The sequence below is a fragment of the Ananas comosus genome, linkage group 10 (genome assembly GCF_001540865.1).
Source record: "Ananas comosus cultivar F153 linkage group 10, ASM154086v1, whole genome shotgun sequence".
Classification (NCBI taxonomy): Eukaryota; Viridiplantae; Streptophyta; class Magnoliopsida; order Poales; family Bromeliaceae; genus Ananas; species Ananas comosus.
In genome coordinates, this window is record NC_033630.1 from 757,820 (window position 1) to 1,017,243 (window position 259,424).

The following is a 259,424-nucleotide window of genomic DNA, read 5'->3' on the forward strand; positions in this document are numbered from 1 at the left end:
CCTCTCTTTAGCGCCGGCTAACTCCAGCTTTAGCACCGGCTTGCTTCCCTGCCGACTCCTTCTACCCCTTCTTCTGCTGTTACCGCTCCCCGTTTTACCAGTAAAATGTGTGGCATTGGGGGGACACTTATAAAAAGTAAAATGTCCCCCCGTTTCACATCCAAAAATTTACAGTCCGCCCCTTTCACTTTTTTGCCCAATAATGCATTCCCAAAAAACATTAAATCGGATTTTAAACACTCATTAATATTGTAATGCATCATTTCTTCTACTAAACAAATGTTTATTTGGAGTGTTAAAAAATGTGTGATGTTTTAAGTCACCAACCTAAAGTTGGAACTTTAATATTTAGTACGAATAGAAGAACACTAAATGTGAAAAAGTGATCAATCTATAATGTTAGATACACCAAACATTTTATAATATTTTAATTTTAAAATTTAATTATTAAACTTAAATTTAAAAATTTTAATATTTAGTACGAATAGAAGAACACTAAATGTGAAAAAGTGATCAATCTATAATTATAGATACAACCAAACATTTTATAATATTTTAAATAAATCCGATTTAATGTCTTTTGGGGGAATATATATATGTATAAAAAAATGAAAAGGAGGGATTGAAAGTTTTTGGATATAAAATGGAAGAACTGTAAAGTTCAACAACGTAAATCGAGGGGAGGCAGTTCTGAAGTAATGATAAGACAGGTAAAGAATATTATTAAATATTATTTTTATGAGAAGCTTTGTTATATTTATATAATTTTCCAATAAAAAAAAAATATCTTCTTCATACCCATTAAACCACTCAAACGGGAGAGATAATTGTGAAATGGGAAGACTTTTATAAAGAAAAAAAAAAAAAACTCTCTTTCCATCGTACGATGGGCAAAGCAAATAAAAAAAAATTCTATATTTGAATCGACTTTTACACTTAGTCGATTCTAAGCTTGAACCTTGGAGCCCATGATTGGTGGTTCGGGAAACGGTGAATACGATCCCTGCCGGCTATGTAAAGATTTCAAAATTGCTCCGTTTTATATTTAAAAACTTTTAGTTTTTCTCGTTCATTTTTTTGCCTATAAATTTTCTTTCAATAGACATAAAATCGTAAATAAATATTCATATTATAATGAGAGCATGTTTACTCCAAAAGTTAAGTTGGTGAGACACTCCTACGTAGACCAAGATATAAGATTTGTATAAGGATAAGCTATTTTTAAGTTTTAGGCTGGCAATACCAAAGCTAATCTCATTTAACGAACAAACTAAGAATTTGATATTCAGTCCACTGTAAAACTAAGGGTTTAAAATTAAACAACATTAAAGACCGAACTTGAATATTTAACAATATCAGTTCGGAGTGTTAGATTAAATCAATCGATTTAATAACTTTTAATAACTATATTTTCACTACACTTTTATAGATATTTTGATATACTTCGGTCTTATTAAGAACGGTGTACCGTTCAATAGAAAGTAGGGAGAAACTTTCTTGTTTTACTCTTTAAATTATTAATTATTAACTATATTTATATATTAGTGTTATTATTGATATCAAATTATATATTAATTATGTATATTAATTGGATTATAACAGTTATTAGAAAAACCGAAGGTACTAATTATTAACTTTCATTAATTGAAGTAAGAGATGAAATTTGTTTAGTTTTAAAAATTTAATTACGTGTAAATTAAACTGGTAAAAAAAAAGATTCCCACCTTAGAAATTTATTTCAATAGTTATTATAAAAAAAATCAAACCATCAAGTAGATTACTTTTAATTTAATCTTTTAATTTAAGTAGTAAATGAGAAAAGATATAACAGAAAAGAAAAAGTATCTATTGTCAATATTTTTAAATGTTAATATTCGTGTGATATTTATAACCGATCTCATCTCACTTTTTAAACAATCCAAAAACCAGTTATTATAACAAAGAAAAGAACGAAAGGGTTAATCTAATGGAATAAGAGGAAAAGAAAAAAAAAACAGTACGTAAGTATCGCAGGGTCAAAAAATATAAAAATCGGTTAAGTGTAGTAATAGGAAATACCTTTTTCATCTAAATAGACTAGTTTAATTATATAAGTAAACTAATCTCTTATTCTATTAGTTAATTTTTGAATCACATTCAATTGGTTAACCAAAAAAAAAGGAAATACAAAAAGATAATTAAAAATTATGTGTTACGGTGGTTCTAAACTATACAAGTAGATATCTATTAAATAATAATGTATATATATTATATCATGTATAAAAATATATCCGTCTTTTATTAGAGGACATAGTATAAACTATGTGAATCCGGGCAAACCTAACCCATATTTAATTTTAAAAATTTAAACGATTTTATAATGTTTAATAAATAATTTTAAATATATTTAATTTTATAAATTTAAACTATTTTATAATAAATAGGCGGCGTTTCGCGCCCGGGATGTGATCAATACCAACTACTACGCTATTTTTAATTCTACAACATAGTGAAAATGTAGTTGCTACGTAGTTATAAATTAGTTGATTCAACCCAACACTTTGAACTAATATTATTAAAATTTTAAATCTCGGTTTTTAATGTTGTTGTTTTTTTAAAATCCCGATTTCACAGTGGATCGAGTATCAAACTCCTGTTTTGTAAGTTAAATAGGTAACAATACTAAAAACAAGTAATAGATCTAATTTTAATTATTGAGACTAGAGATTATTTCTTAGACTAGAAAATAAAAACCCTTCAGCAAGATAAAACTAACAAGTAAAATATAGACAACTATCCGAGATAATATTAAAACTTTTTAATTCTTTTAGATGAAAATCATAAAATTAATTTACGAGAACTAGTAAAATTGTTATACATTACAGCTAAGTTTTCGAGATAGTATTTTTTATTCAACTATCATGCTTCCCGACGTATAAGTATTCCTATACCATCGGGAAGAACAACCAAATTTACCCGTTCGTAAGACGGTATGCCGCCATCCGATTTAATCCGGCTCAATGTAAACTTTACTGCTCTGCAGCTCATCCTGGTTCGATACAAGCTTCACCACCCTCCGATCAACCCGGCTCAGTGTTAACTCTGTGCACCCGTGATAGAGGTATGTGAATATTTACTTAATCAACATAAAAAAATTGTTGAACTCGAAAACCTTATTTACCAATTGCAGTCGATCGCTAGGGTTAACCATGATTTCTATTTCCGGTGCCCAAGTTAAAGACGTATGACGTTTAAACATACCCGCCAACCCTAACCACCGTATTTCCCCAGTTGTAAGACAAGACAACACCTTTTGGTTCAATCCGGTTCAGTGCAAACTTTACCACCCTCGGACTAAATCGACTCAGTGTTAGTTCTGTACACCTCGACATACGAGTCAATCTGAACTAATTCTAATAAATTTTATAGAATTTTTATTTTAAGCGATACAAACTATAATAAATGAATATCACTAGCTATCATAAATTATATTACATCTCGTATACTTCTTAAATCTTTAGTTTAAAATATTGAAAATTTTAAATACTATCTCAGTCAGTTCAATCATATTTTATTTGTCAGTTTTAGCTTGCTGAAAGATTTTTATTTCTTAGCTTAACAAGTTAAGTTCTACTTTCAATAATTAGAACTAGATCTATTACTTATCTTAAAACATGTTTTTTAAATTGACTAAGGTTAACAAGATATGACAATTTAATCTTTTGCAGGATATGGCCGTTAATTTTAACAGTTAAAACTTCGTAAAACTAACATTCTACCTACTATAGTTTTTAAATACTTTAAGTTAAAAGTTTTATAAATTTACGAGATTTAATTTATATTGTGATATTTAACAGCTAAGCCTTCGAGTTTATAGCTTGTACCGAATACTCATGATTCCACTAGCAACATTGTGGTGTTAGCAGGCTGTAGTATGCTTTTATACTAACTCTACCTTTTATATTCTCTAGTACCTGAGATTAGATAATGATATATATTTTCATCTTGGGAATTACTTGGGATACACTCTTCGACTGTGCACCGAAAGATATACGAATGGTGCACAGTTTGAGTTTATACCTATAAATCAATAAATTTTAATAACCAACGCTTTATTCGTTATTAGACAACGCTTAATAAACTTTACCAATCAACGCTTTTTTTACCAGTTTGAGTTTAAAGCATAACCGTTTATTAATTAATAAATTTTAATAACCAACTCTTTATACATTATTAGACAACGCTTAATAAACTTTACTAACCAACGCTTTTTTAGCCATATCTACTGGTTTCATTTTTGCTTTACTAACCGCCAACGAAACTTTAATAAGAAACGCTTTTTTAAATATTCATCATATCTATATTAAAAATGAAGCATTAAAAAAAAAGAGATGACAGTAAGCATTAAAACAAAAGAGATGACAGTGAGGACGTTAAAAGAACCAAGAATTTACAACTACGAAATTTTGTCTTATATATAAAAAAATAACTCTTCCTTTTATAAATAGAAATAAACTCTTATTTAATGATGAATCAATTATTAAACTTTACTAACCAACTCTTAAAGACCTGTATTTTATAATCATTTTTTACTATCTCCATAAACCCTTATTTAATGATAAATCAAATAATAAACTTTACTAACCGAGTTTTAATGACCTATATTTTTATAATTATTTTTTCTATCTCTGTAAATACCTTTCTCTTTTTTAATTTTTAAGTGCGAAAAGATTTTTTAATTATAGAAATATTACGATAATTTTTAGTGGATATTACTTTCTCTAAAATAAAGTTTCAATAACTTTATAAACTCTTTAAATACCCATAATACAACGCTTTCTTAATCGCCACACCTATAATGTGCATCTTCAGAAATAAACTCTTATTTAATAATGAATCAATTAATAAATTTTACTAACCAACTTTTAAAAAACTGTATTTTTATAATCATTTTTTCCTATCTCCGTAAAAACCTTTCTCCTTTTTTAAATTTTGAGTGTAGTGAGGACATTAAAAGAAGCGAGAATTTATAACTACGAAATTTTATCTTGTATAATAAAGGGATGACAGTGAAGACATTAAAAGTAAAGCATTAAAAAAAGGGAAGACAGTGAGTACATTGAAAAGTAGAAGTACGTTGTTTTAAAAAAAGAAATATAAAAGAATTTTTGGTTGTAGATATATAAAAACTTAGAATTTTCGTTGTCATCCTTGTATTATATACACACGAATAAGATTTAACACAGTTTATACTTTCAAATCAACTAGAGTAATATACGAATTTATAATTATAGTAAACATTAAAAGTATAGTTAAAATCAATAGTAAAATAAAGCGTGTAGTTATACATTTACATTTAACAAAACGTATAGTTAAATATCTATTATCTCGTCCTAACTTAAAACGTAAAATCAACTTATAAATGAAACCAGGTTTAAAAAAAAAAGAGATCGAACACATGAAATTATACATGATATTAATTCTAACTATCATATAAAAAAATAAACAATTTTTTATATTTTAATTAATCTTTTAAAAAAACAATAGTAGTGTATTATTAAAAATAATAAGATATAATAATATAATCGGCACGTAGCGTGCCCACTTTTAGATCATTATTATATATTGACTTGAAATTTTCTTCTCCACCTGCTCCTCTTTTCCTCTTGCACCCTCGCCGCCCTCGATTTCGGCGACAGTAGGAGAAAATCGAGGTGGGCGACAGTAGGAGAAGGGCAAAAAAGGCGAAGGCGAGGCGGCGAAGGATGGCGAAGGGGATGTGGGTAAGGGTGAGGCAGTGGAGGACGGCGAGGCGGCTAGGCGGCGAGGCGGCGAGGCGGCGGCGAGGTGGCGAGCCGGAGGGAGTCGAAGCAACAGGGAGATGGCGGAGGGGTATTTTCGGCATAAAAATATATTTTTTAACGGAACCCTGACGGAACCCTAACGGTAGGGGGTGAAGTGCACATTTTTTATTTTACAAGGGGGCAAAGTGTAGGTTTTTAAATGTCAGGGAGGGAAAGTGAAAAAGCGGGTTATTACAAGAGGGTTTTCTGTAATTTAGCCATATATATATATATAAAATGATAAACAGTAACAGTAGCATGCATGCATGGCACGTTTTATCGTGACAAAATTGCAAATGATAACAAAAATATATAGATCGAGCTCATTTTAAGTAAAATGTTACGTATTTTTTTTAAAAAAGATAGCATACTATTCACTTTATTCATTAAAAAGATGAATTAAGTTACAAATGTAAAGCAACTAAGACCTCGGTGTTGGTTTAAATGGGTCAGCATCCTGCTCTGTGGCGAGAGGTTATTTCGGGCCGAGTCATGTTCGAAATGACGTGAAGCTGGGTGGGCCGAGTCATGTTTGAAGTGACATGAGGCTGGGTAGGCCGAATCACAATTGAGATCCGTGGGCGTTGTATCTAATACGCTTTAAGTGAATTGGTTGCGTATTTCTAACAGCTCGAGCTTTTGGGATTAATAGTTAGTGTCAACGATCCGACACTTGGTTCTGGTGTGCTGACGAACAAAAAAAAAGAAATAAACAAAACAAAACCTCTACCAATTACGGTAGTCCCGATTTGCGGAGAGAGCTCACTCCTATAGGTTCATCAACTGTTGAATCTTGTGAACTGCTAGCAGAGGGTCAAATTGGGCTTTTATAAAGATCACACCGTTCCTAACATCCCAAGTGACCCACCAATAGGCTATTAGACTATATACTTAGCCTAGTGCTCATTTATTGCATTCTTTTCCTAACCATCCACCTATTCCAGACCAAATTACTTTATCTCCCAAATCCCTAGACTGGACACCGTCCAAGGCCATTGCTACTAAAAGTCTAATAAAAACACATCGTGTGAATATATGATCCATAGTTTCTTATTCAACCTCACACAACACACAGGTTGTGTTTCTGGTCCATCTTTTCTTTTGTAGATTATAGACTGTATGGGGTCTTTATTGAGAACGAGTCAGCAAAACACTTTCACTTTTAAGAGTATTCTAAGTCTCCAGACCTTGCTAGCTCGGATGTCCCTCGTGCCCCTATCACTCAGTACCGAATAGGCCGACTTCACTGTGAATATTCCATCCGGGCTCCAACACCAAAGCACACTGTCTAGTCTCTATTCCGGTCTGAATTTGAAGATTCTCTCCCTAAGAGCTGAAAAACTAGGACACAATCAAGCTAAACTAAATCCTCAAATCTCCGCGTCAAGCCGCATAACCTTAAGGAAAAGGGCCCTCCAGACTTCCCTAGTAAGACTCCGGATGCTGCTTATTCGTATATATATGCCGAAGATGCTTACTTGTGCCACAAATCAATCGGTCCATGGGTCTCGAGACCCTGGTTGTCTCATCTCTATAGCCTAATTCATTTATTCAATGAATGAAGCAGATAGCGTGCTACCTATTCTCAAAAAAAAAAAGAAAAAAAGAAAAAAAAAGAGATCCATGGGATGCAGCGCCAAAGAAAGATGAAGGATGTACTGATATCAAATCCAACCGTCACTCGCCACACATATCACTAATTTCAAATTTTTGCAACTCGTCGTAGAGAACACCTCGGGGAATGATAATTGCAAAGTGATTATCCCACACCAATGGTCCAACAAGAAAATAAAAAATACTCCCATTGCTAAACTTATAGTATTCTCCTCATTTGAAGATTTTGTTCTAACTTAGTAGGTTTTTAATATTATGTATTATGCCACCTTTTGTAGGTTTTTAATGTGCTAGCTATAAATTATGTGATTTGTAGCTTGAATAAAGAGTTTTTTTTTTTTTTTTTTGNATATACATGCTAAGAAAAGAAAATGATAAACAGTTAACAGTAGCATGCATGCATGGCACGTTTTATCGTGACAAAATTGCAAATGATAACAAAAATATATAGATCGAGTTCATTTTAAGTAAAATGTTATGTATTTTTTTAGAAAAAGATAGCATACTATCCACTTTATTCATTAAAAAGATGAATTAAGCTACAAATGTAAAGCAACTGAGACCTCGATGTTGGTTTAAATGGGTCAGCATTCTGCCCTGTGTTGAGAGGTTATTTTGGGCCGAGTCATGTTCGAAATGGCGTGAAGCTGGGTAAGCCGAGTCATGTTCGAAGTGGCATGAGGCTGGATGGGCCGAATCACAATTGAGATCCGTGGGCGTTGTATCTAATACGCTTTAAGTGAATTGGTTGCGTATTTCTAACTGCTCGAGCTTTTGGATTAATGGTTAATGCCAATGATCCGACACTTGGTTCTGGTGTGCTGACGAACAAAAAAAAGAAATAAACAAAACAAAACCTCTACCAATTACGGTAGTCCCGATTTGCGGAGAGAACTCACTCCCATAGGTTCATCAATTGTTGAATCTTGTGAACTGCTAGCAGAGGGTCAAATTGGACTTTTATAAAGATTGAACCGTTCCTACTTCCTAACATCCCAAGTGACCCACCAACAAGCTATTAGACCAGTTAGCCTAGTGCTCATTGACGGCATTCTTTTCCTACAAACCAAATTTACTTTATCTCCCAAATCCTTAGACTGGACACCGTCCAAGGCCATTGCTACTAAAAAGTCTAATAAAAACACATCATGTGAATATATGATCCATAGTTTCCTATTCAACCTCACACAACACACAGGTTGTGTTTCTGGTCCATCTTTTCTTTCGTAGATTATATACTGTAAGAGGTCTTTTATTGAAAACGAGCCAGTAAAACACTTTCACTTTTAAGAGTATTCTAAATCTCCAGACCTTGCTAGCTCGGGTGTCCCTTGTGCCCCTATCACTCAGTACCGAATAGGCCGACTTCACCGTGAATATTCCATCCGGGGTCCAACACCAAAGCACACTGTCTAGTTTCTATTCCGGTCTGAATTTGAAGATTCTCTCCCTAAGAGCTGAAAAACTAGGACACAATCAAGCTAAACTAAATCCTCAAATCTCCGCGTCAAGCAGCACAACCTTAAGAAAGAGGGCCCTCCAGACTTCCCTAGAAAGACTCCGGATGCTGCTTATTCGTATATATATGCCGAAGATGCTTATTTGTGCCACAAATCAATTGGTCCATGGGTCTCGAGATCCTGGTTGTCTCATCTCTGTAGCCTAATTCATTTATTCAATGAATGAAACAGGTAGCGTGCTATCTATTCTCAAAAAAAAAAAAAAAAAAAAAAAAAGATCCATGGGATGCAGCGCCAAAGAAAGATGAAGGATGTTCTGATATCAAATCCAACCGTCACTCACCACACATATCACTAATTTCAAATTTTTGCAACTCGTCGTAGAGTACACCTCGGGGAATGATAATTGCAAAGTGATTTTCCCACACCAATGGTCCAACAAAAAAATAAAAAATACTCCCATTGCTCAACTTATAGTATTCTCCTTATTTGAAGATTTTGTTATAACTTAGTAGGTTTTTAATATTATGTATTATGCCACCTTTTGTAGGTTTTTAATGTGCTAGCTATAAATTATGTGATTTGTTGCTATTTTTTTTTTTTTGGAGAAATAGGTAGCACGCTACCCGCTTCATTTATTTCATTTAGAAATAAACTTAGTTGGAAATGTGAATCAACTAAGATTCGAACTTGGATCTCAGGTACCAACCACCAAACCCTTTGCCACTTCCTTTAGGGACGGTCGGTGTGATTTGTAGCTGTTGTCGAGTAAATTTCCAGGAATATATATAATGAACAGTTTAGCTACAAAGCAAGTTCCTCACTGTGTACGATCGAGCCCATCTAAGAAAATCAAACGCCCAATTAGACCACAATATACAAACATTGCTCACAACGCTAGGAGCCCATCATGGCCTAATTAAAGTAATTAGCCCGGTCCAATTTCAATTAAGCATTTTGATTAGCTAGATAAAGTCTTGGGCTTAGAACTACATGTGTCATTTAATTTCAAGTTGGGCTGGTTTGCTAAGTAGGATTGCCCTGATTTGAGGTAAGNGTTTTTTTTTTTTTGAGAAATAAGTAGCACGCTACCCGCTTCATTTATTTCATTTAGAAATAAACTTAGTTGGAAATGTGAATCAACTAGGATTCGAACTTTGATCTCGGGTACCAACTACCAAACCCTTTGCCACTTCCTCTAGGGACGGTCAGTGTGATTTGTAGCTGTTGTCGAGTAAATTTTCAGGAATATATATAATGAACAGTTTTAGCTACAAAGCAAGTTCCTCACTGTGTATGATCGAGCCCATCTAAGAAAATCAAACGCGAAGTAGTTGGGCCCAATTAGACCACAATATACAAACATTGCTCACAACGCTAGGAGCCCATCATGGCCTAATTAATGTAATTAGCCCGGTCCAATTTCAATTAAGCATTTTGATTAGCTAGATAAAGTCTTGGGCTTAGAACTATGTGTCATTTAATTTCAAGTTGGGTTGGTTTGCTAAGTAGGATTGCCCTGATTTGAGGTAAGAGAAATTAATGCTAATTGTACAATCAAAACTTGGGCATAAATTTAAGTCTTATATTAGATTCATCCAAAGACTTGGACAATATTTTAAAACTTTTAGTATTAAAAAAATCAGTGTGTGATAATTTTTTTTTTTTTTTGTTTTCAAGAGAAAGGTAGTACGACATCTATTTCGTTTATTTTTTTAGAAATAAACCTAACTAGAAATTATTTTTTAAAAAATAAATTTAACTGGAAATGTAAAATAATTAAGACTTAAAACTTGAGATCTTGGGTTGCACTAGGGATATATAATTGGTAGTTTGTGATAAGATTGGTGTAGAAAAATAAATTTTTGGATAAAGAGAGTGTACGATTTATGCTTACTTTTGAAACCCTTTTTGACCATTAAAACTGAGGTAATTAATGCAAGTTTTGATCTAGTCAAACTTCATCCGGAGCTTCTTAATGAGGAGAGTAGCAGTAAACCACTAACCATGAGGCCGCATTTAATTTACTGTTGAGGATTGCATAGATAAGGTAAGTTCTGATTCTGATCGTTTTGACAAAACAAAATTCCATCGGGAACTTCTTAGTTAATGAGGAGACCAACAATAAACCACTAACCATGATATCACATTTAATTTACCTTGAGAGGCGCATAGTTAAATAATAGTCTAATACTTGAGATCGATGACATTTCATTTACTTTGAGATTCGCGTAAATTGAAATCTAAATTGACAAGCAAAATTTTAGTGGGTGTTTATTAATTTTTTCTATCGAATATATAAAATTGAGCTCCTACACTTTTAAAAGTATTAAGTCATTAGTGTTTATAGGTTTTCGGCTTTAAATTAAAAAATGTGCGGTTAAAATGATAGTGGTTTTCTAGAGTTGAGTGGGTGGTTGGTTATATAGTATAATCTAACGAATAGAAACGATAAAACAGGTAAATCTAATAGCAGAAAACTTATAAGCACCAAGTGCTTGTTACAAGTAATTATTTCCTACTGTCTACATACAGTTTTTCTTTTTTCCAAAGAAAATTAAACCTTACTAAAATACAAACAAAACTAGCAAGTAGCTAGGTCAACGCATGAATTGGAATGTTAATGGTGAGACAAATACATGGAATGGGGATTGAAGTGGGCAGTGAAGTTGACTATACGTAGTTTTTCTAAACACTATTCAGTGAACAGTCAAATTTTTAATTATAACGACAAAGTCAAGCAAATCTGATTTTATAAAACCAAACACTACCTTAGGTATTGATAGAGAGTCATATTATATCCCAATCACTTAGTTAGAAAAATAAATGGTCAAAATTTAAATAGTATATTAAAGTATTGCTCATTGGTTGATTTCGGAATAAACAGTTCTTATTTATTTCTAATACAAGTATAACTCTCAAGATGAATAATTACTTGTAGCAAGCGGAGTTAGCTAAGGGCTTGGTAGTTACTACGGTTCCAAATATATTAATTAATTAGATATTTAGTTAATAAATAAATAGATTAGTCAAAATATTAATTAGCTAATTAATTATCAATATGAATACTACTTAGGGCGTGTTTGGTTTGAAGTCGGAGTCGGAATCGGAATCGGAATCCAAATAAGCTAGAATCGGAATCGGAATGACTCATTATCTAATTCTGTTTGGTTCATCACCTGAATCCGAATGGGAATAAATCATTCTCATTGTCGGTGTTTGGTTCATGTGGATATAAAAAACGCAATCAAATTAATATACTAACATTATCTTTATAATATATTAATTTAAATTCAAATTAAAAATTAAATATTAAAAATTTACATCAAAATTTTGAAANATTCATAAATTTAATTTAAGTTGAAATAAAATTTGAATAAAACTTTATATAAATTAAAATTTAATTTAAATTCAAATTTATAAGTTATATTCGAAATACTTGATTAAATTTTAATTTTTAATTTAAGTTTAAATTAAAATTTAAAATTATATATTTAATTTTTAAATTGTAACTCATATTTTAATTAAAAAAGTTGAAAAAATAAATTTAATCCGAATAAATATCCATTCTGTCCGAATTCAGCTTTCAATCCGACCTCCTAGGCCGGATTGAAAAAAGAGGTGATCAGGGGGATTCCCATTCCACTCGGGAATCGAAATCGGAATGGGACTCCCGCGTACCAAACACCCACAAATAGATTTATTCATTCCGATTCCGATTCCAGGGGGAAAAAGAAGCGAACTAAACAAGCCCTAAATGCACATAAAATAATTAATTATTTAATTAGCTAGTAAATTATGAATAAAATTTATTGCTCAACTAGTTAATTAAATATTTATTGATTTAATAATCTAAGTGATTAGTTAGTTAGCTAATTAGTAAATAAATTATTATGTGATTCATTGGTTAACAATATTTAATAAATTTCAACGACATAATTAACAATTTTAGTTGGGAAATAACAGTTGTAAATACTAGTTTCACTTACAAGGGTGGAACCAGAAAATAACCCATTAAGAGAGAAACAAAAACTTTCATGGCGATTGGATGAATAAGGAGAAAGAATAAGTTAAAGGTCTTTATTCCTTCCTTATTTCCCAATCAAACAGTACTTTTGAAATTTACTCCTCTCCTTATGGTCAAAAAAAAAAAAAAAGAAGCAATAAAATATAATTTAAGACTGTAGAGGTAGGGCCTGGAACTTGCATAGTTGCATGATAAAGTTATGATGTGGTGTGTAGAAAGAGACTTTTCATTTATGCCAAGGCTCTGACCCTGGCAATTATGTAGCAATCCCCTAATAAGGAACAGTAACGACACCCACTTAATCATAATTTTTCTTTTTCGATCCATTAAACAAATTAAATATTTTGTGTTTTTTAAATATTGTCGCTGTTAAGCTCAAAAGCCGCCCGAAAATGTAGATCAACCACCTATTTAATTTACTCCACACATTAACATCAAATTCCAGAGAGAATGAGAGAGAGATGTTTAAATACATAGATTGAGACCATCTACTGTTTGCATTGTGACTTGTGTGCTGTGGAGCTTATTCGAGAGGAGGGGCTGGGGCCCAAAGAAAGGGATATATTTACCATAAACACATGAAAACTAAAAGAGGCCAAAATTAAAGGGGGATTGCATAGCTATAAAACGTAATAAAGCCCAAGGAAAGAGATTGAGTCATAAATAATTATATAGTGCTCACAATTCCCACTTAATTTGAAACTCCCTAATTGCCGTGATGTGGACTTATGTCATGTTTGGTTTACTAGTTAAATTGAAATAAATGAAATACAGTAGGGTACGTTATATTGAAATGCAAACTACAATGATGAATTACTCAAAATTATTTAATTCATTATTAGAATGAAAATTGAAATGGACAATAAACGTATTTAAAACTTAATTAGAATAACTAGAACTTTGAAAGAGAGGTTTTGCTTGCATGCATGGTTAATTAAGAGAGAGGAAAGTGATAAAGGAAGAAAAGAGGGAGTTTTGAGTAGTTTACTCTAAAATGAGCCAATATGAAATTTAAAATCGAATTGGGCTATAATTAAATGCATGAATTGGGTTATTTCAGAGTTTAAATCGAAATTAGTGACTCTCATTTTTATTTCAGAGTTTAAAATAGGTAAATCAAAGAACTTAAATTAAATAAAAAATAATTAAAAAATTAACTACGAATTGGACGAAATTTGAATTTAGTTTTGTTTACCTAATATTTTAATTTCAGTCCAATATTGATTCAGTTAGAAACTTACAATAAATCCAGAGATTCGGTCCGAATTAAATGTGCATGATTTTCCCGATTTGGCCCGGAATAATTGGATGGTCCCGTTTGGCGCTCAGTTTTGGGACTCGGCGGGAATTATTCGTATTTGCACTCGGAGACAAGATACACAATCACCACATCATCAGGAATCATGAAGGCACAATCAATCAACTCTCCTTAGCTTAGCCGAGCTTAGCTTTCTTAGTTTCTGCAATTACTAGTATCTTCGTAGGAAAATTGCGAGAGTACCGGTAATTTTATTGTTTGGCCGAGGTAAAGTCTGTTTCATCTTCGTCGAGATCATCTTGCTTTTCGATGTCATCTTCAGCCTTCGTCTTCACCAAAATCCGAAGCTCTCTTCGTCCTCAACAGGCAAAAACCTCTCACTTTCTGGTTCCGAAAGCTCCAACACAGACAAGTGGTCGAGCGTCTAGTGCTCGAATCTTCGCTATCAAAGGATCAAAATTCTGAAGACAGCGCATCTACTCGGATTATTCCTGTCCTGACTTAATGTCCGGTCTGAAGATTAATAGACATAAGTCCGAACTTCTATATATGAGCAAATGCGATGACCGGGGAGAGAGGCCCACTGAGGTCATAGGATATAAGCTAGGATCTTTCCCGATCCGCTATCTCGGATTACCTCTCTCGAATAGACTCCTTCGAAAAGAGGATTGGTGGTCCATCATAGAACGTGTTGAGAGACAGATTGAAGGGTAGCAAGCTAAACTCCTTTCTCAAGGTGGCAAGTTAGTCATGGTTAACTCTATGTCTCGAATTTGCCCCTTTATTTCTTTTTGGTTTTTCAAGCACCCAAATGGGCTTTGCGTCGCATCGACACTCTATGGAGGGCCTTTTTTTGGAAAGGGCGGACTCATGTCTCTAAGGGCCATTGTTTGGTGAGCTGGAAGTCTATGTGTAGAAGTAGAAAGGAGGAAGGATTAGGAGTTTTGGACTTGGAAAATTTAAACTTAGCCCTACTAGCGAAATGATGGTGGAGGTATCTCGCGTATAAAACCCTTCAGTGGGTTTTCCTTTTTGATGGCATTTACTACGTCCAACAGAGATCGCTCGGGAAAGGCTTCTCGTTCAGACCTTACTCTCAGTGGCGGCGGAATGTCCTAGCGAATAGGGCCCTCTTTAAGTGTGGAATTTTGTACTCGATAGGGGACAGACGTAGACTGAGGTTTTAGTTGGACATCTAGGTCGGATGGTCCTCCCGGACTAGTTACCCCAACTTCTCTGATGTTGTACAGAGTTTAAGTTGTAGGGTGAGAGATTGTTATACAGACGCACAGATAGAAGTGGCGTAACATTCTGGCAGGGTTTGATCCTAGCTCTCAACCCGATAGGGATTCGATCTCGAAGCTGAAGGAGTCGCTGTTGACCGTGGTGTTAACTGACAGTCCCTATATAGTCAGATGGAGATGGACCTACTCCGAAGTATTCTCGGTTAACTCGCTTTACTAATTCTTGTAAGATGGAGGGGCCAAAGACAACAGTTTCACTCCGCCGTGGAAGATTAGAATCCCACTGAAAGACAAAAATTTTGTATGGCTTGTTTTGAAGAGAAAGGTACTAATAGTGGATAATCTGTTGGAAAGGGCTAGCACAGTGAGCATTAATATGTCTTGTGTATGGTGGAGTCTGAGACGGTAGACCACCTCTTCGTCGAGTGCAAGATTACAAGATCCCTCCTGGGCTGCCAACTATTCAATAAAAAATTTTTACTCAATTTCTGCCAGTGAGTGGGTTGTGGGGGTCTAGTAGACTTAAAGGCGGCGCCTTAGGGGGTAAGGAGCTTATAACTATTACCTCCTTATGATGGACTATTTGGTTGGAGTGAAATAAGAGAATCTTTGAGCAAAAGAAATACAACTTGAGCCAATTGTTGGCGCAGTCATGCGACTTTAGAAATCTGTGAAAGATTTATTGTGTTTCACAGTAAATTGATTTTTTTTTTTTCAATTCAAGGCCTGGCTGCCTCAATATATTACTTAATTCAACTTCTTTATGAATGAAGCGGTAACATACTATCTTTTCTAAAAAAAAAAAATTGTGCTACATGTCATACATATTTTTCTTATTTCTGAAAGTACAATTGTAAAAAAATTGAATCTTTACCTTCAACATGTATTTTTTGCCTTTATATAAATCACAAATATGAAACATGTGATGGAAAAGCATGATCCGATACCAAGAAGTGTTTGTTTGTGGAGTAACCTATGAGCTAGATGATGAAAAGAAATATCAGAATGTGGACCGACATCTGGATAGGGAAAATCCCCCTCCGTACCCTTTTTTCGGACATCTTTCGGAACATCAGAAACAAGCAGGCCCGAGTATTTCAGTGCTGGAACCAGGACGGATGGAAATAGCATTTTATTTGCCGCGGCTTCTTGACGTCACAATCCATCGAAAGTCGCAGACAGCTAACGTGGCTTAAAGATATGCTCCGAGGCCACCGCGGCACCGCCCCTGCGACAACCGGGACTCAATAAAATGGCGGTGGACCTCCAATCAATTATTCACTGTCAAATCCCTTTACCAGTTCATATCAGATGCGGGACAACGAGTCCTGATGAAACAGCACATTTGGAAATTGAAAATTCCACTCAAAATCAAAATCTTCATTTGATTGCTAGTTCGGAAGAGATTACTCACTGCTGATAGACTGCTCAATCGAGGAATATTGGTAGACCAAAATTGTGTTTTCTGTGCGGTACTCACGGAAAGCTGCGACCATCTTTTTAGTAACTGCGTCTATGTACGATACCTGCTCCTCGGTGTGGAAGGACTGGATGCATCTGACGATAGCATGGGTGACGTCCGAAGTCTGTGGGCTGGAATTTGCGACATCTCGGTTAGCTCGTCGAGAACACAAGGCTTGACCCTTTTGGCCGTAATTTGGTGGGTGGTCTGGACAGATAGAAACAAAGCCATTTTCCAAGGAACCACGCACAACGCTACCCAGTCTCTAGAACATGTAAAACTTCTGAATAACACTTGGAACACACTGCTGTGATGTGCCGCTTGGCCTTCTTTCTTTCTCTCCTTTCTCACCTTACGCCTTCTTATTTGCTTTTCACTTTCACTTTTATCTCTTTTGCCTGTTTCTAGGAGGCCTTAGCTGATTCCATATTGTACGCTCAGTTCATTTTATTTAATGAAGGAAGCAGGTAGCTTGCTATCTATTTCTCAAAAAAAAAAAAAAATTATGAAACATGTAGTTAGAGAATATTTCTATAAACATATATTCAATACCCTATTAACAGGAACGTCTTGATTTCCCATTGTCTTGTATTTTGTCTTTTTCTTGGATCATTATCCTTCATTTAAAATTACTGATTGGCAATTATGTAACAAACTATATTCAAATAAAAAAAAAAGTTAACGAAACTAGATTTAAGATTTTCATGTGAAATAAACTTTTATCTCAAAAATTTTAAACTCCTAGAGACTACAGCTGCTTTATATCCGACATTATCTCTCATCTTTGTTTCAGTCAAAGATTAGATTTTTTTTTTTTTATCAACTCAAGATCGTGAACCTAAATCAAACTGATTAAAATTTAGAGCCTGTAAAAATCTAAGCCAGTAATATTCTTCCAAGGGATGGAAACTAGAGATAGATTCGAGAATGATGGAACGATTGAATATTGCTGCGAAATAAGCCTAACAATTGAGAAATCGAACCAGTCCAAAATAATGCATGTGTCAACTTTTTTGTTTTTTTTTTTTCGTTTTTTTTTTCATGCATTTTGGTACTTGAATAAGGCCACGTTGCATAGGATTTTCCTTCCTTTTTCTCAAAAAAAAAGAAAAGAAAAATCTCCCTCATACTATTANAATTGAATCTTTACCTTCAACATGTATTTTTTGCCTTTATATAAATCACAAATATGAAACATGTGATGGAAAAGCATGATCCGATACCGAGAAGTGTTTGTTTGTGGAGTAACCTATGAGCTAGGTGATGAAAAGAAATATCAGGATGTGGACCGACATCTGGATAGGGAAAATCCCCCTCCGTACCCTTTTTTCGGACATCTTTCGGAACATCAGAAACAAGGAGGCCCGAGTATTCAGTGCTGGGACCAGGACGGATGGAAATAGCGCTTTATCTGCCGCGGCTTCTTGACGTCACAATCCATCGAAAGCCGCAGACAGCTGACGTGGCTTAAAGATATGCTCCGAGGCCACTGCCCCTGCGACAGCCCGGACTCAATAAAATGGCGGTGGACCTCCAATCAATTATTCACTGTCAAATCCCTTTACCAGTTCATATCAGATGCGGGACAATGAGTCCTGATGAAACAACACATTTGGAAATTGAAAATTCCATTCAAAATCAAAATCTTCATTTGGTTGCTAGTTCGGAAGAGATTACTCACTGCTGATAGATTGCTCAATCGAGGAATGTTGGTAGACCAAAATTGTGTTTTCTGTGCGGTACTCACGGAAAGCTGCGACCATCTTTTCAGTAACCGCGTCTATGTACGATACCTGCTCCTCGGTGTGGAAGGACTGGATGCATGCGACGATAGCACGGGTGTCGTCCGAAGTATGTGGGCCGGAATTTGCGACATCTCGGTTGGCTCGTCGAGAACACAAGGCTTGACCCTTCTGGCCGTGATTTGGTGGGTGGTCTGGACAGATAGAAACAAAGCCATTTTCCAAGGAACCACGCACAACGCTACCCAGTCTCTAGAACATGTAAAACTTCTGAATAACACTTGGAACACACTGCTGTCATGTGCCGCTTGGCCTTCTTTCTTTCTCTCCCTTCTCACCTTACCCCTTCTTATTTGCTTTTCACTTTCACTTTTACCTATTCTGCCTGTTTCTAGGAGGCCTTAGCTGCTTTCTTATTGTACGCTCAGTTCATTTTATTTAATGAAGGAAGCAGGTAGCTAGCTATCTATTTCTCAAAAAAAAAATAAAAAATAAAACATATAGTTAGAGAATATTTCTATAAACATATATTCAATACCCTATTAACATGAACGTCTTGATTTATCGTTGTCTTGTAGTTTGTCTTTTTCTTTGATCATTATCCTTCATTAAAATTACTGATTGGCAATTATGTAACAAACAATATTCAAATAAAAAAAAAAAGGTTAATGAAACTAGATTTAAGATTTTCATGTGAAATAAACTTTTATCTCAAAAATTTTAAACTCGTAGAGACTACAGCTGCTTTATATCTGACATTATCTCTCATCTTTGTTTCAGTCAAAGATTAGATTTTTTTTTTTTTATCAACTCAAGATCGTGAACCTAAATCAAACTGATTAAAATTTAGAGCCTGTAAAAATCTAAGCCAGTAATATTCTTCCAAGGGATGGAAACTAGAGATAGATTCGAGAATGACGGAACGATTGAATATTGCTGCGAAATAAGCCTAACAATTGAGAAATCGAACCAGTCCAAAATAATGCATGTGACAACTTTTTTGTGTTTTTTTTTTTTGCATGCATTTTGGTACTTGAAAAAGGCCACGTTGCATAGGATTTTCCTTCCTTTTTCTCAAAAAAAAAGAAAAGAAAAATCTCCCTCATACTATTATATATAAATGACAAGAGTCTCGATGAGTCCAACGTATTAATTTGGACCAAACAATATTCATTAATAAGTATTTCCTTTCAAAATGTACGCACTCTTGCAAGATATATGCAACCAGTCTAACCAATCTTCTGGACTATAATTTATTAGAAACCAAAAACCATATAATTGAAATATCTTATCACTACCCCATAAAAGCTCCATCCTGCTGTAATTTGATTATTCCAACATACTCTTGGTCTACCCAGTAATATTTTTAAGGATAATTGATGATCACTGTTTATATATATATATAGAGAGAGAGGAGAGCTAGAATACTGTCGATAGCAAATGGGCTCCGTTGCCACCCATTTGTTTTCGATGATAGAGTTTCCAAATCGACGATCGACACCGTTGAACATAGTCTATACCACTTGAAGTATTTAGAAATCAAATTTCAAATCTTTTCGACATTATTTGCCTAATGATCAAAGGATTTCAAAAGTTGTAATTTTAATGATTGATATAAGGTGTTTTCTCGTTTAACGGTGTAAAGATACCCAAATCAATTGAATTTTTGTTAGAAAAAATTTTAAACTATTTAAAATAAGATCTATACTGTTGATCTTGACTACAAAACTCCTGTCATCATTTTTTAAAGAATATTTATTTTTAGCCATTCATTTTGTGTCCACTTGATGGATAAGAGAATAATATCGAAAATATATGAAATTTGAATTCTAAACACTTCAAATGGTATAGATCCTGTTCAACAATGCCGATTGTCAATTTGGAGGCTCCATCATCGAAAACAAATGGATGGCAACGGAGTCCGTTTGCTACCGATAGTANCTAAAAATAAAAGTCGGCAATTTTTAATAACTAAAACTTAGGAAAGCTAACGATTCATTTACTATAGCTTTTTAGCGTTTTTAATAAAAGATCTTTGAAGTTTATGCGATCTAGTTCAGATTGCCTCGGCTAACAGCTAAACTTTTAAGGTAGTAGCTTTTGCCGAGTCCTCGTGCCTCCGGAGACACGAGGACTCTCGTGTCGTCAGGACGAGAGAGAGAGAGAGAGAGAGAGAGAGAGAGAGAGAGAGAGAGAGAGAGAGAGAGACTATAAAAAGTGGTGATATAGCACTAAAATTTTCGATCAGAAATATTGATCTTGTTATAGATAGTATAAAGAATTTTGTATCAAAATTTCATCTGATTTGAATACTTCTACACCGTTAAACTTGAAAACGGCAGATATCAACTATTAAAAATTATTGATTTTGAATCCTTTCGATCACTAGGTAAATGATATAAAAAAATCGCAAAAATTATTTTCTAGAATCTTCAAATACGGTAGATCAAGTCTAACGGAGCCGATCGTCAATTCGAAAATTCCATCATCGAAAACGGCTCCGTGCTCCTGAGAGCACAGCAGCCCTGCTCTATATACGTATCTATTATTATCTTCTGAATGTGACCTAGAATACATCTTGGAAGGTGTTGGGTCCTTCTTTTATTCGCTTAAGACAAAAAACTATATTTCATTGAGTGCAATCAGTCCCTTTTCGCTGACCTCCTTTTAATTATAGATTTTTATATTTAACTCAAAAAAAAAGAAAAGAAAAAAGGTTTAGACTTAGTCTGTTGAGTGTAGATTTAATTATATATATTTAACTTTTGCATAAAGTAATTTAGAACGCGGATTTTTCGTTCTCATTACAGATGCAATATCGTGTTTAGCACAGTAAGTTGAAAGAAATAGAAACGAAACATAGTCGTTGATTGATCTCGCCAACAATAATCTTGTTGTTGACGCTATTACTATCAGAACATTCTTGATTAATGAACCTATCTAAATTTACTTACCATTGTAGTGACCATGCATGCATGAGGGCTTATGTCTAGTAATCACATTGATTAGGGTTAGAGACATGCACAATGCATGTAGATGGTTTATTGGCCACCAGATTAAAGATTAAACACTATTTTCTCATACTAACTAGGGCTGTCAATGAGCCGAACGCGAGCGAGCTCGGTTAGCTTGTGTTTGTTCTTTCATTTATTAAACTAGCCAAATACGAGCTGACTTATAAAAATATCGAGCAACAAAATTTAACTTGTATTCGGCTAGTTTATTAACAAGCTAAACACGAGTATTCAAATGATAAAAAAGTTAGCGAAACTAGATTTAAGATTTACATGTGAAATAATCTTTTATCTCAAAAATCTTAAACTCGTAGAGACTACTGCTTTATATCTGACATTATCTCTCATCTTTGTTTGTGTCAAAGATTAGAACTTTTTTTTTTAAGTTATCAACTCAAGATCACGAACTTAAATCAAATTGATTAAAATTTATAGCCCATAAAAATCTGAGCCAGTAATATTCTTCCAAGGGATGGAAACTAGATATAGATTAATTCGAGAATTATGGAACGATTGAATGTTGCTGGCAGCTAAACCTTTGAGATAGTAGCTTTTGTTTACCCACCGTTGCCTCGGGCAAACGATAGCTATCATAAGATCGAGAGGAGAGAGAGAGATATATATATATATATTTGTCACTAGTAGCTAATAGGAATTTTTATAATGACCCATCTGGTTCTCATACAACCTTATTAGTTTAATGTCGTCCTACCTCGAAAATAAAAATACACTAAACAATGAGATAACGTACCCCATCACTATTGTATAAAGTTAATATACCAAAAACCAAAGATTATTTAAGATCAGATCTTCTAACCAATCTCACCAACATATATAGAACGTTCTCACGCATGGAAGACTTTCCTTTATGAATAATTACTTATAACAAACCAGGTTTAATTATGCAACCTGAGTAGCTCTGAGAACAGTAAATATATATTAGCATACGCCCTCTAAAGAAGAAAAGAAAAAATAAGTTCATGAATTTACGTACGGTTTTTTTTTTTTTCTTAATAAACTGTGTACTTAATAAAACCTGACCAACCTAATGAGTTAACAATCCGAATAAAGCNGCTAAACACGAGTATTCAAATGATAAAAAAGTTAGCGAAACTAGATTTAAGATTTACATGTGAAATAATCTTTTATCTCAAAAATCTTAAACTCGTAGAGACTACTGCTTTATATCTGACATTATCTCTCATCTTTTTTTTTGGCATGCATTTAAGTACTTGAATAAAAAAGAAAAGAAGAAATCTCCCGCATACGATTATATATAAATGACAAGAGTCTCGATGAGTCCAACGTATTAATTTGGACCAAACAATATTCATTAATAAGTATTTCCTTTCAGAAGGTACGCACTCTTGCAAGATATATACAACCACTCTAACCAATCTTCTAGACTAGAATTTATTAGAAACCAAAAACCATATAATTGAAATATCTTATCACTACCCCATAAAAGCTCCATCCTGCTGTAATTTGATTATTCCAACATACTCTTGGTCTACCCAGTAATATTTTTAAGGATAATCGATGATCACTGTTTATATATATATATATATATATATATATATATAGCTTGTTGACCCTTCATATCTATTATTATCTTCTGAATGTGACCTACAATACATCTTGGAAGGCGTTGAGTCCTTTTATTCGCTTAAGACAAAAAACTATACTATATTGAGTGCAATCAGTCCCGTTTCGCTGATCTCCTTTTAATTATAGATTTTTATATTTAACTTAAAAAAGAAAGAAAAGAAAAGAGATTTAGACTTAGTCTGTTGAGTGTAGATTTAATTATATTTAACTTTTGCATAAAGTAGAACGTGTTAAATTTATGATCAACAACTGGACCGCACTGCTCTGATGTGCCTCTAGACCCTCTTTCTCCTCTTCTTTTCTCACCTTGCCTTTTCCTTTTCTGCTTTTAATTTTACCTCTTTTTGCCGGTTCCTCGGAGGCCTTAACAGTTTACATCCTGTACGCTCAGTTTATTTTGCTTAATGAATGAAGAAGGTAGCGTACTACCTATTTCTCTGAAAAAAAAAAAAAACTTTTGCATAAAGTAATTTAGAACGCTGAATTTTCGTTCTCATTAATAGTGATGCAATATCGTGTTTAACACAGTAAGTTGAAAGTAATAGAAACGAAACGCAGTCGTTGATTGATCTCGCCAACAATAATGTTGTTGTTGACGTTATTACTATCAGAACATTCTTGATTAATGAACCTATCTAAATTTACTCACCATTGTAGTGACCATGCATGCATGAGGGTTTATGTCTAGTAATCACATTGATTAGGGTTAGGGACATGCACAATGCATGTAGATGGTTTATTGGCCACAAGATTAAAGATTAAACACTAAATTTCTTGTACTAACTAGGGCTGTCAATGAGCCGAATGCGAGCAAGCGGGGTCAGCTTGTATTTGCTCTTTCATTTATTAAACCAGCCGAACACGAGTTTACTTATTAAAATATCAAGCAACAAAATTTAGCTTGTATTCGGCTTGTTTATTAACAAGCCTAACTCGAGCTAGCTTGTGAAAGGCAAGTTAGATTGCCAGCCTTAGTACTGGACGAAAAGTTGGAAAATTTTTTTTAAAAAAATAGAATCTTAATCTTGTAATTAAAATTTACAATATATATATATATATATATATATATATATTTCTTTACATTTGAGTTGGCCTAAAATTCANACAAGTTGTTGTTCCATTTGAATATGATTTTCTTTTTCTCTAAAATTATTTATCAATTATTGTTTTGCAAGTTTTGAATTAGATTCCGATAATATTCAGTATCGAAGAAAGATCATTTTCAATTAGTTGTTTCACTTTGAGAATGAAAAATAATTCTTTTATTACTATTCTTATTACATCATCCTTATTATTAATTATTATTAAAATTAAAATTATATATATATATATCTATATCTAATTGTTTTTGTGATAAGTTTTATTTTTCTTTTTTTTATTGATGGATACTTTTTATTTTTTATTGGTAGCTTTTATAGTTTCCGTCCGCTGCGAAGCGCGGGTCTCTTCACTAGTAAAGATAATAAATGTGGCAGTGCACACTTAGTCATATTTATGAATTTAGAAGGAATGCACTGAAGTTTACCCACACTGTGCTAGAAAATTACACACCGAAAGAGTGCAGATTAAATTCGACTCGTCTGATCAGTTTGAGTTGATACTAAAAGAGACCCAATAAGAGTTTTAGAGCGAGTTTGGATTTTCGATTTCTTAGGATGACTCGACCTAATTCGATATTCTCAACATTTGACCCGACCCGACCTGACCCGACCTGACCCGACCAAGGTCATTTTATATTAGTTATTGACCTAAAATAGCATCGAAAATTTAGCGGTGTACTGGGCCTAGAATTGGCTCCTTAATGTAAGCCCAAAAGGAGGCCCAGCTTGGCCCACTGCTACTCGGGTTTATAGCCCGACCCGTGCCAATATTATTGAGCCGTAAGTACATAGAAATATATTTTTCTATTTTTTTTAGGTGGGATTATAAATGTCATTTTTTAGCCTAACCAGTAGGGCCGTCAATGAATCGAACACGAGCAGACTAGAACAGGCTCTGTGACGCCCGACTTTTCAGGGGGTCACTCATCCTAGAACTACTCCCGTCCTAGCACACTTAACTCTCTTAACCTCTTGGGTCTAGCTACCACCCAAAATACTTAAGCCGAGTTAAGAGTGTAGCCCTATTATACCTCATATATAGGACTATTTGGGGTCTCACAGGCTCATGTTTGCTTGTTTATTAAATGTGCGAAATACGAACCGTCGCATTAAAATATCGAGCAAAAAAATCAAGCTCATGTTCGACTTGTTTATTAATGAGCAGAATATGCGATAGCTTGCGAATAGTAAGGTAGATTGTTTAAACATACTACTAGGTGAAAAGTTGAAAAAGAATTAGAAAATTAGAAATTTAATTTAATCTAATAATTGAGTTCACAAAATAAAAGTCTCTTTATATTTGGGTTGACCTAAAATCCAAATAGGAGAAATTTTTAATATCGAGCTAAACACAAGTCCGCTGTCTCTAATTCGTGTTCGACTTATTTATTAAACGAGTAATTGATGTAGAACTCATTTGGAGCTAAATGCGAGCTGACTCGCAAACAATGAGCTGGATTGCCAGTACCAGTACTAAATATGATAAACTTGTTTAGGGTAAATTGCTCCACTAGTCTCTCGCTAACTTCTAGCTAGCTAGTGGAGATTAATTGATCAGTTTAATCTTCAAACTTTTGGAGTGCATGCACCAAACACCTTAAACCTTTTTATTTTGATATGTTGATTTCATCGTACGTACATCCACTAATTAAGTTAGGGTCTTTTGTTGATTTAAAAGTATGATTGAATGGAATTAATTAAATTGTACGATCAAAGATTAATGGTATGAATGCTGCGCTGATTTCACGACGCATCATCCAACGGAGGCGATAATGGCCACTCTAATGGAGGATAACAGGATGAATTAATATGAAAAATTATAAAGAGTTTATATATGGTGTTTGATGCACACATTTAAGCCTAGGGGTGAAAATGCTCAAATTCTACAAATAATTTGGGGGCTTCATGGTTGATATGTGAGATTCCAAATTTACATCTTAGTTGCTTTATATTTCTCACTGTTTTTAATAAAAAAAAAGTGAACGAAACAAATATATATATATAGTTTGTTATCTTTTTCTCTCAAAAATAAAAAAGCATTCATATGTTTGTTTCTAAAAGTCCTTTTTTTGGGGAGAAATTATGAGGATTCCAAATATTGGGTTGATAAAAGGAAATGCTCCAAAACTATGATCAGTTACGAAATTAAGCAAGATTAATATTGGGCTGATATATATGTATAGAGTTAGGCTAAAATATTATCGGTAATTAACAAACGGACTTCGTTGCTATTATTATTATTATTATTTAATCATTGAGCCTCTAAATCAACGATCGACATCGTTGAATATGATTTATATCACTTAAAATATTTGAAAATTAAAATTTAAATCTTTTCAAATCATTGACTTAATAGTTAAAAAATTACAAAATTTATAATTTTAATGGTCAATATGAAGAGTTTGCTCGGTTAACGGTGTAAAAAAAATATAAAATAAATAAATTTTCGTTAGAAAATTTTTTTAACTATTTAAAATAAGATGTATACTCTTCATCACGATTATAAGAATCGTATCATTACAGGATGTTTATTTGTGCCCCTTTATTTTTGTGTCTACTTGATATACAAAAAAACAACATCGAAAAAAATATAAAATTTAATTTTTAGATATTGTCAATATTTTGAATCATGTTCAATAATACCAATCATCGATTCAAAATGTCCAATATCAAAAATAAATTGATACTAACGGAACTCAGTTGGCACCCATAGTATACTAACTCAACTAACTCTCTCTCTCTCTCTCTCTATATATGGCTTATGCTGAGTGTAATAAATGTAGAACACGTGCCAAAGTTGAGTACACTAGTTAAAAATTATAAATTGTAGAGATTATTATGGTAGATGAAAGGTCAAAAGCAATTTAAAGAAGGAGAAAGCATTAGCTAGCCTATTCTCTCGGGTTACGACGGTTTCCGCTGGCTAAATGTGATTGAAAGCGTTGCGTAGAATAAACAAAAAAAAAAAAAAGGGAAAAAAAAAGGCGATAGCTAAAGGAAACACATTAAATACACGCAACCTCGATGACGAACGAAACAAATCTGGGTTTTGGATACGCATCAACCTCTTGATTAAATTAAATTTTGCCAAAAACGTTTTATATTTATAATCAACTTTGGCCAAAGTGGTGAGCTCATTAAAACTATTAATGCGAACTATCAATCTCTTTATATGTGGAAATTATAACTGCTTGCATAGCTAGCTCGTGTTAACGTTCACAAGAAGATCTGGAGGCCGGACTCGATCGGCTGGCGCTGGACCACTAATTTCGAGTACACAGTCAAATCACTTTACCAGTTCCTCACCAACACTGGACAATCGGACCCATCGTGCATACATATCTGGAGGTTGAAAATTCCGATAATAATTGAAGTCTTCGTCTGATTGCTTTTATGTAAAAGAATACCTACTGCTGATAGGCTTCTCAAACAAGATCTGTTGGTGGAGCAACACTGTATTTTCTGTGCGTTCGGTGAGGAAAATTGCGATCACCTCCTCTGTAACTGTGTGTTTGTTAGATACCTGCTCCTATGCGCGGAAGGTTCGGACGTGACAGCAAAAGACTCAATTGAGATTCGAGAACTTTGGATCAAAACTACTGGCATAATCGACTCTGTATCGAGGCTAAAAGGTTTAACCCTTCTGACGGCAATCTGGTGGGTCGTTTGGACGGACAGGAACAACATTATTTTCCGCGTGTCATCCCACAACCCTACCCGGTCGCTGGAGCGAGTTAAAGCCCTGCTAGCCTCTTGGAGCGAGATACACTGACCGTCGACCCTCTCTTTGGTTTTCTTCCCTTTTTTTTTTTTTCCTAACTCTTTTTTACTCGCTATTTTTCTGTTTGTTTTTCTTGCTCTTTTATCCTTTTGTATCCTTTGGAAGCCCTAGCTGCTTTCATCTATCTTGCTAAGTTCACTATTCCTATTGAATGAAGCGGGTAGCTTACTATCTTTCTCTAAAAAAACGTTCACAAGAAGATGAAAAAAGTTGAAAAAAAAAAAAGATAACCCACCCAAAGGTTAATGGGTCTTATAATATAAGTTTTATTTCTGATCCCTTAATTTAAACCTTAGGTTTGAATCTTGTTTGGTTTGCCCGGATCAGGAGATATAAAAAATTCTAAGCTACAAAAGCGACCCGTTATCTTTCTATATGTTTCTAAATATATCTTAATATATGTTGTACGTACTAAGTTTTCGAGTATTTCAGAAAATTTATGATGGAGAGGTACTGTGTCAATCAGGAGAGCCACCTAATTAGCAACAAGTTGGCAATATTAATTAAGTTCCAAGAAGGGAAATGCAAAGCAACCTACAATTAAAAGTCCCTATTGGTAGTTATTAGTTGGCCAATTTACATAATATTTTTAAATTGCATATAAAAATTAATTAACATACAATTAGAGAAGTCCCTATTGGCAGTTATTAGTTGGAAAATTTATACAATATTTTTATATTAAATATAAAAATTGATCCCTTTAATTTGTGTATATATGAAAGAAAAATTATTTCTTTGCGTGCGTGCGTGTGTGTGTGTGTATTATATATATAATATAATGTGATAGGTACAGAAAAATGTATTCAAAGTTGACAGGGTCAATATACACACGATGGTAGCTAATTAATTAATGAATTAAATTTCCAAAATGTTGCCCACCTAGCCAGTATACGTACGTGTGTCCTGATCTGCATCTTTTTATCAAGAAAATGAAGCTCTCTCTATCGCAGTAACACAATCTTAAAAAAGATATATTAAATATTTTGTAATTAATTTCACAAAGACAATTAACAGAGAATGGTATTTAAAATCAATCTTTTATATCGATCTCTACCCAATATTTAACTCACTCGTGGACTGATTTTCGAACTACGTAAAACAAATACAACATGCACAAATCTAAAAAAGAAAAGAAAAGAAAAACAAAATAAGATCGAGTAGAATCCTCAAGAGATACTGATGTATATATATTTATCAGAGCCTCCTATATACTGAGATATATACCTACTCGGACGTGAACCTTTACCTAACCATGTTTACTCGCACACAAATTGTAGCCCTAGCTACTTTGTGCTCAACTCAAACTCGGGCTTATAAGTATCAAGTCACGCCACCCTCAACTTCCCATGTACTAACATTCTGGGTCCTTTTTTACACCACAAAATTTTAATGGCTTCTCCGCAGCTTCTGCAACAGCTTCTCTCGTTCCTGCGAACGCACCCGGAGCTCCTCGTCTCAGTCTTCTGCTTCCTCCTCCTCCGCCGCCTCTCGCGGGGGCGCGGTAGCGGCGACCGCGACTGCCGCCTCCCGACGAACTGGCCGGTGGCGGGAATGATCCCCGGGGTGTTGGTCAACATGGAGCGCCTGCACGAGTGGAGCACGGACTTGCTCCGGCGCACGGGGTGCACCTTCCTGGTCAGGGGCCCCTGGCTCAACACCGTCGACGTGCTGATCACTTGCGACCCCGCCAACATGCGCCACGTGTTCACGTCCAACTTTCCGAACTACCCGAAGGGCACGGAGTTCGCCAAGATATTCGACGTGCTCGGGAACGGCATATTCAACGCCGACATGGAGTCGTGGAGCTTCCAGAGGAAGAAGGCCCACCTAGTGATGAGTGGTCCGAAGTTTCGGGCCTTCGTCGAAGCGTCGACGAAGGAGAAGCTCGAGAAGGGGCTCGTCCCGGTCCTCGGCCACCTCGCCGACAAGGGCGAGGTGTTTAACCTGCAGGTATATATACATAGGGATGGAAACGGGGCGCGGTTAATTAATAATCAGTGTCCTAAAGTAAGCTCGGCGAAAACTCAGTAGTTCCGGATTTAGAGCCAAACTAGCTAGCTCCATCAAATTCAGCTGACTCAGTCCGAGTTTCAAGTTAAACTCGATCGGACCGCGAGTTTCTTTAACATTCACTAAAGTTGCACCATTTAATAATTTTCTACTAAATATATAGTAAAAAAATTTAACCTAGGTATATAATAGATATAAGAAGAGAAGAAAATAGTAATATTGAGATAATATACCACGGACAAAATTTAATAAATAATTTTAGAGACTTTTGTTTAGGGTGTGTATATATATATATATATTGGATTTAAGACTGTTGTGCTCTCTTAAACTTTTTTCGATCATGAAATTTTTTAATATAATTTTATTAGATTTGATTTATCGTATTTAAAATATCTAGAAATAAATTTTATAATTTTTCGATATCATTTACCTAGCGATTAAAAGGGTTTAAAATTAATAATTTTGAATGGTTGATGTCTACCGTTTCTAAGTTGAACGGTGTATAAGTATCCAAATCAGATGAAATTTTTAAACAAAATTCTTTATATTATCTACAACTAGATCGATATCTTTGATTGAAAATTTTAATTTTATATCAACACTTTTTATGCGATTTTTTTTTAGCCGTTAATTTTGAATTTTTTTCCATCACTAAGTAAATGCTATCGAAAAATCGCAAAAGTTATTTTCTACATATTTCAAATACGGTAGATCAAGTCTATCAACGATTCGAATATTTTATCATCGAAAAAGGGTTAAGAGTACGAAGGCCTTCGTGTTTTTAAGAGTATAATAGTTCTTGTGCTCCTAAGTTTCTAACTATTCATCAATTTTGATAGATGATTAGGATTAATCTTTCATTTCTCTCTCAATTTCTCCTCTCGCTCTCTCTGTCAATTTCTCGTCTTTATCTCTCTTAGTCCATGCCCCTACCATCCGTCTCCACCATCGCCTTCCTACCATCACCATCCACCATCCCCTCCACTAGATAGATGGTTGCGAGGATATCAGTTTAAAATTAACTTGACAAGTTTATTGTAAGAGATTCCATGCTAGATAGGGTTTTTTTATGTCTCTTTCACTGGGAACTATTTATAGAAATAAGTATGCATATGTATGATATTCTACTTGTGTGTATATGTGTACGAAACACAAAATTTTTCAAAAATAACCGACCGTCTCTAGAGCAAGTAGCAAAGAGTTTAGTGGTTGGTACCCGAGGCCCAAGTTCGAATCCTAGTTGATTCACATTTTCAGCTAAGTTTATTTCTAAATGAAATAAATAAAGCGGGTAGCGTGCTGCTACCTATCTCTTAAAAAAAAAAATTTCAAAAATAGCATCTACGCAAAATTCATACTTGTATTCTTATTTAATTAGAAAGAAATTGGTAACAAAGTATTGGCCAACTCGAACGTTTGAAATGTAAGCAAATTTTAAAATTTAAAGTAAAACTATGTTTTTGAAATTTAAATTTTTTTTGCAAAGCGTGCATATATTGCATGTGCATTTCTACTAGCTAGTTATATGTAAAAGAGATAATAAATGTTTTGAATTTTTCAAGTTTTCTTCCATAATACATATTTATTCCTGAAATACACCTATACTTAAAATAATCTTATAAAATTTCACATTATTCGAAAGATATACTTATGTCTTAAATACTCTTACATGTTTTTAAGTTATCCAACGATAAGTTTTTAGCTTAATTATCAACCAGCACAAAGATAATTTCCTAATCTATTTAACTTTAATAGAAAATAAAATTTAAATGAATAAATTTACTACGATTCTCCCTATTTTTTCAGTCAACTAGTTGATAACAAATTAATAAAATTAGTTAATTTTACATATACAATCAAATTTCATCTAAATTTGCATATAACTTTTTTCAAAAAAAAATTAACTTTCTTTCTATTTTCTGCAAAGTCCTCGTCATGCATGCGCACTTGTACTAGTTTAATAAAAATTATTAAATTATATATTACAAACTTTTTATAAAAGTTTTTGAGAGGTTTACTAATATTTTTTAATGGATAAACAACAAGGTTTAATGTTTAAAACTTCATAGCACAGCTCTGAAAAAGTCTACCCACTTTTATTAATTCTATTCTATTATAGGAGCACAACCGTTAATTGATCCTAGGATTGTAATCTTAGGATTTACAAATCTTTTTTTTTCTTTTTGTGTGTGCGTGTTTTAGTAAAAGAAGGAAAAAAAAAAAGAAGATAAGATTAAGTAGAGAAATATAGACTCTTGAATGATATAGGATTGTAAATTAGAATCGGGAATTGGTTGTAGGGTTGCTGATCGATGCGTGAACATGCATGCATGCAGGATGTTTTTCTCCGGTTGACTTTTGACACCACGTACAACTTCGTGTTCGGCGTTGACCCGGCCAGCCTCGCGGTCAACTTTCCGACCGACCCCTTCGCGAAGGCCATGGACGAAGTCGAGGAGATCCTCTTCTACCGCCACGTTATCCCCAGAGCGTGGCTCAAGCTCCAAAAATGGCTCAATATCGGCGACCACCGCCACATGCGTGCGGCCCAGGGCACGATCGACCAATGCATCGCCCACATCATATCGGCACGAAGAGAATCCAAGAACACTACCGCAGCTGGCGCCGCCACCGACGACATTCTAAGTGCCTACTTAGACTCCCGGGACGAGTTCGACGACAGCGACGCCGCTTTCTACAAGTTCCTACGCGACTCCACCCTCAACTTCATGGTGGCGGGGCGGGACACGACGAGCTCGGCGCTCACGTGGTTCTTCTGGTCGCTGGCGCAAAATCCGCACGTGGAAAAGATGATCCTGCAGGAGCTGAGGTCCTTGGCGCCGAGAAACCCTAGCTTTCCGACGTCCGCGGAGCTGCGCGATATGGTGTACTTGCATGCAGCGCTGTGCGAGTCGCTGCGGCTGTTCCCGCCCGTGCCGTTCGAGCACAAGGCGCCCGTGAGGCCCGACGTGCTGCCGAGCGGCCATCGTGTCAACAAAAGAATAAGGCTGATATTTTCACTGTATGCAATGGGGAGGATGGAGGAGATATGGGGGAAGGACTGCTTGGAGTTCAAGCCGGAGAGGTGGATTTCGTCTTCGGGGAAGCTGCGGTACGAGCCGTCGTATAAGTTTCCGGCGTTTAACTCCGGGCCGAGGACTTGCTTGGGGAGGGATCTCGCTTTCACGCAGATGAAGGCGGTCGTCGCCGCCGTGGTCACGAATTTTCGCTTTGAAGTGGCGCAGGGCTTCGTCGTGAAGCCGAGGCTTTCGATCATACTGCACATGAGGAATGGCTTGAAGGTTAGGGTTAGGAAGAGGGACAGTTAACCTCATGATCGGAGTGCATGCGTGCTTTGTTTATATATGATCACCATGCAGGTTACGTAATAGGAATATTTGAAAAGGGGTATATCAAAAGAAAAAAGGGGGGCATGATGATTTACATTAAAAATGTTGTGGATCGATTATACTTTGTTTGTGCATGATGATGTTTGATCGAGCGTTTAGTGAACGTGTTAATTGTATATGTTTAATACGAGTATGGACCTAATATATAGTAATTAAGGAAGGAAATTAGCATATATGTTTTTGTATTTTATCTGAGAATGAATTATTGGACTCTACTCGACCACGTCGATCTGTATTTGTCTAATTATAATCTAATTAACTCCACCTTTCTTTTTAGAAAAAAAAAAAACTATTTTTAATTTGTCGTAATAAATAAGGAGTATTATATTATGTAACTCATTAAACAGTGGATAACGTTGCGCGAGCGCTTTGTGACACCTCTTAATTCGTGAGGTGTTCCGTTCATGCATCTACGTACGTGGAGCCCTTAATTAATTTCGTCCATTTACGAGGATGTTTTTGGAATTTTAGGTGTTTTTGGAACTTCATGAATTAATGCGCACACAAGTCTTTGAAAAGTGGTTAGTAAGCACGACATAAATTTTTTTATTAATTTTGATTTTTATTTGTTCATTTATTTTTTAACAAGCTACGTACACTACACGACAAGGTAAGCAAATTAAGAATGAAAGAAAAATAACAGCCAATAAAAAAGATGGGAGTTAATTTAATGACACTTTACCTGAGAGATAGAAGGGTTACCTACCATTAATTAAGATTTCTAAGACCAGGATTAATTTAGTAAGATGCGTGCATTTTATACTTTTCTTTCTTAAGCATCATTTCATATCTTTAATTACTCCGTGTTGAGTAATTAATGACCTGGAATATATTTGCACCTATTTATCCTCAAACAAATGTACAGCGATGTGACTACTGGTTTATTGCAATTAATTAACCCCACCAAACAGTAGTGAATGGTAATTAACACGACTGTGGTGTTGCTTGTAAAATGCAAATTATATATATTAATTGTAGCACCTTGTAATTTATTGATTTTTTCCAAGGAAAATTTTTAATTTTAAAAACACTAAGTCTACGATTCAAAAAGGTTAATTTGTAGGATTACAACCCTTGATCCAAGGATTGTATTACTTCTACCCTCTAGGTTTTTTTTTAAAAATAAAGCTTTTTTGAATTTCAGTTAAAAAAAGAGGGTAATATATATACAGGAGATGATCAAACTAAGAGAAAATAAAAGCTATTAGATGATAGAGCTGTAAAATTATAATCAATTTTTTATTATTGTAGGCTAACATAGCCCAAAATTTTTATATGGTTAGATGCCGTGTCAAACTAACTAAAATATATCTTCTTCAGAAATAATAATAAAAGAAAATTTTAAAAAGCTACTACTAAACCTTTTCTTTTTTCTTACTAACTTGAAGAGCCTCTTAGATATATACACATACATATTAATTGCAGGTCACTTTAATTATCTCGCGCGTCACAAAGATTGAATTTGTGTTTAATACCAAACTATGAAGCCTTTTTTTTCTTTTCTATTATCGTTAATAAATAAGATTAATTTAAATGAAAACTAAAATAAAAACCATAAGAAAAACACATTAAACTACAAACTACGTACTAATATACAGCAAATTAATGTAAATTTATACTTAACGAAAGCAATTAATATTTGAAATTTAAGCTATGTACGAACCTACTTTGGCAGCTTATGCATCAGGAATTTTATTTGTTTCAAAATAGTTAGGCACTGCTTAATTATCAATCATCAATCACCTGCAAATCATTTTCTGTTTGGTTATCAGAAGAAAATTAATTACACGATAGGTATCTCTTAATTAAGATAGGTTTATTTTATTTTATTTTATTTTGAGAAAAAGATAGGTTTAATTTGTTGCGTTACCAAGTTGCTAAAAGATATTGCTCGTCACCATTAACGTAACATCCACATTAAGAAAAAATCCCACTCGTAGAAGAAAAAGATTTGATGAGTACGGTTTTCAATATTTTCTTCTTCTTTTCTTTCTCAGAAAAAGAGTTCCACACTTCTTAAATTCCCAATAACTCACCCTGAAAAGTTTTAAAAGAAAGAATATAATTAAGGTAAAAATGCATAGATAATTTTGATTCAACTATTCAATCTTTTAAAATTTTGATTTTAGTACTCGATCTTTAAACTTTTTTTATTTAAATAATCTGATGGCTTTTTTGAAATAAAATTTAAGCTAATTGCTTATTGGAACGAATTTATAATTATATAAGTTGTATAAAATATATTAACTAAACTTGTAAAATTATAAAGTTAAAGGGTTACTAACTGACTCAAATCAAGTAAGTTTAAAAGCAGTAAGATTAAAATGGGTGATAGTTGAGGTAAATTTTATACATTTTTATATAATTAATATGATTGTTCCTCTTAACGCATGATTAATTAAAATGTATGTGGGCTACTATATGGGCCTTTAATGGGCCAACAAACTATGATATGGCCTGTTATGGGCCTATGAGATATGACACGGATCTTTTGGGCCTTGATGGGCTTTGAGTGCTTTGTTAAAATTAAATCATTCTATTTAATTATCACAATTAAATTACATGTTTTAAAGATTTTGGACCTGATTGTAGCTGATTCGTGACGATTATTTGAAGAATCGAACATGCAATCTTTTTTCTTGAACAGCTATTCGATGTTCCGAATTTGAATTCGACTGATGTATCATCAATCCTAATACTGTAACCTTGCAACTGCACCTTTTGCGTGAATATATGAAATATTACACTAATTATTGTTGTCTCTCTTCAAGCTCTTATAATTACTTACCTAGGTACTTTGTCACTTAAAAGTTAACCTATTTTCGATGCCTAAACTTCAGGGAAAGAGGCACTTGGGTCTGCAGATTTAGCATTAATTATAGTAATAGTACAAAGGGACACGGTGACAACCTATGTATTAGGGTTTGGGGCTCAATGGATTAGACACTTTAGAGATACCAAACTAAGGATTATTTTAAAAATGAGGGTACACTAATGGTACACTAATTAATTGAGTTTAACCTCATTCATCTTTTTTATTAAGTGCGTTGCTTAATTTGTTAATAGGCTTGTACATATCTTTTACCCACCTTGAAGTGTTTTGCCACTGTTGCTTGGATTATTCTTCTTTGCATAGAATGCTACAGAGTGGTTAAGTATGTTTATGCTTCCCAAAGTATATAGTTCATAGATTAATTGTCGCCTAGCGAAAATAGGTTTTTTAACTTAATTTTTTTTTATAGTTTAAATTATAGTATAAAAAAATCAAAAAATATTGTAAACACCACAAAGATGACTCTAACAAGTGATGCTCTTCATTAACCTCTTTCTAAACTATCTAGTTAATTAGGAGTAATTAAGATTTAGGAGGTGGAAATGAGCCGAATAGGCCTACGAAGCCCAAAATTGTGCTTATTCCTGATTTGTGGAGTTTTACTCGATTTAGAAATATTGCGTGGAGAATATGATTTAGGATTGCATGGAGACTACGGTGAGAAAATATCACGTTTATTTCTTTGAAAAAAAAAACTTTGTAATAGTTTAATTACGATATAACTTTTATGGTTCAACCTGAAAATGGAAAAAAAGAATACCCCTACATGTTTTTTCTAAAACCCATTTTGGTTCAACAATGTTTTTTTTTTTTGAGAAAAACAAAACAAAAAAAAAAACATTGTTGAACCCATTTTGGTTCAACAATGTTAGGTAGGATTCAATACCAAACAGTCCCTTTTATTTGAGATGCGCTCAAGTCGACGGAATTTTGTGGAAAATAAATAAGGTGATTCAGTTCGTGGAGTACCATGTTACTCAAAAAATGGATCGAGCTGATCTTAATATATATCTGAATTAAGCTCTCATTGTTGCACCTGTTGCTCGATTGCGATTGACCTCAAAATCAAACTTGAGTAGTTTCAAATTGAATCTGATCTAATATCTTGGGTTTGGGTTTGGCTCGGATTAAGCACTGCAACTTAATTAATAGTAATAATAATAATCAAATTGGATCCATTAGCCAGAAAACATGATAGAGTAAGTGCATGTATCTGAGGATGGATTTGAGTTCGGCTCGATCGTATGACAGATTCAAGAGAGTGTCTTACAACATTATCATGCTTAAGGTTGCGGAACACATGCCATCATAATTTCCTTTGACCTAATTTGGACCTTGGATTAGGAGTCTTAAACCTAGGACTTATGAGCTGCGACCCCTCGTAAAGAAATTATAGTGATCTAAACTTAGTCTAACATATCTCAACTTTTATATTCTTTTCTCAACCATAGAATAATATTTTTATCTGTGAGCTTACGCGGTCTGAGCAATAATAATTTATCGAAATTAATGTGAGTTCCAAGATTCAAAGTCCAACCATATATTTCAATGGAAACTACATATGATCCTACTAGTTTAACAACAAAAACATGGTTAATTAATTAGTGGGTGTATATATATGGCCGTACCATATGTCTATGTATATGTAATTTTCCTAGGTCAAGCCATTGATGCATGGGTTGGGTTAGTTATTAACCTCTTTCCTTGAGCATTTTTTGCCATCTCTTGTAATTAAGCGCCCAAGTTGTTGCACTTAAGTGATTGTCGTTCATAACTATACGTACGCTCTTCACGTGCACTTTAATAGTTGTATATTTTCGAAATATTCACAAATATAAAATTATCAAAGATGTCCTTTGTGTTACAGAACAAAATATATAATAGAATCCAATATGCCAGTTTTTTTTTTTTTTAATTTGGGGAACCTTGCGCTACTTCAATATTAGTATATTTCACAAGAAAGAGCATGATATAATATCACTAATTTTCACAAAATACAATAACAAACAATGCTCTAGTAACTAATTAATCAACAAACTAGGACTATTGATGAATCATTTTTCATTTGATTGATGATGTCACTAATAATATGGTAACAGAATCAATCCTAAACAATATATCTTAGTAATTAATTTAATGTTTTTATTTTGATTTTGATCTCGTATTTAACGACGTAACTCTCAATCTACTATTTTCTATATCAGTAACGTTTGTGTGTACGTACTTGGGTCCAACAACATTACTAATAACCTCAACACCAAAATCACATGCAAGTAACGTAATTATACGTCGCATATGCACCGAACTTTAGGAACCAACCGAGTTACTTCCGGCCCGGTCCGGTTCGATCCCGGCTCCTATTTCTGAAAAGAACCGGACCGGGGCGGGTTCCCGAGGCGGTGTCTCGTGCTACTAGTACGGTCAAAAAGGTAAAAAACAAAAAACCGGTTTTAAAAATCCCTTCCTAACCCGCCCAGACCATTCCACTGGTGAACCGTGCCTGGCCATTTTTTCTTTTAATATTTTGAAGCCCGGTCCGGTTTTTTTTTTTTTTCCCCTTTTTTTTTACTACCCCTTTTAATAAAATTTCCTTTAGCCCAATTCCCCAAAACCCCCCACCATTCTCCTCTTGGAATTAACCCAACCCCTTGCCCATTTCTTAATTAAATTTTACCGTGCGTTAGGTACCATGATTTTACCCTCTTTCACCCTCCCTTAGTCCCTTTTAACCTCCCCCATGTATGGCTTAATTAGTTGTGTCATAAGGCATAATACTATTTAATAAAATGTTTATCCGAATAATATTATTAAAATTTTAAAAACTATTATATTACAAAATCTCCATTAGCTTCTTTCTTTGTGGGATAGCGTTAGAAGTATAAAATTAAAACTTTTACTTATGGGGTTTAAATTCATATTCACTTTATGTAGAATAGATATTTCAGTTTATAAAGTATTGTCTAAAGTGAAGACGTAAATAGTGTCAAACAAATTCTTAGATAGTATTTTAAAATTAATCATTCGACTAAAGAAACTCTAGTTTCAAACTTTCACTTTTTTTTAAAAAAAAAACATTATTATGACTTTAAAAAATTATTTAAATAAATTAAATAATACTTATATAGAAAGTTTTGTGATCTGTGTATATATATCTCTCGCTCTCTCTGACTACAGTCCCTCTATGATTCTCTCTCCACGCCTAACACCTTTAGGTAAACTAATGGGAAGAGATAAATTGAGTCCCAAATGAAGCATCCCAATACATGGAAATGGGTGTTGTTCCCCTCCACTCCAAGAGGAGGGTTTAGTCCTTTAACTTTAACATCACACACCCCCCTAAGCTTTTTTATTTGCCTCGCCCTTATTATCATCAAATGCTCCTCTTCCCAAGGATTAATGGTACTATATACTAAGCCTTGGTTGTAAATTTGTAATCTAATAAACCCATTTGGGCCTTGACCGTGACCCCACATGGGGGGGGGGGGTGTGAAATGACCAAAATGGGCATGAGGTTTAGGGCATTAATTGGGAGGGTTTAAGGGCAACTTGGGGGAATTTAAATTTTAAGGGATGGGTTTTTGGGGTTTAAGAAGGGAGAGTTTGGGGATTTGGGAAATTGGGATTAGGGATAAAATGAGAGTGTGTTATTGGTTAAACGTGGGTTGTTTTTTGGTTTTTACCAATCCCAAAATGGGGCACTATACCTAAAACCCAAAACCAAAAAAATGTACCCCTAATTGTGGAATTAAAAGAATAAATAACTCTATTGATCTGAGTTTACGTTTAATTATGTGAAGTAATTAAGAGCAATCACTGCTTATTGAAACATATAACAACTCTATCTATTTTTGGTCTCATTTATTTCTGTTAATAAAAAAAAAAAGAGTTCTAGATAGGTAGATAAGCTACAATAATAGACTTAAGCGGCGCACCCTGCATTGCAAGATTCAAATTTGAAAGGGCTCCATATAAACATGTACCTACATGAGCTTTGATAGTGAGTGATGTTTATATAAAACTATTTAAAGATAACAAATACTTGTTATGTTAAACTCAACGCAGATGAAAAACAATACATTTTTATACACAGTACTAAAAGGCTTATCTTTAAGCTATTTCATAAACAGGCACGGAACTTATGAACGCCCAGTTAGGCGAATCATAAAACATGTTTTATGATTCAAACCTAGGATTATATAATTTACGATATTATTTCTACTAAGTTGCGCACAAACGCTAACCAAGAACAAGATAAAAGCATATTAATTTTGACCAGCTTACTTATAGGACAACACGAATCATAAAGCAACCGTGCTTGTGGGGTGGGTGGGTATGATAGGAGCATGCATGTTGAGTGAGATGTTATTAGAAATGGAATAAAAAAACACTACTAATTAATTCAAGGAGCAACCCTAGAGTAAAGAGTTGCCCTACTTGGTCTAGTAATAGTGTACACAATTATATAATAGATATTAGATTAGACATAGATAGGTAATAAGACATTGGGCACTCCTTATAATCAGGGTTTTATTTTTAAGTCCCCAGATTTGGGGCCCACAAAGACACAGGAAGCAGCCGCAGATCACGTGGGCGAGGGAGGGGGGAGGGAATGGCATTTTGTAGACCAACTTAGATTTTCCTCAGACAAAATCAGAAGATTTTGGCACTAGTTTAATATATTAATTAACATATATATATCCTCTTTATATATAGTTTTATACACACTCCCTGTCCCCTGAAGTATTTATTCGTAGAGCAATATATCTTACATTTTATCAATCTGCTTGGTAGAAATTTTTTCATCACCGATCATTTCGATATGACTGGTGATTTTAAACAGTACAAACTAATTATATTTTTCTAAAAATTTTTTCAATTGGTAGTGAATAATATTTTTATATTTAATAGGTAAAAAAAATTCACTCATTTCATTAATAAGATTGGTAGAGCGTATGATGTACATCATAATTAAATAGGTTGTATAGATAATAATAGCATTATTGCTCTCTTCCTAGTTTTTAAAGAAAGTTTTTCAAACACCCTCATGTTTTCATCGTATGCCTAAAGCTCCTCCTATCTTTAAGGCTATTAATGTACATCTAACATTTTACTCCTAATAAGTGTTTCGAGATGAAAAATACTGGTCTGAGTATATGGTGTATGTTTTACGCCACTCAATTGAAGGGTTTAATTTTTTTCTTTCGAGTGTTTAGTATTAAAAAAAAAAGTTGGTAAGACCACTAAAGAGTATATTACTCTTTGTGTGGATTAATTAAGTGGAAGATTTATATTCTACTTATAGATGGATGGATAGTATTATTACTTTGATTTAGAGATTATGAATATATTTTAGTGGCTTTTATTTTAGCTTTCAAATATAACCATTTTTTATAAATTTTATGATAAAATAAAAGTACAGTATTTGTGAGTTACCGTGAAAAACTAAACTAAGATTTACGGCTCTAAAAGTAAAAAGCTCTATTTTGAAGTTCTCACCCTTTAACATCAATAGATTGTTTTTTTTTTTTTTTTTGAGAGATAGATAGCACACTACCCGTTTCGTTTATTTCACTTAAAAATAAATTTAGCTGAAAATGTGAATAAATTAGGATTCGAACTTAGGTCTTGAATACCAATCACCAAGCCCTTTGCGACTTGCTCTAGGGAGTGTCGGTAACATCGATAGATTGTTGGAAAAGCTTTTTTTATTTTGGCATAATGATTTATATATCTAAAAGCACCACTACATTCTATCATATGACCTAACAAGGTCTTCATGGGTTGCCAAGAATACTTTTGAAAATTTAAAATACCTGAAGGTTATTTGAGCAAATCTTCCTTTTGACTCTCTCTCTCTCTCTCTCTCTCTCTCTCTAACACACATGCACAAACACACAAAATAAAAGCAACTAAAGAAGGGAGCAAATATATGAGTGGTGAGTTGGGGTTTCTTTATAGAGAAGGAGAGGGAGTAGAGGGTTTTGGGGTTTGAGGGGTCTAAGCAAGAGAGGTGAGAGAGCCGGAGAGAGTAGCAGCAGCAGCAGTAGCAGACACCACCACCGGCGTTTCCGGCTTCTTCCGTATGACTTTTGGGTGAAGCTGAAGCAACAAATACAATAAGCTTCTCCTCTCTCACATGGACAGCTCCTTTGCTTCCTCCCTCATCTTCTTATCCTTCTCCTCCGCTTGGTAGTTAAGTTAGTGAACCTCATTTCTAACTATCTACTACTCTACTCTCTGTGTCTCTCTCTCTCTTAATTTCATCACTCTCTCATGCTACCTTCTTGGGTGCATGTAAGTAGAAGCACCACAAACCCATTTCCTATTTCAAATAGAACTATAAAAAGCTTTTGGTGCCTTGATCAACTCATTCTCATTCTTCTTTTTTAAAAGTTTTGGTGGTTTTGCACTTAAGAAATTTTCTCAACTCGTGTTAGTTAGCCACCACCACCACCTGCATTTGCCCCTCGAATATCTTTTACAAGCAAGTATCGCTCCCATTATGTCCGAGCAATCATGCATGCAATTAACATGCTGTAAATGGTGTATTGATCTAAACCTCCCCCAAAAATCTCATCATCAATATTATTAGACTACTTAGTAAGTAACAACCTCAGGAGGAAGAAGGAAGGAGGAGGAAAGAGGAAATTAAGAGGAAGAAGGGAAAATCCATCCAGATGATGAGGCTGTTCCTCCTCTTGATAACGTCCTTATTATTCTCCACATTCAGCACAACCATTTCCCTGTCCGCCGACGGCAAAGCCCTTCTGTCCCTCTTCTCGGCGGCAGATCCCGCGAACTCCTCAACCTCTCCTCCGCCAACGTCTCCGGGCCCATCCCCGCCTCCCTCGGCGCCCTCGCCTCCCTCCGCCTCCTCGACCTCTCCTCCAACNGATGAGGCTGTTCCTCCTCTTGATAACGTCCTTATTATTCTCCACATTCAGCACAACCATTTCCCTGTCCGCCGACGGCAAAGCCCTTCTGTCCCTCTCTCCTCCCTCACATCCCTCCAACTCCTCAACCTCTCCTCCGCCAACGTCTCCGGGCCCATCCCCGCCTCCCTCGGCGCCCTCGCCTCCCTCCGCCTCCTCGACCTCTCCTCCAACTCCCTCTCCGGCCCCATCCCTCCCTCCCTCTCCTCCCTCTCCTCCCTCCAGTTCCTCCTCCTCAATTCCAACCGCCTCTCCGGCCCCATCCCCCCTGCGCTCTCCAACCTCTCCTCCCTCCAAGTCCTCTGCCTGCAGGACAACCTCCTCAACGCCTCCATCCCTCCCCACTTCGGCTCCCTGCTCTCCCTGCAGCAGTTCCGCATCGGCGGCAACCCCTTCCTCACCGGCCCCATCCCGCCGCAGCTCGGCCTCCTCCTCAACCTCACCACCTTCGGCGCCGCCGCCACCGCTCTCTCCGGCCCGATCCCGCCCCAGCTCGGGAGCTTGGTGAACCTCCAAACCCTGGCTCTGTACGACACCGACATCTCCGGCCCGATTCCTGCTAGCTTGGGCTCGTGCGCGGAGCTGAGGAACCTGTACCTGCACATGAACAAGATCGCCGGCTCCATCCCGCCCGAGCTGGGCCGGCTACAGAAGCTCACAAGCTTGCTTCTTTGGGGCAATTCCATCTCGGGTCCCATCCCGGGCGAGCTCTCCAACTGCTCTTCCTTGGTGGTGCTCGACCTCTCCGCAAATAAGCTGTCGGGAGAGATTCCTCGAGAGCTCGGTAAGTTATCGGTGCTGGAACAACTCCATCTTTCGGATAATATGTTAACCGGGCCCCTGCCGGAGGAGCTGAGCAACTGCAGTAGCTTGACCGCTTTGCAATTGGATAAGAACGCGCTCTCTGGGCCGATACCGTCGCAGCTTGGGAACTTGAAGTTCTTGCAGAGTCTCTTCTTGTGGGGGAACTCGATTTCGGGGACTATCCCTCCGTCTTTCGGGAACTGCAGCGAGCTCTATGCGCTCGATCTTTCCAAAAACAGGCTTACCGGGACGATCCCCGATGAGATTTTTAGCTTGGAGAAGCTCAGCAAGTTGCTGCTTTTGGGGAATTCGCTGACCGGTCAACTGCCTCCCTCCGTTTCCGATTGCCAATCTCTAGTCAGATTGAGGCTCGGAGAGAATCAGCTCTCCGGGGAGATCCCGAAAGATATCGGTAAGCTCCAAAACCTCGTCTTTTTGGATCTTTACGGTAATAATTTCTCCGGGAGATTACCTGCGGAGATTGCTAATATTACTGTTCTGGAGCTTCTTGATGTGCACAACAACCAGTTTGTAGGAGAAATCCCTCCTCAGATGGGGGAGCTGATGAACTTAGAGCAGCTCGATCTCAGCCAGAACCGCTTCTCCGGAGATATCCCTTCAAGCTTTGGTAATTTCAGCTACTTGAATAAGCTTATTCTCAACAACAATTTGTTAACCGGGCCGTTACCGAAATCTATAAGAAACTTGCAGAAGCTAACCATGCTTGATCTAAGCGGGAACAGCTTATCCGGCCCAGTTCCTCCTGAGATTGGCTTCTTAACAAGCTTGAGCATAAGCTTAAACTTGAGCTTTAACAAATTCGTCGGGGAATTACCAGAGGAGATGTCTGGATTGACGCAGTTGCAATCTCTGGATCTTTCGAGCAATTCGCTCTATGGGAGAATAACAGTTCTGGGCATGCTTACGAGCCTAACATCTCTTAATATCTCGTACAACAACTTCTCTGGTCCAATTCCTGTCACTCCATTCTTTCGAACTCTATCGCCAAATTCTTATTCTCAGAACGCCGATCTTTGCGAATCCTTCGATGGGTATACTTGCTCTTCTGACCTTATACGCAGAACTGCTCTCAAATCGATCAAGACCGCAGTTCTTGTCTGTGCTGTCTTAGGTTCAATCGCACTATTATTCGCTCTGGTTTGGCTTCTGATAAGCAGAAGAAGGAAGTTAGCTGCTGAGAAGGCAATGATTTCTTTATCCAATGGGACCGATAATTTCTCCTACCCGTGGACCTTCATTCCGTTTCAGAAATTAAACTTCAGTATCGAAAACATTCTCGAGTGTTTAAAGGATGAGAACGTGATAGGAAAAGGGTGTTCTGGAATTGTATACAAAGCCGATATGCCTAATGGGGAAATCATCGCTGTGAAGAAGCTATGGAAATCGAAAGAAGAACCAATCGATTCATTCGCGGCCGAGATTCAGATTCTAGGGCACATTAGGCACCGAAACATTGTGAAGTTGTTAGGGTATTGTTCGAATAAGTGCGTGAAGCTTCTCCTTTATAATTACATCTCAAATGGGAATCTTCAACAGCTCCTGGAGGAGAATAGGAATTTGGATTGGGAAACGAGGTACAAAATCGCAGTCGGGTCCGCTCAAGGTTTAGCTTATCTTCACCACGATTGCGTGCCTGCCATTCTTCATAGAGATGTTAAGTGCAACAACATTCTGTTGGATTCGAAGTGCGAGCCTTTCCTCGCTGATTTTGGGTTGGCGAAACTGATGAATTCGCCGAATTTCCATCATGCCATGTCCAGGGTTGCTGGTTCTTACGGGTACATTGCACCAGGCAAGTAAACTCTTCCTGGTTTTTTCATTATTATATTCTTTGCTCGCTAGCTGAGTTGCTATGCTATGAATCATTGCAAATATCTGGTAATTAGTTCTTCGAAGTTACTTTAGTTAAGTTCCAAGTCAACTACTGTATTAAGTCCAACCTAATAAGAATTTCCTTAGAGAAACACCACTTCTTGGTTATAAGATTATGTTCCAACAAATGCTAGAATTCGAGTAGTTCGCCAAAAGATTTGCGTAGTTCTTTAGTCATTTAATTCAGTATAGAGACTGTTGAGAAACACAACTGATTATGGGGTTTACTTAATTGCAGAGTATGGGTACACCGCCAATATAACGGAGAAGAGCGACGTGTATAGTTACGGTGTGGTACTTCTGGAGATCCTAACCGGGCGGAGCGCCATCGAGCCGATGGTTGGAGACCGCCTCCACATTGTGGAGTGGGTGAGGAAGAAGATGGGGAGCTTCGAGCCCGCGATCAACATCCTGGATTCGAAGTTGAGAGGGATGGCAGATCAGACGGTCCAGGAGATGCTGCAGGCGCTGGGGATCGCCATGTTCTGCGTGAACTCCTCGCCGGCTGATCGACCCACGATGAAGGAAGTGGTCACGCTTTTGAGGGAGGTGAGGAGCCCTCCGGACGAGGCGGGGAAGACTTCGCAGCAGCCTCTCATTAAACCCGCGAGCCACAGCTGATAGATGCTAGTTTCATTTCTCTCTTTCCTTCTCCTTTTTCTTTTCTTTTTTTCGGTGATCTCTTTTGAAGGCTATATTTGGTAGTTTTTGTTTGTTCCCAGAAAGAATGCAAATTCTAGGCAGTTGAGGGAAGAAGAAGAAGAAGAGAAGAAGAGGAGGTTTTTGGGTGTTTAATTTGGTGCTATGCTGGTATTGTTGTACTGTACAGTTTTTATTAGATTGCAGCATATTGAGATTTTCTTCACATGACTTATCCCAAAGCCTTTTCTCTTGCTAATTTGTCACAAGAGAATTTTTAAGTAGAGAAAAATCACAAATGGTGAGCAGAATAATGTAGAGCATGATATGTGTCTTGATGCAANTCGCCCTCGCCCTCGCCCTCGCGCATACCTCTGTCCGTACCCAGACACACGCCCTCGCCCTCCTCCGCTGCCTCACCCTCGCCCTCGCCCTCGCCCTCGCCCACCTCTCCGCCCATACCCACCACGATCTCCTCCCTACCGTCGCCAAAATAAAGGAGCCGCGTGGTGCTGGAGGAGTAGGGGAGCAGGTGGAGGAAACGAAGTCGGAGCTAGGGTAAAGAGAGGCACAGGCGAGGGTGCGGGATGAGCAGGATTGAGGAGGAAACGAAGAAGATGAGGATAATTTGGTTATTTTGTCACACCGTACCCCTTTGTGAACATTTTTATTTTTTAAGGGGGCAAAGTGTAGGTTTTTGAATGACAGAGAGGAAACGTGAACAAGTGGGTATTGACAGGGAGGTTTTCTGTAATTTAGCCTTTTCTAATCTTTGTCTTTTTGATAGATCACTTGCTGCACCGTGATGTTTCAGGCCTGATGTAACCCTTCGGAATTTGGACAATCAAAAGCAATCGCCTATTGGTTCACACTCACTACCTCATCAGAAATTCCATACCTTTGAGCCTTCTTCTGATACACATAATAAAGCAACCCTTTCCCCACCAAAACCAGTTTATACAAATGCTGCTAAAAGGGCCCGGTCTCCTCCTCTACTGGTTCCTGAAGCTTTACAGAAGCCACTTGTTCAGCTTGATTCTGATAGGTATCTTTGTGTTTTTACCGTTCTTATCTTGGTAAAGAAACAGTTTGCTTAACAAACTGAATATTGATTGCAGAGAAGAGTTGGCAAAGGCGAAGCGTCTGGCCCGCTTTAATGTAGAATTAAGCAGACCGATAGAGAAAATGGGTGATTTTTCAAAGCAAAATACTTCGTCATATAGACAGAATCATGCTTCTTTGGCCGAGCACAATGCACTGGAGCCAGCTGAAGAAGCAAATAGAAGCAGTGTATCAGACATCGAAGTCTCAGAATCATCTCCAGTTGTGGTTGGGCTTTGTCCAGATATGTGTCCAGGTTCATTCAATGTTTCCTTTAATTGTTTACACATGTTAGGGAGTATTATAAATTTATTTTTTAAAAAACAAACTTGTTTCCATATTTAACTCCATGCTGGAATTTCAGCCCTTTTAACTTTTTCTTCCACCTTGCTTCAGAATCTGAGAGGGAGGAGCGTGAAAGGAAAGGAGATCTTGATAGATATGAGCGACTGGATGGAGAGAGAAACCAAACTACCAAATACCTTGCCGTTAAAAAGGTACCTGGTTGATGTTCTTAGTCTCGTGTCTGAGTAATAAGATATGTTCTTAAATAATTTTTTACCACCCTCAACAGGAAGCATGATACTGAAGTTCTTATTTCATTCATGCAGTATACTAGGACAGCTGAGCGAGAAACTAGTTTGATAAGGCCACTCCCTGTGTTGCAAATTACGGTCGATTATCTTCTCAATTTGCTGGATCAACCTTATGACGACAGTTTCCTGAGTATATACAACTTCTTGTGGGATAGAATGAGAGCAGTGAGATTGGACCTCAGGATGCAACACATCTTCAATCAAGAAGCTATAACAATGCTGGAGCAAATGGTATATCCCAGATTGCAGCTCCTAAAATTTATTCACGGCTACATAACGAAAACCACACCTGTATTAGCAGCTCTTAAAAGTCATTCAATCTTGCATTTTGCTTTTGTGTCAAATCAAATAGGTCCTAAAATCCAGGATAATGTTGGATTCAGATGCAACATGGAAAAAAAATGATACATACATTGAGTATATTTACCAATAAACTGCCAATTTTGGTAGCTCTGGTGAAGAAGGGACCTTGTTTCTTGGGTTTTTAGATCTATTATTTAGGATCCAGTTTTATGTAAGTATTCAGCTATAGAAGCCTGAAGCTGTGTTATATGCCATCCCACTCCCGTGAAGTTTTGCATCCAAGTTACTATTAGTAGTTGTCCCAAAATTTTGGACCAATTAGTTTAATGTAAAGTTGAAGTTGCGACAATTAAAGTGTTGGGGAGTAACCAAGAAAGAGAGGAAAGTACAGAGATGTTTTTTGTAATTTAGCCTTTATGTATTTGCTCTTTTACTTATACAAACTTTAAATATCACTAATGGTTTCTTCTTTTACTGCCACCAGATAAGACTTCATATAATTGCTATGCATGAGTTATGTGAATACAACAAAGGAGAGGGCTTTTCAGAGGGGTTTGATGCTCACCTCAACATTGAGCAGATGAATAAAACATCAGTTGAGCTGTTTCAAATGTACACTGATCATAGGAAGAAGGGAATAGTTGTGCCAACCGAAAAGGAGTTCCGAGGTTATTACGCGCTTCTCAAGTTGGACAGGCACCCTGGTTACAAGGTACCTTATTTTTCAAACTCTAAACTAGATGGCTCTATGCCTGTATGGTCCGGCTTTTGGAACAACTTCTCTGGAGAAGCAGCAGTTTGGCTTTTGGCAAACAAGTACTCTGTAGCTTTTGCTATGGCAGGATCTGGAATAAGCTTCTTGGGCCCCAAAAGCAAAAGTTTCAATTTGACGATTCTGTTTCTACTACAGTAAGAATTTGTTGAGGAGATTTTTCTTGGGCAAGCTGTTAGTGCTTCTTCAAGCAGCTGTACTCAAACATCATTTCTGCGGAAGCTGAGGCTAGATCAAACAAATGATTTAACGGTTTCTTGTAATTGCCCTTAATTGTCTCCTATCATGCTAGGTTGAACCTGGTGAACTCTCGCTTGATCTCACTAAAATGTCTCCGGAGATAAGAAACAGCCCAGAAATTTCATTTGCAAGGGAGGTGTCAAGGTTACTACTACTCCAATCGCTGTCATCTGATGGTTCAATATTTATTACTCTGGACTATTCATGATTTTGTTTGGTTTTGCAATTTCAGAGCATGTAGATTTGGCAACTACATCGCCTTCTTTCGCCTTGCAAGGAAAGCAACTTATCTGCAGGCATGCTTGATGCATGCTCATTTCACAAAAGTATGTAATATTTCCTCTGCTTGTATATTCCTTTGTCATTTAATTATTAGGACTAAAATCATAGATATTCAGTGGTCTTCCTTTAATTCCAATTTGGCCCATTATTTAATTTGGTGCAAAATAACTCATGCTTATTTTCCTTGCAATTTTACATATACAGTATGATTGATGAAAAAACCTTGCCAACTATAAAGTGTCATTGTGAGTGTCCTTTTAGTACCATATCATCTTTTCTAGGCAAATTTAACTTTTTTGCACCAAACAAAAATTGCTGACATCAGTAGCGAGTCTTTCGCAGTAATTCAACCTTTTGGATCCTAAGTGCAATGGGATAAATGTTAGTGGGTGTTTTTTTTGCCCACTTTCCCTGAAGCAAATTAGAGTACACTGTGTAATAAGAGCAAATAGGCAAAAGTTGGTGGGGTTTTATGAATCGAATCCTAGGATTTATACTTCTGACGTGATTGTGTTCATGAGAGTTAAGTCTTTTTGCATCTGGTAAGAACTCAAGTCTGCTCGCTATTGTGTACATGAGATCTAACAAAATTTCGATGTTTCCAGGTAAGAACACAAGCACTTGCTTCTCTTCACAGTAGTCTTCAGAATAATCAAGGGATCCCGATAACTCATGTTGTTAACTGGCTCGGTATGGAGGTAAAAGTGTTACTTTATTTATCCTTTGCTTATATACATAACAATCTTGATCATCACTGACTACTCGTTTTGTGCTGCTTAGGGAGAAGACTTAGAGTGTCTCTTAGAGTATCACGGATTTGCATTAAAGAAATATGAAGAACTTTATATGGTAAAAGAGGGCCCCTTTCTCAATCAAGATGCCGACTTCCCAACCAAGTGTTCTCAACTTGTGCAGCTTAAGAAGTCGCAAAGAATTATCGGCGACGTTTATTCTGGTCCTACTATGTCAGCTCTCACTGGCGAGAGGGTTATTCACTCGGATATGACGTTAGAAGTAGCTGATGAGAAAGGAGTTGCTTCGGAAGCAGAAGTGATGAATGATTTGATTGATGAGCCAATGGTCGATAATCAAGCATATAATCAAGTACATCCCAAATCTCGCACTCTTCCTCAAGCACAAGAACTGCTTGAAGAAGAGATTCCACTAGCACGTGTGAGCACTGAAGAAGTTGGCACAGTCAAAGAAGTCACTTTTCCACTTCCGGTTTCAAGCAGTGTATCTAAAGAGAGCTCCATAAGTAGCTATCCACAGCAAAATGCCGACGATGAAGTCATTGAGGCGTCTACAGACACTTCAATGGATCAAATGATATTGATGAATACGGAAGTAAATTTAGTTGAGGCTGGAGTGCCTGGAATTCAAAACTCTAACTGCAATCTTGAGAATACAAATGATCAGATGGATATTGGTGAAAATCTCAGCAAGGAAGCACCAGCGCTTGTAGTCCATCAGGAAAATGTTGCTAGGCAAAAGCTGAAGCTAATCTTAAGGTTCAAAACTCTTCTCATTATCTGATTAATAGTGGTGATTCACGAACCAATACTGAAACTAATTTCGGTTTTCTTTTAAATACCAGGAGATGGATGCGACGAGCTGTGCAGAAGAGGTTAAGGCGGGAGGAAAATAAGATTCTTGCTATTGCAGCATTGAATTCTCTCACAGTGGGACCGCCACTGCGTCCTCTGGGAGCAGTAAGTTACCTTCTAAAGATGTAGCCTGTTCCATGTATTACACAACTGATAAACATGCAAGTTACCTTCTAGACTTGTAGCTGATGCCATGTATTACGCGAAAATGATAAACATACTTACATAGAACATTTATTGCAAATCTGAATTTTCATGTATGCTCTCCAGGTAACTGTAGTTTTTACGTACGTACCCTGCATGTACAGACATTTTCCTCTTTAAAAACCTACATTCTGACAGAATGATTCCCAATTTAGTAGTATTTTTGTATGAGATTGTACTTTTATGGGGCGTATAAAAGTTTTTACATTTTACAAGGTTATGTAAGCAATTACATTATTTTATAGGGACCTATGTACGTGTAAAAGCCTGAATATTATACAAATGTTGTAAATGTAACTGCTTATAATTCCGTTTTCTTCTGATGCAGGCTCCAAAACATGCTTGCGAAGTGCTCAACATCGACAAGGCTCTGAAAGAGAGATACCTTAAACAAGAAAAGTCATTGTCGAGGCTGAACATTTCAGAATTGGTTGCACCGATTTTAAGTGAGAGAACTCCCGGTATGAAATGCTTTTGCTGGAAGCTGCTTATCCTCATCCCACCATCACAAAGTCGAATTGTTAAATCGGCTTTTGGATGGTGTCTCTCAAAGCTCATGGGTCATGGTAGAGAAGACAACGAACGGCTCGTTTCCTTGCCCCACTTGTCGATATGGAAGAAATGGTTAGGCTGTCAGAAGAATTCGCCCGAAATCTGCTGTTTATCTGTTGTTAGAGGGCTCGACAGTGAACAGGAAGTTTTTGAAAATGATAGCATCGATGGTACAAGCAGCTTAATATATCTGATATCGGAATGCATTCCATGGGACTTTCAGAGGAATCAACTCCACAAACTTGTAAGGTCTATACCATCTGGATCAAAGCTGCCTCTTTTAATCGCTAGTTTTGATACTTACGGAGAAGAGAAAGATCTAGTTTCACAAACAGTATACGACAGGCTCAGCCTAATCAGCGTGGACAAATCAAAGATAAGCTCATTGTCAATTGTTTTTCTAGCTGGTAATATCCCCAAAGGCTTCTTCGACGACGATGAATTGAGAAGTGGTCTGAAATGGCTGGCGTATCATTCACCTCTTCAACCAGCTCTCAGTCTCGTGGATACTCGTGAATTGGTCATGAGCTACCTGAGGTTTCCACTTAACATCCTCGAGAATTCCGACGCTTCTCAAGTGGGCCCCGACCAATGTATCTCGGCTTTCAATGACGCCCTCAACAGGCTGATAGGGCAAGTTCATTTTGCTGCATCCGTGAATTCAAATGGATGGCCGTGTCCTGAGATTGATCTTCTTGAGAAGTCGACTAGTGAACGGAAGGTTGTGGAGACATTCTTACCAAGCATAGGCTGGAGCTCGCCTTCAAGAATCGAGTCGCTAGCCAAAGCAATAGTTTGCTGCAAACTCCCCGAATTTCATTACGACCTCTCTTGGCTGAGCCATGGCTCTCACATGGGCAAGCAGATTCTGAATCAGAAGTCGGCCCTTGAGGAGTGCTTGGTCAACTATTTGACTCGAACAAGTCAATTGTTGAATGCTCAACTAGCCACAAGTGAGGCGAGGGTAATGGTTCAGACAGGTGTCGGCCTTGAGCTCCGTGGTTCGTCTTACTACATAGTTCCGAGATGGGTCGACATTTTCCGACGGATATTTAACTGGAGCATGACAAGGTTGGTCTCCAGAGAGTGCTCGCTTGCTTACATATTGGAGGAGCATCTCAATAAGGTTTCGACAGAGATTGATGCTATCACATCGTGGGAGATCAAGACTAGCAGTTTCGAGAGCCATCGGCGGTTGAATCCGGTTCGCTTTGATGAGCTTGTTGAAGCTTGTTGTAGTCTTCCCACTGTGGAGAAGCCTGTTTCCGTGCCGAGGGCCGAATGTTTTCCTTCTCGCGGGGTTGTTCATGAAGAAAGCAACAATGCTTCTAAAGGCATTGTTCATGGCGAGGTAAACACTGAGAGGCATGGAAACATTAGCTCTGATGATAGTGGATCCCTTTTTGGCACGAGAGAGAAAGAGTCAGTAGTCGCGTCATTGTTTAAGAATAGTAACTATTTAGACAGTTTTAATAGGTTATTTGAGAGGTGTAAGCAAGTGCAGGACACGATCGATAAGAAGCTCGCTTTTTATTTATAGATCCTTTGTGTATTATCTCAGTGAGTAGTTTTGGTCATGTCCAGGCATTATTCGAGGGGTTTAGGTTCCTTTTTTTGTGTGTGTGTGTGAATTTGCACCTGAGAAATGCCATGGACAAGTCAAATTGTAACGTATTTTTTCGTTGTGGAAATTTAATTGAATAATCGTTGTTTGTTTTGTCATGACAAGCGATTCCCAGCTAATGTATGTAATACAACTAAAATTTCTGCAGGGAACGTTTGATTATGTTACAACTTCTAAAAGCTAGAAATAAGCTGCATACAATTTACTAGGGGGCAATCCAGCTAGCTGTTCGCGAGTCAGCTTGTGTTCGGCTCGAAATGAGTTCGAGATCGGCTCGCTCATTTAGTAAACGAGTCGAACACAAGCTGGATTTTTCAGCTCGTTTAATAAACGAGCCGAACACGAGCTGGGGTCAACTCGCTCGTGTTCAGCTCGTGTTCGGTTCAGCTCGTGTTCGGCTCGATAGCAGCTCAAATACATATATTTTATATTTAAAATAATTTATTTAATTTATATATTATATATAAATAATTAATTATATATAATATATATTTTTATTATTTAAATTTTAGCAAAATAAAAATATAAATGCGAGCTTAATTATAAAAAAACTCATTTATATATAAAGTTTCAACTATTAAATCATAGTCTAATGGATAAAATTTTATAAATTTATTTTTTATATATATTTAATCTAATCTTTTTTAATTTATTGTTCGTTGGCCAGCTCGTGCTCGGCTTGTCTGAATTTTTCGGCTCGATATTTTAACGAGTCAGCTCGTGTTCAGCTCGTTTAATAAACGAGCCGAACACGAGCCGACCCCAGCTCTCGTGTTCGGCTCGTTTACATCCCTAGATGCAAGTAACTAGCATTTAAGAATGGAAGCCTAAAATGCGGAAAAAGCTTTATAAGATTTGTTCTATTTGAAGCAACAATACAGCTCTTAGCTCCTTTTCGAACCTCGAATTCTTGAACAGTTTTTTCTATTCGAGAAACTGATAATTTTTGGATGTAGTAGTAGGGTTGAAATAAGCTTCTGCGTACCAAAAGTCAATAATTAAAATTTGAAAGATCAACGTTGAGAAAGTAATCGAGTTTCTTCGAACAGCTGTACTAGAAAAACCACATATAGCATGTCCGTTGAGCCACCTAAACTAATCAAAGGGAACCAATGAGTCAACAACTTATTTACTTTTAAATCTAAGGAGTATTAAGATGCATTTTTCAGTGCCACACGTGCACAGTTAGGAGGAACCCACAAGCCTACTCACCATGCATGCATATGCTTGTTGATGATACAAAGCCCCGCATGTGGGGGTGTCAAAGTACGTGAAAGGAACAAGAACATATAATCAAACATGTAGCGCGCATCTGAGACCCTTCATGTGCGCTACAGAGTGACTAAAAGGTGCGGTGGGGGTGGGTGGTGTGGGGGCATGCTTTCGAAACGTCCCTGTGTTCCCCCAGCATCCGGCAGCTTCCGCAATGCACAGCAGGTTTGTGTCCTTTGAGCAACACACACAGAAAAAAAAGGCTGCAGATTCAAATTTTCACAAATTTGATAAAAATCCAAACATTCACCGAATCTGAATAGCTGTGATGTGCCCATGGACAAGTTATATCGAATTAACTTTTAGGTGAGACAAAACCAGTTTATGTGATTCAGAAGACTATCCATCGCTCCACCGTGGTAAAAACTAAGATTTGGCTTTGGGGTCTGCTTGCCATAGTTTTTTTTTTGAGAGATAGGTAGTATGCTACCCACTTCGTTTATTTCATTTAGAAATAAACTTAGCTAGAAATGTGAATAAATTAGGATTCGAAATTGGGACCTCGGGTACACACCATCAAGCCCTTTGTCACTTGCGCTAGAGACGGTCGGTGTCTGCTTGCCATAGTTGAAGTATTTGTAGACATGCTACTTAACCTGTTTGAAGCTTTCTACTGCAAACAGAAACAAGGGTTTTAAACCGGAGTTTCAATTCTGAAAATCTGAAAGCTCATTTTAACATAAATTTTGGACATCTAGTTTGCTGAAGCCTCCAATAAGAAGAAAAGATGCTTCAAAAGCCATTCAAACTTTCAGGCTCTAAAATTATCTCGTTCCGGATGATTTTGGTCTCTCTGATAAGCTTAAGATCGACATACCATAGTTCTCCCACTCACCATCTTTGATCCTCTTGACCTTAAATACAGGTCACCTATATGTTACTTGTAATCCTCCAAAAATTTGAAGATAAACACCTATATTAACAAACAAAGCAATGAAATAACTGAGAAAATCGCACAAGCAGTCGAAAAATTCAGCCCTCTTTTAATCTACCAGAAAAGCAATATCTTCTGCAATAATTTACAACAAAAGGCTATACTGGAATCCAGATACACACCTATAGAAAGCATTCTCTAGTGTTCTGTGTTCTGCAAAAAGTGAGAAATAATCGATGCGGCTTATAGAGAAATAGTGGGTAATATTTGCCCCCATTCTTTTCTTCTTCTTTGTTTTTTTCATGGTTAAGTTTCCAAATATGTAGAAATGGAGACGGTTGGAACATGGCCATTTTACATGGAAGATGTTGTGATGACCTCTTCTTTGCTATTGAAAGCAGCTTTTTGATCACACACCAACATAAGTAGAATAAACCTACAACCACGATGAACTATTTACTTCCAGCTCCTCTAGCTCTTGAAAGAGATTTTCCTCTATGATGGGATCATACATATTGACGCACGTGCGCACGAACGAGAGAGATAGAGTCACCTATGGTTTGCAAATCAATTTTTATGTACAGTTATAACAAATGTCCTTAAGGGAGCAAATTCTTCACTAGTGGTCATTGCAATGCACCATAGAAGGCGCACCAGGGTCGCAATTAGATGGAACTTTCTTTGGTCTAACTAGTTCTCTACTTCAAGAATATGTAGAATTAACCTATACAACTCTGAACATGAATATGAATACAAAATGGGAAACGCTAAAATGTAATCATTTTTACATATCCACACAACAGACAACACTACAAGACCAAGATATTGAACCTATATCCACAAAGGTTTCTGGATTTTACAGGTGTAGAATCACGGAGAAATGCCCAAGTGTTTAGAGTTTGATTCGAGTCTATTAAGTCCGAAAGTAAAGGCAAAAGCAGTGAGTTCTACTGCGAAAGTAATTACTTCCATCAGTTTTACCTCTTTGCCTAATGAAGGGCCTTATTCTATACCCTGCTCATTACAACATTAAGATGGAGTTGAGTTGCATTGTAACTCGATGGATCACAGCGAATAGGATTTTCAGATAAATTCTGTTGTTCGATAAGAAATGAGACTGAACAGAAGCTACTGAACTCCATTATGTTCTTCCCTTTGAACTCTATGGCAATCAGAAAGAGTATTTTTGGTATACAAGTTTTCTCATGTTTAAGAAATTCAAATCATGCCAAATAGATCCTCAAATCCTACATCCACGTAAATCAGGGGAAATCGACACAAATCATGAAGTAATAAGATTTCAATCAAGGGAAGTAAGATTTAGTGAATTGTAATTCCATCCAATACAGTGATTTGATCCCCATTCGAGCTTAACTTTCCTCACTAGGATGAAGCTTTTCTTCCTTCTACACACATCAGCAGAAGCCACTAAGCACAGGAAGGAAACTAAACCTTTATAGCTTTTTCCAAAAGCATAGCTATGTTCCAAAAGCTCGCACACTCCATTTGAACTCTCAACGAGAGCACTACATACTGTAGTTTCCTTACGAAATGCAAAAACTACTCTTCAATTTCGATTGCCAATGCTACATAATCGTTTCTATAATCTCTTAATACAACAATTAACCTTCATTGAATTGTATGCCGAGGCAGATAACGCAAAGATTCCAACTTTATTCATCAAAAATAGTTCAAAAACCATAATCCAACGTAAAATTCCCAAAAAAAGAAACGAAGGAACCCTAACCTCGTTCACTCATCGAGCTGCTTGAGCTCGGCCTTTAGCTGCTCGATCTTGAGCCCCATGGAGCGCTGCAGCGCCGCCCTCTCCCTCTCCGGGAGCCTCGCGAGGAGCCCCTCGAACAAGCCCAACACCTCCCTCACCGCGTCGCGCGCGCACTGCGCCTCCTCATCGAAGTACACGGTGTCCTTCGACTCGAGCGCCGCCTCGATCTCCTCCCGCGCCTCCGCGAACTTGAGGTTGATCTCGTCCACCTCCTTCCCGTGGTCCGCGGCGGGATCCCCCGTCCCGAATCGGCGCCCGAAATGGATGGTAGGGTTTCGGGAGGCGAAAAGGTGGGGTTTCAGGGGGAGATCGATTAGGGTTCCGAGGAGAGAATGAGGTTTTGGTGGTCGAGAGGATCGAAAAGGGTATGAGGAGATGGATCGTAGGAGCAGATGTCGAGCGCTTCGTTGCATCTCTCTCTAGGGTTTTGCGCGAGGAAGAGAGAGGGAGAGGCACTGCGACTGAGGACGACGATGAACTCCGTGGACCGTGGTGGAAGCGACGCGGCAATTATGCGGACGATGGCGCATGCGGAAGAGGCACACGTGGCAGCGGATCTACCGTCTAAATGGACTGCCGGAAATCTCTACCGTTCGTTGATGAACGGTGGAGATTGAAAAGTTGATGGATGGATGGATGGATGGATCATGTATTATCCGCTAAATCAAGGCCGTCCGATTACTGCTTGTACATAAACATAAACACACAAGAGCACTTCACATATTCATGGAGGTAAAATATGTACTGAGACAACCTTAACTATAGGTTATCTCGGAATAAAAGAATCAAAAACCTCTCAATATTATTATTATTTTTTGTTTCCAAGGAACAAAGAAGCTACTTCAGATTACAAAATAAATACTGCAAACTGCAGTTTATCTCATTTTCCATAGGAGAATTTGGATTTGGATTCTTTCTCGAGCTGTTCTCGAGATTCGGTTTTCGCGGCCAGTATGGTGTCATCGATAAAACCTCTCTGAGGGAATTCATCTGGAACAAGGTTCCGATAAATCTCGAACTGTTCATCAGCTTCTTCCTCTTTGTCTAGTAAGCTATAGATGATCCCCTGTAACATACCACAAAAGTGAATAAGCGAACTGGCGCGACATAATTACATACAAGTTTATCAAACAAGCTCAGAAAAAATAAGATAGAGCATATATTACTCTGCGAATTGACGATAGAAATACAAAGAACCTGGGATCACTTTGTTGCGGTATCTTTGATAGACCATATATTTAAGGGGAAACTTTAAATACCCCCCATGTGGTTTCGCATTTTCTCACTTCAGTACCCTGTGATTTAAAGTGTATCAAGTTAGTACCCTGTGGTTTCGTACCTTCTCACTTTAGTATCCTGTGGTTTCAAGTGTATCAAGTTAATACCCAATGGTTTCGCACTTTCTCACTTTAGTACCCCGAGGTTTAATATTTCGTTAAATTATATACCCCGAAATGAATACTAAAAAAACAAAATTGAAATCACAGGATACTAACTTGATACAAAAATTAAACCACAGGGTTCTAACTTGATATACTTAAAACTACAGGATACTAAAGTGAGAAAGTGCGAAACCACAGGGTACTAACTTGATACACTTAAAATCACAGGGTACTAAAGTGAGAAAGTGCGAAACCACAGGAGGGTATCTGAAGTTTCCCCTATATTTAATGAGATTTCCAAAATTGTGTTCTCACCATCTAATTTTGTGGCATTAGTATGATTCCCTATGTTTTCATTAGGTAACTAGGGGAAACGGAAAGAACAAAAGAAATATATGATAAAAAGCATGGATATATTGCTAAACCACATATAGGAAATTAAGGGGTTTTCTTTTAAAGCTACGGTTATCATGAATAGACTGAAGAAGCTCTACCTTACAAAGATATGGTCGAAAATCTCGGGGATTATCATTGATGAGTTCATCGAATCGCTTTGAAGCCCCATCTAGATCACCCTGCGTGGCAATTGCAAATGTTCTCTAATTTGTTCTACACGTCAAGCTCTAAGTAAAGAAGTATAAATACAAAAGAGCGAGGACGACAGCAAAAGATCCATACTGATACCTTCACAACATGCATCTGTGCAATCAAAATCCTTATATTTCTCTCCTCCGTGACTCTATCCTCACAACGTGCAAGCTCCAGAGCTTTGTTTAGCATCTCAAAAACAGCTGGGCCTTCATTATTTTTGTGCATGGTCAATGCAAGCCCCTACATAAAAGAAAATTTAAATACAAAAGAAAATTTTGAATTTCTTTTTTCCTTCTTTTCAAATTGATGACACTATCACAAAGCCAATGTTAGCTAGCAATTCAAGCAGCTTAATCCACCAACATAATGGCACTTGATCAGGAGGAAGCCGATTATATCTAACAAGAAAAGGTGTGCAATAACCATATACTGAAGAATACAAAAATTAAGTTAAAACCAAACTCACTATGTATATGACAATTAGGGTGACAAAATATATCAGAATACATGATTAAAGGAAACAAGAAGGCGAGGACAAATACACTCCAACAAATTATTTTTTTCAGTCCTATATATTCCTTATCTTAATCCCCAAATAGCGCATGCATTTAGAAACATTAGGTAATCAGAAAAATTTCTTAGTGGTAAAGAAGAAATCAATGATTTTTAAGACAAAAGGAAAATAGTTTGATATGGGAGCTAGATTACGATCAGAGGGGAGAACTAGTGATCTTACCCTCTGTTTCCATATTTTTCCACATGAATTTCCTTTCTTCATCTGTATTTTGAATTACTTTATGATCATCGATCAACATCTTCTGAGAAAGAGAGAGACAAACTAAAGTACAAACTACATTTGGCAAAGCTTCTTCCAAATTGTGACATTCTGTTTTAAACCTGTGGAAGGAATTATGCATCCAGGAACCGTATAGAAACATATCAAGTCGATGACATGAAACTGAAATTACTATTTGTTAATATAAGATTGCTACATCAATGCTTAATAACACTAGCAGTGATAAAATAAAACTGTCACCATTAATAGGACAAACAAAAAAGAGACCACATGATGAAAAAAGTATCTACTTGTTTGTTTAACAGATTACATTATTAAACAAAGATTTAAGAGGATAGGATCATTACTGTTAACATTTTTTTAACAATTACCTTCCTTAATATCAAACAGATAAGCCAAATCTTCAATTAGTCACTATAATGTTACACTAGGAAATTGGTATTAAGCCTTAAAATTTTCGATTTTAAGACCTAAACTTTTACCACTATTGATAGTTTCATGCAAAAGAATATCCATTAAAAAAGTTAAAAAATGCAGAGGTACTTGAATTAAACATACTGTAAGGTTATACTAAAAAATCGAAACTTTAAAGTTCAGGTGTCCATTCCAGTTATAGTTCAGCTAAGTTCTGCAATGTGTTACAGAAACAAAAAAAAAGCAAAAGAAACTTTTAAATTTAGAAAGTGAGGATTATGTACTCACATGCAAAGCTCTAATCAAGAGGGGCCTCTCCTTCAAGATCTCCTTGAAGAGCTTTTTAGCCTTGCTTAGGTTGCCCACAAGCTCATAGGAGAGAGCCTGCAACAGCCTCCATTCGATCTCATCGGGCTCGAGCTCGATCAACCTCTCCACATACTTCACCGCCTCCTTCGTCTTCCCCTTCTTCATCTTCCCATACAAAACTATCTTCAACGCCTCCACGTCCCTCGGATTACTCTCCAGCATCCTCTCATACATCTCCACCTCATCTTCTTCCTCTTTCGCCTCTTTCCCTTCTTGGGCACCATTGCTCACCTCCTCATGGACCTCGTCCTCCTCCCCTTTACCATCTTTGGCCTCTTGGGTGCTCGTAGCTTCCTCCAATGGTGCGGAAAAATTGCTCCTTGGGGCATTTGCGACCGCTAGAGCGGGTCTGCAGTGGAACCTCCCGAGGAAGAGGAGCGACCCTACGAGAAACAACGCCGCGCCCTCGAAGCAGCTTCTGAGGAGATTAGGGTTTTCGTGGAGGGACTCGGCGCTGGAGGGGTGCTGGGTGCGTGAGATTGTGGCGAGGGATTGAGGACTGGAGCGGAATCGAGCTCGGGTTCGGATGACGAGGGGAGAAGAAGATGGATTGGGGAGGAGAGGGGAGAAGAAGGAAGTAGTCGAGGGGTCAATCCGAAACCCTAATTTGGAGATGTTGGTGGGTTTTGGTCTGGGGCCATGAATGCGGGGGGAGGCGAAGGGGAAGCTCGCCATGGTTTCAGATCTCGTCGTCTTCGATGATACCACAACCTTAAACCCTTTTCCCGAAGGACGAGCGGTGTTTCTTTGTGTTTAAATACTATGAACGATAGACGGTGACGAAACCACTCAATTTGCCGACTTTCGCTCGGGCGAGTTGAAAGCGGCGACGAAACAGTGATGATATTCAAGCGAATTGCCGAATTTCACAATAAACTGTTCTCTCAAGTTAAAATCGAGGTAAACCATGAAACAGTGATGATATTCCAGTCAATTGCCGAATTTCACATTAAATTTCTCTACCAAGTTAAAATCAAGGTCAACCATGAAACATCTACAATAATGAAAATCGAATTTCCGCCCTACGTGTTTCCATTACCGAATTTTGACAATATCTGGCTAGAAAAGCACACAAGTAGTCCCCGGACCAACGAGGCCATTAGCTTTTCTGTTTTTTTTATTGTACATCAGCAACACGGCAGTTAAAAAGGAACTAAAAGAGGATGGACTCCTAAAAGCGAAAAAAGCAACTAGTCAACCTTGAAATTTATTAACTCAAATGAGAGAGAACAGAGTACAATTTATCTGTTGTCTATTCATATTCTTTGGCATAAATAGTAATCAGCTGTAGACCAATCCTAAAGCTTTTTAATCTAAAGCAGGCAGTGATCTTCCCCAAATTAAACAAAAAGCTGAGGAATCAACAGTCTCTCTTATCTCTTGTCTCTTTACATTCTCTGGAATAAATAGGAATCAGCTGAAGCCCAATCTTTGAGCTTTTTGTTAAAAAGAAGGCAGAGATCTTCCCTGCATATAGCAAAGCTGAGGAATTCATAGTCTATCTTATTTATACATTTCGGGCTTAAGGATGCCAACATAAGGCAGATTCCTGTAGAGCTCTGCATAGTCCATGCCATAGCCTACCACAAAGTAATCCGGGCACTGCAAATATGATAAAACAACACTTCAGTCAAAGCTGAGAGAGAGAGAGAGAGAGAGAGAGGATTTTTTTTTTTTTTACCTCAAAACCACGGTAAAATTTTCCTTCTCCTACTAGCTCAAAATTGACCCGCCTCCTCGCAGGTTTATCGAGAAATGTGCACAATGATACAGAGAGTGGTCCTTTCTTTTCCAAGTGAGACATGAGACGGGAGAGAGTATTCCCCGTGTCTACAATGTCCTCGACCTACAAAGTATTATATGTTTGGTCAATAAACAGAGACAACAACATATTAACCTAATACTAATAACATGAGCAGCTATATACAACAACTTCAGACAACTATGTGCGGTTGCAAAATATTGCAATTAAGTATTTAATCAACATTAAACTTCACTGGGAACACACTTCGAACAAAGCAAAATATTATCTACCGTAACTAACTGATAATGCACTATATAAGAAATATATTTCAAATTAAGAGAACTCCAAATTTCATTCCCTTTGAAGCTAAGCCTAGGAATTTCAACAGTGATTTTCCCCGCTAAAAATGAGAGCATAAAGAGAGGTTATGGTTGTGTCATAAAAAAGAGTTCCATGAAAACATCACCCAATTTCTATCCAATTTCACTCGCATGTAGAAAAAACTCCATATCAGAACATCAGGAAAACATGCACCCAATTTCTATCCAATTTCACTCTCATGTAGAAAAAACTCCATATCAGAACATCAAGCAGGCAAGCAAGTCATGCTTAGATGACTGCCTAGGTGTTAGGCAGATCCTTAAGAAGCTCCTGACTAGCCGCGAGGTGCATAAGCACTTCATGCCCAAGCAGTTGAGCAAACAAATAACCTCAGCAGTGCACATAGATGGTTAAGAAGTAACTTTCAAAACCAAAGTTCATTTGCACCATTAGAGAAATGACCAACTACTAGGTTGCTGTTTTGAATACCATCATTGAATATTTGCATTATTAAAGAGATGAATCAATTTAGTTTTATGAGTCTAATTTAAATGACAAGGCGGTACCGACAAATGTACTCATGTTCAATTGCACCGATGACGCATGCGCATAAGAGTGTCACAATCACATAATATAATAAAATAAAAATGCTAGCTTTATTCCTACGTTGGACATATTAACCAACAACTGTAATAATGCTTTGTATGCCTTGAAACGAGCTCTATGCTCCACTAAGTGAAGCCAACCGATTTGAGTAAGACTAATTAGCAAAATCTTCTTAGCAATTTGGTTTTCAAACGAGCATCTTCACTACACAATATACTTGCCGGGTCCCAACAACCATCCTCAACTCAACTGAAAACTAATCTAGCTATTCAGTTACTTCGTATAAAATCAGCATAATCTATTCATGTTTGGTTGCAACTTGCAAGTCAATAAAAGGGCCTTTTTCACAGTTAAATCAAAATTTTCAGCGAAAAAAATTAAAATTTTCAACAAATTCTCTAGTTCGAGTCCAATACACTACGAATTAGTAACAAATTCACATCAAGTAAGAATTAAGCACCCCATAAAAGATCAAAATGTGAGAAACGCAAGGCATTTACAATGATCACGTGCTTTCCCTCGACATCGATCTTGAGGTCGCCAGAGATCCTGGGCTCACCGCTGGACTCCGTGCCCGCGCCATAGGATTCGGCGCGGACGAAGTCGATGGCCACGGGGACGGTGATCTCCCTGGCGATATCGGCGAGGAAGAGGAAGGCCCCGGTGGCGACGCCGACGAGGACGACGGGGGAGGGGACGGCGCCCTTGAAGTCGGCGGAGATGGCGGCGCCGAGCTCGGCGACGCGGCGCGCGATCTCCTCTTCCGTCCACAGCACGCGCTCGATCTCGGCCTCGGAGCCCATGGAGGAAGGGGAAGGGGAGGAGGAGAAGAGGAGGGGGCGATTGCGTGGGTTCCTAGGGTTAGGGTTTGGAGAGTTTATGGTAATTAGAGGGGTTTTGATGCGCGCCAAGCGACAGGGGAAAGGCGTTATAAAAGGAGGAGGGAAAGTGAGAGCGAGGGAGGGTGCGTGGAAGGTCATGTTGGTGGACTCGGATTCTAATTCGCTATTCGAATTCTCTTTTATGCGGCATTTATTGGACATTGGATGCCCAATTACTGTTGCTTGGTACACGTCCTCAATTATTCCTTTATTTTCTAATGACATTTTGTCTTTAGTTCCTTAAAATAAAATATTTTTGTGCTAAGTTTTCGAATTTTGATTTTAGATTTCAAGTTCATCTTAATACTAGAATAATAGTTCATGTGCGTTGTACGGAAGTTTGTTCTAATATTAGTTTCGCATCAAAAAAAAAAAAAAAAATACAAAAGACCATCTACAACAATTATGGCATAAATTAATTATTTGGTTGTTGAATACGAACAAAATGAATAATATATTTTTTTTCTTAAAAAAAATTTTAATAATAAAAAAATTCAAAGAAAATAAAGACAATCAACAAATTGATCGGATCTAATAATCAATTTGTGAAACTTAAATTTTTTCGGTCAATAGTTCAACTATTATTGTACTCGGTAAAATCCATATGAGAACTTTTACTATTAGATAATGTTTCTAGATCATTCTATTGAAATAAATAGAGATTACTGCTAAGTTCTAGTTGAATTGAATCATTCGTGCATCCTGGGTCCGGTTCGCCCGAGTTAGACCGGCCCGTTCCGGGACATTTCCGGTCCAACCGACACCGACTCAGTCCACATCACCGTATCTTTCCAGGATAAAATAACCGAGTCGAAGTAATATTCTCGTTACTCCCGGTACGCTTACCGCCTCTAGTAAATTAACAAACGCGATTTGGCAAACCCGCGTGGCGCGCACCTCTTGGATACATACCGGTGACGACACCTCACGTCGTAACGGAAAGAAACCGAAAACCGCGCGAACTTACGAAATTAGCCTCCGCAAACGCTCCGAATCCTGCTGGCATACCCGTAAATAAATCCAAGTCCGAGTCGAGTTTGGTGCGGCCACCTACGCGCGCACGCTATCTCTAGTCCACTTCACCACCCGCACGTGCCAAATCCCGACCAACATCACCGCGTCTGCCTACCGTCCGTACAAACCCACGGTGCGAGGCTGTTACGACCGTCAGATGCGGGGTGTACTGATCTCAACCGTCGAACTCGGACGGCTGTGATTGAGACGGGAAAATCTCAACGCTTGGATCGACCGCGCACGATGGGTGTGTCCGCATAAAAAAGCGATCCGCTCTTTCTCTCTCTCTCTCCGCCTCCGCACCGTCCCTATATAGAATGTGTTTCCTCTCTTATGAATCAACTCTTTCGCGTCTACTAGCGTGTTGAGAAGGGATTAGAACCAGTGCGATTAGGGTTTCGGGGGTATCTTCTCCGATCACGCGCCATCGATCGCCCCAGCTCTCGACTCCCGCGGCAATGGCGAGCCTCTCCTCGGCGTTCCAGCCCCCGGCGGCGCCGTCCCCGCCGCAGATGTCGCCGGGGCCGTCGCCGCAGGGCGGCGGCGGCGCCGCATTCGGGAACGCGTCTCTCTACGTCGGCGACCTCGATCGCGGGATCACGGAGGCGCAGCTCTACGAACTGTTCAACCCCGTCGCACCCGTCGCCTCCGTTAGGGTTTGCAGGGATCAAGTCCGGAGGTTCTCCCTCGGATACGCCTATGTCAATTTCCACACTATGCAAGATGGTATAATTGATCGGGATCGCCCTTCTCTTTTAGTAGATTTCAACTTCGTTCCCTGCTCTCTCTGTTCCTTGCTTAAGTTAATGAGTGTTGATGATACTTGCTATTGTTGCAGTGCGGTACTATTTAGTGGTTGATCACAAAATTTATCTATCGGATCGATTCCATTAAGAAAACTCGTTTCTTTTTGCCTGTTTTCAATTCTTACCCTTTAGAAGTTTCTCTGTTGATCTTTGTATCTATTATTCTGTAGTAAGGAGTAAAAGATTTGAGCAGGTTTTGTTTGTCTTTTTACTGCAATTTCATTTTTAATGTCTGTTTTGGTAAATGTAAGTTCATTCGTTGCCTATCGTTTTTTTAATTAAAATGTTTCATTTTTAATGGCTGTTTCGGTAAAATATTATGTTTGTCATGATGGAGATTTCAAGAGATGCCTTTTGCATCGAGACTCGTGATCTGCTTAGAATTCATCGAATCGTTGCTTGTGAAATAAAGTGGCGACCTTGATATCTTGGTTGAGGTTAGCTAAAATTCAAGGGTCTGGTTTTACATGGTTCCCATTATTTAAAGTTTTTACCCAATTATACCAGTATCCCAAGTATGTTAAAAAGTTAAAATTTTAGATCTTTTTTAGTATCACTCTCGTTAAGATAATGAATTATAAAACATAAGCAATGATAGGAATTTGATTGTTTATTAATGCTTACTAGGTAGCCTGAACAGTGAACATTTGATTTAGTGCGCTAACCTCTTTGTGCTGCCACTACTATTTAGTGAGAAGTTTTAATGTATGGAATTCCGTGCTCATAGTACTAAATAATTTTTTTTTCCCATCCTCCACCTTTTTCGCAGCTAAACATGCAATGGAGATCTTGAATTTCACTCCCATTCATGGGAAACCTATCAGGATCATGTTCTCACACCGAGATCCTAGCATCCGAAAGAGTGGTCTAGCTAATATATTTATAAAGAATCTTGACCCTACCATTGATAACAAATCTCTGCATGATATATTTGCATCTTTTGGTACTGTCCTTTCCTGTAAGGTGGCAACCGATATTAATGGCCAATCAAAAGGATATGGCTTCGTGCAGTTTGACCGTGAAGAAGCAGCTGAAAATGCCATCAACCAACTTAATGGGATGTTGATGAATGAAAGGAAGGTTTATGTCGGTCTATTTGTCCGTCGTCAAGAGAGAGATAAAGGGAATGGATCAATTAAATTCACTAATGTATATGTAAAGAACTTGCCAGAGACATTTACTGATGATGACTTGATAAGGGAATTCAAAAGTTTTGGAGATATCACCAGTGCTGTAGTCATGAGAGATGCAACTGGCAATTCAAGGGGTTTTGGTTTTGTAAATTTTGATAAACCAGATGCTGCTGCTGCTTCTGTTGAAAACCTCAATGGAAAAACTATAAATGATAAAGTTTTGTATGTTGGAAGAGCTCAGAAAAAAGGTGAAAGGGAAGCTGAGCTGAAGGCCAAGTATGAGCAGGAGCGAAGTGGAAGACTTGAAAAACTTCGAGGACGTAATTTGTATGTAAAGAATCTTGATGAGAATATTGATGATGTACAACTTAGGAACATATTTTCTGAGTTTGGCTTTGTAATTTCCTCCAAGGTATCCCCCATGCGAACTACTGTATTTAGCTTCTACTTTCTCTGTCGTAGTGATTGTGATATAGGTTTATCTACGTTATCTTGTACTCTTTTAGGTCATGGTTGACTCACAAGGGCAGAGCAAGGGGTCAGGATTTGTGGCATTTTCATCTGCAGAAGACGCTATCCATGCTGTAAGTGGGTTGTTACTATTAATTACTGATTTCATATTTTATTCACTTGCAATTTTGAACCTTGTCTCGTAACATTGTAGAGATGAATGACTTTTCATTAAATGAGATGGCTGTGTTGTAAAACATCCTTTAGATAAATGAAATGAATGGGAAAATGATCGGGAGGAAACCGTTGTACGTTGCTCTGGCACAAAGTAAGGAGGAAAGAAGGGCAAGGTTGCAGGTGCGTGGAATGTTTTTTTCTTCTCGTCTAATGCATTACTGGGTCTCTGGTACTTTGTGCATTGGTTAGCTGCAGTACATTCTTGAGCCCGTTCTTTTCTTTTCAGTTCCATTATGTCATCTTATGTATTATGATTCACTTTGGATGAAGCTCTTTTCTTGCAAATGGTGTTTTCTTCCTTTTTTCGCCCTTTTCTGAATTATTTTTTGTAAGTTGGTGTAATATTAAATTAGTGTGGTCAGAATAGTCTATGTGACTAATTTAAGGCATCTTTTGCACTTAATTTCTAATTAGTCTTGTTATCTTCTTTTTTGTGTGATTCATCTCTTGCTTTCTATTTCCCCACCCTTCTATTATTCTCACTTTATTATAACCTACCATTCTATTATTCTCGCTTTATTATGAGATTTGATGCTGATTAGGCATTAGATTTGGTTTATTTGTGTCTTCCCTATTTGGAAATTCTTCTTGCTTGGTATGCTTGTAATTCCCCACTCCAAAATGACTATGATCATCTTTTCTTTTGCTCCTTGAATTTGCTTATGCTCTTAATTTTCATCCATGTGACTATAGTCTTCTCGGGGTATCATATCAATCAGTTAATAACTTTTTGAAGTATGAAATTCACTAACTTTCCGCTCAGTTTAAGATGCTTTGTTCTGGTATTGTGCTTGTACAACTGCCCTTGTTGTGTGAGCTTTGTCATAGCTTTGATATTGAAATGATTTGTTTACTCTGTGATTTGGCAGGCCCATTTTGCTCAACTTAATGCTCAAGGGGCAATGACACCCGTGCCTTCTATCCCAGGTTACCACCCTGGTCCCCCTAGGCTTGCCCCCCCTCAGCACCTCTATTTTGGCCAGGGGGGCCCCAGTCTGATCCCACCCCAACCTGCGGGCTACAGCTTCCAACAGCAACTTATTCCAGGGATGCGCACCCCCAATTACGTGATGCCTTATAATGTTCAGAGGCAAGGACAAGCTGGTCAGAGGATTGGTGCGAGGCGTCAGCAGATGCAACAGCAGCAGCAGCAGGTATGCCATTGCTTATTGAACATGACTTCCTTGTTTTTTTCACTTGTACTTTCTGATTTATATTTTCTGTTTATCTGATGTTTTGCTCATCATATTAAAGTTTCTGCAAAGTCAAACAAATGGTGCAAATGCCATGAACTTTATAAGTTATTTGTTATGTCTATATGCGGGCTTGCTTGGACATAAGATCATTATAGGTGGAACATCCTTTTCAATTGAGCTAGTTTGGGCACTTTTGATGCTGCTGCCAAAATTGATTAGTTTGAGTCTTCATTCCATCTGTTCTTATGTATGCGCACACGTGCGTGTGTGAGATACCATTTTGGTAACAAGTAATACCTTGTGGTATAATGAACTCTTTAATGGTCTTTCCGAATTTTTGGTAATTGCTTGAATTTGGTTGATATTCATTGTAATCTTTCTCTTGATTCACATTGTTCCCTTATTATCTGACTTGCATATGCAATTCAGGATAGAACTGCATTGCTTTGGCACATAAACTAAAAGTTAAAAAGTCACCCAGACCTCCTTGAATACATTTGATATTCCTGTTCCTGTGGTTTGAAACATTAGCCTTACTTTTAGTACATTTGTTGTCAAATTAATTTTTGCCTTGTTCATCAGGTCTTAATGTTTTTCTTTCATTTATCCTAGTGGTTTATCCAACTCTGTATTGACCCTATTTTTAAATCTAGCCGAAGAGAAAAGAACTAGAATGATATTTGTCGTAATTGATTCATTAAGCACTAGACTATTTTCAAGTGATACTTTTTAACACATCCTTTTCCTTTAACTTGGGAATTCAGCTGGTTCAGCGCAACACTAATCAAGGCTTTAGATATATGCAAAGTGGTCGCAATGGGGTTGACCCAACAATGCAGCCCCAAGGTCTGATGGGTCCGATGATGCCTTTGCCACTTGATCCCAGCGGTATGCATGTTGCCCAGATGGATGCTATCCGGCCTTCACCTATTCCAATCACAGCTCTTGCCTCTGCTTTAGCTTCTGCTTCTTCCGAGCAACAACGCATTGTAAGAATTTAGCTAACATACTTTTACTTGTCAAGTTGTCCCTTATATGATTTGTTTATACTTCCTCAAATTATTGGTGCATGCAGTCTGTTACGTAAATTCGGTTTAGCTTGTTCATTGCATAGCTTTGCTACTGAAAGGTAGCCGTGAGTTGTTCGTCCAAACTAGCATTTTAGGGTTCCAAGATGAGTTCTCCGGCCTCTAAAGAAGAAGTTTTAATTTGAAACTTCTGCTTTTCGCTTCAATAGAAAGCTATTACTGAAACATTAATGAAAAGGCTCTGAAGGCTTTTCTGAGCGGCTCTCAGACTGCACTTTCTATATATAAATATATATATATACACACACACACATAGAAGCCACAGGCTTTTGTCATTATTAGAGATGCACAATTTGTGTCCTTTTAATATGATCAGGAAGATTGCTTGTTAAGTTCATCAAATTCTTCATGATGAAAAAACCATCTTAACGTTTTAGCTCATCTAATTATGCAATTTCTATTGTATATGAATTTTACAGATTCTGGGTGAGCAATTGTACCCACTCGTTGAACGAATAGAGCGAGAGCAAGCTGGTAAAGTTACAGGTATGCTGCTCGAGATGGATCAAACCGAGGTACTCCACCTCATAGAATCGCCCGATGATCTTCAGAGCAAAGTCGCAGAAGCTATGGAAGTTCTACAACAGGCTCATGTTGCGGGCTCAGATGCTGTCAATCAGCTTGGCTCATTATCCTTGAATGACTGAAGCTTGTGGTTTAGAATTTATTTATCTTTGGCTTGAATTGATCTTGATACTGCTTCAGTGGCCTTTACAAATAAAAAAAAATAAAAAAATATATATACAATTTTAAAAAAATTTAAAAAAAAGAGAGCAAAAGTTTTGGGTATTAACCATGATACAAGCGAGATAGTTAACTTAGAGGCCTTTTTTTTTTTTCATTTTTTAGGGTCATCTTAGAGTTTCAGGTTTTATTTTAATGCTCTGTTTTCTTTTTTCTTTTTGTGTGTGTGGTGGGTCGCAGATGATTGGTGGTTGGTAGTCGTTCTGGTGTATTGAGTCATCTCCATGTTTTTTTTTTCATTTTGGCTTGTAGATGATTGGTACTTTCTTTTTTTTTTTGAATATTTATTCAATGAAGCTTGTACTTACTAAGCTGTGCTGTAATGCCCTGTGTGCTTGTGGTTTCTTGATGATCGTTCTGTGCTCTCTTTTTTTTCTCCTTATTTTTTGGTAAGAAATTTAAGATAAGTACTGCACATTCTTTCATGATTTTTAAGATAGTTTACTTTATACCGTCTTAACATGCTATCACTGCTGAAGCATAAAAGGTTGATGACACGCGTATGGCGTTCACAATTATATAACCAGCAGTCAAATATCAGCTAATGTGTAGTTGCTTATCCATGCTCCAGGTAAAATTAAGATCATGTTACAATGTGCTGCTAACATCAAAGTTCCTTTTGTTCATTTCATTTAGGCAAAACAAATTTATTGATGACCAACTCCTTGAAAGAATATAATGATGATAACAGTGTTCTAGTGAATGCCGCATGGTTCATCAGGTTGTTGTTGTCGTAGATCGATACAGCCCCCTGCCGTACTTACATTTCCTTTAAACTTGTTATGAACTGAAGCATTTAGGCTACATATTCTGCTGCATCTTGAGAGGAAGCCTTTTCTCACTGCAATTTCTCTTGACTAAATAGACAAATATGTTGTTAGCGCAAAGGCACGAGTTCATAATCATCAAACATTTCATCATCTAAGATTTTAACCAAATAATATAACACAACTTGAAGATAAATGCTGGAGCTTCTGCACACTAGAGCCATTCATTGCTCTTCACTGAAACTGTCCACCAGCTTTTTGCCATAAAAGAACTGGAAATTTCAAATTTAGAACTTCTATTTTTTTGGAATCAAAAACGTCATTTTAGCCTCTCCACAGTAGATACTCCATGCCATGGCTTTTGTTTCTAAAATGCTTGACATCTACTCAAGATGTTCATTAGGCACTTTGTGTAATAGTTGTTAACGGAGCTGCCCATGGAGGCTGTGAAGATCCTCGAAGCTAAAGTTATAATTCTAGAATAATCTTTTCAGCTTTACCAACTAAGTGCTACTTTGTCACTCTACTTTATCACTCGAATCACAAGGCAGAAAAAATTGATTCACCACCCCAGCCATGAACTACTTAGTGATTCGCCCTCCATTCAAATGATCAAATCTCTACTTTCCAACCCCCTTGCTCCCAACAAAAATAATTTAAATTGGAATGGATGGCAGATCAAACGTCCGGTTTATGGCTGGATGCGATGACTGGATGTGGTGGAGCACATCCAGGCAATAAACTCTCCTAAATAAGAAGACGAACGTTTTCAAGCAGCAATTTGCAAACTCACCTACTTTACATTCAAGAGATCTTGAACAGCTCATGAAATGCTTCTTGTGGTATATCGACAGAGCCAATGCGCTTCATGCGTTTCTTCCCTTCCTTCTGCTTTTCCAAAAGTTTCTTCTTCCGAGTGACATCACCACCATAGCATTTTGCTAGAACATTCTTTCTCATCGCTGAGAGGCTGTAAGATGCAGAATAGATAACATAGAGATTTCCTTTTTCTGTTATTTTTTCCCTAAATGAAAAGGAAATTTTCAAGGTTTACCACAAAAATTTCCAATATAATTCTATAAGATGTGTTAATGTCTTACGTTTCCCTGGCAACAACTTTGGAACCAATTGCCGCTTGTATGGTTATGTCAAACATTTGTCTGTCTATCAACTTCTTAAGTTTATCCACCAATTCACGGCCGACCCTTTGCGCCTTCAGACTATGAACTATAGTTGCCATAGCATCGACAGGTTGGCCATTGAGGAGGACGTCCAGTTTTACCAGATCTGATTTTTGGTACCTGTCAAGTGAGATAAAAAAAAGTGAAAATGTCAAGATACAACAGACAATAGAAAAACAATCGACAATTCTGCGATTTTTAGAATATATTGCTGCTTCATTAAATGATGCATATCTTATAAACATGAGGCTTTGAGAGTTCAGATTTCACGAGTCGCTAATCACTAAGACCACACAAAGGGGAAAAAAGAAACATTAATAAACAAGAATAACACTCAACAAAGTTGAGAGTATGAATGTCACTTCTATACAAACTGGCGGGTTGAGAGTGTAAGCAAAGACTTACTCAGAATCTTCGTAATCAAAGGTGGCATATCCAGATGTTATACTTTTCAATTCATTGTAGAAGTCCACAATAATTTCCCTCAGTGGCAACCGATATTTCATAAGAGCACGTTGACTGCAAGTTATAATGAATTACCAAATATAAAAGAGCATATAAGTAAACGAAATCAATATCCATTCATCTTTAACAAATATTACCTGTCAATGAACGAATATTCTAGCTGCTCTCCTCTTCTTTCTGAACAGAGTGTAATAATAGGTCCCACATACCTGAATATGTATGGAAATAGTTATTTGATAAAGCTTGAAATGGTCATTTAAGATAAGCAAATAGCATGCATCAGAGGAAGTCTCGAAGAGTATAAGAATAAGGAAGCAGAGCTTACTCACTAGGAATAATAATAGTCGCAATAACAGACGGCTCCCAACAAGCAGCTACACGTTTTCCAGGATTTGAAGCCAGTGCAGCAGGATTCTGGACTTGTATTTTACTGCAGAAGGAAAGCAGAATTGGATGACATAATTAAGTTTATAGGTTGCTAATCTAATATTACACAGTAAATCGTACCTTCCATCTGCATACTCAAAAATATACGGTACAGTTGGTATTGTTGATATTACTCGAGCTCCATATTCCTATATTATATATATAGTACCGAAAAGTGTCAAGGAAAAGTTAGTCATAAGTCTTAATTTGATTTACACAGTTACTAGATTGGATGAATTTGGGAGAACATCGAATCAATAAAAATAGAGGTTAGATAATGGACACAGAGGTTTGATCAATGAATATACAGGTTGAACAACAGCAAGATTCCCAAAACCAAGAACAAACAAGCAGAGAAAGAGATACTATACTTGTTCAAGCCGTTGATGAAAGACATCCATGTGAAGCAAACCCAGGAAGCCACACCTGCCCATGAGATGATGAGATATGACACTCATATGCAAAATCTATATGTGGAAGTACAACAGAAAAAAGAAGAAGAAACAAAATGGTATATTAAATGCATGAGAAAAGTACCTAAATCCCATGCCTAGTGCAGTACTAGTCTCTTTCATGACTGATACACTTGCATCATTGCATGTCAGTCTCTCTATTGCATGGTTAAGAGCATCAAAATCAGATCCATCAGCCGGATAGAGACCAGAGAACACCATATGCTTCGCAGGCTTGAAACCTGAAAGACTGATTGTAACTAAAATGCTACAAACTCCTTGATTACCAGCCAAATCTCATAAAGATACTAAATTTTATTGGTTATGCTCCCAACAAAAGAAAAACTTGATTTCAAGGGTTAACTACAAATTTAGTTTACTTAAATGTGACTCGCATTTGTGATTGTAAGACTAAAGTCCCTAAAGTTCAACCCCAAATTTAATATCTTCAGAGCTTCAACTTGGTCCCTCTAGTTCGATCTCTGTTTAAATTTCAACACTGAAAATTTTCTCGGATTTTAATTTTGTCCTTAATCTTTTTGACTTGAGCTGTCCGATAGTTGTGCTGGCATGGCACTCCTTCAGATGGCATCAAAGACTAAACTGGTGCAATTGAAACTATAGGGATGGAATTGAAATCAAAGGTCAAAGATCAGGGCCTAACTTTGTAAATAATCATAACTTCGAAAAGCAATAAGATGCAGTGCCGCACCTGGGAGTGGGTCTACTGTGAACTTGGCATGGTAAAGCGTATCGCCAACACGTGCCTCTTTTGTTGAACGCATACCACTTACAACATAACCAACTTGTCCAGTGAATAGAACTCCAGTCGAGGTAAGTTCTGGGTGCATTATACCCACATCTAGAACCTCATAAGTCTGTGAGGTTGCAGCTGAACCAATCTTATCGCCTTTTCGAAGAGCGCCATCAACAACAGCGACATGGCAGATCACTCCTTTATATTCATCGTAGTAAGAATCTAATAAAAGCATCCGTAAAGGTGAATCACGCTTTCCATCTGGAGAAGGTATTCGCTCTATAACAGCGGGTAGGACTTGGTCGAGGCCTTTACCAGTCTTCGCAGAAGTGAGAAGAGCATCTTCAGGATCAAGATCAAATAGAGACTTTAATTGAGATTTAACACGTTCGGGATCAGCAGTAGGCTGATCAATTTTGTTAATTACAGGGATTATGGTTAGGTTTGACTCGAATGCAAGATGAAAATTAGCCACTGTTTGTGCTTGGACTCCTTGGGCAGCATCAACTACTAAAAGAGCACCCTGGCAAGCCGCAAGAGATCTTGAGACCTCGTAGCTGAAGTCCACGTGACCCGGAGTGTCGATGAGATTTAGCAGAAAACTTGGGGAATCTTGTTTATCAGAAGAATTAGTGCCACCAACGGTGTGTCTGTGGAACATGGTTGCTGTTTGCGCCTTAACTGTGATCCCCCTTTCTCTTTCCACCTATAATTACAAAGCCAAACACAAATTTATAACACAAACCTCGGTGCAGATGCATAGCAGTACAAGCTTCAAACTAAAGCTTATGCTTTTGGGCGTCATTGCAGCTTCCTATTACAAGCGGAATATTCAATCTTATGTTCTGCCAAACATCTGGGCTCTACTTCTCAAGTAGAGAAGCTATTCTAAAGTGGTTAAGCAGGCACCCAAACTTATATAATTATGGATATTTCATGTTCCACCACTCCAATCAACTAATATTGAAGAACGAGACTACCATTTAACCTAACTCTCTTGCCACACACATTAATGTTAAGCCAAATCTCAAACAGATAATAAGTGCCCCACCATTCTGATAAAAAACACTGAATAGAAACAGATCAAAAGAAGATCTTTATTCACAATATCTGCTATACCTGTAGCTTATCTAGATACTGGGGTTGGCCATGGCCCCTTTTGATGGTCCCAGTGAGCTCCAGAAGCCGATCGGCGAGCGTCGACTTGCCGTGGTCGACATGAGCGATGATGGAAAAGTTCCGAATCCTCTCCGGCGGATACTGGCTCAAATCCACCACCCCTTCTCTACAATTATGCCGCGATTGGGAGCAAAAGGAGCGATCTTTACCTGAGGCAAGCGGATCAGGATCGTGATACGTCGCGATTCGTCGGGAGATCGACGAGAGAGGTCGGAGCTTCGACCTCGCCTCCCTTGAGGCTCGCATGAGGGCGGCCATTGGAGCACGGGATCGAGCTCGACGTGGATTTTGTGGGGTGTCGCGGGAGGTTAGAGGAGGAATCGGGGAGGAGAGAGGGTTAGGGTTTTGGAAGGGGTTTCCATGTGGAGAGCGGGACGCAATAGAGTTTTACCAACTCGAGCTAAACCTGTTCTACTGATGCACCCGCATGCACGCATACATACATGCATACATACGTATGTAGCGGTTATGTATACATACAAGTATACAAGCATATACCACTCAAACAATTATGATTTGCACTTAAGTCCTATTTTGAGTACTCATTTTCCTGCTATGGAGGTTTTTAAATTTTTTTATGGTAAAAGGAGGGAGTTTAATATTTAATTTAGAGGTACTCCAAATTGGCACCAATCCCAGAGCAAAATGCCCACGCATAGAGGGCTTATCCACAAAATATTTTTTTTTTTTTAATCGATGTAAATATAAAATAATATTTCCGAATATTATGTGATAATAAGTATAAATTATATAAAAATATAGTTGACATGTTATATAAATTATTATAATATTTTAAAAAATTAAGAACATGTTTGGTCCATTATATAATAAAGCGTTATTTAATAAAGCACTATTTAGTGGGATTTTTAGGAAAAGCTATAATAATTTTTTTTTGTAGTCGTAACGAAAAATTACGATACTAAATATTTTATAATCATTTTAAAAAAATTATATTTTAGGGTTGAAGTAGTTATTTGCACACATTTGGTTCTTTGGGGCTTCTAATTGAATTATTATACTTCTAATTATAAAGTGTAAGAAATGTTGCAGAGAAAATGGTTTATATGAAATATTTTGTCAAAATATCATAAAGTACAGGATTATTCATACAAATATACACAAGATGAACAGCAACAGAGTGTCTTCGTTGAAATACACAAATATTTGAGGACTAAGTTGCAAAAAGTCACCACCTCCCTCTCCCGCCAACTCCACATTTCAGTTTGGCTATAAATATAACCCGCGGATTAAACGAGCCCCTTCGTTTATCGTCCCCAACTCCCTCTCTCTCTCTCTCTCTCTCTCCCTCCGTGTCTCCCCTCATAATCGAGGCTTCGCGAGGAACTAGAAAACCTGAGCGAATCGAAGGTAAACATCTCCTCTTCGCGGTTTCCTTTAATCGGAACTGGAGATCGCTTCTTTTTATCACGGATTTGATCATCTGATGAATCTCACTGGGAGAAACCCTAACTATTTTACAATTTGATCGTTAGTGTTGTTAGGGTAAAGCATTTTCAGTTGGATTACCGAAATTTCTAGGTCTCTGTGGTTCTTGTACGAGTTTTTGATCTATTTGTGCTTGATCCGAAGGTTCAAAGATTTGAATAGGATTTGAGAAAGCCCCTTTGATGATTTTCACTAGAATGTTTAACTTTTAAACTGAGCATTATCTTTTGAATCATGCTCGTCCAGTTTGATATCAGCATATGATTCTGTTTTATGCATGTTAATAGGTGTTCTTTCTTTAGGAATGTATAGCTGTTTAGGTCTGTGGTTCGTTTATGAGTCTTTCAATTATCTATGCTTAATCCGAAGAGTCAAAGATTTGAATAAGATTTGATGAGGCCTCTATGGCTGATTTTAGTTCATTAATATGTATAATTAGCATGTCTAATTTTTGAACTGTTAATTATCTTCTTAATCGTGCTTGTCTTGTCTGATATAAGGATATATGATTCTGTTATTGAGCATGATTACATTGTCCTTCTTTGGGAATCTGTAGCCTGATTTCTCGTCAAATTCATCTTGATCTCACTGTCACAGTCAATGCTCTATTGACTCTTGATTGGTGTTGATTCACCAACAGTTGTGTATTCATGTTTCCATTTTTTTCCAAGAATCATTAGCCTGATTCTTACCTCTATTTCCTAATTGTTGTATTGATAAATTCTCGCCTATTGGTGAATTGTAATATGTAAATCTTTACATGTGCAGTATTAAATCGAAAACTACATTTGACACAGAGAAAAAAAATCTTTCTTTAGTATTGAGAAGCTAACATTGTCTCAATTATGTGAAAGTGTGAGGTGTTGGTTTGAAGTCAAATAGGGGGTGTGGAGAAGAGATTTCATGCCTCCTGAAGAATAAATTTTATTTTATTTTTTGAGTAGATAAAAATATTTATTTATTTATTTGTCTTGCTCCTGTAGGGCTTGAATACTTGAATCAATTTTTTTTTTTGAGAGAAATTCTTGAATCATTTTAGTTCACGAAAATGGAGAACACTGCAAGGCGGAGGCTAATGAGCGAATATAGGAAATTGGTGGAGAATCCTCTTGAGGGTATCAGTGCCGAGCCCCTGGACGACAACCTCTTCATCTGGAAAGCTTTTATTACAGGGTATTATATGATAACCCCGGACATTTATAGGACCAAGACCACAGTAGTTGTTCTTACCTTAATGATTATAGGTGAAAATGTATGAATAATCCTATACTATATTGAAATATTGTAAATCAGTCCCTGAAATTCTCATTTAACGACTGTCCCTGAACTTTCTTATATGCCGCAATTCAATCCCCTGAACTTTCTCATATAATGCAAGTCAATCCCTGACTGTCGGAAAAAAGCTTTAAGTTTTTCCTGTAAAATGATCTTTTTCCCCTCTATCTAAAATGATTTTCTTGTTTTAGTTCACTTCATTTGTGTTTAGAAAGGGCATTTTTATAGGAAATAAGTCCCCCGTATAGTCACATAATGCCAATTTATTTGGGGATGGAATTGTAGAATATGGTGAAGTTCAGGAGTAAAGTGTTTAAATGAAAGTTCAAGGAAAGTCACAATAGTGAATAGTAGGGAGACTATCCGTACAGTTTATCTTCAATTCTGTGTTATTCCAAGGTGTCATTCCACTAAGCTAAAACATGCTTTGTCTTTCAACTGCAGCCTTCGTGACACCCCTTGGCAAAGAGGTGAGGCCATTGAAATGCCCATTTTTTCTTTTTTTGAAGTGAAAGTTGATCCTTGAGGCTTGATTGCCTTTCATTAGCTATGAATTCTTGTTTGTTTATTCCAAATTTTTGTGCAACTTTCTATTTTTGTAATTTCTTTTTTTTTGGAAAGCTTGCTATTGTATATTTTTGTAATTTAATCTTCTTTTAACAGTGCCTTTTCAATAGTAACTAACAAAGTGGCTGACAGTGCTTTTCTTGTTTTCTGTTCTTCTTGAATTATCAGGCCGATTTGAACTAAGACTTCAATTTTCTGATGATCATCCAAATCGTCCACCAATAGTGTGCTTCGTTTGTCCAATGTTTCATCCAAACGGTTTGTTGTGCTATGACTCCTGTATGGATACCTTGCTAAGGATGCCGTTAATATATTTTTTCAGTTGGTTAGGTGAAAAGGTAACTCTTTTTTTTTTTTATAATATCTGTATCTGGTTTATTGAATCAGATTGTTTTCTGCCTTCTGTTTTGAAGCTTTATTCACAGGCACTTGAAATGAGAATGTACACTCCAATAAAAATATCTGTTCAGTTGCTTTTTTGTTATGTGTAACCATTGTAGATATGGTTTATGAGTAGGGTGGGTTTATAGTCACCAAAAAAAAAATCTGTCTCATATTTTGAATAACTATTATGCATTGCTAAATTATGTAAAAAAAACCCTTCTTGCAACTTAATCTGAGTGTCAATTATCGACCTGAATAAAAGATTGTATCAGTTTTATCCTTGCACTTTGACATTATCTAAGATTAAAAAATTGGGATGATTATTGAGTTTGAATATACAGCTTCATTGGAATCAGTTGACACATCATATTGATTCTATATTTGAACATCTACATAGCAACTTGATAGATAAATCTAAGACTAGATGAAACAGATTTTCTTGTTTATTTGATCTACGACAGTTTATTGGATAAACTATTCAGTATTTGTGATTTCACTCCCGCTCATTTCCTGAATTATGGATTTGAAATTAACAATCATCTCAAATTTTTTTAATCCTCAGTGTAGATTTCCGTAAAATATTAGGTTAGAAATGAGTTAGGGGCCTTAGGGCTGTAAGCAAGAAATAAGCAAAAGTTCCTTCTTCTTTTTTTTTTTTTTTGTAATTTAGCCCAAATATACCAGCGTCGATTTCAAATATTTTTTTCCCCCGCTTTTATCATTTTAAGATACATAGGGATATTTCTCCTTTGTTATATCTGTCAAGTTTCCCTTTAAAAGAAATAAAAAGAAAATAAAAATATCTGTCAAGTTCAGTAAACTGTAATTGAATTGTTTTGTTTTCTCCAGATATGCCAAAACAGCTTATCAACTTGCCCTGCTATGTAGAACAAATCATTTTGATTATATCCACTTTTCTTTCTGAATAGTTTATCAATGCGGAGCCATATGCTTGAATATTTTAGAGGGTGAGTGGAGTCCAGATTATGAAGCAAAGGAAATACTTTTGGCTGTCCAGGTAGGAGAAACTTCTATCTGGTTTTCGTTTGTCTCAAAGTTAATTGTTTTTTTTCTTTTTTGAGAAAAGGTAGTGTGCTACCGCTTTATTCATTTAGGAGATGAACTTGGCTATAAGGTGAGGCAGCCGGGGGCCTCAAAAAAAAAAAATCAACACATGTATTAATACATAGTATTACGATGGCAGAAGCGAAGCCATAAGTCCTTAAGAGATCTAATCTCGGCCATCAAGTAGCCCGACGAGAGTTTAGCTTTCATGAAGATTCTTCTATTCCTCTCCAACTAGAGCACCCACTAGGTGGTAGCGATAGTCACTAACTCTCTACCCCCCTGGCCCTTGTACACCTCCTTTGTTACAGCGCGCCTCAAAGTTAATTGTTGTTGATGCTTGTTATTCATTTGTTTACTCTGAATGATCTCGTATTCTTGCCAGTCCTTCTATACTTAGCTTCTTCTAGTCTTAAGGTAGTGTGAAAGTGCAAAATGAACATTTTAAACAAAAGATACAGGTTGATTGAATCAAACATATTAAAAAATTAGATAGCAAATTCAAAGCTCTCTCGAAAGGTTGGGAGACGTCTTAGAACAGCCTGTAGCTTATGTCAATTTCATACATCTTTACCTAATTACAGATTATGTCAAGACAGTTTTGTATGTTAACATTGGAAACGCTTCTTGTGTGTTAGTTCTTGCTGAGCAATCCAAATCCTGCCTCACCTGCAAACGCAATTGCTTCTATACTGTTTGAAGATGACAAGCACGAGTATGAAAGGAGAGTACAAGAGATTGTGGAACAGAACTGGCAACACAGCTGAATATAGTGCATCATTGATCTCCGATGCAGTGGTACTTTTCCTATGGTGAAGTTGTTAGATATTGCTTGTCACTGAATCAATTGCAATTCATCATGATACAGCATTTCTACTCCATGCCTGGTGGTACGCATATATCTTCTTTCTCTTTTAAGTGCCGAGAGCATTAATCACTCTCTTGGACATTTAATTGTGCTGGTATGCTTTTGTGTCCTATTTGGACTGAAAATCATTTGTTTTACTAGACTTGACATTTAGTTGAACATTTTTCTTCTTGTCGACATTAGTACCGGCCACTAAGCAGCTAAATTAAGGGCAACTCGAAAGCATTTGCTTCTTAAGTGAGATAATCGATCAACATTACCTCCGTTTGCATTGCAATCAGGCCAGCTTAAAATTAAACTGATTCTGAATCTTTAAAAAGAAAGCACACCCCACCATAATGTGAAGAAATACATGTTGTAGAATAGTCTGCAGCTACGTCATTACTCGAAACAGTAACTTGCCAAGTTGGAGATCTCATTACTCTTTATGAAGTAGGTTCATGGGAAGTCACTTTATAAATTGCTGTTCCTAATACTTACTGAATGCTTACTCAACTTCTTAGGACTTGACAATAAGTTTAGACTAATTATCTGTTGTGGGATCAAAGTTAGAAAATATCGGTACCAATATGGTTATAGATGATTGATTCTCATCAGAACAAACTAGGTAGTTATGGGTGTTACCTTCTTGCGAATCATTATAATGAATGATCTCTTGTAATTGTGACGAGTAGCTCCCCGCTCTTTTTTTTAAAAAAAGTTTTTTTTTTCTTTTTCATGCACATAATTTTCTACCATTTTATATAATCTTAGTATAGGGTATCACCCTTACTACATTTACATCAAAAAGAAAAAAAAAAGGAAGAAGCCGAAAAGTTTTGAACAAATTCCTGTTGGAGAATGTTGTTTTGAAGAAATCACAGGATCTGTTGGAGAATGTTATTTTGAAGAAATCACAGGATTGCAGAAAAATTTGACCACATTATGGTAATACAACTTCAATTATTTGTATAAGTTCTAAGTCTAAATTTACAAAAATTATCATCATAAAAGAGGCAAAAACTCAAGATCAAACATGAAAAAACCTAGAGAGTCAACCAGTAGGATCTACTACTGAATGATTACATTCTCGCTGGTAGCCCAGCCATCTTGTACTTGCACAGAATATTGCAAATTCCAAATAACATCATCAATTGACGGGCGCTCCTTAGGATCTTTAGAAAGACAATTGAGGGTTATCTCGACTGCCGTTTTCAGGGAGTCGAGGGCGAATGTGCCATGAATTGCGCGATCTATCGTTTCTTCCAGCTTTTCTGCTCCATCATTTAAGCTCTGTTGTAGCTGTGGAACGAAAGCATTTTGAATGATATTATTTTACTTGAACGAGTTTTGAAATTCAGGACGCAATCATAATTTTTTGCAAATTTTAGCACTTTCTTGCCAGAAACAAAGAAAATAGAAAAATTATTAAAGCCATATTTGTGGTTTTAATAATGTGACAACTTATTTCATAAAATCTTTACAATGCTTCATGCAAATATATTCCTCATGAAGTAATTGATTGGAGAAATACTCACCAAGTTCTCCTGTGATTCAATTCATTACTATCTATGAATATTGTTTTGTCTATAATTCTGTTGCAGGTACTCCGAAGATAAAAACTGAATTGTTTGCGCTAATTATAGAGGAAAGTCTATCGGAATGTCCCATATTTCATTTAGTAACAATCAATTAGAAGAAAAGGATATTGTACCTGAACTCTCAAAACATCCATCTCTTCTTGCGATTCGACAGATTTGCCAGTGATAGTTTCTAGAAGAATGAGGCCCAACTGGTAAATATCTTCTCTTTCACCTCGTTCCACATAACTAATACCATTAAAAACCCGGAACATAATTAGATTTTGAACATAGAAGTGAAAATTGAAACGTAAATCAGTGCAGAAATTTTTTTTTCTCTGCCATATAATCAAGCATTTGGTTTCATCTTCTGGTATTTTTGCATATGTGTAAATAACGTGTAAATACAACTAAGCAAATTTTCGACTTCAATTTTACGTATGTGAAAAAAAAGTACCTGCTGAGGTCATTGTCTTCCATCACTGCAAAAGTGCTATCAGGACCTCTCTGATAGATAAAAGGTAGAATGCTTAGCCGAGAGCCAGATAAGGATTAGAAACAAAAATCTTCGCATGAAACCCAATTTTTTCGCACACCTTGGTAGTTTTATCGCTTGGGAGTACAGGGAGATTGTAGTCGGTAATTTTCGCCCTTAGGGTTTTATCCAACAAAATGTTTTCGATTGAGAGATCATTACCCACAATTCCTGGATCAGTCACAGTGTGCAAGATCTTGATTCCCCTCGCAACGCCAATAACAGCTGCTGCTCTTTGTGGCCATTTCATCATCTTGCGCTTTCTCCATTCTGATAAGTAATGAGAAGGAAAGAAGAAAAATAAGAGAGTGAAAAAGAGATAGACACTTAAAAGAAAAGGAAAATCTTCTTCTCTTGTTATTTGATATTCTTACCTGTAAGATGACTCCTCAATGTTCCATTTGATATGTACTCAAAGACAAGAAATACAGTAGTGTTTGCATTGTCCTGTCCATTGTCAGTGCAGTGTCCAATAATGCTAACCAAATGTTGGTGCCTGAGCTTCGATATCGTGTCCATATAGCGGACCAGGCTCTGAGGTGAATACTTTTGCTTTAGATCAAAACATCTGATCATAATCATTGAGCCATCCTGGAGCAAACCTTTGTAACACTAGACCTCGAGAAGAAGAAAAAGAAAGATCTAGTTAAAATAGAACTAAAATAGTCATCCTTAAGTTTTATTAGGGATCATGAAAAACATCTTTCATGATCATTACAGTTTCTGTTGTACAAAACTTGTGAGACCTTTGATTTAACAACATACCTGTTTGTGAGGACCATTTCTCATCAAATTTGATGCATCAAAGTTATTTGTGGCTTCTTCTAGTTCCTTCATTGTAAAAATGCGATAAGGAATTAGTCCTAGTGATTCTGTTATCACTGCTTGAGATGCATGCCCTAAAAAAGAAGATATTTTGTCAGTTGAGTAAAGCTATCAGCTATGCATCAAACTTTTTATACTCATCATCTAAACTTCTATTTTTTTTTACCCTAATTTGTTAGCAGGTTGTTTGATCTTCCACAGAAAAAGAAGTCCATTACAATACATCAGAAATACTAAGGAAAAAGAAAACAACCGAAGGATAGGAAAGTAACTATACTTTTGTCCACAGGATTTCTATGAGTGACTTGAATAATTGAGGATTTCCGAGCATCGGATATCAGCAATGTCCATCTTTTTGGGTGATTTTCTCTCAACTTTCTCAATACCAACACTACTAATAAAACCAACAGGGCTACACCACCAATGATCCCCCCAACAACGCAGAAGAGTAAACCAAATTTCCTCCTTGATCCACTCTTCTCTTCGTGACTCGACAAATTCGCGGCCAATGCTCCCTGATTACAGTAAGAAATCGGCCTCTGGTACTTGGAATCATCTAAACAATTAGCCTTATCAATCACAACCCGGTTCAGAGAATCTGTGCGAAAACAAGAAGGAAGAGCTCCGATCAAAAGATTGTCCGATATGTTAACGAATCGAAGGCGACCGCCGCAAGAAAGATCGGTCGGAATGTGCCCTGATAGCGTGTTTCCGGATAAATCTAAGAACTCCAAAGATGGATGAGAAAACAGGGGAGGTGGGATCTCCCCTGCTAATCTATTCCCTCTCAGGTCCAATTCTGTTATAGCCGTTAGAGATTTGAAATCGGGGAGTGTGCCGTTGAATGAGTTCCCCGCCAAGATGAGATTTTGGAGGCTGCCCATTGCCAAAAGCTGTGGCGGGATTGGCCCGGATAAGTAGTTGGAGCTCAGGTTGAGGAGTTGGAGTGAGGAGAGGCGATGGATTTGCGGCGGGACGGGGCCGTGGAGGCCCAGGGAGACTAGGGAGAGGGAGGTGAGGTGGGGGAGAGTGGAGAGGGCGGCGAAGAGGGCGTCGGCGGAGGCGGCGGAGAGGGGGCGGTGGAGGCGACTGCCGCCGGTGATGGAGAGGCGGGGTGAGGGCGGGAGGGAGCAGGGGTTGGAGGAGTTGAGGAACGCGGAGAGCGGCGGAGGGATTTGAGATTGGGATGGAGAGCAGAGCAGAGAAGCAAGGGGGAGAGTGAGGAGGATGGGAATTGTGTGTGATAAAAATGGCATCTTTGACGTGGGGGTGGATTTAATGATGAGAAATGGAGAATGTGAGATTAATAGGATTCATAATACCGCCAATAGTGGGAACTGAAATAAGCTCTGTTCTTACACTCTGATAGAGAGAGAGAGAGAGAGAGAGAGGAACTTAGAATGGAATGAGGGAGGGGGGAATGTAGCATTGCTAAACATAAGGTAGCAGTTGTGTTTGTGTACCGGTGTATTTAATGTCACGTGGTGGTGGTTGTGGGCTCGTGGCTCACTTATTATTAGAGAGCTGGGAGTGGATTTGGTAAGGTGAGTATTAACATCTTCTTAATCCCTCAATAATATGCTATATGTTATGCATGAGAAAGACAGTGACATTCATTGTTATTATTATAAGGGATTAAGGGATAAAATTTATAGTTGGTGAGGGATGATGCAGCAAAGACCCTCTCATCTCGTTCGGCTTATAATTCGTTTATGATGGGGAAAGCACATGAAACCAGCTGTATGTCACGACATAAAGATTTTCTCCGCGATTTCGCTTTGCAATCACCTAAACTCCAAAGCGGACATCTGACGGAGGTTTTGGCTTGGAAACTTCTGGAAGCTTCTACATGGATCTCGAGGCTGATGGTGCGGATACCGGAGGGTCAAGAGTCCCTTAGAGTTTTTAGGATAATAACTGTATGACTCTTCGAGTTCTATGCTTATTTATTAGGACTCTTGGAAGACCGCGTGGCCTTCCCTTTTGGCTAGTAATATTGTGCAACTTGGCACCTTTTCATTTGCACTATGGGCGACGAGTGGCCTATAAATAATGTGGCCTCTACCCTCTCTCATTTCAGAATCCTCTATTGTATTCTCAACTATTGAAGTAATAGAAGAGCTTTCTTCTTATCTCTTTTGTACTTAGTCTAGGGCGAGCGAGGTCCTAATTTAGCAAGTAGAGAGGCAGGCTTGCTCACTTCACGAAGGAAGGCGAGCGCCGCACGGGCTTTGTGAGCAAATTCGTTAAGTCCGTGACATGTAGCTCTGAAAAGGACCTCAGAGATCTACCTCCCTTTCTATCTCAAGCTTATTCTCTTTGATTTCGACAAGATAAGGAGTCATTATCACCTGCACTTAGCGCACCGTGTCTCACCACGCATCTCATATTCCGAGCAATTTGTCTCATCTTATGCTGTCAATTTAATCACTTAGCTTATCTAAACAGTGAAAATTGAAGTCTAAGGTAAGGCATCCAAGTTCTTTGTGTAAGTGAGGGAATTTGGAAACCAATGGATACAGCTCAGTGAATAAACACATCAGATGCCATGTACTATTGCTTTTATTCTTGTTTACCCTACCAAATATGACTTTGGTCTACTTTTTTTCCAGGTTCTCTCTCTATGAAAGTAGTTTTGAGCAATAGTACAAAGAAGGCCAATATCTTCCCAATCAAAAAGGCACAAGATGCAGTCGAACTCAAACAACTGCCACACTACATTTCATTACATTCCAAGTTTCCTCTTCTACTTGGCAACTTGTTAGGTATGCTGTGCTCTTCACGACATGTTGTCTCTTTTGACTTGTAGTGTTTGTTGGTTGTCTTGGGAACTCTCAGTGTCCTTATTAGTGCATGACAAATTATTGCATGGTCCATCATGAACCACCATTTTTTATGGCTTGGGTCCTCTCAAACTTGATTGCAATATAATTTACGGCATTTTAAAAATGTCCACTTGTTTTACTCCAAAAATAAATTTGTTCTTGCTGAAAAATCACAATTTCAGAAAGCTAAAAAATTAACATCTAGCATGCAGAGATTTTTCTGAAGTTTGGAGAAAGGCTACTTCATGGAATGAGAGAGAATTAGTACACAGACGTCGAAAGGAAAAAAAAAAAGCTTCGACTTACACAAGAATACAAGCAAAACTCAACAACATCCTTAAAAGACTCCATTTATAACTTTTATGGAGTAGAATATCAAATATAAGCTCCAATATTATATCAATAATCACACTTTAAAGACAAACATAACTTATCTTCACACTCAGCAATCCCAGTAAAAGAAAAAAAAAAAAACAAAAGAATCTTCACACTCAGCAATACATGATCATATGAGAAGTCAGGTTGATTCATTCAAATTTCTTCAATAATTTCCCCACGCACCCGTAATTCGACACCCTACAAGTGAAAACACTATATTGCTAAGAGATGGTAAGGACATCCAAAATAGGTTGTAAGTTGCTTGTTCAATCCGAAAAGAAAAACGGATTTATGCATACCATGTTCTCTTTGTCTTCATGTGCAACCTCCTTCGGCAGCAGGGCAACTAAACCAACAAAAGAACAACCACTGTATTAGTCATTGTAATTTATATTATGTACTTGATCAGTAAAGACAATCTACAATTGCAACTTACCTGCTTCAGCGTTAGGTTTGTTTTCTAAACCAATGTCTTCATTTCCAGCTTTTGATTGACCCCTCCTTTGCTTTTGAGTTTTCTTCTGAGTATGCTTAGTATTAGAATCTTTAACCAGGAGTTCACTCACTGGGTTCTTGTTATAGGATCCCCTCACCCTAGATGCAGGTTGTTTCTTCTGAACACCCTCCTTCCTATTTAAATCAGCCGAAGGAAATGTATTTGAATTCAATGATTTGGGTTTCAAATTCCCCCTTCTTGTTACCGCAGAAGTGTTGCGAGTTTCCTTCTCTGATTTTCCTTCTTTAGGTGGCTGAGAATTTGTTTCAGAGACCTTTACCTTCTCAAGATCATCCGCTATGTTGTAAATTTGGAGTAAATCTTTCACCGAGTCTCCAAGTTCGGTTGCAAGTTTATGTTTGATTACGTAGGATCTGAGCTCTTCACGCATTCGATCAAAATGCTGCGGAATGATTGAATTACTTAGAAGAATTTCTAATGTTGAGCATATCTATCTACATATAGTGGACTAGTGAACTAAAATATCGAAAATGGGTAATATGCCTTGTACCATCATGACATGCAACTTGTCCTCAATATGTTACTTGAACACTCTGCGAGTTACTGAACTTTCTCATATATTGTAATTCTTTTACTGTCATAAAGAAAAGAGAATTTTGATGCTGTAAAATGATTTTGTAACCCTGTTCTAAGTAAATTGGAACAACAATGTCATTCTAAAGGAGTAAAACGATCAATTTACAGGAAACATTTTTTTTCTTCCGAGTTTCTGGTGTCAATGACAGAAGAGCAATATGCCAGTTGAAGTAGTTCTGGAAAAAAAAATTGCAATACCATAACATTATGATGACTAGAATGATACTAAATAGATACATACACACCTCACATCCCGATTCCATCGCGAGCTTAAAGAAGCCTAGCGATATCGAGTGCTTCGAAGCTGCCTCCGCAAGCTTAATCTGCGTCAGCCAGTAAGAAACCGAAGACAATGCGTTGAAACTACTACGCCTGCTCCAAGACCTCGGAGCATCGGAAGATGGAGTGTCGCTTTTCCCTCGCGTATTATTTCTCCTTGCTCGAATCTCAGTTACTGGGGTTACACTCCCGACCGGAGGGGCCGGATGTGGGCTACAAACTGATTTGGTGGGCATAGAGGGCCTCCGCGGAGGTTTGGCAGAATGGTCTTTTCTGGAAAGATCTAGAACATTCATACTCTGGGTAACAGCTGAAGAAGGCTTTCCTCTAGGAAATTTGTTGCAGGAGAAAATGCTCTCAGAAATAGGTACAATGCTCAACGAAGCGCAGAAAAGGTAAAACACGGTTGTAGTTTTTTTTTTTTTAAAAAAAGAAAATTTTCTTACAAATCCTGAAAAGTAAACTTTTGCTTATCTGATTTCTATCAAAGAAAACTCAAAACTAAGTACAATTAGATTCAGATCTAAGCATCCTATCTTAACAACAAGTGGAGGAAATAGTTATTATGGATCTTAAAGGTCATAAAAATGATACCTTTTTGCGGCGGCAGAGTTAGAAGCATCCTGCTTTCCCTCCTTGGGCTTTGTTGCCGATCGCAGCGGATACCGCAACGTCGATGATCCCACTGTTGCACTGCGGCCGGATGATCGCTTGCCATTGGTTTCCATCTCTCTTGGATGTTCTTTTTCTCTGTTTTTTTTTTTTTTTTTTTTTTTTTTTTTTTTTACTTTTTTTTGGAGAAGTAGCACTTACAAGTATATTTCTTTCGGAGCAGTTTCTTTGTGGATTTGGTTTTCCTTTTCTAATGGTTTGTTATTATAGAAGAGAAGTGGAGTGAGGAACAGAGGAGAGCGGAGTGGGCCAAGTGAAGCTACTTCTTTGTTTGAATTGGAATTTGAGCGGGAAAAGGATGTGTCAGGATTTAAATTAAGATTCAACGGTCGCCAACACATCGCGGGCCACAGCGAAACGCGGCACCGGGCCCACGTGAATAATGATTGCGGGTCTACGGGGCCGGGCCCCCCAAACGAATACCCCATGGGCCGAGCATATATGGGCCACAGGTCTATTGCTCCGCAATTCGACAAAATATGGCCCAATATGAGGCCCAATATAATTAGGGGAGGCGTGGGTTCCTGATAAGTGTGACCATGGGCGGGGCGATGATCATGCGCACTTAATGGCGGCGGCGGCGGCGGAAGCAACCGAAGCAAACCCTAACCCTAATCCTAGATCGGAGGGGGAGAGCGCGCCTTGGGTGGAGGTACACCTCTTCCGGCGAGGGAGAGGCCCCGTCGGCGTCTTCCGATCGCGCCTCGGCGGAGCCGCCGGAGACCGCCTCGACGTCCGCGGCATCCTCGCCGAGCACGGGCTCCGCTCCCTCTTCGCCTTCCAGGCCCCCTCCCACAGGGGCTTCCCCATCCGCTTCGCCCCCGCCGATGGCCGGTCCCGCCTCCCCTTCCGGCCCGGATCTGTCGTCTTCCTCGACGGGGACCCCAAGGTGAACACCAACGAACGCCGTGGTGGTGTGAAAATGTTGTGATGCGTCTCACCTGTTCGACGAAATGCCTCGCAGGATTCCTTGGCGAAGCCGATCGCGGCGATCGGCTTGGGAGTGGCGGTGCCGGCGCTTTTGATAGCGCTCATGGTGAAGGGGGTTCCGGAGGCGTTGAAGAGATCGAGGTCGGTCGGCGGCGGGCTCTTCCCTCCTTGGATTCTTGCTTGCATGCTTGTGCTCTACGTTCGGTCGCGGAGGAGACCGGCAGTTTCCTGAAGTATGGCTTTCGAGGTATGTTGAATCATGGATGCCTTAGCTTTCCTAAAGCTCTTCGTATTGGGCCTATGATTGAGATGAATCGAAGTTGAGAACCAAACTTGAACTTGTCCCATAAATTTAGGCACTTACTATAGTTGGTCACGTTTATCTTAAAGTGAGATTGTAAATTTTGTGAAAATGCTTGAGCAAGTTGCGCAACTCACAATCGTCTTTTTTACTAGAATTCGACAAAGCAAAGATTCCGACCAACTTGAATTCAACACAAGATTGGGACTTGAATATAAGAACTTATATCAGCTGCCACTATTACACAAACAAGATAGAAAGCTGGTTTTTGGTAGATAATGTCCAACTGATTGAAGGATAATGGGTATCAGTTAGCCATAAAAGGATCAGTATACTAGGTAATAAACTTGACTCAAGCCTCAAGCAATTTTGATTTATTCCGCTGAGTAACTAAAAGCTGCAACTAGTTGGGATTTATATGGTGTCAATTCGGTTTTGTTGGTATCATGTCTATTGATCTATAGATGCCTCCTTAGTCCATGGCTCCATTGTGGAAGTAGTACCTGTATGGTGGAAGCAACAATAAATGTCACACCCTGTACCCACTTCAGAAGATAGTAGGAAATTATACACATATGAGGACAAGTATATTAGTATTAGTAATCTGGTCTTGTGTTTTGGTCTACATGGTTAATGAGCAGGCCATCTAAGCTGCTAATACTAGTAGCTTTTCAGGCTTTACAAAAATTCTTCCTTCGGTTCGGCTGCAATTCTATTTCTTCATCCATACCATGTATTAGCTTTCTGTCATGCAAGTATTCTAGTTTAGCTTTCAATTGGTCTTTCTTATATTGTCAATACTACACGATCACTCAATTCTCTGATTTGGAGGAATGATGTTCAGTAATGATCTAACAGAAAAGATTAACTTTGGAAGCATAGCGCACATGTATCATTATTTCAAAATGTTACTTTTGATAGTAATGAGTATTCTCAACCTACGAGGTTATTAACTGTTTTTTAACCTAACTTTCCTTGTCGAATAGTATGAAGGAACAAAATATTTTGGTATTGGCAACTTAACGGAAGAGTCAAAGTTCTTTACAGGCAATGTTGGCATAGTTCAAGCAATGTATATATATCATGAATGGCAATCAAATATTTGAGATACAAAAACTGAGTTGGGGCTCTTGCGGAGGGCATGGGAATTGGCCGTTACTTCTTTGGTTTGATATCTTCATTTCTCTTCTGTCGTCTAAGTTGATCATTGATGGTGCTTTGTATTTTTCGTGAATACGAGTTTCTGTATGTATATATATCTAATACGCCTCTTTATGTATTAAACCACATCACTTTGGGTATGAGAGAGCATCAACTTTGTTCCATTATGTCTATATATGAGCATTACTTTTGTGCCCACTCATGCATTAGTTGATTTATTTTCTTTTTGTGTAATAATAACAAGAAGTTGTTCTTTTTCTTTCTTTCTTTTGTTTTGTGCGTGCATAACGAAAATGTTCTGAGGCAATACATTAATGTGAAGTTGACTTGTGCAAACATAGAAACACTGTCAAATAGATGGAAGACAAGTTCTTTTTCTGTCTTATTAAAATCTTTTTTTTTTTTCGTCCTGCAAGTCTACAAAAGTGCTTACAAAAAATTAATGTTGCCCTCATCGATAATCTTCTGTAATGCCTTATCCAAGTTCATCCAACAATACCAACAATAGCCTTCAGCAATGCATCTAACCATCTTCACCAATTTTCGTTTTTTGGCCTGCAATATACCATATAATCATGTATTTTGTTCTTCTGCACATAACACCAACTCAGCATAGCAGACGCTTCATTTCTTGAGAATAATCTGGTACTGGTGAAATTACAAAATGAATGAAGGTATCGTTTTTACTAGCACAGAGGTAACGGGAAAAGTTTTTACAGCAACAAGATACAGCTGACGAAATTTCCTCTCTCACATGAATTAACACGTGGTTTTTCTCAAAAAAAAAAAGGAAAAAGAAAACATCTTTCACAAACTCAGATGTAGGAGGGAGCTAACTGCAAAAGAATCATTTGTTATCTATCCATTTCAGTGTTTCAACAATCAATTGTACAATGTTCTACCACAGGTGAGTGCTTATCCGCATCGGTAAATCACTTTGACTGGCATGTTCTTTCCATATCGGAAGACTATCTGTTTGCATGGCAAAGTCAAACATTGATATCAGCTCGACTCGATTTGATGCTGCCAATTTCAGGCAGGCTGGATGCTGAATATCTTTGAAAGCTGTAGTTCTCCGATGCGGACATGGGCTGCTGTGGATTGAGTGTTGGAGGTGGTGTGAGGTTTCGCTGGGCCGGAAGAGGGGCCAGTGTATTGTACTTGTAATTGCCGCTGCTAAAACTGCAAGAGAGAATTGAAATTTAAGTCACTGTTTACAAACCAGAAGATCATGCATTTATTTGCAGTCTGAGACATCAGAGAACAAGTAACAACTCACAAAAAGTTAACCGAACAAGATAAGTAATGTATTCCAAATTTACTAAAGAAAACCTGCATGCATTTTCAATTAAAGAGCAGCTAGAACACAGAAAAAGGTGCATCTCATTTATGTGATATGATGTGTAAATGCAGTTCAACTTTTACCTTCAGCTATTTATACAACCAAGGCAAATCTTTTAGCCTTTACTCTTCCGAAATTATATATTCCCGAATACTATATTCTTTTGTCAAATAATTGCAAAACACAAATCTTAATGGTATGCCTGCAAAACACAAATCTTAATGGTATGCCTATATCTCAGAAGGTACAAACCTCAGCCGCTTGTGAAAGTGATCATCATCACTTAAATTCTCGCCTAAATGGGTGGAGGTCTGCACCGGAGAGGCAGACCAGGCATTTGAGGCAGGAAGCTCATCAGAGAAATATCTTCTCCTGATTAACTGAAAAGGATGCATTTGAGTTACATATATAAGCATAAAACTTAGACAACAAAACAAGGCATTTGAGTTACATATGTAAGCATAAAACTTAGACCCAAAAAAAAAAAAAGCTTTGATATATACAGACCATCCGAAAAAACTTGATCACAGCTTCTTTGTCATATCTTGCCTCTTTGGCAGCCTGTAAATGACAAAGAGAATTACTTGCAATCATGCACAAACATAGATAACTAGGCATAAAGAAAATAGAGATCAAGTGCAATGACAATAAGAAGACTTGCCATTGACTGTTAAGACAACACATAAACTAAAAATTATCAAATAAATGAATTCAAATCAATATGTGGATAAAAGAAACAGACGCTAAGATCAGTTACAATAAGTAGGAAGTTTCAGTTCTTACAGCAAGGAGTCCTGAACTGCCAGGAAAGCTCTCAGTTAGAGGCAATTCTTCACTAGATGGGAGCAAGCCCTGCTTCTCCACCCACTGCCTAGCGACATCAACAAGATTCCCACTGCTAATCCTAGTTCCTTCCTTCGCAGAAATATCAGCTTTGTTAGCAATAACTAGGTAAGGAACAGGAAGGCCACCGGGCCCACCAGATCCCAAAGGAGCTGAGAATGTCCCGGTTGCTGAAATCTCCGCCGCCCACTTCTGCAAGTTTGTTTTCGTCCTTCTTTGTGTCAGATCATGAACAAATATAACACCTAAGGAACAAACATAGATAAGTGAACAGAACATTTAGATCTTAGAAATAATTCACAGTTTGCATTTTGGGTATGATAAAACCAAAAAGAAGCTTTGATTTAATTAGCTTTAACTATCTTGCTCTAAATTATTTTCTTGATTTTGGGACAATCAATACAGACGAAGAAGAGTAGATAAAACTTGCCATTGATTTGTGTATAGAAAAGAGATCGGCAGTCCTTGTATCGTTCGTGACCTGAGATATCCCAAAGCTCAACAAAGAAGTTTCTCTCGGTATCACCTTTTATGCCATTGGAAGAGCTCCCAGCGCTTCCATAAGTAATATGCTGTATAATAAAACGATTTAGATATGTGAGGAATCCTCTGGCCGGAACCACAATGAAGCCAGGCGGAAAGAAAAGATTAAACACTTACTTTCACTCCTACTGTGCAGCCGATAGTTTGAGCCGGCCGAGCGATTGCAGAACCCTTCAGAATTAGATTTACCAATGATGTTTTCCCTACCCCTGCAGTACATTGACGATCAAGTTTGGCAACTGATCTACCTTCTAACAGATAAACATTTCAATAAAATATCCGTGCTCATCCTGCGACACATCTGCACGCGCATTGAATCATGTTCCTAAACATCTAGGACACCCAAAACTTAAAATGACATAAACAACATATGGCAACATCAATAAATTTCCTTGAGGCGAGCTAGAAACAAAACGAAAATGTTAATTCTCCAAACTGAAAGATCAACGATTGATCACTTCCTCCTATATTGGTTGCACCAAAAGGAATTCATGGATACCGATTTCTTAACTTTTAACACAGGCATTTCGCTGATTATGCAAGGTTGATTAGCAAAATCGTATTGACTTATTCGCCATCGGCTTTTACTCTTTTCATAAGAAGAATCAAAAAGCTTGCAAAACATCCCCTTTTCCGCCAACATTACGAGCAACATAAGAACAGGCATGCAACAAAACTAGTACCACATAGTTTTTGCACTAGTGCACATTGATATGCACATTAACATAATTCTCACTTCGCTATGCGATGTATTTACAAAAGTTCCTACTAAATTGGCAAAATTAGAGGAGGAAACAAGTTAAACAGCAAAATTTTCTCACGCAGTGACCATTACCAGATTCAAATCTATGAACAAGTTTAAGAAATGAAGTAGATGAATCACCTGAATCCCCAACGACGAGGACTCGGACTTGGCCGCAGGGCGGGCCCCCGTTCTGCTCCCTGCTGCTTCCCCTCTCCCTCTCCCTCCAAAACATCGCCTCTACCGCGCCCAGATCCCTCAATCGCAGCTAAATACCCCTCTAATCCCCCCGAAAATCCCCAAATCTCACCAAAATTAGGGCATCACTTACGAAGCGAAGCTCATCCGCGCGCGAGAGAGAAAGAGAGAGGGGGGGAGAGATGAAGAAACCCTAATCCGGTGAATCGGATCGAAGGGGAAATGGAGTAATCGATTCGATCGAGCTACACGAACGAAAAATTTGGTCCCAAATTTGAGGATTTGTGGAAACTGAAGGTGATCGAAGAGCGAGATCTGACGAGAAATTTCGTACTTTTGGGCTCACCAGTGAAAGAGCACCGCGGAACAGACGAACTTTGTTACCTGCACCTGGTGTATATGTGTAGTTATACACCGTACCCTTGGGAAACGTGCGAACTTATATGAACTATTTGATCACATTGAGTTTGCTAACCAACTTTCTATATAAAGTTTAATTTTACTGTGGAACCTTTTAATTTATTTAATTTAAATTAATCGATATATTTTGATTGCAAAATTTAAATTCGTTGTTTATTTTTACAGACTTAGTTGGTATATTTTATGTAATTTTTGTAACTAAAAATTTACGAAAATAATTAGCTTTTAAAGGGCGGATAATTGACTCAAAATAATTTATAGTTCAAATATATTATATACTTTTTTATTTTTTGAAGAAAGATTGTAAATTATCTAATTTATTTTTTAATAAAAATAAACTTAATTAAAAATATAAAATAATTATATTTCGAATTTAGAACCTTAAATATATTGATCATCAAATCCTTAGTTAGAAATACAAATATATAATTGATTGTATTCATTCACTATAGAATTTTTTTTCCCCCTTCAAAAAAAGTAATATAGATTTTTAAAATTATTTAATATTTTCGTAATAGCTTTTAGGAGTTTATAATTTTTTTGTACATAGTTCTTTTAAAAATGGCGCAGGTCACATTTATAGAAATAGACTACAATTGTGAGCTATTAATCACCAAAAATGTAATGAAATGGACTCCTCATCTTTCAATTTTTTTTTTAATCAGTACCTCTTTAATTTCTAAATCTTTGATTAAATTCTCTATTGTTTTTTTTTTTTTTTTAGAGAATAGGATAGCAATGCTACCGTGGCTGATCAAACGACGATGCCCGGCTCGCCGTTCGAATCTCGATCGGCTGCGATTATCGCTCCCGAGTGCTCGCTGCGAAATTAGATGAGCCGAGCTTGAACAAAAAAAAAGTTCGAAATTCATTTCAATCCGAGCTTGAGTATTACTCGCTCGCTCAAATTAGGCTCGAAAAGCTCGAATATATATATATATATATATATATAAATATAATATAGGCTAAGTGAGTAACCTAAGTTTAGTTACAATTGAGCCAATATTGCTTGGTCATAAAAACAATCTAAATATGCCAATAAAAAATAAAATTTTACTAAATTTACACTCTCTCTCCTCTTTTTTTTTTAACAAAGCCTTAAATTCCTATCTCTCTTTTCTCTCTCTCTCTCTCTCCTCAGCGCAACCTGAAGCGCCCCAAGTTACAGTAAAGCACAGTGCCCGCATGTTGCCCATACCTTGCCATTAAATTTGTGCTTAAAAATATACAGGAATATTTTTCAGATAGAAATTTTATTTATATAAAATTTGATTTTAGTTATATATAAATGATAGTTTAATCTAATATTTGTCTATATAATTTATTTCATTTTTTGACGCATAGGTGAAAAAAGAATAATATAAAAATGAAGACGGAAGGAAAGACAGTGAAGTCTGAAAAGATTAGATATTCAACTCGTAAATTATTTTCTTTATATTATAATACCGTATTTCATATAATTAGTTTATCTTGAACTATTAGATATATTTTTTGTATCAAATTAAAAATAATGTTCTATACAAATTAAACTATAATCGTACAATGTGAGAATTTCATAGCGGCTCGCTTAGGGCTCGAGCTCGCTCGACTCAAAATTAGCGTCGCTCGACTTCGCTTCCGAATTTATTTCAAGCCGAGCTTGAGCTTAAATTTAGGCTCGAAATTAATTTCAAGCCGAATTTGAGCTGAGGCAAGCTCGCTCGAGCTCGGCTCGTTTCCACCCCTAATGCTACCCGCTACGTTTATTTTTTAAAAAAATAAACTTAGCTGGAAATGTGAATTAATTATAATTCGAATTTGGAAATCTTGCTTCAGAAACGGATTGTTATAATTAATTAAATTAAAAATCTTGTTATAATTTTATGGCTGGATATAAAAAGTAAAAAATTTAAAAATTTCAATCGAAAAATTATAGTTAAGAGTGCTGCTCCAGCATTTTAACTTGTTGTTGATAGGCTGTTCCCAAACAATTTGTTCTGATTTAAGCACACTAAAATAGCAAAAACAGCTAACGAACCCAACTATTATGCTCCCCTCGAAACCTTCTCCACCCTACAAATTAACTACCTCTGGTGTGTTCTCCTTCGTAGATAGATTGTTTGTACAGTACAAACATTAAACAGAAAACTACCATCAGCAACAAATTAACACAACTCTCTCTCTCTCTCCTCACCGCACATTAAAGCAACAAACATACATTCCATTGTAGAAGTTCGCCACTTGATGTGCAATTTTGAACAAGGGGAAGGAGAACAGGGCGCTTGGAGGAGATCACATTAAGTGCGAAGATGGATACTGCACTGCTCGCCAATGCGACCATCGCGCAGGAGCAGAGATGTGGCCTGCAGCGCTCCTCCGTCTCGTCGTCGTATGCGCTTTTCCTAATGCACATCGGCTCGATCTTCCTCGCGTGCAAACTCCTCCATATGGTTCTCCGGCGCCTGTACCAGCCGCGTATCGTCTCCGACTTGATTGTGCGTAAATAAAAAGCATCTTTGAACCGTTTGAATCGTGACAATTTCGTCTCTAAAGTTTTAGTTTTAAGTGTCGCCATTTCGACCGCCGCAGGTGGCGCTTATGATCGGGAAGGTGCCTTCCCTCCGGTTGACCTTCGGCTTGCCGGTGTCTATTTTTGTCAATCATTGGGATCAGTACTACTTCGCCGCCTACATGTTCGCGCTGGGACTAGAGATGGATCCTTTCACCGTCTTCCTGTCGCCCACCACCGACATCATCATCAGCTACGGCGGCCTGGTCTCGACGGCGGCCATGATCGGCTTGCTCTACCTGATCCTCCTGCACTTGGACCTCGGCATTAAGTCCAAGTTGCCGGCGATTCCGCTCGCCTTCATCGGCGCCTTCGCCAGCACCAGCTCCCCCGTGCTCACCCGCGTCATCACCGAGCTCAAGATCTCCAAGACTGCGGTCGGCCGCCTCGCCGTCGACGCCGGCCTGCACGCGGACATGGTGGCCACGTTCCTCACGTCCATCGGGATAATGCTGTACGGCCACCGCAGCAAGCAGATCGTATGGAGGCTGATCGGCCTCATCAGCCTGATGGGCGTGATCGCGGTAACGGTGAGGCCGGTACTGATCTGGATCAACAAGCGCAACCCCGAAGGGAGGCGAATGAGGGGCGCCGACATGGCGGGAGTGGCGGCGATGGCGTGCGCGCTGTGCGTGGTGGCGGTGAGGCTGCACGGCGACGTCAACATGGCGGTGTTTCTGGTGGGACTGGCGTTGCCGAGAGAAGGGAGGGTGTCGCGGCTGCTGATCAACAACATCAACTACGTGCTCAGCACTGCGGTGCTGCCCCTCTACCTCTGCTACGTCTGCATCGCCTTGAGATTTCACGCCCCGGAAGCCGGCGACAATTCGAACAGCGATTACATAATGGATAGTCCGATATCGTGGGAGAAGCTGGTAGTGGTGAGCATACTCGGAGCACTCGGGAAGGTCTTGGGGACGTTCGTCGCAGGGCGCTTCAGAGGCCTCAACTGGCTCGAGTCGCTGGCGCTCGGCGTGCTCCTAAATATGAAGGGATACTACCACATATACTGTGCATTTCAGGCCGTGGTGAGTTCATTTATCGATCACTGTTGCTGCTTTTTAACCTTCAACCGTTGGGAAAGTTAAAAGGGGATGCTCTCTTTTTTTTTTTTTTGGTTTGGTTTGGTTTGGTTTGGTTTTCCTTAGAGTGGAAGGATGATCAGCGATGGATTGTTCGTGGCGCTGTTCTACGTGGTGTTTGAGACGGTGACGTTGACGCCGGCCGCCGGTTTCGCCATTGCAACCTGGGCTAGGCGGGGGGTGGAGCGGCGGATGATGATGGGGCTTCAGTTCGTCAGTCCGACGAGTGAGTTGCGGATAGTTATGGGGCTCCACGGGGTGGAAAACATCCCGATGGCCGTGAAGTTTATAGAGGCCATGAGGCCGGAGATGGGACCGGAAGATTTGGTGGTCTACGCAGTCGACATGGTTGAGATGACCGAGCGAGCAGCAGCAACCTTGGTGAAAGGGGAGGGGCCGGATGCGGTAACTGTCGGGGACGAGGCCATCGCGGCAATGCGGAAGGAGATTGGCGAGGCTCTCATCGCGTACCAACAGGAGAACGGGGACGGCCTGAAGATCCGGCGCCTGCTTGCCGTCTCCTCCTTCTCCGACATGCACAAAGATATCTGCAGCTGCGCTACGGATGTCGGGGCAGTGGTCATTGTGCTGCCGTTCCACAAGAAGCAGAAGATGGATGGCTCGATGGATAACGGGCACTCAGGATTCAGACAGGTTAACCAAAAGGTAATATCGCATTCCTCACTCAGCGCCTGGAGAATTCAAATCCCCACATGAGTGAACTCATTTGCGACCTTAAATTCTCTTCTCTCGGCAGGTTCTTCAACATGCGCCGTGCTCGGTGGGCATCCTGGTGAATCGGGAACTAGGACGAGTAAATAGATTCTCAGTATCAGAAGCAACACAAAATGTGGCAGTTATCTTCATCGGTGGAGCTGACGACCGTGAGGCGCTAACTCTAGGTGCGCGTATGTCCCAGCACCCTGGCATACGCCTCACCGTCATCCGCTTCCTCCCTGATGACGCAGCACATGCCCGTGCATCTGCTCGAACGAAGCGCGGGCACAGCATTTTGGCCACTGCTTCAGAAGAGGAGCTTCAGATGCAAGCAGACGACCAATACTTTGCAGAGTTCTACCAACAATATGTGGCGAATAAGAAGGTGGGCTACATGGAAAAGCATGTCACCGACGGCGCAGAGCTGGTGTTAGCCCTCAGGCCGCTGGAGGGGCAATACCAACTCTTTGTGGTTGGGCGGGGAGGAGACCGTTCCTCGCTGATCACGAATGGACTGATTGAGTGGGCGGAATGCCCCGAGATCGGGCCCGTCGGTGACGTCATTGCCTCGACGGAGTTTTCAAAAACAGCATCTGTTCTCATCATTCAGCAACACGATATTAGGAAGCGTTTTAAGGTCATAGATGACGAGTTCATGCCCTTATGAAGTAGACCAATGAGGTTAAACTAATCTCATATGGATTGGTATTTGGGGGTGGGAATCAAATGTTAAACCCCAAGTACCTTCCTCTCAAAAAAAAAATTTGTTAAACCCCAAGACCTTTTTTCTGACTGTAAATTAGCCCCTTAGATTTATCCAGTAATAAGAAAAATATATCATCAACTCAGATCAATTTTCGTTTGTTCTTTTTGAGGAATACTACATTCACTCTCGACTTTCCTTTCCCATCTTTTATTCACACGATTTTACCATCGACGGACTCGAATGCTAAAATGATGCATAAAGTTAATAACTCGAGTTTCATTTTATTGCTGACATGATCAGAAATTTTCTAGATATCATTGGCATTTAAGTTCTGATGGAATCATACGATTTCTCGCTGCACAGCAAAGAGAAAGATGAACAGCTTTTGAGCTGGATACTTCCGTCTTTGAATGAAGCGATAGCATGCTACATCCCTCTAAAAAAAAAAAAAACTATTTATTTGATGATCATAATTTAGTAAGTACATTTTTAAGCAGCGAAGGATACAGATCATCCTGCTGGATAGACTGCTGGGAGTTCATTGCTCACGCAACTTTCCGGCTAAGCTGATCCTTGGAAGTGCTTTCGAATATCTTATCAGCATTGCCTACTTCGAACCCGTCGCGCCTGTGGAATTCTTTGACCTGTAAATATGAACAGGAATACTCAGATCCTATGGAAACAAAGATAGGCTGGCGAAAAACAGAAACAAGCAGGATTATATATTGAGTTCTATCGAATGCTGCTCGGACAGTTTGGCATGGGTGGAGCTTCTGTAGAGGTGTTGCTTCAGTAGAGCTACTAGAAGCACAAATAGTATTTTCAAATATTAGCAGGATTATTAAAAAAAAAAAAAAAAAGAGTTACTATGGGTCAAACAAATTTGTTTGCAGACAACAAAGTAACAGATTGGGTTATCAGAGTAAAAAAATTGAGAACTCAAACCTCTTCTTCGCGTAAATCTTTATACTGAGGAAGCAAGAGGCGTTCAGCGAATTCGATGTATGAACAAGGAACTGACTCGGTCACGCCATCAGCAAAAGTGAATGAGGCAGTATCTGCCACAGTGGAACTTTGCTGAAGAAGGCCATCGGGGCTCACTGTTTATGACAGCACAAAAGGAAAGGGGGCATAGTTACGGAAATGTAGAAATTACTGAAAATTTTACGATTATAACAGGTAGATGAAACTATGAAGTCCTGAGTTTTGGGTCTTTAGTAGTTGAGATTGAAGAACTTCATGAAGCATGTATAAGAACCAATCTGCTTCAACCTATTGTTATGAATGTAAAGACACAAAAAGGGGACAGGTAACCTTTCAAGATTCCCCCTTCCGAATTTAGTTTGAACCCGCTATCTTCGATGAATTGATTGAGGCTCTTAATGCTTCTGATGTGTGATTTAAGGCGATGAGTGGAAATTGTAACATGATTTAGTGCATAGCCATTAACAAGAGTCCAAGCGGCATATTCACTTTCCCTGGTACAACAATAAGCCGGGCAAATGAGGTTAAACAAACAGATGTCCCTCTGAATCGATATAGGAATGTCTGAATATAAGGCCTAGTTATAATGATAGCACATCCAACATACATACAAATTTGTTAGCAACATAAAATTTGGTTCGAGAAATGAGTATGAAACTGTACCGAGATAGAATTTGATAGTCGGAATATATGGGCTTCTCCCATGTTAGACACCCAGATGTGCTTGCAAGAACAGCATGCTTATGTCCGCTACCAGATGTTTCTATATATTTTCTTATTACCTCCTGCACGTAGGAGGTGTGTATTATGGCTGCAGTTCATAACAGAGAACAATGTATGCTGAAAATGAAGAACGTATTTTAAGTACAGTTCTTAAGATTAGGCAAATGGCGTAGTTCGTTACAATATTGGTGGTACGCAAGCACCCTCTTAAACAAGGCAGCACCTCTGTGAGCACCCTATCTGCTATTCTCTCCGGGCATCGCACAGAGCCCTACTAATTCACCAACTAATAAACAATAGCAGGAGAAGACACCGGAATTCCATTGCATAGAAAAACCCCTTTTAGACACGATTCCGAGAGAAAGAGTTCAATATATTCAAAATTATGGATGGCACTATTGGCCGGCAAATAACAGGTTTAAACAATAAGGATTCAAGAGTAAATTATAGTTAATTAGGATATACAAGACACTCCTTAGATAAAAATATATCTGAAATTCCAACGAACTGTTAAATTAATTGCACCAGCATAGGTTTTTGTGGGGTAAAATGTACTGCATTACATCAGAACTGATGCCATACAAATATAGTAATTCTACTTACTTGTGAACTATCATTAAACAGTATTGAAAATTCTGGAATACCTGACATTGAGAACTCATCTCCTCCACAAGCAGCTCTGAAATAAATATTCTCGGCAAAGGCCCATCGACACCGGTTCCGCTCTGAACATAGTAAGAAGCGGGAGGGGAAAACCACAACGCCTTTAGCTTTTTTGCCGGAAATCTTAGCTCTTCGCGAGGTGTATAACCAAAATCCATGAAAAATCCAGCCAATGAGTTGATACCGTAACCGTCCACCTTCGTTCGAAAAGCTAATCCAACATTAGTGTATGTTCTTGAAGCGTAAGACATTTAAACACCGTAAAAAATGAATCATTGCGAATTCGATTCACTTCCTACCCCAAACGTGCGAAAAGCGAAATGATCATAACAAACGTTGTTTCCATCATGAGATTGGACAAGATCCAGGACAGCTTTAGCAGTGGGATTTCTGCTTAAGTAAACCTTCTCCATATTTGAAATTACCGTTCTGAAAAATGCGTCAGCGCCCTGAAACAGAAGACCAAGTTAAATTTCTCTGCTGGTCAGTGCACGGAGAGATCAAAATGGAAAGCTGTCCTCGAGCAGACAGCAGTGGCCCATGGTCTGCCGAGAAGGGTATTCTGTCAGAGCCAGTTCGGCAGTCACTACTTTTTTTTTTTTTTTTCCTATGAAAAAAAAATAGCAGACTACTCGCTTTATTTATTGGATCGATGAACTAAACTACAGAGATTAGACAGTCGGAGCCTCGGAAGAAAAAAGAAAGAAAAAAATATTGAGACTTTTGACTATCCACTAGAAAGCCTTGTACCAGGTACGGTACGGTCGGCCACCGTTCAGCAAATGAAAAGAATAAGATAAAAGAGTGATAATGGTAGATAGAAGAGGAAGATTTAGAGTTGGAGATGAGAAAAAAAAAAAAATTTAGAATGTATCAGGTATGTGATTAATGTGATGTCAATTAAATTATTTTATTTTTCGCCCATCATATCATAATTATTAAAAATATATTTTTATCATATTGTTTTTTATGATCACGAGAGGTTGGGATTATTCAATTTTGTCGGGTCGCATAATTCTACATGGATGGGGCTATCAAATGCCGCCAACAGGGCCGGGGTTTAGCAGGATTAGATTCAGAAAATCCAATCATATCCAATTTGACCCACCCCTGTTATGAATAGCTAAATCCTCCGGCTCTTAGCTATCTCGCACATCAATTGATTAGAAAAAGCACACTCCCCGTACGTATATCCAAAGATCGAGCAAAATATAATAATCATCATGATGATGATTATAAAAGCTAGCAAAGAAAACGGTAATAGTAGAGCTCACCTTGGGAAGCGGATCGGAGGGGGCGGGGCCCGCTGCGGATCGGGCGCATGCGAGGGGCGGGCGCGCCGAGATCGGCGGCACCGGAAGAGTGGTGGGAGAGGAGATGGAGAGGGAGAGGCGGCGAAGGGGTGGGCGGGCGATCGCGCTGTGGGATGGGCGTTTGAGCAGGCGGAGCGATTAGGGAGGTGGGGTGGAGACCCCCAACAGCGCTGCTGCTGGTCCATGAAGCCGAGCAAGACGGAGCGAGAGCGAGAAGCGAGAGAGAAGAGCACGTGTACTCAAAAGAGCAGATTATATATAATATATATATTATATAAGATTATATAGTATATAATATATATATTATATATATATAATATAATTATGTTAGATTGTTGATATTTGCGAGTTTTAAATTTTAATGAAAGATACGTTGTAGATGAGAGATGAGTTCACTATGATTGATTGAATGAATTAATTAAATATGATAATTTTAATAAATAAAAAATATTTAAAAATAATATTAAATAGAAAATTCGATAATTATAAAAAAATTTGATAACTATTAATAATATAGATATATATATATAGAATTATGCTACTATACTATCAATAGTACCAACCCCTTGGTACTATTGAGTTTTCGGCCGTTGGATGAAAGGATGTGCGGTTAGGATGATAGTGGTCCCCGGTTAAATTGATAGTGGTCCCCTAGGGTTGAGTGAGTGGTCGGTTTAATAGTATAATCTAACGGGTGGAAATGATCAAGGGGTAGATCTAATGGTCGAAAACTCTATAGTACCAAAGGCTTGGTACTATCGGTAGTATAGTAGCCGGACTCTATATATATATATATATATATATATATATCTTATTTGATGTTTCAATAAAATTGTAAAATATATCTAATTTATTTATATTTTTATTTAAAGTTTATTCTTGACTATCATTTATTAGGCAGATTTGAATTTTAGAAGTATTGATTTAAAAAGTCGGATATATTTCTGAAATATATAAGAAATTTGAGGGAATGCGCCCGTAGGCAAAGTGCACACGTTTTGATAACTATCCTGGATGCGTTACGTTAACGAATAGGACTCATATCTCCCCCTTTGTTTTCAATTAAATTTTTATACTTCGGAGGTTCGGGATAAGGTTTACAGACAAGCTCAAAAAGAAAAAAGAAGTTTGGAAGTAACTTAAAATTTTGCATCTTCAATACTTAAAAATAAGGTGAGAATTTCTATCGAAGAAGTTTTCACGAATATTTTATTCCAATCTAGTAAGAAATTTTTTGAGAAATAGATAACACGCTACCTGCTTCATTCAATAAGAAAATGAATTTAGCTATATTGATTGAGAAAGTCATGGTCTTGAGATGAGAAACAAGTACGATAGAAAAAAAAAAAAAAAAAAAAAAAGCAAATGTGAAACTGAAATACAGACGACCCCTAGTAAGAATTGCTCTACACGCTACCCGCTCCAATCTAGTAAGAATTGCCCCGCCCGAGATTCACTACAATTCAAGATATGGAGATTTGTCATGTTTGAAAAATTCATGGTAAATTTGCACAACAATATCATGTAGAGTAATACTATTCATACGCTCTATAGGTGGGTGTAAAGCTTACATCCATAATTTTTCTATGATCCATATTCACCTACTAGTCATAGTAATTTTTTTAAAACAAATAATTTCATACGTATCCATCCTCTAATCTTGAATTACATGGATACTCCTCCAAAACTATCAATATAAAAGATGCTCATCTAATTTAGAAAAATTATCATAAGTACCCAAACAAATAGTATTTTATTAAAAACTAAATAAAAATTCTCATTTTTCCCATTATATGTTATCTATACCTTTTTATTTAACTTAATTGAAAAAATTATAAATACAATTGAATGTGTACTAATTAAAAATTAATTAATTGCAACATACAAAACTATACAAATAGTAAATAAAAAAGTATATATTAATTGCAACAAAGAACAAAATTGATTCACAAAAAATATAATATAATTTTAGTTTCAACTAATTATTTGTTATGATTAATTAATATGATACCCATATGATATCGATAAAAAAAAAATTTGAGTACACAAAAAATGCATTCATAAACTGAGTGACAAATAAAGATGAAGTTATTTTTTAATAAAAAATAAAATTTATTAGCCCTGCATTACACTGCACATATTATCTATAATTAAGTATAACTAGGAATAAATTAGCCCAAAAATGCATAATTAATGTGCAGAAGGGCATTTTTAATATAATGCATTAACTTACAAGGACAAAAATAATATTGATAATTTTGAAATGATATTCATAATATTTTATATTTTTCGAATGACACGTTTGAATTTGCTCCCTTTTTTTTAACCTAAAGTCCCGCAGAATTGTATTAATTCTTGAATCGAGTAGTATGTAAGATGCACGCTCTATAAGGCACATTTTTTGTAAAAAAAATTAATGAAAAGTTTCAATATAGAAATTTTTTTAACAGTATTGCTCAAAAACCTCATCACCCAATTTAATTGTTGTATCAACTCTAAATCAATCTACCGGCCGTCCCTAAAGCGAGTGGCAAAGGATTTGATAGTTGCTATCCGAGATCCCAAATTCGAATTCTAGTTGATTGATATTTCCAACTAAGTTTATTTATAAATGAAATAAACGATACGGGTAGCGTACTATCTATCTTTCTCAAAAAAAAAAAAAAAAAACTCTAAATCAATCTAAAATTATAATTTAATTAAATTATAAACTCTACTTAAAGTGAAATGTATGGGTAGGATTCAAGTTTTATGGGGAGTATGTTTTTTTTTTTTTTTTTGATTAAACAGGGTTAAACCCTATTTTTTTTATGGGGAGTTTGTTAGTGCGACTAACTACTCTTTTCTCCTCCTCCCTCCCACCCCGACTCCCAAAACCATTGCAGTTGCCACCAAACTACGTACCAGCTCACAAGGACAGAAGATTTACTCATCAATGGCTCTCCTCCCTCCTCGCTTCATCTGTTGGCACCCCTTCCCCCTCCCACCTAATATTAGACCACCCTTCTCGCCTTATATAAACCCCTCACCACCATCTCTACCCTCACTACACCATAGTCCTCTCCGATCTTCATACATTTCTCCGAGCTGTACCGCTCGGCTGGTCTGGTTGGGTTCGGTGGTCTCGGCTCGAACAACGCCTCTCGGCCCACCACTTCAACGCAAGAAGATCGTTCGGAGGAAGCATGGAGGGCCTTCGATATCACAAGCCGAGCTACTTCTTCTTCGTGTCCGTCCTCTTCCTGGCCTACGCGGCGGTGTCTAGCGCCGACATCAGCGACGACGAGTACTGGCGTAAGAAGGCCGAGGAGGCCGAAGTGCTTGCCCACGCCGCTTACGATCCCGACCCGGAGGGCTCCACCTTCAGCTTCAATAGAGAGGTTCACAGGTAACATATATAAAGTTCCGCTAGAATACTATTGATTGGATTAGATGTTTATATAACACATGCGGACTTGCATGCAGAGCCCTGGAAAGGAACAGTACGAGGAGGGGACTCCGTCGGCGGTACACAGGTCCGTGCCTGGCGACGAACCCAATTGACCAGTGCTGGAGGTGCCGGAAGAACTGGGACAGGCACCGCAAGCAGCTGGCCTTATGCGCCAAGGGCTTCGGCTACCGCACCACCGGCGGCAAGAACGGCGCGTTCTATGTGGTCACCGACCCCTCCGACGATGATCTTGTGACCCCCAGGCCCGGGACGCTCCGCTATGGCGTGATCCAGCCGGAGCCGCTGTGGATCATCTTTGCCCGGAGCATGACGATCCGCCTCGCAGAGGAGCTCATGATCAACAGCGACAAGACCATCGACGGGCGCGGGGCGCTGGTGACGATCCAGAACGGAGCCCAGCTGACCATCCAGAACCAGCACAACATCATCATCCACAACATTCGGATTAAGAATATCAGGGCGGCATCCGGTGCAGTGATCCGGGACTCCCTTGAGCACTACGGGGTGAGGGGCAGAACCGACGGCGACGGCATCTCCGTGCTCGGGTCCACCAACATCTGGATCGACCATGTGTCGATGTCAAACTGCGAGGACGGCCTCATTGACGTCATCAACGCCTCCACTGCAGTAACCATCTCCAACAGCCACTTCGCGTACCACAACGATGTACGTGTTTGCGTTGCTAGCTCTTTTTAGAGAATAACATTTTCTCCTTTATAAATTATATATATAATTGTAGAGTGCTAAAGTTGTTTTCTTATTTACTCAGGTGTTGTTGTTAGGCGCCGACAATGAAAATGAAAAGGACGCCATAATGCAGGTGACGGTTGCCTTCAACCACTTTGGGGAAGGCCTAGTGCAGAGAATGCCAAGGTTCATATATACACTCGTCATTTAAACATAGACGTACATACACACATAAATACACATATATAACTATTTTTCCTCCCTTTCTTTCAATTACTTCATGTATTTAGGTGCCGATGGGGTTTCTTTCATGTGGTGAACAATGACTACACACACTGGCAGATGTACGCAATCGGCGGAAGCCAAAATCCCACGATCATCAGCCAAGGGAACCGATTTACCGCTCCTAATATAAATGGTGCCAAAGAGGTATTGTGGAACTAGCAAAACTAAGTCTCGATGCATGTACAGCAACGAGAGAATTAGCTTCAGTAATTAGCTTGATATACTGATGTGCAGGTGACCAAGAGAGAGTCTATGAACGAGGCAGAATGGAGGAATTGGGTATGGCGGTCGGAGGGCGACGTGCTGAGGAACGGAGCATTCTTCATCGAGTCAGGAGGTCTGAACAAGAGGAGCTTCTCGAGCAGGGATTACATTAAGGCGAGGCCCGGGACGTGGGTCCGCAGCCTCACCCGCTTCGCCGGCTGGCTGAACTGCCGGGTCGGCAAGCCGTGCTGATTATTTAGCACGCAACGGGAGGAGAGAAAGAAGAACACGAGAGACTTTGGAAAGGAGATCGCGGAGTACATGCATGTGTGCATGTACTTGAAACAGAGAGAGAGAGAGAGAGGACGAGGACGAGGACGAGGAAGGAGGAGGAGAGAAAGAGTGGTGGACGTGGAAGTGAAAGATTGGAGGAGACTAAATATGCATTTGTTATTTTATTTGACAAAATATAAAAATATAAATTTATTGGGAATTCACATTATTATTATTATTATATGCTGTTCTCGAACTCTGACCGAAAATTTTAAAGTATTTACATTTCCTAACCGAATTCGCAGACGATTACTGCATCATATACTAAAATCACTGCATCAGAAGAGCCATGAAAATTCCTTCCCTATAATACGCCGCAATCCTAGCAAGGATAAGAACACTAAACAACTTAAACTTGACGATTTGGTGAGCTGTAATAATTAAGTTCATCTTGATTGAATATTAAATGCTATTTATCTTAGTCCTAAAGCAAACGTTAAATAAATTCCTGCTTGGTCATAGAATTGACCAATGGGAATCAAACAAGCGGTTAGAGACAAGCTAATAAATCCGAGGTCGATCTCATGCACTCTTTAGAAAAAAAAAACAAAAGGTCAAAAACAGAGACCATGACGTCACCTGACATTTGGTCAAACCGATGCGTAATTTGGTCCAAGCTCTTATTCAACCTATATCAAAATAAATGCAAAAGGAGTATTAATTAGAAAATTAATAAAGTTTGTTTGTTACTGTAACAGTCAGGTCAGGTACAATTCGTTTTCCTGACAAATTGGCGATTAGCATTCAGAATAATTTTTTTTAAAAAAATTCCTGAGAGCAATTAGCACTACAAAGTCCAATTAGTGGCAGAGCATACAAACTATATATCTTTCTCAATAATTCAATAAATTGCACCGTCCACAGACTTTGGATAGAAGGTAGTATTCAATTGTTGACTTGATTGTCCTGAGGCTAAACAGAACATGACTCCCGGCCTACAAAGCGCCAAATTAACCGATTTGTCGATTCTCAGGGAAGAGTTGACTCTATTAAATAACGAGAAATCAAATCAAAGGATATGATTTCTTTCACTTATTAGATTATGACTTGCTGTCACCTTTGCTCAAGCTTGCTCACACTCCTTCCTGGTCTCAATAAAACAGGGGAAAGCTCAAGCCATTCTCTTTAAAACTACATCTTTTGATCCCCATCACTTACAAATGGTTCTAATGGAGCTCCCACTCACCTTTATAGCAAAGCTAAAGCTGCTTTTGATCCTTATACATACCACCTATCTCCTCGTATTCGCAAGCTCGTTATCCCTTGTCGGAAACAAAACTGACCATCTTGCTCTCCTCTCCTTCAAGGCTTCCATAATCGACGACCCGTCCGGAACTCTATCTTCGTGGAACGACACCCTTCCTTTCTGCAAGTGGGCTGGCGTAACGTGCGGTGGCCAACACCCCGACAGGGTTGTAGCCTTAGACCTGGAATCATTGAACCTGACCGGTATGATCTCACCCTTCATAACGAATCTAACCTTCCTTCGAAGGCTACATCTCCCTTACAATAAACTATATGGTCCTATACCGAGTGATATCGGCCACTTGACAAGGCTGAGGTTTCTCAACCTGAGTTATAATTCACTGGACGGGGAGATTCCGAGCAGTATTGCCCGCTGCTCGGCCCTCAAATGCATTTGCTTGGGTGCAAACAAGCTAGAAGGGCGACTCCCGGCATTTCTTAGAAATTGCACAGAGCTGGAGATCATAAGCTTGAGGGCTAATAGGTTACATGGAGAGGTTCCCTCTGCGCTAAGTACCTTAACAAAGCTTCTTAGGCTGATTTTAGGAACAAATAATCTCACTGGAGGAATACCATCTTCGTTGGGTAATCTCTCGACTCTCTCTATCTTTGATGTAGCTGATAATAATCTCGAAGGCAACATTCCTGACACGCTTGGAAAGATTACCAACCTAGGAGCCTTTCAAATATGCATCAACCAGTTCACAGGAACTATTCCTTCATCCATATACAACCTCTCATCAGTATGGTGGTTTCACGTAGCCGAAAACAAGCTCACTGGAACCCTTCCATCCAATATCGGCTCTTCTTTTCCTACGCTTCAACACTTTCTCATGTACCAAAACCAATTTGAAGGGCAAATTCCTTCATCACTGGTTAATGCTTCCGGGTTAATACGCATTGAACTAGCGGGGAATCGATTTACTGGACCGGTGCCGCCTAATTTAGGAGTTCTAAAGAACCTTGTTGAGGTACTACTTGCTTCAAATCAAATAGAGGATGGAGAAGCCAATGGGTGGAGCTTCTTAACTTCTCTCACCAACTGCACTAGCTTACAAGTGATAGACCTATATGACAACAAGCTCAAAGGTAGGTTCCCAAATATAGTTTCCAATCTCTCCACAGGGCTCCAAAAGCTCTCAATGAATAACAATCAAATTACAGGAAACATTCCTGAAGGGATTGGGAATTTGTTGGGCCTTACCGCTCTTTATCTTGAACAAAATTTTCTCACAGGCCCGATTCCTGATACAATAGGAAAGTTACGAAAGCTAAACGTATTAAGCTTGCACGAGAATAGGATTTCTGGGCAAATCCCGTTCTCATTAGGAAACCTAACAAGCTTGACCAGACTCACTTTAGATCACTGTGATCTACAAGGTCCCATACCAACAAGCTTTGATGGTTTACAAAATCTTGAACTGTTGGACCTTTCTTCTAATAAGCTTAATGGTACCATACCAAAAGAATTAGTGAGCCTCTCTTCACTATCACGATATCTTACTTTGCCAAATAATTCTTTGCATGGATCACTACCAATAGAAGTAGGCAGTTTGAGAAATATAGAATTATTAGATGTATCAGAAAATAATCTGTCTGGTGCAATCCCTACAAGCCTTGGGCAATGTCAGATCGTGGTATACCTTTATTTGGAAGGCAACAGCTTTGAAGGACCAATTCCTGAAACCTTAAGCAATCTGAAAGGCATACAAGAATTGGATCTTTCGAGAAACAAATTATCAGGAAAAATTCCAGACTTTCTTGAAAGATTGCAATCTTTGCAGCGTCTAAATTTATCCTTCAACAATTTCGGCGGTGAAGTTCCTACAGAAGGAGTTTTTGGTAATCTAAGTGCTATCTCAATTCAAGGAAACAAGGAACTGTGTGGAGTTTACCCAGGGTTGCACTTGGAAGCATGTCCAACCCAAACTAAAAGGAGAAAAAGAATTCAAACCCACATATTAATCATCATTCTTGCTGCTGCATTTTCTTCTTTTCTTCTTCTCATTTCTGTTTATATTATTATACATCGGTGTAAAAGATCAAGAAAAATGACTGTAGATACAGTCCCAGATATGAATCACTTTCAACAAGTTTCTTACTCCTATCTGGCTAAAGCAACGGATGGGTTCTCTCAAGAGAATTTGATTGGAGTAGGAAGCTTCGGTTCTGTGTACAAAGGAATGGTGCGCGAAGAAAGGAAGGTTGTTGCTATTAAAGTACTCAACCTTCAACAACACGGAGCTTCAAGGAGTTTTATTGCCGAATGCGAAGCATTGAGAAATATCAGACATCGGAATCTTGTAAAGATTATAACCGTGTGTTCTAGCATAGATTTCAACGGTAACAATTTCAAAGCCCTAATTTACGAGTTTATGCCCAATGGGAACTTAGAAGAGTGGTTGCATCCCAAAGATGGTGACTTAGGAGAGCCAAGGAGCTTGAGGTTTATACAGAGGCTGAATATTGCCATTGATGTGGGATCAGCATTGGACTACTTGCATAGCCATGGGCCAAACCCAATGGTTCACTGTGATCTAAAGCCGAGCAATATTCTTCTCGACAGTGACATGTCTGCTCATGTTGGTGACTTTGGTCTGGCAAGGTTTTTGTGGAGAGCAAACTCCATGAAAATGGGAAATGCCAGTAGCTCCAATAGAATTAGAGGAACCATTGGATATGTTGCTCCAGGTATGGGTTTAGTGTATCCTTTATTTCCTAGTTTCAGGATATTTTGAACAACTTCATTTTCCTCTGTTGTTCTGCATATGATTATACGAATCAAATCTCTAAGAACTTTCATCGTAAAAACAATTCCTAAAAAGGAAAAGATAACTCCTATTATACTTGTTATAAATAAGATTGACCAGTAGATACTCCGCTTCTGCATGTTCAGTTCAAAAGTTTTCCTTCTACAAAGATGCTTGCAAATTTTTTTCTCCTTTTTACTTGCTTTACTAACTTAACTCATGTGCAGAGTACGGAACGGGCAGCCGAGCCTCAGTTCAAGGAGATTTATACAGCTTTGGGATACTTATTCTGGAGATATTCATCGGAAGGAGACCGACCGATGAGGTATTTAAGGATGGTTTGAGCCTACGAATATTCGCCGAGATGGCATTCCCTGAGAATTTGATGGAAATAGTAGATCCACAACTGCTAATGCAGCAAAACAGAGAAGCAAACGAAAATGCCCATGCTGCAACTATATCAACAGAGGAGATGCTCAGGTATTTAGAGCCTCTGATCAGAATGGGCCTCTCGTGTTCGATGGAATTACCAAAAGAAAGGATGGCCATGGATGATGCACTTAGAACAATGCATGCTGTGAGGAATGCATTTTTTCAAGGTTAAAGCTTCGAGCTACGGTATAAATAATATTGTTGTATTGTATTGGGTTTCAAATCTAAGTATGTGCCACTGTCCCCTCATCATTTGAATCGCAAAACACAATCAAACTAGATTCGCAACACAAACACCAAAGTTGGACTAAATTAGAGCTACAGTACAAAGAAATCTACACTGTTTGGGGATCTCACCTGGGAGAAATTAGGGCTTCGATGCAATCGTTCGCTTTGAAGAAGGAATAGGTAGAGGCGAAAGAGGAGATGGTCGAGGATGGAGATTGGGGGTTAGGGTTTCGAGAGGAGCGGGGGAGAGAGAGAGAGATCGAGAAAGGAGATCGACGCATCTCCATTTTTGAATAAAGGCGGGAACACGCCGATGCACGGCGCTTATTATATACACATACACCGAGTTTTTTTTTTTTTTTTTTTAAGTTTTATTTGGGGTTAATTTCATACAGCTCCCCGCAAATATAATAAATGACAAATATATTTATATAAAATTTAATTTTTATATATTATTTTTATAAAAATTTTGATGTTTTCAAATATATCTCTCTAATTTATTACCATTAGAGAACAATTAGAGAACTATTTATATTTTCAATTTTGTCATCGCAAATATACTTCTCCAAAAATCATAACAGTATAATGTAAAGAGATAAAAAAGTCAAGAACTAAACGGAATTACGTATTTAATTATGATTAACTAAAATTTTCTAATGGATTGAAAAATCAGGACTTTTGTATGAACACTTTGTAGGAATATATTTGTCATTCACTATATTTGTAGGACCTGTATGAAATTAACCTTTTTATTTTTTTGTTGTTTAAGTGAGAAAAGAAAGGAATAAATAAATGACACCTGCACAATATACAGATATGCACCTAAACTTGTGAAAAAATAAAATTTTTTTATTACATTTTTTTCTATAAATAAAATAAAATTTCAAACACTCGCAGGAACGACAACGGTTTGAATACTGAAGTATATAATTTTGTGTCTCTATTTCTAGAGTAAATAATTCAAGCATAAAAATCGTGTGATGATGACCATGCAGTTGGTTTTCCCTAGTCATGCTGTCCAAGTGTGTCGATGCCAAAGATATGCAAAATTACATGAATATTCTTGCAAAAAAATGGGTGTACGCAAGCGCACCAACAATAACTATATATCCACACATTTGGTTAGTTTTTCTCGTGATCACACTTTCCAAGTGAATGCCTGATTTTTAATAGGATTATGAATGCAAATAAATAAAATTTTAACAATTTTAATTAGGATTCTAATGAAACGAGAATGATAGAAGATCAAAAGCAACCATTTTAAGTTGGTGATAACTTTTTAGTTAAATTAAAAATATGAATACCATACAGATTGTCCTTAGAGCAAGTGGCAAAGGGCTTAGTGGTTGGTATTTGAAGTCCCAAGTTCGAATCTAGTTGATTCATATTTCTAGCTAAATTTATTCATAAATAAAATAAACGAAGTGGGTAGAATGCTGTAGAAAATACATTACAGTGAAAAGGATATCCCATAATAAAAAAAAGAAAAAGAAAAAAAGAAGGCACACCTGTAGGGGTGGAAACGAGCCGAGCTCGAGCGAGCTTATGTCAGCTCAAATTCGGCTTGAAATTAATTTCGAGCCTAAATCTAGGCTCAAGCTCGGCTTGAAATTAATTCGAGCCGAGCTCGAGCGAGCCGAGCTCGAGCTCTAAACGAGCCGATTGAAATTCTCAACATTATATAATCAATAGTTTAATTTTTATAGAACATTACCTATAATTTGATGCAACATGTCCAATAGTTCAAAATACAAAATAATTATAAGAAATGTGAGCTAGGGTGACTTCCTGACTGGATGAGGGTCTGAGAGAGAGAGAGAGAGAGAGAGAGAGAGAGAGAGAGGAAAAAAAGTAGGGTTTTGGGAATTTGAATGTTATCATATTTTAGGATTATGTGCAACAGTGAAAGTCTGAAAGAGAGAGTGTGTTATGTAAATTTAGAGTTGGGCTCAATTGCACGGTTGTACTTGTTTGGGTTTATTTGATGGCCAACAATAATAGCCCAAATGTAAATTAAAGCTTATATATAATTAAAATACATTATATATATATATATATATATATATAATATATATATAATACTATATATATAAATCTGCACTATACTTTATGAGTATTGGCTCTTTTAATACTCATAAATTTTCGACCCTTAGATTTATTCATTAATTGTTTTCATGCGTTAGACGCGTTAATCATACTAATTTACCAAACTACCACTCAACCTTAGAGGACCACTATATTCTAAGTGAGAACCACCAATCATGCCTAACCACACATCCCATCAATCACGGTTAAAAAATTTATGAAGTAGAAGGGGGTCTATACTCATAAGAGTATAGTAGCCCCAGCATATATATATATATATATATGTATATATATATATATATGTATATATATATATATATATATATATATATATATTTTTTCGAGCTTTTCGAGCTTTTCGAGCCTAATTCGAACAAGCCGAGTAATACTCAAGCTCGGCTTGAAATGAATTTTGAACCTTTTATTTTGTTCAAGCTCGGCTCATTTAATTTCGAGTCGAGCTCGAGCGAGCCGAATATCGAGCCGAACACGAGTCGAACGCGAGCCGGCTCGCTCGTTTGCCAGCCCTACACACCTGTGCCTGCATTACATGCTCTATAAATAGGACCTGCAAACAAGAGCACTATGAGGCAAAAGAGAGGAGTAGATACAAGGAAACAATGGCTAGTGGAGCAACTTCTAAGGTTGGAAAAGTGTTGATATTAATAGTGCTTGTCACCTTTGTTATATCTCCAGGTAAAATAACTATCCTCCTCTTATGTCCTTTCAAATAGATGTAATTATTATTATTATTATTATTTTTTCAAAGATAGATAGCACGCTACCCGCTTTGTTTATTTTATTTAGAAATAAATTTAACTGAAAATGTGAATCAAGTAGGATTCGAACTTGAACCTCGAGTACCAATCAGCAAACGCTTTGCCACTTGCTCTAGGGACAGTCGGTAAATGGATGTAATTAATATGAAGTAAACTTATGTTGTTAATAATATATATTTGTTCCGCATTATATAGAAATAAGAATTCGGGCATTTCTACCTTTGTAGCTTCAATTCTTCTATTTAATTACTTTTTCACTCTCTCTTTTGTGCTGTTTAATTTCATCCTAGTACATCCTGAATACAATCTCCGTACCCTATTCAATAAAAATAATTTAAACAAAAAAAAAAATTGATGAACAAGTGTACAATATAAGAGGTATGAATATTCGTTTTACTTTGGAGCTTAATTTTAGATCTACTTCCCATTTTTTATAATTTTCTTTGTTTGTGGTCTTATTGCAGTTAATGCATATCATATAAGAAGATGCATTGGTCACTGCGGATTGCACTGCACCGGAAAGCACTGCATCACGAATTGCAACGAGCGTTGCGCAAAATTAGGGTATTTTGAAGGCAGATGTATTCGTCGGGGGATCGATATTCGTATCCGTCAGTGCTGTTGTTCTTAAGACGTGAACGTCGTCGTCGTCGGTGATCGAACCTATGCATGAGGATAATACTTAATTTTGCTTTATCAACTCAATAAAGATGCTTTATTAGCTATGAAGTTAGTATGAAGAGGGTGAACTCTCACCCTTTATATTTTATGGTATAAGGCGATGTATATCAGCTCTTAACGATAAATTAAAGGATAATGCATCAAAAAACCCTTACTACTCAAGGTTACTCGGATGTTTATGTGTTGGTTGATGAGAATTATGATTCAACGGTTGGGACATAGTTCAAATGTCTCTAAACACAATTTCTAATCCAAATGTCCAAATTTGTTCGCATGTCCTCCTAAACTAATCTCAAATTAAATTTATACTATAAAATTTTGAACTATATCTCTAAGTCGGCCTGATGGTATCAGAGTAAGAGATCCTTAATTAAAATGGAGGTTCTGAGGTCAAATCCTAACAAAGTCTGCGTCTTGATACAATCTGATTCCATATGGGATTCAACCGAGGTAAGAAGACCAGAGTTCTATATACTAAATCCTTAGCCATCAAACATGGCTTAAAATGACCGGATTGATACAAACTCTGCGTCTTGATCCAATCTGATTCCATATGGGATTCAACCGAGGTAAGAAGACCAGAGTTCTATATACTAAATCCTTAGCCATCATACATGGCTTAAAATGACCGGATTGATACAAACTCTGCGTCTTGATCCAATCTGATTCCATATGGGATTCAACCGAGGTAAGAAGACCAGAGTTCTATATACTAAATCCTTAGCCATCATACATGGCTTAAAATGACCGAATTGATACGATTCTTACATAACATATCACTAACAATGAAACTGGTATACCGATCGACTATAGCGCAAGTGGCAAAAGGGTTAGTGGTTGGTATCCGAGATCCCAAGTTCGAATCCTGGTTGATTTACATTTCCAGCTAAGTTTATTTCTAAATTGTTTCAATTTTTTATAAAAGAGCTAACTGAGATGTGGGCTAAAATGTTAGAGCCTTTATAATTTACCCCAGCATGTCACATTTAGAAAAAAATTTCTACAAAAAAAATCACAAGGTTCAAATTAGCCTATCAGTAGCCTAGTCGATTAAAAGCCCGAATTATCCCATTAGAAAAAGGGGATTATGAAGGTCAGTTAAGAGCATTAGGACCCAAAAAAAACCAAAAAAAAAAAAAAAAAAACAAATTAAACATTTAATGTGACTTATTACACAATTGAATTAGCAATTAATACATCATCCACACGTTTCTTGATTATAAAATCAATTCAAACTCAAAAAGTTTGCAATATAAATGTAAATTTTATTATTGCACATATATATAACATGATTTGACCCTGAGTAATGGCTTTGTAGAATAACCATCAACGCAAAGGGTGAGCTGAAAATGTGAATCAACGATTCGAACTTAGGTCTCGGATACCAACCACTAAGTCCTTTACCACTTGCTTTAGGAACGTAACTTTCCTGTTCACGTAACTTCAAATGACGAAAACCCCTCGTCTGCAGAATATTTTTCCTCTTAAAAACAAAAAAATCAAATCTATTTTTTTTTTTCTGGTTTGAATTGGGCAGCTTGGCTTCCCATATACCTAAACCCAATTACCCACCAATCAATCTCCTCTTCCCAAGGAAAAACCTGTTTCTCCTATTAAATCCTTAGAGGATCCTCAACTCTTTTTTTTCCTCTTTTTTGTACATTTTGTGTAAATGTAGAAAGATCCAACTTTTGTGCTGAAAAAAGAATTGACAATTGCCATTGTTTGCTTCCATTGAGAAATACAAGGAAGAGCTGAGGTGGATATTTTGTAACATGTCACCATCCCAGGCCTGCAATTTTCTAATTCTTGCCAACCTTTTCCCCTCAACCCTCATGCTCTTTCATTTCAGCCTCTTTCTTGTTAGAAATTCCCATATAAATAATTTTACATCAAATAGTTAATTAAAGAAAGTAAAAAATGTAATTTTTGTAATAGACTTAAGATTTGAATTGAATAGATTTTATTAGATATATCAGATCTTTTGAACTAATGTGACTTTGGATGGAACTAATAATCTAATCAAAACTACTAGGCAACAAATATCATGAATAACTCACTGATAACTATATTTAGTGATACTTCATGGATGATATGTTTCAACTACTATTTGAAACTGCAGCTTCGTTGCTGCGAATCACTTAAAGCTGATGTTTAGCAGCTGAATGAGTCTGGAGGTTCTTGCTAGGAAAAAGATAGTGGCATCATGAGTTTTAAAAATGGAAACCACAATCTACTAAAGAATCTATTGGCAAAAAATTGTTTGGGGGTGTTTGGTTCATCGGAATAGTGAGAAAAAAAAATTTCCGAGAAAAAAGTTTTTCATGAAAATCCTTTTTTCAATTTTTTGTTCGTTTGGTTTCCAGAAAAACTAACTATTTTGTAAATTTGTTTTTCAACATTCATGATAAATTAATGTTTTCGTTTTCCAAATTATTTTAGAAAAACAAAAATACTAGTTTTTCATAAAATTTGAAATGTAGATTTCCAAAAAAAACTTGTTTTCTTTGGAACCAAACGAACTGCCAACTAAAAAAGAGAATTTTCATGGAACTTTTTCTCGAAAAATTTTTTCCCACGCTTTTCCGAAAAACCAAACAACCCTTAGGACAAAAAAAGTCAAAAAAACAATTTCTGCAATACTGAAACAGTAATCTCCCAGTGGATCCAGACATGTACGCACCCGTTTGGTTCGGGGTTAAGGGTGGAATAACCCTTTAACCCCGAAGTTATTTTCAAACACCCAATTTGGAGGGTGGGGTTAGTTAATACCACCCAACCCCACTACTCCAATCAAACAAAACATTATTTTACCCACTATCCCTTTTATCCCATCTATTCCAACCAAACACTATTTTATCTATATCTGGACTAAATCTAATTCTCAACCAAACATAAAATTACTTTAACCTCACCTTAACCCCGAACTTAACTCTATTCCTGGAATAACAAGTTTTTACTTAACCCCGAACCAAACGGTGTAGGGTTTTTCGAATAGCAAATAACTGCTTAGTTGGGTTGATTCGGACTCAGAAACTAAACCGGAGTGCTCAAGCTGAACTCATATACATAACAAAGTCAAGACTGGGTAAAACTCGGCGGCTCTAAAACTCGGCGTGAGTTTTGTGTTCTCACCAAATCGAACTTGCAGGTTTTAATTTGTTCACGCAAACTTAAGGGTGCGTTTGGTTCACGCTATCTTTTAAAGATTCCTAGTAATCCAATAGGAATAAAAAAATATGACGGTGTTTGGCTAAACGCACTAAGTAATCTAGTTGGTAATATTGGATTCATTTGGGAATAAGATTCACCCCAAAAGTACTAATCTCATTCCCTTGAGGGAGGATGAGTATCCTCATATTAATGGATTTGGGTAATCATAATATGTCTAATCTCTTTCTTTCTCCCTACTCGCCGGTTAATTGATATTATTTTTCTTTACACTCTAACCTCATATCTCTCTCTAAACTTATCTTTCTCTCTAAAATTTAACTTTTTTTTTCTCTCTCTAAACTTAGCTTTTTCTCTCTCTTTCTAAAATTTCAATTCTCTTACTCCCTCTAATTTCGACTCTATATCTTTTTCTATTTTTTTAATTATGTTCTCTCTCTCTAAATTATGCTCTCTCCCCTTTTTTTCTAAAAAGATGTTGAAACTTTTAGTAGCATTATCTAAAATTAATTAAAAAATAAATAAATTAATTGTATATTTTTTGTAATATTAAATAATATGGCTAAATAATATTACCGTGCGAACCAAACACAGGAATTCCATATTCTTAGTAATAAAATGAATAGGAATAAGATTCTCGGACATCTTTTCATTCCTAGTAATCTTTCATAATGTGAACCAAATCATGTCGGAGACAACTAAGAGATTGAGCTGAGCTAACTTGACCAAGTTTCGAGTCGACAAGGCAAGTTTAAGTTTTCTAATTATGCTTCCCCTTGAAATTTCGAATGTAAACATAAACTTGACCTTTTCCTTGATCTTCCTGTATTTTCAAACATAGAAATATCCTCTTTGGACATGCGGCCAGCATTGATTAGAAAAAGTGAAGTGGAATAACTTGTCACATATCAACATCCTAAGCTGGCAATTTCCATTTTTCGTCCTACAGACCGTTCAGGGTCGACTTGGATACTACGTTTCGTTATACATTGACTATAACGAAATAAAATCTTACAATATAAGTACCTATCTCTCAAAAAAAAAAAAAAAATCTTACAACATAAGTACGAAGGATTTAAGTTGGCATCTGGTTGAACGAGATTTATGAAGGGAGAGTGATAATTCAATGCCTTTTTCTATTTAAAAAAAATTGATAATGATGTGCTACAAGATTTGCATCATCTAGGATGATGTACATAGAGTATTACAGTATTGCTCTATATTTAACACCAAACAAAAAAAAAGAAGCATTGCTCAATCAAGAAGCGCATGAAAGCGAATAATAGTGTGAAGAGCTTTAATAGAGAAAGGGGAAGGAAAAGCAAAGCAAGAGAGAAAAAGAGAATGACCATAAAAAAAAAAAGAAGCATTGCTCTATATTTTAATATAAGAGATGTAGCATATTGATGTTGTGTTTTGGGGAGCTACGGTGAGATTCACACGGGCAAGATCCAAACACTACGTTCGGGAAGGCATAGCATTTTCTGTTACATTAAAGCAATATGCTGCAGGCCAACATTGTCTTGTCCTAAGGATTTTTTTTTTGGGGGGGGTCCTTTTTCTTTTAACCCATAGGCTGATAGGAGCTTGTGTTCATACTCCCAGCCATTGACAAAGGAGAAATCTATTTTCTATTGCAGGTCAAAGCAAGCCGGCAATTCGCAACAATTTGTAGCATTCTCTTTAGCAGCTAAAAGCAAGCCATAGAAGCCAACAATCTTCTCCTTCTTCTTCTTCTTCTTTTTTTCTCTCTCTCTCTGGAACTTCCGCCAATGACTGTTTTTCTGAAACTACTTCAACTAACTCTCCTTCTGTTTATCTTTCTCGCATCACCCTCACAACAGTCATCCAACACAACTGATCTCTACTCTCTCCTCAGCTTCAAGGCATCGATAACCTCCGACCCCCTCGGCGCCTTATCCTCGTGGAACGATCACAACCGCTCTCTCTCTCTCTGCCAATGGCGCGGTGTAACCTGCGGCAGTCCCAGTCGCCACCAGGGCCGCGTCACTGCTCTCAAGCTAGACTCCCTCAACTTAGCCGGCTCCCTCTCTCCCTCTTTAGCCAACCTCACCTTCCTCACGAAACTCCACCTCCCTGATAACCAATTCCACGGCCAAATCCCTCCAGAACTCGGCCGCCTTCTCCATCTTCAATACTTAAACGTAAGCTTCAACTCTCTTAGCGGGCAAATCCCAGCTAACCTTAGTTCCTGCAAGAACCTTCAAGTCCTAAGCCTGGATAATAACTTGCTGACTGGAGAGATTCCGACTGAGGTTGGGTCCATTTCGAGGCTAGCTCAATTGAGCCTTACCTCTAATAATCTCACTGGAACCATTCCACCTTCTTTGGGGAACCTCTCCTCTCTCACTTTCCTTAGTTTAGCAGAAAATGACTTTGAGGGTACCATCCCAGAGAGTTTAGCCTCTATTTTCAGCTTAAGATACCTGCTACTAACTATTAATCGGATTTCGGGTGAAATCCCTTCTTCTATCTATAATCTTTCTTCTCTTTATTACTTCAATGTGGGAGATAACCAACTCCATGGAACTCTCCCACCATATTTAGGCCACACTCTTCCTAACCTCAAACAGCTTTCCATGTATAGCAACTACTTTGAAGGTTTCATCCCCATGTCTCTCGCCAATGCTTCGGGCCTTCAAGTGATTGGCCTTGATGATAATATGTTTACAGGCCCTGTACCTTCTAATTTAGGCAGGTTGAATGATCTATATTGGGTTATTCTAAGTAGGAACAAGCTTGAGGCGGGAGATTGGAGCTTCTTCACTTCCTTAACCAACTGCAGCAATCTACAAGTACTCGAACTGTATCGGAATGAGCTTGAAGGTGCGTTGCCAAAGTCGATAACCAACTTCTCGGCAAATCTTAATTGGCTCACAATTGGGCAAAATCAGATATACGGGAGTATTCCTATGAATATAGATGACCTAGTCGGTTTAAATGCTCTTTTCATGGAAGAAAACCTCCTCACTGGGATCATTCCTCCAACTATTGGAAACCTCAAGGGGCTACAGAGTTTATGGTTGTTTGATAATAGATTATCAGGGCAGATACCATTTTCCATAGGAAACTTGACTCAGTTGAATGAGTTATATCTAGAGGTGAATGAGTTACAAGGAAGCATACCTTCGAGTTTCGGAAACTTGCAAGCTCTTATCACATTGAACATGTCATATAATAATCTCAGCGGTGAGATACCTAAAGAACTTGTAAGCATCTCCTCCCTTTCGAGATACCTCGATTTAGCGTACAATTCTCTTACTGGATCGTTGCCTTTGGAAGTGGGTAAACTGAATAATCTCCTGCAGTTCAATGTTTCCAACAACAAGTTATCAGGAGAAATTCCTAGCACTTTAGGAGAATGTGAAGTGTTAGTGTACCTATATATGGACAGTAACCACTTTGAAGGGAGTATTCCTCAATCTCTGAGCAACTTAAAAGGTATTCAGGAATTGAATCTTTCAAATAACAACTTATCTGGGCCAATCCCGGCATTTTTGGGTACGCTTCGGTTGTTACAGTATCTGAATTTATCTTTCAATAATCTCGAAGGTGAAGTTCCCACCACAGGAGTTTTTGCAAATTTGAGCTCGAGTTCAGTCACAGGGAATAATATGCTCTGCGGAGGCATTTCAGAATTACACCTCCCTTCTTGTTCTGCCCAGAAGTCGAAAATAAAAGGGGCATTAGTGACGAAAATAGTCATACCTTCAGTGTTCGGACTTGCACTATTTGGTGTACTATTAAGTATATTTTTCTTTCGAAGGCGTAGGGTTAAGAAGTCAGAAAACAGAACATCTTCGATTGGAATCATCGATGGTCAATTCATAAGGGTTTCTTATTCTGATTTGCACAAAGCAACTGATGGGTTCTCTACTTCAAACTTAATCGGAACAGGAAGTTTTGGTACTGTTTATAAAGGGGTGTTAGAAAGCAGTGGTGAAGAAATTGCTGTAAAGGTATTCAACCTTCAGCAAGAAGGATCTTCAAAGAGCTTCATGGCTGAATGCAGAGCGTTAAGAAGTATTCGACACCGGAATCTTCTAAAGGTCATAACTTCCTGCTCAGCTTTTGACTTTGAAGGCAAGGAGTTCAAGGCAATAGTATATGAGTTCATGCCTAATGGTAGTTTAGATGAGTGGCTGCATCCTGAAATGAATGGCCGTGAACGAGTAAGGAATTTAAGGTTTGGTGAGAGGTTGAACATTGCTATTGATGTGGCTTCTGCATTGGACTACCTTCATCAATACGGGCCAATGCCGATTTTGCATTGTGATCTGAAGCCAAGTAATGTTCTTCTCAACAAAGACATGATGGCCCATGTAGGTGATTTTGGGCTTGCAAGGTTTCTCTTCATAAATATTGCTAGCTCATCAGGCATACAAACTTCTACTGTCGGACTAAAAGGATCAATCGGATATGTCGCACCAGGTAAATCTTGTCAATACTTTGCATTCATCATTATGTCTTAGGTAAATATATCAAGCTGACTTTTATCAAACCATGCAAAACAGAAAAAATGTTTAAATAATATCAATCAATAGTCCAAGTGGATTGTAGTTTTTGTAAACTCTCTTTCTTTTTGCCCCTTTTTTTTATTAATACGCATAAGGTGATGCCTTACGAAAATTTGTCAGTACTATTATAAAAGTGCAAGGTGTTAAAGTTATATACAGAAGTTCTCTTGCTATTAATCATTTTTCCCCAATTAATTTTGGAAGAGCTTAAACATTATCAACTGTGTAATAATGAAAATGTTTTATGTTTTATGCTTACATATGAATTGCAGAGTATGGAATGGGAGGCCCAGCCTCGATTCAGGGCGATGCCTACAGTTGCGGAATACTTCTGCTCGAGATGTTTACTGGATTGAGACCAACCGATACAATGTTCACGGATGATGTAAACCTTCACAAGTACGTGAAGATGAACTTTCCTGAGAGAGTCAAGGACATAACCGATCCGATAATGCACCTGCAAGAAGAAAGGGGAAAGATCAGCAACAGCATAGTGGGCAAAGCAGACGAAACAGATAGATTATTGGAGTGCTTGGTATCAATTTTTGGGATTGGTATCAGATGCTCTGAGGATGAGCCAAGTAAAAGAATGCAGATCGAAGCAGTTGTAAAAGAATTGCAGGCAATCAGAGAATCATTTTTCGGTTAGAGATACTCTGCTCGATAGATAGAATTAATTTGGTCGCCCCGGATAAAATGGAGTGACTGCGCCAAGAAAGTAAATATTTACTACTTGTGTTACAATAGAACAAACTGTTCTTTTTCTTTTTTTGAGATTATATTACAAACTACTCGTTCAACGTTCGAATCACTTAGCATCTGTAAAGAACCAAGTAAAGAAAAAGCTTCTCTTAACAATGTCGTGGAATAGGCGGTAGGAATATCACAACTAACAGAAAAGTTGAGCAGATCCTAAACATGAATTTTACTATTCCATATACAGAAATGGCATTCAACCATGTTGGCTCAGAAAATAAAAGAAGTCCCTCAAAGAGTCAAATGATACCATCAACAGCAACAAATATCAAGTGCAGTATCATGTAGGAGTATAAAAGACCACAAAAATGATCAAGTATATAAACAAAGCAGGTAGAAATGTTCATTCTACGTTTTCTGTAAAGGACTCACTTATTCAAATTTAACGCAAGCACCGTCAAAAATTTAAATCTTACACAAAAAACAAGGTTTTATAAATCACTAGAAACTAAATTGCAAATTATTGAGCAAAAATTACAAGGACCAAGTTACACTATTGGGGTGCTACAGGGATGCGAGATGCTCTCACTGCATCAGCATTTACTGGATCAACAACAAAATCTAACAAAAGTTTACCACGCGAGAGCAACTTCTAGGTGCGAAAGTACTCTCTAAAGCCACAACAACTTCACAAGAAAATAATAAATTTCCCAACGTAGAAACAATTACGAGATCAAATGAAGCGTAAAAGGCACATATAGCATATGATCTTAGTTCGATCAATGTCGTAAATCCTAAAATTGAGCTTTTTCAAGTAATGGCTCCGTAGCGATTATCGTGATGGGGGAGAGATCTTACGGTGAGATCCATGGTAGGCGTGGGAGACGAAGCTCATCGAGATCGAGAGGGCGAGCGAGAAAGAGAGAGAATAGGGGCGTTATTGGTTCGCTTCTTTTTAGCTCTGGAATCAGAATCAGACTAGGGGAATTCGTTCGTGGGTGTTTAGTAGGCGAGAGTAACATTTCGATTCCGAACCGACCGTTCCCAGTGCAAGTTGTAAAGGGCTTGATGGTTGGTACCCGAAATTTAAATTCGTATTCTAGTTGATTTACATTTCTAGCTAAGTTTATTTTTAAATAAAATAAATGAGATGGATAGCGTGCTACCTATCTCTCTAAAAAAAAAAAAAAACATTTCAATTTCGATTTCGATTTCCAAGTGGAATGATAATTTTCCGATCACCTCTTTTTTCAATCCAGTCTAGAAGATTTGATTGGAGGTTGAATCCGAACGGAATGATATTTATTTAGATTAATTTTTTTTTATTTTTTTAATTAAAATATGAGTTTAAATTTATAATTTTAAATTTAATTTGAATTTGATTAAAAATTAAAATTTAATCAAGTATTTCGAATCTAATTTATGAATTTGAATTTAAATTAAATTTTAATTTATGTAAAGTTTTATTTAAATTTTATTTAAAACTTAAATTAAATTTATGGATTCAAATTAAATTTTAAATTATAATTTTAAGTTTTAATTTAAATAAATCAAAATTTAGTTTTATATTTTGAATTATCCACTCAACTTCAAAATTTAATTTTTTTAAAAAAATAGATTTAAAATTTAAACATTATTTTAAAATTTTGATGTAAATTTTTAGTATTTAATTTTCAATTTGAATTTAAATTAATATATTATAAAGATAAAATTAGTATATTAATTTGATTACGTTTTTTATATCTATCTGAACCAAACACCAATAATGGGAATGATTTATTATGATTTCGATTTAGGTAACGAATCAAACAGAATTAGATAATGAGTCATTCTGATTCCGATTTCAGCTTATTTCGATTTTGATTCTGACTTCGAACCAAAAGCGCCCTAAGTGTGTGCAATTAAATCAAATTAAAATTTGCCCAATCCCAATCCGACCCGACTCATTGATCGGATTGGGTCTGTTGGGTCCGGGTTGAACCCAACCCAAGTTGGAGCCGTACGTAGATACTAATAACCCTTGGATAAAATACTATTCCAGCTACCACCACCTACCATCATCATCCTAACTCTACATCTCTTCATCCAAAGACTAAAAACTCAAAAGCACCACTCCCATGGTGCTTTTAGGAGTATTCTAGCTCAACTATATATATATATATATATATATATATATATANATTCTAGCTCAACTATATATATATATAGAGAGAGAGAGAGAGAGTCTGGCTACTATACTCTTATGAGTATAGAGCCTCTTGTACTCATAAGTTTTTGATCGTTAGATCTACCCTTTAATCATTTTCACCCGTTAGATTATATTATTCAACCAACCACCCACTCAACCTTAGGGAGCCCACTATCAACCTAACCGTAACCACTTTCATCCCGAGCGTATATTTTTTCATCTGAACGGCTGAAAACTTATGAGTACAAAGGGCTCTATACTCATATAAGTATAGTAGCCCTAGCCTATATATATATAATTGAGCTCCTATGCTTTTAAAAGTACCAAGTCATTGGTGCTTGTAAGTTTTCAGCCCTTGGATTAAAGGATGTGCGGTTAGGATGATGTGGGCCCCCTAGGATTGAGTGGGTGGTTGGTTGAATAGTATAATCTAACGGGTAAAAATGATCAAAGGTAGAGATCTAACGGTAAAAAATTTACAAGCACCAAGTGTTTGGTACTTTTACAAGTACCATAACCGGACTCTATATATATATATATATATATATATATAGAATTAGGCTGGAATACTATTAATAGTAAAACGCTCTTTTTGCTATCAAGTTTTTAACCCTTGGATAAAAAATTGTATGGTCGGAATGATATTAGTCGGTTAGAGTTGAGTAGTCTCCCTAGGGTTGAGTGGTCCCCACTGGGTTATAGTATTTAATCCAATAGTTAGAAATAATGAAAAGAGTTGATTCAAAGGCTAAAAAACTGATAGCAACAATGGGATTTTGCTACTAATAGTAGCTCAGTCCAACTCTCTCTCTCTCTCTCTCTCTCTCTCTCTCTCTCTCTCTCTCTCTCTCTCTCTCTATATATATATATATATATATATATATAAAAGTGTATAGAAATTCATAAAAAAATAAAATAATATTTTCCACGAATGGTTATGATTAATTTGTTAAAAATATTTCAAATAAAAATGAATGGCTATGATCAATTTATTAAGGCTTAGTTTGGTATTGAAGTCTATTTAACGCTATTAGATAGAATGGAGTTGAGAAAAAATATATAGAGATATATTTCAGCGTTCTCCGATGGGACAGCAGAAAATATACTGTAATCGACTAACCGTAATATGCGGAACGTAATATTACGTACAGTATTTTTCCATTATCGTTTCAAATCGCACGCAACGCAATTTCTTTGCAATCCCAAACAAAGCCTAAATCTCTACTATATCAAAAAGAAGAATAAAATATAAATGATTATGATTAATTTCTTAAAAATATCTCAAATAAAAATGAACAGTTATGATCAATTTGTTAAAAAATACTATTCATATTTATCTATTTTACATTAAAATTAAAATTAAAATTTAAACTATGAATTAAATTTAATTTTTGATGTCAAATTTGAATTAATAATTAATTTTTTTAATATAGTGGATCAAAATTAAATTTAAATTTTAAAATAATTGTGAATTAAAATTTGATATTTTTAGTTTAGAACATGTACTTAAATTTAATTAATCAAAAAGTATATAAAAATATTTGATGTATATAAAAAATGAACACCGTAGGATATTGTAAATATTTTTTAATAAAATATAATATATAAATTTATAAATGTAATTTTTATTGTAAAATTTTAAATATATATAATGTACAAATTCATAGTGATTTGAAATAAATTATAATAATTATTTAGTGCAATGCAAGTTGTTGAATAACTAGTATATATATATATATATATTGAAAAAGTCCCTTTTCCCTCTCGTCGCTCTCGTCGCTCTCGCTTCCACGACCAAACCCCTCCGAGTATCACCCCGACGAAGAGGAGGAGAAGGATTTTTAGGGTTTCGTAGAAGAGCACGGTGCACAACAATGGCAATGCAGATGGTGATAGGGCTCTCGAGAGCCATTTTCTTGGTCGGTGCAGGTGATTTCCCCGCCCTTGTTTGCTCATTTGTTTATTTCTTCGTCGGATCAACGCACGATTCGATTTGAGTGCTTAATATGTTGATCTGATGTGTTTGTACTCGTTTTCTAGGGCTTACTGGTTCGATTTTGGTACGGGATGGGAGGTTCTATGATATACTGGCGGNAAACTGGTAGCAACAATGGGATTTTGCTACTAATAGTAGCTCAGTCCAACTCTCTCTCTCTCTCTCTCTCTATATATATATATATATAAGTGTATAGAAATTCATAAAAAAATAAAATAATATTTTCTACGAATGGTTATGATTAATTTGTTAAAAATATCTCAAATAAAAATGAATAGCTATAATCAATTTATTAAGGCTTAGTTCGGTATTAAAGTCTATCTAACGCTATTAGATAGAATGAAGTTGAGAAAAAGTATATAGAGATATGTTTCGGCGTTCTCCGATGGGACAGCAGAAAATATATTGTAACCGACTAACCGCAATATGCGCAACGTAATATTATCGTTTCAAACCGCACGTAACGCAATCTCTCTGCAATCCCGAACAAAACCTAAATCTCTACTATATCAAAATATATATATATATATATAAATGATTATGATTAAGTTCTTAAAAATACCTCAAATAAAAATGAACGGTTTTGATCAATTTGTTAAAAAATACCATTTATATTTATCTATTTTACATTAAAATTAAAATTAAAATTTAAACTATGAATTAAATTTAATTTTTAATATCAAATTTTAATTAATAATTAATTTTTTAATACAGTGGATCAAAATTAAATTTAAATTTTAAAATAATTGTGAATTAAATTTTGATATTTTTAGTTTAGAACATGTACTTAAATTTAATTAATCAAAAAGTATATAAAAATATTTGATGTATATAAAAAATAAACACCGTAGGATATTGTAAATAGTTTTTAATAAAATATAATATATAAATTTATAAATGTAATTTTTATTGTAAAATTTTAAATATATATAATGTACAAATTCATATTGATTTGAAATAAATTATAATAATTATTCAGTGCAATGCAAGTTGTTGAATAACTAGTATATATATATATATATATATATATTGAAAAAGTCCCTTTTCCCTCTCGTCGCTCTCGTCGCTCTCGCTTCCACGACCAAACCCCTCCGAGTATCACCCCGACGAAGAGGAGGAGAAGGATTTTTAGGGTTTCGTAGAAGAGCACGGTGCACAAAAATGGCAATGCAGGTGGTGATAGGGCTCTCGAGAGCCATTTTCTTGGTCGGTGCAGGTGATTTCCCCGCCCTTGTTTGCTCATTTGTTTATTTCTTCGTCGGATCAACGCACGATTCGATTTGAGTGCTTAATATGTTGATCTGATGTGTTTGTACTCGTTTTCTAGGGCTTACTGGTTCGATTTTGGTACGGGATGGGAGGTTCTATGATATACTGGCGGAGCTTCAGGTTGAAATCAGATTCCGTTATATTACTTCTCTCTAATCCCGGATAAAATGTACTTGCTTTGATTTGTATGAAATTCTCAGTTGAACTGTAATTGTCATTATCATTGTTGATGATGCTGTAGTGGAATCAGTTATTTATATTGATAAATGTAGAAACTTATTGTAGTCTAATTGGTGTGTAGGACACGCTTAAGGGAGTGGATATCTCTGGAGAGGAAGCAACTGATGCTGTTGATCAATTGGTTGAAATTCTTGCTCCTCAGGTGATCTCTTTTCTTTAGAATAACCCACGTTTAAGGGGATTAGTGTGGTTGATTCATGATATTCTTAGTGCTTATATAATTGTTTCTGTGACTGCATACTTTGGGATATAAAGACACTTGTTCGGCATATGTTGTTACTTGTGGTTCTTGATGCAGAATACTTTTAATTATCGCTTACAAGCTCGCTAAATTGTAATGTGTGTACTAGTGCTTGTTGATTACTAAAATTGAACATTTTGAAGATTAGGGGACTGTTGAAATTGCACTTTGCTATTAACTTTTTGAATATCATATAAGAAAGGAATGTAGATTCCTCATGGCATATACAATCCTGTAGTATCTCTCCCTCTTGACTATCCTCAATTGTGTATTTACTGTTGTTGTTTGGTAGAGAAAATCTCCAGTAATAGAAGGCTACTAGGAGAGAACTTTTTATTTTAACCAATTGTCATTTTCTCAACCTAATACTGGGCTAGTGGAACTTGTTCTTAGCAATGTATTGAAATGCTGATGCAATCTGCAGGCTTCCAAGTATCACATTGAGCGTATGCAAGTCCGGGTACAGTTCATGTAATCCATTGTTGGTAAATTGTTAAAATTGATCAAGCATATACAATTTTTAAAAATTAAAATATTTGTTAAATTTCTAGAAAAAATATACAGAATTCATTTGATCAATAAACAATGGTCACGCAAAAGTTTCAAGTCAGTAAATGAAATGGTATGATATATTAAAATTTGGACAATACAAATAGAAGTTACAAAAATTACTATTCTAAACATATGTTAGGGGATCAACGAATGTCCTGGCCATCAGTGCCATCGCTATGTCAATTCTAGATTTTTGAACTTTCTCCATATTAAGGAGGTGCGTCTATAATTTTTCATTGAATCCTTGTACTTACTGTAATGTTTCTTTCTATATTTTGTAGGTCCATAAGTTGCTCTTGGATGTCCAGCAAATTCTTACCACGTATTCTGTGACTGTTCTCAATGGAAATTCAAGCCAGACAGGTACATTTTAAGGTTCCAGTGAAAATTCAAGTGCAAGAAAAGCACACAAACAACAAGAAAGTAAAATATTGTTGCTAAAACTTCCAGCAGTAATAAGTGTATAATTTTGACTAATAGATTTTGTTTCTTTCCACAGGATTAACAACATTTATATTACCGGCTGCCACCTTGGGAGGATTAGGCTATGGATACATGTGGTGGAAAGTAAGCTCTTTCTATTATCTTGAGGACTGAAAAAAGCACTTCAAAATATCAAATATATTTTGTTGCCTGTGCCATTTGTTCCCTTGCTTTTATTTCTTCTTTATCTCAATTCACCTGTTTCAATGTGGTTTCTTCTTTATGAATCAACACAAAATTTTCTTTTTGGCTCACAGGGTCACAATCCACTCTGTTTATTTTTTTTATTTTATTCTATTTTTGTTGTTTTGTATCCTATTTCAATGTGGTTTCTTATTGATAAACCAACAATTTTTTTGTTGACTAGGGTCTCTCTCTTTCCAACTTCATGTATGTCACCAAACAAAATATGGCAAATACCATTTCAAGCATGACAAAGAATTTGGAGCAAGTCTCTGCTTCTCTTTCTGTGAGTACTACCTGTGCTTCATTCGATCAGTATTTTTTTGTTTTCTCCTTCTGTAATCTGAACCATTGCAATGGGGAAACTTTTGTTGTACATTCTCGAAGTAACTGACAATCTTAGATTTTTCAGGGAAAGAAAAAAAGGTTTTCAGAAAGTAACTGGCAATCTTGATTACTTATGTGGAACTGATGCTAAATTGTTAGTGGTGTTAAGCAGTGGCAAATTTGAAGTGCNGCACCCAGTTTTCTTTTTTCTCCTCAATCAATATTTCTCTAGAAATAGGACTTTTGAACCTTTTATAAGCAATCCAAATGCGGATATTGACAATGATCTTCTGCCAATGGCGACTCATTTGCAATGCATGTGCCTGATGCTAGTCGAGTATATAATCGGAACATTTAGTTACTATTTAGCTTACTCAGCTCCTAAAACATTTTATGTGTCTTCCAGGGAGCTAAGAGGCATCTGACTGAGCGAATTAATAGGTTGGATGATAAACTGGAGGAGCAAAAGCAGATTACTGAAAGAATAAACCAGGAGGTAATACTTCTTGTGCTGTCAGAAAATCTAACTGGCTTTTTAGTTTGATAATGCCAAAGATGAAGCTCAACGGATCTTATATATCGTGGGAAAACAAGCTCTTGGTTTCTTCTCATTTCTTTCTCGTTTTCCTCCCTCTCATTTTATCTCTGTTTCAGAAAGCATTAGTACTTAAGTCACTTCATTCTTTTTTCCTCTGTAAACGATGGCTAGAATGCCAAGATAAAAAAGAGAAAGGATAAGAAAAGAAAAGAAAAGGAGAAAAAGAAAAAGCAGTATTTGCATGTATAAATCCTCAGTGTTTACCATGTTAGCGGTTAAACCTCTCCTGTCACATTTTGGGCATGTTTGGTTCGCCCCTTTTTTACCCTAGAATTGGAATCGGAATCGGAATGGACAAATCCGTTTGTTCGTGTTTGGTATGCGGGATTTCCATTCCGATTCGATTCTTGGATGAATGGGAATCCCCCCAATTACACCTTTTTTCAATCTAGTGTAGGAGGCCAGATTGAAAATTGAATCTGGACGGAATGAATTTGTTCGGATTAAATTTAACTTTTTTAAGCTTATTTTTAATTAAAATATAAATTTAAGTATAAAGATTATATTTATAAATTTAAATTTTGATTTGAACTTAAATGAAAAATTAAAATTCAATCAAGTATTTCGAATCTAATTTATAAATTTGAATTTGAATTTAAATTTAATTTAAAATGTAAAGTTTTGCTCAAATTTTATTTAAAATTTAAATTAAAATTTATGGATTCAAATTGAAATTTAAATTATAATTTAAGTTTCAATTTGAATAAATCGAAATTTAGTTTTATATTTTGAATTATTCGTTCAATTTCAAATTTTAATTTTCTTTAAAAAAATATTTAAAATTTTGATGTAAATTTTTAATATTTAATTTTCAATTTAAATTTAAACTAATATATTATAACATAAAATTGGCATATTAATTTGATTACGTTTCTGATATCTATCTGAACTTCACCGACAATAAGAATAGATCATTCCGATTACGATTCAGGTGGCGAAACAAACAGAATGGGGTAATGGATCATTCCGATTCCGTTTCCAACTTATTCTCATTCCGATTCCGGTATCGATTCTGATTTCGAACCAAACATACCTTTCAAGAACTGTTATAAATATTGGATAGAACTGTTATAAATATTGGAATATATCTTAAAACCTAGTTTTCTTGTTTTAATAATTTCTCTCTAATTTTACAATTATATAACAGTTCCATAATGGAAAATGTAATGAAAGGTGGTTTACTGCTAATGGTTTAAATATTGAGGGGGTTAAATATAGGGTTTTAATTTCTTCGGAAGTAAAGTGCAAGTCACAATAAACTACTGATAAACAAATCTGCTAAATCAGCTTCCTTTTTTTTTATAACATCCTTTGCAAAATTGCTTCTCAAAAATCCTAGTTCCTATTGTTTAGCACAGGTTACTGATGCACGCATGAAAACTCTGAGCGTATGTTCAGAGATAAAGGCCATCACTCAACTAGTTCAGAATCTGGTGAGCTTATGTAATTAAGTTACACAAAACTTTTTAACTTTTTTTTTCCAACTTGGTGATGTGATTTGTTCTTCGTGTTAAATGCACTTCCTCTTTCTGCAGGATGATAAGCTTAATGTGATGGAAGAGAAACAGGTAGACCTTCCACTCATACTAATTTCCATGGTTTTACATGTTTTCTTCATTTGTCTCACTTGTTGATGTCAAATACATAGCTCTTCCATGTGTAAAATCTTCCTGTAGATAGCTGATGACTCTTCCATGTGTAAAATCTTCCTGTTGATGTCAAATACATAGCTTGCCTGTTTTCATGTAGTTTGCAGTAGCATATTCCTTTCCTTTTACCTTACTAATCACTAATATATAACTATATTGGATGATTCTAATTGTCACCCTGGGCATAACTTCTTGTCTTTCTGAATGTTTATTAGTCGCTGATATTTGTGATTACAGAATTGTTCCTTGGCTGGTGTGATGTATCTGTTACAGTTTGTTGGGAGAAATGGTGGAAAAAAGCCTGATTTTCTGCAGGTATGACTTATGTGTCAATGTAGTGCTGAGATTTTTTTTCAATTTTTAATTCCATATGCACCAATGTTCAATATTGATACATTCAAGAGACTCATTTTATGGAAGATTGTTTGCTTGAAAGCTCATATGATTTCTTTTACTGGACCTTTATCTGAAGTTAAATCTCGCGCGAAATGTACTTGGTGGATTAGATCATTCATTATTGAGTTTTAGTTGTGTTGTCTTAGAATTTATTTTTTCTTTTATCATCCTAGTCTTTATTGATTTTTTCTTTTTAGCTGCTTTTTGGCTAGAAGCTGAGTTGAAGTGCGCAAGCCTAAAAGCCTACCCAATTTAAATGGGTTTAGCCTTAGTTGCTGTACGGCATTTATATAAACTGCCCTGTTTAATATCTTCTTCGTCATGTAATACAGGATGTCTCCAAAGTTTTTGGTAAGAGGCACATTGGTTTTGAAGACTCTGGAAGTTTGAAGGTTACTTCTTCCTTTATTCCATAACTGTCAACTTAGCCAGAATTCTTTTCTTTTTAGCTGCTGCACTATCTTTTGCATTGGCGGATGTATTGCCTACCATGTAAATTAATGTATTAGTTAATATCTACTGCTTTCAATTTTTAGTTTGACACAGCTATAGATTAAAGTTGGTCGGCTTACTGAATCATTTCCTTTTTCCTCCTTTGCAGGGTCTGCTGCACCTAGTGGATTCAGAAGAATTGGGGAATGTTACAAGGCCAGAATCAGGAAATGTTGCAACTCCGGCGCCGATCCCATCTTGCTAAATGATATTGATTCGGCACGTTTCGTTTATTCAGGTTTTGAACCAATCCTCTTGCCTGATGGGATAATTTTTTGGTTCACCAATCATAGAACTTGACATGGTACAAAAAAAACAACTAGCGTAGAGTTTGATCTTCTAACTTTGTGTCTACTTTTAATTGACGCTGCTAGGTAGCCGTTCATACCTCTTTCTTCTTTTAATAGGTATGCATTCATGAAGTGTATATAGGCATGTAGGCTCGGATTGTCAAAGCAGAGCAATTTGTTAGGTGGCTACTTAGCTAGGTAGTTGATTTTCTTCACGCTAGTTATTTTCTAAAATTTGTCTGGGAACAATCTGGAATTTATGAATTTTAATCCTCTGTTTTTGGTTGTTCCTCTTAACACAGATTTGTGAATTTTAATCCTCTGGTTTTAGATGTTCCTCTTAGCACATCGCATCCCGTCTAAAGTAATAGTACTTTTTTTCTTTGCTTTTTTTCTTTTTTCTTGTTTTTCAGAATTCGAGTGAAAAGTACTATGATTTTCCTCATTCACTTATATTCTTCTTGCTCTCTCTCTCTCTCCCCATCTCGTCTTTGACGGAATCCAAAACTCGAATTCAAATTGAAGAATATACTACTTGGAAGGAAGAAAATCCAAAATTAACGGCCTTTTTTTAGTCAAACTGAAAGACAGATTTACAATATAAAGAATTAGATTAAACTCAGAGATTTACCGTGTTTCTGTGATAACTTATTACTAATTTCCTAATATTAGTGAATCTGCCATATGCAATGCTCACAAACAGCTCCAAAGGGATTGTTCAATGCGAGCTGCAGTCTCTTGCAGCTCGAAATATTGCCCATTGTCGCCGTCAGAATAGCAATGCTGTGGCTCATCACCATCTTCAATATAGAAGATTGCATTGCACTCATCACGCAACTGCTCCCTCTCATCCTTTCGCTCCGCAACTTCAATCCCTTCGCTATTAACTGTATTCAAATTCTTCTCCACTAGCTCTCTAAACATTGAGGACCTCAAAAGCAAATTTAGGGCTGTTGAAGAAGATCTACTGCAAGAAGCACTTCTTAAAGGCTGATGTGCCACAAACTGCTGGTTATATTCTAAGGTCATCTCGTCGGTCACAAAGGAGGGTTGCAGAAGTCGAGGTTCGTCGATGAGGCTTTGGTCTTGAGATGTGAAACCGTAGTTGGTTGCTCCTGGTTTAAGCCATTTGATATATGTGCTTAAGTCGAAGTTTGTCACCGCGTTAATCCCTCGGTACTCTATCGCCGCAATGTCGTAGGCTCGAGCAGCTTCTTCTTGAGTGCCTATAATCAAATTTTAAGTAAAACAACTCAATAAATTGATTGTATTGCGAAATTATTTGCCGAAGCTGGTATATAGCTAGGTATATGTGACATACTGTACGTGCCGAGGTAGAGGTACTTGTTCCCAAATACTCTCCCAATTCTTGCTTCCCATCTTCCATTGTGATGGTGCCTGAAGTTTTCAAATAGTCATTACTCATTAGTACAGCTATTTCGTTGACGAGAAACTTGCGAAGAAGAAAATATATATCAAAATGGAGATCCTAAGAGTACTTCAAGCACCTCGCAACTCCTCGATATTTCGAGACACCTCTGGAGAAACCATTACTCTTCCTGTCAATAAAACAAGTTGTTTAATTATAATGGTGAAGATAAAGATATCGTATATATATAATTATATGCATGTAAATAACGTAGTTTAAGCCAATACCTTCTTAATGAGGCTAGATACTCTTCTTTCGTTACAGTTTGCATTATTTTTATTTCCTCCTCGTAGTCGGAGACCTGATAATATATAAACAATTATAGAAGATCAAATAAAAAGCAAACAACTACTTCGCACGCTTCTACTCTACGAGTTTAAACTACAGGTCAAATCAAGAACTTATACTGATTAAATTTAAAAATCCAAGATCAGCACAAGCAGTTTGATTCTAAATATTGCTCGTACCGGAAAGTTTGTGTAAGTGGTAACTCCCCAGTATTTTATTGCTGCGAGATCATAAGCTCTTGCTGCAGCTTCTTCTTCGTTGTAGGCACCGAGATAAACTGTTTTCGTGAAATGGATACATGAGAATTTCAACGTAATTAATTATACTGGAATATCATGCACCATGCAAAGAAAAATTTTAAAAAAAATGCGTTCATTTATTCAGACATAGCTCAATATATATATGAAGTATATATACAAACATAAGCGAGAGAGTTGATCAAATCTTATACCTTGTTTTCCTTTCTTCCTTTGTGTTGCATTCCAAGATGACTTGTCCCATAGATGTGCTTCATAGCGGCCCGTCCATCGATGCCTACATTGCGATAACGATCGACTCTGTTCGTTAGCGCGAATACGTAATTTGAAACAAAACTATGGTTAATCACGTTTGGAAAATAGTGTTGTTACGTGCATGTTGTCGACAAATTATCCATCTGTTTTGCATTTTTGACACTATAAAAGATACGCAGAGAAGAAGACATTAACACATTCGATCACGTAGCAATATTAGTATATATATATATAACTTCCCGTATTCTACGTTGTTATATACGAAACTTATCTTGTCATACGATCCAGAATATTATACGTCTATACCATAAACATGCATAGTTTATACGTACAAAAAATATTTTTGCATGTTTCTTTCTTTAACTACATGTTATGTGATGTGTAAATACTCTACCTGCTAACTCCGCGAAACTGCGAGCTCCGTTTCATTGCACCACTGTTAGTGCTAGTAGACTGAGTACCAACGATCTCCTTACTGTTATTATTAGCACTCTGGTTTATCGTGGATAAAATAGCAGGCTCCCTTCTCCTCCTCTTCGCGCACTTCGTAGGGTGATTGGGACTGTCCATCGCTCTCGTCGGTTGCCCGATAAGGCGTCTTCCGATGCCGTTGAGCTCATTCTTCACCAAAATATCCATTAATTTGTACGTGCTTACCCTTCTCTTTAACTTTAGTTCCTCTTAATTAAGCTCGCAAATTAAGGTGGTGTAAATGATGTGCAGTATATAAGAGAATGAATAATATGGTTACAATATTTTTGCTGTGTTACAAGTATGTATATATATTGGTTGTTACAGTTTGCATTCTTTGTTTCTACGTGCATGAATAAGGACAATATCAGACGATGATTTCGGGGTCACAAATTAATTAAGGATTAGGCTTTTGTCTTAAGTGTGTTATGTGCCAACACAAGCCACCTATAATTCTCTTTGTTTGGACTCTATCGCTTTCTCGCTTTCTGTTTTTTTTTTTTAATTTAAATGTAAAAATTTGGGTTAAATTAATTATAATATATATATAACCCATTTTGTATTTTAGATCGTGTCTTAATTATCTTTTTGTATAAAAACTGCACAGACTCGACTCTATTTCAAAATAGCCCTAGAAATTTGAAATTAGCATTGAATTTAAGTTACTAGAATGGTTTAATATCACATCTACCTGAGTTGCAGCTGAATAAAGGAGATCGATATTCCTCGTCGTAATTTATTAAAACTACTAAACAAGAATATTTGGATATAGTTTGCTAATTCTTTAATTAATCATCCTTCGCCGACATAAACTGCAATTTTTTTAAGTAATAAACTGAATTAAAACTTAAAAAATTCCTCATTAATCAACAACTTGCACCAATAATGAATCCCTTTGACAGGCTGGAGCTAAGTTGACACATTAAATTAATTATCACAAAATTAACTGGATTGATGTGCCTCCCCGGCCCTAGTCTCCATTAAATCATATAATAATATTTTTAACCTTATTGTAAAACATTACGTTTTATTAGCTAGCCAAATTTACATTAAAAAATTCCATTGCATATAGGAACAAGTTCATTAACTTCTCCCTCAAGGGCAAAAACAAAAGTGGAATGAGGTGAGAATGTGTTGGGGATTTGTCTCATAGGGTGGAGACGGCATACAAGAATAAGATCGAGCCAAAAAAAACATCCTTGGGCAATTCGCTTTGATCCTTTTCTTCTTTTTTTTTTTTATTTTTTGTTAATTTTTTTTTTTTTACTAATTTTAGTTGTCAACATATATATGTAGCATTAACTCCCAATGAATCCAAATAGGGAACTATATATCTCACGTAAATTAGTATTAACTATCACTAATACAAATTAATTATCATATACAACCACTGTCTAAGTTTAATCACCCTTTTGTGCATACGTAAATTTAAATACATGTTGTATTCATTCAATATATTTACAATAGACAAATATGTTACAAAATTAAGAAAGTAGTTGCACTTGGGCCACGGGAAATGCTTCTTTTATTGCAAGAATTGCACGGGCAACATCCTCCATCGTCGGTCGATCCTTCGGCGATTCCACTGAGCATGATAGGCCGATTTCGACAAGCGGAATGATGCATCTTTCAAACACAAATGTGTTTGTATGATTCTCCATTCCAAAATTGAGGCCATGCTCTCCTGCATCTTTAAACAACTCATGGTCCAAAATGTCTTCCACTCTCTCTGGAAATGCCATGCTAACAAATTTGTGCAGGCTCAAGCCATCTTTAAACATTTCATTTGTGGGTCTCTTTCCTGTTAGCATCTCTAGTAGGAGTACTCCGTAGCTGTAAACATCTCCCTCTTTAGAGACTTTGGCGCCCATTCCATACTCTGCATTAATTTTCACATGAAGAAAACAAAATCTCAGTGCATTTGTGCATATGTACTTCTCAAAAAAGTGCACATGTACTCAATGTAATTAAGGAGCTTCTAATTAAATTTTTGCCTCTTATACCTAGCTACTTTGTTCAATCAAAATAGCAAAATAAAAGAAAGAGATAAAAAAAAAAGAAGAGGCTAATGTGCAACTTCTCATTCTGAATGTGCCACATTTTGTTGAAAAAATACTTAATACTTTTTTTAAATGATACAATAATTATACTCAGAAACATGTTTTAGATATCCGGTTGGTCATTTGAAAAATTTTAATCAGTCTCAACCCAGTAAATACAATTATTGTATCATTGTTGAAATAAAATAATATATTTTTTATTTTCAGAGTCATTTATAAAATTTATGTTAGCTGTATATGAAAAAAAGTAAAGTGCATTTTAGCTGAGGGGAAAAGAAAAAAATAAAAAAGAATAGCAGGTAATAAGTCAAAAGTCAAAACTTTCTCAGAGCCAGAAAAAAGATTCAGCTCAACGGGTTCGAGCCAAAGGCAGCGTCACTCTTTTGTGATTAAATTGATTCACTATTTCATGAATGATTTTGGTGTCGAGCCCGACCCTCCCTTGCACAGGTAACATAGAATTTGATAGTTGGCATTCGAGATCCCATATTCAAAACCTAATTGCTTCATATTTTTAGCTAAGCTTATTATTATTATTTTTTTTTTAAAAAAAGAACAAAACGATTACCTGATGCTACCTTTGTCTCGACAAAAATTATTGCATGATATCACTTTTATGCAGTGGCTTTCTGTTGTGCTCTGCTTTACTATATTATGACTACAAGGTGTTTGTTGTTTGGCCTCAGTGAAGCATGAACATGTTTTTGAGTCTCCTATAACGATTTGATTTGCATATATACCATGCAAGAAATATATGTGAAAGTTGTTTGCTATAATAATATGTGCATCTTGATCACTACTGCATTTGCCCATTGTTTCACAACTAAATTGTTTAAGAGATAAAGCTATTGAATAGTGATATTTGAACTACATGGATGAACTTATTTCTTCACTAAATGGTGGATGAGATGGGGAGTCTTGAACCCTCAACCTTTTGCTCTGACACCACGTGAAACAAATGAGTTCGTTCCATTTGAGCAATTTGTATGCCATATCGATTAAACTACATGAAGTTAAAAATAGATTCTGATGTGGAGAGATGCCAAATCTTGCAAGTATACTAGCACATTAACAAACAGTGATATTTCATTTCCTTGAAGTGATTTTTCTCTTCTTTTTTAGCTTACCACAATATGACTTGTTTGTTGCATAATCCACTACCTGCCTATGTAACTCATGCATGGTTAAGAACTCATTGTAAGAAAGTAAAGTATGCTAGATCTTTACCTGGTGCGATGTATCCGATAGACCCTTTCAGCCCAATCAAGCTTGTCGAATTCCTAGATGTTGTAGATTCAGCTGCTGGGAGGAACCTCGCTAACCCAAAATCAGTCACGCGAGCAATCATTTCATCGTCCAGGAGAACATTGCTTGGTTTTAGATCACAATGAACAATTGGAGACGCACAGTGGTGATGTAGGTAACTAAGAGCAGAAGCTACATCCACTGCTATGCTTAACCTCTGGATCAGATTTAACCTCCTTGTCTGATTATTCCTGCTAACTGTTGGATGCAGCCAGTTTTCCAGATTTCCATTAGGCATATATTCAAAAATCAGGGCTTTGAATTCATTACCCGAGGGGTCCATCGTCGAGCATGAAGTAATGACATGTATGAGATTCCTGTGCCGAATATTTCTCAATGCCTCGCATTCATCTGTAAAGCTCTTAGGGGCTCCGTGTTGATGAAGGTTGAAAACTTTGACGGCAATATTGTACGGTCCAACATCCAGTATTCCTTTGTAGACCGACCCGAAAGTTCCAAAACCAAGCAAATTGGCTTGAGAGAACCCTTCAGTTGCTCTAAAGATATCGGTGTAAGTTACTTTCTTGTACTTGTCCGCCAAGTAATGTTCTGATTGACTTGCTTTGCCTGCCTTTCTAGATCGGTGAAGAAAGATGAATAAACATAACAAGAAAATTGTCACGACACTTGCAACCAGGATTACCACTTTTAGAACCCGAGAGCTTAGTAGTCTGCTGTTAGTGGGCCTAGTAGAACAAGGTGGTAGTTGCAATTTCGGATCACCTCCACATAACTTGCTATTCCCAAGGACAGATATTTCACTTAAGTTGCTAAAGATACCGCCTTTTGGAACTTCGCCCTCAAGGTCATTGAAGGACAAGTTAAGATAACACAGAGAACCAAAGGATTTTAGGAACTCTGGGATCGGCCCGGATAAGTTATTCCGTGAAAGATCCAGCTCCTTAATACCTTTGAGATTTTGGAAGGATTGAGGAATGTTTCCTTGAAGGAAGTTGCCTTCCATGTGAAGGTACTCCAAAAGCTGACAACCACCTAGAGTGGAAGGAATTTCGCCAGATAATCGGTTGTCGGACATGTCTAAGCGTCCAAGATTTATCAAGCTACCCACCTCAAGCGGTATTGGTCCATATAGATGATTATGTGATAAATCGAGGGCTATGGAAAAAGAGGAAATGCTAACAAGCTCCTTTGGTATAATTCCATCAAGCCTATTGAGAGAGAGGTTTAGTTCTAACAAATTTTTGCAGCTCCCTAAGCTTACTGGGATGCTTCCATTAAGCTCATTATCCTGCATGTAGAGATGGTTCAGTCGTTTGAGGTTTCCTATGGAAGGTATCGGGCCGGATAAATTGTTGCAGGATATTCGTAGGAGAAACAAGTTTTGAAGGTTACCTAGGGTGGCGGGAATAATCCCGGTGAATTGATTGTTATCCAGATAAAGAACAGTGAGGTTAACGAGGTTTCCGATCTCATCGGGGATTGTTCCATATAATCGGTTAGCTCCGATTAGCAACCTTTCAAGCCGCGGCGAGAGGTTTCCGATGGAATTTGGCAAGGTACCTTCCAGCTCATTTTCTTGCAGAATTAATCTCTCCAAAAGGCTACAATTAGTTAAAGAAGAAAGGAAGCTCCAATCGCTAGCTTGAAGCAGATTGAACCCAAAATCCAAAATACGAAGCTTCCATAAAGATCCTAGATTCGGAGGCACCACTCCATCAAATGAGTTAGCCGAGAGATCAACAGATTGGAGGCCAGAAATGTTGGATAAAGAAGACGGGATCTGGCCTTCGAGCTGATTTTCATTCATGGCTAAATTCTGAAGGTTTGGAAGAGTGTGGCCAATGTCTAGTGGTATCGTGCCGGATAGGTTGTTTCCTCCCAAACCAAGGTAGGTAAGATATGATATATTGTAAATAGAGGAGGGTATCGATCCGGTCAACTTGTTTTCGGATAATTCTAGCCGTTGCAGGCCAGGAATGCGGCCTAAGCTTTCTGGAATGCTTCCCTCTAAATTATTCGTAGCAAGGGAGACGACGGCGAGCGAAGAGAGGTTTCCCAGTGATGGCGGAATGCCTCCCGAGAGATTGTTTGCCATCAAAGCAAGATAAGAAAGGGGAGACGAAAGCTTTGAGCAAGGCGGGACAGGCCCTGTTAGTCTGTTATTTGAAAGATCGATACTAGCCAGCATCGAACTGTTAAAGAGAGTTTGAGGGATCTGTCCTGTGAGGCTATTGTTAGAGAGGAGAAGAATGTGAAGGGACGAGCTATTTCCGAGAAAGGGCGGAATTTTTCCGCCAAGTTTATTGTTCTCCAAGCGAACAAAGCTCAGAGAAGAGCTGCTGCCCAACAACCAAGGAATGTTTCCTGCGAGATTATTGCTCGTAAGCACGAGCGTTTGAAGATTGGGAAGGGAGCCAAACCCTGGGGGAATCTCACCTTCGAGCATGTTATTGTTAAGGCCAAGAATTTGGAGACTGAGGCATTTGCTGAGGTTGTATGGAATCTTGCCGTTCAACTCGTTGCCGTGCAAGCTGATCACGCGAAGACGAGAACAAAAAGATAAAGTTTCCGGGATCTCGCCGTCGAGTGAGTTCACGCTGAGGTTGAGGTACTGGAGTCGAAATAGACGGCCGATATCATGCGGGATGTTGCCGTGAAGTCGGTTATTCGGTAGGTGAATTCTTTCGAGGAAAGTGAGGTTGGCTATGCAGGACGGCAAGGGGCCCGATAGGCTCAACGAGTCGAGGTCTAGTGCGGTGACGCGAAACGGGTGTCGGCTGCCGCAAGTGATTCCGCGCCACTTGCAGAAGTCCGGCGATTCGTTGTTCCAGGAGGCCAAGGCTCTGAGAGGGTCCGAGAGCCGGGACTTGAAGTAAAGGAGGGTCTCTTGGTCTCTACTTGTGTTGGCAATAGCTGGAGCAGAAACTACTAACACTGTGGGGCACAAAGAGAGGAGGACGAGGAGAGAGAGGGAAGTGAGAAATTTTGAAACCAAGGCACAAGAGTGGTCCATCCTATGTCTTAAGAATAACCCCTTTTTTTTAAAAAAAAAAAAAAACCACCAGTGCTACTTCATTCTTATAGATAGATAGAAGGTGTCCTTTATTATTTATATTATATTGGATTCGAATATAGTGCAATTTGCAAGAAGTATGATTAGAAGCCACGTAACACCCTGAAACGTGTGCATAAATCAATTGAAGCTCTACCCACCATGCATGTTACTACGTACGTCAGCAATCCATGAAACAGCGCTCCGGTGCAGCCTTAACGGTGCAATTGTTAACTTGGGCGTCGTTTAGATTTTAAATTTCACAGTTTACAATTCAAAAAATTTAAATTTGTAATTTTAAATTGTAAATTATAAATTTAAGATTTAAGTTTTAAAATTTAAGATTAAAGTTTAAATTTTAAATTTAGTTTTTAAATTTAAAAATTAAAATTCACAAATTTAAAAGCTTTAAAATTTAAAATTTATGTTAAAGTTTGAAATTTAAAATTTGATTTAAAATTTCAAATTTTAAATTTAGAGTTTGAATACCGAATTTTAAATTCTAGTTTAGATTTTAAATTCAAAATTTTGAATTTCTAAAGTTAAATTCAAATTTAAAATAAATTTAGCAAAAAAATATATTATTGGCAAATAGTAAAATTGTTCTGTCAAACCATTTTATAAAATTATTTCAGGAAATTTGATTTCCTGTTAGACTCAATCAAATTGTTTACAATATTTAACCAAAATTAATTCTTCAAATCAAAATTATTTTTGCAGAAATTATTTTTCCAACTGCTAGTCCAAACTGTGACCGAGTGAGAAGACTCTGTCATTGGTTTTTTTTTTTTTTCTCGATTTGTTTTCTTCCTTTTTAAGTCCCAATCCTGCTATCCGGCCCATGAGGGTAAGGAAGAGTATTCAAGAGAAAAATTATCAGATAGTGAGTGATAAAACTTTGTCATTGGCTTTTTCTTTTTTCTCTTTTTCCAAAATTGTTTCTTCCTTTTTTGAGTCCCAATCTTACTACCCCATGAGGTAGGGAAGACTATTCAACATGAAAGTCGAGGCTCTGATCTCAAAATCACAAGGAAAGAGATGATTTAGTGGACATTGATGCGCTTGTGGGAAGCAAAATTGACATTGTAGAAGACTTATGGAGTACTTTGAGGAGTAGAGGGGAACAGAAGAATTTTTGAGAAAACAAAACGCCCCATGGGGTCCTTGCTGTCTGAGATCAGACCCCTTAAGGAGTTATGGTGCCGTTGCCCGTGTAGTAAGCCCGGTTGAAATATTTTTTTCTTAATGTTTTGTGAGGCTTTGGATGCCTCATTTTGTAGCCAAATTTATTTTCTAAATGAATGAAGCGGTAGCATGCTATCTTTTCTCAAAAAAAAAGAAAAAAAAAAACTTTGAGTAGAAAATAAGAGCTGTCACCTGCATAGTCTGCAATTTTGTTAATATCTGGAAAAATCGACTTATCGATTAGTATCATCCTATCCAACCAAAATCAATTCTCTAAATCAAATAAATTTCACAAAAAGTTATTTTTTCTGAATCTAGGCCAAATTGTTTTTTTTTTTTTTTTTTTTTACCCTCTCTTTCTTTCTCCTTTTCCAAAATTATTTCCATCCTTTTCAAGTCCCAATCCTACTGCCCCATGGGATAGGGAAGACTATTCAGCTTGAAAGTCGAGATTTTGTTCTCCAGATTACAAGGAAAGAGATGATTAAGATTAGCGAACATTACTGCTCTTGTTCGAAACAAAATCGACAATGTAGAAGACTAATGGAATACCTCGAGAAGAAAATAAGAGCTGTCACCTTCATCGACTGGAGTTTCATTAATATCTGGAATGCTAGTTGAAAAATATTGACTTACCAATTAGTATCATCTTATCTAACCAAAATCAATTCTTGAAATCAAAATTAAGTTTACAAAAATTATTTTTTTCTGAATCTTGGCCAAATTGTCGCTGAGTGAGAAAAACTTTGTCATTTGATTTTTTTTTTTTTCTTTAACATCTCGTCCTTTTTTCGTTTTTCAGATTTGTTTTCTTCCTTTCTAAGTCCCAATCTTGCTTTCGCATGAGGTAGGAAAGACTATTCAACAGAAAAGATATCAGATAGTGAGTGAAAAAACTCTGTCATTTGTTTTTTCTTCCCTCTCTTTACCATCTCTTTCTTTCTCCTTTTCCAGAATTATTTTCTTCCTTTTTTAAGTCCCAATCCTACTACCCCGCGAGGTAGGGAAGACAATTCAACGTGAAAGTTAGGGGTTTTGTCCTCAAGATCGAACTCCAACATGAAAGTCGAGGTTTTGTCCTCAAGATCCAAAGAAAGAGATGATTAAGATAAGTGAACATATACTGCTCTTGTTGGAAGCAAAATCGACAATATAGAAGACTAATGGAATATTTTGTGAAGAAAATAAGAGCTGCTACCAGCATATATAGACTATAGTTTTGTTAATATCTGGAAAACTAGTTGAAAAATAGACTTAAGGACTAGTATATATTATCCTATCTAACCTAATCTAATAAGTATCACACTTAAGTAGCTTCTTCATATCTATCTTGGCTTTTACGGCAGTGCAACCGAGTCATGCCATACAACTTCAAATGCCGTGCTTTAGACAATTTAAAAATAATATCAAGTCACTTTCGGATTCTCGCAGCAACAGCAACCAGTTCGTTGCTTCTTCGGTCAAGCACTCTACTACAAATGATTAATTGCAACAGAAAGTAATTGCAGAAGCGCCTCAAAGCGACAATTTTTTTTTTTTTTTTTCTGAGAGAGAGATAGCACGCTACCTGCTTCATTTATTTTATTTAGAAATAAACTTAGCTAGAAATGTGAATCAACTAGAATTCGAACTTGAGACCTCGGGTACCAACCACCAAGCCCTTTGCCACTTGCTCTAGGGACGGTCGGTAGCAGACTTAAGATTTTAGATTGGATAAGTTTTATTATATATGTGACATTCTTAAATATGTGGATTTAGGCTAGGCAAGAACACTTTTCATATAAGGTAAGTCACCAACTTTATATGGGATTGTTTGTTTTGCCGAAACTGGATTTTGGGTTGAAATAAAGTTCAGTGGAAACTACTTCTCTTCTGCTATTTATTTCATAACTATGAAAGTGAAATTTCTTTAGTTTTACTATTTGTTTGGCAAAAAGTGAATATTATAAAACTATAATTTATATATAAATAATAAATAACTTAATAAATAATAAATTATAATATAATAAATAAATATAATATAATTACATTCCTATGTAATTAAAAAAAATAATCAAAAACAACTAAATTATTTTTATACATTAAATTATAATAATACAATAATAAAATTATAAAGTAAAACAAATATAAATACTTAAGTAATCAATTTTTAAATATTTTAAATGCGCAACTAAATGAAGGAAATACTAAAATTTAGTAATCAAATTTTATTATATTTTAAGTATGCAAAACTAAATAAAAGAATAATTAGTGTCAAAATTAAATATATTTAATATTATAACTAGATTATTGATTTTATATATATTATAATATTATATATATATAATATATATATATATATATATATATATTATATATATATATATAGAGTTGAGCTAGAATACTCTCGAGAGTAACGAGCCGTTTACTCTCGAGTTGTTTTCGATGATAGAGCTTCCAAATTGACGATCGCTCCGTTGAAAATGATTTATACCACTTGAAGTGTTAGAAATCAAATTTCAAATCTTTTCGACATCATTTGCCTAATGATCAAAGGGTTTCAAAATTGTGTAATTTTAATGGTGGATAAGAGACGTTTTTCTCTTAACGGGTGTAAAGATATCAAAATCAATTGAATTTTTATTAGAAAATTCTTTTAACTATTTAAAACAAGATCTATACTCTTGATCTCGATTACAAGACTCCTATCATCATTTTAAAGAATATTTTATTTCAGCCATTCATTTTTCTATTCACTAGATGGATATAAAACAATATCGAAAGTGCGTGAAATTTGATTTCTAGGTAGTTTAAATAGTTTAGATCATATTTAACGGAGCCGATCGTCAATTTGGAAGCTCTATCATCGAAAACAACTCAAGAGTAAACGGGCTCGTTTACTCTCGAGAGTATTCTAGCTCAACTCTATATATATATATATATATATATATTTACCTATCTTCACTGTAATTGACTTCGGCCCGGGGTGGACTGAAGTCAATTACGCTATTTTGAGTAAGTCAAATTTCAATTGTATTTTTATTAAGACGAAACAAACAGTAAAAGTAATAGTTTACGGCGGAAAGTAACTTCACCCCCTCTTTATTTTTACCCAAACAAACAAACCCTATATATCAATAAAAAATTGAACTATTAATTTGGTGGCCCATAAAATTGCTCCCCTTGTTTAGAAGAGCATAAGAGGGGAACTTTCAAATTGTGCCTAGAAACACTTAAAGTTCAAATCAACCAACTGCTTTTTTCCCTATATTTTTATTTTGTGGGTTTTAGCCTTCTAGCGAAGGGTTGTAACATTTCTTCTGTCAGTATCCGCGGTCTCCAAATGAGTTTGTTATGAAGAACTAATAAGAGTATCACTATAAATCTTCTAAAATATCGCAGTTCTCGTCATTGATTTATGTATATAGCTTAATATACTAAACGAAATTAACGGTATATTAATAATTTATAATATTATTCATAAAAACACTTGTAGCATTTTCTACAAAATAATAAAAACTTATTTCGAGCTGGAACTTAGAATTAGAACAATAACTATTTCGGACTGAAGCCTCAGTCCGATTCATTCATTTTTCTTTCTGTGCACAAATTTCATATCTCAATCGTAGATTGTGATTCGACAGTGTTAGATTAACAGAAAAGATGACTGCCGTCTCTCAACGGGCGGTAGAAATTAACGCAGGTAACATTCCCCAAATTTTTTTAATGTGCTCCTGCAACTATCACGTATACTACCAGTCTGCATTATAATTTGTAATGTTCTCCTTTTACCGTAAATGACCGGGCATTCTATTTCATTGTTATTAATGATAGATTTTCAAAGTATGTAAAAATAAGAAAAAAATTAAATACATACCAAAATTCAGGATCAAAGTCAAATAAGATAACTCATAGAGCGCCATAGAAAAGAAATTTCTGATCAATCTGCAGAAGCGAGAAGTTTGTCTATGATCTGAAAGTCATGAACCGAACTTGGGTAATTTGGTTTCTCCTCCTATCTCAATTACTCTGCCGTGCGGTGTGGAACCGATGGTAATTCTTCACCAGAAAGCGTATGAGAAGGTGGCAGAACCAATACCCCTTTATATAGAGTCCAGATCGACTTCCCATTAAAATCTGATTAAGACTTTATTTAATTTAAATAGATGGAATTCGGATTTGAATATGATTAATTGGGCCATATATTATAGAAATCCTAACAATTAATTCTCTTAATTGAGTCACTTCACGCATTATAAATAGGTTGCCTCCTTCCTCATATTGAGCAAGAACTAATTGGCGGGAATTGTTATCAGTTTAAATGGCTCTCAAAGCTGTTCTCCTCTTCTTGCTCTCTCTTTTACTTCTAGCTACCATCCCTGGCGCTCTCATCCCCTCTGCCATGGCCGCGAGAGATGTTGGTAACAAGTCTCCTCCTCTTCCTCGTGAGTACCTTTCCTATGCCTCTATGCATTCTTTCTGATGGTAAAATTATTTTGAGAGTCTGCTTGATCCCACTTATCCTTTTACTCTCAGCAGCAATACTAAGTTTTCATGAAGTGTTTGAAAAAATAATAATAATTTGCAACTTCTGGTGGGTCGAAAAGCAAGATGAGATACTTGAATTTGGTATTTGCATTTTCGCTGCAGAACAAATTAAATTTTTTAAAAAATAAATTTATGTAGTGCTTCTCCTAATAATATTACTTGGACAAACAATATTCTATCTTTTAGCTTGGTGGGTGGTATGGACTGAGCGAAACAACACTATCTTCCGATCGATACCCCCAACCCTCTGCGCTCGCTTGACCGTATTAACGTTTTACTAAACAACTGGAGCAATTTCTGCTGACCGCGGACTGTATTTTTAGCCTTTTTCTCTTTCTCCTTCTCTCCATGTCTTTGGTTTTTTTTTGCACTTTTCTTTTTTCCCGGAAGCTTTAGCTGCATCCACCTTGTAAGTCTAGTTCATCCTTTTTAATGAATGAAGCAGGTACCTCGCTATCTTTTTCTCAAAAAAAAAAAGAAAAAACAATATTCTATCTTTTATAAAACAGTATAATATCTTAATATTTTATCAAATAATATAATATCTTTCAGTAGGTCTAAATTAACAAGCTCTAAAACTAACTTATAACCTATTTGGCGTTTGAAAAAACTATTGTTAGAGATGCTGACTTTACCTGTTGCTTGGTGTTTCCAGAAGCTTCAAAATATTTCGGCTTCCACGTTCAGCACTATATATACATCAAACTAATTATTATTTTAGCTTAAGCCACAATAAGGAGAAAAAAAAAAAAAGTTTCTTATTTTTTCTTTATCAAAAACATTAATTTTATGCAGCTCTCTCTAAACATATCGGATATATTAATTTTTTAAAAAAAGATAAGTGAAATGATATTTTTGCTATCACAAATGTGCCATTCAATGACATTTTTATTATCATAAATATGTCCATTTAAAAATTCTAATTGTTAGAATTATGCAGAAGTATTCTTTTGAAAATTTTCGACAGTCATCTTCTTCTTTCATGAATAAAATTATAGTATAAGAGAGATAAAAATATTAATTTATCTTATTAATCTATCAGAATTAAGTATTTTATCTATGGTTGGTTATATTTTTTTTAACGAATCCTAATAGTAGGGGTATATATATATATATATATATATATATATATATATATATTTGAAAATGTTAGAATTTTTGTATGAATAAATATAAAAAGTTGAGTTTTGCAGGAAATGTTTATAGAGAACTCTATCCATTTAACCCTTATCAAAATGTCGTTATATGTTTTTTTTTTTAGAAATAGGTAGCATGCTATCTACTTTGTTTATTTTATTTTGAAAATAAATTTAGCTGGAAACGTGAATCAATTAGAATTTGAACTTGAGACCCACCAAATACTTTGCCACTTGTTGCTAGAAACGGTCGGTAAATATTGTTGGTATATGTTGATTTTCAAAGTGGAGAACTAGACCGTTGTTCTTGGAGCAAACCAAACAATAAGCTCTAAATCTGAAAGCAGTTTCATTTGTAATCTAATTTTATTATTATCGTACGACGAAAATCGAGCTCACTCCAACAAACCAGTTCGGTCGGTGGGAGTATGGGCGTAAATAAGAGTAGAATTTAAACGAGGAAAAATTATACTATACTATCAAACATTATTCTGTTTTCTCTTTCATCATCGCTTTGTTCGATGATGATGAACACAGTGCCGCCAGGAGGACAGGGCAAGACCACGGACGAGAAGGGACGCCCGCGTACCGCGCACCGTCGGCCGTCGCCTCACATGCGAGTAGGGGTGTCAAACGGGCCGGGCGGCCCGCGGTCCGCCCGGCCCGGCACGAGAGTGGGCCGGGCCAGGCACGGCACGGCACTGTAGCGTGCCGTGCCGGCCCGGCCCGACCAGTTAAATCGGGCCGTGCTGGGCTGCACTCCCGTGGCCCGATGGCCCGGCACGGCCCGGCACGATATAGGTCTAGGCCGTGCCGGGCCTAGAGGGTACCCAGCCCGGTCCGGCACGGCACGGCCCGGCCCATGTGGCCAGGCACTCCCGAGCCGGGCCCAAGCTCTGCAGCACCCAGTTGGGCAAGCCAACCTTGGGAGTTGGGTTCCCGAGGCCCTGCAGCACTCAACTCCCAATGCTTTGGGAGTTGGGCTGTAGCTTTGGGACTCCCAAATGAGAGTTGGGCTGTGGCTTTGGGATGGTATTTTTGTCAAAAAAATTTAAAATTTTTAAATAATTTAATTTAAAATTTAAAATTTTAATATTTTTATAAATATATTTTAATTTTTTTTACTTATATATTATTTTTAAAAAAATTAATATTAATATTTTTATTTTTCAAAAAATTTAAATATTTTTAAATAAAATTAATAAAATAAAAAAGGGCTGGCCCGAAGCCCCCGGCGGCCCCGGCACGGCCCGCTGCAGTCCGGGCCGGGGCCGTGCTGGGCCGGGTTCCAAAAAATTTGGCCCGCAATGCACGGCCCGATTTTGGGGCCGGGCCGTGCGGGCTGCCTCCGGCCCGTTTCGGCCGGAAAATGTGGGCCGTGCCGGCCGCGGCACGGCCCACATTACATCCCTACATGCGAGCTTCTTCGAGATTCCTGCAAGTGGGGCTGAAACCTACGCGCCCGGATCCCTATTTTGATACTCCCCAGCCGTCGTGTTCCACAGACCAATCCATGCTCGAACAATTACTGCGGCCTCCACCAAATAATAGCCCAGCCTGCAGTTTAACCAACCTAATATATACGCACTATTAATTCTACTCACAATAGAGCGTAGGCTATGCCAGTAAATAAAATCCAGTTCCGATGAAAAGGACACGATCAAATATATATATATTAATATATATATATATATAGAGAGAGAGAGAGAGAGAGAGAGAATTATGCTACTATACTATCAATAGTACTAAGCTCTTGATACTATTGAGTTTTCGGCCGTTGGATGAAAGGATATGCTGTTAGAATAATAGTGATCCCCTAGGGTTGAGTGGGTCGTTGGTTTTAATAGTATAATCTAACGGGTGGAAATGATCAAAGAGTAGATCTAACGGTAGAAAACTCAATAGTATCAAGGACTTGCTACTATCGATAGTATAGTAGCCGGACTCTATATATATATATATATATTAGAAAGACTTAATTTTAGTTCCTGAGTTTGTCATTTGCTTTGTAATCCAGAATCTCTTCACTGTACATGCCGTGCCATCAGTATTATATATATATATATATATACTCGACAATTAATAAATGATGAGTAACAGAGGTTTAGTTTTTAATTGTATTTTGTTGGTGTATTCTTTGCCAAGTTGACGATATTTTTAATGATAGAAATTTAACTAAATAAATAATGAAAATTAGAAATCTGATGAAAAAAAATTAAGGTCCAACCAAAAAAAAAAGGTAGGATAAGGGGTTGGGAGTATTGAAGCAATTAACCCCTTCCTCCTCCCCGGTACGGATTGCCCGGTTCAACCGAAACGGACCACAAGTTTGTCTGGTTCGGGCCGAAACGGACCGGGCCACCTTTTGTTGGATTGTGATCAAGTATGGCCCAGGCCCAAACCGGACAGAGCCCTGCTAGTCTACGGCCCCGCCCATTACGGTATACTCTTTTATTTTCTTATATATTTTAGTTTTAATTTTTAAAAACTTTTAATTAATTTTATACTATTAAATAAATCATTTTTAGATAACCTTTCTAAAAAACTATTTTGAATTTGAATAGTTTAAACTAGTTTTTAAGAATAAATAAAAACACCAAAAAAATATATTACAAAAAAGAAAAATTAAATAAACAAAAGCGCCGTCCCGGTACTTTTTGTAATTTGTAAGCTGAAAATGTATGGAAAACCCCTCTACTATAGGATAGTTTGAAAACCACCTCTTCAAATTTATTTTTTTTATTAACCTCCATTTAATTTTCTCGGTTTTTTTTTTTTATTTGGTATATCAACTCGGTAGATACAAATTTAATTAGGAAATACAATAGCCCTTGTATTCAATTCTATCGGATACTCATTTGTATTGTATATGTAAAAAAATAGTATTTTATTAATATAGTAGTGCTTATTTTATGAACAAGCAATGCTATATATATACATATACTCCAAATAGAGTATAAATCTTACGCTTATTATTTAAGGAACATTATTGTATTTAGTTGTTCTCAATTTTTTTTATAATACCAAAAACTCCAAAAAAAATTTAAACTCCACCATTTTAGATGTAAAATGTACATCCTCTATTTAGAATATACCGCGAGCATTTCTTTCATGGACAAATTTAGTGTATCAATTCGGTAGACATAAACGTAAGTTACAATCCCCCGTCTATTAGTTCTTTGACTTACTCTCTTCTATTCACTAATAACTATATTTTCTGACTACCGATCGGCCCTAGAGCAAGTGGTAAAAGGTTTGGTAGTTGGTACCCGAGGTGGTTGGTCCCAAGTTCGAATTTTAATTAATTCATATTTCCAACTAAGTTTATTTCTTAATAAAATAAACGAACTATATTTTCTAACTAATATTATACGTAGGGTCCGTTTGGTTCACGATTTGTAATATTCCGATTATCCTTCACTTTTCATAATTAAAAATATTCAAATAATTACCAAACAACGCAAGTTGGATAGTTATTCAAATAATTACCAAACAATTCAAGTTGGATAGATGTAAAAGATTATATGAAGTAGTGGGAATCATTGTAGATTTCTAAATAATAAAAATACTAGGTTACTATGGGTTACAAGATATTCTTATTTTTCTGTCCGATGAAAATTATTAGTAATTCATTAATAAGAATATACTAGTATTTTACAACTTTTCGACTCAAACGGCGTGATAAATTAGTAACACACTTTTCATTTCAAATATAAAATATATAATTAATATTTTCAAAATATTTCAAACCTTGATCAAAGTATCCCTTACTACTTTATTATTATTATTATTATTATTATCGGCTGTAAAATACGAGGTAATTTTCCGTGCAATTTGCCGCTAATTAATCAGGAACAACCTTTGGCTCCAATACCAATCCGTTGGTTAGAGATATCATACACCACAGTAACCTTCACCTGCTGCGTGTTTCCAATAATACTCAGTTGTTGGTCGTTACTATTTCCAGCAAACGCTAAACAGCTCTGCGCTGGCTCGCCGAACATTATGCCGTCGATGTCCAGATTGAGGCTCGCTCCGCCGTCGAACACCAGCTCCACCGCCGGCACCTTCACCACCTCGTGCCCGCTCAGATTGTAACACGTGTCCAGTTCATAGTCCGCGGGTGCCGTCGTGTAGTTCGCCATGTGCCGGCGGAACACCGCCCGCATCCCGGAGAACGCGGCCGGCGGCAGTCTGGTGATCACCGTCCCGGAGTCCATCAGCGTCCTGGCTGTCGAGAACACCTTCTGGTTTATATCCAGTTTCTTGCCTCCGACTTTGATCGCCACGAGTTTTACGTAGTACGTTGACGGATCGCTCGCTTCGCGTATCATCGGCGTGTATCGTATGCCGGCCGGCGGGCTGCCTGTACTGCCGACTAGCAGGTAGCCAGTCGAGCTCGCTATTGACGGTAGGCAGTAGGAAAAGATCTCTCTGTACTTTTGCGAGGCCTGCGAGATCAGCGAGGACTCGCCGCGGCCTAAGCCGATCAGACCGGCAACCCGACCAAACGACCCTCTGTTATGATCGCCGCAGCCGAACCTAAAGTTCGGCAGCAGGTCCCAGGGACTCAGAGTAAGCGTGTCGTGGCTGAAGTTCCCAGAGGACCTGGACTTATCGTCGTATTGGATTTCGTAGCGGCACGTCCGGCCGGCAGAGCAGCGGGCAGGGTCGAGTTGGGCGCACTCAGCTGAGCCGCAGTGGATGCTGCTATACGTGGATGATTTGGCCGGATCGAAAAGTGGGTCGTTTTGTGGGTAACAATGGTTGCAGGGCTTGCACTGGAGCCAGGAGAGGTCGCTGCCGGTGTCGAATTCCACGGAGAAGTCCTGTTTAGGAGTTCCGATGCCCGCATTCATGATGTAGTTGCTGGTGCCAACGATGTCGCCGGTGTGGGCAGGAACCGACACGGCCCGCAAGCCGCCTCTGCCGGCTATGTTGAATGCGGTAGAAAGACGACGATGTTGGAGCGAGTCGACTCGAGCTTGATCATTGTTAATGATTTGCTTGTGTGACGGTTTTTCCTCCTTCCAGAGTGGCGAGCACGGTCCGTACCGATGGACGACGGTCAGCCTCGACAGATTTGAATCTGATCAGGAATCCAAACAAACATGTTTTAAGTAGGAGAACTCCATAGAAGGGAGCTGATATTACCATGAACATATCAGCTCTTTGCAATTATATCCTCATCCAGTGAAAAATAGTCCAAGTCCTATTATTACTGGAATTGAACTACGCTTTCGTGGAGTACTTTGTTGGTTTAAATGTGCTATCATTCTGTTCTTTAATGGGAGGTTAGGTTGAGTCGAGTAACGTTCAAAATGATGGGAGGTCAAGTTGGCCCGAGTCATATTCGAAATGATGCAAGACTGATTGGGCCGAGTGACATTCGAGACCTGCGGATGTTGTATCCGTATGTTTTAAGTGAATTGGTCATTTATTTTTAACAGCTCGAGCTTTTGGGATTAATAATTAGCACCAACGATCCGACAAGTGATATCAGAATTAGTGGCACGAATTCGATTTCCACATTTTATATTAACGGTGCAGGTGTTGGAAGATGATTGTTGGCTATTTATTATAGGCTAAATATGTCCAACTTTTTGCCTCATGACAATAGGCCCAAAGACTAATAAGTTGAGTTGGATGCGCCTAATAAGTTGAGTGAGGTTGAAGTCCACAAGAGACCTAATGGCAAAAGGCCCAACAATAGGCCTAATGTCTAGATGGATTGAGTTAAATCGAAACCCGTGAGCGCTGCGGTTGAACTCTTAAGTCTCTTAAGTGCGATGGGTGCGCTCTTCCTATCAACATGTGTTTTTGAAATAGTTGGTTAACGCTAACAATCTGACAAATGGTACCAGAGTTAGAAATCACAAGTTCGATTTCCGCATGTTACGAATATGTGCAAGTGTTTGGGGGAGGGAATTGTTGGCTTAAATGAGCCAGTATTCTGTTCTATAGCGGGAGATCAGATTGGACCGAGTCACATTTGAAATGGCGGAAGACCAGGTTGAGCAGAACCTTATTCGAAGTGGCGCGAAACTGAATGGGCCGAGAAGATTTAGAAAGAAGGCTCAGCTGATATTAGTGTGTATAAGAAAAAAAAACGTTTAACTTTCTATTTATTAGTACAAATTATTTTGTTTTTTTTTGTTTGATTTTTTTTTTTTGTGGTCGTATTAGTTTATGTTGACGAGACGAATTTATTGTAAAATTTTGGTTGAACACTTTTGTTGTATACTAACTACTGATTTTACTGGTAGTTACTTGTGGATAATAGATTTTCAACAAAAGATACTTAATTTTAGTCTCCGAATTTATTCTCAGAAAAACGCAAACTGAAAGCTAAAATCGAAGGACAGAGTGGCATTCTTACCTTTTGACGAGGAACAAACGGTGCTGGGCTGCAATGGGCGCATGCTAACCACAAATTCAACATCTAATTTTATACCCAACACACATAAAGAGAAAGAAAGAGTGGAGAACAAAAGAAGAACACAACAATTGCACAGAGTGCCCAAGAACAGAGCCATGTCACAAAAAAAGGGAACTTTCGTGAATAACACACTTGAGGCGCTTGTGCTGGCGAGGAGGCGCCAAGGGCCGCATGCTTTATATACCGACGCCAATGTTTTTGTAGGAATATTTCTCACGTTTCTGATGCGACATCTAACAGTTTTATATGAAATGAATAAAGCTTCGAATAAAGAATCATGAATGAAAAAGAAGAATAAGAACTCTAGTGTTAATACTTGTGCTTCGGGACCAGAAATTTAAACTAAGAGAGTTATTAGTATTTGTGTACTGTATTATTATATTTGATATCAAAATTAATTTATTAGTCAAAAATATAAGATGAGTCTTAAATTGTTTAGTAATTTTACAGAAAGTGTAATGAGATGAGACGCTCTGGCAACAAACTTTGAATAATATATATATATAGAGAGAGAGAGATAGAGAGAGAGAGAGAGAGAAAAAGAGAGCAAGGCTACTATGCTATTAGAAGTACAGTAACATTTATACTTCTAAATTTTTAATTATTCATCAATTTTGATAGATGATTAGAATTAAAGAGATAAAACAAATTGGAGAGAAATTAGATTTTTCAAATTTTTTTCTCTTTGAATATCTCTCCAATTTCTCTCCTCTCTCTTACTCTAACCATTCATCAAAATTGATAGATGCTTAGAAACTTAGGAGTATAAGGACTTATGTGCTTCTAATAGCATAGTAGTCCTGCTACATATATATATATATATATATATATAGAGTTGAGTTAGAATACTATCAGTAGTAAACGAGCCGTTTTACTACCGATTTGTTTTCGACTGATAGGCTTCCAAATTGACGATTCGGCTCCGTTAAATATAATCTAAACCATTTAAACTATCTAGAAATCAAATTTCACGCACTTTCGATATTGTCTTTTATCCATCAAGTGAACAGAAAACATGAATGGCTGAAAATGAATACACTTAAAAAATGATGATAGGAGTCTTGTAATCAAGATCAAGAGTATAGATCTTGTTGTTTAAATAGTGTAAAGAATTTTCTAACAAAAATTCAATTGATTTGGATATCTTTACGCGTTAAACGAGAAAAGCCCCTTAGTCGACATTAAAATTGAAATTTTAAAACCATTTGATCATTAGGCAAATGATGTCGAAAAGATTTGAAATTTGATTTCTAAATACTTCAAAGAGTATAGATTCATGTCAACGAAAGCGATCGTCAATTTGGAAGTTCTATCATCGAAAACAAATCGGTAGTAAAACGAACTCGTTTACTACCGATAGTATTCTAGCTCAACTCTTATATAATATATATTATATATAGAGAGATTGAGAGAGAGATGGACGAGAGAGAGCAGGGAGAGAGAGAGCAGACTAGTTATACTATGTTAGCACGGAAGTCTCCTGCTATCCGTAGCGCAGAGCTGGTGTGGTATATATATACTGTATGGTATACTATATATATTATGAGTTGAGCATATAATACTCTCAAAGCACCAAGAGGTGTGCTTGTTGAGTTCTTAGCCATTGGATTGAGAGACGTAAGGTTGGGATAATGGTGGTAGGTGGTGATAGGTGGAATAGTGTTTAATCCAAGGGCAATTAGTAATAAAGGAGTAGATCCAAGGACTAGAAACCTAGAAGCACCAAGTAGTTGGTGCTTCTAGAAGTATTCTACCTCAATTCTATACATATATATTTATATATGTATATAGAGCAGAGCTACTATACTATTAGGAGCACAGTAGCCCTTATACTCCTAACTCTCTAACCACCCATCAAGTTTGATCGGTGGTTAGAATAAGAAAGGAAAGAGATATTGGGGAGAAATTGGGTGTCTCAATTTTTTTTTTCCTTGAATTTCACTCCAATATCTCTTTCCTCTCTCATTCTAACCATCCATCAAACTTGATGGGTGGCTAGAGAGTTAGGAGTATAAGGGCTGCTGTGCTCCTAATAGCACAGTAGCCCTGCTATATATATATATATATATATATATATAATTAGACTACTATGCTATCTATAGTAGCGGAGCTCCAGTACTATAGTCTTATTTTCGATCTTAGGGTGTTCAAATTAACGATCCACACCGTTAAATATGATCTAGGGTATATGAAAATTTTAGAATAAAATTTTAGTTTTTTCGACATCGTTTACTTAATAAATAAATTATGTCAAAATGGACGGTGAAAATTGAAAATTCTTTAAAATTTGAGTATAGGACTTTTAAATTCAAGATCAAGAATGTTAACCTTAATTTAGATAGTTTAAAGTATTTTCTATCAAAATTTGAAGAAATTTAGATTCTTCTACACTGTTAAACTCCAAACTCACCATAGTAGCCATTGAAAATTGACAATTTTGAAATGGTTTGATCATAAAGTAAACTATGTCGAAAAAATATAAAATTTTATTTCTAAAAACTTTAAATACCCTAGATCAGTTTTAACGGTGTGGATCGTTGATTTGAACACCCTAAGATCGAAAACGAGACTATAGTATCGGAGCCCCGGTATTATAGATAGTACAGAAGACTAGCTCTATATATATATATATATATATATATATATATATATAGTCCGGCTGAGATATTATCGATAGCACCAAGAATTTGATGCTATCAAGTTTTCCACCGTTAGATTTAACCATTTAATTATTTTTACCCGTTAGATTATACTATTCAACCAACCACTCACTTAATCCTAGAGGGCCCACATCATTCTAACCACACATTTTTCAATCCAAGGGCTGAAAAACAAATAGCACCAATAGCTTGGTGCTATTAATAATATTCTGGCCTAGTTATATATATATATATATAGAGAGAGAGAGAGAGAGAGAGTTGAGCTAGAATACTCTCGAAAGCACCAAGGGGTTGGTACTTTTGAGAGTATTTTAGCTCAATTATATATATATATATATATATATATATATATATACTTAAAGAGTTGAGCTAGAATACTATCGGTAGCAAACGGACTCCGTTGTCACCTATTTGTTTTCGATGATAGAGCCTCCAAATCGACGATCGGCACCATTGAACATGATTTATACCACTTGAAGTGTTTAGAAATCAAATTTCATACATTTTCGATATTGTTCTCTTATCTATCGAGTGGACACAAAAATAAACGGCTGAAAATAAATATTCTTTTAAAAATGATGATAGAAGTCTTGTAGTCAAGATCAAAAGTATAGATATTGTTTTAAATAGTTTAAAGAATATCTTGTTTTAAATAGTTTAAAGAATTTTCTAACAAAAGTTCAATTGATTTGTATATCTTTACGCTGTTAAACGAGAAAATGCCTCATATCAGCCATTAAAATTATAAACTTTGAAACCCTTTGATCATTAGGCAAATGATGTCGAAAAAATTTGAAATTTGATTTCTAAACACTTCAAGTGGTATAGATCATGTTCAACGGTGTCGATCGTCGATTTGGAGGCTCTATCATCGAAAACAAATGGGTGGCAACGAAGCCCGTTTGCTATCGATAGTATTCTAGCTCAACTCTATACTTAAAAAAGGCTGGTTCGTTGTAATTGACTAGAGTTCCTATCTCCTGATCAAAAAAGTTTTTTACGCCATAGTTATAACATAGAATTTATAATAACCAATTTACTATCTTCACATTATATAAAAATATAAAAAAGGCTACTATGCTAACTATAGCACAAAGTAATTAGTGCTATGACGTTTTTCGCCATTAGATCTATCCTTTTGACCATTTTCACTCGTTAAATCATATTATCAACCAACCGCCCACTCAATTCTAAAAAATTACTATCATCCTAACCCCACATCTCTTCATCCAAAAGCCGATAATAGCACTAATGACTTGGAGCTATATAGTAGTTTAGTTCTAATTACAGTATTGCTCCCAATGAAAATTTTCTCTATTTCATTTTTATTTATAATTACAATTTCTTTTATATAGTGTCTTCTATTGAAAGACCAGGCTATCCAGAAAATGAAGACTTTATAGAAAAAAAATATTTAATTATACAAACTAATTCCTATAACATTAATTTTTAGTAAATTGAATTAAAGAATTGGGCTGGAATATTATTAATAACAAAAAACTCTTTTTGCTATCAAGTTTTTTAATCATTGGATGAGAAATTGTAAATTTAGAATGACATTAGTCTCTTAGGATTAAGTGGTCCCTCTAAGGTTGAGTGGTTTTCACTGGATTATAATATTTAATTCAATAGTTAGAGGTTGAGTGGTTTTTACTGGATTATAATATTTAATTCAATAGTTAGAAATGATGAAAAGAATTGATCCAAAGGCTAAAAATTTGATAGCAAAAAAAATCTTTTGCTATCATCAGTATTCTAGCCCGACTCTTGAATTAAATATGGAAGTATAAATGTTAATTTGTAAAATATTGTTTATTGAAGGTACAAAATTAATTAAAGATAATTTCTATGTATTACAATTGTTGCAAATATTTTTTTTTTGTCAATTGTTTATATATTCCTAAAAAATTTTCAACTTTCTTATTTATCTTTTTTAGAAGGCTAATATTAAAAATACCTTTTTTACGTTCCAACCTATTTCAAATATATTTCTAGAATTAAAATATGTTAACTGTAGAAATATTTTAAAATAATAAAAAAATATATGAGAGATATATTGAAAAAATAATAATAATATATTTTTGAAATTTTGAAAGATACATAGATTTTTTTTTTTTTTTTCCCTTCTTTCCTCTCGGCCACACAAGCCGACACAGCTATTTTTATTTTATTAAAATATTATCCGAGGAAAAAGTCATGTCATGAAACAAGGAACTAAGTGCGTGCTTTGTAGAGAAAGCGATTCTTCTTGTCTGCCACTATTGACCGTGCAAGTCGTCTACCTTTGGCAATTAATATTTCCGGGTCATTCCAGGAGGATATCCAATTAGGAGATTTAGGTGAGGAAGTGCGTCAAGTTTGGAATAGATGGGTGAGAAGAACGAGAACACAATCGATCGTAACTGGTCTTATAGGAATTATAGTCTGCTGGTCGGTCTCTTGGGACTCTAGGAATAGAGCGATCTTCGGAACGACACAAAGCGACCCAAAGCGACCCATCAGTCGGTATTTATAAGATTAAGCAGTCGACAGACCTGTGGAGGAAACTTAGTCCAGTAGAGTGACCGTACTTTTTTTTTTTTCCGCCTTCCGTCGAGGCCTTATTGCCTCATCCATATAGCTTAATTTACTTACTGAATGAATGAAGCGGGTAGCACGCTATCTTTTTCTCAAAAATAAAAAAAAAATTCCGAGTCATTAAAGAAGGTTTGGTACTTTCTAGAAGAGCAGCTGAGGCGGTTGTAAAAGCAACGTGCATAAGAATATATATACATATATATATTTATAGAGTAGGGCTACTATACTCTTATGAGTATTGGGCCCTTCGTTCTCATAAGTTATTTTCGATGATAGATCGCTTCCGAATCGATGATCCGCTCCGTTAAATATGATCTAGAGTATTTGAAACTTCTAGAAAATAAATTTCGCAATTTTTCGAAATCATTAGAAAGTCCATCAAGCGGGTATAAAATGAACGGTTAAAATCGAACGACATACTAAAAATGGATGATCGGATCCTTCAATTTAAGATCAGAGTTATTGATTTTTATTTAGGCAGTGAATAGAATTTTCTATCAAAAATTTAACCTATTCCAATTCTTTTTCACCGTTAAACTAGCAAATATCTCATACTGGCTGTTAAAAATTATAAAATTATATCGATTGTAAGATAAATGATATCGAAAAATTATAAAATTTGATTTCTAGAAGTTTTAAATACTCTAGATAATATTTAACGGTATGGATTGTTGTGTCGGAAGCTCTATCATCGAAAACAACTTATGACTACGAAGGCGACCGTACTCGTAAGAGTATTGTAGCCGGACTATATATATATATATATTTATAGGCTAGGGCTATTATCCTATTAATAGGATAGTAGCATTTGTCCTATCAAATTATTCTTGATGATAGAGATTCCGAATTGATGATCGGAACCGTTGAAATTGATCTAGAGTATTTGAAATATCTAGAAACTAAATTTCATAAATTTTAAAAATTATTTACGTGGTGATCAAAGTGTCGTAAAATCGACAATTTTTGACGGCCTATATGAGCCGTTTGCTTGTTTAACGATGCAGAGCAATCCAAATTGCTTGAATTTTTGATAGAAAATTTTTTATACTATTTAGATAATGTTTGATAACTCTGATTATAAATTAAGAAAGTCTAATCTCTATTTTAAGAAGGTTATTCATTTATAACCGTTCATTTTTTAACTCCTAAGATGAACTTGATAATGATTTTTAAATATTATAAAATTTGGTGTCTAAACATTTCTAATTGTGTAGATCAATTTCAACGATGCCGATTATCAATTTGAAATTCCGATCATTCAAAACGACTTGATAGGATAATAGCTCCAATCCTATTAATAGGATAGTAGCTGGACTATATATATATATATATATATATATAGGCCAATTTGCATAAAAAATTCACTTTTTTTGGGCTTTTGCAAAACCGGGCCACATTTTTCGTTTTTGCGATCTCGGTCGTTTTTTCAGCAAATTCTACAAATATACCTTTATTATTTTTCTTTTCTCTTTTCATCTCTTATCTGGTTTCCTGTTCTTATTTTTTTTCGTCTGGCAGAGGGAGGCGGGTGAAGCAGAACGGTCGTCTGCTTCTACCCTCTGCTCTCGCCTCGCCATTGCCCTGTCTGCACCCCCACTTCCTTGCTCGACACTGCATAAGGCGCGCGCGACTTTTTTTTTTTTTGCTTTTTTCTTTTCTTTTTTTTGCTTTCTTCCACTGTTTCTCGAACGACGATTGCCCTTCCCCGCCTTCTTTCTCGCTTCCCTCATTTTTCTGCGCCTCGACGACGATTTATCTTACACCGGCGCCGACGTAACACCGTAGACGGTGATGCGGGCTACAGCCTCGGAGCGGGAGGTCTTAGCGGCGGCAGTCCCAGAGTAGATGTCTGGAGAGACGGTGCAAAAAATTATAGAAAAAAAAATAAAGATAAAAATATTAAATAGAATGATGAAGATGATTAGTGATCTGTTAATTACAAAAATTTATAAGTTGCACTATTTATAGATGTAACTGTGCTTTAGATAAAATTTATCTTTGAAGAATTCTATACTATTTTTTCTTAAACTGCATCTTTTAAGTGATATTTATAACTGTTTTCCTCTTGTTGTACTGTTTTCTCTTTGTTGCACTATTTTCTTTGTTTACAGGAAATGTGGCAAAAGAGGAAGAAACAGTGCAAAAGAAGAGAAAAGTATAATATTCTCTTAAAAGGGTGCAGTTTCTCCTCTTATTGTATTATTTTTTCCTCTTGTTGCATATTTTTCATTTGTTTCACAGAAATGGTACACATGAGGAGAAACGTGCATAATGGAGAAACGAATTATATCTATTAAAAAGCAATGCAGTTTCTCCTTTGTTGCTATTTCTCCTCTTGTTTATACAGAGAGAGAAATAGTCGCAAAAGAGGAGAAACAGTATATATATCTCTTAAAATAATGCAGTTTCTCCTCTTGTTGCACTGTTTTTCCTCTTGTTGCACTATTTCTCCTCTTGTTTACACAGAAATGGTGCAACAAGAGGAGAAACAGTATAAATATCTCTTAAAAGGGTACAGTTTAAGATTAAAAAATAGTGTAACAAGAGAAAAAATGGTGCAATAAGAGGAAAAACAGTGCAACTTTTGTTTAAAGAGTGTAACTTTCATCTTAATGGATGCAGTTTACATCTAAAAGAGTGTAATAAGAAGAGAAACAGTGTAAATATCTCTCAAAGAGTGTAATTTTCGTTTAAAGAGTGTAGTTTTCATCTTAAAGCTGCAGTTTACATCTTAAGTAGTGCAACTTATAATTTTTTTGCAGTTAACGATGCAATTTCATGTTCATCCTTCTTTTTATATAATTTTTTATCTTTTTTTTCTATATTTTTTTTTTGTCACTCTCTCTGCCAACAGCCACGATGCCGGCGACGACGCCGCTAAGGACCCCCGCTCCGAGTCTGTAGCGCCGTAGTGACTCTACGGTGTCGACGTCGACGTCGGCACCGGCGAAGATGCATCGTCGTCGGAGGCGGCAGAGAATGAGGGAGAGGGAGAGATGAGAAGGGCGGGGAAGGACGAGAGAGGCGTCGTCGTCGAAGACGGTGGAGAAGAGTCGGAGAAGAAAATAAAAGAAAAAAGCAAAAAAAAAAAAAATTATGGCGCGGCCTTGGTGGGATTGGAGGCGAGGAAGGTGAGGGGTAAGTGGACGAGGGCAAGGGCGAGGGCGAGGGCGAGAGAGTGAGGGTGAGAGGCGAGACGGACCGTTTCCGCCTTCGCTCCGCCTCCGCTCTGCCGGCGAGAAAAAAAAAAAGAACGAGAGAAACGAAGAGGAGAGAGAAAGAGGAAAGAGAAAAAGTAAAAAGGTTATTTTGGTCAGTTTACTGAAAAAGCAGACCGAATCTGCAAAAATGAAAAAGGTGGCCCGGTTTTGCAAAAGCCCAAAATAAGTGAATTTTTTATGCAAATTGGCCATATATATATATAAGAAGAAGAAGAATATTCATATAATTTGCATTCCAATATTTATTAATTGTACTCTATACCATATATGTAAAGTTATACTAGTAAGTATATATGTACTTGCTAAGCATGTTTCATATACAATATTTATAGATTAAAATTTTAGACTTAGATTTTTTTTGAGAGGGAAAGATAACATGCTACCCGCATCATTTAATTTATTTTATTTTATAAAAAAATAAATTATATAGTAATTATTTTGTGTAATTGAATATTTTCTTTTTCTGTGGCAAACTTTTGTTTTGCCAATAACCTTGCATCTTCATTAGATATATATATAGTATATATATATATATTTATATATATATATACTATAGTGCGTCTGGTATGCTTATGGAAGCACGGAGCGCTCGCCGTGCTTCCACTTTGTTTTCGTATATTCGGACTTTCGAATCGACGATCGGCTCCGTTAGACTTGATCTAGAGTATTTGAAATATCTTAGAAATAATTTTTGTGATTTTCGATATCATTTGCCTAGTATCGAAATGGCCCAAAATTAACGGCCTGAAAATAAAAATCTTACAAAATATGATGATATGACATTAAATTTTAGATCAAAGTTATTGATCCTTGTTTTATATGGTATAAAGAATTTTCTATCAAATTTTATGCGATTTGGATATTTCGTACACCGTTAAATTGCAACCGGCTCACACCGTCCATTAAAATTATTAATTTTGAGCCCTTCGATCACTAGGACAAATGACATGAAAATCACAAAATTTTTTCTAGGTATTCAAATACTCTAGGATCAATTCTAACAGCCAATCATCGATTCGAAAGTCCGACATCGAAAAAAAGTGAAAGCACGGAGGGCTGCTTCCATAAGATACCAACCTATTATATATATATATATATATTACACTACTATATATCAAGCACTTAGTTGTTATTAGATTTTCGGCCCTTGGTGGTAAGGATGGTAGTTAGGATGGATAATAGTCCTCTAAGGGTGAATGGGTGTTTGGTTCAATAGTATAGTCAAAGGGGCAGATCTAACAGGCGAAAAACCTCGAATGCACCAAGTATTCTAATACAATAGTATAAAGCCGAACTTAGTATATATATATATATATATATATATATATATATATATATATAGTAGGGCTACTATATTATTATAAGTATTGGGCCTTCGTACTCATAAAGTTATTTTCGATGATGGAGCTTCCGAATTGACGATCCACTCGTTAAATATTATCTAAAATATTTGAAAATTCTAGAATAATATTTCGTAATTTTCGAATCATAATAAAGTCCATCAAGCGGGTATAAATGAACGGTCAAAAAATCGAACGATACTTAAAAAATGGAATGATCGGATCCTTAATTTAAGATGGAGTTATTGATCTTTATCTAGATAGTGAATAGAATTTTCTATCAAACTTCACCTATTCGGATTCTTTTGCCACGTTAAACTAGCAAGTATTCCATACCGGCCATATTAAAATTATTAATTTTGTGAGCTTTTGATCGTAAGGTAAATGATGTCGAAAAATTATAAAATTTGATTTCTAGATGTTTCAAATGCTCTAGATAACGTTTAACGATGTGGATCGTCGATTCGGAAGCTCTTTCATCGAAAACAATTTATGAGTACGAGGGCGATCGTACTCATAATAGTATAGTAGCCGGACTATATATATATATATATATATATATATACAATTTACCTATATATGCAAATAACTCTGTAATTATATATGCAAAATTCTATTTTAATGTTGCATCCACATATTCCATTATGTAGGCCGAGTTTATTTTGCTTAATGAATGAAGCAGGTAGCTTGCTACCTATTTCTCAAAAAAAAAAAAAATGTTGCATCCACATAATTATAAGATTGACACTAAAAAGGATTTTTAGGACAAAAATGTATGCATTTTACCTATGCTATTCAAGAATGGCAACCTTATTTCCGTGCTTTTTAACTTAAAGGCTCCATTCCGAAAAATCAGCAAAAAATACTAAGTGCTTATATACACAAATCTTAAAATTAAGTTTATCTAATTTATTCCAGACTGATCCAATAGTCGGTATACACAAAATTAAGCAGTTGACGGACTTGTGGAAGAAAATTAGGCCGGAGAAGTGACCCAACTGTAAACGTTTTGTTTTGTTTTGTTTTGTTTTTTTTTGTTTTTTTTTTTTTTTTTTTTTTTTCCCGCCATCCTTTGAGGCCTATGCTGCCTCACCTATGTAGATTAATTCACTTCCTAACTGAATGAAGCGGGTAGCGTGCTATCTTTCTCTCAAAAAAAAAAAAGTTTATCTAATTTATTCATTTCTAAATAATAAAATATTTAGTCTTTATTTTTAAGAATTAAAAACTAAGATTCTATATAATGTAGGAGCAAATTGTAAAATACACTCCAACTATCCTAAGATGGGAACTTTCTCACTAGCTACATCGATCGACTAGCTAGTAGAGACTATATTTGGACAACTCTTCCTGCAAACAGCCAAAGATGGCATGGAGGTCATGACGAGCCTTGCCTTGGGTAATTCCTCAAAAGCACCTTCGACTTTGCAAGCCCTTCTAGCAGCCTGTTACTTAAAAGGCCAAGCGAGTAGCAAACGGAGATGAGTTTAGTCACACTGATGTTAGAGCGGAAGTTCAGAGTCATCTTTAGGACAAAGCCTATTGAGGTCTCGATAGTCGACACACATCCTAACTTTTCCATTTGTTTTAGGAACAAGAGCAAGATTAGATAGCCAGAAACGGGGGACTCGGCTAGGAAGAGCACGAGCGGAAAGAGCGAGCAACTTAATAGCAAACCCTCAATTGGGCAGGCACTGTGCTGCACTAAACAGAAAAGGTTGACCGCAACCCTCAAGCTATGACCCTCTCAATCTACTCAAAAAAATGAATGAAAATAGGTTTTTTTTTTTTTTTGGTAGTCATATGTACCTTGGGCTCTAGATATGGTTTCTCAATCCGAAGCTAGCTGTGGATATGTTTCGTGGATTAGGATTTTGAGGTCCTTTGATGGGCATAAAGAAACCGTCATGGTAGCAAGCACCAAACCAAACAAAGGTCACGATCCACAAGCAAGGGTTGTAGGTCCATTACGGCCTCGCTCTGGACCGAAAAGACCTAACGAAGTCATCCCAACTCTCAGATTGGAGGTGTTAACTGGACGAAAATCGAACTGGGGGACCTCTCTATTGCATCTGTCTCCGCACTCACCTTAGAATGAGTGGAGTGTAAGTTATATACTTCTTTTACAGTGTATAAGTAGTATTTCTATTAAGATCTCCTCAATTAAAGGATATTTTGAAAATGGTCCTTCAATTAAGTAGCATGACAAATTAAAATTAAACTAGTCCTTCCAAATATAAAATATATAATTAATATTTTCAAAATATTTTATCTTGAACAAAAGAAAAGATCCCTTATTATTATTATTATCGCCTGTAAAATACAAAGATCATTTTCCGTGCAATTTGTCGCTAAGTAATCAGGAACAACCTTTGGCGCCAAACCCAATCCGTTGATTAGAGATATCATACACCACAGTGAACTTCATCTGCTGCGTGTTTCCGATAATGCTCAGTTGTTGGTCGTTACTGTTTCCAGCAAATGCTAAACATGCTTGCGATGGGTCGGCCATCATTATCCCGTCCAAGTCCAGATTGAGGCTCGCTCCGCCGTCGAACACCAGCTCCACCGCCGGCACCTTCACCACCTTGTGCCCGCCCAGATTGTAGCACGTGTCCAGTATCTGAAACGCTGGTGCCGCCGTGTAGTTCACCATGTGCCGGCGGAACACCGCGCGCATCGCAGAGTACGCGGCCGGTGGCAGTCTGGTGATCACCGTCCCGGAGTCCATCAGCGTCCTGGCTTTTGAGAACACCTTCTGCTTTATATCTAGTTTCTTGCCTCCGACTTTGATCGCCACGAGTTTTACGTAGTACAATGACGAATCGCTCGCTTCGCGTATCATCGGCGTGTATCGTATGCCGGCCGGCGCGCTGCCTGTACTGCCGACTGACAGGTAGCCAGTCGAGCTCGCGATTGACGGAAGGCAGTAGGAAAAGATCGCTCCGTACTTTTGCGAGGCTTGCGAGATCAGCGAGGACGCGCCGCGGCCTAAGCCGATCAGTCCGGCAGCCTGGCCGAAAAACCATCTGTTGTGGTCGCCGCAGCCGAACCTAAAGTTCGGCAGTTGGTCCCGGGGGCTCAGAGTCAGCGTGTTGCGGCTGAAGTTGCCTGAGGACCTTGACTTATCTGCATAGTCGACTTGGTAGCGGCACGCTCGGTCGCCTGAGCAGCTGGGCGGGTTGGGTTGGGCGGCGCACTCAGCTGAGCCACAGCAGATGCTGCTATACGTGGATGATTTGGCCGGGTCGAAAAGTGGGTCGTTTTGTGGGTAACAACGGTTGCAGGGCTTGCACTGGATCCAGGAGAGGTCGCTGCCGGTGTCGAATTCCACGGAGAAGTCCTGTTTAGGTGTTCCGATGCCCACATTCACGATGTAGTTGCCACTGCGAACGAAGTCGCCAGTGTGAGCAGGAATCGACACGGCCCGCAAGCCGCCTCTGCCGGCCGCAATGTTGGATGCGGTAGAAAGACGATTTTGGAGCGAGTCGACTCGAGCTCGGTCGCTGATAATGATTTGCTCGTGCGACGGTTTTGCATCCATCTGGAGCGGCGAGCACGGTCCGTGCCGATGGACGACCGTCAGCCTCGACAGATTTGAATCTAATCAGCAGGAATCCAAACACACATGTTTTATCGTTAGGAGACTTAATTAAAACTGATATACGTGGATCATAAACACTAATTAAATATTCCAAAAGTACATTCGGATATAAATTGCATATTCATCGGTGCTTATTACCCTCATCCAAATTAATTTATTAGCTTTCTAGATTTATTGTTATAGGACAACAAATTTATCCTATTGTCACGGACTAAAAAAATTGGATCTATTTTAAACCATAATTTATTTGAGCCGCACAAGAAGTTGGAACTACTTTAGACTTTACTCTTCTTATTAGTCTTCTGAGCCTATTATTACAGGACAAAAGTTATTCTTTTGGACTTATTATTACGGAACAGGAAATTCGATCTACTGCACCATTAATATTTCGATCTGTTGATACCACTTGTGAATTGTAAATACTAATCAATTATTCCAAAAATACTTGCTGATGAAAATAACACACCCACCATACTTAAATGCTCTATTACAATACTTACGAATTTTGACCTCACTCAATCCACTTGTACATTAAATCCATTATGGTTTCTTACCATTAGATTTATTGTGAACCACATTCCTACTTAGTTTATTGAACTTATTTAATTTAACTTATTAGTGTTCTGTATCTATTCTAGTGGAACAAAAAAATAAATCTATTTTGTTGAAAATATTTTAGCTGGTGATAAAAATCTCACGTCATCATTAACATATCAGCTCTTTACCATTATATTCTCATTCAGTGAAAAATAGTCCGTCCTAATATTAGTAAAATTGAGCTACGTTTTCGTGGAGGACTCTATATACACAGCTAAGGTCGCTAATTAGTAAACCTGGCAAACGGGCGGATTAGGTAACCCATGGATAGGTTATTGTACCTACGGGTTATTTGGGCATGAATAAAAATTTACCCACAAATTTTTCGGTAGCCAATATCATTATCCATACCCACCCGCAGGTGGGCGGGTGGGTTTTTCTCTTATATTTTTTAAATGCAAAATACATATATATAAGTTTTAAAAATATAGTATAACTTATTATTTAAAATATCATAATATACAATAAAAATATTTAAAGTCTTAGAGTTTAAAAATTTCGTAATATAAAAGACGTGATAAAAAATTAGAGTTAGAATTTATAGGATGAGTAAATAAAAATATATATATTTTAATTAAGAAAATATATTTTGTAATTAAAAAATATATTTGCGGGTATATGTGGGTACCCGCGGGTTACCCAAAATGCCCATAGCTTAATGAGTACCCACCCGTTTTATCCGTAATTTTTTAGGTTGAAAAAGTTGGTACCTATACCCGCAAATTTGCGGGTAACCCACGGGCACCCGCGAGTATGGATCGAGATTGCCAGGTCTACTAATTAGTAGCATAATTAGTCAAAGAAGACATACCTCGTGCACGGTTGCACCGAGAGAGATTGTCTTAGTTGGAAGAGGAAAAAGAAATGAAAAATCAAGAAATAAGGATGAGTTAAAATTAGTTTTTATAGAATAAAAGTCAGATGTAATTTTTTTATTAGTAAATAGTTATATTTTTTGTTTGTTTTTTTTAGTTGATTTTATTAGTTTGTACCAATAAGATAGATTTATGATAAAAATTTAGTTGAACACTTTTATGGTGGACTAAGTACTGACTTTAATTACTAGTAGCTACCACTTAATTTTAAAATGGATAATAGATTCTAAATAGAAGATACTTAATTTTAGATTCCCGATTTTTTTCTCAGATAAATGCAAACTGATGAAAGCTAAAATCGAATGACAGAGCATTCAGATGATATACAGAAGAGCGTCCTTCTTACCTTTTGACGAGGAACAAATTGTGCTAGACCGACCGTTCCTAGAGCAAGTGGCAAAATGTTTGGTAGTTGATATCCGAGATCCAATTAAATTCGAATCCTAATTGATTCACATTTCTAGCTAAGTTTATTTATAAATAAAATAAACGAAACGGATAACGTATTATCTGTCTCTCAAAAAAAAAAAAAAAAAAAAACTGTGCTAGGCTGCAACGGGCGCCTGCTAACCACATATTCATCATTTAATTTTATGTCCAGCACACATAAAGAGAAAGGTAGAGTGAAGATTAAAAGAAGCACACACCGATTGAAAATTCTATCCAACACGAGAGCCATGGGACAAAAACAGTAACCTGCGTGAACAACACATTTGAGGCACATGTGCTAGCAACGAGGCGCCAGGGGTCGCATGCTTTATATACCCACACCGATCTTTTAAGTACTGCTTCTTATGTTGTTGGTGTGACGTCTTATAGTTCCGTATGGAATGAATAAAGAATCATGTATAAAAATAGGATCCAAAAATTTTAATAATTATTTTTGAGAGAAAAATAATATATTACTTGCTTCGTTTATTTCATCTAGAAATAAATTTAGCTGGAAATATAAATCAACTGGGATTCAAACTTGGATCTTGAATACCAACCACCAAATTCTTTTGCCACTTGCGCTAGGAACAATCGGTCAAAAATTTCAACTGTATTACATCTTCCGATAAGTTTGCAAAAATGTGTTGCAATGTGAACTTTTCTTACGGACTAGACAATAAACTATATGTGAATAAAAAAATATAAGAATAAAAAATTTTAATACTTATAAGAAGGTTGGATTGTTGTAGCTAATGTTGGAATCTGGTTCTCTTGACCAAAAAGATTTTCTACGCCACAGCTATAATACAAAATTTATAATATTTAATTAAATATTTTTACATCATATAAAAATATAAAAAATTAAATATATAATTACAATATTGTTTCTGATGAGATTTTTTTTTTCTATCCACTTCATCATAGAATGATTAAAGATAAATTTTATGCATTACAGCTGTTGCTAAGATTTTTTTTTCGAGCACTTCAGAAGTTGAAGACCCCTTTGAGAGTCTCCCACCATTGACGACACAAGTCATGCTTCTTTGACCACACAGGTCGTGCTTCTTTGACCACACAAGTCGTGCTTCTTTGGCAATTGATACAGCTGAGGCGGTCGTAAAAGCAACGTGCGTGCATATATATATATATATATATATATATATATATATATATATATAGTGAGGCTGACGTACTTCTAGAAGCACGAAACTTCCAATTCTTTCAAATCGTTTTTGATGTTGAGGCTTTCGAATCGATAATCAATTCCATTAGGCTTGATTTAGAGTATTTAAAGTACCTAAAAATTAAATTTTACGATTTTTTGATATAATTTGCTTAGTAATTGAAGGAGCTCAAAATCAACGTTTGAAAATAAAAATCTTACAAAATATAATGATATGATATTAAAATTTTAGATTAAAAATATTGATCTTATTTTATATAATATAAAGAATTTTCTATCAAAATTTTAAATGATTTAGATATTTCTACACCGTTAAACTTACAAATAAATCACCTCGGTCATTAACATTATTGATTTTGAACCCTTTCAATCACTAGGCAAACGATATCGAAAAATTACAAAATTTATTTTTTACGTACTTCAAATACTCTAAATCAAATCTAACAGAACCGTTCTTTAATTTAAAAGTCCCAAAATCGAAAACGACTTAAAATACGGAGTGCACCGTACTTTTATTTTTACTATTCCAATTCAATCACCTAAATGTAACTTTTTTTATTCCTCTGAATTTCTCGGTTCTTGTTCAAACATAAAATTAGTCCAATTTCTATCTATACAAAAATTATACCTATTTTAAGAATAAACAAGANTACATTTGTTCCTACTTAATAGACTCAGTTAACTTTTGGTTACAGAATAAATTATTCTTGTTCAAACATAAAATTAGTCCAATTTCTGTAATAATAGGCTGGAAATATAATTAATGGATAAACAAGAATAATTTATTCTGTAACCAAAAGTTAACTGAGTCTATTAAGTAGGAACAAATGTAAGTTACTACAAACACGTCTATTTGTCTTTGCATTAGCCTTTTATTCTATTTTATCCATTAATTATATTTCCAGCCTATTATTACTGTTATATTCAATTTTGTTTTTTGTGGCAGTAAAACGTAAGCAGAGGTGATTTTCGATCCATGCATTTTTTTTTTCCAAATTAATCAGCTACAGCCAATATAGTTTCTATCGGTGTTTAAAGCCCCCAATATACTGAGCAAATGCGGTGCTCACCAACATACCAATATACTTTTTATCGGTGTTTAAAGCCCCCAATTGGATTATCAAGCGAATCGAAGCATTGCGCTGTGATTTCTTCTGGAGCGGTCAAAGTAACTCTCCAGGCAAGGGATGCCTTGTTGCATGGAAGAACGTTTGTGTGAGCAAATCGGCAGGCGGACTAGGGGTTCTAGATGTAGCGGTCATGAATAGGGCACTCCTAGTCAAATGGTGGTGGAGGTTTCACACTGCACCTCATTTGCAGTGGACCAAGATAATACGGGCCCTTTATTACCGTAGAAGAAAGCCCCTGCGGGAGGGGTCAGGCTTCAGGCCTCTCTCAAATTGGTGGAAAGGGGTGTTAAAAACTAACGATGTTTTTAAATGGGAGACCAGTTTTATACTGGGTAATGGGAGATTCGTGGATTTTTGGACGGACAGATGGTGTGGGGATACCACACTCCAAGCGGCTTTCTCGGATGTATATGGGCGGCTGAACAGTAAATCAACTCCGGTTGGGGATTGTTTTGGAAGCGATGGCTGGAATTGGAGTAGGATCTTCGGTGACGAGTCTCTTATCCCACCGGGCCTGAACACCAACATTTCGGAACTCAAAGAGAGAGTTACCAGTTTTCATATAAGACACAGGATGGACAGGAAAGGATGGAGATGGAGCAGCAATGGTCTTTTCTCAGTCAAGTCGGCATATCAAATGATGAATGACAGGGGCACAAGGGACGAACGTGGCACTATGATCTGGAGGCTCCGTATGCCACTCAAGATCAAAGTGTTCTGTTAGCTTGTTCTTAAGAAGATGACACTTACAGCGAACAACCTAGCTAAGAAAGGATGGACTGGTGACAAGGGTTGTGTGTTGTGCAGGTTTAACGAGGAATCTGTGGATCACCTGTTCACCCAACGCATATTTACCAAGTATATTATGGTGATGGGACTGGAAGACGTTCAGGCAGGGGAGTTGGTTGAGACGTTCTCGACGTCTGGGATAGGTGGAAGGGAAGGTATGACGGACACAGCACAAGGAACGGACTGACTGACTTGGCTGCATGCTGGTGGACCATCTGGAAGGCCAGGAATAATTTTATCTTTCGCGGAATACAGATAGATCCTATTTTAGCAGGGAGAAGGCTCAAGTAGCTGATTGACTTTTGGAAAAACATCCTTTGACCCCTTGATCCTTGGATTGACTTCGTTTTTTTTTCTTTTTTTTTTCTTTTTTTTCCGAGGCCCTGGTTGCCTCACAGCTGTAATCTAGTTCATACCTTCAATGAATAAAGCAGGTAGCGTGCTACCTTTTCTCAAAAAAAAAAAAAAAAAAAAATCAGCTACAGCCGTTGGCACCGAACCCAATCCTTTGATCGGAGATATCATAAACGACGGTGAACTTCCTCTGCTGCGTGTTTCCGATGATGCTCACTTCGTCGGCCTTCGTGTTGCCAGCAAATGCTAAACAAGCCTGCGATGGGCTGCCATACATTATCCCGTCGAACCCCAAATTGAGGCTCGCCCCGCTGTCGAACACCAGCTCCACCGCCGGCACCCACACCTCGTCGTGCCCGCTCACGTTGTAACACGTGTCCAGTATCGACAGCGCCGGCGCCGCCTTATAGTGCGTCATGTGCTGGCGGAACACCGCGCGCATCGCAGAGTAAGCAGCCTGCGGCAGTCTGGTGATCACCGTCCCGGAGTCCATCACCGTTCCGGCTCCTGACAACACCGTCTGGCTTATATCTAGTTTCTTGCCTCCGACTTTGATCCGCACGAGTTTTACGTAGTACGATGATGAATCGCTTGCGTAGCTTACCATCCTGGTGTATCGCACGTTCGGCGGTACCGCACTGCCACTGCCAATCGACAGGTAGCCAGTCGAGCTTGAGAGTGACGGGAGGCAGTAGGAGAAGATTGCACCGTACTTTTGCGACGCCTGTGAAATCAGCGAGGACTTCTCACGGCCTAAGCCAATCAGACCGTCGGCCCGACCGAAAAGTCCGCTGTTGCTGTCGCCGCAACCGAACGTAAAGTTTGGCAGCAAGTCGGAGGGACTCAGAGTCAGCGTGTCGCGGCCGAAGTTCCCCGTGGACCTGGAGTTGTCGCTGTATTCAATATCGTAGCGGCATTCCGCATTGGCAGAGCAGCTGTGCGTGTCGAGTTGCGTGCACTCAGACGAGCCGCAGCCGATGCTGCTGTATGTGGATGATTTGGCCGGTTCGAAGAGCGGGTCGTTTTGTAGGTAACAATCGTTGCACGGGTTGCACTGGAACCAGGAGACGTCGCTGCCGGTGTCAAAGACCACGGAGAAGTCCTGTTTAGGAGTTCCGATGCCCACATTCACGATGTAGTTGCCGGTACTAAGTAAGTTTCCGGTGTGGGCAGGGATCGACACGTCCAGCAAGCCATCTTTGCCAGCGATATTGGATGCGGTAGAAAGACGATGGTGGAGCGAGTCGACTCGAGTTCGGTCTTTGTCAATGATTTGCTCGTGCGACGGTTTTTCCTCCGTTTGGAGCGGTGAGCACGGCCCGTACCGATGGATGACAGTCAGTAGCCTCGACAGATTTGAATCTGAGAAATCCAAAGGAATTACATATTTTAACTGGGATAACAAATAGAAGGGAGCTGATATTAACAAATCAGCTTTTGTAGTTTTTTTTTCCTTATTATTTTAAAATTATACTCTTATTCAGTGAAAAATAGTTCTACTATATAAAAACAAGAATTGAAAAATAATTAATTAAGATGACATATATATAGAAGAGCGTCGACATTTCTACCTTTAGACAAGGAACAAACCGTGCTAGGTTGCAACGGTTGCATTTTAACCACATACTCAGCATCTAATTTTACACCAGATACAAATAAAGAGCAAGAAAGAGTAGAAAATAAAAGAAGAACCCAACAATTGAAAAAACTATCCGAGAAAATAGCCATGTTGAAAAAGGATCTTATTTATGAATAACACACTTGGGGCGCATGTGATAGCTAGGAGGCAGAAGGGGTCTGTCTATGTTTATATACGAAGGGTGATATCCTTTTGAGCACCAATTCGTACGTCGTAGACTTTGGAGTCGACTCTCTCGATCGACAGAAAAGGATTTTTCAGTTCTAACACAAATATTTACAATATGGAAAGAAAAGCCATGTCAAAAAAGGAACTTTCGGATTTCACACTTGGCGTGTGGATGCATATGATTGGAGGCTTCTGGAGTGCGTGCTTTATATACAGAAACTAGAGAGTGATTCTTCGTACTTCATACGCTGCAGACTTTTGTTGGAGCCTCTCACTAGGCCACTCTTGACCACACAAGACGTGTCTTAGGCAATTAATATTAGTGGTTTGCTACTTTTTGCAGGACTGACCATCTAGCTCGCGAATTCGTCTCTTGGGCAATTAATATTTGCGGTTTGCTACTTTTTAGTAGGCCTACCCACGACCCAGTTCATTTTCCATTTAAAATGAGCTTGATTGTCTTATTTTAATAAACAAGTTTTAGGTAAGTTAAATTTTTTAGTTCGAAATTTTAAGAAGCTGAGCTGATCACGAGGTGAATTTGCTTGTGTTCGGCTTTAAAATAACTCATATATATATATATATATATAGAGTTGAGCTAGAATGCTATCGGTAGCAAACGGGCTCCGTTGTCACCCATTTGTTTTCGATGATGGAGTCTTCAAATCGACGATCGGCACCGTTGAACATGTTCTATACCACTTGAAGTATCTAGAAATCAAATTTCAAATCTTTTTGACATCATTTGTTTAATGATCAAAGGGTTTCAAAATTTGTAATTTTAGTGGTCGATATGAGACGTTTTCTCGTTTAACAGTGTAAAGATATCCAAATCAATTGAATTTTTGTTAGAAAATTCTTTAAACTATCTAAAACAAGATCTATACTTTTGACCTTGATTACAAAACTCCTATCATCATTTTTTTAAGAATATTCATTTTCAGCCGTTCATTTTTGTGTCCACTCGATGGATAAGAGAACAATATCGAAAATGTATGAAATTTGATTTCTAAATACTTCAAATGGTATAGATCATGTTCAACGGTGCCGATCATCAATTTGGAAGCTCCATCATCGAAAACAAATGGGTGGCAAAAGAGCCGATTTGCTATCGATAGTATTCTAGCTCAACTCTATATATATATATATATATATATATATATATATATATATATATATATATATATAATTGGGCTAGAATACTATTAATAGCATCAAGTCATTGATGCTATTAAATTTTCGGCCCTTGAACGAAGCGATGTACGGTTAGGATGATAGTGGTTCTCTAGGTTGAGTGGATGGTTGGTTGAATAGTATAATCTAACGGGTGAAAATTGGAGTCTTTCGTATACCTAAGCCATTTTCGATCATAGAACCTTCAAATCGAAGGATCGGCTCCGTTAGACTTGATATGATATATTTGAAGTATTTAGAAAATAATTTTGCAGAATTTTTATATCATTTACCTAGTAATCGAAATGATTCAATATCAATAATTTTTAATAGTTAATGTGTGCCGTTTGTAAATTTAATAGTATAAAAGTATTTAAATTAGATGAAATTTTGATAGAAAATTTTTTATACTATTTATAACAAGATCAATATCTCTGATGAAAATTTTAGTGCTACATCATAGCTGTTTGTGAGATTTTTATTTTTGACCGTTGATTTTGAGTACTTTCGATTACTATGTAAAATGATATCGAAAAATCGTAAAATTTATTTTCTAGAAATTTCAAGTACGCTAGATCAAAAATGGCTTAACAGTAGAGAGGCATTCGTGCTTCTAATAGCACACTAGTCCTACCAGAATGCACCGGTTATATTATTGATGTTGAATTTCTAACCAATCAGACTCTCCTCCTTGGTGGATATACGCATTCCATCATGGTTATTAAAAAATTATTTTTATTGTATTTTTTCTCAAACAAAGAAATGTAGTCAACTGATTATTAATGATATAATGTAAGTGTGATATAATAGACTTCCTCGACATCACAGGGACATGCACAGATTCTTCTAACTCACTAGCAGGCTTCGGTAGTTGATTTGAAAGATAAAACGACTTTGCCATAATACAATATTAAATATGATTAATTACAAAAGTAATGCAATTTCTTTTTTTTGGATGGAAAAAACATCTACTTCATTCCTTATATTGACAAATTAGAAGACAAAATCTGAGGCAACAAAACTTGGGAAGAAATAAAAACCAATTTCTTTTTTTTAAAAATGAAAGTTATGATGAGTCAACATAGCCAATCCGCAAAGAGATTACTGGCAATCTTTTTATTCATAATATTTATTTGACAAAAAAAAATAAAAATTTTAAAAATATTTTTTTATTCTTTTATAAATAAGTTGTTATCTTATTTAGCGGGATGTATTTTAAACTAATCGATTATAATAATAATAAAAAAGGTCTTTTCTTTAGCCCTATAGATTAAATTAAATTTTTTTTTTTTTTTTGATTAAACAGGGATCCACCCTCTAGATTAAATAAAATTAATATTTTTTTATTATTATTTTTAAAATTAATATTTAAAAAATAACAAAATATGTAAGAGATTCTAAACGAGGCTTAAGTTAGTTAGTTATTTTGCAAATATAAAATGAATATTTCAATTTACCACGTACCAGACAATACAGAAAATTCTTGATTTGACTCGGAAAATATTATTATTATTACATTATAATTCTCAGATTGCTTGTTTCGAACACTTTCTTAATTTGTTCAACGGGACAAATTCAATTTGTCGAATGGTGAGAGTTTCCGGCGATGGAATAGGCTTCCTTAATCGCAGAGATTTGAGTGGCAACATCTAGCATCGTCATTCGGCCTCTTGGCGATTCCGCTGAGCACAGCAGGCCAATTTCGGCCAACGGAACAATGCATCTTTGCATTCTCAGATTCGTCATTGCTGTCTAGACCTTCTTCCTCTTCCGAAATCACGGGATCCAAAACTTCGGCCAGCTTCTCCGGAAAAGCAGTTTCGACGTATTTGCGAAGGCTGGATCCATCTTGGAACAAGTCACTGGTCGGTTTCTTTCCGGTCAGAAGCTCCAGCAGAAGTATTCCGTAGCTGTAAACATCNGACAAAAAAAAAAAAAAAAAAAAAAAAAACAACAACTCTATAGTAAAAAAAAAAATTGCATGGAAATGCTCCACTCCTGGGTTCGAACCCTGCCTACCTTTTCGTTTTAGCCCCTCTGCTATCTTAATATTGCAAACCTCCAATAGTTAACAAATCTTGTGCATTTCTAAAGCAAACATGAAGTTTCATACGAGATGATGATGAAAAAAAAAAAGGAATATGATGAACTTTACCTGGAGCCACATATCCTATGGATCCTTTTAGCGCAATCAAGCTTGTTGAATTTGTAGTCGACGTTGTAGAATGAGACAGAGAGAGAAACCTCGCTAAGCCGAAGTCGCCGACACAAGCATTCATATCATTATCCAGAAGAATATTGCTCGGCTTCAGATCGCAATGAACAATAGGAGAGACAGAGTGGTGATGCAGATATTTTAGAGCAAATGCCACGTCCGCAGCTATGTTTAGCCTTTGCTTCAGGTTCAACCTTCTAGTTTGAGGATGCCCGGAAACGTTCGGATGCAGCCAATTTTCCAAGTTTCCGTTAGGCATGTACTCGAAGATCAGAGCTCTGAACTCGTTTCCAGCGAAATCAATGCTTGAGCAAGACGTAATAACTTTGAGGAGATTCCTGTGACGGATGTTTCTCAAAGCTGCGCATTCGGCGCTAAAACTCTTAACAGCCCCACTCAGAAGAATGTTGAAAACTTTCACTGCAACGACATTCCTCGTAAAATCGAATTTTGCTACATACACGGAACCGAAACTTCCAGAACCTACCAAATTGTCGGAAGAGAATCCGTTTGTCGCCTTCACAATATCGTTGTAGGATACCTTCTTATTCTTGTCCTCTAAGTATGATGTATCGGTACTTGTTTTGCCACTCTTCCTCAGTAGTCGCCAAAGAATTAATAAACACAATAGTGAGCACAGAGCGACAGAGGAGATTACAATTATCACCTTGATCATGTGGGGACTTGGCCTTTTCTTGGAGACATGGTTAGGGCATGTCGGCAATCGCAGCATTGGCTCGCCACCGCAGAGCTTCGCATTTCCAACGACAGAAAATTTACTGATATTGCTAAATACGCCGTCCTTTGGCACCTCGCCTTCAAAATCATTGAACGACAAGTTTAGATACAACAAAGAATTGAAAGCCTCGAAAAACTCTGGGATCGGTCCGGACAATTTGTTTCGCGAGAGATCGAGCTCCTTAATGCCTTCCAAATTCTTGAAAGATTGAGGGATGTTTCCTTGAAAGAAGTTGCCATCCATGCTAAGGTAATCTAAAAGCTGGCAATCGCCAAGCGACGGAGGAATTTCGCCTGATAATTGGTTCTCAGAGAGGTCTAAGTGGACAAGGGTGACCAAGTTACTCACTTCCGCCGGTAGTGATCCGCTGAGAGAATTATGAGATAAATCAAGGTATTGAGAGAGAGAGGACAAGCTAACCAATTCTCGGGGTATTGCTCCGGAGAAGGAATTATAAGAAAGGTTCAACACGCCCAAATATCTGCAACTTCCTATACTTGCAGGAATGCTGCTACGAAGTTCATTTTCTTGTAAATAAAGCTCGTTCAGCTGAGTGAGATTGCCGAAAGTAGAAGGGATCGGGCCTGATAGTCTATTTCCGGACAAGTACAGTATATGCAAGTTCCGAAGGTTTCCAATGGCGGCTGGAATTTCTCCGGTGAAAAGGTTTTGATCCATGTATAACAATGTTAAGCCGACGAGGTTTCCTAGCTCGGCAGGAATGCTCCCTGATATGCGATTCTTCCCGATCAGTAGCCACTCGAGCGTGGGGGAAAGATTGCCTGCGAAACGCGGAAGCGTGCGTTCAAGTTTATTGCTCTGTAAAAATAATTTCTGCAGACGGCTGCAGTTGGTCAGGGAAGCCAGGAAGTTCCAATCATGAGCTTGGAGCTGGTTCCAACCAATATCTAGGTGCGTTAGGTTCTTTAGGGAGCCAAAATTGGAAGGGATTAGTCCGCTGAATGAGTTGTTTGCGAGCCGAATTGTTTGAAGTCCGGAAGCATTGGACAACGAATGCGGGATGGGCCCTTCAAACTTATTCGTTTGTAAGATCAAATTCTGAAGGTTAGGAAGAGTGAGGCCCATGTCAGGCGGCAGCATTCCGGAGAGGCTGTTGTCTCCGACTCCAAGGTAGGTGAGCAATGAGACATTATATAAGCGAAGCGGGATTTCTCCGGACAAGTTATTTAAGGACAAATCCAACTCTTGCAGGTTTGGTAAGCTGCCTAAACTGTCTGGAATGCTTCCTCGGAGGTTATTTTCAGCAAGGTAGAGAAAACAAAGGGATGAGTAATTCCCCAGTGAAGATGGTATGCCTCCTGACAGTTTGTTTGTCGACAAGCCCAAATATTCGAGGGGTGAAGGGAAAGACGACGGAGGTAAACCTCCTGTCAAACTATTTCTATAAAGATTAATGTAAACAAGGGATGAGCTATTGCCAAGCGGTAACGGTATGTTGCCTGATAGATTGTTTAACGAGAGATCGAGCAAAATAAGGTTTGAGCTTATACCTAATAAAGAAGGGATACTTCCAATAAGATTATTATTTGATAAATTGAGATACGAAAGAGATGAACAACGACCTAGCGAAACTGGAATGACTCCTTCGAGCTCGTTGCTCGATAGGTCAAGATAAGTCAAGGACCCACCACTACCTATAGTTGGGGGGATATTTCCTGTTAGAGTATTGTTGGAGAGATCGACGTAATTGATCGATGAGGATATGCTTCCTAGAAGAGGAGGGATGCCGCCCGTGAGATTGTTATTGCTAAGAATGCAACAAAGTAAGGAAGGAAGAGAACAAAAACCTGCGGGGATTTCTCCGCTGAACATATTGTTACTTAAACTTACAATTTCAAGGTTCAAGCAGTGGCTCAGATTAGAAGGAATGGGACCGTGGAGCTTGTTGTCCCTTAGACTGATGGTTTGCAGTAGAGAACAATGAGACAGTGTGGATGGGAGTTCGCCTTCGAGAGAATTCATGCTCAAGTTGAGGTACCAAAGTCGGGAGAGATGGCCAAGCTCTCGAGGAATGTGACCGTGAAGTTGGTTGTTCGGAAGGTGAATTCTGCGAAGAAAGGTAAGGTTGGCAATATAGGGTGAGATAGAGCCGATAATGCCGTAGGAATCAAGATCCAAAGAAGTGACACGATTCGGGTGTCGCATGCCGCAAGTGACACCGTGCCACTCGCAGCAATGGAGCGATTTGTTGCTCCACGAGGACAAGGCTCCTAAAGGATCCGATAATTGCGATTTAACTGTCAGGAGGGCGAGACAGTCGGCGGTGCTGTATTGTGTGACGGCGCTAACGGCACCGACGACTGAACTACGAGAGTTTAAGGAGCTAAGGGTGGCGAGAAGAATTAGAGAGAATGACTGCAATAAACTAATTCGGAGAAGATACGGAAGAGCCATGTTGTAACTTAAGTGGAAGGTGGTTAATGCTCGATTGATCGATGATTCTTATACTAGCTTCATATCAATCTGGTCTTTATATAGAAATCCAACGTACAATCTTGGCAAATAAATGTGTTGCATGAAATTATTATAGATGTCGATCCCTCCTACGCTAGTCAAGTACCTATTCTCGCGGACTTAAGTGGAGGACTTGGTCATTTACTCAAGTCACAATTTTTATTCTCCTTATCTTTTGGGTGGGGTTGCAGGGACAAATCCCATAACTACCACCACATAATGCATCTACACCTTTTGCTTTATACTTCAATTCTTTATTCAGAAAACTGTTTGTTAGGCACCAAATGTAATACTTTTCACAATAAAAAAGAGGAAAGAAAAAAGAAAAGAAAACTTAGCTTTCGACCTGCTTGAAGACTCGACCTGTTGACGGGACTCCAGAGTGAACGCAATCTCGTTCAAACGACGACCAAAACTACTTTCGCTGGACCGATTGTTCCTAACGTAAGTGATAAAGAATTTAGAGATTGATATCCGAGGTTCCAAGTTCAAATCCTAGTTGATTCATATTTTCAGCTAAGTTTATTTCTAAATAAAATAAACGAAACAGATAGCATGCTACTTATCTATCAAAAAAAAAAGAAAAAAAAAAAATTTCGCTGGGATGTTCACTTCTATTCACATGCTTGGGAAAAAAATCCTAACATTTATACAATATGAGGAATTTTTCTATCTATCAATTTACGTTTTTGGGTTGGGTTCGAATCCTTCAAAACAAAATATGCACATTATCTAGTTCTTGTTCTCGGTCCATTCAATTAAAATATGGACAGTATCTTCTACCTTGAATAATCCATCACCCAAACAATTATGGAAAACTTAAAAACTATTTATGTAGATTAATTTACAAGCCGTCCAAAAAATCAGCCAACAACAAAAATCACTAAGAGGGTGTTTGGTTGTACAAAAAATCGTGAAAAAAAAATTTTTTGAAAAAAAAATTATGATAGGAAAAAAGTTTGATATTTTATAGTGTTATCAAAAATTAAGTTTGATATTTTATAGTATTTGGTTTGTAGAAAAAAAAAGTTTCAGTAGTATATATCAATATAAAGAGAAAGAGAGGGTAAATATCAAAAATTAAGTTTGATATTTTATAGTGTTTGGACTTCTTGCTTTTTACAATAGTATATGAATATAGAACTTTAAAATAAAGTAATACAGTATTAAAACATATTAATACCGAAGTAAAAAATAATATATAAAATTTTTAATAGTTTCTGAATAAGCCCTTATAATTATGAGCAATGTTACATATAGGTGTAAATCTTACATCAAATTTATCAAAGAATCTCCTCTCTTCACATCCTCATTTTTTAAAACTAAAAATTTGAAACGGTTGCGTTAATACTTAAATTTGATGTAAAATTTATACCTGCTTTATAGATACACAAGATAGTTATTCTTTTCTGCAATTATATATATGCGGTCAAAAAGCCTAGTGTCCGTGTGAAATGCGCGGGGGGAAACGTCCTTTTCGATGCTTATGGCTTTGCCCTTTATGGATGTACGCGTTCATAGTGGCAAATGAAAAAAGTAATGAGTGCCAACGCACTCATCTTTTAAAATTACGAATAAACGACCGCAAGATGTTGCACCCGTGGAAACGGCATCTGCATGCCCTTGCTGGTCATGAAGTTCACACGGGAATGCCACCTTCGATACGATCGATCGCCTATAAACGTGGTTGATAGAAATAATTAAAAGCGCTGTTGTACTTTACATATATATATGCGTCCCAATTAAGAGCTGAGGGTAACTTCGTTCCGAAGTGGTTATTTAACTAACTTTTTTTTTTTTGATTAAACAGGGATCAACCCTATTTTAGTTATTTAACTAACTAAAAGTCTAAAATGCTGTCGAAGGCTTTCCTAGTCCTCTCCGTGCTCTTGCTCATGTTGTTTGGCTGCAGCGCCTCCGCACTGGTGTCTTCCGCCTCCGCTTCCGCCTCCGCCTCCGCCTCCGCCCCCTCTCCCGCTCCAAATGGTATGAATGATCTGCCGGCAGCAGAAACCTCTTTTATTAATACCCTCTGCTCGTCTATATGCATGCTAGCTAGCTCGCTTGTTCGGTACGCTTGATGCAGATACGGATTGCGGCAAGAAGTTCAAGTGTGTGAAGGGCCGACCGCATTCCGTGGACTCCAATCCTGATGGCCATTCCTTCGGGAACCTGCCTGGTCCATCCCCTGTTCGACAAAGTCAATTTGCAAACGTCTACGCCCGAGATCCTGTCCGGTGAAAACCTTTTCTAACCCCTGTTATTCTTTACAATACATACAGTTAACATCTCAATCACTCGCCAGCCGTGTTTATCTGTTGAGCTGCTGCTTAGTTTACGAGTTTTGGGCTTTAATTACCAGCATGCTTTGGAAGAATTTGTGGAGCCAAAACGTACAGTAAGCTCCTTCCTTATCCTTACAGGATTAGGGTATATGAGAGCAGAGCTGGGTAATCATCACTTCTGAGCCCCAACTCTAAATTTCAACAAACTGCCAACAACCACGGATGGTCTGGTTGAGTAGTGAGAGATGTGATCGCTTGAGACGTACAAAGTGAACTGATTACATGGCGCATCCACCGTGCGATGTTGAGTTACTGGAACTCACCGGTCAGATGGAGTGTGCTGGATGCCTAGCTCGATCGATAGTTTTCATCCAGCTAGCCATTCAACTTTTATAATAAATTTTTTAAAAATTTTCAAAAAAACTCTCGAGTCTGGCATGTTTTTATGTTGAGGAGTGTTCATAGTTTTAACCAAAAAATATACTTCAAGCTGAAAATACTTAACCTGTATGCGTTGCTTTCTTTATTTATTTTAGGGGCTATCCAGGTTCTTCTCCCTACATCAGATCATGACTTGTAATACTCCAAGCTAAGGATTCATTTGGAATTGCACGAAGATTATAGCATATATAAAAAAGAAAGGACAATGAAGATTTTTTTTTTTCGTACCTAATATTAGGTTATGCATGTCGTAATGCATCGGTTACGATGTATGTTCTATAGTTCTGTTGTAAAATAAAGAATTATATTTATATATATTTTTATTCTAACTCCATTTTGTCTATTAATACTAAATGGATCAATTAAAATACCAAATGGGTTAGTCAATAAATTTACGTTTTTTCAGAATTCATAAGATCTGGATGGACATGGATAAGAGAAAGCAATCTCTCTCTTGTGCTTTTTCACTCTGGCAGTTCTCTTTTTCAATTCAGAGCTGTATTTGTGATTTGGAGTTTTGCCTTACGGTGCTGGTACCACACCCTGTTGTTATGCATTACCTAAAATTTTCTAGAAAAATATTTTCTGAAAAGTATTATTCTAATTTTTTTTCTCTTTTTTTAGAAAAAAAAATAGCAAGTTTCGTTTATTAGGATAATGAACTTGACTAAAAAAACTGAGGCAGTAAGACCTTATAGAAACGAGGTGAAAACAAACAAGAAAAATTGACTATTTCTAGAGCAAGTGGCAAAACCGATTGTGCCCTAAAACTTGAAACCCATCATAACTAACTTTGCATATTACCTCCTCCTCATGTTTAGATCATTTTGCGGAATTGGGCATCTTTTGGGCGTTGATTTGATATGTTTTTGTTTTATTTTTGTGGTTCTGCAAGTGGCATGATCGATCGCCCGAACTCTGGACTAGCTTCGAGTTTTGACAGTCAACCAATTGTGGGCGCAATAAACTCTATTATAAGGCGATTAACTGAGCTCGGACCTTAGGTCGACCGGGAAACAACTAGAAACTGTAGACAACATCTTCTTTGACTACTACCGATTCTCGATACACTAACGAATCGTGAGTAGAATATTTTCTAACTCAGTTGACAATTTTGCAAAACTTTTTGACCATTTAGATTGTAATTTGGTAAAAATGTACAAAACTTATCTAAACTATAAATAATGTTGAACCAGCTATCAAGCCTTTCGAAATTTTGGTTTTACCACCCAATCTCATTATTTTCCAAATTTTATACTTATTCCCAAATTTTAAATTTAATTTATTCAAGTAGTTATGATTTTTATACAATTAATTCGATGTAAAATAATATATAATATTAGTTTCTATAAAAAGGGTACTATGATAATTTTATAGTTGGATACTTTCATTGTGGGACCCAACGTAGAGATAATATATTTTCATATATGCTAAGATATGTACCAAATAAAATATTCTCATAGGACAGGAATTCTATCATAAAAATAGATTTCATGAAAAATAAATTTTCAATAAAAAATTTAAATCTCGGGAACGCCTTTAAAAGAAAAAAGGAAAAAAAAAACCCTAGTTTTTTATGTATATATTTTTTAAAAAAGTTCACTTGTCGAACGGTGGGAATTGTAAAATAAAGGCAATTGGTAGTCCATGCTAGTCAGATGATAAACTATGCAGCACCAGTGCATAACTTCTGCCCTATAAAAAAGTTCAGAGAGCGACAAACTTTCTTTTCTTTTCTTTTTTGAAAAAGAGGTAACAAGCTATCTACTTCATTCATTAAGCAAATAAACTAAGCATACAAGATGAAAACAGCTAAAACCTCCGAGGCAGTGCCAGAAAACAGTACAAGAATAAAGCAGAAAAGAGATTAGGTAAAAAAGGAAGAGGAGAGAGAAAGGTGAGGGAAAAAAAAAATTTAAGAAGAAGAGCAGAAAGCTGATGCAATCATCAAAGCTGTGTCCACGATTCCATCAGACGTATGATGCGCTCAATAGCCTGGGTAGCATTGAAAAGTTTAGTACTGAAAATAATGTTGTTTTTTTCCGTCCAGACAACCCACCGACTTTCTTTTCTTTTCAATAATGCGAGATTGCCTGGAAACATAAACAGCAAAATTATCTACAACAGAACATTCGCCTTCGACGTAGTATTTTAAGCAAACAAATCAGTAGCAGCTACAATTAATCAAGAAACCCGGTGTTCGTTTTATTCATTTTCATTCTATTTATTTTTTGTTTTACAGTTCCTGAGAATTAATTTACTGGTGTGATTCAACCTATTTGATTCCACCTTTGGAATAAGCGTCCCGGAGAGTAACAGTTCTGTTGAAAACAGGCTTCTCAGAATTAGTATCAGGATCCACAGCAAAGTAACCTGGATTTACAAAAAAAAAAAAAAAAAGGTGAAAAATAAAGCACGTTTCGAAATTAAACAAGTTTATGTGAATAAATCATCTCGGAGAGAATAAGATGGATAAGCAATGAAGCCATTAAAATGCGAGAGCACAAAAAGCTTAAAACGAAGAAAATGGTTTGATTGTCACACGTAAGTTCATCTATTTCTATCCTAACATTAGTCATAGAAATTAGCACTTTAAAACTTGAGATTTGATTAAGCTTTAATTTATATGAAACAAAAGGAATGAACTAAAATTGGAGATTACCAAGCCTTTCAAATTGATATTTGTCACCTAACACAGCACTAGCAAGCGATAGTACAGCATATGCTTCGTGTATCACCTCCTTCGAATTCGGATTCGGATCGGATAGCCAATCTTCTAGTTCAGCAGGATTCTAAAAAGCAATAGGACAATTTACCATCAGAGAACATATATTTTAGAGTTCCACTCCAGAGAGTGAGAGAGAAGAAGCGAGAGAGAAGGAAAAGGAATGAAGCATGCTGATACTAATACGGACCTCTGAAAGGAACAATTTCTCGAATAGTCTGACTTCCACCTTCAAAGGTTCAACTCCAGGAGAAGGTTGGGCAACCCAATGTAGAACACCCTACTTAGTTATCAAGAAAGTCAATAAATACTTATGTATTACACCGTAGAATTTTACTGTATTATACAGAAAGAAAGAAAAATCAATGCCTTCGGTTTTGTTTTCTTCAAAAAATCATACTCAGCATGAATTTCAATAACACTATTTTCGTCGTCACCATATATAACATCTGTGCACTTTATTGGAAAGGCATATCTGCAATTTCAGAAAAGAAAAAAAATTGCACCAGTTTATTAACTATATGTTAGCGACTATTAGAGCAAGCTGTGAACTTCATTCTTCTGAATCACTTGCCTGAGGAGGACAGATTTACCAGGAGCGAGGCCATAGTAATCTTTCGAATCGTTTTTGCGAAAATCCGAGCGTTCAATGTAAAGAATACTTGTGAAAGGAACCTATAACAAGAGCGTGTGAAATGTGCATTTTGCGACCTTCATCCATGTATAAATACCTCTGAGCGAGTGTGTTAAGGATTTGCATGAAAGTACCTTGTAGTAGGAAGAACCATCATTTGAAAGAGCAGCGGGCCACTTTTTTGCATCAACATTTATTATCGATTCATTATCTAGATTTGTGATGACAACCTGAATGCTCAGATCCGGCAAATTGATTGAAGAAACAAGCATAAACAGTTAGTGATAGGACAAATGAAGTATCATCTATAACTCATCTCGAAATACCTTTACAGGATGCAAGACGACCGTAGTTCGAGGTGCTGTTTTGTTGAGCTCTTCTCTGATATAATACTCAAGACGATCAATGTGTATCATGCTATTATCACTGTAAACAATGACTAAAAGAGTAACTTTCTTAAACAATAAAGAAAGAACGCAGTGCATGCAGATTGAATGCTTTGAGACTATTTAGAGAATGCACATATCATGTGTGCATCCAACTTTAGTGATTGAACTACGTAATATAAGCAAAAGACTGTAAACTATATATATTTTGGACTAAGTTCAAATAGAATAAGTAGACAAAATAAGAATAACTGAACAAATCCGCATGACTATAGAAAAGTCAAATGAAATGCGAGTGAAACAAGTAACAATTTTGACATGATCCACAAAAGGTTGATTCATCCCTCAAGAGCGGTATAAGAAATGTCTTGTACTTGATTTCTCCTTCGCAAGTATATTCTCTCTGTTGTGGTACAGACCTGAAATTCTAACAAAAAATTTTGGAAAAAATAAAATAATGAATTAAAAGATGGTGCAAATAAAATTTACAAGAAGCATGATATCTGATTAGTTAAGAATACATACCTTATGAGTTGTATCTCCGATAAACACTACTCTCTGTTAATAAAAATTAAATTATTATTTTTAAGGATAAAAATATTATAGTATATAGGTCAATATCAAAAAAAAAAAAAAAAGAAATAGAATTACCTTATAAAAGAATAAGGAACCATACTACAAATGCCGCAAGCGCCCCCTGTATCCTCTGCGCCCCTCTTCAATCTCATGTATCCTTCTTCCCCCAATTAGGTAGTCTCCTTCCTGCGGATCTACTACCTACCCAATGATCAAAACCTCATGATTTAGGTTTGATCTTTCAGTTGGGCAACCTTGAAAAACTCCTCCATCATACTTATACCAACTTTTGTCCACTCCTACCGCCGCAACAACCGGCTGCAAATCAACTATCTTCTCCAAACTCTTCTCATCTATGTCAAAGTAGCTGTGATACCTGTCGATGTGTGCGACATGGTGACTCGCTAACTTACGATTGCACTTGTCCTTGTATCCCGTGAAATGATAGATTCCCAAACGGGGAAACGGGTACCCATCCCAACTAGTAATTCCACTATTAAGTAGTATATAATGAAATGCCAATGTTGAATTTCCATATTCCCCTTGGATTGTTCATGAAAATACTGGTATCGGTGCAGTCAAGTATAAGATAAAAAAAGACATTACACTTTATTTGGTCGCTCAAATGAGAGGGGGAAGCATCCCTTTCCTTCGGCGTGCATATAGAGTCGTATCTGTCGCATGTATGCACAAGATAGATGACTTCAAGAGACAAATCATGACATCAAAAGAAGAAAAACATATAGATTGGCGAGAGAAAAGTGCAGTTACTCCCGTAAAAAACCAATTTAAATGTGGTAAATATAAATTTTTTCATCAAATAAATAAAAATTACTTTATATTATATATTTTTTTTTGGAAAAAGCAATTTTATCCTTTTTTTATATATTTTGTTTTATTGTATTATAGATTGCTGCTGGGCATTTGCAGCAGCAACAACAATGGAGAGCCTTCACGCAATTAAAAAAGAACTGATCAACTTATCGGTGCAGGAAAACCTATAAGTTGATTAGTTCTTCTTTTTTAATTGCGTGGAGGCTCTCCATTGCTGTTGCTGTTGCAAATGCCCAGCAGCAATCTATAATACAATAAAACAAAATATAAAAAAAAAGATAAAATTATTTTTTTTAAAAAAAAAATAATATAAAGTCGTTTTTATCTATTTGATGAAAAAATTTGTACTTACCACATTTAAATTAGTTTTTTACGGGAATAGCTGCGTCTTTCTCTCGCCAATCTATATGTTTTTCTTCTTTTGGTGTCATGATTTGTCTCTTGAAGTCATCCATCTTGCGCATACATGCGACAGATACGACTCTACATGCACGCCGAAGGAAAGGGATGCTTCCCCCTCTCAGTCAAGCGACCAAATAAAGTGTAATATCTTTTTTTTATCTTATACTCGACTGCACCGATACCGGTATTCTCATGAACAATCCAAGCGGAGAATATGAGAATTCATCATTGGCATTTCATTATATACTACTTAATGGTGGAATTACTAGTTGGGATGGGTACCCGTTTCCCCCTTTGGGAATCTATCATTTCACAGAATACAAGGGCAAAAGGGCAAGTGCAATCGTAAGTTAGCGAGTCACCATGTCGCACACATCGACAGGTATCGCAGGTACTTTGACATAGATGAGAAAAGTCTGTAGAAGATAGTTGATTTGCTGCCGGTTGTCGCGGCGGTAGGAGTGGACAAAAGTTGGTATAAGTATGATGGAGGAGTTTTTCAAGGTTACCCAACTGAAAAATCAAACCTAAATCATGAGGTTTTGATCGTTGAGTAGGGAGTAGATCCGCAGGAAGGAGACTACCTAATTGGGGGAAGAAGGATACATGAGACTACTTAATTGGGGGAAGAAGGATACATGAGATTGAAGAGGGGCGCAGAGTATACAGGGGGCGCTTGCGGCATTTGTAGTATGGTTCCTTATCCTTTTATAAGGTAATCTATTTCTTTTCTTTTTTTTTATATTGATCTATATACTATAATATTTTTATCCTTAAAAATAATAATTTAATTTTTATTAACAGAAAGTAGTGTTTATCGGAGATACAACTCATAAAGTATGTATTCTTAACTAATCAGATATCATACTTCTTATAAATTTTAGTTGCACCATCTTTTAGTTAATAAAAATTAAATTATTATTTTTAAGGATAAAAATATTATAGTATATAGATCAATATAAAAAAAAAGAAAAGAAANATCTTGAGGGATGAATCAACCTTTTGTGGATCATGTCAAAATTGTTACTTATTTCACTCGCATTTCATTTGACTTTTCTATAGTCATGCGGATTTGTTCAGTTATTCTTATTTTGTCTACTTATTCTATTTGAACTTAGTCCAAAATATATGTAGTTTACAGTCTTTTGCTTATATTACGTAGTTCAATCACTAAAGTTGGATGCACACATGATTTGTGCATTCTCTAAATAGTCTCAAAGCATTCAATCTGCATGCACTGCGTTTTTCAGAATCGTTGGGTTTCTGAATCAATGCATTCTCTCTTCAAATTGATATCTGACTGTAAATATTGCATTCTTCCAACGGGATGCCCGTTTTCCTCCCAATCAAATATCTGAGTTCTCTCACAGTGTCACTTAAGCTAACACGAACTATAAGCCTCTTTCCATTTAATAGCCGGATAAATATTTGAACCTGTAAAACTTAATAGATTTATTACTATTCCCCAAAAAGAATTGCTCAAAAATTTATTAAAAATTTGAAACTAAGACAAAAAAAAAAAATACTGTGCACAAAAGAAAGTCATAAAAAAATTTGTTAAATATTTGAAATCATTGAATGTTTTTAATTTTTCAATTTTCCTATTTTTTATTTTTTTCCAAAATACTTTCAATTTTAACTTAAAAATAACTTTAGTTTAAATTCAGTTTTTAAATTAAAATTTTAGTTTTAATTATATGTTAAATTTAATATAAAATTAAATTTACTGAATTTAAACTTTGAATTCAAATTTTGACTAAATTTGAATTTAGATTTAAATTTTATATTCGAATTTTTAATTTAAATTTAGATATTGTATTCAAACTTCTAAATTCAAATTTGCTTTTCAAGATGGAAATCATGGTCAAATTAAGATTTTGTATTCGAATTTTTTAATTCAATAGATCCAAAGTTTGAATTTAATTTTTAATTTTAGATTCAACTTTTAAACTCAAATTCCATTTTTCTATTAGAATTTAAATTCAATTTTAAATTCAAATTTAGATTTAAATAAAATTTCAAGTTTAAATTCATATTTAAATTTTGAACTTGAATTTTAAATTTAAATTTACATTTTGAATTCGATTTCAAAGTTGTTCCACTTTTTTTTTGTGTTTGGATATGAAGAGAGGAATAACCCTTTATTCCCCACCGCCCCAACCCCCACATGTATCAAACAATGATGAAACAACATAGGAAATTCATAAATCAACAACATTAGACCGTATAAGCCAGTTTTGATTAACCTCCATCAACATTCGTAAATCCATCTTTGAACTCGATCTGTGCAACGGAAACTTAAGAGTTTCTGCTCATATTGATGTTAGACCGTAGCTTTACTTTCACAGTTAATTAAGCTCAAACCATTTGCAGCCGCAATTCATGGCTGTTAGAAAGCAAACACTAATTATGAGCGAAGCACAGTATGAACAGTGCGTTGTAGTTTAAGTAGCTGGAGAGATTCCATAAAAGTTTGAGACCTTCAATACACTAGACATATATTATTTGAACTCATATTCACTTGTTTATTAAATAACTGGTTGATCTCGAGCCTATATACTAATAGTCATAACTGTAAAGAACTACTATTACCTAAAGCCCGAGTGGCTTGAATGTAGGGTCAAGGCGTTGCTTCCCAGGACTCAGATGCACCAAAATAACCCGTTAGTAAATAAAAAAAAAAAAGATTTGAAGTTGACGGATCAATTTCAATAGAACTTATAAATGAAGAGTTCTGTGAAAACCCTTGTTGCTATTTTTAGTCCTTTTTTTTAAAATTTTCCTCCTTATCTTTTTAACCCTAGCCATTCTATTTACTCCTTAAATTTTTCTTTTGAACAAATTTTACTTGACTAGGTAAAAGTAATTAGAATACGAGTTTTCTATAATGGGAGGTTCATGGTTTGTCTATAGGTTGTTTACTAAAGTTCATAAAAAAATATGCATACGGGTATCCATACCTGATTTAGACCTGACCTGTACCCGATCCATATCCGATCTTAAGTGGGTAGTATACGGGTAGTCATTACCCAAATCCGCTCAAATAGACCCGATGGGTATATTATTAACTTAAGTATCCGGACCCAAATCTAACCAGAAACTAAGTGGGTAGGGTATATATATTTTTATATATTTTTCTATCCATCTCTTTTTAGGGTACGGATACAATATATCAACTATCCAGACCCAACCTGATAGAATTTACAGTGCGGGTTGGAATAAATAAGCAAAGAGCATTATTGGGCTATGAGCTCCTACATTCCCTTCATTCTTTTTCTACTTTTTGTTCTTATTGGATCCTACTGTACGACGTAGATGAAGTGTTGTCTAAACAGTACTTCTGGAAGAAGCATTATATTAAAATAGGATTTTGCAGGCTCGAGAGGATGCTCGATGCCCTAAGGACTCTGGCAAAGATAGTGTTGGATTGTGTCCCGATCAGACGGGGGTTGAGCGGAAAGGTTTACAGGGTTTGGTTCAGGAGGCTCGGATCGATGAGATGAGAAAGTTGGATGCAATGCTGAAGAGCGTGGAAGGGGGCAGCGATATCCCTTCTTGATAGCTTTTTCATTATACCACCATTTGCGGTGCATGTGCACATCTATTGTGACCATACCCGAACCCTACCCAGACCCAAATCATACTTGAATTTCAAAATTTTAAACCCCAATAGTCCCACCTCATTCTTAAAAGCAGAAAGTTTGTTGAAATTATATATGCTCATGTAAACAAGATACTATGTATACATGATACCCTGTAGCTTACCTGTGGCAGTATGGAAGGATGAGATCTGAGAATCTTCGCTGTGTTCGCATTAAGAAACTCAAGTGCATGTTCGGCAACAACAGTATCTGCAAACTCTCTGCAAGCCAAAAAGAAATCATCACGCAACAATTACATGAGGTACTTATATTTTCATCCCATACTAACACAAGGATCCGGTACATTTCAATATTGCAATCTTAAAACATACAAGGATGGTTCAGAGTAAAACAAACAAAGTATGATGCCTAAAAAGAAGCAAATGTATGTGTTCCTTCTAATTCGTCGAATATAGTAGTTGTTGTGTTTGTCAATGACTGAAAACTACATCCATCTAGAATCATTTCTATTCTTACAGGTTGTAACAAAAACGCAAAATATTAACATGCTAATGATGCACTACTATCAGCATACATAAGAAATCCTTTACCTACTCAGGCATGACCGAAAGAAGGCGCTTAGACTAGCATCAGCATCATGCAGAACCACTTCTCGAAAATCAAGGAAAAATTGGAGGACAGTCTGAAAAGAAGAAGATGCAGCAAGTATTAGCAGTTTCCACTATATTAATGAAAAATAACCAGATAATAGGTCAACAATGTATTGACCTTCTGTGAAATGTCCAGCAGTTTCAATGAAGTTTCTTCCGTCAAAATGCCCATTAGTTCAGATAGAAATTGTCAAATCAGCACCAAGCTTTACCATATGGCAATTTTGGTCAAAGTTGATGAGCCCTTTGACGGATCACACTTTATTGAAACAACTAATAAGCATTAGATACTTAGTTATGAAGATTAAGAGGTCAGGAACCAAAGTTAATGGAGAAGAACAAACTAAAAACTACTTCTACAAACCAAAAAAAAAAAGTAACTAGACTATACTCAGCAGTAGGGAGCAAAAATCAAGCCAAATTGCAGGAATTCTAAAAAAGACAAGAAAATACCGATCAAGACAACAAATCCTAAGCTAAAAGGAAAATAACAAACTAAACTACACTATGATGATGATCCACTCAGGAGAATAAAATTACAACAACAAATCCCAATCAAAACAACAAATATAGATCTTCTTATGGCGAATCGGCTAATTCGCACCAGGAGAAGAACGCCATTGGAGGTCAGCGACTGGGGAAGCGCAGAGACGCATCGCTGGAAGAGCTTGTTCATATGGGGGTAAGCTCGAGCCACCAACTCCTCCGACCCCGATTCCTTACAAATCTCGTAGATCTTCCTCACCCTCAATCACATAAGCCCCAGAACGAAACCCTGGATCAAACTTTTTGCCCAAAAAGGAGAACGAATTCAAAGGGGAAAAGCATACGGATTGGAGGAGGTAAGGATCCGAGGCGGGGTCGCTCGCGGCGGAGGAGTCCCTCGATTTGGCGGAGAGGAATCGGAGATGGAATTCCCATTCGCCTCCTCAACCGAGCGTCGTCGTTGTCGTCGCCATGGGCGCGAGCTCTCTTTCTCTGTCTCGGTCCCGCTCTCTCTCTCTTTCCCCCTCCTCTTAAATGGCAAGGTTCGGAAATGGGAGCTATTGCGGTCGCGAAAGGATCAAGCGTCGAACAGTGTAGCTACAGCCCTTAGACATTTGTTATTTTACAGTTTAAATGCACTAAATGCTCACTCACGTCTCGTTTGAAGTTTGAACTACTGCTAATTCTTAGAGACGGAAGAAGGAAAGAATCGGTCAGAGTTTTTGAGGTGGCCGTACCATTGCATGGCCGAAATGGGCGTCCGTCCGGGCATAGCAGCTGCGCATTAATGCAAAAAAAGTTTGCCTGCACTTTGTCTGTTGGAATATGAAATCTGTTTCATCAAATGCAGAGGGGATTGGAAGATGAAGGGATGGATGAGGAAAGGTCTGTTGCTAATGTGGTAAACCATGTTCAGACCCCCCCCCCGGAAGCATATCTGGCCCTCCTGCCTCCACTACCCAGGATAAAGTATTGCATGAGGTTGGTGCACGCCCACAAGTGATTCAACGGTAAGGATTGACCTTAAGGGTGCTGGATGGGCGGGCCTCGTACATTCATGGATACACCCGATGCACACTAATTACTCCAGTCGGGATCACGCATCGCCTCCCGTACAACGGCCCGCATACGCGTCTTATTGGAAAGGAAACGTGCTCCAAAATTCGAAAACTTTAAAAATATGATAAATAATAATAATTTACAAATAAAACAAAAGAGGAATTTACTTTTTAAAAACGAAAAATTATAATGGCTGCACTTAGCTTGTATAGGAGACGGGGCAATAAATATATTATAAAATTTATTTTTAAACTTAAATATTTAATATTTAAGAAAATTTCTAAAATTCCTAAAATAATGCCTACATTAGTGAAAAATTAATAATTAAATTTGAAATATCAATCAATACCTTAAATTAATGCTTAAATTAATATAAAATTAATGCCTAAATTTGAAATATTAATCAGAAGTTTCTTTAAATTTTGCCTAGTTTAGTTACGAACATACCCTCGGCATGAAATAACTTTTTAACCTGCTACTCTTCGTTAATTAACGGTTAAGATCTTTTTAATTTTTTATAAAATAAAATACCAAATCATTTCTCAGAATAGTTGAATATATTATCTACTATTAAACCTTTAATTCTTTCTAGTTAACTATCTCACTGCAATTGTGATCAAATTCCATAACTAATTATAACTCGTGACAGTGATCGATCATTTGTCTCTTAAAATTTTACTTTTATCAAGCTTATATTTTGAATGCGCTGATAAACTTAAAAATTTCCTATATAACTATGACTTATTAAGCAAAAACAAACTAAAAATGGGAAGCCAGAAAGTAAATTAAAGTAGAATAAAAGTTTATATAATATTTTATTTTTAAGGTTTGGATGACTAGATAGTTGTGCCAAAGTTTTGATCAATCCGAAGTTTTTTCTATTTTTCCCTTTAGAGAGAAGAGTGTGCCGTACTGTACTTTGGCCAGCATGGCAGACACTGCCCCATGAAAGGGCACCTCGAAAAGACAATTAACTTTCACGTAGATTAAATAAGAAAGAGATATCCTTGCTTTGAATTGTATTATGTTTCTAAAGTTGTTTCACCACAGGATCCCATGAGGTTAATTCCTTCATTTGGACTTTTTTTAAAACTAAAATTCTTTTAGTGGTTCTTCTACAGGTTGACTGCAAGCACTTCACCTCGTCCTCCAAAGTGCGTTGCTGGATCTACCATCATCTTTTGGTTGAAATTCTACAATTTTTTTATCCAAAAATTAATCGCATTTTACTGATCGTTTCTTGCTCAAGTGCATTGCTGGATCTTCACCTCGTCCTCCAAAGTGCATCGCTGGATCTTCACCAAGAACTAATCTCCCTGGCTTCGAAATCTGCCTATCTCAAACTTCACTTTTTTCATTTCTTGTTATTTGATGCACACCAGGGTGTTTTACTAGAGTTTTCAGTTTTGAATTCTGCAGCACTTCCAAACTTTCTCATCTGAACCTGCCTCTAGTGACACCTGATCTTACTGAAACAATCAGACATGCTGTATCATCCAATAAAAACCTTCCTTGGCTCCCCACCTATGACATTATTGCAGTCTTTCAAGTAGTCATTTTCATGTATATGAAGTGCAGCTGCATGCCACTGATGACACCGCCAACGAGACCACATTAAGACTAACAGAGAGTTTTCACAGTGATTTTCTAGGATGAAGCTTGTGATTGAAATGCTATAACCTACAATGCAAAAGACAAAAGAGAAATAGATAAGATGCATTTAAAACAAAACCATGCATAGACAAAAACCATATACCAGCCATTGACTAACAACTGGAACTTGTAGTCAACTTAATTTCTTCAACAGGCACCACTTGAATATTCCTTAATTCGTAAAACCAGCAAAAACACTTTATCCCGGAGGACACTTAAAAATACATTGAACATCCATTTGCAAGTAATTTTTCAATCAGTCCGTTGAGCCGGCCATGCGTGGCTACACATAAGCTATATTACAGTCTAAAAATAGAAAAAGTAGAAAACTAAACTTTATAACAATAGGCTACAAACAAAAAGAAAAATAAAAAAAAGAAGCACTAAGTAGACAACAAACTCAAAACAACTAACCTCATCCCTTGCAACCTGCAACTGCAATGGACAAACACATGTTGCTCTAGGAGCTCGGGAGATGGCTATGCAGAGCAAGTCGATCAGGTTCCATATAAGCTGCAAATAAGACATACTCTATATTTAAGGGAGGGATACCAGAAAGTGAAAAGAAATCACCATATGCAATAAGATCAATACCTGCAAAAGAAACAATTCCAAGAAGAGAAGGCGCAAGGCTCTATCGAAAGCACAGGGCTCTTCCTACACTTCTCTCCACAGAATACTATGGCCAGAAACTCTTCTGAATTCACATGCATAAGCCAGCAGTTAGTAACTAAAAGAAATCGAATATGTAGAGTAGAAAACATTAAACAAAAGAAGCACAATAAGAATAACAGAACAAATCCCCATGACTATAGGAAAGTTAAATGAGATGCAAGTGAAAACAAGTAACAATTTTGACATGATAGATTACTCCAGAAAATGTCGATGCGTCCCTCTCCTCGGAAGATACGTATAGAAAATTTTTAAAAAGAGAGCAAGTTAAAGAGTCATCCTTGTGATGCTATCATAGTGTAACCAAACAGAGGTTATAACAAACTTTGCAAACAAGCCATCTTCCTTCCGTCAAACCTTCAAATTTGAGCTCAGGTTGCTTGTGAAGGAGAAGCCAAGCAGAAGAAAGCTTGCTGGATAACTTATTGGGCTCGTTGAGTATTTAAATATATCCTCTTTTCTTGTACAAACCTAAAAGTCTGACAGAAAGTTTGTGGGAAAAAGAATAATGACAAAAGATGGTGCAAATATTATTTACAAAAAACAAAACTTACTTTTGGTTGATATTACCGTAGCATTGCAAAGTGACAAATTGATAAACCATCATGCTCTCATTTATGTTACACAATATTAAAAGACAACATGAAAGAACTAGTTTCAGCATGACTTCATTGCGTTCAAAAGGCTCTCTCAGTCTCTCAAACACCAAGCATCCGGATGGACCGTGCAGATTTTCTACGTCCCTTCTCCAGTTCTGCCCAGTAAGATAAACGATGCAACATTCAACAACAAGCTTGAAAGAAGAAGACTAATGATGCATCCAAACATCTGTTAGATAATTGTTGATCTAATAAATAAAATTAATTCTCATAGAACTAATTAAAATAATGTACTGATAACATCTTTCACCACAACTGCACAGGGTTCCATCTTTCACCAGAACTGCACTGGGTTCCATCTTTCACCAGAACTGCACTGGATTCCAACAAACTTGGAGAACACTCAGCAGACAATGCATCAGCAGGATAGGAAATAAGAAAGAGGTTTATCTTGACTATATAAAAGACGACGCCGATACAAAACTTGACTCTCAGCACTCACCGATCTTCTTTGTGACGCTCCATTTAGCAAGAGCAACAAGGGATGAAGTTTATACAGTCCTATCAAAGATATAGCACACATTACTAGCAGGCTTATTATCAGTCACAACTAGCTAAAGAGAATCTCCCATCTTTAATCAACTTACTCCTGATTTGAAATTTTCGTGTCGAAATAACATAATTTTGTGCTTGGTAGTGCCTGCAAAACTCCGAAACACTATGAAGGTCCCCTTGTCTGGTGCCACAAGGATGGTGGTGGTAACTACAACCAGAGAAGCATCAGCCCATTACTTCCCCTCTAGCAGCTGGCTCCATGACTTTACAACATTGGAGGAGGGGACTTCAAAGTGATTTGGGGATATTTGAGTCTCCAAAGCACAGAAACAGGTGCTTTTGGTAATTTAACGAGCAAATAATGAGATCGATGTTAGAACTAAAATTAATAAGCCACAAATTTGGGTAGGCGTTTATTAGAGAAAACCCGAACGTCAATAGTTAGATAGATTAGATTACTCCACAGAGAGTACAAGAACGCCACCAAACTTACTCAACAACGAGAATAGCAAAAGGTTAGTAGTACCTAGATTACTCGATAGAGAATTTCATCACACCACTAAGATTGCTCAACAACGAGTTTTCATCACACGACTAAGATTAGTAGACGCCGCAACTATTACAGCATAAATGTCTTCTAGGTACCTAATAATGTACCAAGCCGCTAGTAAGAGCAACACCGCTGCAGGGATTATTTGTGCCTTGGTGTTCTAGTAAGGGCCGCCGCAGCCGAAAGAAGTCAAATCTTCGGACGGCCCGGCATATCGCAAGGCTTCCCTCTCCCTGGCATATCGCAAGGCTTCCTTCTCCCTTTCCTCCTCCCGCATCTTCTCATAGACCCAGGGGGGAAACAATTTTGGGCGACACATGGCATCAAGCTCCTCAGGAGAGAGATCGGAGAACTGGTTCAGCCCGAAAGTGTAACCTTTCTTCTTTGCGTTGTGCCTTTCACACTCCTCCACTGTCTTCTTGAAGATCTCGAAACGCCGCTCCTCCTCCTCAGCGTCTGCATATCTACGCTCAAACTCCACCATCCATTTTTTGTGCATACAGCGGAGCTCTGCGTCATCCTTCATGGTGATCTTCTCCATATCTGGCATCGCCTTGCGGGTGATTCTTTCATCCAGGGCTTTCCAAAAGGTCGACATAATAACCCCTGAAAGAAACAAACATAATGGCAGAGTACATCATGCAGTGTCTTAGGGGGCAGAAAAAAGTTTCAAAAGAAAGGGGGGGAAAGAGATATGAAAAATGTACATTAAATGATTGGAAGACATCATGCATGCAATACATATGATTTACTCATAAATCCAAATGCCATTGCCTAGAATTAATCTGGAAGACAAAACGCACAGATTCAAATAGAAATCATTATAGAGAAGGAAAAACAGGATGGAGCTCAATCCATCGAGCCCATCATCTGCAACAAATCAAAGTCGCAATACATATCCGATCCATGCAGGAAGGACAGAACTGTAAATCTGATAAACCATCAAGAAGAATGACGGAATACATGTTATATAGTTCTATCAGACAAAACCTAGGGCAGATAATCGAAACGACTCCAATATTTTGACTTAAAACCAAAGGAAAGCGACGAGATAAAGTTGCTTCGTGCTTCGTGTAGGAAAAACAATAACGCGATTGCAACGCAGAAGGACAGATGAAACAGACACTTAGAACCTTTGTTAAAAAAATTTTAGAAGAGGACTATTGCACTAAAAACCCCAGCGAGAGCGCTGCGCGAACGACGAGCTTCTTCTAGGCTTGGAGTCCTCAAGATGTCGGAGGGGGAGGTTTATTTGCCCTTGTTGCCTCTATGGCTGCAACCGGGTCGGATTTGGGTCGGATCATACTGCGCCCAAGTCCGGCCCAAGAAATTAAATTTTGCTTTGTGGGTCGGGCTTTCATCCGATTTTTTTTAAAAAAAATTAAGATCTGTATAAATAAAGATTAAATTCAAAAATTTTAAAAAGAAGGGCCATATTATTTTATTTTTTTTTTTGGAAAAAAGCTGGATAAGGCATTACCTCATTTTTCTTTTTTTCTGGGCTAAATTATACACAGCCACATTTCACTGCAGTTTTTTTTTTTAAAAAAAAAAACTAAATTTTCATTACCAAAAAATGGCAAGAAGCCAAACAAAACAGAATACCAAAGTATAGGCTTTCAAAGCAGAGTTCAAAAGAAAATACATCTTTGTCAGAAAACACATATGTGTCAGTGAAAAAGTAAAAAAGCTCTATATCCTTATCCAACATGTGACAGAACTCTGGATGTCGATTTGTATTAGTAAATAAAGAAGATTGAGGCAAGTTAGCTCTGGTAACTAGCCAATCGGCTACCATGTTTGCGACACATTTCACTACAGTTTAAGTACATGAAGGAACTGTTTAAAAGTAATTCTGCAATATTCATTTTATTTTAGAAGCTTAATTTTAGTTAAAAGTTATAGAGTATTTGGCTGAGTTAATAAACAAATATTCTAAAATAATTTTCTAAAGTCGTGTGTTTTTTTCTCTTTGCACATAATTTTTTTCTAAATTTTATTAAAAAATAAAATGTAAAATATGAAATTTAATTTTAACATTAGTGGAAAACTATTAGGTGTGCCGGCTAGAACTACCATCTTAACATGATCTTCACCAATAATTAATTTCGCTGTCTTTGAAATCTGCAAATCTCAAACTCCAATCCTTTCATTTCTCGTCGTTTGATGCATACCATCGTGTTTTACTGACGGCGTATTTGTTTGGGTAGAACTAGAGAATCGTAAAGTTATTTGCAACCATAAATGATCGGTTTCTTTCATTGATTCGTCGTGACAACAATGCAGCCAAAACTCTAGTTAACCAAAATAACATAATTAAGTTCCGCACGCATGAAGCCAATTATCATGAAGAAAGTTGAAGAAAATTAATAAAATAATATAATAGATAATGCTAGCTATATTGAAATATTTCTAATTATTTTTGAGAGAAAGATAGTACGCTACACGCTCTCACTTAGTTAATTCGTGAATAATTTACGAATTTTTGAAGAAGCAAGTAAAACAGTTGCATCCCATTTTTTTCGAAAAATTCGGAAAAAAATTGTATTTTTTTGATCAAAAATAATTATTCGCGAATAGTTCGCCAAAAAACCGTCGCCGCCATGGCAATGGCGTCCAAGCCTCTTCGCGCCGCCGCCGCCTACTCCGATTCCGTTTGGTCCCGCCTCTTCACGTACCATCTCTCTCTCTCTCTCTCTCTCTCTCTCTCTCTCATGCACACACACTCTCTTTCACGCACGCACGCACGCGTGCGCCCGCACGCACAGAGATGAAATGGTTGATTCAATAATGTGTTGTTCAATATGATGTGCCGCCGCCGCCATCTCCGCCGCTGCCGAGAGAGAGAGAAGGAATGAGAACGGAGAGAGAGTAGGAGTGAGCTTTGTTAAAAATGTTTTGTCTCCTCCCCTCTCGCGGAAAAATTCTAGAATGCAATGAGTATATTGATGACGTGGTGTAATAAGCTAATCAAATATTTTTTTAAAAAAATATATGTCCCATCATAATTATAAAAAATATTTTTATTATACTTTTATTTAAAAAAAAGAGATATGATTGATTTGTTATTAATAATATGGTGCAAGTGTGATAGTATAGAATTCCTCCCTCTCGAGAGTATATAAGTAACGCTGCTCTGATGATGTGATCACATGATGTATCCTCGGACATCAACATCCTGATTGTAGCCCACGTGTCCCGTATTGTTTGATTTTGGTACGACAGATTTGATGGACGGGTGAGATTTGATCGAGAGGGCTAATCAGTTAACGGGGTCGTATTCGGGAAGGTTGTTGATTCGGGTCAATTTTTGGTGATTTTAATGTAAGTTGGTGGTTTGGGTTTGGCCGATGCAGTGCACCAGCAACTTGGGCCCCAAGCAAACATGGGCAAGCACCTTATGCAATGGTCTATTTCTTCTCCTATATGGATTCTGCCTGCAACCATTATAGCTCCATATCTAGTACTATAAAAATTTATAACAATTCGCACTTTGAACTTGTGAGAAATTTAAATAACCCGATAGCAAACTATCCTTTTTGTTTATTATGTTAAGATGAGATGAATTTAACATTGTTGGTGAAGATAGCAAAGGCCTGCAAGAACCCATCCATAATGCCGTCTTTATTCTCGAGAGTTTATTGCTCGGACGTGTTGTTTGATACAACACGTTGGTCATGCATCATTCAACGATCCCCAAGCCTTATTATTAGTATTTTTATTTTTTTTTTCGAGAGATAGGTAGCACGCTACCCGTTTCGTTTATTTCATTATAGAAATAAACTTAGTTAGAAATATGAATCAACTAGGATTCAAATTTGGGTTTCGGGTACCAACCACCAAGTCCTTTGCCACTTGCTCTAGGGCCGGTCGGTCAAGCCTTATTATTATCGAAGTTGACACGCAGGGCATGAAAATGTAAATCAAATTTATGTAGATGTAGATGTATCATACAGTATTTATATTTTCCACATATTATTGGCAATCAGAAATTGGGCCAAAGTGAAGGCCGAGAGAGTCCGGCTTCGGATTCTGGGCAAGTGTCAAAAGTTTCGGCGGAAGATCGGTTTAAAGCCCATTATCAAGGAAGGCATCAATGGCTGAATTTGATCGTGGGCAGTCCAATTCCAATACCCATAACGACCCAATGTACGGCCCAATTGAGCTAGAATCGGATTTAACCAAACCTGGTCGGAGCCCCGCTATTCGATTTGTACGTGTCCGTCGACTCAAGGCGCGTGACACTGTGGCCTCACTGCTCGAACCTGGTTCACCACCTTGGATATAGACCACTCACTACTTTCCTACTATGAAGTATGAAGGAAAATAGAAGAAAAAAGAAAATTCTATTACTTGAATAACAAGGTCTACGTATAAGGTGATGGACGTGGTCCAGGATATTATTTCCTCCCGAAATGGAGAAGGTACAGAACAAGGTGCAAAAATCATTTCATCTCCCATCTCTTCCTCTTCCCCTTCTGCGCGGCTTTCCCCTTCAATTGGGGGTGGAATGCGATCGATCCCTAGGGCTTCGTATAATATTATTTATATTATATTATTAATAATATATAAATAATATTTAATATTAATTTTTTTATTTTTAGATTATAACTATTCCATTAATACTTACTAAACTCTAGACATTTATTGATAAAAAAGTTAATAATAAATATTATTTTCATATTATAAATAATATTTAGGCCACTATATATAATATAATATTTAGTTTAATTTATTAAAAGGAGAATAATATGGTAACTGTTTTAAAGAATTAAGTAGTTTCTTTTTCTGTGAAGCTCTTATTTTCTCCATATCCAGGCTTCCTGTTTTTTGAGTACTCATCCGAAGATATTGTTCACGTACGATTGTATTTTCGTATCCTTCCAATAGAAGACACTATGTAAAGAAATCACAATTAAAGATCAAAATATGTGTAGGCTGTGAATTGCGTCCACGTAAGTATATTGCAATAAATAAGAACATATGAATGATCTAGAATTTTACATTTTAATTATTTTATAATTTAAATTCAACTTTCTAAAACAAAATAAATCTCATATAAGTTGTTGATCAAAATAATTCAACTACTTAAATGAAGCATAGAAAGCTTCTAAATTGTAAAAATCTACATATACTCCCTTTGTAGAGGCGTACATCTTATACCTCAAGGATCTAAAGATTGATACAATATCTTTAGATTTTAGTACAAAATAATAATAATAATAATAAGATAAGTGGGTGAACATGCATGAACTATAAGGAGGTTCTAGGTCTAAACTTTAGCCCTACTTGTAAGATGTATGGGTTGGATTGCTCGAGTATTAAAAGTTATGGTGAAAAATATGAAAATAAATAGAGGCTTACTTTAATTAGTTCTGACTTCTCGAGATTTATTTTAATGCTTGTCTGGATCTCAAGCAATTGTAAATATTCTATAAAAAAAAAATTTTAAAAAATCGCTCTATTCCTAAGAACTAGACAGCCTTTATGTTCAGTACAAGAGATAAAAAGAGAATAAAAAATTTATTCTCTTTATTCTTCCAAACAGTACTAAAAATTACTATTCTCCTATTAACGGATTATTTTAGAATAATTTTTTAAGAAAGGAGAATAGAAGAGAATAGTACTTTCATCTATTGGGTAAAGCAAACTATTCTCTATCTTATTATTCTCCTAATTAAGTTATAAATAATTATTTAAAATACAATTAATTAATAATTAACTAATTAATAATTCAACTTATTAAATTAATAAATATTTAAATAATTATTTATTTATTATTAATAATTAATTATTTAAATAATTAGCCATTTGATACTCTTATTCATTCATTAACTAGTATTCAATATTTTAATTTATCTAATTAATATATTAACTAAAATATATAAATAAATAAATAATATTATCATATTGATTTATTTTTTATAGTTATTTACTAATCAATGTCATTCTTCATCATCGAGCTCATATACTGTTTCTAATTAATTAATTTATTAACTTGTTAAAATATTATTTTACTAATATTTAAATACTTATTATTTAGATAAATTTTTTTTATTTTTAATTATAATTATTCTTATTTTTATTATTCCAATCCAATCATCCAAACCTAATTTTTCTTATTTCTTTAAATATTTTCATTTTCGTCTAAACATAAAATTGACCCAATTTCCGTCCATCTAGAATTATACCTATTTTGAGAATATACAAGAATAACTTATTCTCAAATCAAAAGATAATATTCTATTAAGTGGGTACAAATGTAAGTTACAACTTACAAACGCCATCTATTTGGCTTTGCAGTAGCCTTTTATTCTATTTTATCCATTAATTATATTTCCAACCTATATTAGTCATAATCCCGAGTTAGCGGTACACAGACTCAGGCTTTTAGTGAAGGAGTGAGATTTTCTACGTAACTAGTTTTTTTTTTTTTTTTTTCTGGCTAGTATAGTTTTCTTTTGTTCCCGGTGCCTAGTTGCCCCACACATGTAGTTAAATTCATCTTTCCAATAAATAAAGCGGGCTACCTCTTTCTCAAAAAAAAATATATATATTCCCAGCCTACATAATTTTATTATTATTATTACTATTATATTCGTATTTTGTAGCAGTAGAACGTAAGGAGAGGTGATTTTCGATCCGTGCAATTCTTCTTTGTTTTTTTTTTTTTCTTTTCCCAAATTAATCAGCTACAGCCGTGGGCACCGAACCCAATCCTTTGATTGGAGATATCATACACGACGGTGAACTTCCTCTGCTGCGTGTTTCCGATGATGCTCACTTCGTCGGCTTTCGTGTTGCCTGCAAATGCTAAACAAGCCTGCGATGGGCCGCCGTAAATTATCCCGTCGAACCCCAAATTTAGGCTCGCCCCGCCGTCGAACACCAGCGCCACCGCCGGCACCTTTATCTTCCCGCGCCCGCTCACGTCGTAACACGTGTCCAGTATCGACAGTGCCGGCGCCGCTGTATAGTTCGTCATGTGCTGGCGGAACACGGCGCGCATCGCAGAGTACGCGGCCTGCGGCAGTCTGGTGATCACCGTCCCGGAGTCCATCACCGTCCCGGCCGCCGACAACACCGTCTGGCTTATATCTAGTTTCATGCCTCCGACTTTGATCGCCACCAGTTTTACGTAGTACGATGATGAATCGCTTGCGTAGCTTATCATTGGGGTGTATTGTACGTTCGGCGGTAACGGGCCGCCGCTGCCAATCGACAGGTAGCCTGTTGAGCTCGAGAGTGACGGGAGGCAGTAGGAGAAGACCGCACCGTACTTTTGCGACGCCTGTGAAATCAGCGAGGACTTCTCGCGGCCTAAACCGATCAGACCGGCGGTCCGACCAATGACTCCGCTGCTGCTGTCACTGCAACCAAACATAAAGTTTGGCAGCAAGTCGGAGGGACTCAGAGTCAGCGTGTCGCTGCCGAAGTTCCCCGTGGACGTGGAGTTGTCACTGTATTTGACATCGTAGCGGCACTTCCCGTAGGCAGAGCAGCTGTGCGAGTCAAGTTGCGTGCACTCATCCGAGCTGCAGCTGATGCTGCTGTATGTGGATGATTTGGCTGGGTCGAAGAGCGGGTCCTTTTGTGGGTAACAATGGTTGCAGGGGTTGCATTGGATCCAGGAGATGTCGCTGCCGGTGTCGAAGACAACGGAGAAGTCCTGTTTAGGAGTTCCGATGCCCACATTCACGATGTAGTTGCCGGTACTAAGTAAGTTGCCGGTGTGGGCAGGGATCGACACGTCCAGCAAGCCACCTTTGCCCGCGACATTGGATGCGGTAGAAAGACGATGGTGGAGCGAGTCGACTCGAGCTCGGTCATTGTCAATGATTTGCTCGTGCGACAGTTTTTCCTCCATCTGGAGCGGTGAGCACGGTCCATACCGATGGACGACCGTCAGCCTCGACAGATTTGAATCTGAGGGAACCAAGGAACATGTTTTAATTGTACTGTATAGAAGGGAGCTGATATTAACAAATCAGCTTTTGTAACTTAAGGAGAGATGCTTTGATATTTTATATTGGAGAGGTGCTCAAACTCATAAAATCTTATAGTTCTTATTCAAAACAAAAAACTTTAGCAATGATGTCAACGAAAAACTCAAACTCATACGTTTTGATTTATTCGATTATATTCCAATGGTATTAATTTCTTAATATCTATATAGCACTATTCGACACATATAAATAATAAAATTCAAACTTATAATTCTAATACTTTGTAGTTTGGCTCTCTTAATTAATATTGTAGATAATATTATTAAACTAGTTTTTTGCTAAACCAAACCGTTATGAGGTTGGGAATTGGAGCCCTTACACTGACTTAAAATTTGGGGTGTTTGCCATTAGCTTCAAAGTAATGTATATTTTCTGAATTGTATAGAATATGGACAAACAAAAAAAAAAAAGAAAAAAAGAAAAAGAAAAAGAAAAAGAAAAAAATTGGACGATGCAATTGGTGCGCGTAAGGATGATTGAAACTGTGTTGAGAACCTCAAAGGTATAGTATTTTGAAATAGGCCCTCAACATTTTGCCATTTGCCCCTAGTAACTTCTATATTTTTCTTTTTTTGGATCATTCCAGTTTGGCAGGTTAAAACAATATTAAATTTTAGAAAACAAAAATTGGAAAATAAATTACGGTGACATATATATAGAAGGAGCGTCATTTCTACCTTTAGACGAGGAACAAACTGCGCTAGGCTGCAACGATCGCATTTTGACCACATATTCAGCATCTAATTTTACACCAAATACACATAAACAGCAAGAAAGAGTACATAACAAAAGAAGAACACAACAATTAAAAATACTATCCGAGAAAAGAGCCATGTTGGAAAAGGAACTTATTTATGAATAACAAACTTGAGGCGTATGTGTGGTAGCGAGGAGGCTTAAGGGGCGTATATATGCTTATATAGGATGGTTGATCCTCTCAGTATTAATCCGTACGTTGTAGACTTTCACCTCTCTTGACAGAGAAATTAAGTATTTCCTGTTACAGTTCTTATATATAATATTTACAATTTTTAAATATCAAATATCTTCATCCACATGTTGCTTCCAATGGGACTCTTCCTCATCAACTTAGGGCTTGTTTGTTTCATCGAAACTAGACTTTAAGTTGAGGTGAATTTTAGATTGAATTGGAATTTGGTAAAAATTATTTTTTTTTCGCTGTTTGTTTCATAACTATGAAAATGAAGTTTTATTAGTTGTGCTGTTTGTTTAATAGAAAGTGTATGATATAAAATTATAATTTATATATAAATAATAAATATTTTAATAAATAAAAATAATATAATTATATTTTTATATAATTAAAATTTTATTTAAAACAACAAGATTATTTTTTTATACATAAATTATAGTAATTATAAAGTAAAAAATATTAATACTTAATTAATCAATTTTTATTATATTTTAATTATACAAACTAAATAAAAAAAATATTCAAACTTAACTAATCAATTTTTATCATATTTTAAATATACCAGCCGAATAAAAGAGTAATTACTAATATAATTAAATATATTTAAATATAATTATCTCTATCTATTGTATTATTTTATTATTTTTTCTTCACATCTCTCCACCGTAATTGACTTTGGCCTAAATCGAAGTAAATTACGCCGTTTGAAGTTAACTCGAGTTTCGACCGTAACTTTTTTACGGCAAACCAAACAATAGAAATGACTGTTTATGGCAAAAACGACATTTCTCATCTCCACTTCCACCCCACTTCCACTCAAATAAATAGGCTCTTAGCCACCATATAATTTAGTTGAAAAGACATATTTTATGCATGTTGCCAGGAAGATTTTTTTTTTTTTTTGTCTTGGACGACCCAAGTCTTCCATCGTGGGAAGGAGGACGCCACAATCTAAAAAAGCCATGCCAAGAAAAGGATTTTATGGATGACACGCTAGCTAGGGAGGAATATGACTGGAGGAGACTCAGGAGTGCGTGCTTCATGCGAAGAGAGTGATCCTTCGTACTTCACACGTTGTAGATTTTTGGTCTCCCACTAGTGACCACACAAATTGTGTCTTGGGCAATTAATATTTGTGGTTTGCAACGTTTTAGTAGGACTGACAATTAATCAAGCTCACTAACTGCAAGCCAGTTTATGTTTGACTCAAAATGATCTAGAAATTAATTGCCTCGTTTTAATAAACGAGCCGAATATAAGTTGAAAATTTTAATTAGTTCGAAATCATAACAAGTCGAATACGAACTAGATGCACTCATGTTCGGCTCAATGTGTGTGTATAAATTTTAATTAGATAAAGATTTTAATTTTCTAATTATTTAACTTTTGATCCAGTAGTATGGTTAAGAATAACAATCTAACTTGTGTTGGCAAGATAAAGATTTTAATTTTTTTTTTAAAAAAAAACACTTTTCATGCATTAGTATGACTAACGATCTAACTTGTGTTTGTGAGCCGGTTCATATTTGGCTCGTTAATAATAACGAGCCAAGTTGGACTTTTCAGCTTGATTTTTTTTAATGAACTAACTCGCTTACGGCTCGATTAATAAATAAACGAATACGATCCGATCTCAGCTCACTCATGTTCGGCTCGTTGATAATTGACAGCCCTACTTTGCTCCGTTGATGTAGTCATATAAAATACGTGTATAAAATAAAAAAGTTTTATATACAACAAGAGATACATGGAAAAAAATCTTTTCTAAGTGAAAATAATTTACTATTCAGAAAAAAATTGTGATTATAGAAATCTTAACGCGTTTTAGATATATAGAATTGTCTCATGAAACTTTTCAAAACTAATATCTAGTAATACTTGTCGAACCAAAAAAAACGTAAAATTCTAAGAGTGAGACTACTATGCTATTAGAAGCACGGAGCCTTTCGTGCTTCCAGCTCGCTTTTAATGTTGCGACTTTCGAATCGTCGATCGGCTCCGTTAAACTTGATCTAGAGTATTTGAAGTACCTGGAAAATAAATTTTATGCTTTTATGATATCATTTGCCTAGTGAACGAAGGGGCTCAAAATCAACGGTTGAAAATAAAAATCTTACAAAATATAATAATATGACATTAAAATTTTAAATCAAAGATATTGATCTTGTTTTATATAGTATAAAGAATTTTCTATCAAAATTTCACGTGATTTCGATATTTCTACACCGTTAAACTTGCAAACGGCTCACTACGGCCATTGAAATTTGTTGATTTTGAGCCCATTCGATCACTAGGCAAATGATATCGAAAAATAATAAAATTTATTTTCTAGGTACTCCAAATACTCTAGATCAAGTTTAACGGAGCCGATCGACGATTCGAAAGTCGCAACATCGAAAACGAGCTGGAAGCACGGAAGGCTCCGTGCTTCCGATAGCATACTAGCCTCACTCAAATTCTAATCCAATTTGCATTCATACAAGGCAATTGAGTTAATTTCTTTTGACCAAATTTGATCTGGTTCATTTTTTTTTTATGTATTCTAACGCCAGATCGTCTGCACCATCTTTTTCTTTGATGAAGTTTTGGTAAATATCTGTATAATATGGGTGATAATCTAGCTTGTTGTTCGCGAGCCAACTCGTGTTCGGCTCGAAATGAGCTCAAGATTGAATCGCTCAATTAGTAAACGAGTCAAACACGAACTGAATTTTTCAACTAATTTAATAAACGAGCCGAACACGAGCTAGGGTCAGTTCACTCCTGTTCGGCTCAATAACAAATCGAATACATATATTCTATATTTATATAATTTATTTAATTTATATTTATATATATTTATATATATAAATAAATAATTATATATAAAATATATTTTTTATTATTATTTGATTTTTAGCAAAAAAAAAAAAAAAAGAAGCCGAGCTCAATTATAAAAAAAAACTCATTTATACGTAAAGTATCAAATATTAGATTAAAATTTAATGGGTAAGATTTTATAAATTTATTTTTATATATATCTAATTTAATTTATTTAACTTATTGTTTGTTAGTCAACTCGTGAGTCAATTTATGTTCGGCCCGTTTATTAACGAGCTGAACACAATCTGAATTTTTCGGCTCGATACTTTAATAAGTCAGTTCGTGTTCAAGCCGAACACGAGCCGGCTTAAGCTCGCTCGTCTTTGGCTCGTTGATCCTACTGTATAGTATTGAATAGTTTGTACTCTGTAGAAACATTTATTCGGACAACAAAAAGAATATAAATTATTTTTATTTGCTAGAAATTAGAAAATATTGTGACTATGCTCACTTTTTGAACTAAAATACAGTTGTACCTTAGGATACTTTCGACTATAATAGTTTCGGAATTATAATTTTATTTGACCAGTGCTGGCCGGAGTGCGTTAAACATCGCAAGGACAAACGTAGATCCTTCTCACTCGCTAGAAGACTTACAGTAGATGATTTGAAAGATAAAGCAACTTTTCTAGAATACAATGTATTAAATATGATTAATTACGTACAAAGTAATGCAATTTCTTTTAAATAAAATAATATCTATTGCATTCATTAGATTAACAAACTCAACGACATTTCTATAATCAAGTCTCAACTTCGAATTCTACTTGATTTACATTTCTAGCTAAGTTTATTTCTAATTGAAATAAACAAAACAGATAGCGTGCTATCTATCTCTTAAAAAGAAAAAAAAAAAAAAAACTCAACGACAAAATCTGAACAAAATTTGGGAAGAAAAGAAACCGATTTTTCCTTAAAAAAGTGAAGGTGATATGATGAGTCGACTTAGCCAATCCGTGAACAGACTGCTCACAATCTTTTTATGCATAATATTTATTTGACGATAAAAAATAAAATCTTAAAAACCTAAAGTATAATTATTTTTATTTTTAAATTTTTTATAAATAAGTTATTATCTATTATTTAGTTGGATGTATTAATAATAATAAAAAAAAATCTTCTTTTAGCTCGTTAACTTAGATAGAATTAATATTTAAAAAAAAACAAAATATGACAGTGATGCTAAACGAGACCTAAATTAGTTAGTTATTGTGCAAAAATAAAATGAATTTTTTTAATTATCACGTACTAGACAACAAAGAAAATTCTTTATTTGACTCAGAAAATATTATTACATTATGATTCTTACAATCAGGTCTTGATGGCAAACATCATTAGAAAGTTTAGATCGCATGTTTCGGACACTTTCTTAATTTGTTGGACGGTGAGAGATTTCGGCGAAGGAATAGGCTCGTTTAATCGCAGAGATTTGAGTGGCAGCATCTAGCATCGTCATCCGGTCTTTCGGCGATTCCACTGAGCACAGTAGGCCAATTTCGACCAAGAGAACAATGCATCTCTGCATTCTCAAATTGGCAGAAGCTCCGTCTTCTTCCGATTCGTCATTGCTGTGGAGACCTTCTTCCTCTTCCGAAATCACAGGATCCAGAACTTCGGCCAGCTTCTCCGGAAAAGCCGTTTCGACGTATTTGCGAAGGCTTAATCCATCTTGGAACAAGCCGCTGGTCGGTTTCTTTCCGGTCAGAAGCTCCAGCAGAAGTATTCCGTAGCTGTAAACGTCTCCTTGCGTGGAGATTCGGCTCCCCGTCCCGTATTCTGCATTCATTGACATGAAAAAGTGGGGGGAAAAAAAGAGACAATTCTCAAGTAAAAAAATTGCATTGCAATGCTCCACTCTTGGGTTCGAACCTGCCAACTTTTCCCTTTACGAAAAATGAAGGGAAAAAAAAAATTTCAAGCCTTTATGAGGAGGTTTTACATTAGGAGTCTACGCGCAACTTACAAACGAAAAAGAAAAAGAAAAGACCTTTCCAACTATAGCGTATTTGTATTTTACAATCCTATTATTTAAAATATACTGTTTTTTGAAACTATGGTAGTTCTTGTTACATTTTATAAACTATAGATTTGGTAGTGCAAATTGCAGAATGTAAAATGCCACATTTTACTATTATGTAGTTTGTAAAGTATAATATATTTTTACTTTTCTATTTAATATCAAACTTTTACAATAGATAAACAAAGTATTATTTTTATAGAATACAGAGGAATATTATTTGAATAGGTATTGCTTCTAATCAAAAGTAGTGAAATACAATCGTACTATATCGTAGAAAGGGTTTTTGATATTTTTCTAAATTTAAAGTATCATTTTTATATTATACAGAAGATTACTGTTTTAATAGGTACGTATATAGCCCCTCTGCTGTCTCAATATTGCAAACCTCCAATAGTTAACATATCATGTGCATTTCTAAAGCAAACATAAAATTTCGTACGAGATGATGATGAAAAAAAGTGCACGTGCATGGTTAACTTTACCTGGGGCCACGTATCCTATGGATCCTTTTAATGCAATCAAGCTTGTTGAATTTGTAGTCGACGTTGTAGAGTGAGACAGCGAGAGAAATCTCGCTAAGCCGAAGTCGCTGACACAAGCATTCATATCATTATCCAGAAGAATGTTGCTCGGCTTCAGGTCGCAATGAACAACAGGTGACGCACAGTGGTGATGCAGATACTTCAGAGCAAATGCTACGTCCGCAGCTATCTGTAGCCTTTGCTTCAGGTTCAACCTTCTTGCTTGAGGATGCCCGCAAACTTTTGGATGCAGCCAGTCTTCCAAGCTTCCATTAGGCATGTATTCGAAGATCAGAGCTCTGAATTCGTTTCCCGCGAAATCAATGCTTGATTAAGACGTAATAACTTTGAGGAGATTCCTGTGACGGATGTTTCTCAAAGCTGCGCATTCGGCGCTAAAACTCTTAACCGCCCCACTCAGAAGAAGGTTGAAAACTTTCACTGCAACGACATTCCTTGTAAAATTGAATTTTGCTATGTACACGGAACCAAAACTTCCAGAACCTACCAAATTGTCTGAAGAGAATCCATTTGTCGCCCTCACAATATCGTTGTAGGATATCTTCCTATTCTTGTCCTCTAAGTATGATGTATTGGTATTTTTTTTGCCACTCTTCCTCAGTAGTCGCCAAAGAATTAAGAAACATAATAGTGAGCACAAAGCAACAGAGGAGATTACAATTATCACCTTGATCATGTGGGGACTTGGCCTTTTCTTGGAGACACGGTTAGGGCATGTTGGCAATCGCAGTATTGGCTCGCCACCGCAGAGCTTCGCATTTCCAACGACAGAAAATTTACTGATATTGCTAAATATGCCGTCCTTTGGCACCTCACCTTCAAAATCATTGAACGACAAGTTTAGATACAGCAAAGAATTGAAAGCCTCGAAAAACTCTGGGATTGGCCCGGACAATTTGTTTCGCGAGAGATCGAGCTCCTTAATGCCTTCCAAATTCTTGAAAGATTGAGGGATGTTTCCTTGAAAGAAGTTGCCTTCCATGCTAAGGTAATCTAACAGCTGGCAATCGCCAAGCGACGGAGGAATTTCGCCAGATAATTGGTTGTCAGAGAGGTCTAAGTGAACAAGCGTGACCAAGTTACTCACTTCCGCCGGTAGTGATCCGCTGAGAGAATTATGAGATAAATCAAGGTATTGAGAGAGAGAGGATAAGCTAACCAATTCTCGTGGTATTGCTCCGACGAAAGAATTATAAGAAAGGTTCAGCGCGCCCAAATATCTGCAACTTCCTATACTTGCAGGAATGCTTCTACTAAGTTCATTTTCTTGCAAATACAGCTCGTTCAGCAGAGTGAGGTTGCCGAAAGTAGACGGGATTGGGCCTGATAGTCTATTTCCGGACAAGTGCAGTACATGCAAGTTACGAAGGTTTCCAATAGTGGCTGGAATTTCTCCGGTGAAAAGGCTTTGATCCATGTACAACAAAGTTAAGCCGACGAGGTTCCCTAGCTCAGCAGGAATGCTCCCTGATATTCGATTCTCCCCTATCAGTAGCCACTCGAGCGCGGGGGAAAGATTGCCTACGAAACTCGGAAGCGTGCCTTCAAGTTTATTGCTCTGTAAAGATAATATCTGCAGAAGGCTGCAATTGGTCAAGGAAGCTAGGAAATTCCAGTCATGAGCTTGGAGTTGGTTCCAACCAATATCTAGGTGCGTTAAGTTCTTTAGGGAGCCAAGATTGGAAGGGATTAGTCCGCTGAATGAGTTGTTTCCGAACCGAATTGTTTGAAGTCCGGAAGCATTCGACAACGAAGGCGGGATGGGCCCTTCAAACTTATTCGTTTGCAAGATCAAATTCTGAAGGTTAGGAAGAGTGAGGCCCATGTCAGGTGGCAGCATTCCGAAGAGGCTGTTGTCTCCGACGCCAAGGTAGGTAAGCGATGAGACATTATATAAGCGAAGCGGGATTTCTCCGGACAAGTTATTTAAGGACAAATCCAACTCTTGAAGGTTTGGTAAGCTGCCTAAACTGTCTGGAATGCTTCCTCGGAGGTTATTTTCAGCAAGGTAGAGGAACCGAAGGGATGAGTAATTCCCCAGTGAAGATGGTATGCCTCCTGACAGTTTGTTTGTCGACAAGCCCAAATATTCGAGGGGTGAAGGGATCACTAAAGACGACGGAGGTAAACCTCCTGTCAAACTATTTTTATAAAGATTAATATAGACAAGGGATGAGCTATTACCAAGCGGTAATGGTATGCTGCCTGATAGATTGTTTAAAGAGAGATCGAGGTAAGTAAGGTTTGAGCTCATGCCTAACGAAGAAGGGATACTTCCAATCAGATAATTTTTTGATAAATTGAGATACCAAAGAGATGAGCAACTTCCTAGCGAAATTGGTATCACTCCTTCGAGCTCGTTGCTCGATAGGTCAAGATAAGTCAAGGACGCACCACTACCTATAGTTGGGGGGACATTTCCTGTTAGAGCATTGTTGGAGAGATTGACGTAATAGATCGATGAGGATATGCTTCCTAGAAGAGGAGGGATACTCCCATTCAGATTATTATTGGATAAATCGAGATACGAAAGAGATAAGCAACTATCTAGCGAAACTGGTATGACTCCTTCAAGTTTGTTGCTCGATAGGTAAAGATGAGTCAAGGATGCACCGCTACCTATAGATGGGGGGATATCTCCTATTAGAGCATTGTTGGAGAGATCGATGTAATTAATGGATGAGGATATGCTTCCTAGAAGAGGAGGGATGCCGCCCGTAAGATTGTTATTACTAAGAACACAAGCAAATAAGGAAGGAAGAGAACCAAAACCTGTGGGGATTTCTCCAGCGAACATATTGTTACTTAAACTTACGATTTCAAGGTTCAAGCAGTGGCTCAGATTGGAAGGAATGGGACCTTGGAGCTTGTTGTCCCTTAGACTGATGGTTTGCAGTAGAGAACAATGAGACAGTGTCGGTGGGAGTTCGCCTTCGAGAGAATTCATGCTCAAGTTGAGGTATCGAAGTCGGGAGAGATGGCCAAGCTCTTGAGGAATGTGACCGTGAAGTTGGTTGTTCGGAAGGTGAATTCTGCGAAGAAAGGTGAGGTTGGCAATATAGGGTGAGATAGTGCCGATAATGCCGTAGGAATCAAGATCCAAAGAAGTGACACGATTCGGGTGTTGCATGCCGCAAGTGACACCGTGCCACTCGCAGCAATGAAGGGATTTGTTGCTCCACGAGGACAAGGCTCCTAAAGGATCTGATAATTGCGATTTAACTGTCAGGAGGGTGCGACAGTCGGCGGTGTTGTATTGTGCGACGGCGCCAGTGGCACCGACGACTGAACTATGAGAGTTTAAGGAGCTAAGCGTGGCGAGAAGAATTAGAGAGAATGACTGCAATAAACTAATTTGGAGAAGATACAGAAGAGCCATGTTGTAACTATAGTGGAAGATGGTTAATGCTCGATCGATCAATGATTCCTACATTAGTTTCGTATCAATCTGACCTTTATATAGACATTCTACTACTATGGTAGCAATTAGGATAGAAGTTGATCCCTTGTATGCTAGTCAAGCATCTACTCCCGCGGCCCTACGTAGAGGACTTGATCATTTACACGAAGAGAGTTAGCACTGGACCTGTATACATACCCAAGTCAATATTTTGTTTTCTCTCTTTTCTTTCAGATCTGGCTGCATGCACAAATCCCATCACCACCACATAATGCGTACCTTTTAATTTATTTTCAAAATAAAAAAAAGAAAAAAGAACCCGAAAAAAACTTAGCTTTGGTCCTGTTTGAAGACTTACCAGTTGACGAGAATTAAGAGCAAATGCAATTTGGTGCATCCAAGGTCTAGCATTTAACCTGAAATGATTATTCTCGTTCTAGCAAAAGACTTGGAGGTTGACTAAAACTTATTTCTCGTCACTGAGATCCTCACTTCTATTCACATGCTTGGGGAAAAATCCTAACATGTGTACAATGTGGGTGTTAAAATCGAAACGATGAAAAATAAATTTAGAAAAATAATAATGCAAGAAAAAAAAAGATAAGAAAAAAGCACATAAAAAATTAACGTGGTTCGACCACCGACCTAAATCCACATACGAATACGAAGCAAAAACTTTATTAATATCAAAGGCGGAGTACAAAGAAGATCTCTTAACAGATCAAAACTTAATTAGATTCGAAGCGCCGGACTCTACGTGGCTCGCTCTCACCGTACGGCCTCCAAAGTGGCTTAGAGCAACAGCAAGAATCCCTCAACCCTTACGGACCATGCACCCAATAACAACATAGGCTTAATTAATTTGTGCATGGCTTCTAATATGTGATCCGGCTTAATTAACCGTACGGACACGGACCAACACAACATCGGCTCGGCTCTCTCCAACGGTTGCTTGATGATGTTGCCTCTTCCGTACCGACGTCCGCCAATAGATTTTGTAATTAGCATGGCTTAATTAGAGTCGCATGGGCCTCATTAACATAGCTCTATATATATAGGATATGGCTTCAAATTAGAGTCTAATTAGACTCATGCGACTCTAATTAAGCCAAATTTTATCTTATCCTAATTAGATTAGGATTTATTTTCAATTTAGATAACTATAAATTTAAGCCAAATTTAACAGCAAGGAATTTTTCCAACTATGAGTTTTCAGCTTTTAGATTAGGTTCGAATCCTTCGACACAAAATATGCACATTATCTCTAGTTCTTGTTCCCGGTCCATTCAAAATATGCACAGTATCTTCTAGCTTGAATAATCCATCAGCAAAACAAATGGATAGCTTAAAAATTATTTATTTCGGTTTACAAGTCATCCAAAAATCAACCAACAGCAAAAATCACTAAACTGGTCTTCTAACTCGTGGATATTCTGAACCACTTATCATTTTCACTTTTTGTTTTTTATGTTTTTATTTTTGATTTTTTTGGGGGAACGTGAAAGAAATATCATGCTCTTTGTTTTCCTAGTTAGTCAATGGGTGCTATATCGCTGGTCCTCCTCAATGCACACATTTCTGTCTTCTTCTGTCTTTTAATTTTTTTTATCCTTCTCTTTTTGTGCTCAGTCCTCTGTTATAGCTTCGGACCGGCTTGAAGACTTACTGGTTGACGGGACTCTAGAGTGAATGCAATTTGGTGCACGAACAGTCTAGCACTTAATCTAAAAGAATTATTCTTGTTTCTAGCCAAAGACTTAGAGGTTGATTTAAACTACATTCTCGTCGCTGAGATGCTCACTTCTATTTACTTGCTTGGGGGAAAAAAAATCCTAACATTTATATAATGTGAGTAATTATGAGTTTAATTTTTCTAACTATGAGTTTAATTTTTTAGATAGAGTTCGAAACCTTCAACACAAAATATGCATCATTATCTAGTTTTTGTTCGTGGTCCATTCAAAATATACACAGTATCGTCTAGCTTGAATAATCCATCAGCCAAACAAATGGATAGCTTAAAAACTATTTATGTAGATTTACATGTCATGCAAAATATTAGCCAACAACAAAAATCACTTTGTTGGCCTTCTAACTCATCGATATTTTGAAGCACATATCATTTTCACTTTTTATTTTTATGTTTTTATTTTTGGTTTTTTTGGGCTAAGGAAATAGCATGTTCTTTGTTTCCCTTATTAGTCAATAGGTGAGATATCGCTGGTCCTCCTCAGTGCACACATTTCTTCTTTTTTTTTTGTATTTTAATTGTCTTTATGCTACCGACCATCCCTAACGCAAGTGGCAAAGGGCTTGGTGGTTGGTACCCGAGGTCCTAAGTTCGAATCCTAATTGATTCACATTTCCAACTAAGTTTATTTCTAATCCATTTTTTTGGTCTGTCCTCCCTACCCACTTGATATCTTTGCTCCATTTCCGACAACCTTGAAATTATAGTTGTGGACCTGCTTGAAAACTTACCGGTTGACAAGACTCTAGAGTGAATGCAATCCGGTGCATATATGAATGGTCCAGCACTTAATCTGAAAGGATTATTCTTGTTTCTATCAAAAGACTTGGAGATTGACAAAAACTACTTTCTCATCGCGGATATGCTCACTTCTAGTCACTTGCTAGGGAAAAAAATCCTAACATATCTATAATGTAAGGAATTCTTCTACCTATGAGATTAATTTTTAGATTAGGTTCGAATCCTTCAGCACAAAATATGCACATTATCTAGTTCTTGTTCGCGGTCCATACAAAATATGCATAGTACCCTCTATATTTAATAATCCATCAACCAAACAAATGGATAACTTAAAAAACAATTCATGTAGATTTACATACCATCCAAAAAATTAGCCAACAATAAAAATCACTTAGCTGACCTTCTAACTCATGGATATTCTGAAGCACATATCATTTTCACTTTTTATTTTTTATATTTTAGTTTTTAATTTTTTTAGGGGTGAAGGGAATAGCGTGTTCTTCGCTTCCCTAGTTAGTCAATAGGTGAGATATCGATGGTCGTCTTGAATTAATGCACAAATTTCTATGTTCTTTTGTCTCTTATTTTTTTTCCTTTTCTTTTTTGTGGTCGATCCCCTCTAGCCACTTGATAACTTTGTTCATTTTTCCACAACCTTGAAATTGTAGTTCTGGTCTAGCTTGAGGACTTACCAGTTGACGAGACTCGAGAGTGAATCCAATTTGGTGCAAGAAAGGTCCAGCACTAAATCTGAAAGGTTTATTCCTGTTTCTAGCAAAAGACTTGGAGGTTGACTTAAACTACTTTCTCATCGCCGAGATGCTCACTTCTATTCACATACTTGGGAAAAAAAATCCTAACATATATATAGTGTGAGGAATTTTTCTAACTATGAGTTTAACTTTTTAGATTAGGTTCAAATCCTTCAACACAAAATATGCACATTATCTCGTTCTTCTTCGCTGTCCATTCAAAATACGCATAGTATCTTCTATTTTGAGTAATCCATCAGCCACACAAATAGATAACAAAAAAACTATTCATGTAGAAACATACCATCCAAAAAATTAGCCAACAATAAAAATCACTTAGCTGACCTTCTAACTCATGGATATTCTGAAGTACATATCATTCTCAATTTTTATTTTTTATATTTTAGTTTTTAAATTTTTTAGGGGTGAAGGGAATAGCGTGTTCTTCGCTTCCCTAGTTAGTCAATAGGTGAGATATCGATGGTCATCTTCAATTAATGCACACATTTCTATGTTCTTTTGTCTCTTAATTTTTTTCCTTTTCCTTTTTGTGGTCGATCCTCTCTAGCCACTTGATAACTTTGTTCATTTTTCCACAACCTTGAAATTGTAGTTCTGGTCTAGCTTGAGGACTTACCAGTTGACGAGACTCGAGAGTGAATCCAATTTGGTGCAAGAAAGGTCCAGCACTAAATCTGAAAGGTTTATTCCTGTTTTTAGCAAAAGACTTGGAGGTTGACTTAAACTACTTTCTCGTCGCTGAGATGCTCACTTCTATTCACATGCTTGGGAAAAAAAATCCTAACATATATATAGTGTGAGGAATTTTTCTAACTATGAGTTTAACTTTTTAGATTAGGTTCGAATCCTTCAACACAAAATATGCACATTATCTAGTTCTTGTTCGCAGTCCATTCAAAAAAAAGCATAGTATCTTCTATTTTGAGTAATCCATCAGCCAAACAAATGGATAACATAAAAACTATTCATGTAGAAACATACCATCCAAAAAATTAGCAAACAATAAAAATCACTTAGCTGACCTTCTAACTCATGGATATTTTGAAGCACATATCATTTTCACTTTTTATTTTTTATATTTTAGTTTTTAATTTTTTTAGAGGTGAAGGGAGTAGCGTGTTCTTCGCTTCCCTAGTTAGTCAATAGGTGAGATATCGATGGTCGTCTTCAATTAATGCACACATTTCTATGTTCTTTTGTCTCTTAATTTTTTATACTTTTTCTTTTTGTGGTCGATCCTCTCTAGCCACTTGATAACTTTGTTCATTTTTCCACAACCTTGAAATTGTAGTTCTGGACTAGCTTGAGAACTTACCAGTTGACGAGACTCAAGAGTGAATCCAATTTGGTGCAAGAAAGGTTCAGCACTAAGTCTGAAAGGTTTATTCCTGTTTTTAGCAAAAGACTTAGTAGTTGACTTAAACTACTTTCTCATCGCTGAGATGCTCACTTCTATTTACATGCTTGGAAAAAAAAAATCCTAACTTATATATAATGTGAGTAATTTTTCTAACTATGAGCTTATCTTTTTAGATTAGGTTCGAATCCTTCAACACAAAATATGCACATTATCTAGTTCTTGTTCACGGTCCATTCAAAATATGCATAGTATCTTTTATTTTGAGTAATCCATCAGGCAAACAAATGGATAACATAAAAACAATTCATGTAGATTTACATACCATCCAAAAAATTAGCCAACAATAAAAATCACTTAGCTTAGAAGCACATATCATTTTCACTTTTTATTTTTTATATTTTAGTTTTTAATTTTTTTAGGGGTGAGGGAATAGCGTGTTCTTCACTTCCCTAGTTAGTCAATAGGTGAGATATCGATGGTCGTCTTCAATTAATGCACACATTTCTATGTTCTTTTGTCTCTTAATTTTTTATCCTTTTCCTTTTTGTGGTCGATCCTCTCTAGCTAGCCACTTGTTAACTTTGTTCATTTTTCCACAACCTTGAAATTGTAGTTGTGGACTAGCTTGAGGACTTACCAGTTGACGGGACTCTAGAGTGAATGCAATCTGGTGCAAGAAAGGTCCAGCACTAAATCTGAAAAGTTTATTCTTGTTTTTAGCAAAAGACATTGAGGTTGACTTAAACTACTTTCTCGTTGCTGAGATGCTCACTTCTTTTCACATGCTTGGGGAAAAAAAAAATCCTAACATATATATAGCGTGAGGAATTTTTCTAACTATGAGTTAACATTTTAGATTAGGTTTGAATCCTTCAACACAAAATATGCACATTATCTAGTTATTGTTCGCGGTCCATTCAAAATATGCACAGTATCTTCTATATTGAATAATCCATCAACCAAACAAATGGATAACTTAAAACCTATTCATGTAGATTTAAATACCATCTGAAAAATTAGCCAACAATAAAAATCACTTAGCCGACCATCTAACTCATGGATATTCTGAAGCACATATCATTTTCACTTTTTATTTTTTATGTTTTAGTTTTTAATTTTTTTAGGGGTGAAGGGAATAGCATGTTCTTCGCTTCCCTAGTTAGTCAATAGGTGAGATATTGATGGTTGTCTTCAATTAATGCACACATTTCTATGTTCTTCTGTCTTTTATTTTTTTTTTATTCTTTTCCTTTTTGTGGTCGATCCTTTCTAGCCACTTGATAACTTTGTTCATTTTTCCACAACCTTGAAATTGTAGTTTTGGACTAGCTTGAGGACTTACCAATTGACGGGACTCTAGAGTGAGTGCAATTTGGTGCAAGAAAGGTCCAGCACTAAACCTGAAAGGTTTGTTCCTATTTTTAGCAAAAAACTTGGAGGTTGACTTAAACTACTTTTTCGTCGCTGAGATGCTCACTTCTATTCACATGCTTGGGAAAAAAATCCTATCATATCTATAGTGTGAGGAATTTTTCTAACTATGAGTTTTACATTTTAGATTAGGTCAAATCCTTCAACACAAAGTTTGCACATTATCTAGTTTTTGTTCGCAGTCCATTCAAAATATGCATAGTATCTTCTAGCTTGAATAATCCATCAACAAAACAAATGGATAGCTTAACAACTATCTATGTAGATTTAAGGCCATCTCAAAAATCTGCCAACAACAATTTAAAATCACACTGATCGTCCCTAGCGTAAGTGGCAAAAAGCTTGGTGGTTGGTATCCGAGGTCTCAAGTTTGAATCCTAGTTGATTCACACTTTCAGCTAAGTTTATTTCTATATGAAATTAATAAACGAATTAAGCAGGTAGCATGATACCTCTCTCTAAAAAAAAAAAACAATTTAAAATCACTAAACTTTCTTCTGGATATTCTGAAGCACATATCATTTTCACTTTTTGGTTCTGTCATTTTGTTTTTTGATTTCTCTTTTCGGGTGAAGTAAATATCATGTTCTTCGCTTCCCTCGTTATTTGATTGGTGAGATATTGTTGGTCGTCCTTAATGCACACATTTTTTATCTTCTTTTGTTCTTTATTTTCTTATCCTTTTCCTTTTTGTGGTCGGACCTCTCTAGCTAGCCACTTGATATCTTTGTTCCATTTTTCACAATCTTGAAATTATTACTCAAAAATCGATTTAAATAGATATAGAAATATATTTTACACTTCCACTTGCATACACGTTGGGAGAGATAAAAATAAAATTTTAACTCGAAAGAATTATCTAAAAAATTAAATTTTATTAAAACTAGGTCCAAAATAGAATATTTTCTGTGGAAAATAAATAGGAGGTCTTAGCTCTGCCCAAAAAATAAAATAAAATAAAATAAAATAAAATAAAATCAAAGCAAGTTGGTTGAAGGGAGTAAAACAATGCCCATCTAAGTAGTATATATTAATATAGTACTTTAAAATAAAGTAATATGGTAAGAGAACATATTAATACCAAAGTGAAAAAATGTCACACAAATTTTGAAGTGTCCAAACAAGCCCTTATGATTATGAGCTATCCGTAGGTGTAAATCTTATACGGAATTTATCTAAAAGTCTCTTTTCTCACAGTAATCTTTTCACACTTTTATTTTCTGATAGAAAAATGTGAAAGAATTGTCTCAATATTTAGATTAAATTAGATATAAAATTTACTTCTAGTGACTGTGTGACATGCGCTGGGTAACCTTTTTTTCGATTATTTACGGCTTTGTCCTTTATGGTGGAAATTAAATAGGGTGCACACATTTACAGCGGCAAATTTAATAACTAATTAATGAGTAACACGCTCATCTTTCAAAATTTCGAATTAACGTCCGCAAGACGTTGCTCACGTTTCTTTCATGTCCTTTTCCTCAACCCTTTCAGCTGACTGGGAACTGCATGCATGCCCTTGCTGGGGAATGCCACCCGTGATTCGATCGATCGCCTACAAACGTGTGGTTGATAGAAATAATTAAAACCCCTGTTGTACTATACATATGTATGCGTCCCAAAATTAAGAGCTTAGGGAAACTTCGTTCCAAAGTGGTTATATATTTAGCTAACTAAAATGCTGAGGAAGGCTTTCCTAGCTCTCTCTGTGCTCTTCCTCATGTTGTCTGGCTGCAGCGGCTCCGCCTTCGTGTCTTCCACTTCTGCTCCCGTTCCCGTTCCCGCTTCCGCTCCCGCTCAAAATGGTATGAATGATCCGCCAGCAGCAGAAACCTCTTTTGTTAATACCCTCTGCTTGTCTCTATGCATGCATGCTAGCTAGCTCTCCCTGGTTCGGTACGCTTGATGCAGATACGGATTGCAGCATGAAGTTCACGTATGTAAAGGGCCAACCGCATACGGTGGGCTCCTATCCTGATGGCCATTCCTTTGGGAACCTGCCTGGTCCATCCCCGGTTCGACAAAGTCAAATAACACCCTACCGCGTCCTACAGCCAGAGTAAGGAACTTTTCAATACATACAGTTCTCGTCTTGATCATCCCTCCAGCCCGTGGTTGACTGTTGAGCTGCATGCATGCTGCTTAACTCACGAGTTTAGGGCTTTAATTACCTGCCCGCATGCTTAATTTGGTTGAGGAGCCAAATTAAGAACGCTAACAATATTATATATAAAGGGATCTCCTTCCTTAGCCTTATGGGATTAGGGTATGCACTGCAGTATGTATGCTGGTTATTAATCATCAAGCTAGCTAGGCTGAGCTCCTATTACTGGACTCCGACCGACTGCCAACATCCACGGATAGTCTGATTTGTGGTGAGAACCGTGCCACGCTGAACTCGCTTGGGCCCACATGTGGCCCTCACGCCTTAGGTTCTTGTCGCTTGGCATACAAATTAACCCTAAACTTCTTACATCGAGTGTCGACCGTGCGATGCTGAGTTCCCCGGAACTCGCAGCTCAGATGGAGTGGCTGGATGCTTGCCTAACTCCGATACTTTTCATCCAGCTTAATTGCCATCCATCCCACTTCTGTATTAAATTTTTTTTTTTTTAAAAAAAAAAAATCTTGAAAAGCTTTCAAGTCTCACATGTTTTAATATTGACGGGTGTTTATAGTTTTAACCAAAAAAAATATACTTCAATCTCAAAATACATGACCAGCTAGCTGTATGTTTTTCTTTCTTTATTTTTTTTGTACTTTTATTTTTTAATTAACTGTTAGTGTTTTTACAGCCGACCGGCCATTTCAGTCGGCAGAGGTAGTCCTTATCAGGGGCACTATTGAGGCGATGTAAGAGTGCCATATCTTTCTCTGTGCTTCAAAAGAGGTGGAAGGCTTATTAGTACACTCCGCACTGTTTCGAATATAAATTATAATTTTTAGGTATTATGCACGTTTGGACATTTCCTTTACGGGAAAGGTATTTAAATAGTTAAGGAAAAACTTCAAAAACCCTCCCTGTGGTTTCATACTTTTTCATTTTAGTATCCTGTGGTTTAAAATTTATCAAGTTAGTACCCTGTGGTTTCTCACTTTATCACTTTAGTACCCTGTGGTTTAAANAAATGTATCAAGTTAGTACCCTGTGGTTTCTCACTTTATCACTTTAGTACCCTGTGGTTTAAAGTGTATCAAGTTAGTACCCTGTGGTTTTGCACTTTATCACTTTAGTACCCTGTGGTTTAAAGTGTATCAAGTTAGTACCCTGTGGTTTTGCACTTTATCACTTTAGTACCCTGTGATTTAAAAAACCACAGGGTACTAACTTGATACAAATTAAAACCACAGGGTACTAAAGTGATAAAGTACAAAACCACAGGGTACTAACTTGATACACTTTAAACCACAGGGTACTAAAGTGATAAAGTGAGAAACCACAGGGCACTAACTTGATACATTTTAAACCACAGGGTACTAAAGTGAAAAAAATTGAAACCGCAAAGGAGGTTTTTGAAGTTTTCCCAATAGTTAAAGACAGGTGCGGATCTTACTAGTTTTATTATTATCTGCATTAAAAAATGTATTCAGTGAAAGAAAAAATAAAAATTTGAAGCCAGATATTGTTTTCACACTAATTTAATTAGCTACAGAGTGTTCCTTTGTTTTTTGGTAAACTTCAAATACCACCCATGTGATTTCATATTTTCTCACTTTGGTACCCTGTAGTTTAAAATATATCACGTTAGTATTCTATGGTTTTATTTTTATTTTTTCGTCAGCTTCTCCATTAATATTTCGTTAAATTATTATATACAAAAAACTTCAGATGGCCCACTTAGGTTTATCGAATATTTACTTTAGTACCCTTTAACTTTAACTTTGTCACTGATTTAACAAAAAAAATTAACAAAATCGATAATAAAAAAATAAAAATAAAATCGCAGGGCATTAAATTGATACACTTTAAATTATAAAATACTAAAGTGAGAAAGTATGAAACTACAGGAGTGATATTTAAAGTTTTTTCTTTGTTTTTCTCTCTGGCAGCATTCTTTTTTAAAATTTCAAGGGTGCTATTTGTGATTTGGAGCTTTGCTTACAAGATTTTAAGTGCCCAGCGACACGGGCCATATCCATCGTGCCGTATCGTGCCAACAAGATACCTACACAATATAGACCACGTGCCGATGGCATAGCTCAAAATCCTCTATTCTTTAAATTAATAAGTAATTTTCTCAATAAAGTTCAAAAGCTGTGATAAAAAGACATAATAAATAGTTAGAATATTTTGTTGCTAAAGAAAATAAATATTTCATACTATTATATGTCGGCACACAATTTTTTTTGACCGGCACACATCGGCACGGCTCGGCATGCACCGTGCCGTACTGTGCCGGCAAATTTCCGGCACAACTCCATGCCACGGCACTTAAATCCTTGTTTGTTTATATATAGTGCTGGGCACCACACCTTGTTGTTCTGCATTACTTAAAATTTTCTAAAAATATATTTCCTGAATATATATATATAGTTGAGCTAGAATGCTATCGATAGCAAATGGGCTCTGTTGCCATCCATTTATTTTCGATGATAGAGCCTTCAAATCGACGATCGGCACCGTTGAACATAATTTATACCACTTGAAGTGTTTAGAAATCAAATTTCAAATCTTTTTGACATCATTTGACTAATGATCAAAGAGTTTCAAAATCTGTAATTTTAATGGTCGATATGATGTGTTTTCTCGTTAAACGGTGTAAAGCTATCCAAATCAATTGAATTTTGGTTAGAAAATTCTTTAAACTATTTAGAATAAGATCTATACTCTCGATCTTGATTACAAAATTTCTATCATCACTTTTTAGAGGATATTTATTTTCAGTCGTTCATTTTTACGCCCACTTGATGGATAAGAGAACAATATCGGAAAAGCATGAAATTTGATTTCTAGATACTTCAAATGATATAAATCATATTCAATGGTGCCGATCGTCGATTTGGAGGCTCCATCATCGAAAACAAATTGGTGGCAATGGAGTCCGTTTGCTACCGATAGTATTCTAACTCAACTATATATATATATATATAGAGTCCGGCTACTATGCTATTAATAGTACGAAACACTTGGTGCTATCAAGTTTTTCGCCGTTAGATTTGCCCTTTTGATCATTTTCATCCGTTAGATTATACTATTCAACCAACCACCCATTCAACCCTATGGGGCCCACATCATCCTAACCGCACATCTCTTAATCCAATAGTCAAAAACTTGGTAGCACCAATGACTTGGTCCTATTAATAGCATAGTAGCCTAGTTCTCTCTCTCTCTCTCTCTCTCTCTCTCTCTCTTTCTCTCTCTCTATATATATATATATATATATAGTCCGGCTGGGATACTATCGATAGCACGAAGCATTTGGTGCTATCAAGTTTTCTACCGTTAGATTTACTTCTTTTATCATTTTCATCCGTTCGATTATACTATTCAACCAACCACTCACTCAATCCTAGGGGACCCGCATCATTCTAACCGCACATTTTTTAATCAAAGGGCAGAAAATTTAATAGCACCAAGTTATTGGTGCTATTAATAGTATTCCAGCCTAGTTATATATATATATATATATATATATATATATAGAGAGAGAGAGAGAGAGAGAGAGAGAGAGAGAGAGAGAGAGAGAGAGAGAGAAATAACAAGCTTCATTTATTAGGGTACGTAATGAACTCGACTAAAAAACTGAGGCAGCAAAGGACTGGTAAAAACCAGGTGAAAACAAACAAGAAAATAAGAGAGGAGAAAGAGGTTAAAAAGGATAAAAATAGGCAAAAATTTTAAAAAGGAAAGGAATTAACTAGCGACAAACAATTTTCAGCCCAAGGAAGCATGGTTCTACTCATTTTCCACTGTAACTAGTGTAGGCGTTCTTATTATCCCACCTAATGATGACGTTAATCCTGTTCATGTATTCAACTTAATTTGACTTCTCAATTGCTCCTCACAAAGCCGCAACCTCTTCTCGTGCCTTCCCGTCGTCGTTGTCGCACAAACGCATCCTTCATCTCATCCCCATTCTCTTCTGAGGAGCTTATTTACAATCTGAGCATCCTTCTTCTTAGGAGTTAGGACTAAGCATACAAACTTCCTCACTTTCAGTGGTATTTTAAATTTTTTATGTAGCGTATATAGGACCTTATTCCACCGTCAAAAAGGAAGTTATTTATTAGAAATTCAGAAGCATAACGTTGGTTATTAGTGAGTCACTGCTATCGCTGAAGGAATTTTTTGCTAGAAGCCGCTTCATCTCTTGAATTCGTTTATCCTCTCAGTTCCAATACGGCCTCACATTCTTGGAGGATGAAATTCCACCTCCACTACAGCCCCTGATCTTTCATCTATTTAATTTAAAACTTTTGATCTAGATTTTTTTTTTTTTTTTTTTTTGCCAAATAATACCGACTTCAATTTTGAAATTGGGTGAGTTACCTTTGAGCGCCGTTGGAACCGGTTGTTGTGTTTAGACTTCGGTCAGATCAGCCCGGCAGTCGACCGCAGTTGAGGGCTAGTCGACTGAACTAGCTGAACCGGCAGCTTCTGCCTACCCCATCCCACTCCTTACCTCACCCCACCCTTTTCCCGTCTCGTCTGAGGAATGTATGCGATATAGGTACCCTTGTCATTCTCTCTCTCTCTCTCTCTCTCTCTCTCTCCCTAGCTATACCTACCCTTCTTTCATTCCCTCTCTTTCTTTTTTTTTCTCCTCATCCCCCCAGCCATCTTCTCCTCCCACCCCCTATACTACTCTCGCTATTGAGTAGCTCTACTCACTCATCTTGAGCTTCTGTGAAACTTGAAAATAGCAATTGCAGCTGCGTAGATCAAAACTGCAGTTTTCACCTATTTTTCGGCCCTAAAACTTGAAACCCATCATAACTCACTTTGCCTATTACCTCCTCCTCCTCTTTTGATCATTTGGTGGAATTTGGCATCTTTTGGGCTCTGGTTTGATATGTTTTTGTTTTATTTTTGTGGCTCTGGAAGTGGTATGGGCAACTGATCGCACGCACTTTGGATTGGCTTTGAATTTTGACAGTTAACCAATTCGAATGCAGTGAACTCTATAAGGCGACTAACTGAGGTCGGACCTTAGGTCGACTGAGAAACAACCAGAAACTGTAGACAACATCTTTTTTGACTTCTACCAACCTTCGATACACTTAACAAATTGTTAGTAGAATATTATCCTACTCAGTTGACAAGTTTGCAAAATCTTTTTGGCCATTTAAAATTGTAATATAGTAAAAACGTACAAAACTATGAATCATTTTGAATCACCTATCAAGCCTTTCAAAATTTTGATTTTACTATTGAATCTTATTATTTTCCAAATTTTATACTTATTCCCAAATTTTAAATTTAATACAAGAGACAGATAAATTATGAATCTCCCAAATTTTAAAATATTTAAATAAATTTAATTTATTCAAGTACTTGTGATTTTTATACAATTAATTTGGTATAAAATAACATATAATATTAATATTTATAAAAAGGGCACTATGAATGAAAAAGTAGCATACAACCTTTCTCTCTAAAAAAGAAAAAACACTATGATAAATTGTATAGTTGGATAATTTCTTTGTTGAACCCAACTGTAGCTTAGTTTATAATCTAAATGAATGAAAAGATAGAATGCTATTTTTCTCTCTCAAAAAAAAAAAAAAATATTAGGATAATTTTATAGTTGGATAATTTCTTTGTTGAACCCAACTGTAGCTTAGTTTATAATCTAAATGAATGAAAAGATAGAATGCTATTTTTCTCTCTCAAAAAAAAAAAAAAATATTAGGATAATTTTATAGTTGGATAATTTCTTTGTTGAACCCAATGTAGAGATAATATATTTTCATATATTCTAAGATATGTACCAAATAAAATATTCCCATCAGACAGGAATTCTAACATAAAAATAGACTTCATGAGAAATAAATTTTCAATAAAAAATTTAAATCTCATGAACGCCCTTAAAAGGAAAAAGAAAAAAAACTATTTTTTTTATATTTTCCTCTTACCGATGTTGGTCAGGTAAAAAGTACTGGTAAGAACCTTGTTTTATCAGCTTGACAGCTAGATCATATAAATCTTGAAAATAATCGCTGGTATAAGTAACCTGATAAGATGAAATTATTCAGGTAGCTAGTGAAAATACGCACCAACGAAAGTACAAATCTCAACTACTACAGAACCTTATATATGGCTGCCAATCCATCCATTGGATGATTTCATTCATACGCTCAATTTATTCTATCTTTTCATCTTCAGAGTTGGTATCATCTAACCTAACAGCAAAAATGCATCAAAAGTAGCAGCACAAAACCATATCCCCCATTCCCCCTTGTGAGGGTCAAATGAAGGATAAGAATACCAGAAAATGTACAAGCCAAAATCTTTGTTACTATACCCAGTAGAGAACAGCTCCAAATAGATTTCACAATGATGCACTAATGTGGTTCAAATTTTTGTAACTGGGGGTTCAATTTGAAGGATCAATTATTGTTGCGGGCATACTCAGCCCCAGCAATTATAATTTATACTTGTTTTACATGTGACTCTTATTACATTTAATGAAACGTATAGAAAATACGCTATACATTCCTTTCAAAAATAAAAAAAAAAAGATTTCTCTCTTTTATAAAGAGATAGGAAAGTCCCCAGTTAAAAACATTACTTGGGAAAATGTCAAAGCAAAGTTATGTAAATTTTATTTGCGCCTAGTTCTTATTCAGATGCATCATTCTACTTATAATGGGCATAAATAGAACCATAGTCATAAGGTCATGCGCATACCAAATTAGCCGGCCCTAAACTGTCGAGATGCCTGCCTAGCATTTCCTTTGTATTGTGGGCCCTCCATATTATTCCATCACTGAAAATTATATCTGTGTGAACCTCAGAAATTGACAAAAGAAGATTAAACTACTTGAGCTGATTATAACATGAGAACAGACTTCCCAATACTGGAAGTCCAGAATGGATCGGCAATAATTGAAGTTGCTTGATAGTAATAAAGACCTTGAAATGTCCTTAATTTTCAATTGAATATATTATTGAGTTGTACAAACCTTGATAGATGGTAATTTAAGCTCTCTTTAAAACTGAGCAGCAGAAAAATGTAAACGGAAAGGGAGCTTAAATTACTATTTGAATAGACAAAAAGTGCTATAACCTGCACAAGAAGCTTAAGTGATGTTAGAAGCACCTTGGAGTTTTCCTCAGGCTGCAGAAATATAGAAAATGGATTCATTTCCTCCTCAGAGAGCAGTGCAGAGGTAGCTCTCTTCTGGTCCTAAAAGTAGATATATTCACAAATAGTGACTATAAGATTAAACAAACTAATCCTTTTTAGAAGGATTTTCCGTAACGTACTTCAACTTTTACATGTTTTTCCTTCTTTTTGGGAGGCTTTTTTCATCAGCGTCTGTTCTTTAAGCCAATATTCTAGAAAGCTCCTTATCCATTACTTCCCGTCACAAGAGAGACAAGCGTATAATATGAAATACATCACGTTGAACAAGGTGATTCTAGCCCTGTACACAATCACTCTGCACCTTGACAAGTTTAGCATCACCGCAAGGATGACGTATTCTAACCTGTCCACATAAGCTGCCAACTGACCAAATAAACAAGAAATAAGTTTACTTTTAAAATTTTCAAACTACACCTTATCCTAAAATGGCTTTACAAAAAGGGCCTTGGGCGTGACACTAAGATGTTCACTTTTCTTTGTGAAGACTCAAGAAGTTTACTTTTAAAATTTCTCTGCACACACAGTTTAAAAGAATAGAAAGGCGGAATTTATTTTTTTCAGTTAAAATGTGATAATGGAATCCCAAATTCATATATTGCCCAAATCTAGTAATAGAATAAATCTAGATATAGCAGGTTTTGCACAGCAAAGCTCCTAACATATACATAAAAATTAATTGACTTGTTCAACAAAATAAAAAACATTTTGGCAACAAGAAAATATCTATCATCAGGAAGTGAAAAAGGAGAGAAAATTAACCATTTATACGGTAACGCAACTCCAAAATGGCATGCATATTTTCTTCGAGGACCAAAGAAACAGCTGATTGAATTTCTTCAAGGGAAACATGTACTCCAAGTACACAGCAAAAACAGCATGCTATTGCTAAATGAAATAACACAAACATATTTAAAATGTTAGCATCAATAAAAGGCCTAAAACCAAAAGGACGGATCTCATAGGAATCACCTCAGGCATGGTCTTAGCACCCCTGATCATGTGCATGGTTGGAATCATCTGAACCATGCGCATTACAAACCTGACATGTTAAATATCAGTTACAGGGAATCTAAGCCATGCCTTCATGAAACCGACAGGTCTTAGAGTTAGAAGAAGTTCAGAATCTTCAGATACCATGTTTTTCTTTTTTTTTAGAGATAGGTAGTATGCTACTTGCTTCATTTATTTCTTTAAAAATAAACTTAATTGGAAATATGAATCAACTAGAATTCAAACTTAGGACCTCGGATACCAACCACTAAGCCCTTTGCCACTTGCTCTAGAGACGGTCGGTAGTTCAGATACCATGTTATTTAACACTTTTATAGGAAACGAACTCAAAGAAGTTTTAACTTTCAACAGTTCTCTTGCAAAATCAATCGGTTATGCACTACTCTGTGTTCAGGCTAAAAGTCGCACAGGGTGATGATCCTTCTTCGACAATTTAATCACCCAACTATACCGTGTATCATTAGCATATCATTAGCATACAAGTAAAACAGTTATAAGAAATAACTAATGAGCGTACGCACACCACAAGCTTCTTCAAATTTATCCAACTCGAAAGATTCCAAGCCAGCATTAGAAAGAAATGACAGAGCAGCATCTAACTGTGTTGAATTCTTGATCTGCGAAACAAGAGCAAAAATGAGAAACAGGGGTTTCTTCAGAGCATCCATGAAAGAAGTCAAACTAAAGGCATATTAGATCTGCAGCCTCTAACTAACTGTTCCAGGACTTTCCATTACCAAAGCTGCTGCAAATCAATACACAATAACTAATGCTCGATTAACTAATGTACCTAAATGTTCGAAATTACCTTTGATGAGACAATATATCTGATTAGAAAAGGACGAGGGCCGAGCGCATTCGTCGGGCACTTTGTCGCAACCTAATAATACATCAGAAAGAGAAGTGAATTTTACAAGACCCGTTAAAATTCAACTCATCTTATCGATAGTTCACTCGCGAAATAATCTGGAATACCATGTAGAGAAGATTACCGATTGATTTGCTGCATCCACTAACACCAGCCTGATGGAGATACGACAAGCCGTTAACACTCATCATCACAATTTACAGTGCAGAAAGAAAAAAAGAAAAGGAAAATCTGATAATCTGACAGCAACAACCCGAACGAAATTTCGTATTCAGACCATTAATTTTTGTACTAGAATGCGTGAGAAATACTAATTGAGCTCCATGAATCGAATGGAGAACCACGCCGTGGAGTATACCGAATCTAAAGCACAGGATTCTAGGATCTGACAGTAAACACACACCTCGTTGATGATGGCGATGAGGTTGGAGGTGAGCTCGTGGTTGACGAGGGCGTTCTCCGCCGTGCGCTTATCCAACCCTATCGACAGCAACACCTCCAGCGGCGGAGTGGCCCAGTCGCCGCCGCCGCCCTCCGCCATCGCCATCTCCGCCGCCGCCGCTTCGTTCCCCTCCGCGAGAGAGAGAGAAGGAATGAGAACGGAGAGAGAGTAAGAGTGAGCTTCGTTAAAAATGTTTTGTCTCCTCCCCTCTCGCGAGTATATAATTAAGTAACGCTGATCTGATCACATGCTGTCCAGTATTGTTTGATTTTGGTACGACAGGTTTGGTGGGCGGGTGAGATTTGATCGAGAGGGCTAATCGGTTAACCGGGTCGTATTCGGGAAAGTTGTTGATTCGGGTCAATTTTTGGTGATTTTAATGTATGTTGGTGGCTTGGATTTGACCGATGAAGTGCACCAGCAACTTGGGCCAGAAGCAAACATGGGCAAGCACCTTGTGCAATGGTCTATTTCCTCTCCTATATGGATTCTTCTGCCTGCAACCATTATAGCTCCACATCCAGTACTATAAAAATTACTAACAATTCGCACTTTGAACTCATGAGAAATTTAAATAACCAGATAGCAAACTATCTTTTTTGTTTATTAATTAAGATGAAATGAATTTAACATCGTTGGTGAAGATAGCAAAGGCCCGCAAGAACCCATCCATAATGTCATCTTTTTTTCTCGAGAGTTTATTGCTCAGACGTGTTGTTTGATACAACACGTTGGTCATGCGTCATTCAATGATCCAAGCCTTATTATCGCAGGCATGAAGATGTAAATCAAATTTATGTAGATGTATCATACAGTATTTATATCTTCCACATATTATTGGCTATCAGAAGTTAGGCCAAAATGAAGGCCGACAGATGACCGGCTTCTGGATTCTGGGCAAGTGTCAGTTTTATTTCAAAAGTTTGGGCGGAAGATCGGTTTACAGCCCATTATCAAGGAAGGCATCAATGACTGGATTTGATCGTGGGCCGTCCAATTCCAATACCCATAACGACCCATGTACGGCCCGATTGAGCTAGAATCGGATTTTAACCAAACCTGGTCGGAGCCCCACTATTCGATTTGTACGTGTCCGTCGACACAAGGCGCGTTACACTGCCGCCTCACTGCTCGAACCTGGTTTACCACCTTGGATATAGACCACCCACTACTTTCCTACTATGAAGGAAAATAGAAGAAGAAAAAAAAAAAAAATCTATTACTTGAATAACAAGGTCTACGCATAAAGGTGATGGACGTGGTCCAGGATATTATTTCCTCCAGAAATGGAGAAGGTACAGAACAAGGTGCAAAAATCATTTCATCTCCTTCTTCGCGGCTTCCCCTTCAATTGGGGGTGGAATGCGATCGATCCCTAGGGCTTCGTATACGGCCATGGCGGATGGGTCTCCTCCTCCTCCGGTGCCGGTGCCGGTGCCTGTCGCGACGGCGGGGCGTGGAAGAACCCTGGAGGACCTCGACGCCGACGCCCTCGCCCACTGCGCCCGCCTCCTTGGCCCCCGCGACGTCGCCGCCATGGCCATGGCGTCCAAGCCTCTCCGCGCTGCCGCCTACTCCGATTCCGTTTGGTCCCGCCTCTTCACGTACCATCTCTCTCTCTCTCTCTCTCTCTCTCTCTCTCTCTCTCTCTCACACGCACGCACGCACGCACGCACACACTCTCTCTCACGCACGCACGCACGCACGCGCCCGCACACACAGAGATGAAATGGTTGATACAGTAATGTGTTGTTCAATATGATGTGCCTATTTCGCCCTGCTTCTGCTTCTGTTTTTTAGCAAGAGTAGCATTCAGTAGAGCGCTTGGCAGAGAGAACGTTTGGTGATTTTGCTGCAGCAGGGATCAGAAATGAGAATATGAAATCTTGTAACAGCGGCTTCAATTTTTTATTTCTACGCCTGCTGTTGAGAGAATCTGTCAAAGCAATTTTAGTATAGTGATTTTTCTGAAATAAATTCACTTCATCCAACGGCAGTATACTTTACAGTAGGGCCAAACAGCCCCTGGAGTTTAATTTTGGCAGCATAGATATAGTTGAACATGGGATCGATACATAATTTTAGATGTTGTAGGAGGAACGAAGCATAACAAATTGGTTAGTAGATAATAAAATCATGCATTTCTGAAAGACTTGAGCAGTTTGGGAATAATACATGTGTTTTTTTAATGTGAAATGTGATATGATTATGTAAGATAGTAGAAGATCCTTTTCATGGACTAGTAAGAAAGCTAAAGGCGCCAACTTTTTCTGTTGGTTTCGTTTGTTAGTGTGCATTGTTTCCACTTTGAAGTTGTTTGCTGTGAATGTACAGGGAGCGCTGGCCATATATATGTGCGTCTTCCGGAGCTTTAGGAGTTAGAGAACAATACATCAGGCGGCACACTGCATTACAACAAATGAAGTTTGATGATCCGTTGGAATGTTATTTTACTGGATACTCGATATCACCTAGCCATATAATGCTGGACAGGAACGATATCTTCGTTGCTCAGGTAGCGCAGCCGCACTTGGTTCCAAAGGCTCTGTTCCGGTTTATTAAATATGGACTTGGTGAGGGAGTCAGGCTGAACTTTTTCAAATTGAAATAGCGGAGCCTTTGAAAGCTGATTCTGCACAAGCAAGGAACTAAATGATATATTTTACTTATGTTCAGGGCTCAATTGTACAAAGGTTGACACTGGATCTGCCTGGTGCTCTACCTGTGGCTTGTGAAACTTTGAGATATCATGGATCAAGGATCACCTGCATGAGGTAAGTTGGGTGCCGATTTGAATTTTTCTTCCTTAGTTTGACTTCATATATCCTTCCTGTTCCTTATGACACCTTGGAGCCAGTTTACTGAAGACTAGACATTGTGATGATGATCTACTTTGGATTAACTGTAAAAGAAAGGCTGCATCTCTTTGCCTATTCCTATTTGTTTTGTTCTCCTTTCTTGTTCTATGTACTTCTGACAGTTGTATTTTTTTTCGATAGATTGTTCCCAATAATTAATACGTCGCTGTTTCGAAATGAGGCACAAAATGACGAAAATGTTTTGGTAACTTCAAGCTCAGACAGAACTATTCGTCTTTGGTGGAAGGTACTCCCATTAAGAGCTCTTGCTCCTTAATTGGTAATCTTTTTCATAGATATTCTCTTGCTATCTCTCTTGATGATGACATCATTTCAGTTCAGTCCCTAAGAGATGAAAAAGAGTAGTTAAAGTCTGCCTTTTATGATGTGCACCACTCTGAAAATTGATAGGTGGTCGTGATGATCGGGGAGATTTATTTGAATTATCATCATTGTCATTCATTGTTGATTGCATCCTCATGTCCCAGGGCTTTTTTTATTATGAATAATTTTCTCTACCTTAAGTAGTAGTTTGCATGAACATCGGTGCTTTGATGCAGGGTCGATCTCACCGCTGTTTTAAAGGTCATAATGGGCCCATTACTGCTCTCTCAGACAAATTGCTTGGCGATGGCAGGTCGAAAGTACTTGCCAGTGGAGCAGAAGATTGCACTATCCGCCTTTGGTCTCTTACTTCAAGTGGAAAAATTCATCCTCTAACATTAACCTATCATGGACACGAGAAACCTTTGTCATTTCTCTCCGTTGCTTGGTATGGCTTCTCTTTCCATTAAAAAAACCATAGTTTTATTTTCTCTCTCTCTCTCTCTCTCTCTCTCTCTCTCTCTCTCGCTCTCTCTCTATTTTTTGCATCCTCTTGTCTCACATAAGACTGACTGTGCTGAGCATAGAAAATCTCTATATTTTGGCAAGAGTATTGGATGTCATGTGCTTTGCTGTTGCATTTTCTATTTAATGGATTGAGAACAACCTACAAAGAAATCTTACCACAAAATCTTTTCTTTGCAAATCTTTTGTATTATTTCTGTAATGAAGTATGCAGGGGGATTAGGACTCTTGAATCTGTGGTAAAATTTTCTTTACGAACAACTAGAGTGCTTTCTAAAACCAATTACTCTATAAATAATAATTTTGCATCCCCAAGAGATTTACCGAATCTTTTGTTGGATATACTAATTTGTTAATGTGTAAGATACTATTATACTTCTTTTGAATCTTCCTTCCTTTTTCTTTTTTCAGGCATAAAGCTTCTCTTTTGGTCAGCATCTCTAAAGATTCAAAGGTAAATGATTGCACATTCCATCTTCTGTGTACTTGTAGTGTACTTCGTGTTAATTTGGTTGGGCAAAGATATCAATGTTTTCAGTTTCTAAGGTTGGACTTACACTAATTCAATGTTTTTTGCAAGTTCTTTATAATATTTTATTTTCTAATTTATGCTGCCAATTTTAGGTCCGAGTCTGGGACACGTCTGCGTCGTCATCTTCTAGTTCGTCATCATGTGTAGGGAGTACTTCCCTTTCTGGTTCACCTATTGCTATGAAATGTTACGAGTCCCTCTGCTATATTGCTTCTGGATTTCAAGTCACAGTGATCGACTTGAGGACAATGCGGAAAGCATTTACGGCTGCAGTTCATGGACCAAAAATGTATTCGTTTGAGATGTTGCCATCTAAATGGTTGATTTGCACTGGTGGTGAAGACAAGTAAGGATTAATCTAACTTGCTATTTTCTTTAAATTTAGCCCTATGTCTGTGCAGAAACGTAATTAATAAGATTTCAAATTCTGGATTTTCCTGTCTCATATAGTTTCCGGAGTTGATATAAAACCTTTATTTCTCAGCATAAATAGTTCCACGGGTTAATAAAAAATTTGTCCCTAAAGTTTGATAAAAAATTTAGTCAGTTTAGTCCTGAAGCTTGCTCTCCTTGTAAAACTGAAGTCCATAATGTCTGCCATCCAAATCATGCCTTGTCAGCACTTATTCTTAAATTTTATGTGTTTAAAATTGAAACTCTCTGGCCTCGAAACCTAGGTGAAACTTTTTAGGGACAAATGAAAATCTTAGGGTGAAGTTGAACTCTCAATGGAGACTAAGATTGTTTTTTCTATAACTCGAGGACAAAATTGAAACCTGGGAAGAACTTCAGGGACTAAATTTGAAATGCACCCTGATCTCATCATTCAATTGATGCTTTAATTTTATCACTCAAATTGATCTTTATATTTGTCATGAGCCAGGGCTATGCTGTGGGACATCCGAAGATCTCAAGAATCTCCAAAGTGTGTGGCAGAATTGGATTCGAACAGTAGAGTAGCATTACTTCACATGGATCCATACAAGGTAGTTACTGGAGGTCCATTCGATTATCATGTCAATGTATGGGAAACTGGCACCGGTGCCCTGGCAAATACGCTGGATTGTCGTGTGCCTGGTGAGCCCGAAAAGGTTTATGGACTATCTGCTATGGCTGTGGCTGGGTGCAGAATTGTTACTGGGGGTTGCGCGGATGATCCCGGAGCTTTGTACTATAGGGATTTCACAAACTGTTCTGTTCCTGTATCTTCGCCGGGCCCCGATTCTGTTTCCAAGTTTTGGGAGCCTCGGAGTTTGCCTGATGACTAAGGCCTAGTTTGGTTATGATTCTGATTTTGTTTAGTTTCTTTCAATTTAAATTTTACGTGACGGAGTGTGTCGACTGTTGGGACTTTCCTGTTTTCTTAAGTTAGTTCAAGTTAGTTTTGCATACTCGGCTTGTAAAAGGAATAGAAGTGAAAAGAGAGAAAAGATGCTAAATTTTCATTTTTGTTGCCAAATAGACCCACAGATGTATATACTACATACGATCCATTATCTGCCGATGCACTCTGTTCCTTAGAATTCAAGGTCGAAAACAAAAGTTCAACCAAACAAGACCTAAGTTGTTTATCTCCTTGTACCGTAGCATGTTAAATTTAGCGCTACGGACTTTGATCTTTTCTGTAGTGTTCTTGGTTCATGGACTATCACAGTGTTGAATGCTTAATTTGATTTGCTGTTGTTACTCGTACGGAATGTATTTGAGGCATGTTCGGTTTTGTGCAGTGGATTTGGGATCAATATATGGCAGAGGATTAAATGGTTTTTTACTTTTGATTCTTTAACTTTCAAGAAGAATCAATTTTATCTTCTTTTTTATTTTTTCTGGGTTATCTTGCATGGTTCACTTTCTGATCGTTCAACTGTTCAGTGTTTAAATAATAGTTGATTTAAACTTTGTCTTCGTTCACTTGTAAAAGTTTTAACTTAGGAACTTCACTTATCCACTTTTGATAGCCCAGATCCAATACTGGGCTAGGGGGAGAAACTCTTCATTTCTTTATCAAAATGAGAGGAAAGCTGCTTGATTAAGCCAGATTCGTATGTGATATATATATATATATATATATATATATATATATATATATATATATATATATATATATATATATATATATATATATATATATATACAGGTAACTACAAATTAATTTTTGACGCTAAAAATGCAACCATAAAGATTTTAATTAATCTATTCTTCTCATTACCAGTCAACAACGTAATTCGAATAGATACTCGTAACTTTTGTTGTTTTCCAACATATTCGATTAGAATGGTCCTACATGGCTTTTGCTTTGGAAATAAGCTATGTTTATCACAAAAGGACCTTTCTATTTGTGGGAATTCTTTTTCCAACCTCAGGAGGAATTTAATCATTTATTCGAAAGATAATTTAGTTTAGTTTAATTAAGTCATAAGCAAGCCGCATAGAGGTAAAAGTTAGTTCTCGTGTATATTTATTCATAATAAAAGTAATCATTGACTTGAAAAGTTACAACTTGAAAAGTAAAATGTCTTTTCTATATGCCTGTTCAAAGTGAAGAAAATTAGAACCATTTTGACTATTCTAATTCCTAGACAAGTACCAACTTAGCCTGACTTTTCAAATTACAAGCAGCATCAAGTAAGTGTTTGGACGGCGAAATTCTACACTGTCACACTTGTACCACGTCATCAATAATAAATCAATCATATATTTTTTTTTCAAATAAAAATACAATAAAAATATTTTTTTATAATCATGATAGGACATATATCTCTAAAAAAAAATATTTGATTGACTTGTTACACCACGTTACCAATATACCCGTTGCATTCTAGAATTTTTTGTTTGGACGACGCACGAAGATTGTTATTGTAATGAAAAGTTAATTTTTGGTGAAAGCAAGAGATATTTATTTTTTTCTTTTTTTCTTTTTCTTATTTAGCACTAATTTTACCCCCCACTTTAGTACTATTTATCCACGTTTGCGGGCAATAATGGTGGTGCAATTATGCATCAAATATTGTATGGCTAATTGGCGTTGGTATAAATGTTTAATTTCTTCATCTGGCCCTCTCAAAAAACATTTTGTCGAACACAAAACATGTGTTGTACAACAAAAGTTGACTTGACTCAACAAAGTCCACATGAGCATGACGTTTTGTTCCGAGGAATATTCTCTCTCGTCGGCTCATGCATGGGAGTTCAATATTTCTATAAAAATATATTATGGATATGTTGGCAAATTTTATATAAGAACTAAAATTTTGTATATAGCTTAATTATAATACTCTACATTATAAGTGCCAATTAGGACGGCCAATGAGCTGAACACAAGCGAGCTGGGACCAGCTTGAGATCGACTAGAAAAGAATTCGAGTCCGATAGAAAGGCGAAATTATTTTGAGCCAACTTGAATTAAACTTAAATAAACTATTAATATTAACTAAAATTAGCATTTTTGTTAATTTATTTATTATTATTGATACTTCTTTTGTGCAGTTGGAATATTACTGATAGGAGATGAATAATACTTACAGTGTATTAATTTTTTATCTTTTGGATTCATAACAGTTTCACTATGAAATATAAGTCTCAAGTATCTAAACGATGAAAAGTAGATAGAACTAAACGCTATTTGTCTACTATCACTAGTATTGTAGCCCTACTATGTATTTTCGAGTTATATCAAGCCAAACCACAAGCGATGAGCTCATATTTGGCATGTTTATTTTTTGAGCCCGAAAAAATAAACGCGTAATCAGCTTATTTATTAAACAAGCAAGTCGAGTTTAAATAAATTTTGAGTCGAAAACGAGTTTGCTTGCGGACAGCTAGCTGGATTGGTAGTAGTACTGTCAAACACATCAACATTGTAAAAAGCATCTGCAATAGGGACCCAAAGCATGCATTTCTCATGTGAGTTGAAGTTGTAATAAAAGTACACCAACACCACAGATATATGTGAAAGGGAGTAGCCGTAGCAGGGAAAAACACGGTACCTAAAATTTCCACTTTTTTGAAACAGCCTCTTTTCCTCCTCGCCTCCCTTTTCGACCGTTATATTCTCCCTCTTTGACCAGTCATTCTCCTCCCACCGTTCCGCGTGCGGAGACTTCTGCGTCAATGCACCTGGTGCATCATGCACCGCACAATTTTAGTTCCTTTTCGGTTTCATTATCTTTTCCGTCAGTACAAGTCGATCGCACGGTTGTTAAACTTAACCATGCATGCATGTGTGAGCTTGTGTCTTGTCATATGAAATTTTTCCACAGAAATATTAAATGATTCTCGCTCTTTTTTTTTTTTTTTTTTTGAGAGATAGGTAGCATGCTATCGCTTCATTTATTTCATTTATAAATAAATTTAGCTAGAAATATAAATCAGCTAGGATTCGAATTTGAAACCTCGGATACTAACAATTAAATCTTTTACCACTTGTGCTCAAATTATTATATAAATAATTAGTTATTGACTCAATTATTTATCAGAAGTAAAATTCTATAGGAGTAGATATGTTAAATGACATAAAAAAATATTTAAACGAAAATCCTAAATGTAATATATAGATTTTCAAAACTTGTGATTGGCATGTAGACCTTTTAGATATTATTATAAATTGTATATGTATAATATAGTAAGGAGTTCATCTTTAAGCTTTAAATGGAGTGTATAAGAGGTACGGAAACACTGGGTTCATGCAAAAATTTCTTGTCTCTGTCTCTGCCTCTCTCACTAGATCTCTCTCTTTCCCCACATGACCTGATCTGAGAATCCGTGGATCCACGATTTCTATGGGCGAGGAGTTGAATCCACATAAGAAAAATAATAATAATAATAATAATAATAATAAAAGCTAGTGGTTCCATAATACTCGTTGTAACATTAGTTCGCGAAATATTATATTTTATTCCTAGGCTCAGCATGTTTTAAATCTTGTCCTAGAGTTTTGGCATTTATATTTGCACGAGTGTATATNTCGCCTCCCTTTTCGACCGTTATATTCTCCCTCTTTGACCAGTCATTCTCCTCCCACCGTTCCGCGTGCGCAGTCTTCTGCGTCAATGCACCCGGTGCATCATGCACCGCACAATTTTAGTTCCTTTTCGGTTTCATTATCTTTTCCGTCAGTACAAGTCGATCGCACGGTTGTTAAACTTAACCATGCATGCATGTGTCAGCTTGTGTCTTGTCATATGAAATTTTTCCACAGAAATATTAAATGATTCTCGCTCAAATTTTTTTTTTTTTTGAGAGATAGGTAGCATGCTATCGCTTCGTTTATTTCATTTAAAAATAAATTTAGATAAAAATATAAATCAACTAGGATTCGAATTTGAAACCTCGGATACTAACAATTAAATTTTTTACCACTTGTGCTCAAATTATTATATAAATAATTAGTTATTGACTCAATTATTTATCAGAAGTAAAATTCTATAGGAGTAGATATGTTAAATGACATAAAAAAAACATTTAAACGAAAATCCTAAATGTAATATATAGATTTTCAAAACTTGTGATTGGCATGTAGACCTTTTAGATATTATTATAAATTGTATATATTTAATATAGTAATGAGTTCATCTTTAAGCTTCAAATGGAGTGTATAAGAGGTACGGATACACTGGGTTCATGCAAAAATTTCTCGTCTCTGTCTCTGCCTCTCTCACTAGATCTCTCTCTTTCCCCACATGGCCTGATCTGAGAATCCATGGATCCACGATTTCTATGGGCGAAGAGTTGAATCCACATAAGAAAAATAAGAATAATAATAATAATAATAAATGTTAGTGGTTCCATAAAACTAGTAGTAAGCGAAATATTATATTTTATTCCCAGGCTCAACATGTTTTAAATCTTGTCCTAGAGTTTTGGCATTTATATTTGTATGAGTGTGTATATATATATATATATATATATATATATATATAGTCCGATTACTATACTCTTATGAGTACTATCGTCTTCGTACTTATAAATTATTTTTAATGATAGAGCTTCCAAATCAACGATTCATACCGTTAAACATTATCTAGAACATTTAAAATTTCTAGAAATCAAATTTTATAAATTTTCGATATCATTTACCTTACGATCAAAAGCTCACAAAATTGATAATTTTTAACGACCGGTATGAAATTCTTGCTAGTTTAATGGTGTAAAAGAATCAAAATAGGTTTAATTTTTATAGAAAATTCTATTCACTACCTAGATAAAGATCAATAACTCCGATCTTAAATTGAAGGATCCGATCATCCATTTTAGGATGTCGTTCGATTTTAATTATTCATTTTATACCCGCTTGATGGACTTTATAATAATTTTAAAAAATTGCAAAATTTATTTTCTAGAAGTTTCAAATATTGTAGATCATGTTTAACGGTATGGATCATTGATTCGTAAGTCCCAACATCGAAAACAACTTATGAGTACAAAGTGCTCTATACTCATAAGAGTATAGTAGCCCTACTCTCTCTCTCTCTCTCTCTCTCTCTCTCTCTCTCTATATATATATATATATATATATATATATATATAGGCCATGGCTACTATACTATTATGAGTATTGGAGCCCTCGTACTCATAAGTTGTTTTCGATGATGGAGTTTCCGAATCGATGATCCACTCCGTTAAATATGATCTAGAGTATTTGAAATTTCTAAAAAATAAATTTCGTAAATTTTCGAAATCATAATAAAGTCCATCAAACGGGCATAAAATGAACGGTCAAAACTGAACGACATCCTAAAAAAGGATGATCAGATCCTTCAATTCAAGATCGGAGTTATTGATTTTTATCTAGGTAGTGAATAGAATTTTCTATCAAAAATTCAATAAATTTCGATTCTTTTACACCGTTAAACTAGCAAGTATTCTATACCGGTCTTTAAAAATTGTCAAATTTGTGACATCTTGATCGTAAGGTAAATGATCTCGAAAAATTATAAAATTTGATTTATAGAAGTTTTAAATGCTGTAAATAACGTTTAACGGTATGAATCGTCGATTCGAAAGCTCTATCATCGAAAACGACTTATGAGTACGAAGGCGATCGTACTCATAATAGTATAGTAGCCGGACCCTATATATATATATATATATATATCCCCTTGAAAGTGCAGCTTATTGAGAAGATGCTCTTACTTAAGTTGGGGAGTCATCCAACATGTGGGGAANGATCAAACGCTATTTTCATCTATCACCACCTACCATTATCATTTCAACCTCACATCTCCCCATGCAATGGCTAAAAACTCAAAAACACCACCTTTATGGTGCTTTTGAAAGTATTCTAATTCAACTCTCTCTCTCTCTCTCTCTCTCTCTCTCTCTCTATATATATATATATATATATATATATATATATAGTTGAGCTAGAACACTTCCAAAAGCACCAAAGAGGTGGTGCTTTTGAGTTTTCAGCTTTTAGATGAAAAATGTAAGGTTGGGATGATAGTGGTAGGTATATATAGTTGAGCTAGAATACTTCCAAAAGCACCAAAGATGTGATGCTTTTAAGTTTTTAGCTTTTGGATGAAGAAATGTAAGATTGGGATGATAGTGGTAGCCTGAAGGTGCAATAGTGTTTGATTCAGGGGCTACTAGTAATGAAGAAGTAGATCCAAGAGTTAGAAACCTAGAAGCATCAAGGGAGTAATACTTCTAAAAGTATTCTAGCTCAATTATATATATATATATATATATATATATATATATAGTCCGGCTATAATACTATCGTTAGCACCAAACACTTTGTGCTATCAAGTTTTCTACTATTAGATCAACCTTTTTGACCAACTTTATTTAGTTAGGTCACATTAATAGCTTAATTAATTAGAAGCCTTCTTTGATGCTCAATCTCGTACCACAGTAGAAAAAATTAATAGATGCACAAATATATAACACTGCAAACTCTAATCCGAGAATGAAAATATGCATAGATCACAAAAAGAAACTAAAAAAGAAAGAAAAATATTAATTGTGCTGGCATATTCCAAACGAAGATCGCGGTGCACATATATGCGATTAGTCTTACAATATATCATTTTTTTAAAATAAAAAATTCACTTATCATATACTATATGAGCAGTTTTGGTCATGAACTCTTTCCACAGATCGATCTTCTTACAAGATTTGAGTCAAGAGTTGCTGCATGTTAGATGATTAACAGAGTGCCCCAGCTATATATTTGCAATAATATTGTTAATCTTTTTATCAACTTCAACAATTTCATTTTGATATTGTTGCAACTAGGCGAAGCCACAGCAATGCAATTGCGAGTTACAATCCTATTTTGAAAATGAACATAACTGTTCTTTACCGACCTTCCCTAGAGCAAGTGGCAAAAGGTTTACTGGTTGGTACCCAAGACCTAAGTTCGAATCCTATTTGATTCATATTTTCAGCTAAAAGAAATAAACGAAGCGGGTAGCGTACTACCTATCTCTCAAAAAAAAAAAAAAACATTAATTGTTCTTTAATTTTTGATACACTCATATAGAAAAAAGATCGAGAAAAGAAAATTCAATTAAAAAGAAAAAATATATATATACAATAAGAGACAGTCGTGATGATCGTGATAAGGAATCTAATTAACAAAAAATCATCTTGGGCAGTGAGACTTTATATTCTTATAGCCAATACTTGCCCTAGTTCATACGTTCCTGTAAAAAATATATATATATAATTGTAGAGGGTATTATATATGACCCTGAAGGGTCAGAGCCACCCACAGTTTTTGGCTAGCAAACCATGGTATGATGTCCCAATTACGACGGTCTCAAACTGTTTGGCAAAAGAGATAAGAGTCCAGCAAGGCTCAATGAGGCTTTAATCCATTCCAAAGCTATCTTTATTAAAACAAAAAAGTACTGCATATATTACTGTAGATGCCTTTATAAAGGTCCCCTCAAATATTAGTGATGTATATAGGTACAACAGTCGCATGCTGATGGTTCACACGTAACACCTAAAGATATTTTCAATATGATCATGTCTAATTTACGTAAAGAAGTTATTTATTTCACTGCATTGTGATTTAAAATACGTTCCACTTTCTGTGTTATTATTTTCTTTTTTTTTTATTTAAGACTTCGTGAACAACTGAGATTCAATCTTAAATTCATTTTGTTGATGTATGTGTTCTATATTTATCTGTAGAACTTCTGATAGCCCATCAATAATACTTTAGGACCACAAAAGAAAAACGTAGGAGTATTGCTTCTATTGGAAATAGAGATAATGTATGTGTGGGAAAGCTAGGGAACCATAATTAAGCTATCCACAACCCTGGGGCTATCAAACTATTGTTTATTGAGTGGATGCCCCTTGCTTCCCACATGGTTTTCATTTTTCAATCTCTCCATCCTATATGTGTGTTGCAACAAGTGGCTCTCAAACAAGTTGTGTTACAAGAGATCCTGTGTAGTGGATTTACTATGTCTTAGAGGTGATATATAAATTTAAACAATGTACTCATGAAAGGGGAATGAGCATGGGTTAAGCATTTTAATTAATAAACAAAAGAAAGAATATTATTTGGTTCTACCAACACATGATATGGAAGCTGAATCAAGCAAATGACTTCAAAGGAAACACAATATCTGGAATCACTAACTAGCTAGTAATTGATACTTTATTAGAATACAACTAAGAATATTAAATTAGTTAGGTTTTTCCAGTATATATCTATCACTTCCTAGATACCTAACATGCATGACCTAGCCAGAGATTTTTCTCTTTTAGCCCCTTCAAAATTTTCTTTTACACAGTTAACCCCACAAAAATTTTGAGTAAAAAAATAATACTAGGCTGTCCACTTTAGAGTGACGTTGCGCAACAGCGAGTATTATATTTTATTAAATAATATTAAACACAATAAATTATTTACTATGTTCAGTTGTTCACCTCCATAAATCGTTTATGGTATTTATGTAAAATATTTTGTTGACTCTTTCTGTCAGATATTGCATTCATGTGGATAGTATAAGATTTGAAATAAATTATTCTAAGAGACTAAATATAAAAAAAAAAACACTTCTTTAATTATGTACCTGCTTTGTCGTAATCAGATAATAACAATAAATATAATAATTAAGGGCTCCTTTATGACTCAAAAAATATATGTCGTATTTATAACCAATACGTTACAACATCATACGTATTGTCAAAACACATGCTATAACACCTTGAACAAATCGCGGGATATAATTGGACAAAGAAAAAGGAAGTTCCCCAAGACTCAAAAACTCAAAAGGCATATAATTAATTAGGAATTCCTTTGTTAAGTTTGATTCCACTTTCAAAAGGGTGAGTGATAAATCATTTTCATCAAATTATGCAGAAAATATACTCACCAACCACATTTTACAAAGCCTGATCGCAAAGATTCGAGTTCACATTAATGCCTAAAATTATATAGTTTCCAAATTATCTTCACACCCTATATATATACATAAGAAATTATATTGTTAGTTCATTAAAGTGAGACAACTCCTTGTAGTGTAAAGATTAACTCATTTTTATTTTATTGAATAGAAAAGTACATCGCACAAAATGAATGAATGCATTAGCGTAAGCAATAGTTAACTTTGTAGAAAATTGATATATTTTTTGAAAAAAAACAGATTTAGGTAAAATATGGAGGTGGCGTAAAATGTTTGAAATTCTTTGGTTTGCTTGTGTACCATCTTTCGCATTACTCCATTTATTTGATGATAAAAGTCTACAATTAACGTTAGTCAATTGTGATTTGTTAGGTAATTGTCATGTTATTACAGATCTCTCAACAATTGGTTTGATCTCCGCTCTTATCATTTGTACGGAGATGACAAAAAAAAAAAAAAAAAACAAGCGCCCGACTTTAAGATTGGAAGTTTTTCACCAATCATACCTAGCACAATTGACTAAAAATTTGATAGTTGGTATCCAATCGAGATCCCAAAGTTCGAATTGTTAAATACGTCTCGAATTTTGAAACCGCAAGATTTTTTAATCCTAATCTGTTTTGATTATCCGATTAAGTTATGTTTAAATTATGCTCAGTTTTAATATTGTATTTTTAATTATATTAAAGTTTAGACGCTATTATAAATATTTTTTTTATTATATATATTTGGTGCAGCAGATGTAAGGGAATACGAAGTATCTTTTGAGACTAGAATTTTGTAAGAGAAATATATTTTGTACTCTAATTTAATTGTAATGAAAGCATTCACTCCTTCACCCATAAAAGTAGGCTAGTGGCCAAACTATATAAATATTTATATACTTTGATATTTTCGCATCCGACGAATTAAATATTTTTCGCTTTTGACATTACAAACTGGTGTCAAAATAAATTTGGTATCAGATTAAGCAGTGAATAGCACGAAGCTGAATTATTTCATATTTCTAATTGAGTTTATTTCTAAAGAACAAAATGAAACTGCCGGCTAACTTACTGCACTTAATTTCTCTCAAAAAAAAAAACATGCCGGAATTTTTTTATTCATACCCTTGCATGCAGTTCAAACTCAAGGTTTATAACTGAATATTCTTGAAAATGATCTCGTAAATTATGTAGAAAATCTGAGCACAAAAAAAAAAAAAAAGAAAAAAATCTGAAAACTCTCATAAATGATTAGAATGCGGGTGAATGTGAGGATTCCTCCCCTCAATGGAGGATTTGAACCGGAACCCAAGCCCGAGCCTAAATACTCCATAACAACTATTGAGGTAAAAATAATAATAATAACCAACTGTTTCTAAAATAAATGGCAAAAGACTTAGTGATTGGTATCCGAGATCTCAAGTTAGAATCCTAATTGATTCACATTTTCAGCTAAGTTTATTTCTAAATGAAATAAACGAAACGGATAGCGTGCTACCTATCTCTCAAATAATAATAATAATAATAATAATAATAATTTTCTCTCATACCCTAAAATTTGCACTATGAAACATAGGAGTGAAGTGAATTGGACTCTGAAATTTGAAACGCATCTAATTTTCTTCCGAGTCAAACAGTAAAATAAATGGGGATTCACAGGATTTAAAAGAAAAAATTGCTTAAGAGTTAAGACTGAGAATTTACTGATATTTGGCTCACAAAAATTATTTTTCGAACATAATTATTTAGTTTGGTTTGTTAAAAAAAAAGTCGAGAAGAGATCTCACATTGTGCTTAGGTGTTTCCACCAGTCCTATACAACAAAACGGCGTAATTTTTACTAAAATCTGTAAATTAATTAATTTTCAAGAAAGCTTTTATTTTTTTGTAACTAAATAGGCAACTATTAAAATTATTTTTAAACAAAAAATAAATCTAAAGCCTTTCTACATACGTGGAACTAAGTGCACATTTCCTTATCTGCGAGGGATTGAGATAATATTTATTTTAGACTACATATATATCTTTATATTATTATACCATTTTTTTTTTTTTTTGAGAAATAGGTAACAAGCTATCTGCTTCATTCATTAAGTTAAATAAACTGAGCGTACAAATGGAAAGCAGCTTAGGCCTCCGAAAAACCGGCAAAAAGGTAAAAATTAAAAAGCAAAAGAAATGGACAAGATAACAAAAGAAAGAGGAATAGAGGAAGGAGGTACAAGAGAGACATCAGAGTATTGTGGTCCAATTGCTGATCAGTAGTTTGGCACGTTCAAGAGACCAGGTGGCGTTGGGCTGCTTTCCTCTGAAAACAGAGCTGTTTCTATCTGTCCATATTACCTACCAAATCGGAGCCAGGAGGATCAAGCCTTGTTTTCTCGACGAGTCAACAGAGATTTCAGTAGTTCCGGCTCAGAGACCTCGAACGTCACCTGTGCTGACGTCAATTGCGTCCGATCCTCCCATACTGAGAAGAAGATACCGAACGTAGACACAATCGTTGAATATATGGTTATAGCTTTCCGTGAGGCCCGCACAGGAAGCACGGTTCTAGCCTACGTGCATGCCTCGGTTAAGTAATCTGTCAGCAGTGGATAATCTCTTCCGAAGAAGCAGCCAAATAAAGACTTTAATTTTAACAGAAATTTTCAAATTCCAGATGTGCTGGTTTATTGGGACGCACAGTCCAATGTCAGTGATGAACTGTTTGAGGGATTTGGCAGTGAATAATTGGTTGGAGGTCCATCGTCATTTGATCGAGTCCGGTCCGTCGCTTTGGCAGCGGCCTCAGAGCATGTCTTTAAGCATCGATAGTTGTCTGCGGCTTTCGATAGAAAGGGTTGCCGTGGAACCGCGACAGATAAAGCGCCATCTCCAGCCGCCCTGATTCCAGCGCTGAGAAATCCGGATTTTCTTATTCCTAATGTTTTGAAAGTTGATCGGGAATAGAGTACGAAGAGGGATTCCTCTAATCCAGATGTCGGACCCCATCCGGATATTTCTTTCGTCGCCAAGCTCATAGGTTCCTCTACAGGAAAACACATCTGGACAACAGTTTGGTATTTAGCTATGTTTTAGTTCACATGCAAAGAGCAAGGAGATGAGAGATAAAAAAAAGAAAAAAAGAAAAAAAAGGAGATACAAAAATCAAAAGCTGTTTATAATAGCCCACAGGAAAATGGGAAAGGTGCCTTGCGACGGTCCCTGGTTTCTCTCGCCCCAGACGAATGGTATTCAATCCCACGACACCCCCACGCTTTTCACAAATTGTATTTTAAACCCCTCCCACACACCACCCTTCAACAGCAACCCCACCACCCCATTCTCTACTCCAAAATCACGCCTTTTTGTGATAAAACTACACATTATACCATTATACAAATGGGTTTCTATTAATCTTAATATATA

At 36.8% G+C, this 259,424-nt stretch overlaps 32 protein-coding genes, 2 long non-coding RNA genes and 1 pseudogene across 65 annotated transcripts; 13 read left to right on the forward strand and 22 right to left on the reverse strand.

Moving 5' to 3' along the window:
• On the forward strand, positions 29,465-33,737 carry LOC109716538 (alkane hydroxylase MAH1-like). Its single transcript, XM_020242047.1, has 2 exons — positions 29,465-30,082; positions 32,479-33,737. Exons 1-2 carry the CDS (start codon positions 29,522-29,524, stop codon positions 33,469-33,471), a joined length of 1,554 nt encoding a protein of 517 aa, XP_020097636.1. The 5' UTR covers positions 29,465-29,521; the 3' UTR covers positions 33,472-33,737.
• On the forward strand, positions 43,066-46,879 carry LOC109716593 (probable LRR receptor-like serine/threonine-protein kinase At1g34110). The gene is made up of 2 exons (XM_020242124.1): positions 43,066-45,934; positions 46,253-46,879. The coding sequence occupies exons 1-2, from the start codon at positions 43,066-43,068 to the stop codon at positions 46,633-46,635; spliced, it is 3,252 nt and encodes a 1,083-aa protein (XP_020097713.1). The 3' UTR covers positions 46,636-46,879.
• On the forward strand, positions 47,096-54,032 carry LOC109716328 (SAC3 family protein B-like). The gene is made up of 11 exons (XM_020241705.1): positions 47,096-47,698; positions 47,772-48,010; positions 48,151-48,251; positions 48,366-48,581; positions 49,138-49,365; positions 49,718-49,809; positions 49,898-49,991; positions 50,553-50,645; positions 50,728-51,458; positions 51,545-51,659; positions 52,087-54,032. The coding sequence occupies exons 2-11, from the start codon at positions 47,839-47,841 to the stop codon at positions 53,848-53,850; spliced, it is 3,606 nt and encodes a 1,201-aa protein (XP_020097294.1). The 5' UTR covers positions 47,096-47,698; positions 47,772-47,838; the 3' UTR covers positions 53,851-54,032.
• Positions 57,620-58,527, reverse strand: LOC109716358. The gene has a single exon (XM_020241745.1). The coding sequence runs from the start codon at positions 58,277-58,279 to the stop codon at positions 57,833-57,835; it is 447 nt and encodes a 148-aa protein (XP_020097334.1). The 5' UTR covers positions 58,280-58,527; the 3' UTR covers positions 57,620-57,832.
• On the reverse strand, positions 58,644-62,255 carry LOC109716356 (protein SLOW GREEN 1, chloroplastic). Of its 3 annotated transcripts, none has more exons than XR_002217907.1 (5): positions 61,338-62,255; positions 59,933-60,079; positions 59,743-59,823; positions 59,033-59,161; positions 58,794-58,932 (listed from the first exon to the last, which is right to left on the reverse strand). XR_002217907.1 is itself a non-coding variant. In XM_020241743.1 (5 exons), the coding sequence occupies exons 1-4, from the start codon at positions 62,091-62,093 to the stop codon at positions 59,105-59,107; spliced, it is 1,041 nt and encodes a 346-aa protein (XP_020097332.1). In that variant the 5' UTR covers positions 62,094-62,255; the 3' UTR covers positions 58,794-58,932; positions 59,064-59,104. The 3 variants fall into 3 exon arrangements, 2 of the variants coding, with proteins under 2 accessions (XP_020097331.1, XP_020097332.1); XM_020241743.1 differs by having other exon boundaries at positions 59,064-59,161; XM_020241742.1 differs by lacking the exon at positions 59,033-59,161 and having other exon boundaries at positions 58,644-58,932; positions 61,338-62,248.
• LOC109716357 (hypoxanthine-guanine phosphoribosyltransferase) lies at positions 62,610-65,086 on the reverse strand. Its single transcript, XM_020241744.1, has 3 exons — positions 64,590-65,086; positions 63,100-63,264; positions 62,610-63,020 (listed from the first exon to the last, which is right to left on the reverse strand). The coding sequence occupies exons 1-3, from the start codon at positions 65,067-65,069 to the stop codon at positions 62,922-62,924; spliced, it is 744 nt and encodes a 247-aa protein (XP_020097333.1). The 5' UTR covers positions 65,070-65,086; the 3' UTR covers positions 62,610-62,921.
• On the forward strand, positions 66,289-71,949 carry LOC109716332 (polyadenylate-binding protein 3). 2 transcript variants are annotated; one of them, XM_020241709.1, is made up of 7 exons: positions 66,289-66,710; positions 67,560-68,335; positions 68,430-68,507; positions 68,641-68,730; positions 69,480-69,764; positions 70,568-70,795; positions 71,314-71,949. In XM_020241709.1, exons 1-7 carry the CDS (start codon positions 66,443-66,445, stop codon positions 71,539-71,541), a joined length of 1,953 nt encoding a protein of 650 aa, XP_020097298.1. In that variant the 5' UTR covers positions 66,289-66,442; the 3' UTR covers positions 71,542-71,949. The 2 variants fall into 2 exon arrangements, with proteins under 2 accessions (XP_020097298.1, XP_020097299.1); XM_020241710.1 differs by having other exon boundaries at positions 70,571-70,795.
• LOC109716333 (translation factor GUF1 homolog, mitochondrial) lies at positions 72,154-77,254 on the reverse strand. Its single transcript, XM_020241711.1, has 11 exons — positions 76,806-77,254; positions 75,642-76,392; positions 75,015-75,171; positions 74,849-74,903; positions 74,559-74,626; positions 74,377-74,481; positions 74,189-74,260; positions 73,992-74,105; positions 73,506-73,706; positions 73,199-73,375; positions 72,154-72,495 (listed from the first exon to the last, which is right to left on the reverse strand). Exons 1-10 carry the CDS (start codon positions 77,121-77,123, stop codon positions 73,210-73,212), a joined length of 2,007 nt encoding a protein of 668 aa, XP_020097300.1. The 5' UTR covers positions 77,124-77,254; the 3' UTR covers positions 72,154-72,495; positions 73,199-73,209.
• LOC109716281 (probable LRR receptor-like serine/threonine-protein kinase At1g14390) lies at positions 83,393-86,871 on the reverse strand. Of its 2 annotated transcripts, none has more exons than XM_020241621.1 (7): positions 85,667-86,871; positions 85,330-85,463; positions 84,939-85,176; positions 84,626-84,834; positions 84,487-84,536; positions 84,164-84,278; positions 83,393-83,751 (listed from the first exon to the last, which is right to left on the reverse strand). In XM_020241621.1, the coding sequence occupies exons 1-7, from the start codon at positions 86,643-86,645 to the stop codon at positions 83,521-83,523; spliced, it is 1,956 nt and encodes a 651-aa protein (XP_020097210.1). In that variant the 5' UTR covers positions 86,646-86,871; the 3' UTR covers positions 83,393-83,520. The 2 variants fall into 2 exon arrangements, with proteins under 2 accessions (XP_020097210.1, XP_020097209.1); XM_020241620.1 differs by having other exon boundaries at positions 84,164-84,284; positions 85,667-86,869.
• LOC109716282 lies at positions 88,549-91,172 on the reverse strand. The gene is made up of 5 exons (XM_020241622.1): positions 90,559-91,172; positions 89,931-90,291; positions 89,029-89,491; positions 88,892-88,938; positions 88,549-88,790 (listed from the first exon to the last, which is right to left on the reverse strand). The coding sequence occupies exons 1-5, from the start codon at positions 90,690-90,692 to the stop codon at positions 88,746-88,748; spliced, it is 1,050 nt and encodes a 349-aa protein (XP_020097211.1). The 5' UTR covers positions 90,693-91,172; the 3' UTR covers positions 88,549-88,745.
• Positions 91,172-93,291, forward strand: LOC109716284. 4 transcript variants are annotated; one of them, XM_020241625.1, is made up of 3 exons: positions 91,172-91,525; positions 91,601-91,813; positions 92,023-93,291. In XM_020241625.1, the coding sequence occupies exons 1-2, from the start codon at positions 91,205-91,207 to the stop codon at positions 91,796-91,798; spliced, it is 519 nt and encodes a 172-aa protein (XP_020097214.1). In that variant the 5' UTR covers positions 91,172-91,204; the 3' UTR covers positions 91,799-91,813; positions 92,023-93,291. The 4 variants fall into 4 exon arrangements, with proteins under 4 accessions (XP_020097214.1, XP_020097216.1, XP_020097217.1 ...); XM_020241627.1 differs by having other exon boundaries at positions 92,886-93,291; XM_020241628.1 differs by having other exon boundaries at positions 91,174-91,525; positions 92,915-93,291.
• LOC109716283 (small GTPase LIP1) lies at positions 93,681-97,067 on the reverse strand. The gene is made up of 7 exons (XM_020241623.1): positions 96,640-97,067; positions 95,874-95,965; positions 95,644-95,785; positions 95,154-95,458; positions 94,878-94,931; positions 94,623-94,750; positions 93,681-94,210 (listed from the first exon to the last, which is right to left on the reverse strand). Exons 1-7 carry the CDS (start codon positions 96,731-96,733, stop codon positions 94,018-94,020), a joined length of 1,008 nt encoding a protein of 335 aa, XP_020097212.1. The 5' UTR covers positions 96,734-97,067; the 3' UTR covers positions 93,681-94,017.
• LOC109716594 (cation/H(+) antiporter 28-like) lies at positions 99,405-102,364 on the forward strand. Its single transcript, XM_020242125.1, has 4 exons — positions 99,405-99,590; positions 99,685-100,692; positions 100,813-101,412; positions 101,504-102,364. Exons 1-4 carry the CDS (start codon positions 99,405-99,407, stop codon positions 102,128-102,130), a joined length of 2,421 nt encoding a protein of 806 aa, XP_020097714.1. The 3' UTR covers positions 102,131-102,364.
• LOC109716090 lies at positions 102,408-105,864 on the reverse strand. Its single transcript, XM_020241401.1, has 7 exons — positions 105,814-105,864; positions 104,839-104,988; positions 104,521-104,736; positions 103,817-103,938; positions 103,484-103,647; positions 103,115-103,269; positions 102,408-102,813 (listed from the first exon to the last, which is right to left on the reverse strand). The coding sequence occupies exons 2-7, from the start codon at positions 104,950-104,952 to the stop codon at positions 102,715-102,717; spliced, it is 870 nt and encodes a 289-aa protein (XP_020096990.1). The 5' UTR covers positions 104,953-104,988; positions 105,814-105,864; the 3' UTR covers positions 102,408-102,714.
• LOC109716091 lies at positions 107,278-128,372 on the reverse strand. 6 transcript variants are annotated; one of them, XR_002217826.1, is made up of 5 exons: positions 128,276-128,372; positions 126,981-127,178; positions 125,331-125,861; positions 111,392-111,441; positions 107,278-107,308 (listed from the first exon to the last, which is right to left on the reverse strand). It is a non-coding gene; the product is annotated as an uncharacterized LOC109716091 (long non-coding RNA). The 6 variants fall into 6 exon arrangements; XR_002217828.1 differs by lacking the exons at positions 107,278-107,308; positions 111,392-111,441 and adding an exon at positions 109,103-109,219; XR_002217825.1 differs by lacking the exon at positions 107,278-107,308 and having other exon boundaries at positions 111,156-111,441.
• LOC109716089 (pectate lyase-like) lies at positions 108,820-111,073 on the forward strand. Its single transcript, XM_020241400.1, has 5 exons — positions 108,820-109,240; positions 109,318-109,969; positions 110,073-110,176; positions 110,281-110,419; positions 110,510-111,073. Exons 1-5 carry the CDS (start codon positions 109,038-109,040, stop codon positions 110,729-110,731), a joined length of 1,320 nt encoding a protein of 439 aa, XP_020096989.1. The 5' UTR covers positions 108,820-109,037; the 3' UTR covers positions 110,732-111,073.
• On the forward strand, positions 111,517-115,583 carry LOC109716086 (receptor kinase-like protein Xa21). The gene is made up of 2 exons (XM_020241397.1): positions 111,517-114,748; positions 115,035-115,583. Exons 1-2 carry the CDS (start codon positions 111,973-111,975, stop codon positions 115,409-115,411), a joined length of 3,153 nt encoding a protein of 1,050 aa, XP_020096986.1. The 5' UTR covers positions 111,517-111,972; the 3' UTR covers positions 115,412-115,583.
• Positions 124,860-127,532, forward strand: LOC109716087 (receptor kinase-like protein Xa21). Its single transcript, XM_020241398.1, has 2 exons — positions 124,860-126,635; positions 126,994-127,532. Exons 1-2 carry the CDS (start codon positions 124,868-124,870, stop codon positions 127,368-127,370), a joined length of 2,145 nt encoding a protein of 714 aa, XP_020096987.1. The 5' UTR covers positions 124,860-124,867; the 3' UTR covers positions 127,371-127,532.
• On the forward strand, positions 132,676-138,586 carry LOC109716737. Its single transcript, XM_020242294.1, has 12 exons — positions 132,676-132,817; positions 132,929-132,990; positions 133,172-133,252; positions 134,185-134,266; positions 134,403-134,470; positions 134,754-134,855; positions 135,303-135,392; positions 136,853-136,927; positions 137,030-137,062; positions 137,381-137,458; positions 137,872-137,931; positions 138,141-138,586. Exons 1-12 carry the CDS (start codon positions 132,763-132,765, stop codon positions 138,234-138,236), a joined length of 882 nt encoding a protein of 293 aa, XP_020097883.1. The 5' UTR covers positions 132,676-132,762; the 3' UTR covers positions 138,237-138,586.
• Positions 139,015-140,979, reverse strand: LOC109716595 (AP2-like ethylene-responsive transcription factor At1g16060). Its single transcript, XM_020242126.1, has 7 exons — positions 140,945-140,979; positions 140,490-140,572; positions 140,218-140,315; positions 139,978-140,051; positions 139,830-139,880; positions 139,643-139,719; positions 139,015-139,547 (listed from the first exon to the last, which is right to left on the reverse strand). Exons 1-7 carry the CDS (start codon positions 140,977-140,979, stop codon positions 139,015-139,017), a joined length of 951 nt encoding a protein of 316 aa, XP_020097715.1.
• Positions 142,357-147,428, reverse strand: LOC109715994 (probable LRR receptor-like serine/threonine-protein kinase At3g47570). Its single transcript, XM_020241256.1, has 2 exons — positions 144,309-147,428; positions 142,357-142,900 (listed from the first exon to the last, which is right to left on the reverse strand). The coding sequence occupies exons 1-2, from the start codon at positions 147,358-147,360 to the stop codon at positions 142,506-142,508; spliced, it is 3,447 nt and encodes a 1,148-aa protein (XP_020096845.1). The 5' UTR covers positions 147,361-147,428; the 3' UTR covers positions 142,357-142,505.
• LOC109716596 (aspartyl protease family protein At5g10770-like) lies at positions 158,096-159,106 on the reverse strand. Its single transcript, XM_020242127.1, has one exon. The coding sequence runs from the start codon at positions 159,104-159,106 to the stop codon at positions 158,096-158,098; it is 1,011 nt and encodes a 336-aa protein (XP_020097716.1).
• LOC109715997 (aspartyl protease family protein At5g10770-like) lies at positions 172,776-174,305 on the reverse strand. Its single transcript, XM_020241260.1, has one exon. The coding sequence runs from the start codon at positions 174,026-174,028 to the stop codon at positions 172,844-172,846; it is 1,185 nt and encodes a 394-aa protein (XP_020096849.1). The 5' UTR covers positions 174,029-174,305; the 3' UTR covers positions 172,776-172,843.
• Positions 179,549-181,433, reverse strand: LOC109715996 (aspartyl protease family protein At5g10770-like). The gene is made up of 2 exons (XM_020241258.1): positions 181,020-181,433; positions 179,549-180,810 (listed from the first exon to the last, which is right to left on the reverse strand). Exons 1-2 carry the CDS (start codon positions 181,174-181,176, stop codon positions 179,570-179,572), a joined length of 1,398 nt encoding a protein of 465 aa, XP_020096847.1. The 5' UTR covers positions 181,177-181,433; the 3' UTR covers positions 179,549-179,569.
• On the reverse strand, positions 184,349-187,901 carry LOC109715995 (receptor kinase-like protein Xa21). Its single transcript, XM_020241257.1, has one exon. It carries the CDS (start codon positions 187,795-187,797, stop codon positions 184,474-184,476), a length of 3,324 nt encoding a protein of 1,107 aa, XP_020096846.1. The 5' UTR covers positions 187,798-187,901; the 3' UTR covers positions 184,349-184,473.
• LOC109716560 lies at positions 189,428-190,917 on the forward strand. Of its 4 annotated transcripts, none has more exons than XM_020242078.1 (4): positions 189,428-189,543; positions 189,668-189,843; positions 189,944-190,094; positions 190,679-190,917. In XM_020242078.1, the coding sequence occupies exons 2-4, from the start codon at positions 189,711-189,713 to the stop codon at positions 190,713-190,715; spliced, it is 321 nt and encodes a 106-aa protein (XP_020097667.1). In that variant the 5' UTR covers positions 189,428-189,543; positions 189,668-189,710; the 3' UTR covers positions 190,716-190,917. The 4 variants fall into 4 exon arrangements, with proteins under 4 accessions (XP_020097667.1, XP_020097668.1, XP_020097669.1 ...); XM_020242079.1 differs by having other exon boundaries at positions 189,428-189,540; XM_020242080.1 differs by lacking the exon at positions 189,428-189,543 and adding an exon at positions 189,594-189,631 and having other exon boundaries at positions 189,723-189,843.
• Positions 192,337-197,039, reverse strand: LOC109716775 (glutamine--tRNA ligase). 2 transcript variants are annotated; one of them, XM_020242333.1, is made up of 8 exons: positions 194,269-196,746; positions 194,077-194,172; positions 193,883-193,983; positions 193,678-193,783; positions 193,499-193,588; positions 193,246-193,375; positions 192,873-192,956; positions 192,337-192,676 (listed from the first exon to the last, which is right to left on the reverse strand). In XM_020242333.1, exons 1-8 carry the CDS (start codon positions 194,425-194,427, stop codon positions 192,531-192,533), a joined length of 912 nt encoding a protein of 303 aa, XP_020097922.1. In that variant the 5' UTR covers positions 194,428-196,746; the 3' UTR covers positions 192,337-192,530. The 2 variants fall into 2 exon arrangements, with proteins under 2 accessions (XP_020097922.1, XP_020097923.1); XM_020242334.1 differs by having other exon boundaries at positions 192,584-192,956; positions 193,322-193,375; positions 194,269-197,039.
• On the reverse strand, positions 197,290-201,609 carry LOC109716781. 2 transcript variants are annotated; one of them, XM_020242351.1, is made up of 4 exons: positions 200,997-201,609; positions 200,337-200,424; positions 199,906-200,002; positions 197,290-197,574 (listed from the first exon to the last, which is right to left on the reverse strand). In XM_020242351.1, exons 1-4 carry the CDS (start codon positions 201,066-201,068, stop codon positions 197,550-197,552), a joined length of 282 nt encoding a protein of 93 aa, XP_020097940.1. In that variant the 5' UTR covers positions 201,069-201,609; the 3' UTR covers positions 197,290-197,549. The 2 variants fall into 2 exon arrangements, with proteins under 2 accessions (XP_020097940.1, XP_020097939.1); XM_020242350.1 differs by having other exon boundaries at positions 200,333-200,424; positions 200,997-201,604.
• Positions 205,802-207,214, reverse strand: LOC109716778 (senescence-specific cysteine protease SAG39-like). 2 transcript variants are annotated; one of them, XM_020242338.1, is made up of 3 exons: positions 207,100-207,171; positions 206,674-206,751; positions 205,802-206,572 (listed from the first exon to the last, which is right to left on the reverse strand). In XM_020242338.1, exon 3 carries the CDS (start codon positions 206,562-206,564, stop codon positions 206,127-206,129), a length of 438 nt encoding a protein of 145 aa, XP_020097927.1. In that variant the 5' UTR covers positions 206,565-206,572; positions 206,674-206,751; positions 207,100-207,171; the 3' UTR covers positions 205,802-206,126. The 2 variants fall into 2 exon arrangements, with proteins under 2 accessions (XP_020097927.1, XP_020097926.1); XM_020242337.1 differs by lacking the exon at positions 206,674-206,751 and having other exon boundaries at positions 207,100-207,214.
• On the reverse strand, positions 212,570-214,932 carry LOC109716773 (aspartyl protease family protein At5g10770-like). Its single transcript, XM_020242329.1, has 2 exons — positions 214,650-214,932; positions 212,570-213,892 (listed from the first exon to the last, which is right to left on the reverse strand). The coding sequence occupies exons 1-2, from the start codon at positions 214,804-214,806 to the stop codon at positions 212,655-212,657; spliced, it is 1,395 nt and encodes a 464-aa protein (XP_020097918.1). The 5' UTR covers positions 214,807-214,932; the 3' UTR covers positions 212,570-212,654.
• On the reverse strand, positions 219,018-223,842 carry LOC109716769 (annotated as a pseudogene).
• LOC109716782 lies at positions 231,328-232,879 on the forward strand. Of its 2 annotated transcripts, none has more exons than XM_020242352.1 (3): positions 231,328-231,590; positions 231,664-231,844; positions 232,581-232,879. In XM_020242352.1, exons 1-3 carry the CDS (start codon positions 231,464-231,466, stop codon positions 232,630-232,632), a joined length of 360 nt encoding a protein of 119 aa, XP_020097941.1. In that variant the 5' UTR covers positions 231,328-231,463; the 3' UTR covers positions 232,633-232,879. The 2 variants fall into 2 exon arrangements, with proteins under 2 accessions (XP_020097941.1, XP_020097942.1); XM_020242353.1 differs by having other exon boundaries at positions 231,697-231,844; positions 232,581-232,875.
• On the reverse strand, positions 235,478-237,114 carry LOC109716783. Its single transcript, XR_002218041.1, has 2 exons — positions 236,276-237,114; positions 235,478-236,172 (listed from the first exon to the last, which is right to left on the reverse strand). It is a non-coding gene; the product is annotated as an uncharacterized LOC109716783 (long non-coding RNA).
• LOC109716779 (glutamine--tRNA ligase-like) lies at positions 237,895-241,644 on the reverse strand. 13 transcript variants are annotated; one of them, XR_002218039.1, is made up of 8 exons: positions 241,379-241,644; positions 241,100-241,130; positions 240,916-240,987; positions 239,228-240,724; positions 239,049-239,135; positions 238,637-238,715; positions 238,036-238,123; positions 237,895-237,959 (listed from the first exon to the last, which is right to left on the reverse strand). XR_002218039.1 is itself a non-coding variant. In XM_020242344.1 (8 exons), exons 1-5 carry the CDS (start codon positions 241,520-241,522, stop codon positions 240,079-240,081), a joined length of 417 nt encoding a protein of 138 aa, XP_020097933.1. In that variant the 5' UTR covers positions 241,523-241,640; the 3' UTR covers positions 237,895-237,959; positions 238,036-238,123; positions 238,637-239,981; positions 240,066-240,078. The 13 variants fall into 13 exon arrangements, 10 of the variants coding, with proteins under 10 accessions (XP_020097933.1, XP_020097931.1, XP_020097935.1 ...); XR_002218038.1 differs by having other exon boundaries at positions 239,216-240,724; XR_002218040.1 differs by having other exon boundaries at positions 238,637-238,728; positions 239,216-240,724.
• Positions 242,725-247,348, forward strand: LOC109716772 (probable E3 ubiquitin ligase complex SCF subunit sconB). The gene is made up of 8 exons (XM_020242327.1): positions 242,725-243,021; positions 243,752-243,932; positions 244,094-244,191; positions 244,417-244,522; positions 244,836-245,047; positions 245,536-245,578; positions 245,749-246,002; positions 246,540-247,348. The coding sequence occupies exons 1-8, from the start codon at positions 242,780-242,782 to the stop codon at positions 246,922-246,924; spliced, it is 1,521 nt and encodes a 506-aa protein (XP_020097916.1). The 5' UTR covers positions 242,725-242,779; the 3' UTR covers positions 246,925-247,348.

Bases quoted from the DNA above. Each gene is read 5' to 3' on its own strand.
- LOC109715996 (XM_020241258.1), bottom strand. From the start codon at position 181,176: ATGGCTATTTTCTCGGATAGTTTTTTCAATTGTTGGGTTCTTCTTTTA. The intron at 180,811-181,019 runs GTAGAAATGTCG...TGGATTTCTCAG, and splicing joins GGTTTGTTCCTTGTCTAAAG to ATTCAAATCTGTCGAGGCTA.
- LOC109716560 (XM_020242078.1), top strand. From the start codon at position 189,711: ATGCTGTCGAAGGCTTTCCTAGTCCTCTCCGTGCTCTTGCTCATGTTG. The intron at 189,844-189,943 runs GTATGAATGATC...CGCTTGATGCAG, and splicing joins CCCCTCTCCCGCTCCAAATG to ATACGGATTGCGGCAAGAAG. The intron at 190,095-190,678 runs GTGAAAACCTTT...TATTTATTTTAG, and splicing joins TACGCCCGAGATCCTGTCCG to GGGCTATCCAGGTTCTTCTC.
- LOC109716281 (XM_020241620.1), bottom strand. From the start codon at position 86,645: ATGCCATTTTTATCACACACAATTCCCATCCTCCTCACTCTCCCCCTT. The intron at 84,835-84,938 runs GTAAGAATATCA...ATTACTTATCAG, and splicing joins ATTGAGGAGTCATCTTACAG to AATGGAGAAAGCGCAAGATG. The intron at 83,752-84,163 runs GTACAATATCCT...TTCGTTCCACAG, and splicing joins TGGATGTTTTGAGAGTTCAG to CTACAACAGAGCTTAAATGA.
- LOC109716772 (XM_020242327.1), top strand. From the start codon at position 242,780: ATGCGATCGATCCCTAGGGCTTCGTATACGGCCATGGCGGATGGGTCT. The intron at 244,523-244,835 runs GTACTCCCATTA...GCTTTGATGCAG, and splicing joins CTATTCGTCTTTGGTGGAAG to GGTCGATCTCACCGCTGTTT. The intron at 245,579-245,748 runs GTAAATGATTGC...TGCCAATTTTAG, and splicing joins GCATCTCTAAAGATTCAAAG to GTCCGAGTCTGGGACACGTC.
- LOC109716328 (XM_020241705.1), top strand. From the start codon at position 47,839: ATGGGTGATTTTTCAAAGCAAAATACTTCGTCATATAGACAGAATCAT. The intron at 48,582-49,137 runs GTATATCCCAGA...TACTGCCACCAG, and splicing joins TAACAATGCTGGAGCAAATG to ATAAGACTTCATATAATTGC. The intron at 49,992-50,552 runs GTATGTAATATT...CGATGTTTCCAG, and splicing joins TGCATGCTCATTTCACAAAA to GTAAGAACACAAGCACTTGC.
- LOC109716087 (XM_020241398.1), top strand. From the start codon at position 124,868: ATGTTTACAGGCCCTGTACCTTCTAATTTAGGCAGGTTGAATGATCTA. The intron at 126,636-126,993 runs GTAAATCTTGTC...TATGAATTGCAG, and splicing joins AATCGGATATGTCGCACCAG to AGTATGGAATGGGAGGCCCA.
- LOC109716089 (XM_020241400.1), top strand. From the start codon at position 109,038: ATGGAGGGCCTTCGATATCACAAGCCGAGCTACTTCTTCTTCGTGTCC. The intron at 110,177-110,280 runs GTTCATATATAC...TCATGTATTTAG, and splicing joins CTAGTGCAGAGAATGCCAAG to GTGCCGATGGGGTTTCTTTC. The intron at 110,420-110,509 runs GTATTGTGGAAC...ACTGATGTGCAG, and splicing joins ATATAAATGGTGCCAAAGAG to GTGACCAAGAGAGAGTCTAT.
- LOC109715994 (XM_020241256.1), bottom strand. From the start codon at position 147,360: ATGGACCACTCTTGTGCCTTGGTTTCAAAATTTCTCACTTCCCTCTCT. The intron at 142,901-144,308 runs GTAAAGATCTAG...AAATTAATGCAG, and splicing joins TATCGGATACATCGCACCAG to AGTATGGAATGGGCGCCAAA.
- LOC109716357 (XM_020241744.1), bottom strand. From the start codon at position 65,069: ATGACCTTCCACGCACCCTCCCTCGCTCTCACTTTCCCTCCTCCTTTT. The intron at 63,265-64,589 runs GTAAATGCCTTG...AATACTTTGTAG, and splicing joins AGGGAAAGCACGTGATCATT to GTCGAGGACATTGTAGACAC. The intron at 63,021-63,099 runs GTAAAAAAAAAA...TCATATTTGCAG, and splicing joins AATTTTACCGTGGTTTTGAG to TGCCCGGATTACTTTGTGGT.
- LOC109716283 (XM_020241623.1), bottom strand. From the start codon at position 96,733: ATGTTTTGGAGGGAGAGGGAGAGGGGAAGCAGCAGGGAGCAGAACGGG. The intron at 95,786-95,873 runs GTAAGTGTTTAA...TTTATTATACAG, and splicing joins GCTGCACAGTAGGAGTGAAA to CATATTACTTATGGAAGCGC. The intron at 95,459-95,643 runs GCAAGTTTTATC...TTTGTTCCTTAG, and splicing joins TTTCTATACACAAATCAATG to GTGTTATATTTGTTCATGAT.
- LOC109716090 (XM_020241401.1), bottom strand. From the start codon at position 104,952: ATGGAGAAGGTTTACTTAAGCAGAAATCCCACTGCTAAAGCTGTCCTG. The intron at 103,939-104,520 runs GTATTCCAGAAT...TCCTACGTGCAG, and splicing joins AGATGAGTTCTCAATGTCAG to GAGGTAATAAGAAAATATAT. The intron at 102,814-103,114 runs GTTTGAGTTCTC...TCATATTTACAG, and splicing joins AAGATTTACGCGAAGAAGAG to GTCAAAGAATTCCACAGGCG.
- LOC109716284 (XM_020241625.1), top strand. From the start codon at position 91,205: ATGGCGGCGGCGGCGGCGGAAGCAACCGAAGCAAACCCTAACCCTAAT. The intron at 91,526-91,600 runs GTGAACACCAAC...AATGCCTCGCAG, and splicing joins TCCTCGACGGGGACCCCAAG to GATTCCTTGGCGAAGCCGAT.
- LOC109716333 (XM_020241711.1), bottom strand. From the start codon at position 77,123: ATGGCCGCCCTCATGCGAGCCTCAAGGGAGGCGAGGTCGAAGCTCCGA. The intron at 74,106-74,188 runs GTAATATTTGTT...TATAACTTGCAG, and splicing joins GAATATTCGTTCATTGACAG to TCAACGTGCTCTTATGAAAT. The intron at 73,707-73,991 runs GTAAGTCTTTGC...CTCACTTGACAG, and splicing joins TTTGATTACGAAGATTCTGA to GTACCAAAAATCAGATCTGG.
- LOC109716332 (XM_020241709.1), top strand. From the start codon at position 66,443: ATGGCGAGCCTCTCCTCGGCGTTCCAGCCCCCGGCGGCGCCGTCCCCG. The intron at 66,711-67,559 runs GTATAATTGATC...CCTTTTTCGCAG, and splicing joins TTTCCACACTATGCAAGATG to CTAAACATGCAATGGAGATC. The intron at 68,336-68,429 runs GTATCCCCCATG...GTACTCTTTTAG, and splicing joins GCTTTGTAATTTCCTCCAAG to GTCATGGTTGACTCACAAGG.
- LOC109715995 (XM_020241257.1), bottom strand. From the start codon at position 187,797: ATGGCTCTTCCGTATCTTCTCCGAATTAGTTTATTGCAGTCATTCTCT.
- LOC109716737 (XM_020242294.1), top strand. From the start codon at position 132,763: ATGGCAATGCAGGTGGTGATAGGGCTCTCGAGAGCCATTTTCTTGGTC. The intron at 132,818-132,928 runs GTGATTTCCCCG...CTCGTTTTCTAG, and splicing joins CATTTTCTTGGTCGGTGCAG to GGCTTACTGGTTCGATTTTG. The intron at 134,267-134,402 runs GTACATTTTAAG...TTCTTTCCACAG, and splicing joins TGGAAATTCAAGCCAGACAG to GATTAACAACATTTATATTA.
- LOC109716356 (XM_020241742.1), bottom strand. From the start codon at position 62,093: ATGGCGAGCTTCCCCTTCGCCTCCCCCCGCATTCATGGCCCCAGACCA. The intron at 59,824-59,932 runs GTATCAGTATGG...ATTGCCACGCAG, and splicing joins CACAGATGCATGTTGTGAAG to GGTGATCTAGATGGGGCTTC. The intron at 58,933-59,742 runs GTAGAGCTTCTT...GGTATGTTACAG, and splicing joins TTCGACCATATCTTTGTAAG to GGGATCATCTATAGCTTACT.
- LOC109716596 (XM_020242127.1), bottom strand. From the start codon at position 159,106: ATGAATGCGGGCATCGGAACTCCTAAACAGGACTTCTCCGTGGAATTC.
- LOC109716086 (XM_020241397.1), top strand. From the start codon at position 111,973: ATGGTTCTAATGGAGCTCCCACTCACCTTTATAGCAAAGCTAAAGCTG. The intron at 114,749-115,034 runs GTATGGGTTTAG...ACTCATGTGCAG, and splicing joins CATTGGATATGTTGCTCCAG to AGTACGGAACGGGCAGCCGA.
- LOC109716358 (XM_020241745.1), bottom strand. From the start codon at position 58,279: ATGCAACGAAGCGCTCGACATCTGCTCCTACGATCCATCTCCTCATAC.
- LOC109716778 (XM_020242337.1), bottom strand. From the start codon at position 206,564: ATGTCGACCTTTTGGAAAGCCCTGGATGAAAGAATCACCCGCAAGGCG.
- LOC109716779 (XM_020242344.1), bottom strand. From the start codon at position 241,522: ATGGCGATGGCGGAGGGCGGCGGCGGCGACTGGGCCACTCCGCCGCTG. The intron at 241,131-241,378 runs GTGTGTGTTTAC...TATCTCCATCAG, and splicing joins TCATCGCCATCATCAACGAG to GCTGGTGTTAGTGGATGCAG. The intron at 240,136-240,628 runs GTGCGTACGCTC...TTAACATGTCAG, and splicing joins AATTTGAAGAAGCTTGTGGT to GTTTGTAATGCGCATGGTTC.
- LOC109716782 (XM_020242352.1), top strand. From the start codon at position 231,464: ATGCTGAGGAAGGCTTTCCTAGCTCTCTCTGTGCTCTTCCTCATGTTG. The intron at 231,591-231,663 runs GTATGAATGATC...CATGCATGCTAG, and splicing joins TTCCGCTCCCGCTCAAAATG to CTAGCTCTCCCTGGTTCGGT. The intron at 231,845-232,580 runs GTAAGGAACTTT...GTGTTTTTACAG, and splicing joins TACCGCGTCCTACAGCCAGA to CCGACCGGCCATTTCAGTCG.
- LOC109716538 (XM_020242047.1), top strand. From the start codon at position 29,522: ATGGCTTCTCCGCAGCTTCTGCAACAGCTTCTCTCGTTCCTGCGAACG. The intron at 30,083-32,478 runs GTATATATACAT...GCATGCATGCAG, and splicing joins GCGAGGTGTTTAACCTGCAG to GATGTTTTTCTCCGGTTGAC.
- LOC109716775 (XM_020242333.1), bottom strand. From the start codon at position 194,427: ATGCACTGCGTTCTTTCTTTATTGTTTAAGAAAGTTACTCTTTTAGTC. The intron at 193,984-194,076 runs GTACTTTCATGC...CTCTTGTTATAG, and splicing joins ATGGTTCTTCCTACTACAAG to GTTCCTTTCACAAGTATTCT. The intron at 193,784-193,882 runs GCAAGTGATTCA...CTGAAATTGCAG, and splicing joins GGTAAATCTGTCCTCCTCAG to ATATGCCTTTCCAATAAAGT.
- LOC109716282 (XM_020241622.1), bottom strand. From the start codon at position 90,692: ATGGAAACCAATGGCAAGCGATCATCCGGCCGCAGTGCAACAGTGGGA. The intron at 90,292-90,558 runs GTATCATTTTTA...CAAATTTCCTAG, and splicing joins AACTCTGCCGCCGCAAAAAG to AGGAAAGCCTTCTTCAGCTG. The intron at 89,492-89,930 runs GTGTGTATGTAT...ATCATTCCGCAG, and splicing joins CGATGGAATCGGGATGTGAG to CATTTTGATCGAATGCGTGA.
- LOC109716594 (XM_020242125.1), top strand. From the start codon at position 99,405: ATGGATACTGCACTGCTCGCCAATGCGACCATCGCGCAGGAGCAGAGA. The intron at 99,591-99,684 runs GTGCGTAAATAA...CGACCGCCGCAG, and splicing joins GTATCGTCTCCGACTTGATT to GTGGCGCTTATGATCGGGAA. The intron at 101,413-101,503 runs GTAATATCGCAT...TTCTCTCGGCAG, and splicing joins TCAGACAGGTTAACCAAAAG to GTTCTTCAACATGCGCCGTG.
- LOC109716595 (XM_020242126.1), bottom strand. From the start codon at position 140,979: ATGAAACGGAGCTCGCAGTTTCGCGGAGTTAGCAG. The intron at 140,573-140,944 runs GTAGAGTATTTA...ATCGCAATGTAG, and splicing joins CAGTTTCGCGGAGTTAGCAG to GCATCGATGGACGGGCCGCT. The intron at 139,548-139,642 runs GTATGTCACATA...ATTTGATTATAG, and splicing joins CCTCTACCTCGGCACGTACA to GCACTCAAGAAGAAGCTGCT.
- LOC109716773 (XM_020242329.1), bottom strand. From the start codon at position 214,806: ATGGCTCTTTTCTCGGATAGTATTTTTAATTGTTGTGTTCTTCTTTTG. The intron at 213,893-214,649 runs GTAGAAATGACG...TGGTTCCCTCAG, and splicing joins AGTTTGTTCCTCGTCTAAAG to ATTCAAATCTGTCGAGGCTG.
- LOC109715997 (XM_020241260.1), bottom strand. From the start codon at position 174,028: ATGGATGCAAAACCGTCGCACGAGCAAATCATTATCAGCGACCGAGCT.
- LOC109716781 (XM_020242350.1), bottom strand. From the start codon at position 201,068: ATGAACAAGCTCTTCCAGCGATGCGTCTCTGCGCTTCCCCAGTCGCTG. The intron at 200,425-200,996 runs GTGCGAATTAGC...TCTTCTTTTCAG, and splicing joins CCAATGGCGTTCTTCTCCTG to ACTGTCCTCCAATTTTTCCT. The intron at 197,575-199,905 runs GTAAGCTACAGG...TAAGTTTTACAG, and splicing joins ATCCTTCCATACTGCCACAG to GTTCAAATATTTATCCGGCT.